The sequence below is a fragment of the Chiloscyllium plagiosum genome, unplaced genomic scaffold (genome assembly GCF_037043375.1).
Source record: "Chiloscyllium plagiosum isolate Xiang-an unplaced genomic scaffold, Cpla_swu_hap1 HiC_scaffold_39, whole genome shotgun sequence".
NCBI lineage: Eukaryota > Metazoa > Chordata > Chondrichthyes > Orectolobiformes > Hemiscylliidae > Chiloscyllium > Chiloscyllium plagiosum.
This window is the reverse complement of record NW_028270177.1, coordinates 33143476-33431833: the sequence shown is the minus strand read 5'-3', so window position 1 is coordinate 33431833 and position 288358 is coordinate 33143476. Positions and strand designations below refer to the sequence as shown.

Sequence of the window (288358 nt, the reverse complement as noted above, 5' to 3'; positions counted from 1 at the left end):
ATATAGATCACATCTACCACTCTGCCCTCATCCATCCTCTTTACTTCTTCAAAAAACTCAATCACGTTTTGTGAGACATGATTTCTCATGCACAAATCCATGTTGACTACCCCTAATCAGTCCTTTCCAAATAAGTGTACATCCTGTCCCTCCGGATTCCCTCCAACAACATGCCCACCACCGACGTCAAGCTCATTGGTCTATAGTTCCCTGGCTTGTCCTTACCACCCTTCTTAAACAGTGGCACCACATTAGTCTTCCGGCACCTCACCTGTGACTATTGATGATACAAATATCTCAGTAAGAGGCCCAGCAATCACTTCCCTAACTTCCCACAGAGTTCTAGGGTACACCTGATCAGGTACTGGGATTTATCCACTTTTACATGTTTTAAGACATCCTGCACTTGCTCCTCTGTAATACGGACATTTTTAAAGATGTCACCATCTATTTGCTTACATTCCATATCTTCCATGTCCTTTTCCACAGTAAATACTGATGCAAAATACTTGTTTAGTACTTTCCCCATCTCCTGCAGCTTCATACAAAGGCCACCTTGCTGATCTTTGGGGGGCCCTATTCTCTCCATAGTTACCCTTTTATCTTTAATGTCTTTGTAAAAACCCTTTGGATTCTCCTTAATTCTATTTGCCAAAGCTATCCCATTTCCCCTTGTTGCCCTCCTGATTTCTCTCTTAAGTATACTCCTTTATATTCTTCTAAGGATTCACTCGATCTATCCTGTCTATACCCGACATATACTTCCTTCTTTTTCTTAAACAAACCCTCAATTTCTTTAGTCATCCAGCATTCCCTATACCTACCAGCCTTTCCTTTCACCTTAACAGGAATATACTTTCTCTGGATTCTTGTTATCTAATTAATGAAGGCTTCCCATTTTCCAGCCATCCCTTTACTTGCGAACATCTACCCCCAAACAGCTTTTGAAAGTTCTTGCCTAATACCATCAAAATTGGCCTTTCTCCAATTTAGAACTTCAACTTTTAGATCTGGTCTATCCTTTTCCATCACTATTTTAAAACTAATATAATTATGGTTGTTGGCCCCAAAGTGCTCCCCTACTGACACCTCAGTCACCTGCCCTGCCTTATTTCCCAAGAGTAGGTCATGTTTTGCACCTTCTCTAGTAGGTACATCCACATACTGAATCAGAAAATGTTCTTGTACACACTTGACAAATTCCTCTCCATCTAAACCCTTAACACTATAGCAGTCCCAGTCTGTGTTTGGAAAGTTATAATCCCCTAACATAACCATCCTATTATTCTTACTGATAACTGAGATCTCCTTACAAATTTGTTTCTTAATTTCCCTCTGACTATTAGGGGGTCTATAATACAATCCCAATAAGGTGATCATCCCTTTCTTATTTCTCAGTTCCACCCAAATAACGTCCTGGATGTATTTCTGGGAAAATCATCCCTCAGTACAGCTGTAATGGTATCTCTTATCAAAAACGCCACTCCCCCTCCTCTCTCGTCTCCCTTTCTATCCTTCCTGTAGCATTTGTGTCCTGGAACATTAAGCTGCCAGTCCTGTCCATCCCTGAGCCATGTTTCTTTAATTGCTATGATCTCCCAGTTCCATATTCCTAACCATGCCCTGAGTTCATCTGCCTTCCCTTTTAGGCCCCTTGCATTGAAATAAATGCAGTTTAGTTTATCAGTACTACCTTGTTCTCTGCTTTGTCCCTGCCTGCCCTGGTTGTTTGACTCGCTTCTGTTCTCAACTGTATCAGTCTCCAATTGATCTCTTTCCTCACTATCTCCCTGAGTCCCACCTACACCCCCCTCCCCCCACCTTACTAGTTTAAATCCTCCCAAGCAGCTCTAGCAAATTTCCCTGCCAGTATATTAGTCCTCTTCCAATTTAGATGTAATCCATCCTTCTTTTACAGGTCACTTTCTACCCCAAAAGAGATTCCAATGATCTAAAAATGTGAATTCTTCTCCCATACACCAGCTCCTCAGCCATGCATTCATCTGCTCTATCCTCTTTTTCTTGCCCTCACTAGCTCGTAGCACTGGGAGTAATCCAGATATTACTATTCTCACGGACCTCCTTTTTTAAATTCCTGCCTAACTCTCTGTAATCTCCCTTCAGAATCTCAACCTTTTCCCTTCCTGTGTCGTTGGTTCCAATGTGTTCAATGACCTCCTGCTGGTCCCTCTCCCCCTTGAGAACATTCTGCACCCTCTCTGAGACATCCTTGATCCTGGCACCAGGGAGGCAACACACCATTCTGATTTTTCACTGCTGGCCACAGAAACGTGTGTCTATGGCTCTGAGTAGACAGTCCTCTAACACAATCGATCTCTTGGAACCCAACGTACCCCTCATTACATTACTGCCAGTCTCAATATCAGAAACTTGGCTGTTCGTGCTACGTTCCCCTGAGAATCCATCACCCCCTACATTTTCCAAAGCAACAATGGGGATAGTCACAGAAAACTCCTGCACTAGCTGCCTACCTCTCTTACCTTTCCTGGAGTTAACCCAACTATGTGACTGTATCTGCGACTTTTCCCCCTTCCTATAACTGCCATCCATCACATCCCCTTGCTCTTTCAAATTCCTTTTTGCTTCTAACTGTCTCTCCAACCAGTCCATTCAATCTGATACAATTCACAAGCAACGGCTGCTATTGCAGATATAATCCTCAGTAAACCGTAAACTCTCCCTAAACTCCAACAATCTGTTGGAATTATCAGTAAGAAACGAGTCACGTAGAGTACAGTATACTGGAAGTGTCTATTCAATAGTGAACCTGGTTTGAAGGACATATGTTGAAAATTCATTGTCCCCATTTTCTGCAATATGGCTACGATTGTCATATTGCTGATCTCCTTGAAATGTTGTCACTTCACCTCTCCCCACCCCCAAACCTCTCAAAACTGTTTCCGATTTCTGGGTGGAACCAGCTTCTGCAGAAACACAACACACACTGTCAATCAAGATGCACCAGCTCAGTGCTATCCTACCAAGGTAATCTGGAAACTCCTTTTGTTTTACAGCACTAGCTGCTGTTTAACTGTCTTGTGTGAATGTTCATGAGTGGACAGATGAGTGAATGAGTAGACTGGGAAGTGGATAGGCTGATACATGGGTGAAATGCCAGGTAGTTTGGATGGTCAGTAGGGCTGGCAGGTTCAGAACTGGTTGGGTTGATGAGGAAGGTATTTGCATGGGAGGGGTAGTCAGGTTTGTTTGGGTTGGTAGTCTGGTGGTGGGGGAAGTGATTGGATGTTTTGTGGGGTGTTTGTGTTAGGTCAGGGGTTAACTGGAGAGCATCAGATGGGGTATTTGTGTGTTCAGCGCTAATGGTTGGGAAGGAGAAGTGAGTGGGGTGGGGGGAGTCACTTTCAGTGAGCAGGACTGTTACGTAGGCATTATATGAGGAATTTTCTAACTAAATCCTTCTAGATAACCACCCAGGTAAACATAATGGACTTGTGCAGTCTCTTACTCTGGCTCAGAGTCGGTGACTTCTTAGGATCCCAAGAAGAAGAGATCTTGTCTGTTAGAAGGTCAAACTCCCTGGGCAATTCCCACAGAAGTCAACTCTAAGACTTCCTTGGAGTTTCAGTGGTCCCTTGGGTCATCAGGTTTGGTCCCAGATAATCCAGAGACCAGATGACCTGGGCCATTATAAATATTTAGATTATCTGTCCCTCCTGTAATTGGCATTGGACTAGGCACCTTCACTGTAAAAGGTCATACACTGTGTGGTGGGGGAGGGGCACTATAACCTCTTTTACCTGGCAAAAAAAAAATATTTTTTATATAGCAGCAAAAACCAGCCCCCTCACTGTTGCATCCTTGGTTCAGGAATCTGTTGAGGTCAGTGCATATCAAAGTAAGATAGCAGCAGATTTTGGAAAGAAACAGCTTTTGTTGACTGAGAATTCCTTAACACTGCATAATTAGCACCAGAGGAAACAGCTCTGTATCAATCCCAGCGTGTAGTTTTTCTCCACAATGAATTTTGGGCAAACATTTCCTCATTCCACAATGCTGTTTCTTTCCTTTCAAAGCCCTTGACCACCTTCAGACCTGTTGTTAGGAACAGTGACAATCTCGTGTATTGCACACAATTTACTAATTTGATAGGATATGTGCTATCAGAATGTTTTGTAGAGATTTTATCACTAGTTATTTGGGTTTGTTGATCAGTGTCTATTATTTTGCAGATGTGCATGTTTTTCAGGGTTTTCAGGACGCACTGGTTACAAAGACCCAACAACGTCTCTTCTTCCTCAGGCAGCTGAGGAAATTTGGCATGATGGCGAATACCCTTGCCAATTTATATAGGTGCACCATCGACAGCATTCTGTCTGAATGTATCACTATCTGGTCTGGCAACTGTACCACTCAAGATTGGAGACGGTTACAGAGAGTGGTGAATGTGGCCTGGACAATCACAAAGGCCAACCTCCCATCTATAGAATCCATCTACCAGGCCCACTGTCAAGGAAAGGCCGCCAGCATTCTCAAAGATCTATCCCACCCTGGCAATGTTTTTCTACAACCTATACCATAGGGGAGAAAGTACAGAAGCCTGAACCAACAGGTTTCAAAACAGTTCTACCCTACCATTGTTAGAACACTGAATGGACTCTCAAATTCTTAGTGTTCGCCTATACCTGTGTTTTTGTTTTTGCTGTTGTTTACGTATTATTTATTTATCTGTGCTACTTGTAATCTGCCAGTATTGCTCACAAGTCAAACCTTTTCTCTGTGCCTCGGTACATGTGACAATAAATTCAATTAAATTCAGGTGATAATGCTTCAAGACATCTTTCACTGTCATGAAATCCGGGGATGCTGGAAATATCCAGTGGGGTGGATAGAAGCAGATGATTTTTAAAAGATTGATCAATTACTGCATAAATCCAGAGAAACAGCTAATGTTTCAGGTCGGTGATCTTCGATCAAAACTGAGGAAAAACAGAAATGGGATTTTTTTACCAAATGAAAATGGGGAGTGGGGAGAAACAATAATGGGAGGGTCTATGATTGGAGGCAATGATGAATAGTCACTGATCAAACAGGAGAATGGATATAGAGAGTGATGAAGACAAACAAAGTGAGAGAGAGAAATGAACACCCTGTCAGAAAGAAGGGCAGGACTTCTCCAAAATTGGCATTCCCAGAAGACAGGTGGCAGCTAATTAAACATGGATACAACAGTAAAAGACGACAAGTAAAAGATGCTTGGATCTGAACTGAAAACTCTCAAATTCACAGTATCTATGGACATTGTTAATCAATATTTGCTTATTATGTGGCTTCATGAAACTGTCAACACTAAACTGTACAAGTCGGGAGCTCCACGTTGGAACAGGAAGTGATTAAATGAAATTATGATTAGAATGAAAAAAAATACATAAACATTGCTGTCTCTCCCAGCCTAATCCAGGCGCCTCTCTGTAAAGAGAGTGGGAGTGGGTTTGAATATAGGCTGTGAAAATCTTATGAAGAAGAGTGAGGTAGCTTCGGATAATGTGGCTGTATGCAAGAAGCAGCAAGTCTGTGTGACGGAGTAAGTTGCGGGATAGAAGGAAGTGTGATAGATTTTAGTAGACCGGTGAGAATGAATCCAAGTGCAAACAAAATAAAATTAGCATGTTGTTTGCCAGTTTTGAGGGTAATAGCAGACACTGAAGGAGTGAGTGTGAACAGAAGGATCTGTAGCAAACTGTTATATAATTGGAGAAGGAGGTTTTGTAATGGCGGAGGAAGCAATGGTACTGCTAGTGGGAGAAGTGTCATTATGCTGGGTCAGCTTTGATGTAAGGTAGTTATGAAGAGGAGTCTTACATTCCCAGGCCTCCTAAGGCATGTCATCCTTTTGTGACACTGCAGCCAGATCCTCAGAGTAATGCCAGATCCTCTGCCTTGTTCAGCCATCTCCCCATTCATGCTGACCTGTTTGTCATGGAACTTCCTTGCTATTTGGGGGAGAATAAGAACCGCTTCCTCATCCTGATGCCCTTGTTCTTCATGTCCTTCCATTACAGAATCAGAAAATTCAGGTCACCTGACATGGATAATGTGCCTGCTGCTTTACAGATACACCTCCCTCTTTGAGAGATGCAAGTTGGTATTAAGAAATGGATTTCCTGTTTTCCTAAAGTGGTGCTCTGACTAAAATCAGAACAATTGGAACTTGCAGCTTGCCTGTCATATTTAATTGAGTCCTGGTCAACAATATTGATCAAGTTTTGTATCTGTCCTGTCTGCACCTTAAAATAAATAGATTGCATTTGAACATAGAAAGGCACAGCACAGAACAAGCCCTTTGGCCCACAATGTTGTGCCAAGGATTATTCTTAATCTAAAATAAAATAACCTAACCTACACACCCCTCAATTCACTGCTGTCCATGTGCATGTCCAGCAGTCACTTAAATGTCCCCAAAGACTCTCCTTCCACCACTACCACTGGCAACGCATTCCATCCATTCACAACTCTCTGTGTAAATAACCTACCTCTGACATCTCCTCTATATCTTCTTCCTAATATCTTAAAACTATGATCCATCATGCCAGTCATCCTGCCCTGGGGAAAAGTCTCTGGCTATTGACTCTATCCATGCCTCTCATTACCTTATATACCTCGATCAGGTCACCTCTCTTCCTCCTTCTCTCCAGCGAGAAACATCCGAGCTTAGTGAACCTCTCTTTGTAAAACAAGCCCTCCAGTCCAGGCAGCATCCTGTTAACCTTCTTTGCACCCTTTCCAAAGCCTCTGTATCTTTTCTATAATAGGGCGATCACAGCTGGACACAATATTCCAAGTGTGCTCTCACCAGGGTCTCATAGAGCTGCAGCAAAACCTCACGGCTCTTAAACTTGATCCCCCTGTTAATGAAAGCCGAAACATATATGCTTTCTTAACAACCCTGTCCACTTGGGTGGCAACTTTGAGAGATCTATGCACTTGAACACCAAGATCCCTCTGTTCCTCCACACAGCCAAGAACACTGTCTTTAATCCTATATTCAGCATTCAAGTTCGACCTTCCAAAATGTATCACTTCGCATTTATCCAGGTTGAACTCCATCTGCCATTTCTCAGCCCACCTCTGCATCCTGTCTATGTTGTGCTGCAGCCTGCAATAGCCCTCAATACTATCAACAGCACCTCCAACCTTTGTGTTATCGGCAAATTTAGTAACCCACCCCTTAACCTCCCCATCCAAGTCATTTATAAAAACTACAAAGAGCAAAGGCCCAAGAACAGAGCCCTGCAGGACACCACGCGTCATTGACCTCCAGGCAGAATACTATCCATCTACAACCACTCTCTGCCTTCTGTCAGCCAACCAATTCTGAATCCAGACAGCCAAATCTCCCTATTTCCCACACCTCCTGACTCTATGAATGAGCCTAACATGGGGAACCTTATCAAATGCCTTGTTGACATCCATATATACCACATCCACTCTCGACCTCATTGACCTGTCACATCACCTCCTCAAAGAACTCAATAAGATTTATAAGGCATGACCTGCCCTTCACAAAGCCATGCTGACTGCCTTTAATCACGCTAGCTTTTCCAAATAGTCATAAGTCCTATCCCTCAGAAATCTTTCCAAAACCTTGCTGACTACAGATGTAAGACTGACTGGTCTGTAATTGCCAGGGATTTCCCTATGCCCCTTCTTGAAAAGAGAAACAACATTCATCTCCCACCAATCCTCCGGTACGACTCCCGTGTAGAGTGAGTAAGCAAAGCGGCTTAGCAACCTCCTTTCTCGCTTCCCGGAGCACCCTAGGATAAATCTGGTTTGGCCCTGGGGACTTATCAATCTTAATGTTTGCCAAAATTTTCAACATAACAACTTCATCAATCTTGATCTGTTCAAGCTTGTTTCCCAGCTCTTCAAAGTTCTCATTCACAGCAAGGTCCCTTTCCTTAGTGAAAACCAAAGCAAAAAACTCATTTAGGGCTTCTCCTATCTGCTCAGACTCCACGCACAAATTCCCTATGCTATCCCTGATCAGCCCTACCTTCTCCCTGATCATTCTCTTATTCCTCACGTATGAGTAAAATGCCTTTGGATTCTCCCTAATCCTTCTTGCTAAGCCTTTTTCATGCCCCCTCCTGGCTCTTCTCAGTCCATTTCTGAGCTCCTTTCTAGGAAACCAGTAATCCTCTAAAGCTGTGCTAGATCCTTGCTTCCTCCGCCTTACGTAAGCTGCCTTCTTTCTTTTGACGAGAAGCTCCTCTGTTCTTGTCATCCAATGCTCCTTAATCTTACCCATTCTTGCCTGTCTCAGAGGAACAACTTTCTGCATCACTTGCAACAATTCCTCCTTAAACAGTCTCCACTTATCTGTTGTGCCCTTTGTGTGGAAAAATTGCTCCTAATCTGTATTTCCCAACTCCTGTCTGATAGTGTCATAATTTCCTTTTCCCCAATTAAATATCTTCCCTTGGTAACTGCTTCTTTCCCTCTCCAAGGCTATGGTAAATGTGAGGCAGTTGTGGTTACTGTCACCAAAGTGTTCTCCCAACATGAGATCTGACACGTGTCCTGGCTCATTGCTGAACACCAAATCCAAAATGGCCTCTTCCCTTGGCAGCCTGTCTACTTACTGAGTAAGGAAACCCTCCTGAACACACCTGACAAAAATGGCTCCATCCAAACCATCTATACTAAGGGGGTTCCAGTCAATATTGGGAAAGTTGAAGTCACCCAAAACAACAACCCTGCTCCATTTGCCTTTTCCCAAAATCAGCCGGCCTATGAGTTCTTCAATCTCCCTACAGCTATTAGGGATTCTGTAAAAAAAAAAAACCCAATGAGGTGGCTGCTCCCTTGCTGATCCTAACTTCCACCCATACTGACTCAGTAGACAAACCTTCCTCAACAACCTTCGTTTCTGTAACTGTGATGCATTCTCTGACGAGCAATGCTACACCCCTTCCTCTTTTTCCAGCCTCCCTGGTCTTTTTAAACGTTATAAACCCTAGAACATCTTGCAACCATTCCTGCACCTGTGAAAGCCATGTCTCCGTTATGGCCACAACATCACAGTCCCAAGGACTGATCCATGCTCTAAGTTAATCACTCTTATTTCTGACACTCCTTGCGGTAAAGCAGACACACTTTAACCGATCCCTTTGTTCCATCACATAAATAACCTTCCTGATAGATTCACTATATCCTGTCACTTTTCCAAATCTAACTACCCCCCTCTCAGATTTGTAGCTCTGATCCCCACCCCTCTGTCAAACTAGTTTAAACCCTTCCGAACCACACGAGCAAATCTCCCACCCAGGACAGTGCAACCCATCCTTGATGTACAGGTCCCACTTTCCCCAGAAGGCTTCCCAATGGTCTAGGTATCTGATGCCCTCCCTCCTGCACCAGCTGCGCAGCCACGTGTTAAGCTGCACTCGCTGCCTGTTCCTTATTTCACTATCTCGTGGCACCGGTAGCAAACCTGAGAACATTACTCTACTTGTCCTGCTCTTCAGCTTCCAATCTAGCTCTCTGTAGTCACTTTTAAGATCTTCCATCCCTTTCCTGGCTATATCATTGGTACAAATATGCACCATGATTTCTGGCTGCTCACCCTCCTCCTTCAGATTCCTGTAAACCCGATCGGAGACATTCCGGACCCTGGCACCCGGGAGGCAACATACCTTCCGGGAGTCCTGTTCCTGACCACAAAATCTCCTGTCAATCCGTCTAACTATTGAGTCCCCTACCACTAGCGGTTTTCTATTCTCCCCCCTTCCCTTCTGAGCCTCAGTGCCAGAAACCTGATAAGTATGGCTTGCCCCTGGTAGGCCGTCCCAACCAGCAGTTTCCAAAACAGTATACTTATTGCTGAGGGGAATGGCCACAGGGGATCCCTACATTGATTTCTGCTTGGGAATATAATGCAGATATGACTTGTTTGTTCAGATGTAATGATCTGGCTAACACTCTACACTCAACCAACATCAATTTCTCTGCTCACTCATTGATTTTTCTGGCTGTGAAGCACTTGAGGGACATCATGAGAACACAATGAACTCTATCCAGAATGATGATTCTCCTTTTTCTTAAATCAAGCACTTTCTCTGCCATTATAGAATCAAAGAACCCGACAGTGTGGAAGCAGGCCATTTGGCCCATCAAGTCCACATTGACCCTCGGAACAGCATCCCACTCAGACCCAGCTCCCCTCCCCCATCCCTGTAACCCCGTATTTCCCATGGTTATTGCATTTAACCCACCCATTCCAGGATACTATGGGCAATTTAACATGACCAATCCACCTAACCTGCACAACTTTGGCCAATTAGTCTTAAAGGCTTTCTGCACATGTTTGAGCATATTCTGAACTTAAACAGCAATCTTTTTATTCACTCCTAAACATTTATTGGCAAGGACTTACAAACTTTTCACGTGAGTACTCACAGAAGAATCAGAATATGGAAAGTTTCTTGTATTTTGCATTTTCAGATGTTCTACAAACATTTCAAACAAAAATCAATATAGGTGCATTTCTGTAGAAGTGCTGCTTAAAGGATCAGTAGATAATTTGTTCAGAGGTTTGACTCCCAGATCCAAGATGGCAGCAGTCTGAGTGGTCTGCTGTGCTGGGCTCTGTGCCATACCCCCTGGCAAGGTGGCCCTTAACCCCCCCCCCCCCCCCCCCCTCCCCCGCCTTACCAACCACCCCCAAGAGAAAAACGTACTAATTTAAACTTGCTGACCATTTGGAGCTGCTGAAATTGTGTGTGTTAGCTTTTAGGCCAGGAAGAAATTGAATAAAGGAAAGGGGCCTAACGTAACACAGCAGACAGGGAATTCCCCTACTCTACCGGGGGTGCATGCAGTCAGCGCTCAAACTTCCCAGGGTGGCCCCTTTGGATCCAATAGGACAGCAGCATTTACTCTCGGAGTTTGCCAAACTCCAAGAGTGGATTCAAGCAACAGTACAGCCACAATCTGCCATGCTGAATAAACATGAGCAGGAAATCCAGCTGCTGGATCGAAGATTGGAGGTAGTGAAGGAGAGGACCGTGGCTTCGGACACCGTGGCGGAGGTCTCAGGAGGAAGGATCTGAACACGGGAAGACCAGGTTCGGGTCCTTCAGGAACAAGTCAACGACCTGGAAAATAAAAATAGAAGGAAAAACTTATGGCTCGTGGGTCTTCCAGAACGCAAGGAAGGCAAGGACCTCGTCAGCTTCTTGCGGGGTGGCTCCCGAAGTTCCTGGGGCTGGAGTTGGAGTCGGGCCTGATAAGTGTGGAGTGGGCCCACCAGATTGCAATGCACAGGTCCGGGCCAGACCCACGCCCCCGCGTGGTCCGAGTGCAGCTCCTGCATTAGAAAGAAAAACAATTAATAGTTGAGTCCCAGATTTCACCTTGTGTATTTCTGATGAAGTCTCTTGATATGTTCATTGTCTTCCTATATGAACCGTTTCCATTTTTGGTCAGTGTCAATACAGTGGTTCCCAAAGAAGGAGGGGACATTTTCAACAGATATGTTTAACTAAGTCCCAAAGCAGTTTCATTGTCTTTCTGGCAATCATCTCCAGGTCTCAAGTTTGTGTGGAGCTCTGGGGGAGTCAGATATCAGGCATACCTGATGTCCAGCTAGTGGAACTAACACTCTCTGCACCTTCTCTGTCGCTGTAATTTTATATTCTGCATTCTGTTCTATTACCCTGATGTAATTACATATAGTATGATTTGCCAGGATAGCAAGCAAAACAATACTTTTCACTGTATCGCATTATATGTGACAATAATCCAATCAAATCAAATTTAACTGGTTTTGAGTGATGACTGGGAAAGTTGACTTGTGAGAGAACACTTTGGTAGGATAATCATTCTTGACACCTGATGTGGCGAATCTTAAAAAGGCAGCATTGGTTGTAGCTTCTCCTACAGGGTCGCCTGATACAGATCCAAGTCTTCAAAATATAGAAGGGTGCAGGGTTCATGGCAGCACAATAAATACCCAGCCTTGTCTCATGTTTGAGATCCCAGTCTTCAAACATGTTCTTCCTTAGTCTAAGCTGGTATATTGGAAGCAAAGAGGAACTCCATCTATCTACAGCAGATCCCAAGATATGGAAAATGGTCCACATGGTATGTGATCCATTCCACATGAAATCGTTGATCCCTGAATCAGCTGGGGATGGAGATTCCATTCAATAAAGGAACCTTCAGAATTTAGTTTTTATACATTTATGGGATCAGGGCACTACCAACTGGGTTGGCATTTATTGCCCGTTCCTAGTTGTCCTTGAGAAAGTAGTGGCGAGCTGCCTTATTGAACCTTCAATGTATTGTAAGTAGCCACACAAAGCCATTAGGGAGGAAATTCCAGGATTTTGAACCAGTGACACTGAAGGAACAGCTAAGCAATTAATTTCCTGGTGTTGCAAAGGTTCAGCTGCTTGAGTGCTTGTTCTTGCTACACATTTAAAGATGCATGACTCTAGAGTATTAGCCAAGTTCTTTTCAAAATAAACCCACCTGGATTTTTTTTTGCACATCAAATTCCGTTTAATTACTGAGCTATAGTTAAGTAAACTTCATCGTATTTGCTTACATTTTGGTCTGTCAATCAACTGCGTGGATGTGAGCTAACCACCTCAGCCTCCAAACTGAGAAATACAAAGAAAGAAAAATATGTGTCTCATCAAATTTAAATGGACAGGCCGCAAATGTCGACGGCTTGGACTATTTAGCTAAAGGGATCACATCTGGAGTAAGATTCAAAAATACAGCTGCACTTGCTTAACCATAATTAAATATTCTCATCATTTTCAAATGTACTTATTCTCTTAAAAATTTTCTCCTTCACTCTTAATCTCTCACAACTCATGATTCCCGTTGCGATATCCAATAGTCATTTGATGACCACTGTGCTCAAGAGTGGCTAATGAATGGCAGAAATCTACATTACTACCACACTTGAGCCTAATCCCACCCAGGACTGGCCGCAGAGGTCAGAGATAAAGATTGAGAGAGTGTAAAGTACATTCAAGATTGGCGAAAAGAACATGTAACAGGTCCACCTGTTCCTTGCAAATTACGATTTGAAGGAGTCGGTGTTGGACATGGATGGACAAAGTTAAAAATCACACAACACCAGATTATAGTCCAATAGGTTTATTTGGAAGCACTACTCCTTCGTCAGACTTGAGCCTCACACCTTTAATTAGATTAGATTACTTACAGTGTGGAAACAGGCCCTTTGGCCCAACAAGTCCACACCGACCCTCCGAAGAGCAACCCACCCAGACCCATTCCTCTACATTTACCCCTTCACCTAACACTATGAGCAATTTAGCATGGCAAATTCACCTAACCTGCACATCTTTGGATTGTGGGAGGAAACCAGAGCACCTGGAGGAAACCCACGCAGACACAGGGAGAATGAGCAAACTCCACACAGACAGTTGCCTGAGGCAGGAATTGAACCGAGGTCTCTGGCACTGTGAGGCAGCAGTGCTAACCACTGTGCCACCGTGCATTGTCTAAGCTGAGATCGCACATTTGTTAGAAAACCTGAAGTTGGCTTCAGAATGTCACTTAAAAGAAATTCTGGGATTTACATAAAGAACTGAAACAAGCAAACCCATTCTAAAAGATGAAAGACTGAATCTAGGTTTATCATTTCAGCTGCATGACACTGTAGTCTCTTGCTATAAATTCTGTGTCTGATGATCTTATGCTCCACAACCACTTGATGAAGAAGCAGCACTCTGAAAGCTAGTGCTTCCAAATAAACCTTTTGGACTATAACCTGGCGTTGTGTGATTTTTAACCTTGCAAGTTCAGTGTATACTTTAGGTGGGGCTGCAGAACATTCAGCATCATTGGTGCCTCCTCAGGTATTGAAGTAGTTTATGTCCATATGTAGTCTGGACAAGTATGTGGTTGATATCTGATAAATGGGAGGTAATATTTATATCACATAAGTGCAATGCAAATCCATCTCCAACAAAAGAGAATTTAATAATAGTCCCTCTACAGTCAATGAATGACATTACCATCGCTGAATACCCCATTGTCAACATCCTGTGGACAAGGAGAAAGTGAGGACTGTAGATGCTGGAGATTAGAGTCAAGAGAGTGGTGCTAGAAAAGCACAGCAGGTCAGGCAGCATCCGAGGAGCAGGAGATGCTGCCTGACATGCTGTGCTTATCCAGTGCCACATTTTTTTGATCCAGTGGACTACCATTGACCAGAAACTGAAGGGCACCAGCTACATAAATACTGTGGTTACAAGAGCAGGTCAGAGGCTAGAAAATCCCCCATGAGTAACTCAACTCCTGTCTCCACAAATCCTGTCCATCATCTACAGCACGTGAGTCTGGAGGGCAATGGAATATTCTCCAGTTCCCTGAATGAGTGCAGCTCCAACAACAGTAAAGAAGCTTAGCACAGTCCAGGTTATTTACCAAATGATTTCCAAGAGCAAAATAACAGCTAATAGTGGATAGACCTTTCTGAGGCGAGTACAGGTTGATTAGCATGATTGGCTCGCCACCCAAATTACAGTGGAAAACCATTTAAGATAATTAGTCAGTCTTGAAGTCTGATGCAATGTCATGTGGTGTAGGCTACATGTATTAATGCACAGGAACCATATTCTATGAAGGCAAAAGGAATTTGTATGCATATGCCTTTCTCAATTAAACAAAAGGAGGTCATGGAGCCTGCCAACCACTGCTGAATTTCTATGATAGCACCCTGACCAACCAGTCTACCTGCATGGTCTGAGAATTAAAATCGATAATGGTGGCCCAAATAATCAGCATCATCTTCTCATACTGTGTTTAGTAGAATTAGCATCCCTTTATTCAAATCTCTTACTTGTGTTCTAGTTCTGATGAGCACAAGAAGAAAAAATTAACGTGTTCAATACGCCTGACATAAATAGATGCTTGATGGAAGAGAATTCCACATTTTCCCTTCCTTCCACCTATGAAAGGAAATCCAGAAGATGATTAACTCGTGTTCTGGGAAAGTTTCTTGTTGAACACCACTTGGAGAAAGCACTGAAGGTTATTGAGCATAGAATATACTCAGAGTGTGGCCTTCAATACCTATCACCAAGAGTGACTTGGCAGCACCACTACTGATCAAGCTGGTTGGCTGCTAGATTGGGTCTGTGGTAAGTATTGAGGGAACCAACAAAAGGAACAAAACATATCTGACCTCATCCTCATCAATCTACATGTCGCTGATGCATCTGTCCATGACAGTAATGGTAACAGCATTGACTGCACAGTCCTTACAGAGATAATATCTTGACTTCACATTGAAGATATCCTCCACTGTGTTGTGTGCTACTTTCACGATGCTAAACTAAATACACTTTGAATAGATCTAGCAACTCAAGACATGGCATCCATGTAGGGCTGTGGCCATCAGCATCAGCAGAACTGTATTCAAACACAATCTGCACCCTCATGGCCTGGCATATACCCCATTCTAGCATTACTATTGAGTCAAGGGACCAACACTAGTTCATTGAATGGTGCAGGAAGACATGTCAGGAGCAGCACCAGGCACACTGACAAATGAAGGATCAACCTGGTGAAGCTACAAAATATGACCATTTGTGTGTTAAGACAATTAAGAAGCAAGAGATAGACAGCATTAAGCGATTTCATATCTAACAGATCAGATCTAAGCTCTGCAGTCCTTTCACATCCAGTCACGAACGGTGGTGGCCAATTAAAGAACTCACTGGAGGAGGTGAATCCATGCATACTCTCATCTTCAATTATGGGGCAGCCCAGCACATCAGCACAAATGATAATGCTGAAGCATTTACAACAATCTTCAGCCTGAAGTGCTGAATGCAAGATTAATCTCAGCCTCCTCTAGAGGACTCCAAAGATGCCAACCTTTAGCCAATCAAGTCATGCCAAGTGATAGCAAGAAATGCTTTGAGATACTACGAAGGCTATAGGTCCAAGCATACTTCTGGTCCAGAACTTGCCATTCCCTAGCCAAGCTGTTCCAGTACAGTTACATCATCGACAGCTACCCAACAATCTGGAAAACTGTCGTGCACACAACTGGCCAGACAAATCCAATCTAGCCAATTAGTATCTATCATTCTATTCTTAATCATCAGTAAAGTGATGGAAGGGATCATCAACAGGTCTATCAAGCAGCTCTTTTATAGCAATAACCAGCTTATTGATGGCAAGTTTGGGCTCCATACCTGACCTTATTACAGCCTTGATTCAAACAGGAACAAAACAGCTGAATTCCAGGGGTGAGGTGAGAGTGATAGTCCTTGATATCAAGACTGCATTTGATTGAGTGCAGCATCAAGGAGCCCGAACAAAACTAAAGTCAATGGGAATCGGGGGCAAACTGTCCACTGGCTGGATTCATACCTGGCACATAGGAAGACAGTTGTTGTTGTTGGAGGTGTTGTGGCTTTAAGAGGTGTATTTTGTCCTGGTTTCTTTTAAGAGAGAGATTGAACAAGAGGTAGAAAGCTGTCTCTGGTAAAATAAACAGCTTGTGAGGCCTTGGGATGTTTTAAAGTTGGAATAATAGAAGCAGCCTGGATGGGTGTGGCCAGGTCTCACAGACCGGGGTTTCTTTTTTTTTTAGCGTTTAAGTTCAGCAGAAGTCTCTGGAGTCTTGAAGAAGTAGAAGCTCTTTTTCCCCTCTCTCCATTGCAGCTAGAAACTTCTCTTCCTACTGTAGGCGTTGAATGTGAGAAAACCTGTTTTGTGAAATTGCCCTTTTGTCCATGTGTTTATGAGTTGTTACTATATTAGAACAGTTAATTAGTCATAGTTACTGTATTCATTATTCAGTTACATTTTCCAATACAGTTAAGTTATTCTAAGTTCTTCTTTCTTTTGTTTTACATTTACTATAGTGTTGAATAAATGATGTTTTTCTTAACATTGAGTGTTTTTTCCCAATTGAATTGCATCTGGAACACAGCACATTACAGTTGCCTTTAGAATAAGAAAAGGAAAATATATGGAGAAAAAGTTAGGATCTAGGCTACCTTCATAAAATCTTTTGAGGGGGGTCTGGTCTGGTCCATAACAGAGGTCAGTCATCTCACTCCAGGACATCTCTGCAGGAGTTTTTCACGGAAATTTCTTACACCCAACCAATGTCAGATGATGCATCAATGGCCTTCTCTACATTATAAGATGAGAAATGACTGTATTCGATAGTGGTTACACAAAGTTCTACACCAATCATAGCTTCTTAGATACTGAAACAGTCCATGTTCAAATGCAGGCTTGGGTTGATAGAGGTAGATATTTTCATGGTCACAAGAGCCAGGCAATAGCCATTTCTAACAAGAGAGAATCTAACCATTGTTCCTTGACATTCAATGACTACTAGCATCAACTGAATCCCACTATTAAAAACCAATCCAAGCCACACTCTCCATCCTTGAAACTATATTGCTATTCATTCAGTGTCATTTGGTCAAAATCTTGGAACACCCTCCTTAACAGCTTTGTGGGTCTACCTAGAGAACGTGGACTGCAGTGCTTCAAGCAGGTAGCTCATCACCACCTCACCTGGGGATGAGCAATAAGTGCTGGTCCAGTCAGCAACGTGCACATCCTCTATAATAAAACAAAAAGGCCTGTATGAATGACAAAAGCCAGACAATACATAAATCAAGGGTGACCACTCCATCAGCAACGAGGTAAGATAAAGAGGTAGTCCCCCATGAACTAACACAAGAGATTAAACCCGTGATGTCAGTCCCATTCTTTATAATTAGATATAAACCCAACTCAGTTCAGCAACACCTTCACCTTCCGATACAGCATCACTGTCAGATTTATCTCGGATGCCTGATAATATTGGTTTCACAGCATAGCTAGGTTCACATCTTATAAAAGGTTCATGAATAAAGATGGGGTGAAGCCATTCAGCCCATCAAGCTCAATGATGTGAAATTGGAGGTGCCAGAGTTTTACTTACATATATTCAAGCCAACAGGCAGAGAAATTCACTAGTGGGATTGTCAATAACCTGAAAATACCTGACCAGTCGGTCATTAATCAATAAAATGTGAATGCTGGCATATGTGAAAACTTCAAATGCTATAATTTTTGACAGGTAAGCTCTGAAACTGAAAGTGTGTTTAGACTGCAATGTTAAGCAATTACACTTTGTACCAACCTTGCAATTAAAGTGTAAATGAAGCCGGAAATCTGTGTCAGAGCCTGAGGTAATACAGCGAGAGCAGAACGAGACTTGGTCTCTGAGAGATTCAGTGCAATGATGGTAATGCTAGTTTTTTTTTATTCTTAGCCAGAGTTTAGGATATTTGAGTGAGGTATTTAATACAGTTATACTGTAGGTACAGGAGCTGACTGGCGACCTCTGGGGGAAGGGGAATGGCTCTGAGACACTCCAGCCGGCAGCGGCCGGGTTCCGCTCAGGGAGCTAGCCCCTTGGGTAGGGGGAGACGGGTGCGCCTGAACTTGCATAACGAGAAGGAGGAGCTGCAGGAGCTCAATGACCGGCTTGCCACTTACATCGGGCAGAACCACTACCGGGAGGATGAGGAGGCGGCGCAGCTGGCCAGGCTCAGAGAGCAGCAGGAGGCAGACAGCTCCTGTCACCGCAGCATCTGCGCCCGCTTGGAGTCTGAGCTGAGCGAAGCCCGGAGCCGGCTGGCCCGCTCGGCCAAAGACAAGGCTCGGCTGGAGATAGAGGTCACCCGGCTCTCCGAGGAGCACCGCGACCTGCGGGAGAGGTGAGACCCGCACCGCACCGCACCGCAGGGAACCCCCTCCCCCCCCCCTCTCTCCCCTCCCCCCCTCTCTCCCCTCCCCCCCTCTCTCCCCTCCCCCCCTCTCTCCCCTCCCCCCCTCTCCCCCCTCCCCCCTCCCCCCTCCTCCCCTCCCCCCCTCCTCCCCTCCTCCCCTCCTCCCCTCTCCCCTCTCCCCTCTCCCCTCCCCCCTCTCCCCTCACCCCCTCCCCCCCCTCAGCCCCTCACCCCCTCACACCCCTCCCCCTCACCCCCTCACACCCCACCCCCTCGCCCTCACTCCCTTTCATCAACAACCCACACAGCCCACTTCACCAACACACCCCAATGACCCCTATCCTGACTCCACCCAACCTGCCCCCACCAAACTGGCTGCACCTCCTTGCCCCACCATGCACCTCCTTGCCCCCCCATGCACCTCCTTGCCCCCCCATGCACCTCCTTGCCCCCCCATGCACCTCCTTGCCCCCCCATGCACCTCCTTGCCCCCCCTGCACCTCCTTGCCCCCCATGCACCTCCGTGCCCCCCATGCACCTCCGTGCCCCCCATGCACCTCCGTGCCCCCCCTTGCCCCATTGCTGTCTTCCCCCTCCCTTCTTCCCCCCCCTTTCTCCCCTCTTCCCCCCCCGTTCTTCCCCCCCGTTCTTCCCCCCCCCCGTTCTTCCCCCCCCCGTTCTTCCCCCCCCCGTTCTTCCCCCCCCCGTTCTTCCCCCCCCCGTTCTTCCCCCCCCCGTTCTTCCCCCCCCCCGTTCTTCCCCCCCCCGTTCTTCCCCCCCCCCGTTCTCCCCCCCCGTTCTCCCCCCCCGTTCTCCCCCCCCCCCGTTCTTCCCCCCCCCGTTCTTCCCCCCCCCGTTCTTCCCCCCCCCGTTCTTCCCCCCCCCCGTTCTTCCCCCCCCCCGTTCTTCCCCCCCCCCGTTCTTCCCCCCCCCGTTCTTCCCCCCCCCCCGTTCTTCTCCCCCCCCGTTCTTCCCCCCCGTTCTTCCCCCCCCCCCCGTTCTTCCCCCCCCCCCGTTCTTCCCCCCCCCGTTCTTCCCCCCCCCCGTTCTTTCCCCCCCCCGTTCTCCCCCCCCCCGTTCTCCCCCCCCCCGTTCTTCCCCCCCCCGTTCTTCCCCCCCCCGTTCTTCCCCCCCCGTTCTTCCCCCCCCGTTCTTCCCCCCCCCCGTTCTTCCCCCCCCCGTTCTTCCCCCCCCGTTCTTCCCCCCCCCCGTTCGATTCTCCCCCCCCGTTCGATTCTCCCCCCCCCCGTTCGATTCTCCCCCCCCGTTCGATTCTCCCCCCCCGTTCGATTCTCCCCCCCCGTTGATTCTCCCCCCCGTTGATTCTCCCCCCCCGTTGATTCTCCCCCCCCGTTGATTCCCCCCCCCGTTGATTCTCCCCCCCGTTGATTTCCCCCCCCCCGTTGATTTCCCCCCCCCGTTGATTTCCCCCCCCCCGTTGATTTCCCCCCCCCCCGTTGATTCCCCCCCCCGTTGATTCCCCCCCCCCCGTTGATTCCCCCCCCCCGTTGATTCCCCCCCCCCGTTGATTCCCCCCCCCCGTTGATTCCCCCCCCCGTTGATTCCCCCCCCCGTTGATTCCCCCCCCCGTTGATTCCCCCCCCCGTTGATTCCCCCCCCGTTGATTCCTCCCCCGTTGATTCCTCCCCCCCCGTTCATTCCCCCCGTTCCTCCTCCCCCCGTTCCTCCTCCCCCCTCGCCCCCCCCTTCCTCCCCCCTCGCCCCCCCCCTTCCTCCCCCCTCGCCCCACCCTTCCTCCCCCCTCGCCCCCACCCTTCCTCCCCCCTCGCCCCCCCCCTTCCTCCCCCCTCGCCCCCCCCCTTCCTCCCCCCTCGCCCCCCCCTTCCTCCCCCCTCGCCCCCCCTTCCTCCCCCCTCGCCCCCCCTTCCTCCCCCCTCGCCCCCCCCCCTTCCTCCCCCCTCGCCCCCCCCCCTTCCTCCCCCCTCGCCGCCCCCCCCCTTCCTCCCCCCTCGCCCCCCCCTTCCTCCCCCCTCGCCCCCCCCTTCCTCCCCCCTCGCCCCCCCCTTCCTCCCCCCTCGCCCCCCCTTCCTCGCCCCCCCCTTCCTCCCCCCTCGCCCCCCCCTTCCTCCCCCCTCGCCCCCCCTTCCTCCCCCCTCGCCCCCCCCTTCCTCCCCCCTCGCCCCCCCCCTTCCTCCCCCCTCGCCCCCCCCTTCCTCCCCCCTCGCCCCCCCCCTTCCTCCCCCCTCGCCCCCCCCTTCCTCCCCCCTCGCCCCCCCCTTCCTCCCCCCTCGCCCCCCCCTTCCTCCCCCCTCGCCCCCCCCTTCCTCCCCCCTCGCCCCCCCCTTCCTCCCCCCTCGCCCCCCCCTTCCTCCCCCCTCGCCCCCCCCTTCCTCCCCCCTCGCCCCCCCCTTCCTCCCCCCTCGCCCCCCCTTCCTCCCCCCTCGCCCCCCCCTTCCTCCCACCTCGCCCCCCCCCTTCCTCCCACCTCGCCCCCCCCCTTCCTCCCACCTCGCCCCCCCCCCTTCCTCCCACCTCGCCCCCCCCCTTCCTCCCACCTCGCCCCCCCCCTTCCTCCCACCTCGCCCCCCCCTTCCTCCCACCTCGCCCCCCCCTTCCTCCCACCTCGCCCCCCCCTTCCTCCCACCTCGCCCCCCCCTTCCTCCCACCTCGCCCCCCCCTTCCTCCCACCTCGCCCCCCCCTTCCTCCCACCACGCCACCCCCCTACCCCCCCTACCCGCCTACCCCCCCCCGCCTACCCCCCCCCCCGTCCCACCAACCTCTGCCCCCCCGCTCCCACCTCTTCCCTGCCCCCCCCGCTCCCACCTCTTCCCTGCCCCCCCCGCTCCCACCTCTTCCCTGCCCCCCCCGCTCCCACCTCTTCCCTGCCCCCCCCGCTCCCACCTCTTCCCTGCCCCCCCTGCTCCCACCTCTTCCCTGCCCCCCCCGCTCCCACCTCTTCCCTGCCCCCCTCGCTCCCACCTCTTCCCTGCCCCCCTCGCTCCCACCTCTTCCCTGCCCCCCTCGCTCCCACCTCTTCCCTGCCCCCCTCGCTCCCACCTCTTCCCTGCCCCCCTCGCTCCCACCTCTTCCCTGCCCCCCTCGCTCCCACCTCTTCCCTGCCCCCCTCGCTCCCACCTCTTCCCTGCCCCCCTCGCTCCCACCTCTTCCCTGCCCCCCTCGCTCCCACCTCTTCCCTGCCCCCCTCGCTCCCACCTCTTCCCTGCCCCCCTCGCTCCCACCTCTTCCCTGCCCCCCTCGCTCCCACCTCTTCCCTGCCCCCCTCGCTCCCACCTCTTCCCTGCCCCCCTCGCTCCCACCTCTTCCCTGCCCCCCTCGCTCCCACCTCTTCCCTGCCCCCCTCGCTCCCACCTCTTCCCTGCCCCCCTCGCTCCCACCTCTTCCCTGCCCCCCTCGCTCCCACCTCTTCCCTGCCCCCCTCGCTCCCACCTCTTCCCTGCCCCCCTCGCTCCCACCTCTTCCCTGCCCCCCTCGCTCCCACCTCTTCCCTGCCCCCCTCGCTCCCACCTCTTCCCTGCCCCCCTCGCTCCCACCTCTTCCCTGCCCCCCTCGCTCCCACCTCTTCCCTGCCCCCCTCGCTCCCACCTCTTCCCTGCCCCCCTCGCTCCCACCTCTTCCCTGCCCCCCTCGCTCCCACCTCTTCCCTGCCCCCCTCGCTCCCACCTCTTCCCTGCCCCCCTCGCTCCCACCTCTTCCCTGCCCCCCTCGCTCCCACCTCTTCCCTGCCCCCCTCGCTCCCACCTCTTCCCTGCCCCCCTCGCTCCCACCTCTTCCCTGCCCCCCTCGCTCCCACCTCTTCCCTGCCCCCCTCGCTCCCACCTCTTCCCTGCCCCCCTCGCTCCCACCTCTTCCCTGCCCCCCTCGCTCCCACCTCTTCCCTGCCCCCCTCGCTCCCACCTCTTCCCTGCCCCCCTCGCTCCCACCTCTTCCCTGCCCCCCTCGCTCCCACCTCTTCCCTGCCCCCCTCGCTCCCACCTCTTCCCTGCCCCCCTCGCTCCCACCTCTTCCCTGCCCCCCTCGCTCCCACCTCTTCCCTGCCCCCCTCGCTCCCACCTCTTCCCTGCCCCCCTCGCTCCCACCTCTTCCCTGCCCCCCTCGCTCCCACCTCTTCCCTGCCCCCCTCGCTCCCACCTCTTCCCTGCCCCCCTCGCTCCCACCTCTTCCCTGCCCCCCTCGCTCCCACCTCTTCCCTGCCCCCCTCGCTCCCACCTCTTCCCTGCCCCCCTCGCTCCCACCTCTTCCCTGCCCCCCTCGCTCCCACCTCTTCCCTGCCCCCCTCGCTCCCACCTCTTCCCTGCCCCCCTCGCTCCCACCTCTTCCCTGCCCCCCTCGCTCCCACCTCTTCCCTGCCCCCCTCGCTCCCACCTCTTCCCTGCCCCCCTCGCTCCCACCTCTTCCCTGCCCCCCTCGCTCCCACCTCTTCCCTGCCCCCCTCGCTCCCACCTCTTCCCTGCCCCCCTCGCTCCCACCTCTTCCCTGCCCCCCTCGCTCCCACCTCTTCCCTGCCCCCCTCGCTCCCACCTCTTCCCTGCCCCCCTCGCTCCCACCTCTTCCCTGCCCCCCTCGCTCCCACCTCTTCCCTGCCCCCCTCGCTCCCACCTCTTCCCTGCCCCCCTCGCTCCCACCTCTTCCCTGCCCCCCTCGCTCCCACCTCTTCCCTGCCCCCCTCGCTCCCACCTCTTCCCTGCCCCCCTCGCTCCCACCTCTTCCCTGCCCCCCTCGCTCCCACCTCTTCCCTGCCCCCCTCGCTCCCACCTCTTCCCTGCCCCCCTCGCTCCCACCTCTTCCCTGCCCCCCTCGCTCCCACCTCTTCCCTGCCCCCCTCGCTCCCACCTCTTCCCTCCCCCCCCCGTCTCCTCTCTTCCCCCCCCCGTCTCCTCTCTTCCCCCCCCCGTCTCCTCTCTTCCCCCCCCCGTCTCCTCTCTTCCCCCCCCCGTCTCCTCTCTTCCCCCCCCCCCGTCTCCTCTCTTCCCCCCCCCCCGTCTCCTCTCTTCCCCCCCCGTCTCCTCTCTTCCCCCCCCGTCTCCTCTCTTCCCCCCCCGTCTCCTCTCTTCCCCCCCCCCCGTCTCCTCTCTTCCCCCCCCCCCCCGTCTCCTCTCTTCCCCCCCCCCCCCGTCTCCTCTCTTCCCCCCCCCCCCGTCTCCTCTCTTCCCCCCCCCCCCGTCTCCTCTCTTCCCCCCCCCCGTCTCCTCTCTTCCCCCCCCCCCCCGTCTCCTCTCTTCCCTCCCCCCCCCCCCCCGTCTCCTCTCTTCCCTCCCCCCCCCCGTCTCCTCTCTTCCCTCCCCCTCCCCCCCCCCCCCCCCCGTCTCCTCTCTCCCCCCCCTTCGTCTTCCCCCTCCCTTTCTCTCTTTCCCCCCCCTTTCATTTATTACACCAATACTCAGGTTTACTATGCGAGAAAGAGATCTATTGAATTGTCCACATGTTCAAATAAAATTGTTAGATATATTGCGGATGCACAAACAATTTGGACACAGGCTGAGGGAAAATGATACTGAAATTTACTGATTCCAAATGATAGGGATGGCAGATCCTGAAGATAATGCACATGGATATAAGCATATTCCAAGAATGGACTGACTTGGTGGCGAGTTCTATTTAATGCAGAGTAACCTGACATAATTACTTACCTTGATGTATAAAAACTTAAGTTTCAGACATAGATAAGTAAAATTCTTGATTCCATACAACGCATGGGATCTAAACAAAAAGCAGTATAGAACTTGTAAAAGATATTAGTTGGGGAAAATTAAAATATTCCCTGGAAGTGAATAGAATTCAGGTATTGTTCTCACCTAACTAAATTGATTGTCTCATAGGGTTAAAGTTGGCATTCTATATGCTTATACAAATAAAAGACTTTGTGTTTAAATAATGCATTTCACTATTTCACAAGGTTGCCCCTTGTGCTCGCATTCCTGGATTGGGGCTTGAATCAACAGTTTTCTAACTTGGGTATGAAGGCTATTGTTGAGTCGCAGCTAGAACTGATTTTTTTTTAAGGGATGGATTCCATTAATGTCACTTGGCTTTCAACTAAAGTGTTTTGTTAGCTCATGAAATTTTCATACCATTGCTTGTGAACACAAGGGAGTGCAGCAAAACTTTTGCCTTGAGTTGTACTTGGATTATTGCTGCATGCAACATCTTAATGGTTGCTGGTCTGACTCCAGAGATGTGAGCAATTTTAGGTGATCAGTTTCTCACCTGGCTGAACTTCGTGGACTTAAACCAAGTAATTGTTTCCGTCTTGAACTTGCATCATTCCCAGTGGAAGCACAGCCGTTCCGAAGAAAGCTTACCAAAGCCCTTCAGCCAATAGAATGTAATCAAATGCCCAGTGGTCTGACAAAACCATACACACCAAGATTCAAATGGAATGATTAATTTGGACGCCCTTTGTATTTCTTCATTATTCTATCTACAATTTCTGTAGACTGAAGTGTCATGCCAGTGTGCTAATGGAGTACAACTGGTTCCATGATTTTTATTCCCACAAATAAAGGTACAACACCAAAAACAGCAAAGTCACTTTAATTATCAATGTTTAAGGTGCAGTTACTGTCATCTGTTCAGTTGGCTGCAGACTTCGGAAGACGAGATAGCCACCTACAAAAAAAAAACCAAAAGTACTTCCCTCTCATGACCAAGTTGTGACACTAGAGCTGATAGGCTATTTTCTGTATTGCTTAAGCTGAAGATCTCACCACTGTACTTTCTGGTCATCCTCTAATTTTCATATTTAATTTTCTGGCTTTATCTCATTTGTTAATCAGTGTTAACCAATTCTGCAAACTGAATTAAGTCTGTGTGGTGCCCTGCTGATGTTTTTAAAAGTAAATATTCCTCCCCATTTCTTGATGCAGGGTATACGTGCCACATTGTATTCACATTATCCTGTCTCAGGTGTTGTTGCAGCACCTTTTTTAGGTAGTGTGTGGAATCTAATGCTCTGAAGAGAGTTTGTGAGGGTATTTGATCAGGCAGGAGGGTGACTTGGACCCTACTTCCTCCCTGATTCTGCCTCAATATTTGAGCAGAAAGGTTCGTGCATGGGCTTTCTGCCTCCCTGGGAATTGAGACTTTTTTGATTTGAAGAATTGATGTCCCATTTAAAGGCTTCATCCTGACACTGCTAATATTGACCCAGGCTTAAGCATTCACCATGCTGGAAACTCCAAGCTACTCCTTGCTTGTGGCCCTTTGTTGCAATGGGGAGTATGGGGGAGTCACTCACTCGAAATCAGACAGTGGCTGATCAAGGGGTCCAACATTGAGGAAGAGAGATTGGCCACCAACTCGCAGCACCACATTGCTGTTCAGGTGAGTGCCTGATTGGCACTTAATACAATACCCCTTCCCAAAGGTCAAACCCTGACACCATTAAATATCTCCCAAAATATAACTCTCTCAGCACAACCTCCATAGGCAGTTTCTAGTATAAATAAGGGTTTGGCAATTGATGATGTTGGGGAGTTGACAGCAATTGCAAGTAGACATCGTACTATTAACCTGTTTATGAACTTCCAAATCTCAGCATGTCCTGGGTTTGCCAACTTCATGTTAGAGTTGCTAATGGGATTTTGTCACCTTTTATAACTGTGACTGCTATAAAACATATTTACATCCACTGCAAATGATGAACAAGGACATTGACAAGTTGGTTGCTTGGATGGTTAGTGGGCAGATAGGGCTTAATGCTGAGAAGTATGAGGTGATCCACTTTGGTCAGAAGAACTTTGAAAGGCAATATAAAATTGGGGTTCCAATTCTAAAGGGGGTGCAGGAACAGGTGGACCTATGTATGTTATGTGCACAGATCTTTGAAGGTGGAAATGGCAGTTAAGAAAACATGCAATGGCCTCTGCTTTAATAGAGTACTCGCACTGGAATTGATGCTGAACTGGTGCAAATCATTTGTTAGACTTTTAGCTGGAGAATTGTGTACAGTTGTGGGCATGATATTATAGGAGAGATACAAATGTGTTGGAGAAGGTATAAAAGTAATTTGCAAGCCTGTTTCCAGGAATGAGAACCTTCAGTTATGAGATCAGATTGAAGAAATTAGGACTGTTCTCCTTGGAGAAAAGAAGGCTGAGGGGAAATTTGATGGAGGTTTTTAAGATCAAGTGGGTTCGGTTTAGTAGCTGGAAAGAAGCTGTTCCTGCTCGTCAAAGATAAATAACTGAGAAGAAGTAGATTTGAAGTGACCTGACTGAAAATGTTTTCACTAAGCAAGTAGTTGAGATGTGGGACACACTACCTGAAAATGTGGTGGAAGCAGGTTCAACTGAGGCATTCAAGAGGAGTGTGAATGATTATTTGAAAAGAAGTGTACAGGTAGATTAGATTAGATTACTTACAGTATGGAAACAGGCCCTTCGGCTCAACAAGTCCACACCGACCCGCCGAAGCGCAACCCACCCATACCCCTACATCTACCCCTTACCTAACACTACTGGCAATTGAGCATGGCCAATTCACCTGACCTGCACATCTTTGGAGTGTGGGAGGAAACCGGAGCACCCAGAGGAAACCCACGCAGACACTGGGAGAATGTGCAAACTCCACACAGTCAGTCGTCTGAGGCGGGAATTGAACCCGGGTCTCTGGCACTGTGAGGCAACAGTGCAAACCACTGTGCCACCGTGCCGCCCACCGGGGGAAAGGCAGGTGATTGACACTTGGTAATAGAACTGGGAGAAGCATGTGGGCTACATGACCTCTTCCTATGCTCTGATAGTTCTGTGACATGCATTGTACAGCTCCCCAAGCAAACCCACTATTTCCTCCTGTCTCTAGTTGGTTAACATGCACCACAATTTCGAGTGGCGTTTCATCAGTATGGATGCTTTCAAGTATCTTTGCTGGAAAGGTAATCAAAATGATCTCTTGATCTAGCTGCTGTGTTTAAATTTGTTTTCAGATGAAATACATTTGTCTGAGCATCAATGTGAATTGCTGAACTTTTCAATAAAAGCAGCTTGCATATCTCTTATGTGACTTTTTAAATCACATTTGTGTTTTTCATGGGCTATAAAGGCATTGATATGTTAAACAGATTAACATTCAGCAGCAGTGAGCAGAAGGTATCAGATAGCACCTAGTAAAAGTTCAAAACTGAAGGGTAAACCTGACTTTTTATGAAGTACTTGTTTGACTATATTCAGAGTACAGTCCTGACTGTCACAATGCAGTAGGAGGGTATAACAGCTGTTGAATGGCTAGAGTATAGCACGGCTTCCCAAACACACAGCTTCATTTTCCCAAAAATTGTAAAACACTGGAATAAATGGTAAAGTTGCCAAAGTCTCACCAGACCATAAGGCTGCTCTCTCATTACAGAGATGACTGGTGGTTTAATCTGAGGGTCACCATACCCTCAGGTGAGGGGAGAAGGAGAGTCCCTCATGGGAGCCTCAACTGGTGCTGGAATTGAACCTTTCTCACGTAATCATAAACCAGCCACCCAGTCAACAAAGAAACCAAAGTAATGGATGGGAGTATGGATCAGGTAATTTTTCTTTTTGGTCATTTTCTGTCTGAAAAAGCAAGGATTGCAAATTGCCCATAGTGACTGTTGATGGGATTCTAAATGAACTGGACCTGGGTAAACTACTCAGTCTTGCCCTGAGTAGTAGAACCCAAGAATATTTGGAGAGGTAAAAATTCAGAACTAATGTACGTAAACGACATTGCAGTATTCAAATACATAATCCCTAGGGAGATGGTCAAAATATCTGTGTTTCTTTGCTTTTTTTAAAAGGTGAGTCTTTTTCTTTATTTGCCTTGTCCCTTTTCCCCACCTGGCGTAAATCCAACTAAAAGCAGGAAGTTGCTTATGCTAAGTTTAGAACCAATCAGGGAAATCCTAATTCAAGTGAAAATCAATTGAACAATAAACAATTTTTTTTAATATTCCTTCAGAAATGGAAAAAAGGAATTTGAGTTGAAAGGTGCTTTGGCCCGAGTGACTGTTTTGGAAACTTGCCTGAATTCCAAAGAAGCTCAACTGGCGACAAAGCTAAGCGAGAAAGCAACCTTGGAGAATGAGCTCAGCGAAGTCAAAGCTGAGCTCGCAAACGTAAGCATGGCACTATCAGCAAGGCCCCCCCCTTCCCATCCCACCCCATCTCAAAAACAAAATAATGGTGTTGTCTGCTTCATTTTCCTTTAGGTTAAGTCAGTTGCCAGCGACGCTAAAGCACAGCTCCAAGATGAAAAGTTACAAAACTGGGACTTGGCGCACAGAGCACGGACGTTGCAGGAAAAGCTGGATTTTCAGAAAAGCTTACATGAGAAGGTATGCATCTTATCTCTGAGTTACAACCGTGTTCCATTCCCTGACAGAATGAACTTGCATCAATCACTGTGTTTAAAGGTCTTGATGTGGAACTGAATTCCCAGAGTAGCTTAGTTAGCTAGAATCTCCTCCCTCATGTTATGGAAATATGATATCCAGATTTCGTTCATGTCCATTTTATATTGGACATACAAAACCAGTACAAAAGTGAACATTTAAGATTTTTTTTCACCAGATCGGTCCTTCCCAGTGACACATGGCTGTTTTGTGCAGGCCAATGCTACTGAATGCCTGACGACAAAACTGTGGCCATCCCAGGGAAAGCACGAGTAAAACTTATAAATAATGCTCTGACTCATCTTGTGTGCCTTAAAATAGACTCCTTTCCAAGTGATATTGTTTTCTTTAAACTACTTTTTCTTTCCTCTCTGGGATATATGAGAAAGTTAACTTTATTTCACTTTTCTATATATTACATTTTTTTTGTCACCATCTGTTTCTCTGTCATCAGCATTCAGCTGTTCAAGACATCGAGTGAAGCCCTTATCTCGAAGAGGTTTCCAGTGCCTGGCAATGCTAGTTGGATTATTTGATTCTTAATATCCCATGTAACCCTCTATAGTGAAAAAGATATCCATGTCAAATCAGAATCAAATTGCAATATCAGTAAAGGGTGAGTTGGATCATATGTAATATCGAAGATAATTCAGCAGAAATAGTAAAACCGCTTAAAGGAGTGGCACGGTGGCTCAGTGGTTAGCACTGCTGCCTCACAGCACCAGGGATCCAGGTTCGATTCCAGCCTCGGGCAACTGTCTGTGGGGAGGTTGCACATTCTCCCCCTGTCTGCGTGGGTTTCCTCCGGGTGCTCCGGTTTCCTCCCACAATCCAAAGATGTGCAGGTCACGTGAATTGGCCATGCTAAATTGCCCGTAGTGTTAGCTGCATTAGAGGGAAATGGGTCTGGGTGGGTTACTCTTCGGAGGGTCGGTGTGGACTTGTTGGGCCAGAGGGCCTATTTCCTCACTGCAGGGAATCTAATCTAATCAAAGGGACACAGTGATGAGGCTTGGTGGAGGGAGGGTGGGAAATGCATGAGCAAGAGCAATGATGGAGCACAGAGTCTTGCCAACTCGAAATGACCTTAGCTATGGTGAGCTGAATGGTACAACCAGGTGAGATTCTTGTCAGGCAGCAACCAGCTCCCAAATGATGATGGTCGTTGCTTGTTAAGTATCTTATTAATAGCCCAACTCTTCCATGAGTTGTGACTTGCCAAACTCTCCACAAGTGAGTGATGGGAAAACTCAATGTGGAAACCAAAGCAGGTTCAACTCGCTGCTTGCCCCAAAAGGCATCCGCTTTGCTGACAGACAAACTGCAGACCAGAGCACAATCCACCAGGACATATCCTTCCACCACAGGCATTGCTACTCCACTTTCAGGAAATCATCACTACCATCATGGTATCCTCCAATGCATTGGATTGCGTCCTGCAAAGGCAGACTGGTTGACACACCAATCATCAGTGTATTGTTGTACTGGGTACAGTTAATGACACACAGACTAGAACCCAGTCTGCAACATGGATCAGGCTGGTTACCAGGGCTGCTCCCTTGCTGTCTTCACACTCGATAACCCTGTGTCTATGGGATTACATGCCTGGTACTGGCGATTGGTGCAATTGCCCAGCACCATTTGATAAGGCCAAATGTGGCCCCCAGGCAGAGGTTAAGGGCAGATCTGGGCTGGCATTGATATATCAGGTGGGTAACAGCCATCCTGTCATTTTTATTTGCAGAAGTTAAGAGGGTTATGGGAGGAAGGGATGACAGTTGTTGGAGCATGTACACAGCTTGGGGATGGCCTGAGGAAGTGTGAAGTCCTGCGGCTGTAACTGAGTGAGCTCTTCAACTGGAGAAGCTGATGTTGGTGGTCCCAGCTGTCTTTTGTTGGAGGCTGAAAAACACCGGTAGCTCCAATCATGAAGCGATTACAGTGTTAAGGTAAATGGCAGCAAAAGGGCTGGCGGTCAGCAGGATAAGTGAGATTGCTCGGAAGGGAGGGAGCTGCATCTGCAACCAGTCACTGGGCATTCACATGGGAGCAATACAGCCCTTAGACTTTATTCTGGCAATACCAGCACACAGGGTCGCTACTCCCTGGCTAACCTGCAGCATTGACCGTCTCAATTGAACCCTCCGTCACTGTCGCTGCTGGGGAATTCCCACTGATGTATATGCCAGCTCTCTCAACCAGCCAAACAGTAGGCAATTGTGAAGTTGGGGGAGGGGATCACTCTGGGTCAATGTCATGCACAGCCATTGCACCTTTCCTTCCTCCATGATGCATTTGTTCACCATACATCCCCAACCATTGCTCCAATTTAATGGTCTGTCGGTAAAACAGATGCACAGACAGGCACGTGACCAGTGAAACTCATCAGTTTATAAAATATCGTAACAATTGACGTAGCATCATTTTTGGTTCAAAACTTTTGACGCAAGCTGCAGCTATTTACATGTCTCTCAGTTGTTGCCCTCATGTATCGTTATTAGACTGTTCTCCTTTTTTCCCTCCTGCATTGTTAGCCCATCGATAGAGCAGAGGCTGGAGAGAGGCTGCTCTGTAATGGATGCCATTGACCCTGAGGTAACGAGGTCTATTTGAGTTCAGACAGTGCCAGTGGCAAATTAACCCTCCTCAGCTGGAACAGTCAACACTCCGATGTGGGCAGGCAGGTTGGAGAGGGAGGTCCTGACACCTCCACAGTCCCATGGATGCAGACTGTTGAGGGGCCTGAGAGTGGCAATTCCTCCAGCTGGATGCCCCTTGGCTCTGCCCTGTCTCCTTGAGGAGCAAATGGGTGTGATTGGGAGTGGACACCCGGAATAGGCTCCAGGCTTCCTGTCCTACTTTTGTACAGTCTTGGGTCCTCAGGACCAATGTATACCACAGTATGTGCAGGTATTAGCGACTCTCCTGTGGCTGGTGAAATTGCTGGGTCTGTCTCAGAGCAGTTGCCAACTCGTCCTTGGAGGCAGACAGATGGTCACAAGCTTGGCTGCAGAGTCTTAGCGATGACAAGCGGAGCATCAAGGGATTGGTTGCATTGACGTAGGTTCTGCTATTGTGCATCTGCACAATGTCCCTCCTGACTGAGACTACTGGGTCATCTCCTGCCAGAATTTGAGCAGGCACCTGGTCTCCAACAGTGCTCAGTGTTAATGGCCTGGGGCATCTCTTACTCACCCATCTGCAGAGCTGTCGTGAAACTCAGTGTGCCCTACTGAGAAGTCTGGGAAGCAGTTTTTAAGATAGTGAAGATGCATTGGAGGGATCATCTGGAGAGGTTGAGAAAGTCCCTTTGTAGGAGATGGGCTGATCCTTGGATGGGCGAGTGAACCTGTAAAACACATGAGACAGAAGGCATTGCAGCTGCTGGTTAGTCATGGTTAGCCTGATGCCTGGTTAATCTGACTGGTGCAGGGAGATGACAAGTCTTCATGCTGACAGCTTCAGCATCATCTGTGACTGCCAGTGGCTTTGCTTCGTCATCATGCATATCCAGTCCGAGATTCCATTGGGGTGCGGGGTGGTCGAGTCCTCTATCCCAGAGCTGTGAAATGGTCTAACTTCTTTTTGTTTTTATTTTCATTTCTCTCTTTTTTTTAAAAAAAAAATAATTTTGATTTATTGTACTATTGTGGAAGGACAGTTATTCTGATGGTGCTGTAAGTGGCAACTTGTAAACATTTCACTGTACTCATGAGTACATGACGAACCTGATTCATTTCAATTAATTTGGGGCATAGATGTCTCTGTAGCCCCCCAGGAGCAGCCCTGTCTTCTCCTGCAAGGGTGAGTATCCTTATCTCTGAGGGAGTGAGGACACAGAAATCTGGCACTCTGCCATCTGTCCAATGTCACTGTGCTATGTCACAGGATGTCTTCTCCTGTATGTGCACTTTCATGTCCAATGTGTAAAGTAGAAATGAGTGGCACAGGTGTTGGGGTGTACGTTGAACAAAGGTATGTAAGGGATCCTGGAGGAGGGAGGAGGCAGCACAGGGGTGTGTGGGTGTTACTTGTATAGGAGAGGAGGGGGTGATTGAGAGCAAGTGAGGGAAGGTGTTTTATCAGAGGGTAAACATTGAGATGGGTAATGTGGCGCAGATATGTATGAGGTACCAGAGTGCAGATCCCTGGCAGAGGGAAGAAGATTACTGGCCATCTTCCTGCACTGTTTCCACTCCTCCTGGCCCCTGGAGATGGCACTGACCTGGGTGGTCATCCCTGACTATGATTTGCATGGCAGCCTCCTCTAGGAAGAGTACTCCTCTCCGCTGCCCCATACACAAGGGCCGTGCAGGACCCTCTTGGAGAAGTGAGATGCCAGCCTCCCCTTCTCCATCTCTCCTCACTCCTTCCACAGCCAATCAGCACAGCTTGCAGATGGCAGCAGGCCTGCAGCTGTGCAGTGGGCTACAGGAGTTGGCACAACTGCAAGGGCTGCTGGTCTGAGCAGCAAGTAAACAGAGGCAGGGAATTCGATGTGAGTCTTGCCACGAGGACTGAAATGCCATTTGATGCAATGAAATGCATAAGATACAATAAAAAGACTCAATCAGCTGTGTGGCTGAAATTATTCCGCAGTACTCCATACAGATCACACCTTGCCAAAAACCTAGAAGATTCAATCCTAAGCTTGCAAAGTACATGTAACATGTATTCCTAGATAGAACTCACAACTGCAAACAACAACAAAATACCTTTATTTAAAAAGAATGAGCCAATGCTGTCAACGTTGTAAAAGAATAAATTGCTGCGTAATGGTGAAACAGCCTCAAAATGTAACAGTGAGGGAAAGCAATGACTAAAATGGAATTCTGCACAGAAAAGGTTGAACAAACTGAGTGGGATCTGATTGAGCCCATTAATATTATGAAATGATATGACAAGGCAGAGGTTGGAGGGATTTAATGTAGGTGATGGGGGTTTGAGGCCAGTACATCATTTTATGAGAAGGTGGCCTTAGTGTTGAGTTCTTAATGGAGCAGTGGTGGCTCAACTCAAGGATCTTGAGTGGCAGCTCCACCTGCTAAGATCTGCTGACACTGAGGTCTTCATTGTTAATGCACCTGCCTCAGGTCTAGGGTTACCCTGCCTCATGGACACAGAAGGAAGGTGAAAGATGCCATGGAGGCCCCCAAAAGAAGCCCTGCTGGGTTTGCTTATGACCTCCACTCGTCGCTATGTGAATACCAATGGTAGCAGATGAGGCTCTTAAGAACCCAGTTCCCACCGCAGACTTCATCAGGGCAGAGTCTCCTAAGCAGCAAGGCTCCTACCCCTCCCCTTCCCCACGAGGAGTAGGGTGTTAAATACTACTTGGTATTTCTACTTAATGTTGAGGTCACTAATCAAATTTACTTGCCAACCAACTCTTGTTTTCCCTATTTGAGGTAGTTGAGTTGAACATAGGAACACAGATGAATAGGAGCAGGAATAGGCTATTCGGCCCTCCGAGCATGCCCTGCCATCATATGAACAATCATCCAACTCTGGCCCCTGTTCCTGCTTTCTTCCCAAACCCTTTGATCACTTTAGCCCTAAGAACTATATCTAACTCATTCTGGAAAACAATGTTTTGGTCCCAACTGCTTTCTGTGGTAGAGGATTTTGCACTGGCTTAACCACTCCATGGGTGAAGAAATTTCACCTCATCTCAGTCCTAAATGTTGAAAGAATGAAATTTAAATGCCATTATCAAGGCTTTTATTTTGTTCACTTCTCTGATAAGTAAGCGTTCCAAGAAGCATTTTTATTTTCTGTCAATAAACTTTGTGTTCACCCCTACTCCCTATATATTAATCCTTCTGCCAGCAAAATAATAGACGTGTGCAGCTAATTTTCCTTTTTGCTTTAAAATGTGGCAATTCAGTACAGTAGACAATGTAATTGGCATCTCCTAGCCCATGGTTCCTGGCATTGGTGATCCAATATCATGTGCCAGCATGCTCCATTTGTAGTAGAAAATTCTGGAAATTGGTTAAAACTAATCAAAACCTTACACAACAGAAGATTTTCCCATTAGCTTGGACAGTTCCTTGCACAGTTCTTAATTGGAAATATTTATGATGAATTATTTGTCTGTTTTTGTTTTGAAAACTGTGTTAACGTCTATTCATGCAGGAAATCATGAGAATCAAGAGGCATAATGAAACTAGACTCCAAGAAATCGAGGCTGGTAGTCAACAGGAATGTGGGAACAAACTAGCTGAGGCACTTCAGCAGCTAAGGCATGATCAATATGAACAGATTAAGCAGTACAAGGAGCAACTGGAAGGGAACTTTGATGCCAAGGTAACAATTACTGTCGGAAACGTTCTGTGAAATATTCTAACTCTCAATATCCCTATGATGCTATTACTTAGAGAAAATGAGATAATTGTATGATGAAGCAAAAGTCGATACAATTTTCATTCTTGCGATATGCTAGCATTTCTTAAACAGTCATTATTGCATTTAAGAATATAATTGTGATAACTGAGTGAGTTGCTGATTTTTAGCTACGATGCTGTGGGTTTGAGTCATGTAACATGCAAGTAATTATGCAAAACATGTCAAAATAAACTGCGATAAGTGTGTGTATTTAGGGGAGTTTCCTTTCAAATGAGTTGATATGTTTATACTTGATTCTGACAAATTAACATTAAAACATTAAGTATGCTCTTTCCCACTTGGCAGATATAGCTGAGCTGAGAACAAAAAGTATGCAAATAGATTTGGACAAAATAGCTACCTTTTATCTGATTGTAAACTAATGGATATGTCGTTCGCATACAGTATTCAGTAGCTTCTGCTAAATATTTACCCACTGTAGATTAGCCTGTTTTCCCCTCTCTGGAGATCCTGAGCTGGCTTGATGACAAAAAAGGGCTCGTAATTTAACAAATTAATTTTAACTAAGTTTTGGACAGATAAGTGGCCTTGTACTGGAGCCACAGAAAATTAACATGCTGGCACAGCAGGTAATTTGGAAGGCAGAAGAAAAGTAGCCTTTGTTGAAAGGAAGATGGAGTATAAAAGTAGGTGCAACTGTATAACGCAATGGTGAGTCCACATCAGGAATACTGTGTACAGTTTGGGACCCCCGTCCTTAAGGTAGGCAATATGTTTGCTTTGAAAGTAGTCCTGAGAGTTCACCGGGATGAAGGGGTTGCCTTGCGAGCAAATGTTAAGCAGGGTGGACTTGTATGCATTGGAATTCAGAAGAATGAGAGGTGATCATATTGAAATATTAGATTCTAAGGGAGCTTGAGAGCAGTGGATGCTGGGAGAATGAGAACCCGGCAGCACTGTTGATATTAAGGGTTTATGATGAGGCATGAGAATGAAAACTCCTGTGGTAGCTGGATTATTGATTTAGCCTGATCGACTGATTGGTAGAGGGCAATGGGGAGCAGGCAGTGGATTAACCTGCATCTGATCAGCTGTGATATCAACGGGAGACTGGCTCGATGGACCAAATGACCACCGCCTGGTCCTATTATGATCTTACAGGAGTCTCTGCGGTGGTGAGAGGTTGCTTTAAAAAAAATATGATCAGTTGTTCAGGTCAGCTGAGAGGGAGATGCACTTTGACTAGCTAGTTTGAGAGGAGAGGTCATGCTGCAGTCTGATTCTGTGATGGAGCTCAGCTAAATGAAAGTTATATCACCAGAGTGAACCTATTTGTGAGTGGTAAGAGAAACAGGAGATCATTGAAATGAGATGAGATTTACTACAAATGTTACTTACACAAACTGTAAATGAAGAATCTTTACAATCCTTTATAATTTAGTAACTGGTCTAACTAAATATCAGAACAACACAACTCCATGAGGGTAGAATGTGGTCAGCAGTCTCATAGTTATATGGAATGGTGGGACATCAGTTAATACAAAGCAAGGCCATTGTTACGGGTGGGTGACCAGCTGAATGGATGCCACAGTCAGGAGGAAATGACCTCGTCTTTTTTCTCACCAACTCCTCATTGTGCTACTTCCCTTCCCCCTTCTCCCGCCCCCTCCCCCACCTCCCCTGTGGTTTCCCATCTCCAGCTAAGGATAGGCAGGCTATAAAGGCACATCCATATCTCTTGTATCTGTAAATAAGTACCTGTTGTCCCAAAAAACAGCATTAAAACAAACTTTACGTTCAGCTCTGTCATATAATGAGTTTTGTAATTTAAATGCATCGGGTCTCTTCTTTGAGGCGAGTGAATCTCTGGAATTCTTTAACACTGCTATTTCATTTGGATGTGGAGTAATTGATGCTTATAGTTGTTGCAATATGAATCCTCCCCATGCCATCGCATATCATTTGAGCTGTCAGATTCACAGTCACAATCCTCTTTCTGGTATGGATCTAGTGTGGGAGACGAAAACCAAAAGGTAGCCAAATGAGGAGAGGCTATTGTCTTAAACCGCATAATGTTGATTATAGGATACTCGCTAGACACGCGTCATGGTCTCCATCAGGATGTCTATGAGGAAGACCCAGTCGGTAGGATTTACTCCTTCGAGATCTGAAGCTAATCCTCTATCAAGTCCGTCTGACATGATCATGCTTCAGGCACTCCTCTGCACTAACCTATTAAGATCCTTACATTCTAATACATTTCCTCCCATGCTTATTTTTCCATTGTCAATGTTTATACATTTGCATATGTAATTATTTTTTTCAACTTCACAGTCCGTCCCAAGTCTTTTCCTATGTTGGGGGCCTCTAAAACTAGAGGCCATAGGGTTAAGGTGAGAGGGGAAAGATATAAATGGGACCTAAGGGGCAACCTTTTTACACAGTGGTGCGTGTAAGGAATGAGCTGCCAGAGGATGTAGAGGCGGTTGGTACAAATATAACATTAAGAGACATCTGGGTGACTATGAATAGGAAGGGTTTAGAGGGATATGGACCAAATGCTGACAAATGGGACTAGATTAATTTAGGATAGCTAGGACTGCAAACACTGGAGATGAGAGTTGAGAGTGTGGTGCTGGAAAAGCACAGCCGGTCAGGCAACATCCGAGGAGCAGGTCTTCCTCCTCCTCGGATGCTGCCTGACCTGCTGTGCTTTTCCAGTACCACACTCAACTCTAATTTAGAATATCTGGTCTGTGTGGTCAAACTGGACCAAAGGGATTGTTTGTGTTGTACATTTCTATCACTCTGTCTCTTGCTTCAAGATTTTGGTGTCATGCAGTTTCATGATCCTCCAAGGATGCTTTTCAGAATGGAGGTCTGTGTCCAGTGGTGTACTACAAAGATGGGTGTTTAGTCCACTGCTTTTTGTCTTTTGGATGTGAACATAGGAGGTACAGATAGTAAATTTGCAGATGACACCAAAATTGGAGGTGTAATGGACAGCGAAGAAGGTTACTTCAGAGTAAAACAGGATTTTCATCAGATGGGCACTCCTGAGAGGTGGCAGATGGAGTGGCAAATCAGGGCAGGACTTCTACACTTAGTGATAAGGTCCTGGGGAGTGTTGCTTTTCAAAGAGACCTTGGAGTGCAGGTTCATAGCTCCTTGAAAGTGGAGTTTTAGCGAGAGGACAGTGAAGAAGGCGTTTAGTAACTTTACTTTTATTGATCAGAGCATTGAGTATAGGAGCTGGTAGGTCATGTTTCAGCTGTCCAGGACATTGGTTAGGACACTTGAGGAATATTGTGTGCAACTCTGAACTCCTAACAATTGGAATTATGACACTTGAAAGGGTTCAGAAAAGATTTACAAGGATGTTGCTAGGGTTGGAGGATTTGAGCTATAGGGAGAGGCTGAATAGGCTGGGGCTGTTTTCCCTGGAGTGTCAGAGGCTGAAAGGTGACCTTTATAGAGGTCTATAATATCATGAGAGGCAGGATAGGATAAATAGACAGTCTTTTCCCTGGGGTGGGGAGTCCAGAACTAGAGGGCATAGTTTTAGGATGAAAGGGGTAAGATTTTAAATAGGACCTAAGGGGCAATGTTTTGATGCAAAGAGTGGTGCATGTATTGAATGAGATGCCAGAGGAAATGGTGGAGGCTGGTACAATTACATTTAAAAAGCATATGGGTGGGTATGTGAATAGGAAGGGTTTAGAGGGATATGGACCAAGTGCATGCAAAAGGGACTAGATTAACTTCGGATATCTGGTCGGCATGGACGAGTTAGACTGTTTCCATGCTGTGTACATGTCTATGGTGGTGATCTCATCAGACCTGGAATCCTGATAGATTTTTAACTTAACTACTATGGTTTTGATTCTGTTCTTGATGGTGAGAGGTCTGGAAGTTCATTTTAAACTCATGTGTTTCCTTCTTGGTGCTCAGGCATCCTGTTGAAGCTGACGTTTCTGTTTGCAAGATCTTGAATCTTTGGACCAGATCACTTTTTGACAGTGTCCTGGATCTCCAAAGTATGCAATTTTTATTCTTGACTGTGGAAGTTGATCGATTCACTTAAAAGATGTATGATGCACCAAATCTTCAATTGTGCGAGTAGCTTTTTATTTTTAGTAAATCTGTGAAATGTGTGGACTCTTGAATGTGATGATGAGTTTGGATTTGCTCTTCCTGTTTGCATTACTGGTGAGTTTAACATGTTTGCCTCTTTAACTTGTTATTTGCAGATGGTTTGTTTGTTTTTTTGGTATGGTCTCTGGCTCTTCCTGGAAGTTAAAGAAATCAAACATTCTGCTTGAACCTTTCCTTGTCAACATCTGATATCACTGATCACTAAGCAGTGTTGCACTTGGAGGTACATAATAATTTTGGATGTGTCAGTTAACTCACTAGGGTATGCAGCTCATTGGCTGCCTGCTTGTGTCTTTCTATAAAACCTGCTGAATATGGCAGCAGCCTGAATGCTTTATGTTGATGGGAGTGACAAACATTTCTGCCAATCTGGTTTAGTCACATGTTTCCATCTTGCTGACGGTATAGATAAATTTACATCTGTCATCGTAGCTAATCGACATTGACTTCTATGACGAGTCCAGGGAGACTGGTAAACCTTCTACTTGTCTTTTTGGCTACTTGTTCTATTGTAAAACCAATACCGAATCATAGAATCTCTACAGTTTGGAAACAGGTCATTCGGCCCAACAGGTCCACCCTCCAAACAGTAACCCACCCAGACCTATTCCCCTACCCTATTACTCTACATTTACCCCGACTAATGCACCTAACCTGCACATCCCTGATTATTATGGGCATTTTAGCATTGCCGATTCACCTAATCTGCACATCTTTTGATTGTGGGAGGAAACCGGAGAAAACCCATGCAGACACAGGGAGAATGTGCAGACTCCACATAAACAGTCGCCTGAGGCTGGAATCGAACCCGGGTCCCTGGCGCTATGAGGTAGCAGTGCTGGCCACTGTGCCGGCCGTGACTATCTTTGACTATTGGGCCATAACTGTCTGTTTCTTGACTTCAAATGGCAGGGGCTGAAACAAATTGAAGACTTAATTTGGGTTAAAACACTCATTCATGCTCAGGAGTGTGAATTCTCCACTGTGAAGACTACTATTTGACGCCCCTTGTGTTGCAGATTGCTTTAGTCCAAATGCTATGTTTCCTGGACTATGTAGCTGAATGCAATGTTCCATGAAATGTTGTTACCTTCTGCACTGATCTCTGAAGTTCATGTGCAGCAGCAACCTTTGGAAATGTTCATGAAATGTCTGAGCAGTACTCAGTTTGGAGGAAATGTTGACTGTAGGCTACAGTGTGTTTTCAACCGTGGCACATCTGTCTGATTAAAATGGACACCCCTGTATCGCACCTAAAATGAGTGAAAAGCTCATTGCCATAAATGTCATCTTGCCATAAAACTAGATTTGCATCACTGATTTTTCCCTTAAGAATATTTTCAGTTTATCGCCTATTTATAGGCTGTTCCTGCTCATGAACTACTTTTAATGTTAAAAGTCTCAACACCAGGTTATAGTGCAACAGGTTTATTTGGAAGCACTAGCTTTTGGAGCACTGCTCCTTCATCAGACGGTTGTGCTCCAAGGAACAATGCTCTGAAAGCTAGTGCTTCCAAATAAACCTGTTGGACTATCGCCTGGTGTTGTCATTTTTAACCTTGTCCACCCTGTCCAACCCCGGCACCTCCAAGTCATACTTTTAATGTGCGTAGTTATTTGACTTCTGCTTTTGTGACTGACCTACTTTGGCAGTTTCTGACAGTGACTGAAACAAAAATGAAGTGTTGGGGAAACTCAGCATCTTTGGAGATAAAGACACAGTTAACTTTTCGAGTCCAGTGACCCTTCTGCAGAACTATTATTCTGTAAAATGATCTGTTGTTTTATGAATGCAATATTTTCTTGTGGCTGGAGCTTGAGGTTCCCTTTCTCCAGCGTTAAAATTGATCATTAGTATCTGTCATAGCAGTTTCTCGCAAATATCTTTAGTGGGGCTTCTACATGAATGCTGCTGATTGCCTGTGATATATTTAATCTTCTCCTCATTCACCTTCTATATGGTACTGGAAAAAAATTATTTTATTAAACCTGACAGAGACATCAATTCCAACAACAATTTTGGTTCTGATGAAATCTAACTTTAAATCTTAACTTTCTTTTTAAACTAAGTGATAATTTAATTAAAGATTTCTATATACAGATTCCAGTAGATGCTGAATTCTTCTATAGTTTTTGCTTTATCATGCATTTTATTTGTTCCAAGGTTAAACTAATCATCAAAGGATTCCAGTTCTTCAAAAGTATCTGTTCCTTCTTTTACACTTTAGTAAGCTGTAACGTTATCAACTATGCATCTAATTTTATGCAAAAGCGCATTTACTTGTTCAGCTTTAGATTTGGTATTGAGTTTGGAAGCAATTCTGTATCTAAAGAATTACTTTTTCAAGGTGTTTGTTCCTGCATTCTATTTGACCCATTCTGTGTGTGAATTTTTCCTGACAATATTATTTCCCTTGTCATGACTTCCTCAGGTGATTTATCTATTTTCCTCATTGAAATTTGTGGTGATGACAGTCCTGCCACCATATATGATCATACTTTATGATTTTCTTGCGTTGCTGCAGTCAAAGTGGAGAGTTTCCCTATATTTCTGAGGAAAATAAACTCTAATATCTGTTCATTTTCAATTGTGATAAATGGCTATCTGGTTCACTAATTTCACTTGAGAAAGGAAATATGCCATCACTGAGTTTTCTGGGCTACAAGTGACTCCAAACCTACAATAGTTGACAGTAGTTGACTCTTAACTGTTCTCTGAAATGGCTGAGCACTGTCCAAGCAATGTAACGCTTGTACATAGCAGTTAGTTGTAATAAATGCCTGGTTTTCTCAGTACCATGATATCTGCCTCCCTCTGTCCCTCTGCCCCATGTGTTATAGCTCAAGAATGCCCAGCTGGCTGCTGCAAAAAGCAACGAATTTGCTAAAGCTGCAAAGGAAGAATTAGCAGAAGCAAAAATCAGGATAGACGATCTAACATCACAGCTTCATCAATGTCGCAATAAGGTAAAACCTCACTTTATTCCATAGATTGGTTACTTGACATCTTTGAAAACAAACCTGCAGGATGGAGAATCTTTGCTCAAAAGTTGCGGCTATAGAATCATATGGAATGGAAAGAAGCCATTTCACCCACTGTGCCTGTGTCTGCTTTTTGGTAACCACTCTCCTGTTAGTTTAACGCCCCTACTCTTCCCCATATTCCTGCAAAGTTTCTCCTTTTTTAAATAAACAGTCTACCTTCAGTTTCTTTCTGACCATTAATATTAAAGTTGCTTCTGTCACCCTTCAATGCATTGCTTTCTGGTTCATTAATTGTTGCTTAAATTGTGTTTCTTTAGTCTGCACTTGGGTTAGTTGTGGCAACTATCTTAAATATGCATCATTAGGTTCCCAACCCTTCTAATTATTAGAAACAACTGCTCTAATTGTCCATGTATATAATGTTGGCTAATGGTTATGATGTTTCTGTTATTTTAGTGAACTGTACCATCAAAGTTGATGTAGTCCAGGAGTTCTCATCTGGGGGGTCACAACTGTCTAGTAGCCCATTAAAGGTTTAAATAGGCTGTCAGGGAAAGAAAACCAATTAACACATTTGCTCTAATCCATTGTATCAATTGGCAACCAATCTGTCAAGTAATTTTTAACCAAACTTGAGCTCTTGACTTCGATCTGGTCAATCTTTGTTGATCTATTAGTGCTTTGGGAGGCTGCTACATAACAGCCCAGCTCCGTGTCAGCATGGTGAGGCAAGGTGACCCTGAGCATGGATTGATTCCAAAGGCTTACATTGAGGTTCCCGTCAAGCATTCTAAAGATAACCAAAGAATCTCCTCCACAGCATGGGGAGGAATGAAAGAACTGACGGTAACAAAAGGTGAATGATCTTTTCAAACCCCTTCCTCTTTCAAGTGCCTGTAAGTCTGGTTTAGATTATGTCAGTGTCATAGATAGTCATTGAAATTTTACAGCATGGAAAGAGGCCCTCTGTTGCATTGTGCTGTTGCCTGTTATCAAGCACCTATCTGTTCTAATTCCCCTTTCCAGCCCTTGGCCCAAAGTCTGGTTTGCTATGGTGTTTCAATCGCTCATCCTTTAAAAATCTTGAGGTTCCTGCCTCGATCAGATTTTTATGCTGTGGGTTCCGGATGGCCACTGCACTTTTTCCTCAAATTTCCCCTCAACCTCCTGTACCTTGCCTTTGGAACTGGTTATTTACTACAGGGAAGACACTCTTCCTGTCTGCGCCTCTCCTAACTTTGTGCGTTTCAGTCAGTAATCCTCTCCGCTTTCTCTGCTCCAAGCAATCCAATCCAGCATGTCTAATCTCTCTTCATAGTTCAGACTACATCCTGGTGAATCTCCTCTTCACCTTCTAGTGCAATCTCACCTTCCTTTAGTGAGGTGAACAGAACTGCATGTTGCACTCCAACCATGACCTAACTAACATTACATACAATCTGTCATGATCTCCTCAGTATTTGTGGCCTTGACTAATAAAGGCAAGTGTCCCATATGCCATCTTAACCACCTTTATCTACCTGCCCTGTTGCCTTCCAGGATCCGTGGGAGTGAGAGTCCGAGTGTGGTGCTGGAGAAGCACAGCTGGCCAGGTAGCATCAGAGGAGCAGGAGAGTCGACGTTTCGGGCATAAGCTCTCCACATCGGCAATACTCATTTTTTCTCCTCTGATCTTTGGGCATGCACAACATGGTCCCTCTGTTTCCCTCATATATTTTGAATAGTAGAACCCAAGTATATTTCCTCACCTTGTTATCCTCCCAAATGCATCAGCACATACTTTTCACGATTAAATTCCGTTTGCCATTGTTCAGCTCACCTGTGTCATCCTATAGGCTTTCCTCCTTGCTATTTGCCACATCACCAAATATTTTTATCTGTGATAATTGATTGAGACATCAACGTTGAGGTATAATCATTAATATATAGTACAAACAGTAAGGAACTAGCACTGAACAGCACTGGTGACTCAATTATTAGCACTGCCGCCTCACAGCGTCACGGACCTGGGTTCGATTCCATCCTGTTTGCGTGGAGTTTATGTATTCTCCCCGTGTCTGTGGGTTTCTGCCAGGTGCTCTGGTTTTCTCCACAATCCAAAGATGTGCAGGTTAGGTGGATTGGCTGTGCTAAATTGACCATCCAGTCCAGGGATATGTAGGCTAGGTGGATTAGCCATGGTTAATGTGGGGTTACAGGGATAGGGTAGGGGTTTGGTTTGGATGGGAAGCTCTTTGGAGGATCCGTGTGGACTCAATGTGCTGAATAAAGCACAGCAGGTCAGGCAGCATCCAAGGAACAGGAGAATCGACGTTTCGGGCATAAGCCCTTCATCAGGAATCAGCTTATGCCCGAAACGTCGATTCTCCTGTTCCTTGGATGCTGCCTGACCTGCTGTGCTTTACCAGCAACACATTTTCAGCTCTGATCTCCAGCATCTGCAGACCTCACTTTCTCCTCAATGTGCTGAATGGCCTGCTTCCAACTGTAGTGATTCTATGAGCCGTGCAGTCTGCCATGGAACAGGCCTACAGTGACTAAAACACCCATCATCCTCTGCTTCCTGCCATTAAACTAGTTTTGGATCTAGTTTGCCAAATTGCCCTGTACCCCTTGGGTTCTTAGCTTCCTAAGCAGTTTGCAATGCAAGACCTTCACATCAGCCTTACCGAAGTTCATACAGGTTATATCAACTGCACTACCCTCATTTACATGCATAGTTACATAGATTATGAAATAGTCAATCAGCTTTGTCAAGGGGAGGTCATGCCAAACAAAGTCAGGCTGACTATCCTTGATTAATCCTCCAAGTGGAAATTAATTCTGTCCCCCAGAATCTTGTTTTTGGTTTTCCTCACCACTACTATTGCACTGATTTGTCGGTTAATTTATCTTTTGCTTGTTGCTGATGGGAAAATGAAGTGGTGTTCTATTTCCAGTTGTGAATTCAAAGGGGATGATGTCAGTGATTTATTTTTAAACTGTTTCTATAATAAATTGATGCAAAGATTGTTCATGTTAGAATAGAACATGATTTCAGAAGATATGTAAAGTTCTTTCACCGCCTCATTCTCACATACAAAATGCATATGTATTGCCGCAAACCAAAGCATTTATGCAGGTAAAGTTGTCATGTCAGGTTATTGGCCAAGTGTTAATTTTTAAACAAGTGTTAGATAGGGTCTAATTAGAATGATTTTTGCTTCGATGCATTCTTCACAAAATTGGTATAACACAAAAGGAAGCCATCCAGCCAATGATGTCAACACTGACTCTCCAAATGAGCAGCTAACTCAGTGCCACTCTTCCAGCTTTTCACCATTACCTTGCAGTTCTTCCTCTTAATAGAGTAGCTTTAATTCCTCTTTGAATGCCGTGATTGGACCTTTCTCCAGCACTAATAGGATTAGATGGATTGGCCATCCTAAATTGCCCATAGTATCGAGGGGTTGTGTAGGTTAGGTTGATTAGCCATGGCTACAAGGGTAGATTAGATCCCCTACAATGTGGAAACAGGCCCTTTGGCCCAACCAGTCCACACCGACCCTCCAAAGACTGGAGAGAAAGGGGGTCTGGAAGGGATGCTCTTTGGAGGGTCAGTGTGGACTCAATGGGCCGAATGGCCAAATTCTCCATTTTGAAAATGCATTCCAGATATTAATGGTTACTGTGCAATAAAATTTTTCTTTGTTTGTTTCTTTTGTCAATTACTCTAACTTATTTTCTGACAACTTATTTGGGGGCTCAGGAACTCTGGTTGAAGAGGAGCTTTGTTCTTGTAGACTAACTTTTTTTAAGAAAGTGTCCCTCCTTCATTCTTCAAGTTTTTTTTCTCTCAGATTTCTACTCTGAGCGCTAAGAATCAGGATTTGGAGGAAGCATTAGATCGTGAGAAGACAGTTAGCCATCAACAGCTGGCGCGCAAGGAGCAAGAAGTTGCTGAAATTCGTGAGAAATTGCAGGTCCAGATGGAGGAATTAGGTGAATGTTTGGGTATGAAATTGCCTTTGGACATGGAAATAAATGCTTATAGGAAGATGCTGGAGGGAGAGGAGCAAAGGTGAGCTCTTTGTATGTGATCCTTAGTTTACTGGCTCTGTTCTGGCCTCAAAAATCATGTTTTTTCATTACTTTGCAAATAAATCAGCCTCTCCCTTTTAATGTGGATTAGTGGAAAGCCTCAACTTTAAGCCTGTCTGTACAATGGTACCTTTCTAACTAGGCACAAGAATCAAATATGTGACATGGGGGTATATTGCAAAGATGCATTGGAGTTAAAGACGTGTATGTTCTTTGCATTAGAAACCAATTTCAAAATGGTGACTACTCACAACTGCAGAGTACTCTTATCTTTAGCATATGTCAACACCCCATGGAGGGACTTTTTGAAGGTCCGAAGCTGATTTCTAGACTGACCGCAACACTAATTGATATCAGTAACATCTTATTGCTTTGAAATCTGTCTAAAACGATGGTTTTGTTGATGATACTTATTTTGTTGTTTCTGTTGAGCATTGCGTGACCATCAGTTGCTTTTTACAGGCTTCATGTGAACCTACATTGCTGTAATTTCCTTACAAAGTACAATATTTTATTATGTCATAGAGTCATAGAGATGTACAGCATGGAAACAAATCCTTCGGTCCAACCTGTCCATCCGACCAAATACCCCAACCCAATCTAGTCCCACCTGCCAGCACCTGGCCCATATCCCTCACACAATCATCCAAATGCTTTTTTAAATGTTGCAATTGTACCAGCCTCCACCACTTCCTCTGGCAACTCATTCCATACACGAACCAACCTCTGTGTGAAAAAGTTACCGCTTAGGTCTCTTTTACAACTTTCCCCTCTCACCCTAAACTTATGCCCTCTCATCCTGACCCCAAGGAAAAGACTTTGTCTATTTATCCTATCCATGCCGTCATTATTTTGTAGACCTCTATAAGGTCACCCCTCAGCCTCCGACGCTCCAGGGAAAACAGCCACAGCCTGTTCAACCGCTCTCTATAGCTCAAATCCTCCAAATCTGGCACCATCCTTGTAAATCTTTTCTGAACCCTTTCAAGTTTCACAAAATCTTTCCGATAGGAAGGAGACCAGAATTGCATGCAATATTCCAACAGTGGCCTAACCAATGTCCTGTACAGCCGCAACATGACCTCCCAACTCCTGTATTCCGTACACTGAACAATAAAGGAAAGCATACCAAACGCCGCCTTCACTATCCTATCTACCTGCAACTCCACTTTCAAGGAGCTATGAACCTGCATTCCAAGGTCTCTTTGTTCAGCAACACTCCCTCGGACCTTACCATTAAGTGTATAAGTCCTGCTAAGATTTGCTTTCCCAAAATGCAGCACCTCGCATTTATCTGAATTAAACTCCATCTGCCACTTCTCAGCCCATTGGCCCATCTGGTCCAGATCCTGTTGTAATCTGAGGTGACTCTCTTCGCTGTCCACAACACCTCCAGTTTTGGTGTCATCTGCAAACTTACTAACTGTACCTCTTATGGTCACATCCAAATCATTTATGTAAATGACAAAAAGTAGAGGACCCAGCACCGATCCTTGTGGCACTCCACTGATCACAGGCCTCCAGTCTGCAAAACAACCCTCCACCACCACCCTCTGTCTTCTACCTTTTGAGCCAGTTCTGTATTCAAGTGGCTAGTTCTCCTTGTATTCCATGAGATCTAACCTTGCTAATCAGTCTCCCATGGGGTCCTTGTCGAACACCTTACTGAAGTCCATATAGATCATATCTACCGCTCTGTCCTCATTAATCCTTTTTGTTACTTCCTCAAAAAATTCAATCAAGTTTGTGAGACATGATTCCCCACGCACAAAGCCATGTTGACTATCCCTAATCAGTCCTTGCCTTTCCAAATACATGTACGTCCTGTCACTCAGGATTCCCTCCAACAACTTTGGGCGGCACAGTGGTTAGCACTGCTGCCTCACATAGCCAGAGACCCGGGTTTAATTCCCACCTCAGGCAACTGTCTGTGTGGCATTTGCACATTCTCCCCGTGTCTGCGTGGGTTTCCTCCGGGTGCTCCGGTTTCCTCCCACAGTCCAAAAAAAATGTGCAGGTTAGGTGAATTGGCCATGCTAAATTGCCCATAGTGTTAGGTGAAGGGGTAAATGTAGGGGAATGGGTGTGGGTGGGTTGCTCTTCGGAGGGTTGGTGTGGACTTGTTGGGCCAGATGGCCTGTTTCCACACTAAGTAATCTAATCTAAACTTGCCCACCACCATCAGGCTCATTGGTCTATAGTTCCCTGGCTTGTCTTTGCCACCCTTCTTAAACAGTGGCACCACATTAGCCAACCTCCAATCTTCCAGCACCTCACCTGTGACTATTGATGATACAAATATCTCAGCAAGAGTCCTAGCAATCGCTTCTCTAGCTTCCCGCAAAATTCTAGGGTACACCTGTTGAGGTCCTGGGGATTTATCCATCTTTATACATTTCAAGACATCCAGCACTTCCTCCTCTGTAATATGGACATTTTGCAAGGTGTTACCATTTATTTCCCTACAGTCTATATCTTCCATATTCTTTTCCACAGTAAATACTGATGCAAAATACTCATTTAGTATCTCCCCCATTTTCTGCAGCTCCACACAAAGGCCGCCTTGCTGATCTTTGAGGGGCCCTATTCTCTCCCGAGTTACCCTTTTGTCCTTTATGTATTTGTAAAAACCCTTTGGATTCTCCTTAATTCTATTTGCCAAAGCTATCTCATTTTCCATTTTTTGCCCTCCTGATTTCCCTCTTAAGTCTATTCCTACTTCCTTTATACTCTTCTAAGGATTCACTCGATCTATCCTGTCTGTACCTGACATATGCTTCCTTCCTTTTCTTAACCAAATCCTCAATTTCTTTAGTCGTCCAGCATTCCCTATACCTAGCAGCCTTTCCTTTCACCCTAACAGGAATATACTGTCTCTGGATTCTCGCTATCTCCTTTCTGAAGGCTTCCTATTTTCCAGCCGTCCCTATTCCCATGAACATCTGCCCCCAATCAGCTTTTGAAAGTTTTAACCTAATACTGTCAAAATTGGTCTTTCTTCAATTTAGAACTTCAACTTTTAGATCTGGTCTATCTTTTTCCATCACTATTTTAAAACGAATAGAATTATGGTTGCTGGCCCAAAAGTGCTCCCTCAGTCACCTGCCCTGCCTTATTTCCCAAGAGTAGGTCAAGTTTTGCACCTTCTCTAGTAGGTACATCCACTTACTGAATCAGAAAATGTTCTTGTACACACTTGACAAATTCCTCTCCATCTAAACCCTTAACACGATAGCAGTCCCAGTCTGTGTTTGGAAAGTTATAATCCCCTACCATAACCATCCTATTATTCTTACAGATAACTGAGGTCTCCTTACAAATTTGTTTCTTAATTTCCCTCTGACTATTAGGGGGTCTATAATACAATCCCAATAAGGTGATCATCCCTTTCTTATTTCTCAGTTCCACCCAAATAACGTCCTGGATGTATTTCTGGGAAAATCATCCCTCAGTACAGCTGTAATGGTATCTCTTATCAAAAACGCCACTCCCCCTCCTCTTTTGTCTCCCTTTCTTTCCTTCCTGTAGCATTTGTGTCCTGGATCATTAAGCTGCCAGTCCTGTCCATCCCTGAGCCATGTTTCTTTAATTGCTATGATCTCCCAGTTCCATATTCCTAACCATGCCCCGAGTTCATCTGCCTTCCCTTTTAGGCCCCTTGCATTGAAATAAATGCAGTTTAGTTTATCAGTACTACCTTGTTCTCTGCTTTGTCCCTGCCTGCCCTGGCTGTTTGACTCGCTCTGTTCTCAACTGCACCAGTCTCCAATTGATCTCTTTCCTCACTATCTCCCTGAGTCTCACCTACACCCCCCTTCCCCCACCTTACTAGTTTAAATCCTCCCAAGCAGCTCTAGCAAATTTTCCTGCCAGTATATTAGTCCCCTTCCAATTTAGATGCAATCCATCCTTCTTTGACAGGTCACTTTCTACCCCAAACCACTCCATTATTCTTACAGATAGCTGATATCTCCTTACAAGTTTGTTTCTCAATTTCCCTCTGACTATTAGGAGGTCTATAATACAACCCCAATTAAGATATGCATTTATTTGCTCATGATGTGTATCAGGTTTTCTTATCTCTGTGCAAATCTATTGTAAGTGGCTTCAGTCCTGACTCCCCAACTCCTATTGGGTACATGTCAGGAATCTGATGAAATTTCTCCACTTGCCTGTTTGAATGCAGTTTCAATATTATTCCGAACAAAACAACAGTCCAATTCCCCAATTATCCCATTTGATGGCTTAATCACCTAATTCCTGTACCGTCACTTTGATTGCTGGCTGCATTGTGTGCTATTTCCAACAGGAAAGTTGCCATCTTTAACAGCACCTCACATGTTTGTGATCCCATTTTGTTTAGGAACAGAAGGGCAACAAGTGTTTGAGAGCCACCAAGTTGTACACCGTCCTGATTTTGGTCAAAATCGTCACCCCCCTGGAATATAGCAGGAGTCCCTTCATCACATGGGCTGCCTCTGCTGAAGATAAAATCTAAATTATTATTGACCAGAAGACGTACGAGCAGAAGAAGTAGGCCCCTCAGCCTACCTAGTCTGCTTCACTGTTCAATGAGATCACTGTTGATTTGATAGATCCCACCCCACTTTCCTGCCTTTTCCCCACAACTTTTGATTCCCTTATGGATTAAAGATCTATCTCAGCCTTGAATATACTTAGCCTCAACAGCCCTGTGCGGTAAAGAATTCCACAAATTCACTAACCTCTGAGAGACGGAATTCCTCCTCACCTCTCTCATGAATGAGTGACCCCTTAGTCTGTAATAATGTCCTTTTTGGCTCCTGACTCTCCCACAAGGGGAAACAAACGTTCTATTATCTACCCCCTCAAGTCATCTAAGAATCTTGTATGTTTCAATAAGGTCACCTCTCATTCTTTGTTCCGCTGAGTACATACCCAACCTACTCGATCTCTCCTCCAATGACAGTCCTGCCATTCCTGGTAACTGCTAACTAAACATTCTGTGGACTGTCTCCACTGTCTGTGTATCTTTCCGTAGACATGTCGCCCAAAACTATTCACGGCATTCCAGCTGTGCTCTGACTAGTACTTTGTATCTTTATAGCAAAATCATCCTACTTTTATACTACATTTCCCTTTGAAATAAAGGCCAATATTCCGTTAGCCTTCCCTGTTGCTCATTGAACTTGGATGCTTGCTATTTGTGATTTGTGGATGAGTGCGCCCATATCCTTCTGTAGTCTTTTTCTCCATGTAAATAATCAGTTTCTCTATTCTTCCTGCCAAACTGCATAACCTCACATTTCCCTACATTATGTTACATCTGCCACTTGCTTAACCTTTCTGCATCCCTGTGTCATCCCTGTGTCATCCCTGTGTCATCCCTGTGTCATCCCTGTGTCATCCCTGTGTCATCCCTGTGTCATCCCTGTGTCATCCCTGTGTCATCCCTGTGTCATCCCTGTGTCATCATCAGAGGCAAAGTACAAGTCAGACAACAGCTAGAGTACAGTGAACAATTTGGGACTCTCATCTAAGGAAACATATACTGGCTTGAGAAGCAGATCAGAGAAGATTCACCATATTGACAGCAGGTATGGAATTGGAAATGCTGAAGAGGCCAGAATTGGCAGTGTAACAGTCTCAGTAGGAGATGGATTAGGCAGCATGTGGTTGCTGCATTAGTTGGAAAGAGATCATGAAAATGAGGATGAGCCTTTTAAAATCAAGCCATTTACTGAATTGGCAGTCAATGTCTACAAATTAATGCTGGAGGGGTGGGATTCAGAAATTAGTGCAACTGAGAATTTATGTAGCAGAGTTTGAATGGCCCCAAGTTTGCACAGGCTTGATCGAGATAGGTTAGCCAGAACTAGGAGAATGCTTGAGTCTGATTGAGGGTTTCCGTAGCGCAGAAGCTGAGGTAAAGTCAAAGCTGGATGGTTTTGCAGTGTTGGAAACAAATGGTTGTGATGCTATGGATGTGGTAGGAACCTCACTGGAGGTTGCATACAATGACAAGGTTGTGTACAAGTTGATTGATCTTGGACATTTATCGGGGGTGTGGTGAGGTCAGTGCAAGGGAACAGACATTGAAGTGTGGCCACAAACTGTGGCATCTGTTTCTTGTATTTAATTGACTGAAATTTCTACCCATCCTATATTGCTCCAAGTCTCAAATTTTAGCTGTAGATCCTCTGGACATATGTGGAATTTATGAATGCATGACCATTTAGATTGACTTAAAGGGATCATATTGGATCTTCAGATATCTCCAACCCAGGCACTTGGATCATGCTGCCTTTCTACTGATGGAGAGTTTTGACAATATTTTTTCTTTTTTTAAATTAACACTGAACTGTCATGAAATCCAAACCCTTTATATCTATTACAAGTGAGGCAGTATGTCCAATTAAGGGGCAACCTTTGTGACATAACAGAGGCATGACATACCTTTCTGTTGGTTAATTGCTGTATCCCTACAATGTGGAAACACTGCTGTCAGCTGAAGAATGCCAAACATTCAAGTATGTAATTGCACCAATCAGTAAATCAGCAATCAGTTTTGAGTTATCAGTGTAATGGTGTGATAGTTTCCATGCAAGGAATGATCAAAATATAACATGATTCGCAAAAGCAGCTGTTTCATGAAGTGGAGTTAATTCCCATTCAATATTGTGCGCAATTCTGGTCTTCCTAGCGGAAGGATGTTGTGAAACTTGAAAGGGTTAAGAAAAGATTTACAAGGATATTGCCAGGGTTGGAGGTAGGCTCGATAGGCTGGGGCTGTTTTCCCTGGAGCTTTGGAGGCTGTGGGGTGACCTTATGGAAGTTTATAAAATCGAGGGGCATGGATAGGGTAAATAGACAAAGTCTATTCCCTAGGGTTGGGGGGCGGGGGAGGGGCCTAGGTTTAGGGTGAGGGGGGAAAAAATGTCAAAGGGATCTAAGGGGTCAACTTTTTCACGCAGAGGGTGGGTACGTGTATGGAATGCGCTGCCAGAGGAAGTGGTGGAGGCTGGTACAATTGCAACATTTAAAAAGGTATATGGATGGGTATATGAATAGTAAGGTTTGAGAGAGATATGGGCCAAATGCTGGCAAATGAGACTAGATTAGGTTAGGATATCTGGTCAGCATGGACGAGCATAACCAAAGGGGTTGTTTCCGTGCTGTACATCTCTATGATTCTAAATGGAAGTAAGGAAAATGTGACAATGATTAAAGAGTTGGAGGAAAATAGGATTGGAGATACAGTTCCAACAGGAGCTAATATAGCTGAATATCCTTGGGCTATACCAAAATGTTCGAAATAGGAATTAGAAAGTGAAACAATTCCTTTGGTATTAAATAATGCCACTGAACTAGGAATCCAGAGGCTTAGATGGTATTCGAAAGACATAAGTTCATTTCCCAAAATTGCAATGATTCTACAGTGACTTTTGCCAAATAATTTCATATTTTGATCATTCCTTGCATTAAAAATATCACACCATTTGCAGATGATGGAATTCAACCTCTATTAATAAGTCTGGAAAAAACCCAGCTCATCTCCATAATGCTGTCTTCAGACTACTTTCCATTATCATAAACCCCATCTGGTTCCCTAATTCTGCTTGCGTTTCCAGGCCCTACATATAACTTCAGATCTTTGGCAATAGGGTTGACTCTTAACTGGCCTGGCAAGTCATTCATGTCAAGAGCGATTAGGGATAAGAATTGGCCTTCCCGATGTGACGCCCATGTCTAAACGAAAGAGTAAAGAGAAGCTGCAAGGAAGGTTGTTCACTGTAACTGTGGCTTCACTGAAAGTGAGCAGTTGTGTGTAAATTGCCAGTGGAGATATGTAGCCTATAGAGTGAAATTGCAAAGCCTTCATGCAACAAATACTTCCTAACCTCTGAAATATCATCCATTGTTACAGATTTGATATGACACCTACTCCAGTTTCACGTCGAGTGGCCCTTACCTCGGGAGGTGACCCAAGGTTCCGAGGAACAAAGCGAAGGTTGATCGAACCAGAGGTTGCCAGCCGCGTTTATGGAATACGTGAACATGTGTTTTCCACCGGGCAACTTATCTTAGAAGAAATTGACAATGATGGAAAATTTATCAAAATAAAGAATATTTCTGATAAGGTAAAGACCCCTTTAGAGTTTGTTGCCTTTATCTTGTAGCAGCAAAATGCAATTGTTGATTTACTAACTAAAAACCTTGGAGCAGAGTAGTCTATTCAGCCCTTCGGGCCTGCTCCAATATTCTATAAGTAGTTTCCCACTCATAGTTCTAAAAGGGTTCCCTTTTATTCAAACACTATACCCTGGTTCTAGATCCCACAGCGAGGATAATAGACTTTTCTGCACCTACCTTGTCCATCCCTTTTAATTTTATAAGTTTCTGTGAGATCCTTCTCATTCTTTGAAACCGTGTAGAATAGGGGCACTTGGACACTTATACTACTACAGGAATGTGTCTGGTGAACCTCCCCTGCACTCTATGGTAAGTCTATTCTTCTCGAGATAAAAGGCATCAGAATTCTATGTAATGTTCCAAATGTGGACTCACTATTGAAGCAAAACTTCTTTGCTCTTTTATTCAAATATTGTGATCAAGGCCAATGTAGCATTTGCTTTCTGCACCTGCATGCTAACTTTCAGTGACTTATGAAAGACAATGACATCTCTTTGGATATTAACACTTTGTAATCTCTCTGCATCTTCCTTCCTCCTACCCAAGTGGGCAACTTCACACTTATTTGTTTATTATGTTACATCTGCCATGCTCTTGCCCATTCATTCAGCCAGTATCCATCCTTTCAAATTGGTTGTTCAAGTATAAGATCCATAAGTGGTGAATACAATCTTGCCCTCCCACTAAATTAGTTTTCTGACATCATCCAAACTTGTTACTCTTTCGACGAATAGCTGTTTTATTGTTTCTTTACTCATTGAAGATGAAAATAGCAAAGCCAAATTGCTTGTAAAACAAAACAATTGAGTTTTTTTCAAAAATGTTTTGGTTCAGTGCTAGGAGTCAATATTTCTGACTCTTAAGAGAATTCTAGATACAAAAACTACTGCTTTGTTGATCCAGGAATGCATTCCATTATTTTTCATTGGGTGAGGGTTGAACAGGAAGTTTTAATTCATTTCGATCTTTTGCATGAGGAACAGGTTGAGATTTGATAGCAAGGAGCTCACCTGTTAGATTTGACCTCTGGGTTGAATCTTAGTCACTGTTGCTTATTACATATTAGAGTACCTTTTTAAAAATAAGTTTTGAGCATCCTTGCAGGTTAATGCAAAGTAACACTTGAACATTTTTGGGTGTGAATTATAGGACGTTTTATGCCTGAAACAATTAGCAATTTTGTTTAGACAGGGGCTCAGTGTTTCCACTAGTGAGTAAATCTCACATTAGGGGACATATTTACAGAATAACTATGTGCACAGTGGCTCAGTGGTTAGCACTGCTGCCTCACAGTGCCAGGGATCCGCTTTCGATTCCAACCTCAGGTGACTGTGTGGATTTGCACATTCTCCCCGTGTCTGCGTAGGTTTTCTCTAGGTGTTTTGGTTTCCTCCCACAGTCCAAAGACGTGCAGGTTAGGAGGTTTGGCCTGGGGGAATTCAGGATTACAGGGACATCTTGGGAGGGGGCTGGGTCTGGGTGTGATGCTTTTCCGAGGCTTGGTGTGGATTTGATGGCCTGCTTCCACAACGTAGGGATTCTATGATTCTAATCTATGGACAGGTGACTATTTTAAATGACATTTTAGAAAACACCCCACAAAAAAAATCAATTTTGAACAAATTGTTACTTGCAAAATTTTGACAGTACAATATTTGCCATTTTTTTTGTAGGATCAGCCATTAGGTGGATGGACAATAAGGAGAGAATTTCCGGATTTGACCCAGCTTACTTACAAATTTCCTGCACGTTTTACACTTAAATCTAAGCAAGTTGTAACAGTAAGTATTTACCTAGAGCTTTAGTACTTTTCCGTGTTAAATATCCAGGTAAAAGGAAGTTAATGCTGCAGGAAAATAAGGTTTATTCTTTTGTACATAATATTTCATTGTAATTTTATTGTTTGTATTTAAGGCTGATTTTCCATCTTTAATTGCAGTGTACTCAATCATGTCCTCAACAATTTTTTTAAAGCATTATATAACGTATTTCATGGCAACAGAGTGCTTTGATTAATGTAGGTATCAGGATCACTGATTAAATTCTTCATGTTTCCAACTGTCATCTGAACTTGGGGGGGGGGGTCACGATGGCTCAGTGGTTAGCATTGCTGCCTCACAGTGCCAGGGACGTGGGTTCGATTCCATCCTTGGGCAACTGTCTGTGTGGAGTTTGCACAATTCCCCCATGTGGGTTTCCAAAGATGTGCAGGTTAGGTAAATTAGCCATGCTAAATTGCCCATAGTGTTTAGGGATGTGTAGGTTTGGTGCATTAGTCAGGAGTAAATGTAGAGTAAGGGGGAATGGGTTTGGGTGAGATGGTTGGTGTGGTCTTGTTGGGCCAAAGGGCCTGTATCCACACTGTAGGAATTCTAATTCCATGTATCTGTTGTCTGTTGTTTTTTTTTAGGGGACATTGAATGTGAACAAAGTGTTTGTAGCATCTGGAAAATAGCTTGTAAAGTGTGGGCATTTAATCAAACCCAGTCATCATTTCCAAAAGATTAATTGTCAAGTCAGAGAAATCAGGCATGTCAACAGACTGATGCTTGTTTTTTGAGACCCAAAATGGCGTCCATGGTGCCCATTCATGTTCACTGCTGTTGCTAAGGATTGTAGTGTGAATATGTGCCAAGCCTATACAAAAGGAAACTCTCCAGTGTCTGAAGCATGCTGATTCCTTTTGATCAAATGGACTACTGTTTTCAAATCAGAGTTTTGGAGTTCCATGCTGTCCTAAACTTCATGCAGCTGAACACACATTTAGCAGCAGGATTGGAACGCCTCCATTGCTATTTAAAGGGATTATTACATGCTACCTACATGCTTGTGGCTGGTTGATTTATTTTGGTCTGATTCTACGAGCACTTGATATTTTTTCTAGCTCCATGATGTTGCAAACATCCACAGGGAGCAGTGTGGCAGGTGCTGAAGGAGTTTTATTTTGACATCAAAGCTTCTGCATAAGCTAGTTACTCCTGGGTATGGGTGCACGAGTAAGCTATGCTATGAAACAGCAGAAGTACTAGAGGATTATCAAATGTGTAAGAGGAAACTTAAAAGGGAGATTAGGATAGCTAAAAGGGGATACGAACAGATAATCTGAAGTCAAATCCTAAAAATGTTTTACAGGTATATTAAGGATAAAATGATAACTGGTGAAAGAGAAGGGCTAGTAAGGACCAGTGTCATAATTTGTGTGTGGAGCTAGAGAATGTATGTAGGATTCTAAGTGGATTCATGATGATTATTAATTCCATATTTTTATTGAATTCAAATTCCACCATCAGCGACTGTGAGATTCGAACCCAGGTCCACAGAACATTTCCTGGGACTCTTGATGAATAGTCCAGTCATAATACCCCTAGGCCATTGCCTCCCACCTGAGGGACATAGAGAGGACAAAGCGATCCCTTTGACAAAGGAATCAATGATTAGCGGGCATGAGATTTAAGGTGAAGACCAGGACGTTTCGAGGGGATGAGGGAAAACTCTTTCCACCTGGAGGGTGTTGGGAATCTGGAACTCGCTATGTGCAAGGGTGGTCGAGGCTGAAACCCTCATCCCATTTAAGATGCATTTAGATGTGCATTTGAGATACCAAGGCATACAAGCCGAGGGCCACGAGTTCGAAAATGGGATTAGAATTGTTTGGTTGTTTTTGATCAGCATTGATGCAATAGGCTGAAGAGCCTTTTTTCCTATGCTGTACAGATCCCTGACTGAGTCGCATGCAGAGTAGGCCTAACTGCTGAACAAGGGAACATTCTCAATATCTTTCTGCCTCCACTGTTTTGGTGCATGAGTGGATATTTTAACTTGCGAACTGATCTGAATATATTAAGCTCTATTAAGTTAATGTACTTTTAAGCCACCTGATACAAGTGGATACTTTTTATGATGTATTATTTTTTTTATATAGGAAGACCATCTAAAGTACAATGTGTTTATCACTTTTACTGTCCTGTGGAGCTCTTGATGATGGATTAGGGAATCCAATGAATTTGCCAGAGTTAATTTTACACTAGTGGAAAAATGCAGTTGTGTAAATTTTTCTTTTAGTGTGAATCCTAAAAGTATTTAATTTTACTTGTGCCTTTGTTTTTGCGTTAGATCTGGGCTGAAGGTTCTGATGTTGTCCTGGTGTGGAGGGGCCAGAAATCATGGGGAACAAGAGATGATAGAGAGGTAGTTCTCCTCAATGCTAATGGAGAGGTATGTATGCTCAACTTTTTTATAATTACAATGCAAGCACAAAGATAAGTGCATTTATCTCTACGTATTTTGGGCACAGTTAACGAATACTAACTCAGGTTAAATAGTTTTTTCACCTAATTTTGGTGATTTTCTTTACTAATCTGTGATGTTAAGGTAACACAGTACTTATTTTCCATCCAGTCTGATTTTGCTACAGCAGCCCATCGAAATAGTGGTGGCATTTTGCAAAAGAAATACTTTTTGACAGTGTGCGCAAAAATCCTTTTAGCGAATGCAGTCTACACCGAGAAATGAAAATGCTTGAAGGTTTTGCTGAATTGACTCCTGTTGTGGTGCTTTTGAGTCAAGAAAATGTAATTTAAAAATATAGTTGTGCGATATTTTTCTAATACTTTCCTAATGAGTGAAATAGTGCAAAATTTGCAAATGCATTTGAAAAATTATCACTTGCAAATTCATAAAAATATATATAAATGAGTAAAGCTTGTATTTTAATACTAACTTTGTTGCTTCTAGTTTCAACGACATTCCTAATCAAATTCTCAATTAGTATAAACCCTGTGTGCCTGGTATATCTGATTTAATGTATTAACCAGTTTCTACTGAAATGGAAATATTTCCATAATGTCATCCATTCAGTCATTGACTTAAGTTTGGACTACTGTGATAATTTCCTCCAATCAGTGCACTACTTTCCTGATTCTCATAAATGCTTTCACAGAACTTGTATTTTTCACTTAGCAATATTCAAAGCACTTGGCATGAACAAATCAAATAAAGCCTTGAACTGAAAACTTGATCAAAAATGTAGGCAGAAATTATTCACTTGAGATAAATATATAATTGAATGGAGAGATTTACAGAGACCTGTATAATTCACTGTGACATTGCATCATTTTAAAATTCCTTGTGAAATTTTCAAATTTCTCGTATAAGAAGGAACTGTTTTAACCTTGTGCCTTTTAATGCTTTTGACATAATTTGATGTCCGGGGTGGGGGTGGGGTGGTTTATTTGCAGAATGAGAGTTAATTGCTCAAGGCTGACATTTAAATTAAAAAGCAAAATAATATCCTATTAAAAATCTAGGGTGGCTGGAGTCAGAGTGATGCTGAAACCCATTTATGGGCTTGGGTAAGCCACCAGTCCTTTTTCAGATATAAAACAGGCAGGAATTCCTTTAGGATAACTTAACAAGATGTCATAATCTTACATAATAACATCTTAAGGAAGCCCTTTTAGCCTGTTTTGTTCTGTGGAATATGAGATCTTTTGGTCAACTAACCATACTGATTTCACAGGAGATGGCTTCATGTGCTGCTGTGCAAATACCTGGAATATTGGGAAGTGAATCTAGAGACCAGGACGATGAAGATGTCGTTGAGGGCAGCAGGCAAACTGAACATTATCCAAAGGTATGAATGTTCAAAAGAATGCTACTTAGTATTGGATGTGCAAAATGCAATCTAAAGCATCCTGGTGATTTTACTTTTGTAGTAGAAAACCAATATGGTAATATGAATCAGTTAGAATATCTGAGAAAATGGAACAGATCTACTTGTCCCCACTAATATCTGTCGTAGTAATGTGCACATCATGTAGAATAAAAAGGATGTGTTTGGAAAAGTGCTTCAATTGGACAATAACATTCCATTGTCAATAAGAATGGTATCTGGAAGACTGTCATAAAACCATAACATTGGCTATCATACAGGGTACCCAAGGAAAAACTCTTACGCGTAGCATTTTTAGGAGGATATTGAGACTTTGTAGAGGATGCAGAGAGAATTTTCTGGAATTAAATGTGGAATGGGAACTTTGGTTATGTGCAGAGATCAGAGAAGATATGATTGCTCTTCTTTGAGACAGTTTGGGCAAACATTTTTTTTAAATTTATAATATTTTTATTAAGTAAAAATAGGTTTTTAAATATTACAACAAATACAAAACAATGAAATTCAAAACAGTACAAAACTAAACCCAAATAATAAAAAAAATTCCCAAACCTACCCTCCTATATAAACGTATAAACATTCATAGAGAAGTATAAAATTTTAAAAAAAACCCTAAACTAGCTATTTAACTAACTAAATAAATACCTAACAACAAACAAATAAATAGTAATAACTCAGCCCAGTCAAACAAAACAGTCTCACGTTCACAGTTCCTCCTCCCTGGATATTGGACTCATGAAACACAATTGTTACGGCTATATAAAAGCCCTTGTTAGTGTGGCAGATAAATCTGTGTCTAGATATTTCAAAAAGGGTTGCCATGTCTTGTAAAAATTCTCAGTTTTGTGGTGTACCATATTTGTGAGAAAATCCAGGGGAATATGCTCCATAACAATCTTCCGCCAACCCGACAGGCCTGGGGGGGTTTGGATATCCAACCTAGCAAGATATTCTTCCTTGCACAGAACGTAAGAATATTGAAAAGTTTTGCCTTATGCGAGTCTGCAGGAAATACAATGGATAGGCCCAAAAGGAGCGAAATAGGGTCCTTCTCCACCCCTACACCTAAAATCCATAAGGATGTAACCTTCAGACCATAAGGCGCACAGCAAATTTTTAGGTGATTTTTTTTTGTTTTTCAAGAACAGATGCATTTCTTATACTCTAACAAAAAAACCATATCTTTCTGTACATAAAGGGTGCATAAAAATATCGCTGTACATTATCAAGCAATTTGATTAAGACAAATTATGTCTTAAGTCACAGAAACTGATCAGCGCATGTTTCTATCAGTGGCATTCTGAGTTTTGTGCTTTTTTGCTTTTTTTTACATTCCCAGCTTTTAACAAAAATCTGATAGTTTCCTGCTCTTGATTCATAATTTGAATCGCCATTAAGCATTTCTTTGCTTAAAAAAGTGTGTAAAAGTACCAGCATATTTATGATGTCAAAATTTATTATTTACACGGAAAAGATGAATTTCAGATATGTATTCAGAGACTTTCATAGATCACAGAGAACGAAAAACGTATCTTTCGGTTCAACTTGTCCATGTCGATCAGATATTCTAGATTAATTTAGTCTTGTATGCAAGCATTTGGCCTGTATACCTCTAAACTCTACCTATTTGTATACCCATCCAGAAACCTCTCATATGCGCGTATAACTTAGGAGTTGCACTGGTGTTTTTTACATTTTTATCAAAGCATTACGAATGGGAAACTGATTCCTGGAAATGTATTTATATTTGGTAATTCTTGCATGGAGCTGTTTTTGAGTTAGTGAATTTACACTCTTATATTTGTTCCTGATCAATGTAATGATGTTCTCTAATCTCCACTGTATGGATCCTGTGTACCTTTCTTCCAATCGGAAATATAAGTTGAATGCTTTCGAGCAAGGTTAACCAAAGCCTGAAACTTAATGTGATTTCTTCCACCTGCTTCCTTCCTTCACTGATCCACCGAATAATTGATCCTATATTTCACCCCTGCTCTGATTGCTAACTCAATGCAGAAATTAAACCTGGCTTTTTATAGCATGCAGGGTATTATACGGACTGTCATAATTATGAATGGAACCATTACCGGTGGTCTTACCTCGTTTAATTTATGGAGTCTCTGTTGTTTTGCAGGGCCGTGCTGAGAATGAAGATCCAAATTGCTGTATAATGTAAGAGTAAAAGCTTCCATTGGTCAAAGCTGAATCCTTCAGTTTATTTCTGAGTAGCCTTCTTTTGTATACTGAATGTAATGCTGCTTTTGGAACACAGTTAATGTCTGTTTCAGAGGAATATTTAACTTTTTTTTTGAAAAGTGACTGTTTAATGGGAGCACTTCATTGAGTAAAGTTAACAGAAACATTTCGTTTGAGATTAAGAACTGCACAGATAATAAAACATTATCATGTACTGAGACATTCAGAAAGTGCAATTGTATTAATTTAATTATTTATTTTTAGCAAAATGTTACCTAAAAATCTGCTTAAACAATTATACTTGCAGTTTGAAAAATCTGCAAAGTACTTGTTTATTCTTGAGGATAACAGCAGTCCTTTTTGAATACTGCAATTGATATTCAAACATTTTGCTTTGCATAGAATGTAATCCAACATTGAATGAATTAGTCGGGCTCGGATTAGAGCCAACTCTCACTTAACTCTAACAGGTTTCTGTTTAATGTTTCCATTTTTAGATCCGAGAGAAATGGATTCTTCTAAATAACTGTTCCTTCTGAGAGATGCTCTCTGTAATTGTATGTTTTTGCCAAATTGCTGATTTGTAATGATCAAAGGTGTTTTTTAATCACCTTAATTTTATGGTTCATTCGGACACTTTAAATGAAAATGATGCACAAATGTCATGAAATGTTTATTGCTGCAAATTGTGACAACTGACACAACTGAAATGACCTTTTAAGTGTGATTCAATTTAGGAATGATTTGGATCTCTTTCATTTGATCAGTGTCTCTCTCACCTTTTCATCCTCAATCAACCCCATATGCACAATTTAAAATTTATCAACATTGTGTTTAAATGTTTTGTCGCTTTGTTCCTTAATTCCTGACAAAATGGTTAAATCTCAAGAGCATTCTCCAGAAATTAGATATTTAATTTCACCCAGCTCTTTGCGTTTATTTGCTTGTCCACTTCGTATCTATTACCCACAAAACTCTCAATTTTATTCTTAAATTCCGTTCCTTCCTATCTTGTCTATTGTCCTCCCTCCCCTCATTATCCAAGGGGAAAGAACAGCATTAATTGCACAAATTCACTTTACAGACTTGTGATTTAGTATATCATATTTGTACATTCTTTATCTATGAACAAATTACATAAATGAGGATTTTCTAGAGTATTCAAATTATTTATGAATCAATATTAACTTGGAAGATTAAAATTGACTAAAATAAATATCTTTTCATAATTCTGTTGTGACGTTTCACTTTAATTATTTTCCAAACATAGTACAAACTTGGTGAAAACTTAAAAGGATCTATTGTTATGTAAGGAATATCTTGCCAATCTCTGTTTATCCAGCAAAGTACACTGGTGTGATAAAGGCCAATCTCCCTGTGGCCAGAGTGTAGGCCAATAGGTTGATGAGTTATCACTGTCCCGATTGGAAGTTGGTTTAGCTCATTGACTGGCTGATTTGCAATGCAGAGTGATGCCAACAATTTGGGTTCAATTCCTGCACTGGCTTAGGCTACCATGAAGAAAACTCCTTCTCAACCTCTTCCCTTGCCTGAGGTTAAACTACCACTGTCTAATCAGAGAGCAGCCTTGTGGCCTGGTGAGACTATGGTGACGCTACTGTCCCTAGTCTACATGTAGTCTGAAGAGGCAAACTTCTTCCTTTTTTAAATGCAAAATCTCGACACAAATTTGATCCTTTAAGATGGCGTGCCAAGCTTCGACTAATCCAGAAATTCAAGCCCCACCATTAGCTTTAAGTACAGGTTACAGTTAAATAATGAGTTTCATAACATCTTGTAGAAAACATTGTCAAGTTTTCATTGTTCTGTTGGAGCTGTAGTCAAATGCTAACCAAACATTAGTCCCAATACCTATGATCTATAGGCTGTAACTTGAGAGAAAGCTCCCACAGGGCCCACATGACTGCAATTCTCACACAAACCGTGTACAAGTGGCCGAATGCTGTGCTATCCCTTGATGCTGTCGTATTTGAAGAAAAATCTACACTTTTTTTCCCAATGTGGAAGCTGTGGGTGCTGGTGGTGCTGTTTATCCTATTGTAGCACCAGTTACAACATTGTGGAAGCAGGTTCCTTTTCACAAGGCTCATTTTCTGTCTGTCTAAATGTGCTAAGATTTTAAGGTTTGATTTACAGTTTTCTCAATTTACCTTAAATATTGGTGCAATTTTTATATTTATCCTTTTCACAGTTTTTAGCATTTGAATATTTATTGTCAAGGTGGTAGCCTCGTTCTCAAGCACCAACTCAAGACTGTTCATATCTAAACAGTTGACAAGTGCAGGTTTGTGGCCTTACTCATGAATACCACAACTCCTTCCAAAGCAACAAAGTGTCTACATCAAATATGTGAAAGGGTTAGCAATGTTCTGCTGACTGTGTACAGAGAAACACTGCCAGAATAAACTCTGGTGAAGTTTTGATAGATAGGATAGTGAAGAAGGTGTCTGGAATGCTTTCCTTTAATGGTCAGTATTGAGTACAGGGATTGGGAGGTCATGTTGCAGCTGTACAGGACATTGGTTAGACCACTGTTGGAATATTGCGTGCAATTCTGGTCTCCTTCCTATCAAAGATCTTGTGAAACTTGACAGGGTTCAGAAAAGATTTACAAGGATGTTGGAAGATTTGAGCTAGAGAGAGAGGCTGAACAGGTTGGGGCTGTTTTGTCTGGAGTGTCTGAGGCTGAGGGGTAACCTTTATAGAGGTTGACAAAATTGAGGGGCATGGACAGGATAAATGGGCAAAGTCTTTTTCCTGGGGTGGGGGAGTCCAGAACTAGAGGGCATAGGTTTAGGGTGAGAGGGGAAAGATATGAGACCTACGAGGCATCTTTTTCACACAGAGGGTGGTATGTATATGGAATGAGCTGCCAGAGGAAGTAGTGGAGGCTAGTACAGTTGCAACATTTAAAAGGCATTTAGATGGGTACGTGAATAGGAAGGGTTTGGAGGGATATGGGCCGGGTGCTGGCAGGTGGGACTTGATTGAGTTGGGATATTTGGTCGGCATGGACGGGTTGGACTGAAGGGTCTCTTTCTGTGCATCTGTGACTCTGACTCTGTTTCCATTTCTTCCCAAGCTTGTTTCATCAGCCATAAAAAAAGGCTATCTGCCTCCATTGTTTAGAAGAATGTTACAAGGGCATGACTGCTATCTCTGGCTTTAGTTGTCATGCTGTTCTCCCTCATGGACATGTATCTTAGACCTTGGAGTGCAAGTTCATATTTCCTTGAAAGTAGAGTCTCAGATGGCCAGAGTAATGAAGAAGGCATTTGGCATGTTTGCCTTTATTGATCAGTGCAGTGATTATAGGAGTTGGGTTGTCATCTATGGCTGTACAGGACATTAGTTAGGCTGCTTTTAGAATACTGCGTTCAATTTTGGTCTCCCTGCTACAGTAATGAGATTATTAAACAGTGAAAGGGTGCAGAAAAGAGTTACAGGGTTGGCAGGTTTGAGCTATATAAAGACAGGCTGAATAGGTTGGAGCTATTTTCCCTGGAGCGTCACAGCCTATGGGGTGACCTTTATAGAGGTTTAAAACCTTGGATGAATAGCCAAGGTCTCTTCCCCAGGGTAGGGGAGTCCAAAGCTAGAGGCTGTTAGTTTAAGGCGAGAAGGAAAAGATTTAAAAAGGACCCAAGGGGCAACTTTTCCATACACAGTCAGTATGGGTATGGAATGAGCTGCCAGAGGAAGTGGTAGAGGTCGGTACAATTGCAACATTTAAAAGGCATTTGGATGGGTATATGAATAGGAAGGGTATAGAGGGATATGGGCCAAATGTAGGAAAATGGGACAAGATTCATTTAGGATATCTGGTCAACATGGATGATTTGGATTGAAGGTCTGTTCCCATGCTGTGCAACTCTGTGCCTCCATGACTGTACTCGAACTATGTTGTCAGTAAAGGCAGCCAATGGTGCCTGCTCGTCTTTGATTCATCTAGCTGGGCCTGATTCATTTACCTCCTACTCACATTAAGTATCATACTCTAAGTTTCTCCTCATTCTTTTCCATGGCTATGTTGACTTATTTTTGAGTTAACATTCACTTGTACAAGAATCCACTTCCATACCACTTTTATTCTTAAACCACTGTCAATATTTATTTTAACAGCAATACAATGCAATTATTTAATGCCTATTGGATATTCCTTTGTCACTTCTGTTACATGTCCACTTTAGCCACCGTGGCTTTGCAATCATTCACAAAAAGGTTCACTGTCCAGAATCTGACTGAAGTGGCAAAATTGAGCAATATGAATCACATTACTATTTTTAAAAACAAATAATTGCTTAGATGAACAGCCAGCAGAACCCAAAATAATCCTTGTTTTTACCACCAAAATAAATTTGAAACCAGGGGTTAAAGCGAAAGATGAATAGGGTCAACAAATCCTTGGATAATTCATAAATGTGTTATTTTGAAATTTCTTCTTTAAATTTGGCTTCCCCTGGGTTTTGTGGTTTATTCAGACAAGCAAAGTTTTCATTTCGAAGGAGAATACTATACTGTATATTGGATCGTGTTGTTTTTTCATTTCTGTACCAGTGTGTGACATAATAAATATCAAAGCTTTTGAGGATAGTTGTGGATGGATAGTAAGGATCCAAATGGAGCATTGTATTTGCTGATAGTGCACGCTCATCACTGAAGCCTAAGCCAGGGAAGGTGTCAGTTGCAACAAAAGCCATTGAGTAAATACCATGCCACAGGGTTTTAGCACCTCCATATCTAAATGAAGAGGAGCTCAGTGGGTCTGCTACTTCCTTGTAATTTTAATTTTCTCAAGGAGGAACTTGCATCTCCCCAAAAACACACACACACAAGCTTTTTTTTCATGTAACACAAGAACTCTCAAAGTTGTAAAGAACTACATGGCCATTTTTGGTAGGTGGAAAACAGGGATTCACACAACAGGGGAAAAAGAACTTTCACCCTCGACTTTCCTGCTATTTAGAAAGCTCATAGTAAACATTCCCCAGTACAAATACCACTGAAGGAATGGTTGGTTGAGGATTAATTTTGTTCATAGAAAAGTCAGTCAACAGCTTACATTTCTCACCTGTCTACGCATTACCAGAACATACATCCTTCTCCGTTTCCACAACAATTCAAAGCATTGGTCCCTCCTGCCAACATTGTACATCTCAGTATTTAAGGCAATTCTTTTAGAAAGTTAGACAATAGTCTCTTTAGAAACAATTATGCTCGTGTTTTGAGCTAGGAGATTGGGTTTTTTGCCAAGTAACACTTGTGATTTTGGAATGAGCAGTTTCACATTCTGGTTGGTCCGTCTCCATTCTTTGAGCAGTCGAATGTGATATCGAAAAGAAGCCTGCAGCCAAAAGTAAGCATGGTACATTAGATTTAAAATCAGTTTCAGGCTCTGAGTGGAGTTAGATTTTAGTAAACATGAGCGGTGTCCTGTTGACTTCTACTTTGCTGAATTTAGTGTCTTCCCCAATCTCGCAAGACTTCTGATAGTGGCATCAAGACATTATGTTCTAGACTCAATGTACTGTCTGCATAAAAGTGCCTCTTTATGAATTGCACATGGTACATGTGCTTACAAAAGATACTCACTGTGGTCCAAAGTAGGTAGATTGTAATTAGAACAGCTGAAAGGATAAGCAGACCAACGGCTTCGACGCTACTACTGAAGTAAAAATGGTCAACGGTTCCTTGAACACACAGCCAGCCAGACAAAATGGCCAATGGCGTAATGAAAAGAAAACAGATAATGTCTCCACACAGCATTCTCCTCTTTTGTTGTAGTGCAGGATCCTTTAGCCACTGGGGAAATGAGAAATGTGCGTGTAGGTTACAATTGCTGACATCAAGCACCATGCTCAAAAATAGTTACAAATATTTACAAAAAAACCTCAAATCATAGCAAAATAGTGAGGCCTCTTCTGGAGTGCTCTGCCCAGTTCTGATCTCCTCATTATAGGAAGGATATTATTAAGCTGGAGTGGGTTCAGAAGAGATTTACCAGGATGTTGCTGGGCATTGAAGGTTTGAGTTATTAGGAGAGGCTGGAATCCTTTTTCACTGGAATGTAGGACATTGACAGGCGATGTTATAGAGGTTTATAAAATAATGAGGGGTTTAGATAAGGTGAACGGCAGGTGCCTTCCCCTTAGGATGGGGGATTTCAAGACCAGAGACATATATTTTTCAAGGTGCGAGGAGAAAGATTTAAAAATGACAGGAGGGAGAATTTTTTTAAAATCTGTGGTGTGTGTGGAATGCACTTTGAGGAAGTGGTGGATATGGGTCTAGTTACAACATTTAAAATACATTTGGATAAATACATTAATAAATGCTTGGAGGGATATGGGCTAAGTGCAGGCAGATGGGACTAGTTTAATTTGGGATTATGGTCAGCATAACTGGTTGGAATGAAGGGTCTGTTTCTGTGTTGTATGACTCTTTGACTCTCGTGTATCAAGTTACAGAAATACTGTTAAAGTACATCTTAATTATGAAAAAGACGTAATATTGTGTGCACAAGCATCATTGGTGTCAACTAACAGATTCATAAAAAGAGCTGTATTTTGCTCAGGCCATTGTGTTTATGACATTGTGAAAGGTTCTATGTGGATTGTTTGGTGCAGTTTTCAGTTCAGTAATAAGTTCGCAACTGTCAGCATGTTGCCCAATAGTTATGCAAAATAAGTGCCCTCCTATGCCACAGCTCACGTTACTGCAAACAGTGGATTATTTCATGCAATTAGGAGAACTCTAATATGCTGCTACAGATTGGTTGTGTACCCTTTAAGATAACAAGGCACAAGTTGTCACTGATGGAAATGTGTTGCTGGAAAAGCGCAGCAGGTCAGGCAGCATCTAGGGAACAGGAGAATCGACGTTTCGGGCATTAGCCCTTCTTCCCGTCGATTCTCCTGTTCCCTAGATGCTGCCTGACCTGCTGCACTTTTCCAGCAACACATTTCCATCTCTGATCTCCAGCATCTGCAGACCTCACTTTCTCCACAAGTTGTCACTGGTTGAGTATGTTGAATAGTTCATTGGCAGAGGCAAGAATATCGAATTCTTGCCTTATTGGTGGAAATAACCTTTAGCTGTTGTAGCTGAGTTACCCCATGCATGGAATGATTATCGATTTGTTCAAAATTAGATGAATGCAGGCAGTTGCAAGATGGGATACAGACTTTACATGTGTAAATATATGAAGTCTGAAATATAGCAGATACACACATGACAGACTGGCAAGGTTAGCAAAGTGATTGTTATTTATAGAAGCTAATATTGACTTCAACAGTTCCAATTGCAATGGAGGCAGCTGCTTTCTGCCAGTCTACAGAAAGCAGATTTATCAGCATGAACCCTGATAGCTGACTCATAATGTGCTAGGCTTTCAGAATATGTTCTATAATAAAGAACTTCAAGCTAAATGTCTTACTTCTATTTTTACAGAGATTCAAAAATTTAATGATTACATCAATTGAAAAGATGTCATTATGAATTCATTCTCCAATTAAAAAGTTACATTTTCAAAATTAGTTAAGGTCAATTGTTTGTAGAGCAAGGTGAGCCAATTATATTGTCTGAAAACTTTTGCCCTTCGTAACTTTTTTTTAGTCAGGAGTCCAAAGCATACATCCTGCGATGTATCATGGAGGACATGTCTTGCTGCTAATCAGTGTAATGAGATTAGTCTCACCCATTATTCAGCCATTCCCGATGGAGAAGGGGGCACCTCTGCTTTGCTGAAACAATTTCAATAGGGAACACAACTGTATCTAAATATTTCACACTGACACTGGGACAATGCCAGACTATTATTATCAGTCAATGAAGGTCATTCATTGAAGCTTATCATCTTAAATTACATATTTGATTTGAGGCCTGTGAGGAGTGAATGGATGCAACACAAGACTATTCATTAGCAAAATGTAAAATCACAGAAACCTACAGTACAGAATGAAGTCATTTGGCCTGTTCTGACTTTGAAATAGCAGCCATGCTTAACCTCACACTCCATCTTTGATCATAAATCTACAAGATGCTCAAGGCCCTGCCCAAATATCTTTTAAAGACATTTATATATGACTGCATTATATTTTTACATATTCCTAGAAGGAATCACAAACTGCTTGGTTAGCCCATGCCTTTCCAAATGTCCGATTATACTGCCATTAATGATTTCCATAACTTTCCCACCACTGATAGGGACTGGCTGGCCAGTATTTTCCTGGCTTAGCCCGCTCCCTTTTCTTTGTACATTAGTCAAATATTAGCACCCCTCCAGGCCTAGGCTGTATCCAATGAGGATTAAATTGCCTCTGCTTTCAGTGGGCTGTGTTCCATCTGGACCCAATGATTTACCAACTTTCAGCAACGCTAATCTCTTTAGTAAGTATTACTCTGTCCATAGCTTCTCTGTTCTTTTGTGAAGATGAAGACAGATGCAAAGTACTTTAGCCATGCCTACTGCCTCGGCATGGGACAATTTTGCCTGGGGCCTTCAATGGGCTTTAGCTAACCATTTATATTTCAGACTTAGACATCATTTCAGGCTTCAATTTAGTTTTACCTGCTGATCTTTCTCTCAACTTCCGTGTATCTGATATTCAAACATTCCATTCCCTCCTATACTTTGCATATCTACAGATGTGTATTGTAACACCCCTGAACAGATTGATTACAAATACCTATTTCTATTGTTCAATGCATTCCTTTCATTTTGTTATTTGGAAGACAACATGTTAAATTTAAACATTAAAAATCCACTGATACATAATGTATTTATATCACAAAGAAATAACAAAAGTCAATTCTTTGAGAAATTGAATTTACTAAAAATGTTTCATTTTAAATATCATATTGTTTCCTTGTTTAGTTTTTCTAGCTTTTATTAAACTTTTTGCTTCTGTTAAGTCTTCTTGAATGCATTGTAAGTCATAAATATCCTGAAGATCACCATTGCTCTGTAACTGGTTAAAAGAGTCAGAGGCAATCATTGTGGGCATCCCTTTAAACATTTTTAAACATTTTAAACTTTCACATCCCTTTAAACATTTTGTTTTCTCATTCATTCATTCACTGGTTAAGCCTAATTGCCCCAGAGGAGAGTTAAGAGTCAACCACATGGGTCTGGAGTCACAAGTTGGCCAGTCCAGATAAGCAAGACAGATTTCCTTCCCTGAAGGGCATTAGAGAACCAGTTGGATTTTTACTGACAATTGACAATGGTTTTAACAATACCAGTTAACAATTGGTAAACCCTCCAGGCAATTTTGATAAACACACTTAAGGTTCAGGTAGCCACTAGCCACCAAGTTATGCAGCTTAAAATGTTACCAAGCTGGCTGAGCTAGTAATCTTACATGTCACAGCCTTCCTTCCATTTTCCATTAAGCAAGAGGGCAACATTTACCTCAGTCAGTGGCCTTGGCATTCTCTCCAAAGCAAATTCAAAGTGACATACTTCACAGTGATTGGAACAGGAAGCTGCAAGCCATTGCTCCAGACAACTGCGATGAACTGTCCCCAGAGTCCCAGCACACTCGCATGGTGAGAGAAGGTTCTCTTTATCACTCGGTTCATGGCAAATTCTACAGATTGGAATATCACTGTGGAAAGTGGAAGGAATAAAACAACAACTGTGACATTTTATTCAAGACTTCAGTTTTACGGTCTATTTGTTAAGAGCATTGAATAAGAACCCAGGGGGCAAAATAAACCCAGTCAATATTGTGAGCCGTACACATTGGTCGCCATCTCTTGTCTACTTCAAAATGGAGGGCCAATGTGAACAGTACATTCAATTCAGAGTATTAATGCTTTCCACTAGTCTTTTCTATTCTGTATGGGAAGACATCTTTTCCACTAACTGCTCAACTATCTTCAAGGGCGAAGTCATTCTAGAGCAAAACAGGAGTTCATGACTGTAAAACTGGCTGCACGCTACTCCCACTTTAACGGCAAAACTCATGGATCATTATGTAAAACTAGCTGTCTATTCAGTAGAACCTTTTCTATGCTACTGTCCAAGAACAATTTCCTTCCCCTTCAAAAAGTATGTTTATAATGTGATGAATTTCTATTCATTTGAAACTGTACTAAAATCATAACTTTGAATCTCTTGATAAAATCATGGGTTCGGCTTCAAGCGGGGAACTGCATTCAATTCTGGACGGCGTACTTTAGGAAGAATGTTAAGGCTATTGAGTCGAGGCACAGGAGATTTACTGGAACAGCACTAGGGATAAGGAACCTCACTTATAAGGAGACAGGCAAACCTGGATCATTCTCTGTTAAGGAGAGAAGGATAGGGGAAGATTTAACAAGGGCTTCAAAGTTAGAGGAGTTTGTTCTTGCAGGAAGGTTGAATCTGTTTCCATTGCAGAAAATGGGGGAAAAAAGAGAGGAAGATATAATCTGGAATGGATTTTCTGTAAGGGAAATGGAAGCAGATTCAATACAATTTTCAAAATGGCACTGGACATATATTTGCAAGGGGAAAAACAATAGCCAGTTTCTGCACAGGTTAGTGAGACCAACTGAGAGTCTTCCTGCTACAGGAAAGTTGTGGTTAAACTTCAGAGGGTTTAGAAAAGATTTACAAGGATTTTGCCAGGGTGGGGGAAGCTGAATAAGGCTGGGGCTGTTTTCTCTGGAGCGTTGTAGGCTGTAAGGTGACCTTATAGAAGTTCATAAAACCACAAGAGACACGGATAGGATAAATAGACAAGGCTTTTCCCCAGGGTAGAGGTGTCCAAAACTAGTCAGCATAAATTTAAAAAGATAAAAACAACGACCCCAGATGCTGGAAACCAGATTCTGGATTAGAGTGGTGCTGGAAAAGCACAGCAGTTCAGGCAGCATCTGAGGAGCTGTGCTTTTCCAGCACCACTCTAATCAAGCATAGATTTAAGGTGAGAGGGAAAAGATTTAAAAGGGATTGAAGGGGCAACTGTTTCACGCAGAAGGTGGTGTGTGTATGGAAAGAGCTGCCAGAGGAGGTGGAGGTGACTGGTACAATTATAACACTTAAAAGGCATCTGGACGGGTACATGAATAGGAAGGATTTAGAGGACTATGGGCCAAATGCTGGCAAATGGGACTAGATTAAATTTAGGATATCTGGTTGGCATGGATAAATTAGACCGAAGGGTCTGTTTCCATGCTGTAAAACTCTAAGATTCTACGATAGATTGTTTTAAATGCTGATACATACACAATGGGCCAAATGGTCTCCACCTCATGTGGGGATTCACTGACGTCAAATGGTTTTGCAAAATACCTAGGGAATAGGGATTATCCAGTTTCATGGGGTCTTTAAACTAAACACATAGCATAGGGGGTTCAATGGGTTTTTGCATTAACTGCTCATGCTGGATCTAACGTCATTTTTTGGGAATGTAGTTGGGTAAGCACAAAAATGGACTTGAGGTCACGGTCAAAGAATGAGCAACAAACTTGTCAGTGATGCCCACATCCCACCAATAGATTTTAAGAAAGTGAGGGAGGGGTTGTAGGTGAATGTTGGTAGATTATCTGAACATAGGTTTTCTTCGCTGAAACCTCTCCTTTTCTCAGCCAACATCAGATGCTTTCACTTGACAGCTATCAGGAACAGATCCACATTTTATTTCTTAAAAAACCATTGCCTCTGAAAGGATCAGTTAATGCAGTACAGAGCAGTGAGGTTACACCGAGGTTATGAATGTTGTTTTGGGTTCAGTGTCACCAACTTGGCTATTCACCATATTCATGCCCCTCATGATTTCATAAACTTGTATAAGGTTACCCCTCAGCCTCCAATGCTCCAGGTTCGATTCCACTCTCAGGTGACTGTCTGTGTGGAGTTTGTACATTCTCCTTATGGGCCTACATGGGTGTTCTCCAGGTACTCTGGTTTATCCCACAGTCCAAAGATGTGCAGGTTAGGTGGACTGGCCATGCTAAATTGCCCATAGTGTCCAAGGATGTGTCAGTTAAATAGGTTAGCAATGGGAATAAAGGGAGAGGGTAGGGAGCTGGTGTCAATGCAATGCTCTTTGGAGGGTTGGTGTAGACTTGATGGGCCAAATGGCCTGTTTCCACACAGTACGGATTCTGTGAAATTGGTAGGCATTTTCCACTTGCTCAGTCTGAGCGTACGTAGTGACAATAGGAACTAACCTAGCAGTACTGTTAGCTGTGACCACTGATGACAGCAGATGTCCATCACTGCCTGAACCCTCCATCACATATTGTGGCTTCTGTACATTCTCTGTCAGCAGGTTGATAGATCAGGCATTCAGTGAATTGTAACACGCATTGTTCAACTGACATTCTGTGGCCTGTAAGTTATGAGCCTTCATGGTAACTGGGTGCCAAAAGCATTTGTCCAATATGTAACACTTCCTTCTATTCCAAATGAAGACACTGAAGTCATCAATGTAGTATCCACCTTAAAGGGGGAGAAAACACAAATCATTTGTTTTGTGTATATAAAGCCAAACATGTATATGCACATTCTATTCAACAAAATAGAACATTAGCAACCATTTACATAGCTCTTCCTTTCAGCTGTAAAACGTCCCAAGCCTTCATAGACATGAAAAATTGCTACTATGCCAAAGATGGATATAATGGCAGATCAACAAAACCTTGGTCAAAGAGATACATTTTAAGGGTCTTCTCAAACAATTTGAGAGACGTGGCAAGATGGAAAAGTTTAGAGGAGAATTTCAGAGTTAGAGCTTAAATCAGCTGAAGAAATGGCTGCAAACAATGGGGTGGGGGGAGTGAAAGATGCACGAGAGGCTAGCATAGGAAGCGCACAGAGATCTCAAAAAGAGCAGAGAAGGTTACAGAGAGATGGTGAGGGATGAAGCCACAGACAGATTGGAGGCTATGATGATGAGGAGCTTTAAATCAAAAAGTGCTGATGGATGGGGAGCCAAATGTAAGTCAGCAAGTGAAGTGGGGATGGGTTAAGGAGAGTTAGTTAGGATATTAGCTGGGGAGAATTGGAATGAGCATATGTTTATGGAGCATAAGTGAGAGGCGGATCAGGATGACAATGGAACGGTACAGTCAAAAGAATAGCAAACATATGGAAGAAAGAAGGCAAAGACTGATTAGAGATAGTCAACATGGCTTTGTGCATGAAAAATCTTGTCTCACTAACTCAATTCAGTTTTTTGAAGAAGTAACGAAGAGGATTGATGAGGGCAGAGTGGTTGATATGATCTATATGGACTTCAGTAAGGCATTCAACAAGGTTCCTCCTGGTAGACTGGTTAGCAAGGTTACGTCACACAGAATACAGGAAGAGCTAGCCATGTGGATACAGAACTAGCTTGAAGGTAGAAGACAGAGGGTGGTGGTAGAGGGTTGCTTTTCAGATTGGAGGCCTGTGACCAGCGGTGTGCCACAAGGATCAGTGCTGGGTCCACTGCTTTTTTGTCATTTATATAAATGATTTGGATGTGAGCATAGGACATATGGTTAGTAAGTTTGCAGACGACAATAAAATTGGAGGTGTAATGGACAGCAAATGAGGTTACTTCAGAGTACAATGGGAACTTGATCAAATGGGCCAATGGACAAAGGAATGGCAGATGAGTTTAATTTATATAAGTGTGAAGTGCTGCATTTTGGGAAAGCAAATCTTAGCAGGATTTATACACTTAATGGTAAGGTCCTAGGGAGTGTTGCTGAACAAAGAGACCTTGGAGTGCAAGTTCATAGTTTCTTGAAAATAGATTCACAGGTAGATAGGATAGTGAAGAAGGCGTTTGTAGAACCTGTCTTGGAAGTGGACAGTGTTGGTGATGGAGATGGCTGAGAGTTAGAAGCTCAGTTCAGGGTCAACTGTGATCATTCTGGTTTAAGTAAGGCAGCATGTCAGTTAAAGAGAATGCTTTTGATTTTGTCAATGATTAATTCAGTCTGGAGTCATATACAGGCCAGACCTGGTAAGGATGGCTGTTTCCTTCCTTTTTCCAACAATCAACATTAGACTTTTGATTCCAGATTTTATTTTTATTGAATTCAAATTCCACCGTTTACCATGGCAGGATTTGAACTTGGGTCCCTGAACATTACTAGGTCTATGGATTAACAGTCTAGCAATATTACCACTCGGCCATTGCTGCCCCTTACTTCAGCTCACTCATGACTTGATATCAGGCAGGCAGTACACTAAGATTGCAAGAGGTGGTTGTGAGGCAGAGCTGTGTCTCTTTAGTATAACTATGTAAATTGCAGTGATTTTTCCAAAATGTGAATAAGGAGCTACATAAGGAAAGGTCAGAGGTACATTATTGGGAGATTCCAGAAACAGTGCTGATAGTCACTCAGGAAGGAAAACAAAAGGAATCTGTACCAAATTAGAAAGCATCATGTGCACAAAGGCAAATTGTGTGGGCAGCAGTTTAGTGGGAATGGGATTGAGATAAAGCAAACATATTTAAGCATGACAATCTTTGACACTTGCAAATTGATTGAAGAAGCCAGCATCACGGTATGTCCTCTTAATTTTGTGGATTGTGGTGTGAATCACACATCTTCAGCTTCACTTACCATTACCTTTGGGTGAAAATATATCGTGGATAATTTGCCAAATGAACAAGTGAAATGGCCAAGGTAAAATAGGAAGGTGGCAAGAGTTGTCTGAGCTCATCCAGAGTAAATATACAATAACTGCCAACTCTGTCTTCTCCTGAACACAATGCGGTGACACCCAAACTAGACTTAGTATGTTTGGATAGATTTGAGCTCAGATGCGTTACCTTCACAAATTTGGTGCATTCACTGTTAAGACTCACTTGAGCAATTGGGTTCCCAAGACTGAATGAGAGATAATATTAAGACAAATGCATGGAGAACTTTGAAAATTGCACCAAAATGAACCAGGTGCTTGATTGGTACCAAATCCACCATAATCCAACTTGGTGTTCTGTAGCAGCAATGTCTACTATCTGAAAGATGCACTACAGAAATTCACTAAGAGTCCTCAGACAGCTCCTTCCAATCCCACGACTACTACTAGCTAGAATGACAAAGGCAGCAGATACATTGGAGCACCACGACCTATAAGCTCCCCTTCAATCCACCAAACATCCTGACTCAGAAATATGTCACTGTTCCTTCATTGTTGCTGGGTAATAAATCCTGGAACTCCCTCCCTAAAGGCATTGCAGTTCAAGAAGGAAGCTCACACCACCTTCTCAAAGGCACCTAGAGCTGGGCAATAAATACTGCCCTAGCAATGACACCCATGGCCCACAAATGAATAAAAAAGTCAATTGTTCAATTTCTAGCCTACATAACAATCCTCCAAACGTTCAAGAAATATTCAATTAACCCGAATGCAATATTTTGGATCAAAACTGAACATTTCTGATAGAAATATATTCAGAAAATCTTTACTATACATGGTGACAGAATAAAGGATGATCTAATAATTATTACTGACATTGTGATCTCATCACCTCTTAGGCATTGTTACTGATTGATCCTTGGATGCTGTGTTTTCACAAGCACAGAAAAAAAGGCAATTTTCTCCTCTCAAGTAATGTTTTGGATAGCAAAGGGACTGTAAAGCTATTTTTCTTTAAGCAATTCTAAAAGTGAAGTATAATCATTGCCAACACAGTAAGGTGCTCCAGAAATGTTAATCTTGACTTAATATTCCACTTGTTGTTCGAGTACTACCTTCCAGCTGGAAACGTGAACACTGTCTCACCTCTCGATACCTAGTACAGCTCCAAGATTAATCACACAGCTCTGTATCTGCCAAAGTGCTCCCTATCAGTTCCAGTTATGCTTCAGGGCTTGAGCTCCTCATTTCCAAGATTACGATAACTGCTCTTTCCCATCAATGAGTCTCCAGACAGTACCAGATCTATTCCAACTTTCCTTGCTACCAATTTCTTGTCAAAATAAATAATACAATAAAAAGAGAAGAAGAATTTGAGGCCTGGATAAGGGGCAGCCCTACTGTTCTGAAAAAAAAAAGTTTTTGAGGCTTTGTCCTAAATCGTACAGTCAAAATTGAAACTTCAGCTGGGAGATGCACATCAGGATACTGTGGAACTCGTGATGCAGAGATGTGCATTGTAATTGTCCAGGAAGTATAAACTTCCAATAGGCTTATATCTGTTGTCTGGCACCCTCTGAAAATCTCCTTGACACTGAACTCAAAGCTGAGATTTGGTGTAACTCAACAGATTAGCTAACTTAAATCAAACTGGGCACCACAGTAGACCATCGCAATCATACCATCAAACCCCCACCCCCAGAAACCAAGCCTGATTCTAATCTTCCATCATCACCAAGTTCTGAGGTTGGGCTTGAATCCAGAGAGTCCCCTGCTTCAGAGACAAAAGGGCTAGCTACTTTGCCAAAATTTGAAGATTATAATAGCTGGCACCAAATGGAGCTAGAAGGGATTATATTTATGAATTATTGAAACATTTTGTAGGGATTAATAATGCATTACTCTCTACCATTTTCAAAATGCTGACATTTCTAATTATAAAACTTTCCAACAAAAGTTTTATCTGTGGCAGTAAAAAGTGCTAACAGTGCTTGCTACGTTTTGGCCTGTATGGTATTTCTTGTATTGGAATTGGTTCCTACATGTCAGGCATTATTTCAAGGAACAGCGGGGGTATTCTAACCTGGCCATTACTTCTCCCTCTCCAACATTCCTTAAACAGTATATTGACAATATCGGAGTTCTGCTGCCAGGAACCCTCCATAAATATCTCTGAGACTTGGGAGAGATGTGCAGGTCACATTGTTTTGTTATATGCAAAATTTCTCTATTTTTTTTTTACAGTGACCACACTTCAAGAAAAGCACCTTGGAGATTTCCAAGATTGTGAAAGCTGCCAAAATACAAACTTTTCTTTCTTTCCTGCAAAACAGATTCATAGTACCAGTCAAGGCAATGGTCAGCACTCTCACTATATGCTTAGTTTCTGCTTCTAAGCAGGTCCCACATATCTTATTGAATCAGGGAATGAAACACCATGGAAAGAGGTAATTTCCTGCTCTGCTTCCATTGCTCACCAAATACTTTCCTTCAAGTATTTATCCAATTCCCTTCAGAAAATTATTATTGAATCTGCTTCTACTATCCAATTAAGGTAACGCAATCCAGTCTTGGAAACATTGGCATGTTATCTCTGGTTCCTTTGCCAATTCTCTTAAATCCTTTTTCTGCCACTGGGAAAGGGGTTTGCTGCATTTATTCTATCAATAACCCTTCATGATTTTTAAACACCATTTTTAATCCCGTCCTTAATCTTCTCTGCTCCAAGTGCAACCAGCTTCATCACTTTAGGTTAGATTAGATTCCCTACAGTGTGGAAACAAGCCCTTTGGCCCACCAAGTCCACACCGACCCTCCGAAGAGTAACCCACCCAGACCCATTCCCCTACATTTACCCCTGCACCTAACACTATGGGCAATTTAGCATGGCCAATTCATCTAACCTGCACATTTTTGGACTGTGGGAGGAAACCAGAGCACCCGGAGGAGACCCATACAAACACGGGGAGAACGTGCAAACTCCACACAGATAGTTGCCTGAGGCGGGAATTGAACCCGGGTCCCTGGTGCTATGAGGCAGCAGTGCTAACCATTGAGCCACCTTGCCGCACTTTGCTACACAACTATTTCCACGCATGATAAACATACTGACAACGGAATTCTGTGCTGACTAAACATCATTCCTTAAAATTTATTGATTAATACAGACCAGAGACATTAACAGCTCAAAAAACCTGATATTGCACCTAAGGCAATGAAAAATTGTCAGTGATCTATATTTGATAATCTCACTATAGAAAATCCAGTTATATACAAATTGTATGGAATGTGGCTGCAAATATATAATCTAGAGTATGCTTTTGTTATCAGTATAACAATACCACTAAACATCAGAATCCTTGATTCACACTGGCAAATTCTGTTTGTTATTGTTAAGGCATCAATTTCAGACACCTACCTTTGGCAAAATCTCTTTTCTCCAATAAATTTTGATAATTCACAGAGAGAAAAAAAATCGCAGTTGCACACTACTTCATATGACACATCATCTGGTAGGACCCAAAATAATTATTACATTATTCTGTGTATAGGTCTCTCCTGTAATACATGTTTTGTCAACACGATTTGGCTGTAATGCGATTGGTGAATTGGGGAATGTTTTTTAAAAACACTAACTCCCATTGGCTATTAAGCAATTCCATCCCTGGTTACCTTTAGTCCACTCTTGGTGTTTACTTTAGGTCAAGTAAAACAGGTTGGATGACGGGGAATGTTCTTTTCTGACCTTATTGTTGATGTTTTAGTGGATGTTTTTAGAAATTATTGCAGGAGAAAAGATTTGGATTTCAAGATTCGTCTCATTCTGAAAGTTTTCTGAAAACATCAAAGTGCTATTTCTACCTCCAATCTCTCTCAGACCAGGGTACAATAGCAGCTTTTAAAGCTTATTATTTAAGGCGCACATTCAGGAAGCTGATTGCAGCTACTGACGGGGATAATGAGGACGGTGTTCTTCAATTTTGGAAGAGCTTTAACATTAAGAATCCTACTGATGTCATTGTAGAGGTCTGGGGTGATGTCAGTAAGGACTGCTTGCATGCAGTTTGGCAGAAGCTGCTCCGAGATTTTCTTCATGATTTTAAAGGCGTTGAACCATCAAAGGAGCTCCCAGCAATCAAAGAACATTGTGTCGCTCTTGCAAAGCAAGTTGGATTTGAAGAAGTAGAGACTGACCTACAACAACTTGTTACTGCGAGGGAAATTGAAGCGCAAGATGAAGATGATGAAGACCTTGATGCAGCACCCATGAGAGCTTTCCACTTGTCTTTTGTCTTCTATCCTGAGGGAAGTTGAGAAGCAGTTGCAGCTCTTAGAAGGCGATGAATAATATGGCAGGGGACTGGGAACCAGAAGAGAAGGCTAGTAGACTGTGAGGTGGAAACAAGAGACTGTAAGGATCATGAATTTAGCATTTCCAAGGTAGGTAGAGAGCAGATGAACGCAAAGGAACTGGTGATCTAAAGTGCATATACTTTAATGCAAGGAGTATAGTGGATAAGGCAGATGGACTTAGGGTTTGGGTTGGTGCCTGGGAGTATATTGCAATCACAGATACTTGGTTGAAGGAAGGGTATGATTGGCAACTAAATGTTCCAAGATATAGATGCTTCATTCAGGACAGGGAGGGAAGTAAAGCAGGGGGAGGAGTTGCTTTGCTGGTCAGGGATGATATCACAGCTATGCTAAAGGAGGACACTTATGGAGGACTTGAGCAGTGAGGCATTATGGGTAGAACTGAGAAATAAGATGAGTGCAGTTACATTGTTGGGACTGTATTACAGGCTTCCCAACAGTGAGCATGAGGTAGAAGGATAAATAAACAGATTATGGAAAGATGTAGAGGCAACAGGGTGGTGGTGATGGAAGATTTTAATTTTCCCAACATTTACTGGGATACACTTTGCGTCAGAGGTCCGGATGCAGCAGAATTTGCATGAAGCAGCCAGGAAAGTTTTCTAGAGCAGTATGTCATTAGTCCAACTCAGGAGAGGGCCATATTGGACCTGGTGTTGGGGAATGAGCCAGGCCAGGTGGTAGAAGTTGCAGTGGGGGATTTCTGTGGGAATAGTGACCATAATTCTATAAGTTTTAGAATACTCAGACAATAATGAGAGTGGTCCTCAGGGAAGAATACTAAACTGGGCCAAGGCCAATTATATCAAAATTTGGCAAGAGCTGGGAAACGTGGATTGGGGCAGCTATTTAAAGGGAAGTCCAAATTTCATATGTGGGAGGCTTTCAAAGATAGATTGAAAATAATGCAGGATAGGTATGTCCCTTTGAAAACAAGGGATAGGAAAGGCAAGATTCATGAACCATGGATGACAGGAGAAATCACGTGATGAGCCAAGAGGAAAAGGGAAGCATACATAAGGTCCAGGCAGCTAAGAACAGAATGGGTCTTGAAGGAATATCGGGAGAATAGGACCAATCTTTAATGAGGAATCAAGCGAGCTAAAAGGGGTCATACAATAACTTTTATTTCATTAAGGAGAATCCAAAGGCCTTTTATTCATTCATAAGAAGCAAGAGGGCAACTAGACAAAGGGTTGGTCCACTAAAGGCTAAGGAAGGAAGGTTATGTGTCGAACCTGAGATAATGGGTGAAATTCTCAGTGATTAATTTGCATCAATGTTCACTGAGGAGACGGACATGATGAATGTTGAGATTAGAGGTAGAAGTTTGATTAATCTGGATCACATTGACATAAGGAGGAAAGATGTGTTGGGTAGGCTAAAGGATATTAAGGTGGACAAATCCCCAGGACCGGATGGGATCTCTCCCAGGTTGCTGAGGAAGGCGAGAGAGGAAATAGCTGGGGCACTGACAGATATCTGTGTGGCATCCTTAAACACAGGTGAAGTGTCAGAGGACTGGAGAGTTACTAATGTTGTCCCCCTGTACAAGAAGGTATTAGGGATATTCCAGGTAACTACAGACCAGTGAGCCTGACGTCAGTGGTGGGAAAGTTGCTAGAGAATGTACTGAGGGATAGAGTCTATTTATATTTGGAAAAGAATGGGCTTATCAATGATAGACAACATGGTTTTGTACGGGGGAGATCGTGCCTTACCAACTTAATAAAGTTCTTTGAGGAAGTGACCAAGTTGATAGATGGAGGAAGGGCTGTAGATGTCATATACATGGACTTAGTAAGGCATTTGATAAGGTTCCCCACAGTAAACTAATGGAAAAAGTGAAGTCATATGCTGTACAGGGTGTTCTGTTTAGGTGGATAAAGACTGGTTGAGCAACAGCAGACAGAGAGTAGTAGTTGTAGGGAATTTCTCGAAGTGGAGAAAGGTGACCAGTGGTGTTCCACAGGGATCAGTGCTGGGGCCACTGTTGTTTGTGATATACATAAATGATCGGGAAGAGGGCATTGGTGGTTTGATCAGTACGTTTGCAGATAACACGAAGATTGACGGAGTAGCGGAAAGCCTGTGGGACTGTCAAAGAACACAGGAGAATATAGATAGAGTGGAGAGGTGGGCAGAGAAGTGGCAGATGGAGTTCAATCCAGGCAAATGTGAGGTGATGCATTTTGGGAGGTCTAATTCTAGAGCAAGCTATACTATAAATGGAAGAGCCTTGGGAAAAGTTGATGAGCAGAGAAATCTGGGAGTTCAGGTCCATTGTACCCTGAAGGTGGCTGCACAGTTGGATAGAGTGGTCAAGAAGGCATATGATATACTTGCCGTCATCAGACGGGTTATTAAGTATAAGAACTGGCAGGTCATATTAAAATTGTACAAGACTTTGGTTTGGCCGCATTTAAGAATACTGTGTACAGTTCTGGTTACCACATTACCAAAAGGGTGTGGATGCTTTGGAGAGTGTGCAGAAGTGGTTTACGAGGATGTTGCCTGGTATGGAAGTTGCTAGCTATGAGAAGAGGTTGAGTAGGTTAGGATTGTTTTCATTAGAAAAAAGGAGATTGGGGGAGGGGGATCTGATTGAGGTCTACTAAAATAATAAAGGGTATAGAAAGGGTGGATAGAGACAAGTTTTTTTTCCCCAGGGGGATGCATTCAATAACAAGAGGTCATGCGTTCAAGGTGAGAGGAGACAAGCTTAAGGGGGATACATGCGGAAAATACTTTACACAGAGGGTGGCAGGTGTCTGGAAGGCGTTGCCAGCAGAAGTAATAGAGGCAGGCATGGTAGATTCATTTAAGGTGTGTCTAGACAGATGCATGAATAGGTGGGAAGCAAAGGGATACAGATGCTTAGGAGTTGGGCAATAGGTTTAGTTAGTGGATTTGGATTGGCACAGGCTTGGAGGGCCAAAGGACCGCTTCCTGGGCTGTTAATGTTTTTTGTTCTTCTTTGTTCTTTGACTACAAAGCAGAACGCAGCAGGATAGCAGCAAAAATGAGATGCCTTTTTTAAGCCAACCCCCAAGAAACAGTCTAAAGACAATGAAGTAGGAGAAAGTGAGGACTGCAGATGCCAGAGACCAGAGTTGAAAAGTGTGGTGCTGGAAAAGCGCAGCAGGCCAGGCAGCATCCGAGAAGCAGGAGAATCGACCTTTCGGGCATATGCCCTTCTTCAGGAATGGTGTGCCAAGCGGGCTGAGATAAAGGGTGGGGGGGGGGAAATACAATAGGTGGAAGGAGGTGAGGGTGAGGGTGATAGGCCGGAGAGGGGGTGGGGGCGGAGAGGGCGGTAAGAAGATTGCAGGTCAAGAGGGTGGGTGCTGAATCCGGGGGATGGGACTGAGATAAGGTGGGGGGAGGGGAAATGAGGAAGCTGGAGAAATCTACATTCATCCCTTGTGGTTGGAGGGTTCCTAGGTGGAAGATGAGGCGCTCTTCCTCCATTCCTAGGTGGAAGATGAACGCCTCATCTTCCGCCAAGGAACCCTCCAACCACACGGGATGAATGTAGATTTCTCCAGCTTCCTCATTTCCCCTCCCCCCACCTTATCTCAGTCCCATCCCCCGGATTCAGCACCCGCCCTCTTGACCTGCAATCTTCTTCCCGACCTCTCCGCTCCCACCCCCTCTCCGGCCTATCACCCTCACTTCCTTCCACCTATCATATTCCCAGCGCCCCTCCCCCAAATCCCCCTCCCCCCCCACCCTTTATCTCAGCCCGCTTGGCACACCAGCCTCATTCCTGAAGAAGGCCTGTTGCCCGAAACGTCGATTCTCCTGCTCCTCGGATGCTGCCTGGCCTGCTGTGCTTTTCCAGCACCAGACTTTTCAACCGAGGCGAATGAACCACAGCCATCCACTTCTGGATTAAATATTTCCTTTCGCTGTAACCCTGCACCCAGAACTACACCTGAAAGTAATGAGGATGCTGATGATGACCCTCAGCCCGTCTCAATACAGCACTGTAACACAGCAAACTCAGAAACCCCCTAAAGTATTATATTTCATTAAAACATATGATTTTAACATTTACTTAGACGGTGTAAATGTAGACAATAATTGCTTTTACTTCATTTGTAATTGTTAGTTTTATTCCTCCATAACTATATAAGTAATCAACATTTTCCTGAAAATTGTCAAAGAAGATAATTATCTCAGAATATGATTCGGAGATGCCGGTGTTGGACTGGGGTGTACAAAGTTAAAAATCACACAACACCAGGTTATAGTCCAACAGGTTTAATTGGAAGCACACTAGCTTTCGGAGCGACGCTCCTTCATCAGGTGATTGTGCCAATCACCTGATGAAGGAGCGTCGCTCCGAGAGCTAGTGCTTCCAATTAAACCTGTTGGACTATAACCTGGTGTTGTGTGGTTTTTAACTTATCTCAGAATATGCTTCTTGAAATTTCAGGCGAAAATGAGGACTGGAAATCGGACTCAAGATTAAAGTGGTGCTGGAAAAGCACAGCAGGTCCGGCAGCATCCGAGGAGCAGGAAAAGCGACGTTTCAGGCAAAAGCCCTTAATCAGGAATGAGGCTGGGAGCCTTCGGGGTGGAGAGATAAGTCTATTTCAGTTTGAGCAACCACCAACACACAAACAACAAAAATATGTGAATATCTAATATCTAATTCAGAAAGTTAATGATTTTGTTTCAAAATATATTGTTAAAATATAACTAATTTTTAAATAGAGTTTATAGTTTAACATGAATATGTGCATATGTATTAGTGTATATCTGTGTATGTGATTGTGTGCAATTCTAAATGTTGCATATAAATACCTAGTCATGGGGATCAGTGCTGGGCTTACAATTACTTAAGAGTATATATTAACGTCTTGGATGAATAAAGTGCATGTACTATAGCTAAGTTTGCGGATGACAAAAATAAATGGAAAGGCAAGTGCTGGGGATGATACAGAAGAGTCTGCAAAGGGATATAGACAGGTTAAGTGAATGAGCTAAAACTTGGCAGATGGAATATAATGTGGGAAAATATTGCAGGAAGTCTGGAGGAGGTGGTGATTTGAATGAGGAAAGACTGCAGAAAATTGCAGCACCGAGCGATTTCGATGTCCCTGTGCATAAATCATAAAAGCAGTGATTGTAATGAGGTCAGCCAGCTAGACCTCATAAAACAGGAGTTCCTTGACTGGGGTTGTTAACCTGATCCAATCAGAGAGTCCCGGCTGATAGGTATAAACAGGAGAGTAATAAACAGCAGTGTCGCGGTTACGTTAGAGCCCGGGTGTCTCTGGAGAAGGAGTACGCGGTAGAAAAACAATAAACAGGAGAGTTACCACTGCTAGGCCGTAGTGTTATGGAAATTATAAAAAAAAGGAAAAAATAAATAAAAAAAGGGAGAGTCAGATGTTCTGCTCTCTTCTGGATTTGAGGGAGCTGGATCAATATTAAATACTGTTCAAGTGTAATTAAAGGGTGACTTGATGATGGGATACCCATTTCAGCTAACCTCCTAGTTCAGCAGGTAATAGGGAAAGCAAATAGAATATTGGCCATTATTTCAAAGGAAATGGGGTATAAAAAATAGAAGTCTTACTAAAACAATACAAGGCCAAATCAGACCAAACCTGGAATACTGGAAAGATTTTTGGCCCCTGATCTAAGGAAAGACGTACTGATATTGGAGACAGTCCAGACAAGGTTCACAAGGTTGATCCTCCAGGTTCAAGGTTGATTTTCTTATGAGAGGTTGAATATGTTGGGCTTGTACTCATGAGAGTTTAGAAAAATGAGGAGAACCATTATTGAAATATAGAAGATTCTTAGAGGATGTGGTAGGGTAGACGCAGAAAGTTTGGTTCTGTCCCCTTGTGGGAGAGTCTAGACCCAGAGGGCAATCTCAAAGTAAAGCGTTGCCCATTTAAGCCAGAGGTGAAGAGGAATTTCTTCTTTTAGAGAGAATAGTGAATCTGTGGAATTCTTTAGCACAGAGGGCTTTAGAGACTATTGTCAAGTATATTCATGGCTGAAGTAGGCAGATTTTTAATGAGTAAGGGAATCAAGGGTTAGGAGAAAAGGCAGGAAGTGGAGTTGTGGATTATTAGATCAGCCATAGTCTCATTGAATGGGAGAGCAGACTTGGTGGGCTCAATAGCCTGCTTATGCTCTGACGTCTTATGGTCTTATAACAGGAGTCAGTCAGACAAACCCTTAACACCATTCAGCCGTCTATTAAATTAGACTACTGCTGATCTTTTACATCAATTCCGTTTTCTTACCCTGTCCCATGTTCCTGAAGTTCCACAGTGGTATGAATTATGATGAATGAACTACTGGGCCTGAACGCTCCTAGGCCTTGATCCTGACCCTGCTCTTGTATAGTTTGGGAGATATAAAATTATGATGCCCCTAGTGTTATACGGCGGAAGTTGACCACTCTGAGAACTAAAACTGAAACACCCAAACAGAGAGCCTCACCCTATAATCTGTAAAAGGAGTGTGAACAGTGTGCAGCCTGCTTTCGCACAACTTCTAGTAATTTAAAAAAAAAATCCTTGGCACTCCCTTTAAAATCACAAGTAACAATTTATTTATCTAACTCTAACCGTGAACAAATTAACTATTAACAAACTGAGTAAAACCCTTCTAACGACAACTCTATGACAAACTATTCCCAAATTTAAAAAAATAGAATTTAGTCCCTCAAAATTACCACCAGGTGACCTGTTTTTCAGAATATTCTGTATCTTCTCCGTCGATTCGTCTGTGAGGAATTCTAACTAGTTGTGCTATTGGTATCATTGTTATTTAGAAGGTAGTTTTTCTAAGACATAGAGGAGGCTGTGAGAGCCAGCAAGTCTCTCTCAAGAGCTGAGGGCCTTTAGCTCTGGTAGATTGCTCTGGAGTCTTTGTCCAACTGCCCCCTTCAATTATACACTTGATGACATACCAATATTTCTTACAAAAGGATTGGTCTTAGGTTGTCAAACCTATCAGATTTAAATTTAATAGATTTTTGGTATCTAGTTACCTAGTTGCCTTAGTTTTTACTTAGACAACTAAGCCTGTTGTCTTAGTAAAAAATGCTGCTTGGCCTGCTAACTGTATGGCCTTTTGATACAAATGTTTCAATTTGGGTGCTCTCTATGTACTAGTAAACTTTCAAGCTGCAACTCACAGACACCCATTTTAAATTGCTATGCACAGAAAAAGCACATGATCTTTTAAAGTGACCACGCAATGCCTTCCCCCAGCATTTTACTAAACACCAAATTCTAACTTCCTGCCTCCCAATCTATAAGTACTCTACCCAACTTTGCAACATTAGTTTGAAGTGGACAATCAATCACACCCCTGATATCATAGAATCCCTACCGTGCAGAAAGAGGCCATTCAGCCCATCGAGCGTGCCCCAATGCTCCAAAGAACATCCCGCCACCATAGCTTATCCACCTAGCCTGTATAGTTTTGGATAGTGGGAGGAAGCCGAAGCAACTGGCAGAAACCCATGCATACAGAGGGAGAATATGTCAACTTCACACAGTCACCCAAGGTAGGAATCCAACCCAGTCTCATGCGCTATGAGGCAACAGTGCAAACCATTGTACCACCATGCTGCCCACATAGCATTTCTTCTTGATTTGCAAACCTTATCCTGAAAAATCATCTGAAGGAAATTATACTGTTTTAGAAAATGACATGGTTCAGTTGTGCATACTGGTACTGAGCGACTAATATGGAAGTTGGATTAATAATCTAGAAACGACAAAGATAAATTCAGCTCTTTGCACATCTACAAAGTGATGGACAGTGTTATCAATTAGCACCTATTCATCAATAACTTGCTCACAATGTTTGGTGTAGCTTCTCTCAGGTCCACTTGGCTCCAGGAATCATTAAAGCCTTGGTCCAAAGATGGGGAAAAAGTGTTAATGTCAAACTGCCATTGATATCAGGGTAGCATTTGACAAGAACAGGAATCTGTAGCATAATAGAGTTTAAAAATGTGTTGCTGGAAAAGCGCAGCAGGTCAGGCAGCACCAAAGGAGCAGGAGAATTGACGTTTCGGGCATAAGCCCTTCTTCAGGAATGAGGAGGGTGTGCCAAGCAGGCTAAGATAAAAGGTAGGGAGGAGGGACTTGGGGGAGGGGTGTTGGGAATGCGATAGGTGGAAGGAGGTTAAGGTGAGGGTGATAGGCCGGAGAGGGGGTAGGGGTGGAGAGGTCGGGAAGAAGATTGCAGGTCAAGAAGGCGGTGCTGAGTCTGAGGGTTGGGACTGAGAAAAGGTGGGGGGAGGGGAAATGAGTAAGCTGGAGAAATCTGTATTCATCCCTTGTGGTTGGAGGGTCTCTTCAGAATACAGATTTCTCCAGCTTCCTCTCCCCCCCCCCCCCACCTGTTCTCAGTCCCAACCCTCAGACTCAGCACCGCCTTCTTGACCTGCAATCTTCTTCCCGACCTCTCCACCCCTACCCCCTCTCCGGCCTATCACCCTCACCTTAACCTCCTTCCACCTATCGCATTCCCAACACCCCTCCCCCAAGTCCCTCCTCCCTACCTTTTATCTTAGCCTGCTTGGCACACCCTCCTCATTCCTGAAGAAGGGCTTATGCCCGAACCGTCGATTCTCCTGCTCCTTTGATGCTGCCTGACCTGCTGCGCTTTTCCAGCAACACATTTTTAAGCTCTGATCGCCAGCATCTGCAGTCCTCACTTTCTCCTAGCATAATAGAGTTCCCCATAACGGGTTAACTGCTATAACAGGTTAAACTGTATTAGTCCACGAGAAGAAAATGGAGGATTTGAGCTATAGGGAGAGGCTGAACAGGCTGGGGCTGTTTTCCCTGTAGTGTCAAAGGTTGAGGGGTGACCTTATAGAGGGTTATAAAATCATGAGGGGCATGGGTAAGGTAAATAGACAAAGTCTTTTCCCTGGGGTCGGGGAGTCCAGAACTAGAGGGCATAGGTTTAGGGTGAGACGGAAAAAAATAAGAGACCCGAGGGGCAACTTTTTCACACAGAGGGTGGCGTGTGTATGTGGAATGGGCTAGTACAATAGCAACATTTAAAAGGCATCTGGATGGGTATATGAACGGGAAGGGTTTGGAGGGATATGGGCCGGGTGCCGGCAGGTGGGACTAAATTGGGTTGGGATATCTGGTCGGCATGGACGAGTTGGACCGAAGGGTCTGTTTCCATGTTATTCATCTCTATGAGTCTATGATTGGATAGGCTACGAGAAAGTTACACACAGGAAAGTTGATATGAAAGTGTTCTTATAAATTTAAGTATTTTAGAATAAAGTAAGAGCATCTAGTGGCTAGCTTTGAGTTATTGAAATTACTCCAACCCAACAATATATAATAGATTAGATAACATTACAGTGTGGAAACAGGCCCTTCAGCCCAACAAGTCCACACCGACCCGCCGAAGCGCAACCCACCCATACCCCTACATTTACCCCTTTACCTAACACTACGGGCAATTTAGCATGGCCAATTCACCTGACCTGCACATCTTTGGACAGTGGGAGAAAACCGGAGCACCCGGAGGAAACCCACGCAGACACGGGGAGAACGTGCAAACTCCACACAGTCAGTCGCCTGAGGCAGGTATTGAACCCGGGTCTCAGGTGCTGTGAGGCAGCAGTGCTAACAACTGTGCCACTGCGCCGAATCAAATGACAGAGCAGGTTCAAGGGTCTATTTAGCCTTCTGCTTCCTGTTGGATACAGGAACATTCAAGGTCATTACAGGTAAGGATTGAATTGCTGGATCTGTGAAATTCTCACCACAGACTTCTGTGCAGTGGTGAGGAGATCCAACTAAATTTGTCAAACTTCCAGGTTACAGGCCATATTTGCACTCTCCTAAATATTTGTGCCACTAAACATAGTTGATTTTTTAAATGAAAAAAAATCACCTTTGGTACTGAGTTGGCACAATCTAACTCACTCTGTTAAATCATTTACAAAGCAGTATAAACTAGAATTAATAGATGATCAAACAGGCCCACATCGCTGGAAAAAGAATGACCCAACCACATTAAATGGTGAAACACCCCATTCACGGGACACTATTACAACAAGTTAAAAACACAAACATGATTAATGCCTCTGGAGCTCTTAATGCTGTTGAACAATTGCAGGGCTAGTTTTTCACAACACGTCTCAAAAATATGAATGAATCCAACGAAAGATACATTCTTCCAAAAAAAAAGCCTGAAATGGCTATATTCTACACACTGTATAAAATAATCAAAATGAAGTGAAAACACTCCTCACTCATTCTCGCAGAAATTTCACTTAGATTTTTAAAATTTCACGTGATTGAATATCGTAATTGCAAGATTCAGTCTTTAAATAAAAAAAAACTTTTTTTTAACATCGAGGAGTTAACTTTAACTGACCTGGAGAAAGAGGTTTATAATCAGTTCACTGCAGCTTCTCACCCAGCGGCTGGTAACACCAGGGGATTGTTAGGCCAGGCTCTGAGTCGGATGATGAGCATTAAAGTGGAAACAAAAATAAAACCTTTCTGTTATTATCTCCCGCTCGCTGCAATTCACGCTCATTCCACGTCCCAAACAAAACTGTTCCCACAACTTTTCCACAGCCCTCTCACACACAGCCCGATTCCCAACTGGTCGCTCAACCAGCGCCGGTTAATAATTCACTGCGGAGATAAAATAGATTGTATAAGGAAACCAATCAATCACAGAATTCAAAAGATCCAAATTCACATTCTTATATATATATATAGCTTCACGGAGAAATGTTTCAGATTAATTGTGGGACAGATATCCAGTAATGAATACCGCACAAGTGCCCAGTTATCATAAAAACTAGGTCAGGATAATCCACCATTCTGGATTAGTGGTGCTGGAAGAGCACAGCAGTTCAGGCAACCCTCAGGCTTTTGCCCGAAACGTCGATTTCACTGCTCATTCTTGCCAGCCCATAGGGGAGTGATGGCCTATTATCAGCAGACTGTTAATCCAGCAACTCTGGTAATGTTCTGTGGACAAAAGCAGAAATTGCTGGAAAAGCTCAGCAGGTCTGGCAGCATCTGTGCAGAGAAATCACAGTTAACGTTTCAGGTCCAGTGACCCTTCCAGTCCTTTTGTTTTCAATGTAATGTTCTGGGGACCTGGGTTCAAATCCTTTATGGCAGATGGTGGAATTTGAATTCGATAAATATCTGGAATTAAGAGTCTAATGACGACCATGAATTGATTGTCAGGAAGAACGCACCTGTCCTTTCTGGAAGGAAATCTGCCATCCTTACCTGGTCTGGCCTACATGGGACTCCAGACCCACAGCAATGTGGTGGACTCTTAACAGCCCTCTGGGCAATTAGGGATGAGCAATAAATTCTGGACTAGCCAGCGATGGCTTCATCCCATTAATGAACTTTAAAAAATTTATTTGCATTAATATTCAGCACCAAGAATGATGTATTCATAATGTGGTTTTCATGGAGTGCTGGTGTCAACATCCTGGACCACTCAACCAAAAAAGCACAGTGAACTTGAAAAACAAAACTGCAGGCATGGAGTGATTCAAATCAGTATTGTACTAGAGGCCATAATTGCTGATTTCAGAGGGTACGGAGACAGGAAAGGACCAAATTGATATATAGATTAGATTGATTTGGAAACAAAGGTGATTCCTGGACTGACAATGCAACAACACTGGTCGGAGCAGGGTAGTGGGTGATTGGGTTCTGATGTGGGCAGCAGGGTATCTGAGCTGATGTATACAGAGGACAGAAGGTGCAAACCTGGCAGAATTACATTACAATAGAGTCTAATACCTAAAGGACATAGATTCATACAGTCATTTGGAAGGGAAACAGCCCCTTCAGTCCAACCAGTCCATGCCAACCATGTTCCAAAACCAAAATATTCCAAATTCCTGCATTTGGCCAATATCCCTCCAAACCTTTCCGATTCATGAACTTATCCAAATATCTTTTAAATGTTGTATTTGTACCTGCATCTAACATGTCCACTTCGCTCTGCAGACTCATCATCCTCACCACTTGTCTTTCCACCTACTTTTGTGTCATCCACAAACTTGGTAAGAGTACTTCCATTTTATTAATGTATATTGTAAATAACTGGGCCCAGCAATAATCCCTGTGGCACTAATCCACTACTTACAAGCATGGTTGAGGGTTTCAGCTGCAGATCAACTGAGGCCAGGTAAACAGGCAATGTTTTGAGATGTAAGAAGGAAACATTGGTTCAGGATTACATAGAAAGCCAAGGTTGTGATTGGAGTTGGGAGGTCATGTTGTGGCTATACAAGACATTGGTTAGACCACTTTTGGAATACTGCGTGCAATTCTGGTCTCCTTCCTGTAGAAAGGATGTTGTGAAACTTGAAAGGGTTCAGAAAAGACATACAAGGCTGAATAGGCTGGGACTGTTTTCCCTGGAGCATCGGAGGCTGAGGGGTGATTTTATAGAGGTTTGTAAAATCATGAGGAGCATGGATAGGGCAAATGGACAAAGTATTTTTCCCAGGGTGGGGGAGTCCAGAACTCGAGGGCATAGGTTTAGGGTGAGAGGGGAAAGATATAAAAGGGACCTAATGGGCAACCTTTTCACGCAGAGGGTGGTACATGTATGGAATGATTTGCCAGAGGAAGGGGTAGAGGCTGGTACAATTACAACATTTAACAGGCACCTGGATGGGTGCATGAACAGGAAGGATTTAGAGGGATACGGGCCAAATGCTGACAAATGGGACTAGATTTATTTAGGATATCTGGTCGGCATGGACAAGTTAGACTAAAGGGTCTGTTTCCATGCTGTATATCTCTGCGACTTTGCATCTCCACTGGGATGGTGTGTTCAACCCTATCAAAGTCAGTTGGCAGCTTGAGATGGAGTGGAGGCGATCATTCACTGTGGTCACCGTGACACAGGTTGTCATTTGTGACTTTGATGTATACTGTTTCATTGCAGTGTTGGGTGGCAATCTGAATGGAGAGATTCACACATGGTATTGAGCAAAACATGGGCATGCATCCGTTACTGCTTCTAAGATAGAACATATTTATATGGCACCTTTCACATTCTGACCATATTCCAAAACTGCTTCACAGCCAATCATCTTTTTAAGTTTTGTTTTAATGGGATATGGTGCCATTGGCAAGGCCAGGCATTTGATGCCCATCTCTAATCAGTCTTGAAAGGAGTGGCTTGCCAGGCCATTCTGGAAGGCAGCCAAGAATCAACCACATTACACTGTGTCTGTAGTCACATGTCAGTCAGACCAGGCAAAGGTCCTCCCCTAAAGGACATGACTCACCAGAGGAGATTTTATAATTATCGATGATAGTGTCATGTCACCATTCTGGAGAAAAGCTTTTAAATTCCAGCAGCTGCTGTAACAGGGTTTGAACATATGTCACTAGAACTTTGGCCTGGGAGTCTCAAATACTCGGCAAAAGTAAGGACTGCAGATGCTGGAGATCAGAGTGGTGCTGGAAAAGCACAGCAGGTCAGGCAGCATCCGAGAAGCAGGAAAATCGATGTTTCGGGCAGGAGACCTTCATCTGGCTCTTGACCGAAACGTTGATTTTCCTGCTCCTCAGATGCTGCCTGACCTGCTGTGCTTTTCCAGCACCACTCTAATCCAGTCTCAAATACCCGTCAAGTGAAATGCTACAATGCCACCATCTTTCCCCAATTGTTTTTGAAGGTATTTAGACAATAGCAGAAACCCAATTTATATCCAACAAACAGGACTGAAAATAACCATTACATAGAACATAGAACATAGAACATAGAACAATACAGCACAAAACAGGCCCTTCGGCCCACGATGTTGTGCCGAACATTTGTCCTAGCTTAAGCACCCATCCATGTACCTATCCAATTGCCGCTTAAAGATCACCAAAGATTCTGACTCTACCACTTCCACAGGCAGCGCATTCCATGCCCCCACCACTCTCTGGGAAAAGAACCCACCCCTGACATCTCCCCTATACCTTCCACCCTTCACCTTAAATTTATGTCCCCTTGTAACACTCTGTTGTACCCGGGAAAGAAGTTTCTGACTGTCTACTCTATCTATTCCTCTGATCATCTTATAAACCTCTATCAAGTCACCCCTCATCCTTCACCGTTCCAACGAGAAAAGGCCTAGCACTCTCAACCTATCCTCGTACGACCTATTCTCCATTCCAGGCAACATCCTGGTAAATCTTCTCTGCACCCTCTCCAAAGCTTCCACATCTTTCCTAAAGTGAGGTGACCAGAACTGCACACAGTACTCCAAATGTGGCCTAACCAAAGTCCTGTACAGTTGCAACATCACTTCACGACTCTTGAATTCAATCCCTCTGCTAATGAACGCTAATACACCATAGGCCTTCTTACAAGCTCTATCCACCTGAGTGGCAACTTTTAAAGATCTATGAACATAGACCCCAAGATCCCTCTGTTCCTCCACCTCACTAAGAACCCTACCATTAACCCTGTATTCCGCATTCTTATTTGTCTTTCCAAAATGGACAACCTCACACTTGGCAGGGTTGAACTCCATCTGCCACTCCTCAGCCCAGCTCTGCATCATATCTAAGTCCCTTTGCAGCCGACAACAGCCCTCCTCACTATCCACAACTCCACCAATCTTCGTATCATCTTCAAATTTACTGACCCACCCTTCGACTCCCTCATCCAAGTCATTACTAAAAATTACAAACAGCAGAGGACCCAGAACTGATCCCTGCGGAACTCCACTTGTAACTGGGCTCCAGGCTGAATATTTACCATCTATCACCACTCTCTGACTTCGACCGGTTAGCCAGTTTTCTATCCAATTGGCCAAATTTCCCTCTATCCCATGCCTCCTGACTTTCTGCATAAGCCTACCATGGGGAACCTTATCAAATGCCTTACTAAAATCCATGTATACTACATCCACTGCTCTACCGTCATCCACATGCTTGGTCACCTCCTCAAAGAATTCAATAAGACTTGTAAGGCAAGACCTACCCCTCACAAATCCGTGCTGGCTGTCCCTAATCAAGCAGTGCCTTTCCAGATACTCATAAATCCTATCCCTCAGTAGCCTTTCCATTACTTTACCTATTGCCATTGTTTTGGCAATATCGATCCTGGGAATAATATGAGTCAGGCACCAGCAGACCTCACCTGCCCTTCTTCACTGATTGTCATGGAATGTTTCCATCCATTTGTTTCAGTATGTGAGAGCTCCATTAACCGTGTTGTCTAAAAGGTGGCGCCTCCAACTGTGCAGCACTCCCTCAGTATGGTACCAATGTTTCAGCTTCGCTTTGGCTTGATGAGGTTTGAACCGACAAGTATCTGAGCATTAGCTGCTGACAGAAGCTGTCACATAACTGAAATCAAATTGCCCTTTGAGTTCCCAAAGTAAAAACAGTTAGTACATCATAATTTGACAAAGTGGTCATTAGAAATTTAACGGATAATTGTAAATTTGTATTCCAGGTTGTGAGATCACCTGAGTACCCTGATGAGATTGTCTCTCTCTGTATTAGCGAGCTTTTCCTCTCCTGCTGGTTGATCAGTCCACGTTGCTATAGCACCGATGAAATGATGTCACAGATATGTGAGTTCTATGTCACTATCATACCTCGTGCACTTGCACCTGTCACACTGCCTTGACTTTGTACAATGTGCTCACAATACAATAACAATAGTTTCTCAAAATTCTCTTAGAAGATAAATACAGAACAACCTCAATTATCCAAACGAGATGGGTGGGGAGTATTTTGTTCAGATTAACTGATTGTTCAGATAACGTGTTAAGGGACATTGAGATCTTGTTCGGATAATCTGAAATTCGGATAATTGACGTTCGGATAAGTGAGGTTGTTCTGGTAAATGTTTGTGTCTGCAATTCAACCCTTGGGTCTTTTTGACAGTGTGAGATGACAACTTGTTCGGCTGTCAGAGCTGTACTATAATGTTCAAAATGAACCATGTACTTTTGCAGCACAGCAGACTATATATTTTCTTAACCTATCTCTGCCAGCACTTTAATCACAAAAAAACAATTCCACTGCCCACACTTTCTCCATAGGTCTGTGCCTTCCTCCCCTTCAAGTATTTATTTAGTCTAGGAAATTAGTCTGTTTTATTTGATTCCCAAGCTGTTGTATGTATCCAGTCACTAACATCTTTTCAGTCTGCTTTATCTTTGCCTTCTTCTACCCATAAATACAACAGCTATCTACCTGCTGGCTCTGCCAATTTCTCTCTGTCTTGCTGAAGTCCTTTTCTGTCAAACCTGTTGATATTCTATGGCATTGCAACAGTCAAGGATAAGCACTGGCACTTCCCTGTAGGATGGGCTAAGGAGCTGGAACATCCCACTACAACACCTTCACTGACAGGGAGGTGTAATTACCTTCACAAATTTACCTCAGTGTAAGTAGGAGTCCTGTGGAGCAGTGATAGAGTCCCTGCCTCTGAGCCAGGAGGCCTGGGCTCAAGTCCCTCCTGCTCTAGATGTGTGTCATAACACATTTGATCAGTTTGATTTAAAGAGGGAAAAAAACTAATATAAATAGGTATTTAAATGGTGAAAATATTGGCGGTCCGGGACATTCAATCGTGGACCTTCGGGTGACCATCCTCCAAGGCGAACTTTGGGACGGGCAACAACAAAAAGTGGCCGAGCAGAGGCAGTTGGAGGAAGACGGTTGGAGGAAGAACGCCTCATCTTCCGCCTAGGAACCCTCCAACCACAAGGGATGAACTCGGATTTCACCAGTTTCCTCATTTCCCCTCCCCCCACCTTGTCTCAGTCAAATCCATCGAACTCAGCACCGCCTTCCTAACCTGCAATCTTCTTCCTGACCTCTCCGCCCCCACCCCAGTCTGACCTATCACCCACACCTTGACCTCTTTCCACCTATCGCATTTCCGACGCCCCTCCCCCAAGTCCCTTCTCCCTACCTTTTATCTTAGCCTGCTGGGCAGACTTTCCTCATTCCTGAAGAAGGGCTTATGCCCGAAACGTCGATTCTCCTGTTCCCTGGATGCTGCCTGACCTGCTGCGCTTTTCCAGCAACACATTTTCAGCTGTTGGGCTATAACCTGGTGTTGTGTGATTTTTAATTTTGTACACCCCAGTCTACATCCGGCACTTCCAAATCATGATTAACAAATCTATTTCATTAAGTACCCACCCCAGCACCATGATGTCTCCCATATCTGATTCTAGCTCTATCTTAGCATGCACCATTCCCACAAGAACATTACTACTGTATTTCCACCAAAAGATCGGTATAACTGGCACCAAAGGTGATTATTTAAAAGGCTGCGATATACCTGGACAAACAATGGCATTTGAAGCTGCCTTGTTCCTTGATGCACTCAGTGCAAAGATGTTCCTGTGATTCTCTTACAGGAAACTGAAAATGCTCGTCCCAGCATGGAATCATTGAAAGCCGACCAGGCAATTTGATCTGAGGTTCCCATCTAGCTCACTACTAACTCCACGCAATGGAAGAACAGTCAGCAGTGCCTCAATGAGCTCAATTACCTGCTCCACTCCACCAGGGTAAGTGGAGTGTTCAGTTTGCTACCTCAGACTCACTGTGCCTCTGCTACTGCATCCACCTCCTACCAAGTCTTATGCTCTGCTGATACAGTATCACCTGTAACATCTTCCCTCACTAGTTCTCATCCACCCCAACCCACCCCTGACACTACTTCACAGTCTCTGTGTTGTTGACTGCACTCTGTCAGAACACCTCACCACCTTTTACACAGCTCTAATAGCTGTGCCGCCCAATTCCATCTCATTTCATCCTTCCCTTTCTCTCATTTCAGGCCACAATAGGGTAGAGGGTGTCCACAGAGGTCGGGGTGTCCAAAATTATACTCTTCAGTCCTACTGGGAACTCTTTTGCAATGATATCAAGATATCCATGATCCACCGACAACAACTAAGTACTCCTCATTCTACTGCATCTCTCACAGTAACCCCACTGTAGAGTCATTCATTGCACGCCATCTCTACTACACTCTCTCTTCTCTTGCACATACCAGAAAGATGTGCACCTGCTCCACCAGAAACCACTTTGTTGACCTCTGAGGACTGACCTATTCCTATTCCAATAGATAGTTTGCTGTATCCCCCACCCTCTTGCAAATACAATTGCTCACCTTTATAAGTGCCATCCCCCTGCCTCCCGGTCCACAGCCCCTAATTCCCAACGAGTAGCTTCTAGACCGAAAACAAAAAGTGCTGGAGATCGCAGTGAGTTCAGTACAGATTCCAGCATCGACAGTAATTCGCTCCTACATTGAGTAGGTTCCACAGTCTCTTTCCCATGATAGTGCCTCCCCCCCCCCCACCTTGCCCAAGCACGCCTCCCCAACCCCTTCATTTGTGGATGAACCCTTTGGACGGATCATGGCCCACTTGCCCCCACCTCTCCACACCCCTTTGACTGACCTAACCAGATGGCAAAGGTGCACCCAGACCCATGATTGGTGACTATAGATCTCCCTACTTCACTAGCCTTACCTCCGGCACTGGTCAATATGAAGCTACAGGACAGACAGTAATCTCTGATCCAGACTGCAGAGGCATGGACCCCCAGATGAAGAGAGCACCCTGACTGGATGCCTCACTGTGACCAATCACCTTGAGCGATAATAGAGGCTGCCCTTGCCTTACTACATTGGGAGCCCCAAACTAACAGGTTACTCCGTGGACTTCAATGAGGACTCCACCCTGGGACGTTTAGGCCTGGCTGCCTGCCTACTGCCCGTGCCTTGTGTTGACTGTGTAAGCTGCTGGCACATGGTGTTGCTGTGAGATTGACATAACACACTGCCTTCCAGCAAGATAATGCACTCCCATTGACTGAGAGCTTCTGGGTAGCAAAGCGAGCTGCCTGGTTCTGTGAATGTGCTGATTGACACAGCATGGCGGAACAAGGCAAGGACACAGAGATTATGCAGGGAGGTTCAAATAAATGTGTGCAAGAGAGTAGCTCTGAGAAGCAGCCTGGGGAAAGTTGCTTTTCAGTACCAGTTGCTGGTGTGCTCTGTGATGCAAGTCTGTGCTTTGTAAGTGTCCTGCCGGTGGATCACAGAGGTGCTATGATGGTTGTAAGGAGTTGGCAAATGTCCATGATTTGGAGATGCCGGTGTTGCACTGGGGTGTACAAAGTTAAAAATCACACAACACCAGGTTATAGTCCAACAGGTTTATTTGGAAGCACTAGCTTTCTAAGCGCTGCTCCTTCATCAGGGTACTCCACAACTTAGCAAATGTCCGTGGATGAGGGGTGGGTATGGTTGGTGCCAAGCTATTGGTTGTTCCTGAGCAACAGGAAGTACCTCAGAGACAGTGGTGAGCTGAAATCACCAGGTACCTGCTCTGATTTCCTCGAGAAATCCTGACCTCTGGCTTATTTGGCAAGACAGGAAGCTGAATATTCATGTGTGGCAGGGTTAATAAAGTGCTTAACAAACTATCAAGTCAAACCACCATTGTCAACCAGACCATTGGGAGAGTGAGGGCTGGTGGCAGTTTGACCTGAGGACCACCATACCTCTGGCAAGGGGAGAGGTTGAGAAGTTGAGTTCTTTGTGATACCGTCAGCCAGTACAGGAATTGAACCCATGCTGTCAGTATCACACTGCTTTGCAAACCAATCATATAGCCAACTGAGCTAAACATTGACCTTTTAACATAATCCTTTATTTTCCTAGTTTAAACTACAAAAACTTTAATGTAAAGTGTTACCCATTACTTTATTTTACTACAATTCTACGAAGTAATGCTTAACATTTTAACTCTCGTTTCACTTATTACTTTATACCTCAGCTTTGTTTGTACCTAGGTACCTTGGTGACTAAGATGGTGCCATGGGTGCCATTTTTCATTGTACTTCTATAATTCTGTACTTGAGTATGTGTGACAATAAAATCTAAAATCTAAATCTAAATCTAAGTTGTAATTTCAGAAAGCAAGAGCAAAATATTGAAAGAGTGATTTGTTTGTTGCTGATTGTGGTCCAGTTCACTCAGGAAGCTTGGGTTGAAAGTTGTAGTCTGAGGTAATAAATAGCAATGGTAGAGTCGCCAATATAATTGACTGGCCAGGTATCATTGGCGTATATGAGAAGGAATTTCTGATCGATATCTAAACAATTTGGCGACATTATAGTGGTCATTAAGAAATTTTAGCTCTGCAGCAGGGACACTAGCATCTGCTTGATACATGTTGACAAAGCAGTGTACACAAAAATTGTGACAAACTGGAAGTATATATCTTTTGCAAGGTCCTTAATTGCAGAAGTAGTTAGAAATGAGATTTTCTTCAGTACTGAAGTGTACTCATAATGACCAGTCCCCACAGAGTTACACATTGATATTGTGCAGATATTGTGCAAGTAAGGATATAGAACCTGTCAGTGCTCATTAATGCTACACCACTGAAATTAGCAGCAATTTCTGGACTCCGTTCATTAGCGCAATAAAGAGAAATTCAAAAAGCTGCTCCCAGTGATTCAATACTTATCCAAAGCGTGTGCTGTTGCGTTTCTGCTCCCAGAGACTGAAATCAATGTGAAATTTATCAACTGCTGAGATTTTCTATTCTAACACTATTAGCCCCAGTGTTGAAACAATTGGGGGAAAAAAAAGCTACACCATGTTAACTGACATATAGCTAGGTTTTTAACAGCAATCTAACATAATAAGTATTGCTCAGCATCCTCATGGTCCTGAAAAGCTAATTCTAATTTCTGAAATGTCAAACTTTTGCATAATAATAGGAAAAACATTAAATATTTCATTCTTTAAGCATGCAAGGGCAGCAGGTAATTAAGAAAGCAAATGGAATTTTGTTGCCAAGGATTTGGAGTTTAAGAATAGGGAAGTCTCGTTAAAACTGTCCAGCCTTTTGGTGTGCCTGTATATGAATTATTGTGAGGTTTTTGTCTCCATATTAAAGAAAAGTTATACTGACATTGGAGGCTGTGCAGTAGGCTGATTCCTGGGCTGAAGGGGTTGATTTATCAAGAGTAGCTAAACAGGATAGGCCTTTATTCATTGGCGTTTAGAAGAATGAGAGGTGATTTTAGTAAAAATTACAAGATTCTGAGGAATAAAAGCAAAATACTATGGACGCCAGAAATCTGAAAGAAACACAGAGAATGCTGGAGAAGTTCAGCAGGTCTGTGGAGAGAGAAAAACAGAGTTTTGAGTCCAATAAAATTCTTCTTACAGGGTGGTACCACTTTCCTAAGAGGTATGGTTTAAGTCAGGAAAGCTGAAGGAAAAATGGTCATTGTCTCATTCCCGAGTTCCACTTTCTCTTCCCCTAGTATTGTTGGAAACATCTCATTCAGTCGCATTAGATTAGATTAGATTAGATACAGTGTGGAAACAGGCCCTTCGGCCCAACAAGTCCACACCAGCCCACCGAAGCACAACCCACCCAGACCCCATTCTCCTACACTTACCCCTTCACCTAACACTACGGGCAATTTAGCATGGCCAATTCACCTAACCTGCACATTTTTGGACTGTGGGAGGAAACCGGAGCACCCGGAGGAAACCCACACAGACACGGGGAGAATGTGCAAACTCCACAAAGTCAGTCGCCTGAGGCGGGAATTGTCTTAGCAACATGGAACCCAATCTATCCAATATTTAATTAATTTCAATTATAAGCCCTCTTTCTCCACAGTGTGTGCAGCACTTATTCCCTTGATAAAGACAGATGCTAATCATTCATTTAACACCACAGCTAACATGAAGATGTAATCATGCCTGGTTCCCTGGCACTGAGGCAGCAGCGTTATCACACTGTGCCAGTGTGCTGCCCCTGTCATAAAGCTAGTACCTTTATTTTCTAAGAGCCTTTTCTTGGATCAAGGAGACTCTGTCCTTGATTTTTTTCTCAGAGGGGCAATAAGCCAGGTCGGGCTCTGATCAGTTTGGTTTGGGACAAAGATGAAAAGGATTTTGAGGGCCCTTTGATTATTTGTAAACAGATGAGACTTCAAGCTAACATGGTCATGTTTCATCAGTGACCTGTATAATGAAAAGTAAGTTGTCAGCTCTTTAGCTGGGCCAAGCAGTTTTAGATTAGATTAGATTACTTACAGTGTGGAAACAAGCCCTTCGGCCCAACAAGTCTACACAGCCCCGCCGAAGCGCGACCCACCCATACCCCTAACCTAATACTACGGGCAATTTAGTATGGCCAATTCACCTGACCTGCACATCTTTGGACTGTGGGAGGAAACCGGAGCACCCAGAGGAAACCCACGCAGACAACGTGCAAACTCCACACAGTTAGTCGCCTGAGGCGGGAATTGAACCCGGGTCTCTGGCACTGTGAGGCAACAGTGCTAACCACTGTGCCACCACCGTTTTAGTTCAGTCTTGAACTGGTTGGAAGTTTAACAGGGAGCTGTGCGGAAACTCTCTCTCTCTCTTTCTGCCCTTCAAATTCAACCTGTAAGCATGTGTTCTATTTATATTGGTTTCTAAAGGGAGTTTGCTTATCGGGACTATCGTGTATATTTGGAACAGCATAATTAAGTCTAGTTGGATAGGTTGAGTTCTGAAAGGGTTCTTTATTCTGTTCTTTGTGTTTCATTGTGTAATTTTCTGAATAAATTTTTGTCTGTTTTAAAATCTAGCGGTCAACCTAGCTATCTTACTCTGGGTCATGTTCACTGTATACTCACTGAAACAAATTGCAAAGTTATAATCTGGGGCTGCCTGCTTAAGAATGTTTTGAGTGGTCTGGCCAAGTCTGCAACACCCCATAAGTCCGACAGCTTCAGGAGCTATCCATCATTTTTAATTGGATCGCACACAGCACTTTGCTCATCACCAGTTGACAAGTCCAGAGGAAGTCACTGCTGGGTGGTTGCTCCTGATGCGGTGCTGAGCTCGGGTCACGTCCCCTGTCTCAGGAAACTCTACCTCTTCATTGTGGGAAAGGTATGGCTGCTTCTGCACGGTGTTGAATTACCTGATAGTTTGAAGGAGACTGATGTTCGGTTAAAAAAGATAAATCATTTGGGAAGGAAGCAAGAACACTTCAAAGAGTGACTATCTTTAATGCAAATAAATGTATTTGTCAACAATTTCTGCTGCTATTAAATTGCACTTTGAAAGACAACTTTAATATTTTGAGAAAGTTGCAAATATACATGATTTTGGTTGCCCTCCTAGAGGTTGAGAGAATTTACAAGAAAAGATTTACAAAGATGTTGCCAAGTCTGGATAGTTTGAGCTAAATTGAGAGGCTGAATAGGCTGGAGCTTCTGTCCCTGGAGCGTCAGAGGCTGAGGGGTGACCTTATACAGGTTTATAAAATCATGAGGGGCATGGATAGGGTGAATAACAAGGTCTTTTCCCCAGAGTAGGATAATCCACACCTTGGCAGCATAGGGTTAAGATGATAAGGGAAAGATTTAAAAAGGACCTGGAGGTAAATTTTTCACATAGAGGGTGGTACATGTATGGAATGAGCCGCCAGAGGAAGTGTTGGAGTCTGGTACAATTACAATATTTAAAGGCATCTGGATGGGCACATAAATAGGAAGAGTTTGGAAGAGTTTTTTTAATCATTCACAGGATGAGGGTGTCACTGGTCAAGCCAGCCTTTATTGCCTATCTCTAATTGCTGAGGGCAATTAAGAGTCAACCACATTGCTGGGGGTCTGGACTCACACGTAGGCAGAATGAGTAAGGATGGCAGCTTCCTTGGTTAGGTTGGATGGGTCAGTGTGGGCCAAATACTGGGAAATGAGACTAGGTCAGATTGGGATGTCTGGTCAGCACAGCTAAGTTGGACGAAGAGTCCATGCTGTATGACTCTATAACTCTACATGGGTCGCTATCATTATAAATGTGGCATCAACACACTAGATCAACTAGAATTATCTGTATAATATGGGGAAGAATGTTGATTACAAGTGTATTGACATATTAGTTGCACCCCAACTCAGTAAAATCGTATATGGTCATCAAAAAAACAATTATTCCTACACAAGTAGCCAATACCACAAAATATTTAAACTCTCCTTGGTATCCACCTCTTTGACCAAGCTTCTACCAGCCTAATATCTTCTTTGTTCATGTCCATTATTGTGTGATTATGCTTCTGTGAAGAATTTTGGGAATCTTCCCTTCTTTGAAGTTGCTGGAAAAATGCAATTACTCTTTAGCTACTGCTCAGTTGAAATGGAAGGTATTTAAGTAAATAAGGAACATTGAAATAAATTGCCTGAGGAAAGAGCAGCTCTTTGAGAATGTGAGCATCATGAGAGCAATGGGGATAAATGTCTTTGTGAATTACAAAAATTATGCCACAGTGTTCGGTAATCAGCACCCAGATGCATTCACTGTTGCTGTTGCCAGCAAGGCAATATAGTGGGGGCTGTAATGATGCAATGGTGCTGTACTCACCTCAGAACCTGGGTTCAAGTCCCACCTGCTCCAAAGGTGTGTTCTAACATTTTAAAAATATCTACAGCATAAAATTGAAAATTACAGAGAGGACAACAATGGCAACTCAATTGACTGAATTACAACAGTTAAGAGTAGCAATTATAGCAAAAAGAATAAGATAAATAGGAGTTGGGAGGTCATGTCGTGGCTGTACAGGAGAATGGCTATATCACTTTTAGAAGACTGCATTCAATTCTGCCATAGGAAGGATGTTGTGAAACTTGAAAGGGTTCAGAAAAGATTTAAGGATGTTGCCAGGATGAGCGGGTTTGAGCTACAGGGAGACGCTGAATAGGCTGGTCCGTCGGAGGCTGAGGTTGAGGGATGACCTTACAGAAGTTTAGAAAATCATGAGGGGCATGGATAGGGTGAATAGCTAAGGTCTTTTCCCCTGTGTGGGGGAGTCCAAAATGAGAAGACACAGGTTTAAGGTGAGATTTAATAGGGACCCAAGGACAACACAGAGGATAGTGCATGTATGGAACGAGCTCCCAGAGGAAGTAGTGGAGGTTGGTACAATTATATTTAAAAGGTATCTAGATGGATACATGAATAGGAAAGGTTTAGAGGCATATTAATTTAGAATAGGACAAAATTAATTTAGAATATCTGGTCGGCATGGACAAGTTGGACTGAAGGGTCTATTTCTGTGCTGTACATACCTATGACTCTATAACTTGCTTCAAAATGGGGATAATTTAATAATCCAAATGTATTGTGTATGCGTTGTTGGAGGATAAGTAAATGACAAGATGATGATAATGAAACAATAATCCAGACAACCTGAAACATGCCTGGTATGCTGTTACAAAACACACAAAAAATAACGGTTGCTTAAAAGCAGAAAAATGAGCTTTGTCCAATTGGCTGCAATGTCAGTGAGCTAGTGTTGATAAAAATGTTCATATTTCACAAAGGAAGAAAGGACGGATACAGTGAACATTTTATTAAGGTTGCACATTCCTCCTAGGGTGCTCAATTACTTAGGAATAAAACTGAGACAATACTTAACATGCAATCCACTTTGCCATGAACAAATTCTCATTTAATCAAAGAGTGGCAAAAGTATCTTCTCTTCAATATTATTCTTCTGAAAACAGACATTACTAGTCCAAACATTATACAGCATTTCCAGTGAATGTACTTTTACTGGCCAACAGATCAAACAAAATTTGGAATTTGGTAATTGGACTCTGAAATGATCTACAGGTTCATTGTTTTGAGTGTTTAGAACTACCCCTTCCTAAAAGAATACAAAACTTGGTTTATTTTATTTGAACCACATCACATTTTTGCAACAGAATACATGCCAAGAAGAAAAGAACATTTTAAAAAAATTACATTCTGTAAAATCATTTATAAAATTACAGATCACGTTTACCTTGCACAGACGTTGCATTGTATAAGCCAAGGAATATTACAAGAAAATGGAAAAATGATGACAAGATGATTATGTGTAACCCAGAACACCTGGTTTTGAAAAATGGCTTCATATGTTCCTGACTTAGCGGAACACATTTAATTTACCCTCAAGCTAAAATTTGAGACACAAAGTTCTTTTTATAAATAACCTCTAAGGTTCATTCATGGAAAATATTGATAAATTGCCTTCCATTTTTATACTTACACTGATAAAAGTGATGCTGAATAAGAATTTTCCTACGCTTCTTTTGGTTAATGCCAAATGGAATCACGGGATGTTGGTTTAGTTCCTGAGTTCCCGACCTCTGAAATTTGAGAACTGTGTGTGGGAGGGCGTAAGATTAAGCTGAGTCCTCTTACCAGCCTGAAGCCACTCTGTTTCTGCCCAGCACCATTTTACCTTTGCCAATTTTCATGTGGAGTGAGTTTCCATCAATAGCCAAGTGCACACTTCTTTTTTTTAACAAAGTCATGGCCTAATGTCATCATTGGTATTATGTTTTCACATTCACTTAAAGTCAAGAGAAACTCTACAGTTTAGCAGCAGAACTAAAGCCAGAGATAACTTGGCCACATTTGGCCAGATCTAAGTGCTATCAGACCTCCTCAGGAGCCAAAACGAACAGGGGGAGTAGGCCTAGTGTGGGAAGGGGCAACTGGTGAAGGTAGTAGTACATTTTTGGCAGTACAATTTTGATGGCTGAAGGGCCTGTTTTGCACTGTATGATTTCTTGGTTCTAAGCATGTTTTCTTCATGCTTTGCAATCAATCCTTAGCTACCCCAGTCCCTGTTCAGAAAGAAAACGGTGGGCGGCCTGGTGGCAGCACTGCTGCCTCACAGTGCCAAAGACTCGGGTTCAATTCCTGCCTGAGGCGACTGACTGTGTGGAGTTTGCACATTCTCCCCGTGTCTACGTGGGTTTCCTCCGGGTTCTCCAGTTTCCTCCCACAGTCCAAAAATGTGCAGGTTAGGTGAATTGACCATGCTAAATTGCCCGTAGTGTTAGGTGAAGGGGGGAATGGGTCTGGGTGGGTTGCACTTCGGTGGGTTGGTGTGGACCTGTTGGGCCGAAGGGCCTGTTTCCACACTGTAAGTAATCTAATCTAAAAACAGTAAATCTTGCAAAGGACATAAACTGGTCCCCACCAGTTCAGAGGAGAAAGTGAGGACTGCAGATGCTGGAGATCAGAGTCAAGAGTTTATTGCTGGGAAAGCACAGCAGGTCAGGCTGCATCCGAGGAGCAGGAGAATCAACATTTGGGCCGGGGGCTGAGAGATAAAAGGGAGGGGTGGGTGGGGTTGGGAAGAAGGTAGCTGAGGAAGCGATAGGTGGATGAAGGTGAGGGAGAAGGTGATAGGTCAAACCAGTTGAGGCCTAGTATGTTCATTTCCGAGTATGACTATTTTTTCCCTTTGGGTGATCCCTTGCAGAACTGTCCTCTCAATGACTATCCCAAAATGACTTGGCCTTCTGCTTTCTACCGCTAGGTTCCTACTCCCAGCCAGGTAGCAGGGTAACATTCAGGGAGATGTCCGAATGCACCTTCAGGTGCATCTGCTTTACAGGAGTTGCTACTATCCTCGTCCCCAAACCATCCATGTGCTGCACCCACACTGGCGTTTGTGTGTGTAGTTCCCAACTCTCTCGCTCACCCTTTAAAATTAGTGCCAGAGATTTCTGCCCAAACTTGCGCCAAATTCAACTCTTTAAAAATGGTGGTCAGCAGCTGGCTGGGATTTGGGATTCCTGCCCCTGTTCCCGGTGCTGGAAATCTTTATGGGATAAGGATGTGGGAAGTGAGCCTGCATTCCACATCTTAACTCTCATAGATAGGATTTGACATTTTCTTTTATCTCCTCCTCTCTGCCATTATCATTGAATTGGGCCTGTTTCTCAATGACTAGTTCACAGTCCCTCAGAGTCATGAAATACTGTCTAGATTTTGGAATGTTTTTGAAAAGTATGTTCAAATGGTCTTTAATTTGTCCCTATAACCCCACTAATTCTACCCAGGTCAACCCAGGACCCCCATCAACCCCTTGAGCATGGCTATTCATACTATCTATGCCAACATAAGCTCCACTAACTATGTCCATGGCCATTTGTCCAGTTTGTAGTAAAAAGTTAAAGTCAACTTAGTCCCACTTGCTCCCTGGAGATAACTGGTGGCATGCGGGTCAGCACATCTCAGGTGAGGGGTGAGGTTGAAAAGACAGGACATTCATGGTGACCTCAATCAATTTTTAACTTTGCCCACCCCAGTCTAACACCAGCACCTCCAAGTCAAGTCAGTCAGTCTGGACATTGAACCTGTGCTTTGGAGCCTTTGTCAACCAGCCGACTGACCTCTCTGATGGAGGTAACCATTGGACTTTATAACAAAGGCAAGTACAGAATTGCCGACACAATAAATAAACACTCACTTACAAATCTATTTAAAAAAGACTTGCACTTTAATAGAGCTGAAGGAACAGCAAACAGACATACTATTAAAGTATCAATAACAGAGCATTCAAATACTCCAAACTTCTAAATCATGGCTAGGTATGCATTTACCTGATTAGGTTTTTCTTAGAATCCCTACAGTGTGGAAATAGGCCCTTCGGTCCAACAGGTCCACACCGACCCTCCGAAGGATATCCGACCCAAACCCATTCCCTATTATCCTACATTTACCCCAGACTAATGCACCTAACTTACACATCCCTGACCACTATGGGCAATTTAGCACGGCCAATTCACCTAACCTGCACATCTTTGGACTGTGGGGGAAAACTGGAGCACGTGGAGGAAATCCATGCAGACACGGGGAGAATGTGTAAAGTCCACGCAGACAGTTGCCCGAGGCTGGAATCAAACCCAGGTCTCTGGTACTGTGAGGCAGCTGTGCTAACCACTGCGCCACCGTGCTGCCATTTTTCTATGAGCTGAGGACAATAAAAGCATTACTCAGCTGAAGGATTAGTTTTGAGAATTGATGTGAATTACTGACCTTGTGTGACATCTTAAAGAGGCTATATTATGTTGGTCTTTCTGTAACTTATTTTGTCAATGACTCAATATTCATTTGGATTAAGAGATGTGAAGTATTTAACATTTCTGTTATTGATTGTTTAATGGTCTGTCTGATTGACCCCTTTAATGTGATTTAGGTAAGATTGTTTTTTGCTTTTCAAAACATGATTTATGATTTATGTTTACTTTTTCTCTGAGCAGCTCCACATTTAGCGTTGGTATCGCTTATCGATTGTGTAAGTCAAAGGGGCATGAGTTGACATGGACAATGAGGGACCTTGGGAAGTGGTTGGAGTGATTGAGTTGCATGGAGGACAGAAGAGACCTGTCGGACAGTTGAGGCAGTGAATAAGCATAGATAAGGCGCCATGAGCAGCCTGGGTGGGTGCGTGGGAAGAGGAGCATGGGTGCACACGTGCTCAGGATCTAAAATCTTCTAAGAGAACTGAGACAAAGTTCAAGAAAACTAAGGCAGGTCTTCTAAACTGTCCACTTCAGCAATTATCCACTTGTAGGTGCCAACACTCTGCTTCTGACATTAGTGGGTCTGAATCCTCCCTAAAGAAAAGATTGTGTTTGGGCATTTTTTTTTCCCCACAGTCCTCCTAATGGGACATTTGAACTGCTAAATAGTTGTCGCTGGAACAGTAAAGGTGCCAATGATTATTGCGGCACTGTCGGAAACCCAAACATAACTCCGCACGTTTGGCTAGTGGAAGTGGGATGCATGGTCATCGCTTGCACAGAATTGAAACATGTCCATGCAACAAGGCCGGACTACAACTCAAAGTCAAAGGAATGCCATTGAGCTTGCTGGGTCGGGGTAGGAACTGCAATTTTCACCAACACGCTAGAGACTTCTCAAAGAATTTTAGTATTGTAAAGAGGAAGGTCTCCAAATTGACACAGATACTAGAAGGGAGAAGAATTGACTTCTCCTTGGGAGAAGATCCAAAAATTAATTCAGGCCTGGATTTCTATTTGTTCTAACCCATAAAGAAGTAATAAAGGAAATATAAAATTTAAAAAAATAACTCATCTTGGATCTCGAGCAGCTACCCTGGTATGTACAATTAGATTTTGCTGCTAACCTTTATCCAGCTCCTGATTTTCCTGGTTAGAAATCAGTTGCGGCATTGATGACATCATTTCAATGTTAATTAGACAAACAGTGGATTCCATAACCATTTCCCCCTACACACACTTGAAGTATCCATCCGATGAATTAAAATGGCGCCTAATGGCAGTGCAATATGAACTCTACTCAAACTGTTAGCCAATCTCAGTCATGCGGAGACAGAAGGCCTAAAAGTTTTGACTCAGGACCTCTGTTCACCCATCAGAAGATGGCATTGTGGCCACTTGTTCGCAATTCACTTAGGGGCATGGTAATGCCACTAGGCTAGAAATCCCCAACTCAAGGCTAATGTTTCAGGGACATGGTTCAAATCCCACAATAGCAGATGGTGAAACATGGGTTTGACAAAACTCTGGGATTAGTGATACCCATCTTGCATGAACAAATATAGAAAAAAAAGCATTTGCACCACTGAAGTTCCAAATAGCAATAAGGGTAACTGCTGCTGTTGTTGTTTCTGGAATTAGTTTTTAAAAGTCCCCCATCCCCAATAAATTCCTCAATAATATTCCTGCCTTCCATGCAAAACCAAACAATACTGAGAAAATCCAGTCAGTGGAATGTATCTTCTATTCTGATCTATACAACTGTAATTTCTTAGAATTCAGAGAAATAAATTTTCTTCAAAATCTCTCAAATGTATGTGAACATTGGTAGCATATCAAAAAATATAGCAGTGGACTGGGTGGACTAATAAAGACTGAGGCATCGGAAGCTCTGGATGCTGCACTAACAATTTAACAGGGAGTAGTTTAGGCCCAAAAGGAATTAATAGCAGTCCATTCAATTTAACTCAAAATTTCACTAAGTTTTCCCCCCCGTGTGTGAACTTTCCAAAGCTATTTTCATCAGACAAGGCAAAAGGGAGTTTCAGCAATGACCTTTCTGCTACAAAACAGTGGCAAGCAGCTACCTCAAGTTCTAAAACAGAACACTAGGAAGCTAAAAGCATTAGTCATACAGCATAGAAACAGGCCCTTTGACCCACCATGTCCATGCCTATCAACGTTAATCCCCTTTACTTGCAATTGCTTTATAGACGTGCTCTTCCAGACACTTCTTGCATGTTTCGAGAGTACCTGCCTCCACTTCCATTTTTTAAAAATTCGATTGAGGGATGTGGGTGTTACTGGCTGAAGTATTTATTGCCCATCCCTAGTTGCCCTTGAGAAGTTGGTGGTGAGCTGCCTTCTTGCATTGCTACAGTCCACCTGCTGTGGGTTGACCCACAATACCCTTAGGAAGGCAATTCCACAATGTAGGTCTAGTGACAATGAAGGAAGAATGGTATATTTCCAAAGTTAAAAATCACACAACACCAGGTTATAGTCCAACAGGTTTAATTGGAAGCACAGTAGCTTTCGGGGCGCCGCTCCTTCATCAGGTGATTGTGTGTTGTGTGATTTTTAACTTTGTACATCCCAGTCCAACACTGGCATCTCCAAATCAGGTATATTCCCAAGTGAGGATGGTGAGTGGCTTGGAGGGGAATTTGATAGTGGTGAAGTTCCCATCTATCTGCTGTCCTTGTCCTTCTAGATGGGAAGTGGTCATGGGTTTGGAAGGTGCTGTCTGAGGACCTTTGGTGAATTTCTGCAATGCATCTTGTAGATAGTACACACCGTCAGTGGAAGAGTGAGTGGATGTAGTGCCAGTCAAATGGGCTGCTTTGTCCTGGGATGGTGTCAAGTTTCGAGTGTTGTTGGAGCAGCCCCCATCCAGGCAAGTGCGGATAATTCCATCACACCCCTGACTTGTGCCTTGTAGATGATGGACAGGCTTTGGGGAGTCAGATGGTGAGTTACTCACCACAGTATTCCTAGCCTCTGACAGGCTCTTGTAGCCACTCTGTTTATGTGATGAGAGTTAGTTGAGTTTCTGGACAATGGCAACCCCCAGGATATTGATAGTGGGGAATTCAGTGATGGTAACACCATTGAATTCAAGGGGGAGTGGTTAGATTGTCTCTTTTTGGACATAGTCATTGCCTGGCATTTGTGCAGCACAAATGTTACTTATGTGGCACTTTCCACATTTCCACAACCCCTGGGTAAAAACATTTTTACTCAGATCCCCTCTAAATCACTTACTACTCTCCAAGAAAACAGAACAATCTCTTTGGAGAACATGCTCCCTGAAATGTCATCATGTATTAGGTCAAGACTGTAATCAAGTGTAATCCTCTTACAAAAAAATCCAAAGAACTGCTGATGCTGGAAATCAGAAATTGCTGGAAAAACTCAGCAGGTCAGGTAGCATCGGCTGAGAGAAAGCAGAGTTTATGTATTGGATCCAGTGACCCTTCTTCAGAACTGATAACAGCTAGGAAAAGGTTGGCTCTCTCTCAGACTGACCTGCTGAGTTTTACCTACAATTTCTGGTTTTGTGAGTGTCAATAACCAGGCTTTCAACTACAGGTTGTGCAAATAATTTTTAAAAAATCTCAGATATCTTCGAAATAATGAAGCCACAAGATTCCAAGGTTTAAGACATGAGCATTTTTACTACGAGTCAAACAATAAATATTAAATAATATCTGTGGTAACCTTCTTTACTTTAAAACCTAGAATAAATTAAACACAAATTAACAGAAAATTTGCAGGCAATTATAAGCTATAAATTATACATTAAGTAGCAGACACAACTAAGACAGATCTTACCAAATATCTCAGCATTACACTCATCAGGATAGGTCATCGATTTCAGTCACAAATTCTGTCAAAACTCTGTCTTCCTCGCGACAAATTTAAGTTCCTCAGCTTCTTGAATTTAGCCTATTTCGTGACAACAGTGCATGAGCAACCAGAATTCCCTGGGGACAGTCCTCACCAAAAATGGCACAGGTCTCCAAAGCTTCCCCAGTCCTGCTTGTGGCTTCCTTTAAATCACTCATGGGACAGGAGCATTACTGGCTGGGACAGCATTTACAACCCATCAATAGTTACCCTTGAGAAGGTGGTACTGGGATACTTTCTTGAACTGCTGGAGACCATTTGGTGTAGCTTCACCCAACCTTGGCCCAATCATCTTCAGCTGCTGCTTCAATGATCTGCCTGCCATCATAAGGTTCGAAGTGGGGTTGATTTCCCAACATTGAGCACAACTGAATCAATCCATGTCTAAATGCAGTAAGATCTGTGAAATATCTGCTCTTGGGCTGACAAGTGGCAAATAACATCAGGCTACACAAAGCCCAGGCAATGATCACTCTAACAACAAAGGATCTAACCATCTTCCCCTGAAATTAAATGGGATATTATCTTCATTGAATTTCCCCATTATCAACATCCTGGGGGTTACCATTGACCAGAAACTGAAAAGGACTAGCCATATAAATGGCTAGTAGGCGGCACGGTGGCACAGTGGTTAGCACTGCTGCCTCACAGCGCCAGAGACCAGAGTTCAATTCCCGCCTCAGGCGACTGACTGTGTGGAGTTTGCACGTTCTCCCCGTGTCGGCGTGGGTTTCCTCCGGGTGCTCTGGTTTACTCCCACAGTCCAGAGATGTGCAGGTCAGGTAAATTGGCCACGCTAAATTGCCCGTAGTGTTAGGTAAGGGTAAATGTAGGGGTATGGGTGGGTTGCGCTTCGGCAGGGCGGTGTGGACTTGTTGGGCCGAAGGGCCTGTTTCCACACTGTTGGTAATCTAATATAAATATGGTGGCTATAACAGGTCAGAAACTAGGAATACTGTGGTACTCAACTCCTGACTCCCCATGACCTGTCCACCATCAACAAGGTACAAGTGCGAATTTGATGGAATACTCCCCACTTGCCTAGATGGGTGCAGTTCCAAGACACCGAAGACGTTTGACACCATCCTGGACAAAGCAGCCAACTGGATTGGTACCACATCCACAAACATTCATTCTCTCCACCACCAATGCTCAGCTGCAGTAGTTTGTACCATCTTCAAGATACACTGAAAAATTTCACCAAGGCTCCTCAGACAACACTTTGAAACAGGTGACCACTATCAACTACAAAGGCAAAGACAGCCGAATCTTGGAAACATCACCCAAGTTTCCCTCCAAGCCACTCAACATCCTGACTTGGAAATATATTGTTCCTTTAGTGTCACTGAGTCAAAGTCCCAGCATTCCCTCCCATTGTGGGTCTACCTACAGCCCATGGAATGCAGCATTCAAGAAGGCATCTCAACCCTCTCAAGGGCAACTAGGGACGGCAATAAATCCCAGCCCAGCTAGTGATGTCACATCCCATGAATGAATAAAAAAGAAAAGAATGCTGTTAGGGGACAAGTTCCAGAAATTTGCACTCAAAGCTGGAGGAGGAGCGAGGGAACAGATGGTACAGGCACCCAGTTGGCCAACTTACTGAAATGGCATGGCAACACCCAATATCTAAATTTGTAAGAGAAAAGACCGTGTATATTTTCCAACTTGTATTTTTTTCGTAGGGACGGTAATTGTACTTGCACCAAATTGCTTCCAGTGTAGTTTTTCACACCGGATTTGACTAGTTTCAAGGAATTAGGTCAGTACCTGCAAAAAACAATGAAGAGAATGTTGGTATAAGTGCATTAAATGCTCAAAAATCTGCAGCAATCAGAAACTACACATCCATAGGTGTGAAGTTAAAGCCTTTGTGATTGCAAGGATGAACTTGGTTTATCTGTCTTTCAGAGTATCATCAAAATGAAAGGAATATGGGCTACCATAATTCTCCAGTCAGTCAATGGAGTATTTATGCAGTGTGATCACTGTTGTAATTCAGGAAGCACAACCAATTTATGCGCAGCAAGCTCCTAAAAGTAGCAATGTGAATATGACCAGAAAATCAGCTTTGTCTTTAAGGTCATGTTGACTGAAGAGTAAATATTGGCCTGAAAATTGGCAGGAACTCCCCAGCTTTTCTTCAGCAAGTGCCTCATCTGGGAGGCAGCATTTCTTGCAGCGCCACACTTCCTCAGGTACTGCTGGGATTTGACGCTTAAGTCTCCTGAGTGGCACTTGAACACATGACTTGCTGTCTCAGAAGTAAGAGGGCAATCCCACTAAACCACTGTGGGCCTTTTGTTTAAAAACATGTTGCGGAAAAGAAGAAAAATTTTAAAAGATGTGTAAGCAAAAATAACAAATTGAGCTAGACAAAAGATCGGGAAACAAGGTCTTACAAACATTTTTAACGGCAAGTTCAATTTCAAGCTGGTTCTCTCCAAGTATTGACTCATGTGATCCATGTCTGCCTTTGGAGGAGGGGGAAGAGAGTGGTCTGCTTTGCTTCCAGGTTTCCATCAAATGTTTGATTGTGACATTCAATTCTCCCCAGCCTCCCAACATCAAAGTCTTCACCTGACATTCCCAGCACAGTGCCGTTCAGATCAGAAACTGGGCAAAGGAGGGAATTGAATCTCTGAGTTCTGAGCCATCATGTACTTCAGTGACAAACATCATAATACTGTTTACATTATAACAATGTTGTACAATTACAATCTCCTGAAACTCTTCCTGTTATCTCGACTGAACCCGAGAGTAAAGACTGAAGGAACTGCTGGAAATCAGAAACAAAACAGAAATTCCTGGAAAAGCTCAGCAGGTCTGGTATCTGTGGAGAGAAATCAGAATTAACGTTTCAGGTCAAGGAACCCTCCCTCAGATCAGTTTGATCAGTTGAGGAAGAGTCACTGGACCTGAAACGTTAACTCTAATTTCTCTCCATAGATGCGGCCAGACCTGTTGAGCTTTTCCAGCAATTTCTGTTTTTGTTTCGGAACCCTGGAGTGTTGTGTGTAATCTTAAATATGGTCAGTGGCCCTCAGATGAAAATGAAATACATTCAGCTCTTAAAACAATCAGGATATATAAAATCCAAATACATACATGATGAAAAGCTGCACAACAAAATGCTAAAGTGACTTAAATTACAGTTTTTTGTTCACATATTTATTATGACATCTTATTGCATAACAATAAGTTACACTGCCGAATCAAATGGCTCAAGAACATTTGTCAGAAACCAAAAAAGGAGTTAACAGTTAATTATAACCACAATAATTAAACTGTATCAAGAATATTCTTCATTACAGCTAGATAGAAAATTTCTCCATTGTAATCAGCAACAGGATGCTCAGAACTAACAAATAAAGTTAAATAGATAAAGCCATATACTTAGAAACTGTAAACTTCATCGCGGAAATAGGTTAGATTTGCATTACTCCTGTAGCAAATGACATAAACATTCTCAATACAAATGGAACATGTAAAAAAATAAATACACAAATAGAAGACATGTACAAAAGTTGATCAAATAGCAAGGCTTTCACAGAATGCCACACCGATGAAATGTCTGTGCTTAGTCGGCTTTCAACACGAGTTGATCTCCGAGAATTTACAAAAACGGACCAAAGGTAGTTTTCACTGTGGCAAAGGTACAATCACTTGAACATAATTAATTGGAAAGAAGCCAGATTCATCATCTAACATGCCTTCAAACCAATTCTCATCGATCTGATTTGTCAGGATGATGACGTCACCTTCCTTGAAACCAAGCTCCCCTTCATTTTCAGGGTCAAAGTCATAAAGAGCTTTACAGAAAGGCTGATCCACTCGTGTACAAGAAGCTGGAGATAACGGTGGGAAAGAAAAAAATGAAATTACACCAAGTTCTGTGACAAATTTGAGTAATTAAGATTCATTCAATCAATAATTAATACTTAAATATTTAAAATACTTCACAGCAAGACATGGAAATTGTTCCTTTTTGACGGGGGAAAGGACTCAAAACAAAATGATCAAGGAGATGTGCCTTGTCCCTGTTCCTAACGTTTTCCCAAGTTACATCTTCAGTGAAAGGTGGCAAATGTCGAAAACATCATCAGTATGTCTCACATTCCTGATGCCACCGCCCCCCCCCCCCAAGTCAACTGAAGTGCATTCGACTTCTGAAAATATCAGAATGAACTTCAGCATATAATAAAGATTAAAGGAAAATAATGTAGGATATTTATTTGGTTGAAAAAAAATACCAAGATAAATTATTTAGCCCGTTCTAAAACAGATCCACAAAAACACATTCTATTTGCTATCACAGAACTGACATTACATTACTAATTAGTTCAAAAAGAGAACAGTTAGGTCAAACATGCTTAAATAGGGATGCATCTCACACACGTCAGCTTAAGAAACTACTCACAAGGTGAAAATGTATGTTTTGACCTGCGTAGGAACCTGAATGGGGATGATTTGGCTAAATGATAACAGAAGGGAAATGATGGATTAAGATTAAAAGATGGATCTAGTATGAAGTAAACCAACTGATATAAACCACAAATATTTAGCAAATTAAATAATTGCAACTTCAGGTACAGAAATAAAATGTAACATCATTAAAATTGATATGATTATGTAGGATATCAAGCATTCTAAACACCAAAAGGGCAGATGCACAGGGTTTAAAGAAGGCAAGTCATTGAGTGCATTTAAGATAGAGAGAGATAGTTTCTTGATTAATAAGGGGATCAAGAGTTACAGGGAGAAGGCAGGAGAATGGGGTGGAGAAAAATATCATCCATGATCAAATGGTGGAGCAGACATGATGAGCTGGATGGCCTAATTCCATTCCTATTTCTTATGAACAATACACAAAGGTAATTGCTGGAATAACTTGCGTGTCAAGCTTGTTATATTCCCTCAGTGCAGTAATATCCACTTTATGCACTTGCAGAATGGCAATATGGTAAAAATACATTAGTATGATCATCAGAACACTTCAATCTTCATATATTCACAAGTAAATATTCCTACCAGATGACTTGAACGAAGAAGCGTATGAAAGACCATTCTGTGGCTGGTTATCACAGAGCTCCAAAGATAGCGTAACTACAGGCTTGGGCTTGAATTCACGCTTTGGACGGCTAGAGGCTGTGGTTATCCTTTGAGAAAAAGACAGAAATAATAAAGACTTAGAGAAAATAAAAGGCATACACTCCTGTATATCTTCAAATGATTACAATACAAATAAACTAATTTTCCATCTTTGACCCTAGGAATGGGAAGGGTTCGAGATTTTTGAGAAGATTTGTAGCTCACGTTGTAAGCTTGCTCACTGAGCTGGTAGATTTATTCTCAGATGTTTCAACACCATGCTAGATATCATCATCAGTGAGCCTCTGTTGAAGCCCTGATGTTGAATCCTGCTTTCTACTTGTGTGTCTTGGTCTGTTGTGATTCTCAGGAAATGAACTGGAAGCGATATCACCCACCACAACAGACCAAGACACATAAATAGAAAAGCAGAACACAACACCAGCGCTTCAACAGAGGCTCACTGATGAGGATGTTTAGCATGGTGATGAAACATCTGAGAATAAATCTACCAGCTCTGCGAGCAAACTTACAACCATGGGAAGGGTTGTCCATTGAAAGGCACACATTTAAAATTCCACCTTATGCTGTAAATGATTTCCACCAATTTGGGAGCATTAAACCATCAGTCCCATGAGTCTACACCACCATTCAATGAGATCCTGGTTGACCTGCACCTTAACACCAATTATTTTCTTTAGCTCCATGAACCTTAAAACCCCACCTAAAAACCTCTCTGTCTAAATCCTGACAGCTCAAATTCTCCCAGCATCCAATGGCTTTACAGGAGGGGTCAGATTTCAAATAGTTTTTTGTGAAAAGTACTTCCTGATTTCCAATATAAAATACAGGTCGATTTAGAGCTTAGTTACACGTTTTCACTTTTGATTTTCCCATTAGATGAAACCAATTCTCTATATGTACCTTACTCAGTCCTGTTAGCATTTTAGCACGTTTTGTTTGGATAACCCCTTAGCATTCTACATTCACGGGAATATAAACCAAGTGTTAAGCAAACTGGCATCATGATTTAACCCTTTAATGCACAGTATCAGCTTGATGAATCTGAATTCTACAAACTTATCATTTTTGAGGTGTAATTCCCCAAGCTAAACATAACAATCCGTATACGGTCTGACTAAGGCCCTGTACAACAAAGTCTAAATTCTCAGAACATCATGAACTGTGTGCTTGAGTTTCAATTCTGCAGGCTGTGTTGAATCTCTTCACTAGAATTGTCGCGTTTAAAAACATCGTTCTTTTATACTTTTCATTGCAATTCAAGTATTTATTGAGTTTTGGATTTCACTGGGTCTCTGCTTTGAATTGTTTCTTTTAGAGACTGTATTGAATTCATCAACATCCAATGGCCGAGCAGCTACTTTCTGACTATGGAGAGAGGTTTAATTTGGATGTAAACTGGTGTTATGATAATTTAAGTACAGTCACATACATACTTTCACCTCTGTGCTGTTGGTAAAACTATGTGGTGCCTACCCAGTAATGGTTTAGAGAGTTTACAATGCCTGAATTTGTATTAATCAATTACTCCCAGACTGAGACCATAAAGTAATTTACTCGTGTATGTAGATGTGAATAAACTTTCAACAGCTACATTAAAGGCATTCGTGGTCAAGTAATTTTTCTTTAATTTTACACTTGGAATATACCTCAAGGATTTACTCAAGATATGGTTTAATGTTCCACTGATAATTTCAGAACCAATTATCCAACTTCACATTGAATAAGAAAATATTTTCACTACAGTGACCTGTAAGCCATCTCATTTTCACATGCTAATATATTCATCCATTTCAACATTATTAAATCCAGAGTACACTTTGATTATGAGTCACATTAATAATAATGTTGCAGATGCTCATTTTATAGGCACATTTATATTTATATACATTTATATATATTTATATACATTTTAAAACTGGGTTATTTAGCTATCAGCTCTTCCACTGTTTCCCTAAGTACAGCTGACCACAAACTGGTTTATTTTTACTTCCAGAATGGGACTGACCCTGCTCAGTTTTACTCTTTGACATTAGGGAACTCCGTGCTTGATACATACATACTACATCTAGAATTTATTAGCATTCGATTTAAAATGACACTATCTAAACGAGTGTTTGAAATTCTTATTGCCTGAAATTTAGTGAGCCTGCCAACTGATATGGAAAAAGGATTATGTTCACCAAATCTGAAAAGAGAAACTATAGACAATCATCATATCTAATGTTGCATTCCCATGTCTTTTGGCTTAATTGCAGGCTGCTTGTCCACTGAGAAGAATTAAACTCCAGGGAGGATTTAGATTAAACTCACTGCTTCTCAAAGAGACTCTAGTCCTTTGTTCAGAACGTTAACTAGGCTGCTATCCCCAAACTAGCTCTGATGTCAGATAAAAAGGTTTACACACAAATAATGTCTGTCGGGTGAAACTGGAGAAACTGATGAAATTTAAGAAAGGCTATGATTAAAATGATTGACCACAAATGCAAGATGGCATAAGTGGAGAGGATAGGCAAATATCTTCTGTCAGGAGGAAAAATCCTTTCCATTTTAGAGTCAGAGTCATATAACATGTTTTGAGAAGATTTGTAACTCAGGATGAGGTTTTGGAACATGGAAACACGCCCTTTGCTCTAACCTGTCCATGCCGACCATAATCCCAAACTAAACCATTCCCACCTGCCTTCTCCTGGCCCATATTCATCCAAACTTTTTTTATTCATGAGCTTATCCAACTGAATTTTAAACATTGTAACTATCCCACATCCACCACTTCTTCTGGAAGTTCATTCCACATATGAACCACACTCTGAGTAAAGTAAATTGCCCCTCACATATTTTTTAAATCTTTCTCCTCTTAAAAATATATGTCTCTTGGTCTTGAAGTCCCCTACCCTAGGGAAAAGACCCTTGCCATTCACCTTGTCTATACATCTCATGATTTTATAAACCTCTGTAATGTCACCCCTTAACCTCGTATTCTCCAGTGAAAAAGGTCCCAGCCTATCCAGCCTCTCATTATAACGTAACCCCTCCATTCCCAGCAACATCCTTATAAATTGCATCTGAACCCACCACAGTTTAATAATATCCTTCCTATAACAGGGCGACAGGACTGGACACACTTCTCCAGCAGGGGCCTCACTAACATTCTGTACAACCTCAACATGACGTCCCAACTCCTGAGTGAAAGATCTGAGCAATGAAATTTCACCACTGAGAAACTGAAGTTGAATTAATTCAGTGGCAAACTGAGTCAGAAGGAAAGTAAAGAATTAAGAGGCAGAATTGATGACCTGTGGCCTTACTGAAAGACCATTGGAAGGAAATGCAAATCAGGTACGTGAAATTATCAATCCAATTCCTCAGCTTACTTTCATGAACAGATTTTCCTGCTGGGAGGACAGCAACAGATTCTCCTGCTGGTTTGACTATTACTAGCTTTTAATTCTTAATTAACAAAAAAGGTGAAAGTCATCAATCAGTGTCAGGTTCGGAACTCCTTTTTATCCTCTGGCTTGCCTTCCTTTTGTTTCCTTCCTGAATAGGAAAGGACAAAGAACCAAACTGTGATGAAGGACTAGTAACATACGTGAGTCACAAGGTCACCTGTGCTGTAGTGTGTTGTGTAGCTCCTCCAGAATTGTTGTTGATTCTTTGTGATAGTTCAATGCTGCGTCCACTAGAGCCAATAGTTGGCTTATTTGCTCTACCTACAGGAAGGAGGAAATTCATTCAGCAAAGACAACTGGTTATCAATATTATTTAAAGCATGCTTGAAATTAAGTTTGGGAGAGTGCAAGATACAAGAAGGTTGACAGAAGTGGAATTCCAAGAAGCTTTAATCTCAGCTAGGTTCATTTTACTCAATAAAGGAAGTGTTCACTTTTCAAATAACACATTTCACTAGTTTAGCTAAAGTTTCTACACACTGCTCACCTGCCGATGAAATTTTCTCATATTAGAATCACTATCCAATTTTTCTTGTTACAGGTAAACTGAAATTTAAAATGGTGAAAACACAAGCCCTTTATAAAGCAATCGAAGAAACTAATGCACTTGAAAAATATCAAATCGAATGCTGCACTGTAAATGTAAACACTTCTAAACGATACCACAATCTTTATGTCAAGAACTTAAGTCAATAGCAAGTCATGCTCTGTGATAACATTTTGTAGTAATTTTGTATGTATAAATCAATATATAATTCAATAGTAGCCTTTACTTAACTATGACTCTAACAGTACTTCCCAAACGTTTACCCACTGTGACCCTATTTGGAAGCTTGATGGTGGTTGCAATCCCTTGGTGTGTGTGTGTGTATCATAAAGTCCCTACAGTGTGGGAATAGACTATTCGGCCCAAGAGGTCTATACTGACCCTCTGAACAGTAACCCAGCCAGACCCATTCCCCTACCCTATTATCCTACATTTATCCCTGACTAATGCACCTAACCTATGTATCCCTGAACACAATGGTCAATTTAGCATGGCCAATTCACCTGACCTGCACATGTTTGGACTGTGGGAGGGAACCAGAGCACCTGGAGGAAACTCACGCAGCCCATGGGGAGAATGTGCAAACTCCACACAGACAGTTACCCGAGGTTGGAATCAAACCTGGGTCCCTGGCGCTGTGTGGCAGCAGTGCTAACCATTAAGCCATTGTTCCATATGGGGTGGGGGTTGGTTATTGTAGCCTCAGAACCCATCGCCCCAAAATTTCATCAGGCGACCCCACCTGGGCTCTTTGGGAAAATTTGGATTATAATATTATTTCTTTACATTCCACACCGGTTTAGCACTTTGTTAAAGAATGCAGTATTTTGAAGTTAAAAATAATTATTTTGAAACAAAACAAACATCAGATTTAATTTTGCAATAGCCAAAAATCCATAGCAGGTCAACAGACCAAGGCCAAATATATTGCAACATTAAAAGGAAAAGCAATGGAAACAAAGAACTTGAATTCATGTAGCAGTCTACAACCTTCAGACTTTGCAAAACACATTATATAACCCAAAAGTCACTTCCTTGTTAAATGTAGTTGCTTTTGAGGAAAGCACTGAGCCCATCGTAAGTTCCACGAGCATAAGCACAGATAAATAGAAAATCTTTCCTGCTGAAAGGTCATTTCCAGCATTTTATTATATATAAATATTAAGTTCATCTTCTTCAAAATGGGATCTTTACGACAACCTGAAGGGACTTCACTTTAACATGCTTTCTCAAAGGTTTACACCTTCAACAGTGCAGCACTCCCTCTGTGCTAGATCATGGAGATCTCAGGACTGGAATACAAACCCACAACCTTGAAACCTAGAAGAGAGAATGCTACCACTGAGCTATGGCGAACAAGCTGCCAGCAAGGAATGAAAATATCTTTGCACAGCCTCATGTAATGCCGGACCAAGTCTCAGGCTGGTTTGAAGTCATGAAGCTCAGAAAGCTATGTTTCAGGTTTAGAATATTGAACCTCAGTGACTGTTTTGACACAGCCTTGGACAGAGAGACCCAGAAGTCCTTGGCCTCTATTTTTGGTCAAAATTAAAAATCACATGAAACCGGATTACAGCCTAACAGGTTTATTCGAAATCGCAAGCTTTTGGAACACCCACTCCTTCCTCAGGCAGCTAGTGAGATAAAATACATCGGACACAGAATTTATAAGTAAAAGATCAAAGGATCATTCAACTTATGCAAATGTATTGAACAAACCTAGATGGCTATTAAGTCTAAGGCTATTAAGAAATTCTGGTATTTACATATTTGAATTAGAATTAGAATCTCTACAGTATGGAAACAGGCCCTTTGGCCCAACAAGTCCACACCGACCCTCCAAAGAGTAACCCACACAGACCCATTCCTCCGCCCTATATTTACCCCTGACCAATGCACCTAGACAAACATCCCTGAACAATATGGACAATTTAGATGGCCAATTCACCTAACCTGCACATCTTTGGATTGTGGGAGGAAACCGGAGCATCCCGAGAAAACCTAAGCAGACACAGGGAGAATGCGCTAACTCCACACAGACAGTCACCCGAGGCTGGAATCGAACACAGGTCCCTGGCACTGTGAGGCAGCCATGTTAATTACTGAGCCACTGTGCCACCCACAATCAAAATTAATGAATCAAAACCTCCAGTCTAACCAATTAAAGACTTAGTGGCCATCTAGGTTTGTTCAATACATTCGCATAAGTTGTATGACCCTTGGATCTTTTACTTATAAATTCTGAGTCCGATGTATTCTCTCTTGCTAGCCGCCTGGGGAAGGAATGGGGGCTCCAAAAGCTTGCGGTTTCGAATAAACCTACTGGGCTATAAACCGGTGTCGTGTGATATTTGATTTTGTCCACCTCAGTCCAACACCGGCAACTCCACATCATGTCTATTTTTGGTAAGAAACCTCATTAATAATTCTCCTAAGACCAATATTTTCTCCAAAAGAATAAGTACAGGTATCCCCCACTGTTCGAAAGCTCGCTTTATGCCACTATGCTTTTACGAAAGACCTACATTAGTACCTGTCTACACCAACCCAACGAGAATTTTCGCTCTTAAGAAATTTGGCAAATTTTTTCCCATATAAATTGATGCTTCTTCAAAAAACCTCGTCCACACCATATTTTCCTTCACTTTAGTTACCAGTGCACTTCAAAACAATTATTCATTCATGGAATGTAGGCATCACTGGTGAAGTCAGCATTTATTGCCCACTGGTTATCACCCTGGAGAAGGTGATGGTGAGTTGCCTTTTTGAAATGACACATTCTACCTGTTGTGCGGAAGCTCACAGTGATGTTAGGGAGAGTCATCCTCAACTATGACCCAACAGCTGTGAAAGAGTGTTGATATATTTCCAAGTCGTAATCTGGGAGGCAAATATTTAATCAATGGTGTTCTCATGTGTCTACTGCCTTTCTACTTCTAAGTAATAAAGGCAGCTTAGTGCTGAATAAACAACATTGCTTGAATTGCTGTGATGTATCACGTAGATTGTACACATTGTTGCTGCTGCGCAGTGATGGTGGAGGGAGTGATAATTTAAGGTGGATAGAGTGCAAATCAAATGGGCTGCTTTTCCCCCGGATGCTACCTATCCTCTTGAATGAGTTGTGCTCACCAGGCAGAATATTCAATCTTATTCCTTATGCCACAGAATTGCCCATCTTTAGCCTGTTTTGCAACCAAAAGTATTTGCCTGATTGGTCCAATTCCTAGTCAATGGTGATCTCCTAGGATACTGAGAGTGGGTATCTCAGTCAGGGCATTTCTGTTGGACGTCAAGGGGATAGGGTTTGAATTTCCCTTTTCAGAAATAGGCATTGTCTGGTACTTGAATGGCATAAATCCCCACATACGTTAGGGACACCACTCATACCCTCCACCTCCTCCAAGACTTCCGTTTCCCTGGACCCAACGCCTCATCTTCACCATGGACATCCAATCCCTCTACACCTCCATCCGCCAGGACCAGGGCCTCCAAGCCCTCCGTTTCTTCCTCTCCCGACATCCCCACTAGTACCCTTCCACTGACACTCTTATTCGTTTGGCTGAACTGGTCCTCACCCTCAACAATGTTTCCTTCAAATCCTCCCACTTCCTCCAGACCAAAGCGGTAGCCATGGGCACCCGCATGGGCCTCAGCTATGCCTGTCTCTACATAGATCAGTCCATCTTCCGGAATTACACCGGCACCACTCCCCACCTCTTCCTTTGCTACATTGATGACTGCATCGGTGCTACCTCGTGCTCCCGCGAGGAGGTTGAGCGGTTCATCAACTTCAGCAACACATTCCACCCAGACCTTAAATTTACCTGGACCATCTCTGACACCTCCCTCGCCTTCCTGGACCTCTCCATGTCCACCAATGATGACTGACTCAACACTGACATTGTTTACAAACCCACCGACTCCCACAACTACCTGGATTACACCTCCTCCCACCCTACCTCCTGCAAAAATGCTATCCCGTATTCCCAACTCCTCCACCTTTGCCACATCTGCTCCCAGGAGGACCTGTTCCACCACAGAACACACCAGATGGCCTTCTTCTTTAAAGACTGCGACTTCCCTTCCCACGTGGTTGAAGATGCCCTCCAACACTTCTCATCCACGTCCCGCACCTCCCCCCATGAACTCCACCCCTCAAACCGCAACAAGGACAAAAACCCCTGGTCCTCACCTTCCACCCTACCAACCTCCGCATGGATCGCATCATCCGCCGACATTTCCACCACCTCCAAATGGACCCCACCACTAGGGAAATATTTCCCTCCCCACCCCTATCTGCTTTCTGCAAAGACTGTTCCCTCTGTGCCTATCTGGTTAAGTCCACGTCCCCCAACAACCCACCCTCCCCTTCTGACACCTTCCCCTGCCACCGCAGGAATTGCAAAACCTGCGTCCACACCACCTCCCTCACCTCCATCCAAGGCCCCAAAGGAGCCTTCCACATCCATCAATGTTTCACCTGCACTTCCACACGTCATTTACTGTATCCGTTGCTCCTGATGCAGTCTCCTCTACATTGGGCAGAGCATTTCAGAGAACATCTCCGGGACACCCGCACCAATCAACCCCACCGCCCCGTAGCCGAACATTTCAACTCCCCCTCCCACTCTGCCGAGTACATGCAGGCCCTGGGCCTCCTGCATCGCCACTCCCTCACCACCCGACGTCTGGAGGAAGAATGCCTCATCTTCCGCCTCAGAACACTTCAACTCCAGGACATCAATATGGACTTCACCAGTTTCCTCATTTCTCTTCCCTCCCACCTTACTCCAATTCCAACCTTCCAGCTCAGCACCGTCCTCATGACCTGTCCCACCTGCCAATCTTCCTTCCCACCTATCCGCTCCACCCTCTTCTCCAACCTATCACCTTTACCCTCACCTCCATCCACCTATTGCACTCTCAGCTACCTTCTTTCCAGCCCCCCCCCCCCCCCCCCCTCCCATTATCTCTCCACCCCCGAGGCTCCCAGCCTCATTCCTGATGAAGGGCTTTTGCCTGAAACGTCGACTTTCCTGCTCCTCGGATGCTGCCGGACCTGGTGCGCTTTTGCAGCATCATTCTAATCTTGATTCTAATCTCCAGCATCTGCAGTACCCACTTCTGCCTAATTGATAAATCTTACATGCCAATTGTCAGCCCAAGACTGAATGATGTCTGGATCTTGTTGCATGTGGGCACAGAGTGTTTCAATAATTGATAAGTTGTAAATGGTGCTGACCATTGTGCAATCATCAGCAAATACTGTCACTTCTGACCTTATGCTGGAGGGGAGATCATAGATGAAACAGCAGAAGAACATTTGGCTTAGAATGCTACTCTGAGAAACTCTTCCAGCGATGCTCTGGCGATGAGGTATTTGGTTTTCGACAGTCATGCCCATCACCTCGTACACTATACATGATTCCAATCAGTGAAGAACCTTACCCCTGACATCCACTGACAAAAACAGTTTGATCTGATCTGTTAGTTCTGGAGTTGCATATTTCCATTAGCAGTATTCTGCAGGTTAGCATGCATGCGGTCCTGCGTTGTAGCTTCACCAGATTGGGATCACTTTTTTTTTATGCCAGGTGCAGCTCCTGGCATGTTCTCTACATCCTTCATTGAGCCACAGTTGGTACAGTGCCTGGATGGTAATGGATTTGCTGTGTCATGAGGCTATAGATTATGATTGACCACAATTCTGCTGCAGCTAATGGCCTGTAATTCCTCAGGGACACCCATTTTTCAGCCCTTGCAACTTTACTGAATCAATACCATGGTGGAAGTATCCTCAGTATGCAGATAGGACTTCGTCTCTACCAGAAACAATATTGCTTTTGGATAGATGCATCTGGGACAGGATGGGATTGTTGAGGATAGGATCGAGAAGGTTTTTTCCACCTTTGTTGGTTCTCTCACATTCTGCTGCCGGCCTCGCCTGGCTGTTACATTCGCCAGAACTCAACCACGACGGTCAGAAATGGTGCTACTGTTGGTTATGGACACTGAAGATATGCACCTCCCCACCCCCAGAGTACACATTGGGCCCTTTCAACTTTTAACGTTTCTTCCATGCGTTGTTCACCACAGAAGAACATTCATTCATCGGCTGAGACAGGATGGTAGCTAGTAATCAGCAGGATTCAAATTCATGTTTGATTTTGATTTGATTTGATTTATTATTGTCACACGTACCTAGGTACAGTGAAAAGTTTTGTTTTGCACGTAGAACAGGCAGATCATACCATACAAAGCGCATAAGGGTAACAGAACAGAGCAGGGAATACAATGTTATGGCTGCAGAAAAGGTGCAAAAAGAGCAAGACCAACATTAAATTTAGAATTTGAGGGGTTTGAAGTTGAATAACAGCGGGAAAGAAGCTGTTCTTGAACCTGTTGGTGCACGAGGATAAGCTTTTGTATCTTCTGCCTGATGGAAGAGGTTGGCAGAGATTGTAACTGGGGTGGGAGGGGTCTTTGATTAAGTTGGCTGCCTTTCCAAGGCGGTGAGAAGTGTAGATGGAGTCAACAGATGGAAGATTGGCTTGAGAAATGGACTGGGCTGTGTTCACAACTCTCTGTAGTTTCTTATGGTCCTGGGCAGAACAGTTGTCATCCCAAGCTATGATGCATCCAGATAAAATGTTTTCTATGTGGTGTCTATAAAAATTGGCAAGCGTTCTCATGGACATTCTGAATTTTCTTCACCTCCCAAGGAAATAGAGGCATTGTTTTACTTTTTTGACCGTCACAACAACATGGGGGGGGGGGGCAAGGAGAGATTGTGGGTGATCATCACTCCTAGAACTTGATGTTATCGACCATTTCCACCTCAGCTTAACTGATGAAGACAGAGGTGTGCCTTCCAGCTTGCTTCCTGATGTCAATGACTAGCTGGTTTGTTTTGATATGTTGAGGGAGACATTTGTTATCTTTACGCCACACCACCATGTTGAAACTTCAAGAGGTCCAGAGTTCATGATGAGGATGCCTAGAGCCACTCCCAATGACTATATGCACTGTGGTGTCATCTTTGATAGGTCTGTCATTCCAGTGAGACAGGACATACCCAGGGATGATGAAGGATCAGTCCTGAGGTATTGACAGTAAGGTATTAGTATGATGATGTCAGGCTGTTTACTTGATCTGTATGTGGGCAGCTCTTCCAATTTTGGCACAAGCCCTCAGATGGCAGTAAGGAAGATTGGCTAGACACGGTGGACTTTTGGTATTTCTGGTGTCAAGGCTGAGGTCAGGTTGTCTTTCCAATTTGATTCTTGTTCAGCTACTGAATTGTGCTTTGGTACAATTGAATGCCCTTTGGAATGGCCTAGCAAATCAATCAAGGGTTAAAAATGTAGACTGGATTGAAATATAACCTTGAAAGCACAACAGTGAACAGGAAAGGAGAATGACAACCCTGTAGCTCCTGATTGTAGTTATTGTGACTGACTTTTTCTCGGTTAGATTTCTTAATGAATTGAATTTAAACTCCTCCAGCAGCCACAGTAGGATTTGAAACTCATATCCTGATAGCATTAGTGCTCACATCTGGATCATTTGTTCAGTGACATTACCACCTTACCACAGATCCCCGAGTTGTGATTAATAAACCGAACATTACTTGTGTACAGTTTACACAGTTTTATGGGCAGCTGGCTTGGGTTAGTCACAAATGGCTCAAATGGAAACACGAGTGGTTTCTGTTAATACACATATTTTGTCAACTTACATCATTTTCCAAAAAGTTGAACATACTGATCTCAGCGAGCTCCTTAGACTCTTCAAATTTATCTACAGCTTGTCTGATCTCTTCATCCGGGATCTTACCATGGCGCTTCTTCTTGTAATCGTAATCTAAACGGCGACCTTCCAACTTCTTTAAATGATGCTGACAAAAATAAAAGTGTGTTATGAGTTCTCCACGTGTCAAGGACTATATACTTTCAAAACATTTTTTCAATTTAAAACTTGTTAACTCTTTCCACTAGGGGGTTGGAAAGGAATTTTCTTATTGATCCTCTTTTTGTCTTTTTCTCTCATTGTTGGTCTCCCAAGGAGGATTAAATGGCTGGGGCTTCATGGCTGATGTTGCAGTGGGAGACAAGCAGGTAAGAAAAGACTAAGCACAATGGTATTATTTCGATGCTGCATCCACTGTGGTGCAAGGCAGAAAGTCTTTTCCTACAAATCAACTTTGCATGTTTCATGCCCCGCGACACTTTCTTCATTAACTGAAATACGATAAGCTGCCATTCACGTCGGAAGCATTACACGGTTGATTTCAGTCTCCATTATATTTCAGAAAAAATACAGATATGGTACAATGGTGTGTGACTTAGCTAAGTCCTGGCTGCATGGTGTTGGATTTGCCATTTTGATTGGGGATCGATGGATGATATCATCTGATAGAAAAGGGAATGGGAGCTTCAACAACATATTGAGATGTCAGGAAAATGGCACTGCGTAACTGCTAATGAGATTTAATGCTGTTTCCATCAGGCATACATCTGTTATGCCCAAGGCAAGGGTGCATTCAAAATATCCACCAACCATGGGATCTTTGTTTGCTTGGCTTCAGTAGAACTTACTCCCACTTTTCATTGTACTGTTTGCTATTCAGAAAGGCAGATGCAGAAGAGTGCCGTTTGCAGCCACAAAACAATCCAATGCCCCCAATGGAGAGGTCAATCTTTATCCTGAACACTTATGCCAAAAGGTGATTTTCCCATCAAAGTTATTGGCAAGCTATGACGCTTGCTCACCACCACAACAGCAGCACATGATGTCATCCAGCTTTCGTTCTATTCCAGACAAATTAAAGAATATCAGTTTTACAGCCCCAAGCCCAGTAAAAGGTAACTATAGAACAAAATAAAATACGCTAAATCCAATATTAAATGCTTTCTTCTGCCATTGTATTTGAGTGTTAATCACAACTAGAAAACAGGCAGATATTAATTCATCTTCCTGCTGTCTGGTCATCTTTCTGTTGGCCCCAATTTCTTTATATTAAGCTTGATACCAGTAAGTGATCAGAAATCTCCAGGAGAGATTGACACTGAAGGGAGCTGGTTTTGCAAGTGAGGAGATGGCAGTCTGATTCCCCCAGAATTTCTGGATTCCAGGGTCAGTGTCATATTTCCTTTCAGGATCCCCAACTGAAAGTCAGCTGGCTTGGCAGGCCTGGCTCTCACTTACACAGGAGTGTAAGTCGCTGCTGCAGGACTAGGTAAGGAACCCTGTGTTAATGGGAGCGTGGCTGGGCAGGGTTGGATCTAAGAGGGTGTCAGATTTGAGTTGTGCAGGGGAGGGGAACTGAGAGTGGATGAGGTAGACCTGACAGCAGGAAAGGAAGTTGGCTCAGAGAGGGTGGATAGCAGAGGACCCCTGTACCCTTTGGCTCAAAAAGAGAGCGGTAAACTCCTCACCTGCATCTTCATTTGCAGCTGCTACTAACCTCCTTGAGTTTCCTGAGGCCAGGGAAACCCAACTGGCCAGGGTTAAACCTGCGTGTCAGCTTAAATGTGAGAGGGCCAACATTATTGGCTGCTGCCACCTGTTCTGCATCTGGTAGGCCGGGTGCACATGGGATTTGAGGAGTCTAACACTTTAACATCTCACCTGATCTCAGTCAACTTATTTTCCAGGTCAAAATTACCCTCCCGACCTTGTCAGAAATATCACAGAATCCCTACAGTGGAAGGAGGCCATTCAGCCCATTGAGACCACACCAACCCTCCGAATAGCATCCCACCCAGTCCCACCCCCATTATCCTATCTCTGTAACTCTACATTTCCCACAGTTCAGCACTCTAGCCTGCATATCCCTGCACACTACGGACAATTTAGCATGGCCACTCCACCTAACCTGCACACCTTTGGACTGTGGGAGGAAACTGGAGCACCCAGAGGAAACTCACACTGACAGAGGATGTGCAAACTCCACACAGACAGTTGCCCAAGAGTGGAATCAAACCTGGGTTCCTGATGTTGTGAGGCAGCAGTGCTAACCACTGTGCCACCATGCCACCCATTTGACTAGTTAAACTGTGGAATAAATAAAGGCATAACAGATAACTGGTGAAAGCTTGCAAATCTTTGTTGATCAAAGCAACACTCAATAAAACAGAAGTAACACAGCAACTTACAGTATTGCCATTACTCATGGTTTTGATCGTGAAGCCAAATTCCATTTAAAAGAAAAAAAGTTTTAAAAAAAAGAAGAATGCAAGCGTACCCCAATCTCTTTCAGGTCCTTTTCTTGTAAAATTTGCAACGGATCGATAAAGTTCTGTTTTACATCAATGTCAAGGGAGTCCTTGACTTCTGCCATTTGCTTTAGTGCTTCACCGACATCAACTAATGCAGGGCCTAAGAAAATCAGACAGAAAGACAGGAAATCTAAACAAAAAGCAAATCCAACAGAAAGGAATGTCTGGCAGAGATTTCAAATTCAATCATTTTGTAAGTTTACCACTTAGCTTTTTAAAATCATTAGTAAAGCCACTGCCACTGAATTACAATTGGATAAATAAATGCAAAAATGTTTTACAAAGAAATTATTTCTACCTAAAAATTGGTAAATTGAATAAAGTAATTGCACCCATTTTGTTCACAACCTCACCAAAACTAAAGTGCAAGATAATCTTGTTAAAATCTTTGCCACGTTGATAAGTTACTGATGTGTCCCTTACTAAACAAACAGAACAGTAATTTTCACTAATAAATAAGTGGACATCTGCATTCTACGTTACTTTGAGCATTACTGATTAACCCACCGAAATTGGAATCATCTCCGAGGTCCTTCCCATTTCGGAGCATGCATTCACCCAACAGACCTTCAGGCTGAGGATAACCTGTTGTTTTCACCTGTCCTCGGATCTTTGACATCGTATTCAGCATACCTAACTTGGCTCTGTAGGCTTCAAAATGGCATAATCATTTAAAAGACATTACTGTAACCTGTAAATTTCAAAGTGAGATGTTAAATATAGTAGAATTACTGCAGAAAAGTCCATAATTTACCTGGGGCTTTCAGATGCTTTTGTTTTGCTTAATAATTAATACATAAATCTCAAATTTGATTGGGAGTTTTGCCTACTGGCTACACACGTATGATTTTCAGAATGTTTTATAATTAAAGGTAGGAAGACTTTTCAGCATATGACTTAAGTTCTGATGAACACTACCAGAGGCAGGGTTCCCCCAGCTGAAGATGGGAAGAGTTACCCAGGGTTACGTATTTACCAGAAGCTAACTGTAACAAAATGATATACTGTTCTCCTAAATGTAAGGAAATCATTTTTTTTAAACCCAAGGACAGCAGAAGCTGTTTTTTTAAAGGCATGGGGGTAATATTAAGCAATTGTATAAATGAGACCATCTTCAATTCTCTGCCTATTATACAGCATGCTTGGTGTCATGTTGACTTGAAGTACTTACAGATATATTGAATTGCTAATTATAATATGTACTACCTTTAAAAGGGACACATTCAAAATGTGACTGCAGATGTAAATTCCATGACTGTTGGAGAGAGGGAGCCTGGAATGACACACCTGACGAAGCTTCAAGAAGATGGGGTTAAAAGGAATAAATGTGCGACAAACTGAATGGAATCTCCTGGGAGTTCTCTCAAACTGTGAACGTGATAGGAGAAAAGGCAGCAGTCTGCATAAAAGACATGCGTTTGGTTTTCTTCTTTCAAGAATATCCAAGAATTGGGGTTAAGTGCCAGTTCTTCCCTTGTCTGAGAGTGAAAATGGAAGAAGTGCGTCCATGAGTAGAGATGAGTGTGCCAAATGGGCTGATGTATACTAACCTGGATTTGAGCACATTATGTTGTGAAGGTCACAGTGGATGATCCATCTCTAGTCACCCCTGCATTACAGGTAAATGTTTCTCTTGCTCAGTGCTAGGAGCCAGCTTGCCAATTAAATTGAAACAGGGCAAAAGAAGGACTACCTCATCGTGAGTGTTGCTAGCCAGCCACAGTCAGAAGGAAACAGGACACATGAATTTCAACTAATCTGTAAAGCCAAGAATTCTGAAATCAACTCATCAACTATCTACAATCCACTATCTAATCTTCAGTGTTCCACAATCTGCATTTTTGCTGGAATCACATCTCATTTCTATTCTGTGTTGAATTATTATCTGTTCTCTTATTTCATAACTAACAGACTTCCTTGATGAAAATCATACCAAACTGGTTCCTTTTAAAACATAAATTCAGTTGGTTTGGGAGAAAGGCGTTGAAAAGAGAGGTATATTTTCTAAATTACCCTTGTGACTAATCAAGAGAACAGACGAATAAAGAAGGGGAGTCAGTTCATCCCTCCTCTCCCAGAAGCAATGGGGTATCCTGTTGGAAGCATAAGTTTGTGTTGCCTGGGATCTGATCATAATATTGGTTTTATTTTTCCACTGAAATCAATGGAAAGTGAAATTGGGCAGGTAATCAATGGGTGGCTGATCTGATATTGTCTGTTGTATAATAAGTTAAAATTCTAACCATAAATTCTTCAAACTCATGCTGTTAGGGAAAACATGTATAAAATGAGTGAATATGACAACAGCTTGTTTAGTGAATCGAAATATTCATTCATATGTACATCTGTAATTGTCCTGTGTATGTTTCGTGCATACTGCACAAAGCATGAATGCATAAAGCACCGCTGGTCTGTGTCCATGGTCTGAGACATATCAAGATCCTTAACCTGCCATATTGCTGTGGGTCAGTGCTGCTTACAGACCAAAGTTTCCCCATATGGAGGGACAGTAAATTGCCTGGAAACATGCTGGAGCTCTTTATGTTAGTGAATGGTTTCAGAATAATACCGGCCAAGTCTGAGAAACGATTAACAGAAACAAATGAAAGATATTGTAACAGCCATGACAGCTTCATCATTTTCAGCCCAATTCCATGTCTTTTCTTTTCAGACTGATGCTGCCCAAGTGAATATTTCTCTTCTTTTTGAACAGCTACCTACCCAAATCCCTCCAAAAAAAAACTTGCTCTTGAGATTTCTCCACGAGAAGACATTCATTTTTACTGCAAGCAACTGCCTCAATTTTTAAAATAAAGTATTATCCTAGTAGATGGTCACTGGATTTTCTTCAAGGATACTATATTCTAAGAATGACTGCTGGCTATTCTGAGTAAGTTCCAACCAACACCATGTTGGAGTGCAGTTCAGCTTTGTTACTTTTCATAGATTACAATTCATATTAAAACTCAATATCTTATTTTGGTATTAAACTTGCAGGCTTACTTGTACTGGCATGTGTTTCTACACCCCCAAATCCTTTTGTTCGTAAATAAGTGCCTGAAGCTTACCCATTTGGATTGTAATCCTATCTGCCATACTTGCATCCAAAATTTAATAAATCAGCTTTTGTTACATTAAATTACATCTGGCAAGATTCCACTCATGTTACCTATTGAAACATTCTGCTCTGCTTGTGAATTCTCAATTCATTCTGCCACCTAGCCCTGCACCAAAGGAAAGTGCTCTTTACACCAAGCAGCACTGAAATAGGAAGTCACAATGGAAAACAACACAAAAGAAAATCTTTCATACCTGGATTTGGCTGCAAGTACTCAGTGGTTTTAGACAGAACCTCTGCCACGGCTTTGCTTGTAGCCTCTATTTTCTTAACATAGGATAGAAAAAAATCAAATTTTGTATGAAAGTGAAATTTGTCAATATACAGTACACGCAATTACTACTTTTGTATCAAGCTCTTCCATATTAGATTAGATTACATTACATTACAGTGTGGAAACAGGCCCTTCGGCCCAACAAGTCCACACCGACCCGCCGAAGCGCAACCCACCCATACCCCTACCCCTAACATTTACATTTACCCCTTACCTAACACTACAGGCAATTTAGTATGGCCAATTCACCTGACCTGCACATCTTTGGACTTTGGGAGGAAACCGGAGCACCCGGAGGAAACCCACGCAGACACGGGGAGAACGTGCAAACTCCACACAGTCTGTGGTTAAGCATTCATAATGTAAGTACAGGTCCAGAATCCTTTATCAGAAATCCTTGGGGCCAGTTGTTTTTCGGAATTTGGAATATTTTGGATTTCAGAATAAATGGCATTTTCATTAAAAAACGACCGAACAACAGACCCACATGTTACTAGTGTGAGTGCTGAGACACAACTGATGCCTGCCAGTGCTGGGCCATGCTGCCACGTCACATGAGTGACATGGGTCAAGTGGGTGTGGAGTTGGGTCACCTTTTCGCATGCCAAATAACCTTGTTATACAGAAAAAAGAAGTCACGAGAAACCTTCGGATTTTGGAGCTTTTTGGATAAAGGATTGTGTACCTGTACTGCTAGTGCTCCAAGAATGCACCACCAGAGTTAGCATTGCTCCACATCATCAATGCAATCTATAGTTAGCATTTATCTAAATGATGTTCATTTGAGAAATTTATCATTTGGGAATCAGAGCTGTTTCCTTGACTGTAAATGTGACTAATTCATCACGAGTTACTGTTCTGTCACCTTGACCAAAGACTGATCTACTCAGCAGAATATTTAGATCCATTATTTTAAGTGCCAAGTTTCTTCTTTGTTACGCAGCAAAAGTAAATGGAGAAAACCGCAAAAGCCGCAACACGAAGGGATTTGGGGTGTGGGTGGGTGATTTGTACAGGATGCACAGAAAGCTAGCATACAGGGGCAGCAAGTAATCAGGAAGGCTAATGGAATGTTGGCCTTATTTCAAGGAGGTTGGAGTACAAGAGTGGAGAAATCTCGCTGCAACTGTACAGGATGCTAATGAGACCACATCTGGAGTGTGCAGGCAGTTTTGGACCCTTGTTTTAAGAAAAAATACTGAAACATAGTATTCTTAAGGAGCTTGACAGGGTAAATGCTGAAAGGATGTTTTCCCTCATAAAAGCATCTAGGGACAGAGAGCATCGTCTCAGAACAAAGGGGAGCGAATTTAAGACTGAGATGAGGATTAATTTCTTCTCTCAGAGAGTTGAGTGTTTTTGGAAATCCTTAGAGAGCTTTGGGGGCAAAGTCCTTGTGTATACTTAAGGCTGAGATTGATTCTTGATCAGTAGGGCGATCAAAGATTATGGGAAAGGGCTGGAAAGTGGACAAGAAGAATTGTCACATCACGCCATGATCCCACTGAATGGTGACTAGGCTCAAGGAGCCCAACACTTACTCCTGTTCCTTCTTCATATTATCTAAATCAGAAAATAGGGTGAAATAATTCCTTAGAGGCCAGTATCTCATCACCAAGTCATCCCTTACTTGCAACCTAACTTTAGTATTGCCCCTTCAGAGTCAACTACCAGAGTTGGTGCATCATGGACACCTCCCTCCCCTTTCTTGACCTCTCCATTTCCATTTCTGGCAACAGTCTCCAGACAGACATTTACTATAAACTCACAGACTCCCACAAGTATCTGGACTACAAATCCTCCCAGTGTATCCTGCAAGAACTCTATCCCATTTTCCCCAATTCCTCCACTTCTGCTGCATTTGCTGGATAAGGAGACATTCCACTCCCAGGCATCCCAGATATCCACCTATTTTGAATGATGTGCATTCCCCCCTCTCTGTCACTCTGACAGCCCTCCACGATACCTCTTCCATCCCCTGCTCCACAGCTCTAAACCCCTCCCCCCAAAACGCAATAAAGAGAGTCCCCCTTATCCTCACCTACCACCCCACCAGTCTCCTGCAGACAAAGTATCATCCTCAAAGACTTCCTCCAACTCCAATTAGACCCCACCACCAAGAATATCTTCCCCGCCCCACCTCTTTCTGCCTTCCACAAGGACTGTTCCCTTTACCAATCCTTGGTTTGCGCCACTCTCCCCATCAACAGCCCGCTCCACCCCCCCAACTCCCCAGTACCTTCCCCTGCAACCGTAAATGATGCAAAACCTGCCAGCACACCACCAACATCCCCCCCCCATCCCCTCCATCCAGGGCCCTAAACAGTACTTCCAGGTGAAACAGGTTCACCTGCCTCTCCTAGTTTACTGTATCCGTTGCACCCAATGTGGCCTTCTCTACATTGGGGAGACAAAACTCAGGGCATGTTTTGCTGAGCATCTCAGCTGGGCCCACAGGGGCTGATCTGACTTCCCAGCCACCGCCCATTTTAATTCCCACTCCCTTTCTGACTTGACCAATCTTGGCCTACTCTGTTACCACAGCGAATCAGTCTTCAAATTGGAGGAACTATATCTCATCTTTTGTTGAGGCAGCCTCCAGCCAAGAGGACCTAACATTGAGCTCTCCAATTTCAAACAACCTCCCTTATCAGGCCCTCCCCCTCCCTACCACTCCTCTGATTGACCCTTCCTTCCAGCTACCAACCAGATTCTGATCAACCAGGTCATACCCTCTATCTGTGTTCACCTATCCCTACCCCACCATCCTGCCCATCTCCCCACACATAACCCTCTCCGCCCCCTTTTATCTGAAGCTCCCCTAACACCCACTCCCAAAGAAGGATTAGACTGGAAATGTTGACTTTTCCACCTCCTAATGCTGCCTCCTGCTTAACTACCAGGGTGGCAGTATTTCTGACACTGCCTTTTTTAAATCTGTCAGCCAGGACTCCCTGATTGGGCCACATTAACAGCCCTAATCAGGGAACTCATATTCTATTAGGTCCAGCTGGCTGATCTAATTACAATCACTACAGAAGGAATACAAATCTATTTTTGTAGAAAACTCATTGAAAACCAATAAATAAATTCAAAGCTTAAGGGTTTAGAACTGTGCTACATAGATTAATGTCAAATTCAGTAACACCCCAATTAAACCATGCACTGAATACAGATTGGGGCACGGTGGCCCCGTGGTTAGCTCTGCTGCCTCATAGTGTCAGGGACCCAGGTTCAATTCCAGCCTCAGGTGACTATCTGTGTGGAGTTTACACATTCGCCAAGTGTCTGCCTGGTTTCCTCTGGGTGCTCCGGTTTCCTTCCATGGTCCAAAGATGCGCAGTTTCAGTGAACTGGCCACGCTAAATTGTCCATAGCGTTCAGGGATGTATAGGTTAGGTGCATTAGTCAGGGGAAATTTAGGGTAATGGGTCTGGGTGCATTGCTTTTTTAGAGGGGCAGTGTGGACTTGTTGGACTGAAGGACCTGTTTCCACACTGTAGGAATTCTAATTCTAAATCAAAAATTAACAGGGCTCAGAAAACACCATCACGGGAAATATGCAGAGATAAAGTTGTGGAGAGTACACGAATCATAAATTGAAGAGGTAGCATCTTGGGATGCCAACCCATGCAGTGAATACAGATTGGGACATGGTGGCTCAGTGGTTAGCACTGCTACCTCACAGCACTAGGGACCTTGATTCGATTCCAGCCTCAGGTTACTGTCTGTGTGGAGTTTGCACATTCTCCCAGTGTCTTCTTGGGTTTCTTCTGAGTGCTCCAGTTTCCTCCCATAATCCAAAGATGTGTAGGTTAGGTGAATTGGCTGTGCTAAATTGGCCATAGTGTTCAGGGATTTGCTTTAGTAGGGGAATGAGTCTAGTTGGGTTACTCTTCGGAGGGTCAGTGTGAACTTACAGTCACAGAGTTGTAGAGATGTACTGCATGCAAACAGACCCTTTGGTCCAACTTGTCCATGTCGACCAAATATCCTAACCTAATCTAGTCCCATTTGTCAGCACTTGGCCCATATCCCTCTAAAACCTTCCGATTCATATACCCATCCAGATGCCTTTTAAATGTTGTAATTGTATCAGTCTCCACCACTTCCTCTAGCAGCTCATTCCATACATGCACCACCCTCTGCATGAAGAAGTTGCCCCTTAGGTACCTTTTATATCTTTCCCCTCTTACCATAAACCTATGCCCTCTAGTTCTGGACTCCCCCACCCCAGGGAAAAGGACCATTTATCCTATCCATGCCCCTCATAATTTTGTAAACATCTATAAGGTCACCCCTCAGCCTCCAACACTCCAGGGAAAACAGCCTCAGCCTGTTCAGCCTCTCCCTGTAGCTCAGATCCTCCAACCCTGGCAACATCCTTGTAAATCTTTTCTGAACCCTTTCAAGTTTCACAACATCTTTCCGATAGGAAGGAGACCAGAATTGCACGCAATATTCCAACAGTGGCCTAACCAATGTCCTGTACAGCTGCAACATGACCTCCCAACTCCTGTACTCAATACTCTGACCAATAAAGGAAAGCATACCAAACACCTTCTTCACTATCCTATCTACCTGCGACTCCACTTTCAAGGAGCTATGAACCTGCACTACAAGGTCTCTTTGTTCAGCAACACTCCCTAGGACCTTACCATTAAGTGTATAAGTCCTGCTAAGATTTGCTTTCCCAAAATGCAGCACCTCGCATTTATCTGAATTAAACTCCATCTGCCACTTCACAGCCCATTAGCCCATCTGGTCCAGATCCTGTTGTAATCTGAGGTGACTCTCTTTGCTGTCCACTACACCTCCAATTTTGGTGTCATCTGCAAACTTACTAACTGTTCCTCCTATGTTCATGGTGGGCTGAATCGCCTGTTTCCACACTGTAGGGATTCTATGATTTATGATGTGGCCAGTCCCTCACCTTTCACCCTCTTCTAAACCTGGCATCATTCTAAAACTTGCCTGCTGTACTCAAACTTGCTCACATTGTATTCACCCACCATGATCTTCTATACCCAACTCCCCCATACCAATACTGATAACTTTTAAGAAGAGAGATTAATTACACAGTGGAATCTATTATGATACAGGTCTTGTCCATTGCAGAGAGAATTCTGACATACATATTCCTGAATTGCCTAATCTCTGAGGTAAGGAAATTCCCTCAGAGGCACAGAGTTTGGATCTTCACCAGGAATCTTACCCATGGCTATTTTTGCCTGACAAATGCAAGAAAAATGATGAGTGCAACATGAGGAACTCTTATTTAATCATCAACCGAATCAAAACATTGGGTTTAAAAGTGAGGCTGTGTGGATTGTCCTCTCAAGATTTGGTGTCCAAGAAACTCCATCACAATCCTGCTTCTTGATGATATGACTGTAATTATTGAATGGGGAGATATGAAGTTAAGTGTAGCAGCCAACTCTATCTTCAAACTATTTGGCAGTTACTATTCTCCTCATCAAGATTAATTGCTCTGTGGAATTAACATAAATTGCAGTCTAGATGGAAAATTCTTTAATCTCAGTCACCTCTGCACCAAAATTAAACTGACCCGCACAGATGTACACGATCTCCAGATTACGGATGAATGCAGCGTGATTGCTCTCTCTGGAAGATTTGCAAGCTACTCAACTTTCTCGATTCTGCATGCAAGTAACTCAACCTGTCCGTGAACATTTCCAAAACAAAAATACATATCAACACAACCCACATGGCCAGCTGAATTTTCCACCTCTCATATTTGAAGGACAGATTCGGGAGTATGTTGAGTGCTTCCAACAACTTAGCAGCCCCTTTCTCAAAAGGACACCAGTGACAAGAAGATCCAACAGTAGATCAGCTGCCCCAAGTCAGCCTTCCACAAGTTATGGCTATGACAAAAAGTACAACTGCAGCTCAGCAAAAGTCCTTCTGTATAGTACAGCTATCATTACCACACTCCTGTACTGCAGGAGTGTGGTAATGTGATCTTGGGTACTAGTGATACTTAGGGTGCTATATATTTCTAATAGCAATATCTCCATCTCATCATCCAATGACAGGACTGTTGAATAAATGCTAGTGTCTTTCTAGAAGCACTCAGAGTCATAGAGTTATACAGCATGAAAACAGACTCCTGAGGACTGGGCATATCAGTCCATGCCCACCTGATATCCTAAGTTAATCTCATCCCATTTGCCAGCTTTGGCCTATATTCTCTAAACCTTTCCTATTCATATACCCATCCAGATACCTTTTAAATGTTATAATTGTACCAGCCTCCACCAGCTTCTGTTGCAGCCCATTCCACACTCGCACCACCCTCTACGTGAAAATGTTGACCCTTAGGTCCCTTTCATATCTTGCCCCACTCACCTTAAACCTATGCTCTCTAGTTTTGGAAACCTATACCCTTTGGAAAAGACCTTGATTATTCACCCTATCCATGCCACTCATGATTTTACAAACGTCTATAATGGCATCCCTCAGCCTACGATGCTCCAGGGAATTCAGCCTTTCATCCAACCCTGGCAATATCCTATTAAATCTTTTCTGAACCCTTTCAAGTTTCATAACAACTTTCTTAAAGCAGGGAGACCAGCACTGAACGCAGAATTCCAAAAATGGCCTAACCAATGTCCTGTACATTCTCAACATGATTTCCCAATTCCAATATTCAATGTACTGACCAATAAAGGCAAGCATGCCAAATGCCTTCTTCACTACCCTGTCAGTCTGTGGCTCCACTTTCAAGGAACTATGAACCTGTACCACAAAATTCTTGCAACAATCACCTTTGATGGACTTGGCGTTGTGTTCCCTGCTTATGCCCCATTTTCCCAATTCTCAAATGATCAATGTCCCAAGGGAGCAGTCACAGAGAGATATCAGACCTCCTAGTCTGAAAGTGAACAGTTTCTTGGGAAATTCAGCAACAATTGGACATGGCAAAAATAGAAGGTGTTATGATCCCAACTGATGTTATTACTGGACAAGTCAAATCTCAGACTGAAATCTGGCCTGACAGATCATATTTTATTATTTAACGAGCTGGTTTTTAACTGGAACGCTATACTACAGATCTGGTTTAATAATAATATAGAAATGTATTACACATGTTTGTGGATGACACAAAAAAAAGGTAGGAAAGCAAGTAGTGAGGATGGCATGAAGTGTCTACAGAGGAACAAAGACAGATTTAGTGAGTAGGTGAAAACTTAACAGATGGTATATAATATGGGAAATGTAACACAGTGCACTTTAGTGGGGAGAATAAGAGAGCTGCATTTGGAAATACTGCAAAAAGCTGCACCACAGAGGGACTGAAAGTCCTGTGGATAAATCTCAAAAAGTTAGCATCCGATTTCAGTGGTTAATGGGGAAGGCAAATGGACTGTTGGCTTTCATTTGAAAAGGAATGGATTAGAAAAATATGGAGGTCTTACTAAAATTATACAAGGTACTCATCAGACCACAGCTGGAAAACTGTGAACAGCTTGGTCTACTATTCTGAGGAAAGGTTACTGGTATTGGAGGCAGTCCAGAAAAGTTTCACTAAGTTGATCTCACAGGTGAAGGGATTGTTTTATGAAGAGAGGTTGAGTAGATTGGGCCTGTACTCATTGGAATTAGAAAAATGAGAAGTGATCTCATTGAAGCATAAGATTCTGAGGGGGCTGGAGAGGATAGAGGAGGAGGCATTGTTTCCCTTGTGGGAGAGTGTAGACCAGAGGACATTATCTCAGAGTAAGGGATCATACATTTAAGATAGGGATGAGGAGGATTTTTTTTCTCTTACAGTAGTCTACCTATGGAATTCTTTATCATTTAGGACTGTTGAGGTTGGGTCATTAAGTATATTCAAGGCTGAGATGGACAAACTTTGATCAATGAGTGAATCAAGCACATTGAGGAAAACGCAAGAAAGTGGAGATAGGATTATCTAATCAGCCATTATCTCATTGAATGATGGAGCAGACTCAAAGGGTCAAATGATCCACTTCTGCTTCAAAATCTTAAGAAAGGACAAATAAAAAACATCAAAGACATTCTTGGGCACAGTAGCATTGGCATTAATAGGTGGGAGGAACTCACCACCACTTCAGTGGTGAGAATTTGCCCATTGAGCTACATTGCGCTTTGTAAATGTTGTAATTGTACCAGCCTCCACCACTTCCATTGGCAGCTCATCCCATATATGCACCACCCTCTGTGTGAAAACGTTGTCCCTTAGGCCCCTTTTAATTTTTTTCCCCTCTCACCCTAAACCTATGCCCTCTGGTTCTTGACTCCCAGCCCGTGGCAGATAATTTTTCTGCATTCCTGATAATACTTTTGCTGAGGATTTTTAGATGAAAAATGTTGAAAGCTGACAGAATCTTGATCAGATAGGCCAATGGGCTGAGGAGTGGCAGATGGAGTTTAATTTAGATAAGTGTGAAGTGCTGCATTTTGGAAAGGCAAATTAAAGCAGGACATGTACACTTAAGATACTGGGGAGTGTTGCTGAACAAAGAGACCATGGAGTGCAGGTTCATAGTTCCTTGAATGTGGAGTCGCAGGTAGATAGGATAGTGAAGAAGGCATTCGGTATGCTTTCCTTTATTGGGCAGAGTATCGAGTATAAGAGCTGGGAGGTCATGTTGTGGCTGTACAGAACATTTGTTAGGCCACTTTTGGAATATTGTGTGCAATTCTGGTCTCCCTCCTATTGGAGTGATGTTGCAAAACTTGCAAGGGTTCAGAAAAGATTTACAAGGATGTTGACAGGGTTGGACAAAGTTAAAAATCACACAACACCAGGTTATAGTCCAACAGGTTTAATTGGAAGCACATTAGCTTTCGGAGCGACGCTCCTTCATCAGGTGATTGTGGAGGGCTCAATCCTAACACAGAATTTATAGCAAAAATTTGCAGTGTGATGTAACTGAAATTATACATTGAATAATTGATTGTCTGTTAAGCCTTTCATCTGTTAGAATACAATGATAGTTTCACTTCTTTCATGTGTAAATCACAAAACCCTTTTTTTAAAAGTTGCATTCTCGGGTTAGCTGTTAACAATGGTGATAGCTAGACAATATGTAGAAGGTGTTAGCCCCCTGTGTTCTCTGTCTATGACCTGATGTTTAGATTGATTCTAATCTAAAAAGTGAGATAACAGAGTTTTACATAAATTCATGCAGTTTTTGAGCTCAGAGTTCGACATGAATGTATGCAGTTTTTGAGCAAAGTGCAATGTAACTCCAAGTACAAATTCACCACACAAAATATATGTGTGCAAGTGGGTCTTTGTCTGTCTGTGTGTGTGTGTCTGCCTGGGGTGGGGGTTGAGTGTGAGAAAGAGAGTGTGTGTGTGTGTAGTGAGTGCAGAGTGTCTTATGTCTGTGAGGGGGTGCATGTGTGGGAGTGTGTGTGTCTATAAGGGTATGCGTGGGTGTCTGTGTGTACCTGTGTCCATGTGTATGTGAGTGTGTGTGTATGTAGGAATATGTGTGTGTGTGTATGCAGTGCAATGGTGATCACCTGTAATGTGACATGAACCCAAGGTCCTGGTTGAGGCCCTCCCTATGGGTACCGAACTTAGCTCTCAGCCTCTGCTCGGCCACTCTGAATCATGACAGGGTTGGAGGATTTGAGCTGTAGGGAGAAGCTGAATTAGCTGAGGCTGTTTTCCCTCGAGCTTCGGAGGCTGAGGGGTGACCTTATATAGATTTATAAAATCATGACAGCCATGGATAGAGTATATTGACAAGGTATTTTTCCTGGGGTGGGGGTGTTCAGAACAAGAGGCATAGGTTTAGGGTGAGAGGGAAAAAATTTAAAAGAGACCCAAGGGACACCTTTTTCATGCAGACGGTGGTGCGTGTGAGGAATAAGTTACCAGAGGAATCGGTGGAGGCTGGTACAATTACAACATTTAAAAGACATCTGGATGGGTACATGAATAGGAAGGGTTTCGAGGATTATGGGCCAAATGCTGGCAAATGGGACTAGATTAGTTTAGGATATCTGGTCTGCATGGATGAGTTGGAAGGAAGGGTCTGTTTCTGTATTGGATATCTCTATGACTCTATGAAGTGATAAACAATTACATTTCGTTAATGCATGTTCTCGCAATAGAAATTAGAAGTTAGGCAACTATCAGCAATAGAAATTAAATGACGCAGTTAGATGCCCAACTATTCTGCAGAGCATTTGCAAATTTAATTAACAACATAAGTGACTTAGATGGCAATGCATAGAAGTAGAATTTAGGTTTTTGTGGATATCAGATAAAGAATTCCAGTCTAATGTGGGCTGCTGTGCTAAACAAGTGAACATTTATCAGAGAGTTAAGAGGAAATAAGGATAAAATTGGCTCAATTAATCTGGACCATTCTCATATAGGACCTCCTAGCAGGTAGAGATCTGGAAACATCCAGCACTCCTAGAATTCTGGAGTGTTCTCAATTTCCATCCCTCGAACATTGCGGCCATGCCTTCAGCTACTTAAAACCTCAGTTCAGGAATTGTCTCTCTATTTTTCCTTCTGTCTTAAACCATGTCTTAAAATCTCTGACATGACTTACTGTCAAATTTCATTTGATTATGTTTCTGTGAGTACTTTGAGATATTTTACTATTTAAATTCATATCGGTATTTTCCCTTTATCAGTTGGGGAATAAATGATGATCTACAAATTTTGTAAAAAGAATCTTTCAAAATGGTATAAAAAATTCTCACCAAAAATAATGTTTCTGAGATTACCTGCTCTTTAAAATGTATTTACGTTATAGGGGCATGCTTTATAAATCAGACAGCAGGTGGCACTCCATGTTTTGGAATAAGCTTATTTGAGTCAATATTATAACAGTCTTGCTATATCTGCTCTAATACAGTGAATACAGCTAACCACAAAATGTAGCAGGAACAAAAGAGCCCAGCAACCTGTTACTGGTGCCTTTCTCCACATAAGCTGCCTCATTGAATTCCAAACTACTAATTAATTTCATGTCCTTTACTATTCTTGATTTTCAAATTACTGTTTAATTCCCTCTTAAAGAACTTATCGAAACTGTTCAGCCACATTGTGTGCTAGGTGGTTCCACACTCTAACCACTGACAGATCTGAGCTTTTGTTTTTAACATGGCCTTCTCCCTGTGAGATTATCTTAAATTTTTCTCCACTTATTACCATCTCATCAGACAGTGGGACAAATCCATCACTTTTCGCCTTGTGATAAACATTCATAATCTTTATGACATCTATCAAATTACCTTCTCAGCTTTAGTTAAAAACTCCAATTTTTCAAATCTCATTTCAAAAATGAGTCAAAATACTTCAAATATATTCACTATATTCAATCATTGACTGGTTAATTTTTGTTCCTATTGCCGTTTGCTACAAATCTTACCCAGAAACACCTTTACTTACCCGTTCCATTTCTACAAAGTCCTCATCTAGTTTTGTTCCTTCAGCTCCACCCATTTTCTCACTAACAAACTGCAAAATAAAAATATTAAAATAAAGTCAAAATAGAGTACCCAAATGTTTTGAAAGTGAAATGCAAATAAAATTAAGAGCCAAACATACTTCTATCACACTATTAATAAAAAGACCACTACTAATTTATGTTATTCAGGTTCCATGTATGGCTATTAGATGATTGAAGTGTTCAGGCTTTGGGGTGAAGAAGCAGAGAAATCTCCCTTCATCATCAACACCCTCTGAAGTCATTTTCTTTTGTCATCACAAACCTCCCTCACAATTTGGTTCTTGATCTCATACATGGCTAAGATGCACATTGTTATGTTTACAAATTCTCAACTATGAAGAAGGATTATTTGAATAAATCTTATTCAACATGACCATTGGGATTCCACAGTCAACTAATAGCCTAAGTAACACCAAACAGCTTATAGTCTGCATCCCTTCTCAATAAAGTCCAAAATTTTGTCCAAGTTGGCATCTTGTAAAATCCCTAAGAATTAACATCCTTCAACAAATCGGGGACAAATGTCCCTCTTTTATTTCAATTTGGAATTCTCTCCTGACTCATACAAGGAGAAAGTGAGGACTGCAGATGCTGGAGATCAGAGCTGAAAATGTGTTGCTGGAAAAGCGCAGCAGGTCAGGCAGCATCCAAGGAGCAGGAGAATCGACGTTTCGGGCATGAGCCCTTCTTCCTGAAGAAGGGCTCATGCCTGAAACGTCGATTCTCCTGCTCCTTGGATGCAGCCTGACCTGCTGCGCTTTTCCAGCAACACATTTTCAGCTCTGACTCATACAAGGCAAAGACAGCACATTTTCAATCTCTTGTCCATTGTTGAGTCATCAAGTGAAGCAAACTGAACCTTACAGTTAAAGCAATGATGCAATTTTATGAGTAGAAAGTAGTGTAATTGTTCTTTCAGAAATGACTGTAACAAATACATTGATGCCATCCAAAACAGGGCAAAGATGAAGACATTGATTAGGACAGGGGACAACGGGACAAATGTAATATATTCCTATCAGGACAAGAACACAGCATCAAAATTAGTCCAAAGCAGCACTTGATTTAAAGCAAACTGACAATACAAACTCATCATATTATTTCAACACTGCAGCTTTTCTCTAACATACAGTTGTATGTAGGTCAGCACAGATGCTGAAGCTTGTCCAGTACTCATCTGTTGAGATCACAGCCATACAAAACATTAACATCCTCCATAAATAAAAAAAATTGAATGTTGGAGTATTTTCATTTCATCTCTATTAAAGAAGGGCAGTTCCATAATGTTTAGAATTATTCATGTTAGGCTGAGATGCAAAAGCACAAGTTAATGATAATGAATAATCATGTAAGATGAAGATTTCAGCTATGACAAAAATGGTGCTTTGATGGATCACATTAGAAAGTCTTCAGTAGGTCAACTGAATTCCTATATCATGCAAGAAAATTCTGCTTTCCCATGTTAATGAAGTGTAGAATTGCAGCTATTTAAACCTGCATCCTGAAGGAAATTATATACATCAATGCAATACGCCTCACCATTATTTTCAATTATTTTAGTCTCCCCCTACTTAACAGGAAAATTAAGGAGCCCTCATATTGCTCGTGATAGCTCGCCCACCAACCAATTTCTGAAATAGACATACAGATTACATGCGCTACAGTTTTGTACACATTTACAACTCTTGCTCCTTTTCAGTGAGATTCTCTGCTGGAAGATAAATAACTGAGTTTACATTGATCGTGGGTCATTCTGTTAATGCCTACTTGGTGGCAAAATATTTCTGTTCCGAAGAAAAATGCACCCAAGAAGCCCCAGAAATGGAGTCGATACATGGAAAACTATATATTCCATTGAATTTGCAGATGGAAGTTAGGGCATTCAGCCTAAGTGGTCTATGCTGGTGTTTACACACAAGTTAGCATTGCTGTCCCATAGTGCCGGGGACCTGGGTTCGATTCCACCCTCAAGAGACTGTCAGGTGTTTGCACATTCTCCCCGTGTCTGCGTGGGTTTCCTCCGGGTGCTCCGGTTTCCTCTCACAGTCCATAGATATGCAGGATAGGTGGATTGACCGTGCTAAATTGCCCAGTATCCAGGGATGTGTAGGTTATGTGGGATAGCCATAGAAAATGCAGAGTTACAGGGATAAGGTAGGGGAGCTGGATCTGGGTGGGATGCTCTTCTGGCCTCAGTATTTACAGTGGAAGTGGAAAATAGCTGGCCAGAAGTCCTGAGGAAATTAATAGTGGATCATGTACAAGGACTGAATAAAATTAACGAGTAAAACATTGAGGAAATTAATGGAATTAGAGAGTGACAGGTCAGTGTGGACTTGATGGACTGAATGGCCTGTTTCTGCACATTAGGGATTTTCTGATTCTTCACTTTTAAACACAATCACAGGATGTGGGTATCTCTAGTTAGGCCCGCAGGGGGTAGTTAGGAGTCAATCACATTTCTATGGATCTGGAGTCACATGTAGGCCAGACCAGGTAAGGATGGCAGATATCCTTCCCTAAAGGACATCTGTAAACCAGATGGGTTTTTCTGGATAATCAACAAGGAATTCATGGTCATCATTATGCTCTTAATTTCAGATTCTTCACCGAATTCAAATTCCACCATCTGCCGTGGCAGGATTTGAACTTTGGTCCCAAGAACATTAGCTGAGTTTTTGGCTTAATGGTCTAGCAATAATACAATAATACATCGCCTCTCTGTAGTTTAATTCAATTCCATCTATCTGCATAATGTTTCAGTTTATAAGAGCCACTCAAATGGATTATCAAAAGGAATCTTGCAACGGACATCAAAATCAATAAAAATAATTTTTATAGTTAGATAAAGGGAAAGTGGGTCGTTGGGAGCAATCCCCAATCCAAGTTTGGAGATATTGTTAATAACTATGGGGAAATGGTAGACATGTTGACTCTGCCTCAGTATTCACAGTGGAAGTTGAAGATAGCTGGCCAGAAATTAATAGTGGATCGGGTACATGGACTGAATAAAATTAACAGGACTAAAACATTGATAATGAGGAAATTAATGGAATTAGAGAGTGACAAATACCCAGGACCTAATGGTTTCAATTCGATGTGGATTAAAGTAAGTAAAGGAGCACATTATAGATGCTTGAACCCGAATCTTTCAGAATTCCTTAGATACAGGAGTTGTCCCTTTGGATTGGAAAACTGCATGTGCAATTTTAAGAAGGACGAAAGACGAAAACCAGGGAGTTGTAAACCTGTTAGCCTGACATCTATGGTGGGAAAACTGTTGGAGCCTATAATCAAAGATGGATTAGCTGAATACCTTGAAAATTTCCCGTGCAATAGGGAGAGTCAGCATGAATGCATGACAGGTAGACCATGCCTAACAAACCTCATGAAGGTTTTGAAGAGGTGACAAAGGAGGACAGAGGAATGTCATTTGCTGATGACCCAAGTTGGGCAGCACTGCCAACAGTGCAGATGATAGCATGAATTTACAAAGAGATATTGATGGACTATTAATAGATGGGTAAAACTATGGCAGATGGAACTCAATGTAAGCAAGTGTGAGGTTATTCATTTTGGACTGAGAAAGAATAAATCAGGGTACATTGCAGATGGTATGAAGATAAATACATTGAATTTCCAAAGAGACTCGGGAGTTCCAGTGCATAGATATTTAAAATATCATGAACTGGTGCAGACAAAAATCGAGAAAGCTAAAGGAATGCTTTCCTTTATATTTAGAGGACTGGAGCACGAATTTGTAGAAGTTATACTGCAGCCATACAACGCCCTCATTCGACCCCACTTGGCAGAATTTGAGCAGATCCGCACACCACACTTTAGGAATGACCTCGGAGGGCGAAAGTGAGTACTGCAGATGCTGGAGATCAGAGTCTAGATTAGAGTGGTGCTGGAAAAGCACAGCAGGTCAGGCAGCATCTGAGGAGCAGGAAAATCAACATTTCGGGCAAAAGCCCTTCATGAGGAATGAGGGCCCTCAATCCTGATGAAGGGTTCCTGCCTGAAACATCGATTTTCCTGCTCCTCGGATGCTGCCTGACCTGCTGTGCTTTTCCAGCACCACTCTAATCTTGATGGAGTACAACGTAGGTTTAAAAAGAATGATATCTGGACTTTAGGGGTTAAGTTATGAGGACAGATTATACAAATTAGGCCTGTTTCCTCCATAATTTAGAAGGTTAAGAGGTGATTTGATCAAAGTCTTCAAGATATTGACAGAAGAAGTCAGGGTAAAGATAAACTATTTCCACTGGTTGGAGATTCTAGAACTAGCCCCAGTGTTGAAACAGCCAGTTGGCCCAACAACTTTACAACGACCCTCCAAAGAACATCCCACAAGCCCCATCCCCCATGCTATCCCTGTAACCCTGCATTTCCTATGGCTAATGCACATAACCTATACATACCTGGACACTACGGGAAATTTAGCATGGCCAATTCACCTAATTTGCACTTCTTTGGATTGTGGGAGGAAACCGGAGCATCTAACGGAAGCCCACACAGACACGGGAAGAACGTGCAAACACCAAAGAGATAGTTGCCCGAGGTTGGAATTGAATCTGGATCCCTGGCATTGCGAGGCAGCAGTGTTAACCAGACCATTCAGGAGAGATTTAGGAAGCACTTCGACATACAAAAGGTGGTAGATATTTCAAACTCTCTTTCACAAATAGCAGTAGACACTGGATCAGTTGTTAAAATCTGAGATATATATGTTTTTGATAAATAAATGCATTAAGAGATATGGGCCAAAGGCATGACTTCACTGAATGACAGAACAGGCTTTCGGGGTGGAATGGCCTACTTCTGTTCCTATTCCTTTCTCCCTCATGCATTTACTTAGCTTTCCCCAAGTCTTATTCACCTCAAGCACAATTATTTCTGCTGTTGGTTAGTTTCCAGCCTTCATTCTGTGATCTGAGCTCCCTAGTGCAGTGATCTTCGATGAGTACTTTTCCCTTCAAAGATGCACAAACTCCTTTTTTTAAAAAAGGACTGACAGTGAAAGTGGGAGATGGAAAAGCAGGATTCCCAAATTCAACATTCCAGTGAACACTGACAGGTCATGAGGAACTTACGTTTTTCTGGAAGCAAATGTTATAAGTTATCAATGCACTTCTTCAGTATTGCTCAGTGCTTTAGTTAAGTCGCTAAAATGATATATATTATCTTATTGCAAAATAAAACTGTGAAACAAGAAAATTTGTATTGAAGAGAGAATTAAACATACTTTGGAGAGTCTTTGAGCATTTCACTTGGTGAAGCGAAACTGATAAATATATTTGAGTAGTTACATTTTAATGCTTTAGTCTTATTGATGCAGAGCTACATACATTGGAATGCAGACTGGGAGCTGTGGGATCTGAGCTGTACCCAGAGTGTCATTTAAAGATGGCAAAACCACCTTGAAAAATGAAAATACATTATGTGAGTGTCGATGTAGCATTGAATGAAATGGAACAAAGGCAGCATTTGAAAAAAAAGTTTGAAATATTGGCCTTCATGCATTGGAGTTCAGAGAAATGAAACTTATAGGGTTGTTAGTCTGTGGAATTCTCATTCCCAGAAAGTAGTGGAGGCTGGATGATGAATTTGTTCATTGCATAGTTAAATAGACAGACAAGGTAGTCAAGGGCTACAGGAGACTGAGTAGGAAGTGGAGCTGAGACAACAATCAGATCAACCACAATCTTACTGACTAGCAGAGGAGAACTGAAGGATGCTTGCAAGTTTTTATGAAGAGGTCAGAACAGAAATTAGTATTAGCATAATCTTATGTCAAGGAAGGAGATCAGCTGTTTTGAATCAAAATGATCGTATACTCAAATTCAAAGTAAACAAAATTTATTTTTGAGTTTGTAGATCTAAAACGTGGAAACTGAAACATTGAATCACTCTTTGGTGTGTATTGAACTAATGTAGAGATGGAAATGTGTTGCTGGAAAAGCGCAGCAGGTCAGGCAGCATCTAGGGAACAGGAGAATCGACATTTCGGGCATTAGCCCTTCTTCAGGAGCCCTGAAGAAGGGCTAATGCCCGAAACGTCGATTCTCCTGTTCCCTAGATGCTGCCTGACCTGCTGCGCTTTTCCAGCAACACATTTCCATCTCTGATCTCCAGCATCTGCAGACCTCACTTTCTCCTCAAAGAATTGAACTAATGTAGCCATGAGTCAAATTAACAGTATGCAATATTTAATGAAAGATGATTGATAATGGAGCCAAGAACACATTTTGGGACAACTGTGGGATTGTCAATCACGCAACCATGATACTGATTATTTACATTAACCATTTTTAAATTCATTTGCTATAAAAGCCATCTTCAATAAGAATGGTCTTCTGACAATTTGACTGAGAATATGAACAATTGAGACTTGAACCTGTACTAAGAGCGACCTGAAATATTTGAAAATTTACTGTGAAACCCCCTTGAAATTTATGCTCTGTATACTTGAGTTCAGGACATTACCACATTTGAAAATCATTATTGTCTGAAAAATAATTGCTGACCACTACTCTGCTTCGTAATCTTTAGTCAATTTTATTCCCAAACTTTTCACTGCATCATTAGTCCTATTGGCTTCAATATTGCAAACAAGTCTGTTTTTGATGCGGCACTTCATCAAAACACCTTCTGAAAGTGTACAATATTGACCACATTACCTTCATCAATACTCACTTATCTCAGAGAACTCCATCAAGTCAGTGTTACAGTTATTTGGGATCATTGCATCTCTGCGCTGGATAAGCACAGAACATCAAAAAATAATTTGTACTTCACTGAATCACAGAATCCCTAGTGTTGGAAGCAGGCCATTCAGCCCAAAAACTGCACACTGATCTTCTGAAGAGTAACTCACCCAGACCCATTGCCCTACTCTATTACTCTACATTTACCTCTGACGAATGCACCTAACCTACACACCCCTGAACACTATGGGGCAATTTAGCATGGCCAGTTCACCTAACCTGCACATCTTTGGATTGTGGGAGGAAACCAGAGCACCTGGGAGGAACCCCACACAGACACGGGGAGAATGTGCAAATTCCACACAGACAGTCACCCAAGGGTGGAATCGAACCCGGGCCCCTGGTTCTGTGAGGCAGCAGCACTAACCACTGAGCTACCGTGCCACCCACAAAGGTGAATACTAGTGAATTCTGAGACTGTAATTAAAAGCTTTCATTCTGGAGCTAGTAATTCTGAGTTAAAACAAAGAACTGCAGATGCTGGAGATCTACAATAAAAACAGAAATTGCTGGTAAAGCTCAGCAGGTCTGACAGCGTCTGTGGGAAAAAAGCAGAGTTAATGTTGGAGATGAAACTCACTTTGGCAGATGGTGAAACTTTAATTAAATTAGCCTCGTACTGAATGCTAGTCTATCATGCCAAACCTTTCCAACATTGCTAAAAAAAAATTAGGTTCATTGATGACTTTTGAGGGAGGAGAATCCTTCAACATGAGAGTCCATGAATCCATCCAAACAGTATCAGGAGGAGTGGCACTTACACAGTCCTTGTGCAGACAATGTTCTAGCTTCACATTGAGGATACCTTCCATTATATTCTGCTGTACTATCACTGTGCTAAATGGGATATATTTCAACAAGTCTAGCAACTCAAGATAAAGCATCCAAGAAATGCTGAGAGCCATCAGCAGCAACAGAATTGTATGCAACATAATCAGTAATCTAATGATCTAGATCATCCCCTCCCCACCACTCAACTGTTAATATTAAGTCAGGGGAGCTTGGTAGTATGGAATTTTAGTATTGCTGAAACAAATATATTGCTGAAGCTTTCTGTCTTGCGCTCATCAAGACAAAATTGTAAGAATATGAAATCTCAAAGGGAAAAAGCATCTTACATTGCATGGGCAGAGGGAGCCAATTCTTTAGCAAGTGGACTCTTAAGTATTATCATGAGAATGGACATGGTTAACCACCAAGTTTTATTTAATGTGCATGGCTATCCTGATTGGTGAATGAATCACCATGGGGACTGCAGCAGGAAATGGGTATCCCCACAGCTTTTGTTACAAAGAAAAGTCACAATGCCTGGTCAAGTCCTTTCTGTTTCCAAACCATGGGAGTCTGTATGTAACTTGCAGCATTATGCATCTCACTGACTATCTTGATAGTGTAATTCTGAACACAATCAGGTTTGTTTAGGTGTTGCCCAATGATTGGAGCGACATCTAATCTTGCAATTCTGTCCTGATGAGTGAAAAAAGAAACACTAACAGCAGTTCACTTTTTTCAGCAATATTTGGAATGTGTCAAATCTAATGGACAACAGTCATCTGCTTTTGTCCCATGAAGTAGAATTTCTTTGATTAACCACGAAGGCCTTTCAAGTGGATGGGATCGTGGAGTTTACACAAGCTCAGGCCTTAGTATCAAGAAACCTTTGTTTATCAATCCTGCATCTCAAATGAAATTTCCTTCAAAGAATGTTTTGAGAGGAAAGCTCAGAAAAGTTTGATAATCAACATATCTTAAAAGTATTTTTACTTCGTTAATGAAATGCTTCATTAATAAATATAATTTTTTTCAAACCATGATTATCGCCAAATCCACAAGACTCTGTTAATTGGTTTGAAAAGAATGTAAGGTAAGGTGTTAACTATTTAGAAATACCTTGTCCTTATGCTTATTACTGAAGTTAACTCAATGTTAACAACCTTCACCTAATTAATGAATAAGTAATTTTAACACTGGTTGAAGTGCTTCTTTAGAAGTACACATTTCAGATCCAAAGTGTCAGCTGTCTCCCAGGCACAAATGACGTGCATTTATGTTTAGTAGTGTTTCAACATAGAAACATCAATGTTCCCTGTGAACTAAGAGTCACAGAATCATGGAGATGTGCAGCATGCAAACAGACCCTTTGGACCAACTTGCCCATGCTGACCAGATACCATAACCTAATCTAGTCCCGTTTGCCAGCACTTGGCCCATATCCCTTCCTATTCGTATACCCAACCAGATGCCTTTTAAATGTTGCAATTGTACCAGCCTCCACCAGTTCCTCTGGCAGCTCATTCCATACATGTATCACCCTCTGCGTGAAAAGGTTGCTCCTTAGGTCCCTTTAAAATTTTTCTCCTGTCACCCTAAACCTATGCCCTCGAGTTCTGGACTCCCCCACACCAGGGAAAAGACCTTATCTATTTATCCTATTTATGCCCCTCATTATTTTATATACCTCTACAAGGTCCCCCCTCTCAGCCTCCAATGCTCCAGGTAGAACAGCCCCAGCCTATTCAGCCTCTCTCTATAGCTCAAATCCTCCAACCCTGGCAACATCCTTATAAATCTTTTCTGAACCCTTTCAAGTTTCACAACATCCTTCCTATAGCAGGGAGACCAGGATTGCAAACAATATTCCAAAAGTGGCCTAACCAATGTTGCAACGTAACCTACTAACTCCTATACTCAATGCTCTGACCAATAAAGGAAAGCATGCCAAATGCCTTCGTCACTATCCTATCTATCTGCGACTGTACTTTCAAGGAGCTATGAACCGGCATTCCAAGGTCTCTTTGTTCAGCATCAGTCCCCAGGATCTTACCATTAAGTGTATAAGGCCTGCTCTTATTTGCCTTTCCAAAATGCAGCACCTCATATTTATTTGAATTAAAGAAATATTAGAAGCTAGTTATATTTATTCCTAGATTTAGGCAGCCTTTAGTAACAAAACTGCCAAAGTCAGATCAAAGAGGTAAGCATGCTATGTGAATAACCTTCACTCCCAGTGACTGCAACCTAAAGCAATTGCTAATGCTGAAATAATGTCCCAGGCTTTCCACTGACCGGACAATCATTACTCCAGTGTAGATGCAAGTTGTGCATGGGGACCCTGTGAAATCCCCACCATAAGTTGACCCCATAATTTCAGATTTAACATGTCTTCAAAATTTGATCTATGCACAAGTATATACGGTAATAACTACAGGTTAGCAAGGGCTCTGGACCTGGTCTCCTTCCTATCGGAAAGATGTTGTGAAACTTGAAAGGGTTCAGAAAAGATTTACAAGGATGTTGCCAGGGTTGGAGGGTTTGAGCTACAGGTAGAGGCTGAATAGGCTGGGGCTATTTTCCTTGGAGTGTTGGAGGCTGAGGGGTGACCTTACAGAGGTTTATCAAATCATGAGGGGTATGGATAGGTTAAATGGGCAAAGTCTTTTCCCTGGTTGGGGGAGTCCAGAACGAGAGGGCATAGGTTTAAGATAAGAGGAGAAAGATTTAAAAGGGATCTAAGGGTCAACTTTTCACGCAAAGGGGTAGTGAGTGTATGGAATGAGCTGCCAGAGGAAGTGGTGGAGGCTGGTACAGTTGCAACATTTAAAAGGCATCTGGATGGGTATATGAATAGGAAGGGTTTGGAGGGATATGGGCGGAGTGCTGGCAGGTGGGACCAGATTAATTTAGGATATCTGGTTGGCATGGATGAGTTGGACCAAAGGGTCTGTTTCTATGTTGCACATCTCTATGACTCTAATTAAAACAGCTGTTCAAAAAAATCAACTATTAAATACAATTGTCTAACCCTATTCATTGGGTCCCAAATACACCCCCACACTCTCTCTCGAGATGTCTTACGTCCCCAGACTCAGACCCACCCTCATCCCAGACCCACTGGGACCTGACACAATACAAATGAATATTATCTCATCAGTCAGTAAAGCCACTAATCAAACACGATGTGATGCTATTTTCAGGTGATCTTAAGCAAAAGCATTAACATTAACAGTCGCCAGTTTTGAGCTTTTACCAATCTCTATTGAAAGAAAAATATTCAAGACAATCTTGTAATCTGAAGTTGGAAGAACCCACTCACTCACAGCAGCGAGAAAACATAGTTCCAAAAAAGAAAAGCAACAAAACAAATTCACACAACGTAGGAGCCAATTACCGCAAATGCTGGAATCGGTACTGAAAACAACAAATGCTGGCGATCACAGCGGGTCACAGCATCCTTGTAGAGACAGCAAGCTAATGTTTCAGGTCCAGATGTACTCTGATGAAGAGTCATCTGGACTCAAAATGTTAGCTTGCTCTGTCTCCATGGATGCTGTCTGACCCACTGTGATCTCTCGCATTTGCTGTTTTTAAAACAAGTACCTCATTTAGCCTCATGAAGTTTCCTCGAGGTCCAGTTGTAATAATTAAATCTAAAATCAGACGAGGTCATTTACCTCAGCTAGTGCAATATTAACAGCTGATGCCCATCTACTTGAACGGTTGCATGATAGTGCTATTCAAATTTCTGGGATCACTCTTTTGTATTCGTACCTGTTAATCTATGTACAAAGAAGATTGCGTTGGGCAAGGCTACATTTATTAACTGTGCCCTGCTGTCTAGGCAATGTGCCAGCAAGCTGTCATCTTGAGCTGCAGCATTTCTTCTGTTTGAAGGTTTGGCTCAAGCAGTTCCTGGATTTGTAAGGCTGGATGCATAGAGAAACATGTCTTCTTCGAAGAGGCATCAACCATTTGTCAAACGAGGAGTTTCCTCAATTTAAAGGGATCATACCCATCTGTGGAGGTTCATGTACCAGGTTAAAGGATCACTATATTGCTGACTTTGATCCTCTGCCTTGCAATCACTCAGCATCGTCCTTGAGACCCAAGGGTTGCAAAGTGTGATTAGCCTGTGCCCTGTTCCTTCCTGTGCAGGAACGGCCTGGGCATGACCACGACTATGAGATGCAACCAGCACAGAGTACTGCAGAGCAGTTGCTTGATTCCATGGTGAGTCAAAGCTTGCGCACGGCTGGCACCACATCAATGTACCCACAAAACCTGAAGTCAGCCTGCATCACTAAAGCAGAAACTGCAGTCAGGCTGCAGCAGTTGCTGGGAGTAACCCAGGAAGCATTCTACAAATGACACAATTGGACACAGGACATGTTCCAATGTTCTCTGATAGAGAGGGGACGGGGATGCCTACCAGAGAGACACTGAGAAGCCAGTGGGAGCACATGGCTGCTATACAATGTAACTCTATAATAGAACAAAGAACTGCTGATGCTAGAATATTTAAAACAAAAGCAAACATTGGTGGAGAGACTGTCCTGAAACAGTGTCACTGGACTTGAAACATCAACCCTGCTTTCTCTGCACAGATGCTGTCAGACCTACTGAGTTTCTCCAGCATTCTGTGTTTGTTGTAGTATAGCCCTAATGAACTGGATACAGAAGCTCAATGAGCTCGGGGACTGGTCAAAACCAGGTGATTCACCTTTTAATATCAGATCTTATAAGTGAACAAGTAACTTCACGCACCACTCATTTCACCTGTTTGCCACTTCAACCACCAACCAACAACCTTCAACAATTACTATTAAATGCCTTAAATGCCTCAAAGGTTTAACTCACTCTCAAACTCAAAGGCTGTAAGGATCACACTCACACCTTACAACTTAAACACACACTATTCAATCTTATCAGCCACTTTACCGAAACAGATTGTACCACTCTCAGGAACATAATTCTCCGTCTCGTTCTTGCAGAACAAGCTGATGTATAATCAATGCAGGAGCTGAATAGCTGAAATGTTCTTACAAAATCACAGAATCGCTACAATGTGCAAAGAGGCCATTTGGCCCATTGTGTCTGCACCAATCCTTTGAACAGCACCCCACCCAAATCCACCCCTCCATCATCTTCCCCTCAGACCCACCTTATCCTAGTTACCCTGCATTTCCCATGGCTAATCTACCTAACCTGCCCATCCCTGGACATGGCAGTCAATTTAGCATGGCCAATCCACCTAACCTGCACATCTAACCTGCACATCTTTGGACTGCAGGAGGAAACTCATGCAGACACAGGAAGAACATGCAAACTCCATACAGACAGTTGCTTGAAGCTGGAATCAAACCTGAGTCAATGATGCTGTGAAGCAGCAATGCTAACCACTGAACCTCAGGGCATCAGTGACCTCCTTCCCACAGCAGTGGATGATATACTGGAAGCATTAGAAACATTACCTCCTCCAGCCTGGATGGAGCTAGTCTCAAATAGAACAACTGACTGCAACAGTCATCTTCAATGATCTTGGCAAGTCTTCCTCAGCTTGGTAAGAGTTTTCAGCAAGACTTCAGCAGGTATCTTCTCAGTGACCTGGGGAAGTCCCATACCACTGTTTCTCACTGAGACTGCCTATAGACAGGTGAGAGATACAGGCTCCTGCTGAGAAACTTCTTCTGACTCCCATCCCTCTTTGATCAGCTTGGGTCCCCTCTGTGTCAGCTTTGCTTATTTTCTGTGGCATGCTGCAAACAAAGGAATATAAAAACTATTGAACACATACCAGGGAGCAGAGGCCTTAAAGTCAGAACCAACAAATCAACCCACTTTACACTATGCGCTATGGATTTCTGCAGCTACTGATAACAGTAGAATCCATGAATCACTTCTACAGATTCAGGAGGAGGCAGACAAAATTAGTCAATACTGAGCTTGGCAGTAATTGATGATCCTTTGAAAGTGGCACTAATGAGTGTGTCCTTCCTGATGAGGAAAACACTGCAGGTTGGGAGAGGAGGTTAAGCTGGAGCATTGAAGGGCTCTTGTGGTGGTAGCATCCCTGCCTTTGAGCCAGGAGGTCCAGGTTCAAGTCTCACTCATCCCAGAGAGGTATACTGACATCGCTGAACAGGTTGATTGCAAAATCCTTTTTTTTAAATAAAAGCAGGAGCACTGAGGCCATAAATGGCCCAGCAGGTTTCAATTTGGGTTTGTGCACTGACTGAGTACAGATGGATGGTGAAGTCAGTCAGTCAGTCAGTCCAGATTACAGGTGCTACACAACTTTGAGGCTAGTACAACTGCAAACATTTAAAAGGAGCCTGGATGGCTCTATGAGTGGGGGGGTTTGGGGGATATGGGCTGGGTGCTTGCATGTGGGTCTAGATTGGGTTGGGCTATCTGGTTGGCATGGACGAGTTGGACCGAAGGATCTGTTTCCATGCTGTACATCTCTATGACTCTATATTTTGTGAAGTGAGAATGAGAACATACATGAAGCAGTCCAGGACTGGTTGTTGGGTATTGGGTGTAATCTGTAAGTATGAACCCCAGGTGATAGGATAATTGTGCTGCACTCTGATGAGATTCACTGTCCAAGCACAGAAGTGAGGAGCTGTCATAAAGTCGTTCAGTTGTACAGCATGGAAACAAACCCTTTGGTCCAACTTGTCCATGCTGACCAGATATCCCAAACTGATTAGTCCCATTTGCCAGCATTTGGCCCATATCCCTCGAAACCCTTCCTCTTCATGTACCAACCAGGTGCCTTTTAAATGTTGTAACTGTACCAGCCTCCGCCACTTCCTCTGTAGCTTGATCCATATATGCATCACCCTCTGCGTGAAAAGGTTATCTCTCAGCACTTGAGATTCTGCTGTAGTGGGCTTAACTCAATAAAATACAGAACTTCCAGGGGGAAGAGGGGAGATAATGAAAGGAGAATATAGAATTTGTGAATATAGGATATGTGAGTAATGATGAGATACAATCACTTTGTTTTAACCGAGAGGCTGGACAGATTCTTGAAGGGGGTGGCAAGTTGTTTGGCGCAGGCAGGTATGTGGGATAATCAGATGAACCGTGATCTTACCGAATTGCATCACAGCTCAAGAACCTGAATGATCTAATTCAGCCCCTAATTCACAAGTTCACAAAGAGAATATGTGGTAAAATAAAAGGTAAAGGTAAAGTTTCCATTGTCTTACTATACCATAGGGCTACTCTAACATTAGGAGAAAGTGAGGACTGCAGATGCTGGAGATCAGAGCTGAAAATGTGTTGCTGGAAAAGCGCAGCAGGCCAGGCAGCATCCAAGGAGCAGGAGAATCGACGTTTTGGGCATAAGCCCTTCTTCAGGAATGAGGAAAGTGTGTCCAGCAGGATAAAAGGTAGGGAGGAGGGACTTGGGGGAGGGGCGTTGGAAATGCGATAGGTGGAAGGAGGTCAAGGTGAGGGTGATAGGCTGGAGTGACAGAGATGACTGGTGGTGGTTTAACCTGTTGGAAACCAAAGTGGGGACTGAGATAGGAAGCAGAGAGTTTGAACATAGAACATAGAACATAGAAGAATACAGTGCAGTACAGGCCCTTTGGCCCTCGATGTTGCGCCGATCCAAGCCCACCTAACCTACACTAGCCCACTATCCTCCATATGCCTATCCAATGCCCGCTTAAATGCCCATAAAGAGGGAGAGTCCACCACTGCTACTGGCAGGGCATTCCATGAACTCACGACTCGCTGAGTAACCTACCCCTAACATCTGTCCTATACCTACCACCCCTTAATTTAAAGCTATGCCCCCTCGTAATAGCTGACTCCATACGTGGAAAAAGGTTCTCATGGTCAACCCTATCTAAACCCCTAATCATCTTGTACACTTCTATCAAGTCACCCCTAAACCTTCTTTTCTCCAATGAAAACAACCCCAAGTGCCTCAGCCTTTCCTCATACGATCTTCCTACCATACCAGGCAACATCCTGGTAAACCTCCTCTGCACCCGTTCCAGTGCCTCCACATCTTTCCTATAGTATGGCGACCAAAACTGCACACAATACTCCAGGTGCGGCCGCACCAGAATCTTATACAACTGCAATATGACCTCAGGACTCCGGAACTCAATTCCTCTACCAATAAAAGCCAGTACGCCATATGCCTTCTTCACCGCACTAGTTACCTGGGTGGCAACTTTCGAAGATCTGTGTACATGTTCACCAAGATCCCTCTGCTCATCCACACTACCAAGTATCCGACCATTAGCCCAGTACCCCATCTTTTTGTTACTCTTACCAAAGTGAATCACCTCACACTTAGCTACATTGAACTCCATTTGCCACCTTTCTGCCCAGTTCTGCAGCTTATCTATATCCTGCTGTAACCTGCCATATCCTTCCTCACTGTCAACAACTCCTCCGACTTTCGTATCATCCGCAAACTTGCTCACCCAACCTTCTAGCCCCTCCTCCAGGTCATTTATAAAAATAACAAACAGCAATGGTCCCAAAACAGATCCTTGCGGAACACCGCTAGTAACGGCACTCCAAGATGAACCTTTACCATCAACTACTACCCTCTGTCTTCTTCCAGCTAGCCAATTCTTAATCCAAAGCTCCAACTCACCCTCAATGCCATATCTCCATATTTTTTGAAGTAGCCTACCATGGGGAATCTTATCAAACGCCTTACTAAAATCCATATACACCACATCTACCGCTTTCCCCTCGTCCACCTCCTTAGTCACCTTCTCAAAGAATTCAATAAGGTTTGTGAGGCACGACTTGCCCTTCACAAAACCATGCTGACTATCCTTGGTCACATTATTCCTATCTAGATGTTCATAAATCCTATCCCTTACAATTCTCTCTAAGACTTTGCCCACAACAGAAGTGAGACTCACCGGCCTATAGTTACTAGGGTTATCCCTACTCCCCTTCTTGAACAAGGGAACCACATTTGCTAGCCTCCAGTCTTCTGGCACTACTCCTGTAGACAACGAGGACATAAAAATCAAGGCCAATGGCTCTGCAATCTCCTCCCTTGCTTCCCAGAGAATCCTAGGATAAATGCCATCAGGCCCAGGGGACTTATCTATTTTCACTCTTTCCAGAATTTCCAACACCTCTTCCCTACATACCTCAAAGCCATTCATTCTAATTAATTGTGACTCAGTATTCACATCGGCAACAATGTCCTGTTCCTGAGTGAATATGATGAAAAGTATTCATTCAGTGTCTCCTCAATCTCTTCAGCCTCCACACACAGCTTCCCACTACTATCCTTGACTTGACCTATTCCTACCCTAGTCATTCTTTTATTCCTGACATACCTATAGAAAGCCTTAGGGTTTTCCCTAATCCTACCAACTAAGGACCTTTCATGTCCCCTCCTTGCTGCTCTTAGCTCTCTCTTCAGGTCCTTCCTGGCTACCTTATAACTCTCAATCGCCCCAATTGAACCTTCATGCCTCATCGTTACATAGGCCGCCCTCTTCCATTTAACAAGGGATTCCAATTCCTTATTAAACCACGGCTCCCTCACACGACCCTTTCCTCCCTGCCTGACAGGTATATACTTATCAAGGACACTCAATAGTTGCTCCTTGAACAAGCTCCACATATCAATTACGCTTTTGCCTTGAAGCTTACTTTTCCAAACCACACATCCTAAGTCATGCCTCACCGCATCATAATTTCCCTGCCCCCAGCTATAATTCTTGCCCTGTAGTGCACACTTATCCCTCTCCATCACTAGAGTAAAAGTCACCGAATTGTGGTCACTGTCCCCAAAGTGCTCACCTACCTCTAATTCTAACACCTGGCCTGGTTCGTTACCCAGAACCAAATCCAGTATGGCCTCACCTCTTGTTGGCCTATCTACATATTGTGTCAGGAAACCCTCCTGCACACATTGGACAAACACCGACCCATCTAACGAACTAGAGCTATAGCTTTCCCAATCAATATCAGGAAAGTTAAAGTCCTCCATAACAACCACCCTATTACTTCCACTCTTCTCCTGAATCATCATTGGAATGATATGGTGGGGGATGATATGGTGGGGGATGATATGTTGGGGAGAAAGTGAGGTCTGCAGATGCTGGAGATCAGAGCTGAAAATGTGTTGCTGGAAAAGCGCAGCAGGTCAGGCAGCATCCAGGGAACAGGAGAATTGACGTTTCGGGCATAAGCCCTTCTTCAGGAATGATATGGTAGGGGATTATATGGTGGGGGATGATATGGTGGGGGATGATATGGTGGGGGATGATATGGTGGGGGATGATATGGTGGGGGATGATATGGTGGGGGATGATATTGAATGTACAACATTTAAGACATAAAATGATGACAGTTAAGGCTTCTTTTTAAAGTGCCAATAGTTTTGTTACTGATTTTCTTTCCTCATAAGCATGAATTCTTTCATACACCAAAATACACAACACACTTTGAATTGCTAAGTACCTTCTTCTGCTCAGAGCAGTAGCCACGTTCAAGGTTCCAATTATTTAAGTGCTTTCTGCCTTGTGTAAGCTATGGAGCACATCAAAAATTAAAGACATCTACCCTCGAGGTATTTTGCTTTCAAGAGAGTTTGAGCTCTCAGACACCTGCCATTGGCCAAGTGGGAGGCCTGTTACTCTAACTGACCCTCTGCTGATAGCAATAACACTTTGGTTATTGCTCAGCATTTTTCAAAATTAAACATCAATCCAATGTTTCAAACTAAAAAGTGCTGCTTGACTTCTGTGACATATTTCAATCTGCCCTCTGGCTAGATCCGGAAAAGAATCAATCTCAGCTCTTTTAGCAATAGAATAAGATGCTCAAGTTCAGGATCAAATTGGTTGAGAGGATAATCTTCCTTTTCCCCTCCATTTGCTTCATACAGCTTCAGAATTTTTGCAATATTCCTTGAAGCAAAATTAGGTCTCTGTTCAGATCATAACTGGAAGTTCTGACAATCAGAAAAACTGTGGGATGGGGCTATCGAGATTATACTTGACCTCCCAGTCTTTCTTGGTTGTCAGGTTGGGAATGGACAAAACAATTGGAAATGTTTATTTGGATTGTTGTTTTGGCACAACCTGCTTCTTCACTTCCCTTAAGACCATAACCAGGCTACGAGACCATTTCCAAGGCTAACACTTTTTCAATAGCAAATCTAACAGTGCCAGGATGGAAGCCAGGGTTACTTATGAACTTTCCATCATAATTCACCAATCCAAGCAAAGACCTAAGCTCCAGTACTGATGTGGGAGCCGGGGCACTTTGAATCACCCTCACTTTATCTTCCAACAAGTGCAATCTTGCTAAATTGTCTCTGTAATCTGAGTAGGTCACTTGGAGTGCCTGCAACACACACCCTTCCCTCCTACAGAAACTAAGTTTAAACACTTCCTGGTTATTAGCACGTCATCCGGATAAATGGTGACCTGGGGCAGGTCTTGCAAAATGTTCTCCATCATCTGCTGGAAAAGGGTGCAGGCTGATGATACTCCAAATGGCAGTCTTGTACATTGGTACAAACTCTTATGGGTATTACTTGCAGTATACCTCTGGGAATCCTCATCTAATCGCAACCTCAGATACACATAGCTCAGGTCAGGTTCATGAAAGACAGCTCCCCTGCCAGCTTCGCACAAAAGTCCTCTATGTGAGGGATTCAGTATTTCTCCTGCTGTCAATTCCGCAAACTGCACTGGTTTGAGGATTTCTTTACTTTCCAGCCTCTACTTTTGCCCACAAGGCATATAGCACTGGGCGGGCCTTGCAGACTCATGGACTTGAATCTAGTTTAACATTTAAGGTGGTCTTGGCTCCTTTAATAGTCCTCGTCATAGAGATATACAGCATAGAAACACACCCTTCAGTCCAACTCATCCGTGCTGACCAGATATCCTAAATTAATCTAGGCCCATTTGCCAGCACTTGCCCTTATCCCTCTAAACCCTTCCGATTCATATACTCATCCAGATGCCTTGAAATGTTTCAATTGTACCAGCCTCCACCACTTCCTTTGGCAGCTCATTCTATACACGCACTACCCTCTGCGTGAAAAGATTGCCCCTTAGGTCCCTTTTAAATCATTCCTCTCTCACCCCAAACCTATGCCCTCTAGTTCTGGATTCCCCCAACCCAAGGAAAAGACCTTGTCTATTTACCCTATCTATGCCACTCATGATTTGATAAACCTCTCTAACGTCACCTCTCAGCCTCCAAAGCTCGAGAGAACAGTTCCAGCCTATTCAGTCTCTCATTGTAGCTCAGACTCTCCAATCCTGGCAACATCCTTGTAAATCATTTCTGAACCCTTTCAGGTTTCACTAGAGACTTTCTTGGAAAAGGTCTGGATATTTCGTGAGGAGTTCATTCCAGCAGCCATTTTCTAATCAAAATATGTCGAGCCAATCTTGGTGAATCTTTCTCAAGCAATTTCGCCCCACCAAGCTTGGGCCCGAGCCTTTTAGTACAATCGGTGGAAACCGAACCAGCTGCTTCTCATAAGACACTGGAACCGATGCTATACCCTTACTCTGCAGGGGTTCCCCAGCATAGGTTCTCAACCTAGAGTCTAGAGTGAATTTTAGTCCAGACTGGTTCTCCAATCACTGATTCAGCCGCGCCAGTATTAAGTTCCATTAGAACCAAGTGACCATTTAACGAGATGTTTACTGTAATTGGTTCTTATTTTGATGTTGCTAAGCAATTTATCTGTCCCAAACCAGCTGTGGATGGACTTTCCAGTGTGTGCACTGTCCTGGTTACCAGCCCATATGTTCTTTTACTCAATTCACACCTAGTGGAACTCTTTTGCTGTCTCAAGTCCACATATCACCAGCAACTACAATGGCTTGTTCACCCGTAGACTTGAGAGAATTCTAACCTTTTGTTGTGGGCTGACCTAGGTGACCTAGTTCAGTATATGTCCTGAATGAGGCGATGCAATTGCCTTCACTGAAATAGTGTTCCCAAGCTCTATCAGTCTGGTGAGGGTGTCCACTTCCAAAATTGCCACATTTTCCAATGACAAAGCCAGTTGTTTGAAGTCAAATTAAGCCTCAACTAATAGGCATTTTTGAATGATCACATAATTAACGCCACTCTCATTGCTACTGAAATAACTCCACTAAGGCTGGTATCCCGTTAACCAAACCAGTCTTTATTTACCCAGGATTTACATGGTACTAATCCAGCTTCTAGAGTGAACAGAACCTCTGACACTCCTGTTTATTTATTTTTAATTTTTAATATTCTAGATTAGATTAGATTAGATTAGATTCCCTACAGTGTGTGGAAACAGGTCCTTCGGCCCAATAAGTCCACACCGACCCTCCGAAAAACAACCTACCCATTCCCCTACATTTACCCATGACTAATCCACTTAACACTATGGACAATTTAGTATGGCCAATGCACGTGGCCTGCACATTTTTGGACTGTGGGAGGAAACCAGAGCACCCGGAGGAAACCCACGCAGACACGGGGAGAACGTGCAAACTCCACACAGACAGTTGCCCGAGCCGGGAATCGAACCCGGGTCCCTGGCGCTGTCAGGCAGCAGTGTTAACCACTGAGCCACCGTGCCGCCCCGACACTCCTGTTTATATCTATTGGCCACGGCTTCCTGATTGGACCAGGTTAACAGCACGAGTGAGGGAATTCATATTCTATGAGATCCACCTGACTGACTTTGTTCCAATGACTATACAGCTGAGATTGAATTCAGTAATATTTGGGTAAATAGAGGAGCTAACTCAAAGGACCAAAGATCTACTTCTGCTTCTATTAATCATGTTCCTCCTCCAATACTAGTCTTTTACACATCATCCAGTTTCTTTGAGACAGGACTTCACCTGTCTGTACCCAAAGCTCCGGCATTCTCTCTCTAAATCTCTGTACATCACTGTCTTCCTCTAAGGGCCTTCCTAAAATGTACATTTTTGGCTAAAACTTTAATCATTGACCCTAACAGCCTCTTCTTTAGCTCAGTGTCAATTTGCTTCAAAATGCTCCTATGAAGTGCCTATCTTAAAGATGCAGTATAAATGCAATTGTTTTCAGGAGGTTAAATGTTGGCAGTTAGGTTTTGGTTTCGGGGTAAATCCAATAAAGGTGTGGCTCAGTTTAGCTGTTCAATGTTCATTTCCATATGGGTGGGGGAAGGTGGTGCAATCTGACTGGTGGAAAATCAAAAGTGTTTGGGAATGCTAAATATAAGATGGCACTTTGTGTTTCTATCTGGCTCCTGGCTTGCTCCAATATCAAGCCAAACTGGCCATTGGCTAGAATAGGTAGTGAATGTTGCATGATTTTAGGCCCACTAACGGCAACATGGCTCAGTAGTTAGCACTGCTGCCTCACAGTGCAAGGGACCTGGATTCGATTCCAGCCTTGGGTGACTGTCTGTGTGGAGTTTGCACATTCTCCCAGTGTCTGTGTGGGTTTTCTCCAGGTGCTCCAGCTTCCTCCCACAATCCAAAGATTTGCAGGTTAAATGAACTGGCCATGCTAAAGTGCTCAGTGTTTAGGGATGTGTAGGATAGGTACATTAGTCAGGGGTAAATGTAGAATGCCTTCCTAAAGAAGAACAGGAGGCCCATGCAGCCATTTGGGCTCTGCTGACGCCTCAGCTAAAAATGTAATTGTACAGATCTGTAAATAGGAATGATTACTCTGTTTCGGTATGCAAACAAATGGAATGTTTACATATGTATGGCATGTCCAGTTGTATAGATCAAAGTATTTTATGAATAAAGTATACTTTTGAAATTTAAAAAAAATCTAGAATAATAGGGTAGGGGAATGGGCCTGGGTGGGTTACTCTTTGGAGGGTCGATGTCCACTTGTTGGGCCAAACTGTAGGGATTCTATGATTCTAACGTTTCATTCCTGCATTAAATGTAGGGGAATGGGTCTGAGTGGGTTGCTCTTCGGAGGGTCGGTGTGGACTTGTTGGGCCAAAGGGCTTGTTTCCACACTAAGTAATCTAACCTAATCTAATCTAAAACAGGGGGTGAAATATTTCTCCCAAATACTGAAAAATAATTCAGGAAGGTTGACTTTTAAAACAGACAAAATTGTACAGGTAATATTCATATAAATGTCAAATTTTAGGCAACAATTAGATTTTCTCATTAGTGACGTTTTGGAGGGGTTGGAACTCATCAATACCTATTGTCTCATTTTTACTGAAATTAAATGGCACAGTGCATTGCATACTACATTCAAATTGCATTACATATTGGTGAAACATTCAGGATGCACTTAAATATAACATTGATCTGATGGTTCCTATATTACTCCTGGCACATTTTTACTAAAGCGGATGTTGAGGAAACAAAAGATCATAGTGGGTAATGCTGAATTTGCACAGAATAGCCATTAGTTACAATTTTCCAATGTAGCAGCTCTAGATTCCCAAAGAACCTTTCTGGGAATACAGTTGCTTATTAAGCACCAACAGTTTTTTGCAACATAAAGTCTTGAAGCAGGCTGTGTGGAGATTATAAAATTGACACTCTGACCAAAGTTTACCACTGTCAACTGTGAGAAACAAACAAGATTGAATATTAAAATAAAATGACCTACTCAACCTAAATAAATTATATCACAGAAATAACTAATAGTGAAAATTAAAGCTTAATGAATATAATTCATGCTCATTAGACAGGTTGTTGGAAATGAGGGATTTCAGGCTGTAGGCTGCTCATGATTGGATGTGGGCGTAATTGATCGGAGCACTCTGCTGAAACTGTTACACAGCTTCCCACATCCACAGTGAAGACGAAGAGAAAATTACTCTAACTCCCATTGGATTTGATCATGCAATAAATCCATTTAACTCCTACTGGAATGATGTGACAATTTAAAGGGGCAACACACTTCATACTTGGATAACAAGCTGATTTTCAAGAGGCAAACAAGCATATTTGCATGACAATGTTTGCAGTACTACTGTATCAAGTTTGATTAAGCATCTGAGAGCAAGAAGCTGCTAATTCATCGAGAGCACTGAGCTGTGTAGAATGAGAGAGACATTAATCTTGTTATGGATCAACTTTCTATAAAATACCTAAATACTTACTAGCTTCACTCTAACAAACATCAAGCTGACAAATATCAACCCAGTGATATAAAAGCATTTAGATAGATTTAATAATTCAAGACAATATATTATTCTTAACTGAATATAACATAAGGGTGTAATATCAAGAGCAGCACATTCAGTTGCAAGCATCATCATCTGCACTCACTGACCAGGGATAAGCCCTGACTCCATATCATTGGCCTTAGCAGCCAGCAAGTCTCACAAGCTGGCCACTGACTCCCACTCTCTTCCCAACTGATTGTCACCTAACAAAGAGGCAGCATAAGAAAGAGAGGAGTTTGAAAAAGAGAAACGCAATACAGGAGAGAACAGCATATCACGCTAAGAGAAAACGAGGGGCAGAGAAGAACAGGGGGGATACAGAAAAAAGGGGAAATAGAAACAAAAAAAAGAAAGAGACATTCTTGAATACTTGTTACAGCGTCAGCATTCTAAGTATAGGATACTGTGAGGGAAAATTCCATTGCAGTGAATGGAATGGATTATCAGGTGCTGTCTATAACTGGTGGTCAAGCTGATGTGTTTGGCATTACCATCCAAGACTAACTTCTGCCAGAGCATGGTTGAGAGGAGCAAGCAATGGAAACTCTGTCAATTCCAGAATTGGATAGTTTTTGTTGATTTTTGTTGTCAAGGATGGTATGAATGAGCCACAAGGTTAAACACAACCCAAAGATAGCATTTTGCTCCAGGATTTCAGGAATCTCTATAACAAAATTAGTTGCATTTGCCCTGATTATCTCCAACATTCATCCTTTATTCCTTTGTCAGAACACAGACTCTATTCAAAGAATAAGTAGGTCAGTTTCAAGGCTAGGTCACCAAGTTCAGATTGCTGAGAAATGCACATTGACGGGTAATAGAAGTGATGATGCTCCATTAAACCACTGGAGATAGGTATGAATGAATGATATGCAAATCTGCAATTTTTTTCATATTTTCATCTATTTTTAGCTTTGTGCAGTTTAGCTTTGGGAATGGGAAGCAATATCTTCAACAATATTCAGAATATAATCCAACATTCATTACGTGCAGGTAAAAACGAGAAGAGGCCATTCTGCCCAATAATCCTGCTGTGCTATTCAATAAGATTATGGCTGATTTGATTGGATTTCCTACCTGCCTCTCAATGCAGAATAACCTTCGACCCTCACGTAGACAAGAAAACTGTTGAACTCAGTCTTGAATATATTCCATGATCCAGCCCCTACTGCTCTCTGTGGCGGGGATTTCCAAAGATGAATGACCTTCTGGAGAGAAGGAATTCTTCCTCATCTCCATCTTAAATGAGAGACCACCTATTTCTAAGCTATTCCTCCTAATTAATAATACCCCTCAAAAAGGGGAATATTCTCTCAGCATCTACTCTTTCAAACCTACTCAACCTTGTCTTTCAATAAGATCACCTCTCGTTCTTCTAAACAATCAACACAGGACTAACTTGGGCAATCTTTTAGTAATGGAGTAACCTCTTCATCCCAGGAATCAGCCAAGTGAATATGTCCAGAGCAAAGAGACCAAACTTGTCCAACGGTACTCCAGATGCAACATAACCACCTATACAGTTGTATAAAGACTTCCCTACTTTATACTTCTCCCCCTTGCATACAAGGCTACATTCCTATTCCTAATTTCTTGTTGCACCTTCACACTAACTTTTTATGATTTATGTACAATGACACCTAGATCCCTCTGTCCTGCTACATTCCTGCAGATTCTATATTTAGATAATATTTTGCTTTTCTATTCCCCCTACCAAAGTGGACAACTCACATTTTTTCCACATTGTACTCCACCTGCAAATTATTTCTACTCATTTAACCTGTCAATATTCCTTCACAGAGTTTTTGTTTCCTCTTCATAGTTTGCTTTCCTACTCAGTTTTGTATCTTTAGCAAATTTAGCTACAATGGGTCATTCCCTTCAGCCAAGTCACTAAACTCAAACTGTAACTAGTTTAGATCCCACTGTTGATCCCTGTGGCACATATCTATTATACTTGGCTAACCTGAAAATGATCCATCTACACCAACTGTTTTTTTGCCATTATTTAGCAAGTCCTCTATCCAAGGTAATGTATTGTTGATAATCAGAGTTTTACAGCATGGAAGCAGCCCTTTGGTCCAACTCATCCATGCAGACCGCATATCCTAAATTAATGTAGTCCCATTTGCCCTCGAAACTCTTCCCATTCAATGTACCCATCCAGATGCCTTTTAAATGTAATTGTATCAGACTCCGCCACTTCCTCTGGCAGCTCATTCCATACACGCACCACCCTCTGTGTAAAAAAGTTACTCCTCAAGTCCCTTTTAAACCTTTCCCCTCTCACCTTAAACTCCCAACACCATGAAGTCTTACCTTGCGCAATAACCTTCTTCCCTTTGACTGCGTAACAAACAGTTGGGCAAAGAACTTTATGTGACAAACACAACTTCTCTTTTACCAAACAACTGATCCTCCCTAATTCTCTTAGAATTTTGTAAATGTCCTGCTACTACATCCTTAATAATGGATCGTAGTGCTTCCTCAATGACAGATGCTAGACTAAATGGCCTACAGCTCCCTGATTCTACTTACTTCCTTTCTTGAATTAGAGGTGCTATATTTGCGGTTTTCCAGTCCACTGGAGCCCTTCTAGAATCTAGAGAGTTTTGCCAGATAACAACCATCGAACCCACCATCTCAGCAGCAACTTCTGAGAATGCAGGCCACTGAGTCCAGGGTTTCATAGTTTGCCATGTATCTTTTTCCTCATAATTAAAATTGTTTCATTGTCCCCCGCTTTCATATTATTCTTCAAATGCTTTTTGCACCTTCTCCAATGATGGTGCAAACAAATTCTCAGCATTCAAATTCTGACATTTCATTTTCTTGTTTCTCATTAATTCCCAGTCTCATTCTCATAGGGATTAACACTCAGTTTCCTCATTCATTTCTTCTTTGATACACTTGCAGAAAATTTTACTGTTAGTTTTGTTTATATTTCCTGTTTGTTTTCTCTCATATTCCAACATCTCTCTTAAATAATAGGAACAAAACCACGTGCCATACTTCAGTTGGTCTCACCAGTGACAGAGTTCCCAGAGTGTGGAAACAGGCCATTCGGCCCATCGAGTCACCACTTATTTTCTGAACAGCATCCCATCCAGATCCACACTCTTATCCTATACCTGTAACCCCGCATTTCCCATGGCTAATCCACCTAGACTGCACATCCCCTGGACACAAATGGGTAATTTAGCACAGGCAATCCCCTAACCTGCACATCTTTGGGCTATGGGAGGAAACCAGACCATTTGGACAGATCTGGGGAGAACATACAAACTCCATTCAGACAGTTGTCTGAGGACCAAATTGGACTCGGGTCCCTGATGCTGTTGGGCAGCAGTGCTGAACAACTGAGCCACCGTGCCACCACTGCAGAATCAACAGGCTGCTCTTTTCAGGTAATTCCTAAGATCAGCCTACATTTGGAAACAGATTTCAGATCACACACAGATGCTATTCACATGTTCTGAGAGTGCAAAGTGATCCACTAACTCATCACATCTCATGACACACCATTGGACTTGAACTTCAAGGGATACCTTTTGGAGGTTGAAACTGTGCGAAGACATAGGGGAGGATGGCCAGTACCCTCTCTTCAACTTTTTAAAACTTTAAATTAAAAGACAGACTTAGCATCAGACCACCATTTTAGACAATCAGAGTTTTACAGCATGGAAGCAGACCCTTTGGTCCAATTCATCCATGCGGACCAGATATCCTAAATTAATGTAGTCCCATTTGCCCTTGAAACTCTTCCCATTCAATGCAGCCATTCAGATGCCTTTTAAATGTCGTAATTGTACCAGACTCCGCCACTTCCTCTGGCAGCTCATTCCATACATACACCACCCCCTATGTGAAAACGTTACTCCTCAACTATAGAGGGTCAGCCCCTCTTTAGGGTGCTCTTATGCTTCAACTTCATCGGGAGAAAAGGTCTCTTGGTTGGACTGGAATACTTGTCGCCTGTCCTGCCACCAGGAGGTTCCTTTTTTATTCGTTCACAAAATATGAGCATCAATGGCTGGGCCAACACTTACTCCCATCATCAGCTGCCCTTGGAAAGGTGCTGGGGAGACACCTCCTTGAACTGGAGTAGGGTGAGGTGGGGGCTTTAAGATTCCAGAAGGGTCACCCTGCCTCTTCCTCCATCCTGTCTCCATGAAGATGGTAAAAACCGAAAGCACTGCGGATGCTGTAAGTCAGAAATAAAAATTGAAGTTGCTGGAAAAGCTCAGTAGGTCTGGCAGCATCTGTGCAGAGAAATCAGAGTTAACACAGCAGACTGGGTGACCCAGTTCTGAGGAAGAGGACGGGGCGATTTGTAAATGCAGTTGGGAATCTGACAAGCTCGTGACACACAATCCTGTTCCTGCCTCCACTGCAGTCTAAACATGCAGCCTACGCTTCAGCTACAGAAATAAAAACAAATCACAATGATGGAGGGCTGTGGAATTCCAGGCCTGGTTCCTCCCTTTATTTCCCACTGCACTCCTCTGTTGTCCTGCTTCTTTCTTCTATAAAGCGTAGGATGATCTGAACAACAGTGACTCATCAACTGACTGACAAGAGAACTTTCTAAGAACTTGCAAGTGCTTATTTGTTTTAAGGGATGGAAGGCTTAAAGATGGAATATAAAGGGGATTTACAGATGTTATTTTAGTCCAGTTAAGTATCCAAGTTTAGTACAAACCTTCAATTGCTGAGACTGATCAAAGCTCAGTGACACTAAAATGTAATTACTGATCCTGCTTCTCGAGAAAAGGGCAACATTTGCAACTCTTGGTCTTTAGGGGTCTTGAGGTGCAGTGGAAGTGCACTGTTCGACCTTTCAATCAGAAGGTCTGGGTTCAAGTCCCACTTACTCCATGAAACACCACATCTCAATAGGTTGATTTAAAAACATTTACACCATCTTGGAAGTGAGCCTGGTTTCATCAGGGCTTTTTAATAAACTTTCGCAGGTCCAAGGGATATTTTTATTGCTAATTATCTGACAATTAATAGAACAATTTTTGAATATATGATAATCCCATTAGTCGTGAGAGAGACCAGACCTTCTCCAATTTCCTTTATGCATCCATTATCAATTACATAGCAAAAAGTGAAGTTTACTGAAACAAAAGTGACACATTACACATGCTGGAAAACAGAAACAAAAAAAAAAACGCTGGAACCACTCAATGGAGTCTGATACCATCTACAGAAAGAGGCATAGAGTCTTAGAGCATGGAAACAGACTCTGCAATCCAACCAGTCCGTGCCAACCAGACACTCCAATCTGACAAAGTCTCATTTGTCAACATTTGGCCCATATCCCTCTAAACCCTTCTTATTCATATACCCATCCAGATGTCTTTTCAATGTTGTAATTGTACCAGCCTCCATCACTGCATCTGGCAGCTCATTCCACACACGCACCAACCTGTGCATCAAAACATTGCCCATTAGGTCCCTTTTAAACCATTCCCCTCTAATCTTAAACCTATGTCCTCTAGCTTTGGACTCACTTACACTGGGGAAAAAAGATCTTGGTTATTCACCCTATCCATGCCTTTCATGATTTTATAAACCCTGAGCCTCCAACAATCCAGGGAAGAGTAAAGAACTTAAGTGGAATCTTGCTAAATGGTGGGAATGTGGCGAGAAATCTGCACTGCCTCTTCCATAAGACTATAAGTCTAAAAGAAATAGGAACAGGACCCTCAACCCTCGCTCAACCACTCGAGCCTGCTCTGCCATTCAATAGGATCATGGCTGGTCCAACATTCCTCATGTCCACTTTCTTGCCCTTTCACCATAACCCTTAACTCCCAGAAGACTGAGAGATTAAGTGCAAGCCTTCGGGAGAAGGCCTGCAGAACCACATGCACTGGTGACCAGGCCATCTTATCCTCCAGAGGAAATCCCATTGACTGAGAGCTCCCACCTCATCGAGACCAGCAGCTCTCACACTCAGCGATACAACAGAGTAGGCCATGGCTGCTGAGGGTACATCACTCCAGGAGTGCCAGGATTGCACGGTGAACCAAAATTAAGGAAAGTGATTGGGAGGTGGGTGGTTATTTAGTTGAGGGGATTACAAGGAGGTCAGTACCAAAGACTGGATGTGATTCCCAACTCCACCCTGGACCCTGGTTGACAAGCCATCCACAACGTTTGACACGTCGGGTATTACAGATCCAGCTGTGACTGGGTGAGGTATTTACAAACAAATCTGTTCAAGCTGACTCTACACAGCCCTGGGGCAAGTGGGACCTGTACCTGAGCCTCCTAGCTCAGAGGTAGGGACACTTCCACAGTGTCACAGGAGCCCAGCCAATGTCAGTGGACTAACATATTAAGAGAGGCCCTTAACTGGCTACTTCTGAAGAACAATCACTGGACCCAAACGTTAACTCTCTGCTTTCCCTCTCTTTCCAAATGTGACCAGAACCATTGATATTTTCTAACAATTTCTGTTTTTGTACTTTAAGAGTCTCAATTATCAACATAGCGGGAAGGTCTTCCCCAACCTGGAGTTAACTCTGGTGGAGGCAATGAAGGTTGGGTATGGTCACCAGCCCTGCTATCAAGTGCTCCTCCTGCCTCCAAGGCATGGAGAGGGTGAATGCACTCAGTCTTTTTCCCAGGGTTAGGGAATGAAGGACGAGAGGGCATCAGTTTAAGGTTAGAGGAGAAAGAATAAAAGGGAACCTGAGGGGCAACTTTTATACACAGTCAAGTGGTATGCATATGGAATGAGCTGTCAGGTACATATGGAATGGTTGAGGCAGGTACATTAACAACATTTAAAAGGCATTTGGACAATTACATGGATAGGAAAGGTTTAGAAGGGTATGGGTCAAGTGCAGGGAAATGCAGTCAGTGTGGATGGACATTCTGGTCAGAATGGACCAGCTTGGGCCAAAGGACCTGTCTCTGTGCTGTAGATCTCTATGACTCTATAACACCTAGAAAACAAGATTCCACCCACAGTTTCAGAGTGATGGGCTCGCATGTGTTTCTCTGTCTGCACTGGGCTGACTCAGCATTTTCTGTGAAATCCTCATTTCAGTTTAACACAGTAGGTATTCCACCGATAAGCTATCAGAGTCTGCAACAACCCTCCTTATCCAGGGAACACACAATAAGTTACGGAAAACAGCATATACTAAATTCAAATCAACATCCAAGAACATTCAACAATTTATTCCTTAAACTGTCCAATTGTTTCTTTAAAGTTTATTTTCACAGCTTTTCTTCAAAACCTGCTCCACATACATATTACATAATATATATTTTGTTTAAGTTTTCAACTTATCATTGTGCAAAAATCTTGAGGAGGAATGAAACAAGTAGAAATGTCTTTTTTTCGGACCTCAGTGATCTTTCTTGTGTGTGTTGTTTATCCTGCCTTCAACTGAAACTCACATAACGCTATCTTTCAGAATCATAGAGTTGTAAGACAAAGCAGAGGGAGTCATTTCTGCCTACATAACAAATGAGCATATCACTTAGTACCATTTTCCTGCCTTCTGCCTGAAACTCTGCAGGGGTTGTTTAGTTTTGAACAAGAGCTTAATTCCCTTTTGAATGCCTCAATTGAACCCAGCCTAACCAATCTCTCAGGCAATGCATTCAGACCTGAAACACTTGCTGTGTGAAAATATTCTCTCCTCTTATGTCGTTTCGACTTCTCTTACCAATCATTTTAAATTGGTGTCCTTTTGTTCGTGATCCAAGCAAGAATGATTTGGAGATGCCAGTGTTGGACTGGGGTGTACAAAGTTAAAAATCACACAACACCAGGTTATAGTCCAACAGGTTTAATTGGAAGCACTAGCTTTCGGAGCAACGCTCCTTCATCAGGTGGTTGTCAACTATAACCTGGTGCTGTGTGATTTTTAACTTCATGCAAGAGTGGGAACCGTTCCTCCCTACCTGCTATGCCCAGAGCCTCATGAATTTGAATATCACAATCAGGTCTCCTCTCAATACTCTCCAAGGAAAACAATCTTAATTTCTCCAATCTATTTCTCTATTTAATTTCTGTTAACTTCAACCATACCTTAACAAACTGTTGGAGTGCACATTCAGGAAACAGAATATATTCAGTGATCAAGTCTCTTTTCTAAAAGAAATGTACGTACTTTCTGTCCATGAGTCACATAGCGAGTCATTGTGAAGCCAAATTTATAAATTTAATTATGGCGACATTTCTTGACAAGGTACTGATTGTTTAGTTTGGCACCTCCAGCTCCATTGAGGCTCAGCGACTCAAATTTGAGATGGAATGGAAGCAGCAGGGAAAGCGAAAGAAGCCAAATTCCCCACACTGCCTCCGACTGCTGACAAATTTATGGATCCAAAATTGGGCTCCTCAGTCATCTGGAGATTTATCACACCTGACAGACATCATGCTCGATGCCCAAGTGACCACTGATGATATTAGTGTCTCAATTGATCTGGCCAAATTTGCCAAAGTAATAATGTTGTCATTACTGACTTGCCTGGGAATGCTTACAATGTTGTTGCAGGTTCTGGCTGCAATATGGCTGTATGGAGTGAATTTTCCATCACCCTTCTGCACATTTTAACATCTCATATCCATCAAATGTCTGTGGCCAACATTGGGAACACACTGGCTGTAAATACACAACGATATTAACTCTTCTTTGCAGGGGAAGCCAAAAACAGGTGACAGCAAATTGACTTCAGTGAGAAAGAAATTGAACAAAAACTAAAAATGCATTGTCTTATTTACATCCAGGGCAAACAAATGTCCCAATATGTTTGTTTCAAAATCAAGTTCAACTCTTTCTAAACGGAAGCAACTAAATGTTTTATTTTATGTTGATCAGCCATTGAAAGGTGTCACTGTTCACACACTATTCAAAAATCCTGCAACTCCCTTCCTACAACATGGACTGCAGCAATTCAAAATGGCGGCTCAACACCTTCTCAAGAGGAATTATGAATGGGTAATAAATGTCAGCTTGCCATCCTATCTCATTAATTTTTAAAAGATAACAATGATTATGACCGCATGACACTTTTAAGGATGGAACAAAGGCAAGTGTGCAGGAAAAGATTTGGACTTTGGTCCTTTATGTCAAATGGGTGATAGTGAGTCATCTGTTACACATCACCCACCATTTTCAATCCTTGTTCTCGTCAATGGGATGAGGTTTTAAATGAAGCAATGACTATCACCTGTCTCTCACTATCACAAAGGCAAAACTATCTTGAAGATTGGTATTGAGCTGCATAAGGTTTCCAAATCCATTACTTTTGAGAGCTCAGAGTTAACAGCAATTTATGAAATAAAACTGCAAGAATTAGACTTCTGGGAAAACCATGGTCATAGAGTCAGCACAGCAACACGTTCTTCAGCCCAGCCTCTCCATGCCAACCAGGTTTCCTAAACTGAATTAGTCTCATTTGCCTTTGGCCAATATCTCTGTCCAAATATCCTTATAGGGCCCATTTTCCTATCCCATGTACCTATCCAAATGTCCTTTAAATGTTGTAATTGTACTCACCTCTACCACTTTCTCTGGCAGCTCTTTCTATATACAAACTTCTATATGAAAATGTTGCCCCTCAAATCCCTTTTAAATCTTTCCTCTCTCAGCTTAAGCCTCCAGTTTTGGACTCCCCTATCCTCGGAAAAGACCCTGGCTATTCACCATATCTATGCTCTTCATGATTTTATAAACCTCAACAGGTCACCCCTCAGCCTCCTACGCTAGAGGGAAAAAGTTCCAGCCCATCCAGTCCCTCCTTATAATTCAAGCCTTCCAGTCTCGGTAATATCCTTGTAATTCTTTTTTGCACCCTTTCCAGTTTAATAACATCCTTCCTATAATAGGGCAACCAGAATTGTATGCAGTGCTCCAAAAGTGGCCTGACCAATGTATTATACAGTCAGCTATTCCAACCTGAATTTACATTATATTGGGCGGCACGGTGGCTCAGTGGTTAGCACTGCTGTCTCAAAGTGTCAGGGATCCTGGTTCAATTCCAGTCTTGGAGGACTGTCTGTGTGTGGAATTAGCATGTTCTCCCTGTGTCTGCGTGGGTTTCCTCTGTGCTCTCTGCTTTCCTCCCATAGTCCAAAGATTTGCTGGTTACGTGGTTTGGCTCAATTTCCATTAGTGTCCAGCAACGTGCAGGCTGAGTGGATTATCCATGGGAAATGCAGGGTCTTAGGGATAGGGTGGGGGCTGTGTCTAGGAGGCATGCTATTCATAAGGTGCGTGTGGGCTCGAAGGGACATAGTGGCCTCTTTCCACACTGCAGGATTTCTACAGTGATTCTGTGGTCCATGGAGCTCAGAGTTTTCGAACTCAGAATTAAATGCAGCTAGCTCCACAAAGTTGCATTTTCACTTTCAGCCCAAGTGGATTAGGTGAAATCCAATGCTTATTATGAGCCATCATGTGGCTGAGCTCAAACAATTCTTGTTCTGATGTGGCAACCCTGCAGTAATCACATACAGCTCCTTTTCTTTATAAGTGAATAGAAAACAGGCCTTGACAGTGAAAAGAACAAATGAAACGCAGTGTGAACCATCTCAGTAATGTCAAACACATTCAGGCCAGAAAGCAGGAGGACTGGATTATTGCCATATTATATCTTGCTGCCACTGCCTTTATACAAGGAAAGCATTGGCAAGTAAAACTGCTGTCACTCAGTTCATGCCACAGATAATGGCAAATGTTGCGAGTGCCTTAGAAACGTAACGCTGTCGTTACTGCCACTGGGGACAAACAATCTCAGTGGTGGAGGGCAGGCTCAGCAGCAACATCACAAACTCTGAAAGAGTTGTCAGTGGGAACAGAGCTGTCTTCTGATTAACCCATGGAGGTTGACCTAAATATGAATGCCCAGTTCTTGGGCAAGGGTTGGGTACTAAATCTCAGGTGAAGCTGAACCCGCAGTTGTACGAAAATTCTCTCTTTTCATCTAAGTCTAGGAGTGCCAATGAGTTTGCCCAAAGGAATCCCCGCAATAAGCAATTTGCGATCCAAGTATCATTTTGCTGCCAAGACACTTGTGACGAAAGAAAGGATTTTGTAAATCCTGCAATCGGGTCTAAATAGAACCAGAAAGTAATGCAACAATGATGAAGCAGATAAAGTTATTCCAAAAAAAAAAGACAAGAAAATACAACTATAGCTTCACCAGTAAACAGTCAAAAATGTCTTCAAGGCGCAATCCCCAAAAGGCCAGGGTAGAAATTCCCTCCTGTGCCTCTTCTTCATGCATGGGTGATGCTATTGGAATAAACAACTGAAGACAAAAAAAAAACACTGACTTGGCAGAGAGCTGATTTGATTAAAATTAACCATTTGATTAAAATTAAAATAAATTAGATTAAAATGAATTGAGATATTTTTGTGGGGGGGGATGGGAGTGGGGATGGGGGACTGAGAGGGAGGGGGAAGGGTGAGGGGCAGAGAGATTGGGGGTGGGGATGGTTAGGGAGGGGATTCCAAAGCTTTGGGCCTAGTTGGAACAATAGAAAATTGGAGATGTGCTGAATGGCGGATTTGGGAATGTCGAGATCTGGGAGGATTGTAGGGCTCGAGAGATTAGCGGAGCAGGCAGAGAATTTTAAATTTGAGACATTGTGGATCTAAAGGATAATGTAGGTCAAAACACAGGAGTGATCAGTGAATATGATTTGATGCTAAGTAAGATACGGGTAGCAGAGGTTTAAATGTTCTCAAATTTATGCAAGGCTTATGGTCAACCAGAACAGTGTTAAAATAGTCAGGACATGGATGAAACCCAATTCTACCTCTTGCTCCAATCTAGTTTAAAGGACACTCAACAATGAACGTGAAATTTCTCACAAGCATTAAGGTAATATCTTCTTTTGATGTTTGTCTATCAGATCTCCATTCTCAAAAATTATATAGTACTTGATTTTTGTCACATTTATTTACATCCTTAAATTAATTTGTAAACTCTTCTCCTTTACCCAACACAAATAGAACAGGTCGATAGTTGACATGGTAGCAATAGGGCTGCATGGTGGCTCAGCAGTTAGCACTGCTACCTCACAGTGCCGGGTTCGATTCCAGCCTCGGGTGACTCTCTGTTGTGGAGTTTGCGCATTATCGCTGTGTCTGCGTGGGTTTCCTCCAGGTGCTCCAGTTCCCTCTCACAGTCCAAGGATGTACAGGCTGGGCAGGACAGCCATGGGGCTTGCTAGATTACAGGGAGAATGGGTCCAGTGGGATGGTCTTCGGAGGGTTTGTGGAGACTCAAGGGGCCTGCTTCCACACTGTGGGGATTCTATGACATTTGTTCATTGAATGAAGATGATAATTGCACACGTATCTTTTAGATTTCCTGTGCTTCTAGTCAATTTGAAGTTACCCTTGACACTTCTCTTTCTACCATTTTTAGTTACCCTTCCAACTCTTATGCACTGTTATTACTCCAGGTAAACTTTGGGATTTTGGCTTTCCACTATGTACTGCAGTATGGAACTGAAGACCAATTCAATCTCTCCACATTATTGCTTTTGAATTAAGTACTCCACATTCAGATTGGGATTTGTATGACTTCTGAAATCACGTTAATTGAAAAATGCTCACCAAATGTTCAATTAAATCATTAGACTTATTTTGGTAAGCATCGTTGCAATGTCTGTAGTTTGTTATCAGGAAGTTTAGTGGAGCTGACAAACTGGACCATTGAGCCATTATTTTAGATCTTTTTGAGGTTTCACCAATAAATTAAAATTTATCTCATATTGGAGCACTACAACCCCCCAACATCCCATGATATCCCATACTCATAGTATCCAGTGATGTGCAGGCTAGGTGCATTAATCATGGAAAATGGAGGGTTGCAGGGTTAGGGTTGGGGAGGAAGGGTGGGTCTGGATGGGATGCTCCTTGGAGGGTCAGTGTGGGCAAAATGGCCTGCTTCCACACGGTAGGGATCCTGTGATTCTCTGACCTAGAAGGCAACCAATCAACATTACAAAAAACTTGTCAAACCAACTGTAGTTTTGATACTTTTGAATCAATCTGTGCAAGTTTATTATGGCACATATCTACAGCAGTTGGGACTTGAACCCAGGATTTCTGATCCAGAGGAAAGGACACTACCACTTTATACCATAACCCTTACCAACAGTAGCATAATGAGTATGGATAGGAGAATATGATGATGAGGTGGACATGATACAGTTAAGAACATCAGCATGTAAGTGTCTAACAGAAATGGATGTGTAAGTCTGACTTGTGTGTTATGTATTACAGAGTACTGTATTATGTATAATAGTGTAAATACAAATGTTCAAAGAACCTCTGAGTCAGACTGCAGTCACTGTTAAGTGGGTACAAGGATATATTATATATTACATTACAAGGATAACAATTTCTCCAAACTGCAAAATCAAATCCTGAGCCACAAACCTCATGACAACCCAAGTATAATTAGAACCTTCAGAAACATCCTCTTAAGACTCCATGCAACGATTTTTTTTAAAATTGCCAATCCAAAAATAAAATATTCTAATGAGGATGGACTTGCAGTGTCAAACTTAAGAAAATTAGTTGTTTTTGTGGACTTGGAGCAATCAAGCTAGTCTGGAATCCCTTTGTTCAATTCAGAGAGAAAACAAACAAAAAATCAGAGCTGGTTTCTCGGTGGTTAATAAGACCATAAGACATAGGAACAGGAATAGGCCATTCGGCCCCTCGATTCTGCTCTGTCATTCAATAGGATTATGGCTGATCTGGCATTCCTCATTCACTTTCCTGCATTGTCCCTGGAATCTTCGATTCTCTACTGATCAAGAATCACCAATCTCAGCCTTAAATATACACAAGGAATCTATTCAAACAGCTCTCAGTGGCAAGGAGTTCCAAAGACTCTCAACTTTCCGAGACAAGAAATTCCTCATCTCAGTTTGAAAATGGCACTCCTTCATTCTGACACTATACCCTCTGGTTCTAGACTTTCCCATAAGGGGAAACATTCTTTCAGCATTTACCCTGTCAAGGCCAATATTTGAAGAGTTGCTTTTTAAACAAAAATAGATTTTTAAATGTAATATTTATGTTTGTTTTAATTCAAACCCTAGAAAATGGAATAAAAATGTAAAAGGTTTATTTTCCTGTCTCTCCTGCTGATAGATTCCTCAATTGAGCCAGAAAACATAACAAATTGTTTTAGATTTATCTAATTACCAGCTTACTTCTTTTTAAAGATGTTTGAAGACTTTGCTTGGGATCTTGAAAAAATAATAGTCATAACGGTCTTTCAAGAAAGTCACCAATAAGCTGGCTCAAGCAACATTTTAAACCCGGAAAGGTCGGATTCAGTCAAATGTTTTCTTCTAAACTTATAATTTTATAAAAACCAATTGCCCCAGTCTGTCCCATCACTATCAACTAGAACAACAAGTACAATAAAGAGTGTGTTATTGTGTCTGGCACAGTACCATGCACTGACTAAGAAAGGATTCAGACTGCAGGTGGTTAGGAATGTGTAGACTTTTCAACATGTGAAATGCCAGGGTAACTGCGATGCAACTCAATTTGAAACTAATTTATGGATGTGAAAATTATTAACAATAGATGCAGAAAATTAGCTACCAGAAATAAATCCATATTACAACCGTTCCAATTACTCGGTTATTTAAAATCAAGCACTGGGAATCTTTATGATATAAAATAGCAAATTTATAATTTGTTCGGAATTGTGTCATGTTACAGACAGAATTCATGTAATCAGTATGTGTGAAAGAGGGGTTTGATTTTTTACCCTTAAAGTGAGTGTCCCAATTAAAGGATTCCAGCAGCAAACGTTTGCGAAGTTTAAAATTAAAAGGTGATTATTTACTTTCACCCACTTACTTTGAAAATAGCATGTGTCCCTCACTCATTACACATACCCACACAAATGTTAGATATCTATAAAGGCAAAATTCAGCTACAATTTACAATTGGCTCTTTCCTGGCAGCCTGCAGTTTCCAAGATGACATTGATACATTAAGGTTGAAATAAAGATCTGGTAAACTGAAGGATTTTCAGAAAGCCATGAGGTTTCCTGTGGATGAATTTCCACGAGATTGATTCTCAGGAAATTGGAACAGGTTGAGGGGTGTTCTACTTTCTGTTAGGATGTCCTGTTTTTCCAATTACTTCTGTTCATCACCTTGGCTGCTTGGGTAACCTGCACCTAAAATTTCTGGCTTTCATTGGAACACTTTGCTTTCAAATTAACAGAGAGGAGACAACAGAATAGCAGTCAACAAAATTGTTCCCTCATCATGCGATTCCCAAGTCCTATCAAAATGTTTTATACATGTTGATTCTATACATCCTATTTAACTATTTGACACAAAGATTAACCCAGCCTAGTTTTAATAAGAAAACCTATCACAATACAATTCCAACAAACATAATCAGAAATTACTGGAGAAACTCAAGTAGAGCTGTTAGCAGACTGAGCTGGCAGGGTTCAGACATACAACTTGCCTTTGGACAGCTGGGTTCTGCTCTGTAACTTCATTTTAGAGTTATTAGGGCTGACTTGAAGCCATTCTTTAACATCAAAGAGAATGGGTTCTAAAGGCTGCGGCCAGTCTAACTTGACATTATACTCTCGCCAATCATAAATTTAGCCTTCAGCTTTTGGAAGCTGTGGGAGGACTTCTTTCCTAATGCAAAACTCACTAAAAAGTAAAAAAAAAAGTAGCTTTCTGACTCAATTCAAATGTCTATGCCTTTGTAACAGACTTGGAGCAGCAAAGACAAAGTCAAAAATAGACTAATTTTCCTTTTATATCAGCTCCTCTAGATCCCACAGAAACATTGAGGAAAATGTCAAAAAATGTTTATTTCAATTGCCTCAGGGCAATCATTCTCCACCCCGCCCCCGCCCCCCCTAACACCGATCAATTACTTCTGACAATCAAAATTTTGGGTAGATTTTAAGGATCTCAGTGGATCTTGCATCAGCCTTTTCCTGGTATAATGGATGAAATTAATGGAGTTATCAAAGAACTTGTCTGTACTTATCTTCTTGGTGATTCAGCTTGGAGAGAGGGTTCACCTATGAAGTCTACCACTAGATAAAGCTACAAGAAAAAGGCAGAGCAAAATTTTGCCCTATTTCTAATCCTCAGTATGACAAACTATCACAACTCCCAACAGGCCACAATCAGAACTTCTGGTCCATAGCCCCCAGTACACTTTTCAAAAAGTTTATTTAGTTTTACTAGAAACGTTCGCAGCATATAGGGAGACCAAACTAGATTCATGTAAATCAATTGGCTGGATAAATACTTGTGAGATGTGCTTTTAGATAAAAGGCACAAGAATCTGACAGGCTTCATATTAAAGAATGTATTAAGCACCGCCAAATGTGATGATGATACAGGGACTCAGCTGGGTCAGCGACTTTGATCTCAAAAGAGTAAGGCCTCATGTCAAACTCTTCCTCATAGTCTCAGTAACAACGCTCAATAAATCCTACAATAAATTACAGCTTGTTTTAAGACAACAGCATTTTCTTTTTTGACTATCAAATGGTTTTCCTCTACCACACTAGGCCAAGCAGGCTTTGTCAATCCCCACTAGGAATGAAGATGGTGGCAGCAAGTCTCCATGATGAGCGTTGGTGAGGATTCATCACACAGTTCTGCTGTTTGCATTTAAACAAACCCCAGGTGATCAGCACAGGCCATTTTCTGAATAACATGGTTTTGAGAAGAAGCCAATTTCTTAGCAAACAATTTAGAATTAGAATGCTGGAATATTATTGGCCTATAAAATGCAGCAGACAGAAAATTCCTCCTGTCTTCAGGAGAAGATTGAGAAATGAACCTCTCCAAGTATCAGGGATTAAACACGTGCGAGTAACTTACTGAAATGCACATAGTGGAAGGGAAGCCAATTTGAGAAGCAGCTTTATTTAGACATCAGCTAAATAGTTACCCAGCAAGGCACCTTGCCAGATTGTTACGACCTGAATGACCTCCCCAAGGGCACTGGGAGGATCCAAAAAAAGCAATCTTTCTCTTCCAAGTAAGAAAACAGCATCTTGCTACTTATAGAACTCATGCTAGGAATTACACAACAGGATTAATGATTCTACTCGCATTTACACATGACATCATTCTATCACCCTGCTGTGTGACAGAGACAAACAGACTTGCTTCACTCCACTCAAAAATAATCATTGTCAATTGAATTAGACATTTCCCATTGCAGTCCAAGAGAATTTAACTTCCCCCCGCCCCACCCCTTAATCTTTCAGAGTGTATCTAAACACAAAGTCTGAATAACTTTAAGTGAAGAACTCACTCTTTCAACCGCAGTAGTAGGAGGCTCCTTCTTAAATTAACATACCAACCTTCTCAATTGAGGTAATTTTTACACCTAAATAATGATCAATTAGATCACATTTCCGGATTATGGAGAAATTTAAAAAAGGAAACAGATATATGTGAATCTCCTCCAGAAGATCGAAAGCCCCAAACAAGGGGGGGGAATTCCAGTGTCACCTGCCAAACGATGCTGGATGCTCTTGCACAAGCAGAACAAAGTACACTGCATAAAACACACCTATTATCATTCACTCGGTGCTTTATCTGTACTCTACTTCAACCAATGGTAGAACAGTGTAAGAAACTGGACTTGGGGTCCTGAATCTGCTCCACCATTCCAAACTTTGAATATCTACATCAATTCAACTTTCTACTATAGCCTCATCTTGCTCGATTCGCTATAGAGGAAAATTGTTGCCCCCCCATTACTGAGACTGACTCGCCTCTAGCTGCCTGGTGCATCTCTCTCCCCATTTTGTAAACACAGACACCAGTAGACTCTATCAAAAGAAGCATCTGACTGCAATAACAAGAGAACAAAAAAAAATTAAGGGCATGTGGTGTGGTGGTAGTGTCCCCACCTCTAAGCCAGGAGACCTGAGTTCCAATCCCACCTGCTCCAGATGTGTGCAATAACATCTCTAAACAGGTTGATTACAAAACAAAGAAAATAATTCAGTGCTCTAGTGGCACAGTGGTAGTGTGCACCAGAAAGCCTAGGCACAAATCCCACCTGCTCCAGAGGTGTGTAATAACGTCGCTAAGCAGGTTGATTAGAATTTTTTTAAACATTCATCCTGAGTAGGATTTGTGCAGATTCCAGTATTACAAAGCTCCAAAGTGTTGATCTATGAATAACTAGGTCACAAGGGTGAGCTTCAACCATTAAAGTAATGAATCAGTACCCAGAAACCAGCCTATTCCAAGCTCAAGGACAAAATTAAAATGTGCACTAATATTATAGTCAGAGTTAATAGGTGAAACAAGCTGAAGAGAATTACTAACAGACCCAGTGACAGGAAACAATAGCGTTACAACAGCACCAGGACACTGATTAGGTATAAAAGATTCAGGTGGCTGACAGGTGTGTAATAATGGGTTAAAAAATAAATATAACAAATAAGCAAAAACAAAACTTACAAGCCAGCTTCTCAGTAAAGAAACATGACTAGTTTTCAGTGGTATGGAGTGCCTTCGATTGATTGAAATCATTGGCAGTTAATGGGAAACTGTTGAAAAAGACTCCTACATTTTCAACAGATTTTTAACATCACTTTTCACTGAAGTCACTTTTCCACAGATTGGAGAAAAGGGCGATGAATACAAACAGGCAAGAGCTATGTATCAGATCGGTGGCATTACATTCTCCCAATGCCATGTCATGTGATGCCTGTATGGTCATCCCTGCTATAGCCCAGATCATTGGTTGTCTGTCCATTATTGATATTGTACTCATTAGTAGCACAGTGATCGTCAGGTTGCAATGTAGGTTTATGATTCAGTTCAATACTTTTCCAGCTTAACTGATATTAAAGCTGTGGTAGCCACACTGTATGGGCCTGACTGACATAAAGATTTGGATGGGTCAAAACCTCCTATACGAATTCTGGCACAACTGACTCAGCACAGAGCTCCCATAAACTACAAGATCACTAGATCCCATCTTAGGCTAAGGGGAGACGTGCAGAACCTACTTGATCCTGCAATTGTATTTCTTTCCACAGATGGTCAACTACACAGCTTTCTTTCATTGTCTGTCAGTACTCATTCCCAGGTCACTTCCCCCATCTAGTCTAATAGCTGCTGCATCCTTCTTACTAGTTGGCCTCTCATCATCTTGCCCTCCCTTTAAACGTCTCTCAAGATCCAACTATTTGATGGCACTTTGTATCATTCCTTTACCCTGCTTTGATGGATTTCCCTGAGGAATCCCGGTGTTCAGCACTTCTGGGAGAGCCGGATTCCGCAGGCCCAAAAAGAAAGGTGAAACAATTTTAGTATTACAGCTGTGGAAAGGACGATGGATAGTATTACAGCTGTGGAAAGGACGATGGATAGTAAAACAGCTGTGGAAAGGACGATGGATGAAGACTCGCCATCTGAGGTAGTTTGGGCTGAGGTTAGGAATAGGAAAGGTGAGCTCACCCTGTTAGGAGTTTTTTACAGGCCTCCTAATAGTCCTAGAAACGTAGAAGAAAGGATTGCGAGGATGATTCAAGAGAAGAGTGAAAATAATAGGGTGGTTGTTATGGGGGACTTTAACTTTCCTGATATTGATTGGGAAAGCTATAGCTCAAGTTCGTTAGATGGGTCAGTGTTTGTCCAATGTGTGCAGGAGGGTTTCCTGACACAATATGTAGATAGGCCAACAAGAGGTGAGGCCATACTGGATTTGGTTCTGGGTAATGAACCAGGCCAGGTGTTAGAATTAGAGGTAGGTGAGCACTTTGGGGACAGTGACCACAATTCGGTGACTTTTACTCTAGTGATGGAGAGGGATAAGTGTGCACTACAGGGCAAGAGTTATAGCTGGGGGCAGGGAAATTATGATGCAGTGAGGCATGACTTAGGATGTGTGGCTTGGAAAAGTAAGCTTCAAGGCAAGGGTGTAATTGATATGTGGAGCTTGTTCAAGGAGCAATTATTGAGTGTCCTTGATAAGTATGTAACCATCAGGCAGGGAGGAAAGGGTCGTGTGAGGGAGCCGTGGTTTAATAAGGAATTGGAATCCCTTGTTAAATGGAAGAGAGCGGCCTATGTAAAGATGAGGCGTGAAGGTTCAATTGGGGCGATTGAGAGTTATAAGGTAGCCAGGAAGGACCTGAAGAGAGAGCTAAGAGCAGCAAGGAGGGGACATGAAAGGTCCTTAGTTGGTAGGATTAGGGAAAACCCTAAGGCTTTCTATAGGTATGTCAGGAATAAAAGAATGACTAGGGTAGGAATAGGTCAAGTCAAGGATAGTAGTGGGAAGTTGCGTGTGGAGGCTGAAGAGATTGGGGAGACACTGAATGAATACTTTTCGTCAGTATTCAATCAGGAACAGGACATTGTTAATGTGAGTACTGAGTCACAATTAAGTAGAATGGATGGCTTTGAGGTATGTAGAGAAGAGGTGTTGGAAATTCTGGAAAGGGTGAAAATAGATAAGTCCCCTGGGCCTGATGGCATTTATCCTAGGATTCTCTGGGAAGCAAGGGAGGAGATTGCAGAGCCATTGGTCTTGATTTTTATGTCCTCGTTGTCTACAGGAGTAGTGCCAGAAGATTGGTGGCTAGCAAATGTGGTTCCCTTGTTCAAGAAGGGGAGTAGGGATAACCCTAGTAACTATAGGCTGGTGAGTCTCACTTCTGTTGTGGGCAAAATCTTAGAGAGAATTGTAAGGGATAGGATTTATGAACATCTGGATAGGAATAATGTGATCAAGGATAGTCAGCATGGTTTTGTGAAGGGCAGGTCGTGCCTCACAAACCTTATTGAATTCTTTGAGAAGGTGACTAAGGAGGTGGACGAGGGGAAAGCGGTAGATGTGGTGTATATGGATTTTAGTAAGGCGTTTGACAAGGTTCCCCATGGTAGACTACTGCAAAAAATACGGAGGTATGGCATTGAGGGTGAGTTGGAGGTTTGGATTAGGAGTTGGCTGGCTGGAAGAAGACAGAGGGTAGTAGTTGATGGCAAAGGTTCATCTTGGAGTGCCGTCACTAGCGGTGTTCCGCAAGAATCTGTTTTGGGACCATTGCTGTTTGTCATTTTTATAAATGACCTGGAGGAGGGGTTAGAAGGTTGGGTAGCAAGTTTGCGGATGATACGAAAGTCGGAGGAGTTGTAGACAGTGAGGAAGGATGTGGCAGGTTACAGCAGGATATAGATAAGCTGCAGAACTGGGCAGAAAGGTGGCAAATGGAGTTCAATGTAGCTAAGTGTGAGGTGATTCACTTTGGTAAGAGTAATAAAAAGATGGGGTACTGGGCTAATGGTCGGATACTTGGTAGTGTGGATGAGCAGAGGGATCTTGGTGTCCATGTACACACATTTTTGAAAGTTGCCACCCAGGTAAATAGTGCGGTGAAGAAGGCATATGGCGTACTGGCTTTTATTGGTAGAGGAATTGAGTTCCGGAGTACTGAGGTCATGTTGCAGTTGTATAAGACTCTGGTGCGGTCGCATCTGGAGTATTGTGTGCAGTTTTGGTCGCCATACTATAGGAAGGATGTGGAGGCACTGGAACGGGTGCAGAGGAGGTTTACCAGGATGTTGCCTGGTATGGTAGAAAGATCGTATGAGGGAAGGCTGAGGCACTTGGGGTTGTTTTCATTAGAGAAAAGAAGGTTTAGGGGTGACTTGATAGAGGTGTACAAGATGATTAGGGGTTTAGATAGGGTCGACAGTGAGAATCTTTTTCCACATATGGAGTCAGCTATTACAAGAGGGCATAGCTTTAAATTAAGGGGGGGGGGTGGGTATAGGACAGATGTTAGGGGTAGGTTCTTTACTCAGCGAGTCGTGAGTTCATGGAATGCCCTGCCAGTAGCAATGGTGGACTCTCCCTCATTATGGGCATTTAAGCGGGCATTGGAGAGGCATATGGAGGATAGTGGGCTAGTGTAGGTTAGGTGGGCTTGGATCGGCGCAACATCGAGGGCCGAAGGGCCTGTACTGCGCTGTATTCTTCTATGCTCTATGTTCTATGAAAGGTTCAAGGGGAGTGGCAGCATCATAATGATGACTGTAACTTCTCAAAATGTCCAGGTCAAGATACAGCTTATGATTTGCATGCGCCAAGGTGAACTGGCTGCCTGCAAATACTGTGATGATATTACAGCTTTAAGAGGTGTATTTTATCCTTGTTTTTTTTTAAATGAAGGTTGGGATATATGTGCCGAAAAGTCTACTCAGAACCAAGAAAATAAACAGTTTGTGAGGCACTGGGATTTTTTTTAAAAAGTTAGAACAAAAGCAGCAGCTTGAATGGGTGGGGTCGAGCTCCCACAGAATAAAGATTTTCCAGTTTTAGTTTTTTAGTAGCAGTTTGCTGCTGGGGTCTTGAAGCTGGATGTGGAAGCTGTTTTTCCTGTCTCTGTTACAGCCAAAAGCTGGGGGTTCTCTTCCTGCTGCTAGAACTGAATGTGAGATAATCTGTTTTACTGTGTCGAGTGTGTGGTGCTGGTAAAGCACAGCAGGTCAGGCAGCATTTGAGGGGCAGGAGAATTGATGTTTTGGGCATAAGCCCTTCATCAGGAATGAGGCTTGTGGGCTGGGGTTCTGAGAGATAAGTTGGAGGGGGTGGGATGGAAGGGGGAAGGTAGCTGAGAAAGCAATAGGTAGATGAAGGCGAGGGAGAAGGAAATACGTTGGAGAGGAGGGTGGAGCGGATCGATGGGAAAGGTGATGGACAGGTCAGGAGAGCGATGCCGGGTTGGTGTCTTGGGACTGGGATAATGTGAGGGGGGAGGGGAAATAAGGAAACTGTTGAAATCCACATTGATCCTGTGTGGTTGCAGGGTCCAAGTTGGAATATGAGGTGTTCTTCCTCTCGGCGTTGGGTGCTAAGGGTTTGGCGATGGAGGAGGCCCAGGACCTGGATGTCCTTGATGGAGTGGGATGGGGAGTTGAACTGTTCAACCATGGGGTGATGGGTTACTGACCTTACCTTTGCCAACAATGTATTTATGCAATGTTATTATATTGGAACAGTTACTATTTAGTAGTTAGGTAGTTTACAATTCTGTTACGTTTTCCAATAGAGTCTTTCGTTGTAATTTAAACACCGTGTATGAATAATGTGTGCTTTGTTTCAAGACTGACTAACTTAATTGCATTGGAATGTAACGCCTGGCACTTGCCTTTCAAATAGAAAATGTTAGGTCTTAGCTGTCATCTTAATATATTTTGAGTTGGTTTGCTCTGGTCTATAACACTACCAACTTATCTCCCACGTTAAATAGGCAGAAATCAATGGAAATTTGGTATTCAATTGCCTCAGGATAAAGAGCATAGAATCGTCTTTGTCCTACGGAGGTGGGGTTTAAGGCAGGCCAAATTTGGGGGTAGATTCAGATACTGGGCATCAGGTCAGCATTCCAACCTGGAAGCAAAGGCACATAAAAACACTCACTCACAATGACCCAGACAGACCAAGAAAAATAATGCTGCATTTGAAACATATATTAAACTGCATGAAGCTCCCAAAGTTGACACTGTACTGCTCTTCCAGTATTTAAACAAAAGCTGTAATTTATAAACAAAACCTGCATCAGTTCCAGACCAACGATCTGATCAATCTATTCACAGCAGTAGAACATTGCACAGATTACCTTCCCCTAAAGAATAATAATTCAACATGCCACGAGCATAATTAAAAGACCAATTATTTCAGCACTGAGCAATCTAGAAAAGCAATTAAACACCTAACCAACACAGTATATGCCCTAGAGCATGGACTAAGTATGACCCTAAGAGTTCCCATAGAAAGGCCAAACAGATACACGATTAGATCCAAATCAATCCTCTGTCACTTATGATAAAAATGCCTCAGGAATGGATCTGAATTGCTTTATCTGGACAGCAACATCATCTTAGATTAAAATCACACCTTTACCATCTAAAACATTCAGAAATGCTCCAGTGAATATTGTCAGACAGAAATTTGCAGCAAGCCTCTCAAAGAGACAGACTATCAAAAGATTATAGCATTACAGAATTGTCACCATGCATTTGGCTCAATGCGACTGCACAGGCAGTCCGAGCATTTTGACTTAAAGAGTCAAGCACCTGCCTCTGCAACCTTGCACATTAATTAAACAGAATCAATGTCCTCTTGAACGCGTCAGTTGAACGTAACTCCATCAGACTTTGGGCAGTGCATTCGAGACCCAAATTACTCCGTGTGCTAAGGTCTTTTTCCTCGTCTAGTATTTGCTTCCTTTGTAAAACACTTTCAAACCGTGCCCTCTGGCTCTCAATCCTCTTACAACTGGGAACAATTTGTATCTCCTCTGTCCAGAACCTTCATGATTTAGAAAACTTTTATCAAATTTCCTCTCAATCTTCTTCGTGCCAAGGAAGTTAGTCCCAACTACTCCATTCTGTTCTCATAACAGAAGCGTCTCATCTCTGAAACTATTCTTCTAAACCATTCTTCTAAACCTCTTCTGCAGTCTCCCCAATGCACTCACATCCTTCCTATACTGTGGCACCCAGAACTGTTCACAAAACTTCACCAAAATGCCCTAATATATGTTATCAGAACCTTTGCATTCCTGAACTCTATAGTGAAGTCTGGAAGACTCTGTGCTCTTTTTAACAGCTCTCTCGATCAGTCCTGCTTGTTTAATGACTTATACTCCTGTGCACCCTTTAGAAGGCAGCCCTTTATTTATCTTGTCTCTCCATGTTCTTTGCACCAAAGTGCATCATCTCTCACTTCTTGGGAGGAACTGTCAGAGTTTAGAGCCAAGGCAACTGAAACAACAACCACTAATGGTTCAAACTGGAGGAACACTCTGGTCTAAATGTATTGGAGGGCTACAGGAGCTTATAGAAGTTGGGAGGGAGGATTTTAACATCAGGAGCAAATGAAAGTGAGCAAGCCCAAAGCCTGATGGATGAGCAAACTTAAAACATTAATCTTACTAAGTTGGAACTGCTCACGCATGTACTACTGGAGAATTTTATGCTTGGGTCCTTCTACTAACAGAAATCTCACAGTACTCCATGCTTGACATATCAGAGAGGAGGCAAAACCAAACAATTCCATATGTGGTTTTATATATTTACACTTGACTGAGCCTGAGTACAAACAATTGATCAGTTCACTGCCTCTCTACAGTGACGTAGCAGCTCATCGAGATTTCCAAAGTATTTGATGACGAATTTCCTTTTCAATTTCATTAAAGAACTGACACTTAAATCATAAGTTAGTCTTTGGGAAGAAATCATGGGATAAAATGGGTAACCCCTAAAAACCAGTGTGGTGATTATGTGCGATTACCCTACACTCCTTCAGTGCAAGGCAGGCAGCACATAGTCTGCATGTGGCCAGTGATACACCACTCATTGGTCACACATGTTAACAAGTGCCTCAAATCTAACTTGCTGGCACTATTTAAAGCTAGCTTGTACCTCTCGAAAAGGAAGGTGCATTGTAGTGGTTGGACATCATTTGGGATAGTGCGGCAGATAACTACAGCCAACCAAGGAAGGACCGTGCAGCACGGTTTTGTGACATTGTGCTATAGGTCTTGGTTGAGGAGGTGGAGAGGAGGATACATCCACAGGCAGTGGGAACAAAAAGTTGCAGATAAGTGCTGGGAAGGTGGTGCCAAAGACTTGGTGTCATATTGCATGATGTTTGATAAACTCATTCTTGTCATGGTCATTGACTGGATCTTCAAATTCCGACCAACTACACCACTACTCTCAATCTTTTCTCATTTGACAACATTTCCATCAGACTCCCAACAATAATCTTCATCAAGGTCTCAAATTGAACGTTCATATGCCCATCACATCAAACTGGTGCCTGCCTTACACCCACATCTTACTGCTCGAACACACAGTCAACTATCCAACAGTGACACCAATGACCTAAAATGTTTGCACAGCACTGACACACATTTCTGGAAAGAGACAGCAAAGATGGTGAATAACCGAAGCAGCAGGAGGTATCTGGGGGAGGAGAGGTATGCCTACCCACTCTGAGGGACATGGTGCTGGTCATATCAGAACAGACAGCAGCACAAATAAGGGTATCCCTGTGAGTGATCCACCTCTCTACACATTTCTCTCCCATTTCCCATAACCCTAAAGAGCTGTTATGGTACAGTGGTAGTGTCCCTCTGTCTGAATCAGAAGGTCCTGGTTCATGTCCCACCTGTGCCAGATATGTGTAATAACATCTCTGAACAGGTTGATTAGTAAATATCTGGCCAACAACTGTTCTTGACTAATAAGCTACAATTAACTGGAGCATGCACTCCTTACTTTACCCACCTTCCCCTCTCCTTTCAGATCAAGGGCAGCAACATGGACAGGCAGGAGAGGAAACTCAGTAAGATAACGATGAAGTTACACCCTGTCTACCTTCTACCCACTTCTCCAGGACCAATACCGTGGGCAAGACAGAGGTATCAGCTCACCAGAGAACAAGTTCTGTAAGAAGTCTGCCATCAGGGGGCTCTGACAGAGGACTTTGACAGGCCAGGCTACAAAAAGCAACCAATGCAACTACAAAAGAAATACTTTATGCCTGGGAAAGGTTGCTAGAAAGCCTGCATTCAAAGTACATGAGAATGGTTAATGTCTCTGCTTTCAGTGGCACAAAAGAAACATCCACTGAAATGTCTGGGTGCTGCAATGTAAGTTCAGACAGTTGCAATGCTGACTGTGGACACCAGTGTTATAGCAATCCAGCAACCTGTCAACAATAGATCACTCTGCTTTCTGAGGCACTTTGTCCAGGAAAGGAACCGGGGCTCCTTAGACTACAAAACTGCATTTTTCCCTCAGGAAGACAGCTTTCATGACCCCATCACTACTACTTTCTTAGTGACCAAGCTGTGTTGTCAGAGCTGAAAATGTGTTGCTGGAAAAGCGCAGCAAGTCAGGCAGCATCCAAGGAGCAGGAGAATCGACGTTTCGGGCATGAGCCCTTCTTTCCTGAAGAAGGGCTCATGCCCGAAACGTCGATTCTCCTGTTCCTTGGATGCTGCCTGACCTGCTGCGCTTTTCCAGCAACATATTTTCAGCTCTGATCTCCAGCATCTGCAGTCCTCACTATCTCCTCGAAGCTCGGTTGTCACCCAACAGCTCAAACTGCTGCTGCCCATATCAAAATGATGCATTCTGAAGCCAGTTCTTCTGAGGCCAGAGATGCTTGAGGTTAGCCTCTGACAGCCTCATGCAGTGAGGGTCGGCAATCTTTCACCAGCCACGCTGCAGTCACTCGGGCAGCACTGGGTCAGAACATTCACCAGCAGGAAATTAACTTGCACACGTCCTGTCCATGTGAAGTGTACACTTGTGATCCCTTTCATCAAAATGGCGTCTAGGGTGTTATAACAGCACATGCCCACATCTTAGAAAATGGGATGAGCCTGATTTCTCTCAGTCATATAACAAAATGAACTCTATTGGATCTGTGTGAATATTTCAGCAGGTTTGAACTCTTGTTCTTTTGGTGTTGATGACCAACATTCCACAAACTTACCCTTTGTGGAATCAGTTGGGCGGTGATCCCCTGGACTCTAGTAATTTGAAGAGTAGAGTGGTGCTGGAAAAGCACAGCAAGTCAAGCAGCATCCAAAGAGGAGGACAATTGACATTTCGGGCAAAAGCCCTTCATCAGCTCATCCCTGATGAAGAGCTTTTGCCCGAAACGTCGATTTTCCTGCTGCTCGGATGCTGCCTGACCTGCTGTGTTTTTCCAGCATCACTCTGATCTTGACTCTGATCTCCAGCATCTGCAGTCCTCACTTTCGTCTAGTAATTTGAAGCTGAGTTTGCACTAAAGGGAAAAAGAAAACAAATGAAAATCAAACTAATGAAACTATCTGATTCCTCTGTTTGAGCTCATTACGTCTTGAGTTATGTTATGTGAGTAGTGATCCAAAGGCCTAGTAAATACCCCAAAGACATGAGCTCAAATCCCACCATGTTCCCTTAGAAACATAAAGTCAATTGCAGTACTTAATAAATCTGGAATGAAATGCTCATATCTCCAATAACGTTCATGAAATGACTGGACTATTATGAAGTTACTGGATTCAGTAAAGTCATTCACTGCAGATCCACAGCAACACGTTTAAATCTGAAATGGCCTATGAGGCTTCAGCTGTATTGAATTATTACAGAAAAAAAGTACAGGTGTGTCTACATAACATGAACTGAAGCAATTCCAGAAGGCAAATTATGATCAAGTTATCAAGGGCAATTAGGGATGGACAATAAATGCTGGTATTGCAAATCATGCTTATGAATGAATAAAGGATATTATTACGGTGAAGATGGTTCAGAAAAGATCAAGTTAAAAATCACACAACATCAGGTTATAGTCCAACAAGTTTAATTGGAAGCACTAGCTTTCAGAGTGCTGTTCCTGTGGGACAACCACCTGATGAAGGAGCTGCGCTCCAAAAGCTAGTGCTTCCAATTAAACCTGTTGGACTATAACCTGGTGCTGTGTGATTTTTAAACTTTGTACACTCCAGTCCAACACCGGCATCTCCGAATCATTGTTGCCAAGAATGGAAGGTTTGAATTATAAAGAGAGGCTGGATAGGCTGGGACTTTTTTCACTGGAGTGCAGAAGGTTGAGGGGTGACCTTGCAGAGGTTTATAAAACCATGAGGGCTATAGGTAAAGTGTACGGCATGTGTTCTTGCCCTAGTGGGGATTTCAAGGGGCACGTTTTTCAGGTGAGGGGAGAAATATTTAACACAGGCATGAGGGTCATTTTCTTTCTTTACAGAGAGAGTGGTTTGCGTATGGAATGAACTTCCAGAGGAAGTGATGGATGTGAGTACAGTTACAACCTTTAAAAGACATTTGGATAAGGGCAACAGGAAAAGTGTGAAGGGATGTGGGCCAAGTGCAGGCAGGTAGAACTAGTTTACTCTGGAATTATGATTGGCACGGACTGGTTGGGTCTGTGTCCGTACTGTAGGACTCTATAACTATGACTGTAAAGGAAACTTCTAAAGTAGTATTAGAGTGAAGTAAACTAATTTACAGAAAAGGCAGAGGATGGAAGGGAGAGTGAACAAAAGAATAGGACAAAATACAAGGAATCAAAATTGATGGAGCTTTTGGCAATATCTGTCTGCAGTACAGCTGCCAGATACTTTTATCTAACCCTCCCAATACTTACCCTTTTAAATCATTGCCTCGATTCCCACTTCTGGCAGTGATGTGATATTTAACTTCATAGCTCACCTCAGCAGCAGGAAAAGTAACTTATCAAGCTTCTAAATAATTCATTGCAATGCCTGTGTGCTTCATTATGATGAATTGAGAGAAATTGCCCTGAGCCATGGGTCCACCTCTTCAGCAGCCGCTGGTAGGAAACACAGCTCCTGACATCCCACATGCACTAAATGTCAAGTCACACACAGATCATCAGAGTGGTCTCAGAGGTGCAGCAGGAAATGTTTGAAGGATTGCTCCCAGGAAATAAAGAGGCGTACGTAATGTAGACACTGAATGATTGCCGCTTAAAAATGTGTTGCTGGAAAAGCGCAGCAGGTCAGGCAGCATCAAAGGAGAAGGAGAATCGACGTTTCGGGCATAAGTCCTTCTTCAGGATTGAATGATTGCCGTACTCTGAAAAGCGAATAGCATCTGAAAAACTTCTTCAAGAAAATACATAAAATAATATTTGGATGTTTATTCTATTGATGGGACTGATGTTCATCTGAGCATTGATCATGCATTACACAATGCTTTTAACATTAAAATTTCCTGAGATCCTTCACAAGAGTGTAATCGGGAAAAATTTTGACACCAATCCATGAGATAATCGGATAAATGGCCAAAGGCTTGGTCGAAGAGGTAGATTTTAAGGAGTCTCTTAAAGGAGAGAGGAGGTGAAAGCAGTGAGGTTTACAGAGGGATGACATGACAGCAGGTGCTAGCACAAGAGACCAGAATTGGAAGATGCAAATCTGAAGGTTGTATGGCCAGATGAACTTAGAGCTAACCTGTCCTTCTCTAGAAACCTACCGTGTCCCCATTACAACATGATCTGAGGTCAAAAATCAAACAACACCAAGTTATAGTCCAACAGGTTTATTTTAAATTGCAAGCATTCTGGGATGTAACCTGGTATTTTTCACTGTGTCCACCCAGTCCAACTCTGGCATCTCCACATGATCGGACACATTTATATTAGCCTTACGGCTACCTCTGACTCCCATCCTGGCACTACAAGTGAGCTTTTGCTTTCCAGGTGGATTTCTTCAGTACTCTTTGTCAGTTTACCTCTTGTCGACATTAATCAGCAACGGTTAATCAGGAACTATAATTTGTGTCTTTACCGGCACAAAGTCCTACAGCCCTATCTAACAGCCATCATTGATTTTCTAATATTCCTGAAAACTAGCAGCAACCTGCATCGACAAAGCACCTTTAATATAGAAAACATCAGAAGCGTTTTCAAGGTGTATGCATGAAGGGGGAAAACAGGTCAACAAACACATGCTGCTTCAAGGTTGGAGGGTTAGGAAGGTAGCTGAGCCTTATTTCAAAAGAGAGATGAAAAACAGAGATTAATAATTTTTTTTAATGTTTAAAAATAAAATTAGGCAGTAACAGTGTACACTCAGGTAGTGCATTCTTAGGAAAAGGGCCAAAGTAGCTGAGGACTCAGTCAGCTTTGGTGAATTTATGCAAATGGAGGGAATGTGAGGGGAGAAATGGTTCTAGTGATCGATTTGTCACATTAGTGGAGAAATTTAATGATGAGGACAGCAATTTAAATTCAAAATGCTGGTAAAAGGGGAGCAAGGACTGGGAATGCTGGATGACAAAAGAAATTGAGGGTTTGGTTAAGAAAAAGAAGGAAACATATATAAGGTACAGACAGGATAGATCGAGTGAATCCTTCGAAGAGTATAAAGGAAGTAGGAATATACCTAAGAGGGAAATCAGGATGGCAAAGAGGGGACATGAGATAGCTTTGGCAAATAGAATTAAGGAGAATTCAAAGGGTTTTTACAAATACGTTAAAGATGAAAGGGTAACTAGGGAGAGAATAGGGCCCCTCAAACATCAGCAAGGCAGCCTTTATGTGGAGCTGTGGAAAATGGGGGAGATACTAAATGAGTATTTTGCATCAGTATTTACTGTGGAAAAGGATATCGAAGATATAGACTGTAGGGAAATAGACGGTGACATTTTGTGAAATGTCCATATGACAGAGGAGGAAGTGCTGGATGTCTTGAAACGCATAAAATTGAATAAATCCTCAGGACCTGATCAGGTGGACTCTAAAACTCTGTGGGAAGCTAGAGAAGTGATTGCTGTGCCTCTGGCTGAGATATTTGTATCATTGATAGTCACAGGTGAGATGCCGGAAGGCTGGAGGTTGGCTAGCGTGGTGCCACTGTTTAAGAAAGGTGGTAAGGACAAGCCAGGGTACTACAGACTAGTGAACCTGACGTTGGTGGTGGGCAAGTTGTTAGAGGGAATCCTGAGGGACAGGATGTACATGTATTTGGAAAGGCAAGGACCGATTAGGGATAATGAGCATGGCTTTGTGCGCAGGAAATCATGTCTCACAAACTTGATTAAGTTTTTTGAGGAATTAACAAAGAGGATTGATGAGGGCAGAGCAGTAGATGTGATCTATATGGACTTCAGTAAGGCGTTCGACAAGGTTCCACATGGGAGACTGATTAGTAAGGTTAGATCTCACGGAATACAGGGAGAACTAGCCATCTGGAAACAGAACTGGCTCAAAGGTAGAAGACAGAGGGTGGTGGTGGAGGGTTGTTTTTCAGACTGGAGGCCTGTGACCAATGGAGTGCCACAAGGATCGGTGCTGGGTCCTCTACGTTTTGTCATTTACATAAATGATTTGGATGTGACCATAAGAGGTTTGGTTAGTAAGTTTGCAGATGACACCAAAATTGGAGGAGTACTGGACAGCGAAGAGGGTTACCTCAGATTACAACAGGATCTTGACCCCAGATGGGCCAATGGGCTGAGAAGTAGCAGATGGAGTTTAATTCAGATTAATGCGAGGTGCTGCATTTTGGGAAAGCAAATCTTAGCAGGACTTTTACACATAATGGTAAGGTCCTAGGGAGTGTTGCTGAACAAAGAGACCTTGGCATGCAGGTTCATAGCTCATTGAAAGTGGAATCACAGGTAGATAGGATAGTGAAGGTGGTGTTTGGTATGCTTTCCTTTATTGGTCAGAGTATTGAGTACAGGAGTTAGGAGGTCATGTTGCAGCTGTACAGGATATTGGTTAGGCCACTGTTGGAATATTGCGTGCAATTCTGGCCTCCTTCCTATCGGAAAGATGTTGTGCAACTTGAAAGGATTCAGAAAAGATTTACAAGAATGTTGCTAGGGTTGGAGAATGTGAGTTATAGGGAGAGGCTGAATAGGCTGGGGTTGTTTTCCCTGGAGTGTCAGAGGCTGAGGGGTGACTGTATAGAGGTTTACAAAATTATGAGGGGCATGGATAGGGTAAATAGGCAAAGTCTTTTCCCTGGGGTCGGGGTGTCCAGAATTAGAGGGCATAGGTTTAGGGTGAGAGGGGCAAGATGTAAATGAGACCTACGGGGCAACATTTTCACACGGAGGGTGGTATATATATGGAATGAGCTACCAGAGGAAGTGGTGGAGGCTGGTACAATTACAACATTTAGGAGGCATTTGGATGGGTATATGAATAGGAAGGGTTTGGAGGGATATGGGCCGGGTGCTGGCAGGTGGGACTAGGTTGGGTTGGGATATCTGTTCGGTATGGATGGGTTGGACTGAAGTGTCTATTTCCATGCTGTACATCTCTACGACTCTATGACTCTAAATTGGATGAATAAAAGGATGAAAAGCAAGCAAAGGTGCTGGAGAAATCTATTCAAGAGTTGATATAAAGCTTGAAGAAAGGTTTTGGTGATGAGAGTGAATAAAATATGCATGGAGTTTTGAGGAGATTTGTAGCTAAGATTGAAGTGTGCTTGCTGAACTGGAAGGTTCGTTTCCAGACGTTTCATCACCCTTTGAGGTAACATCTTCACTGGGCCTCCAGGCGAAGCACTGCTGGTGATTTCTGCTTGCTATTTATATGTTTGGATTGCTTTGGTTGGTGATGTCATTTCCTGTTCTTTTTCTCAGGGGGTGGTAGTTGGGGTCTAACTCTATCAACAAACACATGGAGTTAGACCCCACCTACCACCCCCTGAGAAAAAGAATAGGAAATGACATCACCACAGGAAATGACATCACCAACCCACGAAATGTCTGGAAATGAACCTTCCAGCTCAGTGATCAAACCTACATCCGTAATGTGCAGGATTAACAAAAGCCCAAATAGGTGCACATCCCCTGTGACCAAATGACCTATATGTTGAAGACAGTGAAAGAAACATAATAGAAGCAGAACTATGAACAGATCTTATTTATATCTTACCTATAATTAATAGTTTGCACATTATTGTGACAGCTGTGCTCATAGTTTCAAATTTCATCATCATTGTTTTGTAAAAAGTGTAGTTAGTAATGTTTGGTGACAAAGTCACCATTCTTATTTGCGAGCTTGCTTTCTCCTTTAAAACTGCTCGCTAAATTGACAAAGGAAAAATTCAAAATACATATTGTCAGAGATTTTGAAAGGATTATTAAAATGTTCTTAAATGGTGTTCAAAAAAATCCACTGTATCAGAAAGCCACTTAACCAAAAGCTGTGCAATAATAAAAACAATACGTGCATAATGCAAAGATACCAAGACAGAAACATCTGTGTCTTTGAAAGAGAATGACTCATCTTTGCACTTGACAACATCATGTTACAGAAATGCAGCACAGTAGAACCATGTATTTAATTAACACCAATTACATTCATCTGCTAAAATCATTACTTTCCCAGGAACACTGGACTGCGAATGGCAGAGCAGTAAATATTATTGCAATAATTCCTGTGAAACATTAAAAATAACAAATCTGAAATTGTATGGAAAGCTTGCAAATTAGACCTTGCACTTGTGGGAGATAGCTTGAGATAATCTGTGATATTGAACAAAAAAAAATTTCAAGAAAAGCTTCTGTTGGACCTCACTAGTTGAATTCCACCAATTTGGAAACAATAACCCTCTAGCCTCTAATCGTCACCAAATTGAGACATGCATTGTAAAATATTTCCACTGCTTAGTTTGGGATTACGTTCAGCATGGACTGGTTGGACCGAAGGGTCTGTTTCCATGCTGTATGACTCTATCAATGTCTTCTTTATTTTCAGTATCAACCTTCCCAGCAAACTGCATCACAGGCTTTACTGAAATTAAAGTGCACCTGAATTATTATCTTTTCCTCACATCAGTTTTTCAATGACTTTTCAAAAGCAAAATTCCATTCCAACCCATGGATCTATCTTTAAATAGGAATTCTTTACAACCTCACTGTCTTGCAGTTTCTCGAATCATCTTTGCCTCCTTTTCTCAGAAATAGGAGTAACAGCTGGCTCTCACCAGTTCACATTTTCGGTGTTGAACAGGCTGATTGGCAACAATTAATACTCATCATTTTCATGTTATTGAAAAGGGTTAATCGATTTGAAATCAGAAGCCTTAACTTTCGGAGGCAAGCGTAGCTCAGCCTGGATTCTGCCTTCACAAGGAAGATAAAACTTTGTGTTTACTGTCATTACACCATGAAGACAGATTGTAACTTCTGGGGTCTGTATATTCACCAAGTAACATGGAAATCTGAAAATGCATCAGTGATTCCACATTTCTGCTGAGAGAGTATGTGTAAAAGCACCTCCAGACTGCAATCAACGAAAATCAATTTAATTGATGAAGACTTGCACTCAATTTGTTTTATTTCACATATTTTTCCAATCAACCTATTCAGAGATGTTAATTCACAGCTCTGGAACACAGACTTGAACCCAGGTCTCTCGGTTCAGGGTTACAGATACTACCAGTGCACCACAAAAGGGCCCAGAACTTACCCTAAAAAACATTTTGCACCTGGTTGAATGAAGTTAAGGGTGCACAAACTTCATAATTACTGCTAAATGACCTTGCCGACCCTGAAAGGCTTTATTTGTGTTTGTGGAATGTCAGAACAATACAGCACAGGAACAGGCCCTTCGGCCCTCTAAGCTTGCGCCGTCACATTTTACCCTTTCATGCTGAAACTGTCTGCACTTACAGGACCCATATCCCTCTATTCCCTTCCTATTCATGTATTCATCCAGGTGTTTCTTGAATACTGCTACTGCATCTGCTTCCACCACCTCCTCTGGCAGCGTGTTCCAAGCATTCACAATCCTTTGTGTGAAAAATGTGCCTCACGCATCTCTTTTAAACATTCCCCCCCCAATACCTCCCCTCCCCCACACCTTGAACCTGTGTTCCCTCGTAATTGAGCCCTCCACCCTGGGAAAACAGCCTCATACTTTTCACTCTATCCACATCATTCACAAACTGATAAACTTCTATTAAGTCACCCTTCAGCTCCTGCCTCCCAGTCTCTCCAACCATACCAGGTGGATTTCCATGATGATGAAACAAAATCACCTTTATTTTTGCATTTGTGGTATTCCGACCAATATATATTTCACAATTTATAAATTTAAAACAAAAAAGGTGAAGAAATAAAAGTCAATGCTTTTAAGTTTGTGGTGTGGTCTGTGAATAGTTCATGGTGATTGTCTGTTTGCCAACATGACTGCTGCGATCTCTCAGACAGCCCCTTTACTTGGCAGCAGATTTAAACTGTTGCTGGGAAAGGAGGAAACCGGGACAGGGCAATTGTCAGATTCTTTGAAGCAATTTTCAAGATAAGCAGAGAGTTCCCATGCTTAAAGCCATTAGCAAAACAAGACCCTTGTGCCTGCCACAGAAATATAGCAACTTTTGCCATTCAATATGTTCAGACAGTGAGCCCAAAGGAGTAAGATGCCATTCATGAGAGAATGCTAGTGCCACGAGGAAAGAAAGGAATTGCCACGTACCAGTGTGAAACTGGCAATTCTTCAGGAATATTCTACATACTGCTACTCATCGTTTATTGTCTTGTTTGTACGTGCACGGAGAACATATCTCTCCCAGGTCAATTAGGTATAATTGACCTTTTCCAATCACTGCTGAAAATGTGTTGCTGGAAAAGCGCAGCAGGTCAAGCAGCATCCAAGGAACAGGAGAATCGACGTTTCGGGCATAAGCCCTTCTTCAGGAATATGAATTCCTGAAAAAGGGCTTATGCCCGAAACGTCGATTCTCCTGTTCCTTGGATACTGCCTGACCTGTTGTGCTTTTCCAGCAACACATTTTCAGCTCTGATCTCCAGCATCTGCAGTCCTCACTTTCTCCTCTTTTCCAATCACACTCATGATTTCTTTACAAGGCCAGACACTGCAGGCTGAAATATCCATTATGGTCTCGAGCATTTAGTTACAGCTAAAAATTCTAACACTTAAAAAGTGAAAATTGATTTGCATCTTGCCATCACTGCAGCAAACATCACTGCAGCACTTGGTGTTACTAAGTGAACAAATTTAAATTTAGGTCATTTAATTAGTACTTGCTTCTAAACTTCATTAATGCACAGTCCTTCCAGAATTTTCCTTTCTTGTATTAATTTTCAATGGGTAATATTTGGCTGTTTTTCAGATACATATGAAGATATGAAGTCTGCATGCTGTAAAGACAAATTAACACATAAGAGTGCAATGCTTCACCTATCACACTTGTGTTTACACTGAACGTGGTAGGATTCTGTCCAATAACATGTCATTAAATTCCTCTTTTATTTATTCTATTTCAGGTCATGTGTTGCAGCTCTGCATTACCTTTCAGTATGTTGAAAATCATTCCCTTTAGATGTGGTTACTCAGTCGTTTCTAAGGAATGTCCATAATTAAGTCATTAATTTTAACCCTTGAAGCTGACTTAGCTGTGCCTTCTAGCCCTGGAGACGGGGTGTGTAGTCTCAGCATTTAAAACATACCAATATTCTGCAGCAATAACAATGTTTCATCTTAGTTTCAAGTTTTATATTCATTTCTTTAGTTTTATTTTCTAATCATCTTTTGCGCACTCTAACACAGTGCAAACTGAGAGTTTGGTGAGTGAGAGAGCTTGGTGATTAACTATAAAATTAATTGACAAAACATATAAATTAGGACATAATAGCAGAAAGGGGGGGGGGGGGGGGGGGGGGGGGTGAAGTCCTGGGTACTAGTGTGATCCAGTACGCCAAAGTCTGTGCTAAATGTTACTCAAGGACCCTGCACAGAGGTAATTAGTGGGATGCTGAGCAGCACACACTAACTCCTCGGGGTGAGGGAATGGTACCAGGGCATTTTCTTTTCCCCAGAATGTAGGCATACCCCTCACGATTCGGTCAGCAGTCGTTCGGTGGGATGTGATTCTGACAGAGTCAAATATGAGGATCCAGGAGACGGAGCAACACCAATCTTTGCAAATAGGCAGCAGGTCTGAGAACCTTTGTTTGGTTGAGAGCAAGGGGTGTAGAGTGGAGGGTAGGTCAATGGACTGACCATGGAACTGTGCTCTAGGAAGCTATTCAATTGGGTGGAAGCAAAAAGGAATGTAGGGGACAGTGAGGAGGATTGGCACGGTTCTTTGCAGCAAAGAATGCGAATTGAGTTGCCTGTGTAGGCGACTGCTGTCAGAGTTTGGGACTTCTGCTCAGGACTGGAGAAGACTTTGTAGTGAGGTTGGTGGGGGAGGGTGGAAGAGATCCAGTCACCATGATCCATGTATCGAAATAAGCAGGAAGAGGGAGGAAGCATTAACTCAAAAAGCAGAACCTCACAGTTAATTATCTCTGGGATATTAGAATTTGAGAATCTTTACAGTGTGGAAGCAGGCCATTCAGCCCATCTAGTCCACCGACATTCCAAACAGCATTCCACCCCAGCCCATCCCCTTACCGTATCCCTGTAACCCTGCATTTGCCATTGCTAATTCACCTAACCTGTACATCCCTGGACACTATGGGGCAATTTTCCATGGCCAATCCATCTAACCTGCACATCTTTAATTGTGGGAGGAAACTGAAGCACCCGGAGGAAACCCACGCAGACACGGGGAGAATGTTCAAACTCCACACAGACAGTCGCCCGAGGCTGGAATCGAACCCAGGTCCCCGGCACAGTGAGGCAGCAGTGCTAACCAAGAAGCCAACACGACACCCAGGGAGGCATGAGACATGAACAAATTAGCACAGAGCAAATGAAATTAGAGAAATGATGTGTGCTTCAAAGGCTGGTGTGGGAAGCTGTTCCAGTTTGTGGGCTACTGGCCCCGGTATTGGGGAGAGTGGGATCTGCACCAATGGGGCATTGTCCACCTGAACTATGCTGGAGCCAGCGTTCTAGTGAGTTGCATACTGAGGGAACTAGAGAGAGCTTTAAACTAAATAGTAGGGACAAGGAATAAAATGTTGGAAGATGCTACAAAGGAAGGGGGAAATGACTACTGTGCCACTCCAAATTGCATTGTGGTGTAGATTGAGAACTGAACATTGAAGTATACAAAGCATTTAGGAAGAACAGAGAGCTAGAAAAAGGTGGATGGGTGGCTCTTAATTAATTATGGTATTAATACAACAGAGGGGGATGATTTAATTGCTGGAAATCAGGGTGCTGAAACGGTTTTGTGCAGAAAACTGATAAAAGCTAGAAGTAACTTGTGGGAGTGGTGTGCAAGCCCACTAACAGTAACCACATAGTACAAAAACAAGAGGGAGCTTGTCAGAAAGGCAAGCAATAGACATGGAGAATTCTAAGCTACATATAGATTGGTAAACTCAGATGGACAAAGGTAGCCTCAGTGAGGAGTTCATTGGATGTTGCTGACATCGTTTCTTAGAACAGCACATTGTTGAGGCGACCAGTTCACAAACTCCCCAAAACAAAAGTCCGATCTCCAACTAAACGGGCACCAGAAGATCCCGCCTATTGTTTCTGTTTGTGAGAGAATCAAGACTAGAAGCCACAAAAAGAGGGGTCACAAATGAATCCAATAAGGTTGAGGAGAATCTTTTTATTCAGACAATAGTTAGGATGTAGAACTGACTATCGCAATTACTTGTGGGAAAATATAAATGCGTGTAAGGCGATATTGGATAAGTGGTTGGTGAAGAATGGAATAAGAAGTATGTACTCGGTATTAGATAAAGGTGGAACGAGGATTACATGGCTAAATAACATTTATAGCACATAATGTAACCATCATTACCACCTCAGGACAACAAATAATACCTTACCAGCGACGTCTGTACTCAGACACCAAATAAGATAATATTATAATCTTTGTGCATCAACTCAAAACCATCTCGCACATAGTTATCAAACTGCTGCAGCTCAATCATAACTCAAAGTTATGAAAGCAACAAGTATTTGTATATAAAATCTAAAATGGAGACAGTCAATCCTGGTACAACATGGTAGTTCTGTTCTCGTGCAATCTCCGTGTTATAAGAAAATTGTGTAATAGCAGCAACATTTAAAATAACGGAGCTGGAATTTCATTATAACCAATCCAAGCTTTAAATGTTTGCGCTTCAGAAAGTTTCTCCAATTTGTCAATCAGGTTGTAGCGAATTTGTGTTAACAAAACACGCGTTATAGCAGAACAGCCTATACTTTAAGCATTTTTGGAAAATGCTTTGACCCTGAAGAATTACCCAGAAGGAAAGAGCACTTTTCCTATGCAAATAATTTTGCATAAAGACAAAATACTGTGGATGGTGGATATCTTAAAAATAACAATAGTGGAGGAACTGAGAGCATCTGTGGAAAAACAGTTAACAGTGAGTCCAGTTTGATTCTTCTTCACAACTAGTTTTGGAACCCAGTTTTGAAGTGGAGGACTTTAAACAGTGCTGAAGAAGGGCCACTGGACCCAAAAAGTTAACTCTGATTTCTCTTCACAGATGCTGCCAGACCTGCTGAGCTTTTCCAGCAATTTCTGTTTTTATCCTGATTTACAGCATCTGCAGTTCTTCCAGGTTTTACTTAAAACATTAACTCTGTTTTTCTCCAAAGATGCTGCCAGACCTGCTGAGTTTCTGTAACATCTTCTGTGCTTGTATCAATGACATTACATTTCTGCTAAACCTCCTAATCGGAAGATTTTATGCAAAATAAGCTTTTGCAATTCTCTCATCATAATTCCATGTAATTTCACAGGACAATCTGACAGCAAATCTATATTAATATTTCCATGAAGTCTTAAAATATCACAACGAGTGATTACCATGGCAATGAATGTTACAGTGCACTTCACTGCAACTAGCTGTAGTACATACCGAGTGAATTGGCCTAGTTAAGAAAATGTGTTTTGTGGTATTAAAAAAAGACCATCTTTTATCACACCATCACCACTCTAACTACCTTTTCTAACTCCAGAAGCACAAGATTCCATTCTGCATTATCAATTTCATAAAGTAACCAAAAAGACCAGCAAGCTTACTTCTCTCCATGATCTAGAATCCCTTCTGCCCCCAAAAATGCCCCTACGTGTCTCAAACTTGTTTACATGACTTATATTAATTAAGGTGCTGTGGTTATTTGACCTTTGTATACTTAAATAAGCATACCTGACTTCTCATGTGCATTCTTGTCCAACAAGTAGCCAGCTGGTTCAAACACCATTCCAGGATTCATAGACATAATTGTAGATGGTTCCCTGAGTGCAGTGTTGAGTGAACGCTTCATTGTTCAGATGAGCCATTAAATAACATCTGACTTGCTTTGCAGGTGAATGCAGTATTTATCCAGCCAATTGCTCAACTTTTCAGTCAGCTGGTCTTTCATCTTACGTGCTGTTGATGATCCCATGAATTGGCTCCCTGTTTGCCTGTGACAATGGCTACATTTCAAATAGCAGCAATTTTCTTTGTGAAAATTGATATAGACAAGGAGTAATCTACTTGCTGTGATGGACAATTTGATTGGATTAACTTTGTCAAATGTTCATCAGAATCCTGAGACAGCATTTTATTGCTCCCAAAATAAGCAATCCCAACTTTACCTCCTTCCATTTTAGGCAGAGGCAGAGAAAAATCAGGTTTGCTGGCCTCAGTATCCTTTGTTAGTCTTTTTTTTAAACAGTAGAATGATTGGAGTTGTTCACTATTCGTAACTGGGCTAAAGGGTACATTAATTCATCAACACATTCTTAGGTCACTTTCATTGGCAAGATAATGTGTGACTGTGATGTAACATGCATTTTCAACAAATACTGTGGCATTTTTTTCCTTTCTTCATTGCTTTTGTTTAATGACTGCATCACAGTCTTCAGCACTATTTAATATTCCCAAATATTCCTCACATTCAATGTCCCTCCAAGAGATTATTTTGCAACTAAAGTATGTAGCTCACTGGTTTTCAGATGATATAATTGTACGTTTGGTAACATATTTTTTATGAATAATGTACAAAGCACCTTTGGTCAAATTGGTTACATTATCCCATTTCCCTATTAGTTAGGGCTAGAAATTGAAAATATTATACAACTTCATAAATCAATATTTGATAAAATAATTACTGAAAAAAACTCTCTCTCTCTCCCAAACAGATATAAATTCTAGAGGACGACAAAAGCAGAGGATAATTTTTAGATGTTAGCAGACTTGCACGGATTTTCCTTCAATAGGTGGGCAGGCCAGATTATTGGAAACACGATGAGCAAATTCAATCCTTGGTCACCTTAGACTTCTACAGACATTATATCAGAAGATGCAAAGCTATATGGCATCGAGCTCACTGCTCGACTGTCTGATCTTCCCTCCCATCAAAATAAATTTCTCAATAGGAGTGCTTAAAGCACGAACTACTCAAAAAGTCTGCTCACCTCAAAAATCTGGCAATTCATAAAATTCCAACTAGTAAGAGAAATTTAACTTGGATATTAAACAAATAAAGACAAACAAACTACAAAGATTACATTAAGGGTATTATAGTTGTCGTTTTATGACAGAAAAAGTTGAAGTGTATCTGTGAAATATCTTGTGAAGCTTTCCAAAAAGAAATTCCAATTTTCACCAGTTACTTCTTAAGAAGTCCCTTCACAGTTTGTTATTAGCATTTTTGCTACTGTATGTCATTTGTATGGCTATGTTGACTACACTCCGAGTTTTGAGTCAGATGATTCTGGGTTTAAAGTCAAATGTAGGACTTTGAGCACTGCACTACATAGGACTACTGCTTCATGGGACATCTCAAATTGCTTCACAGTCAAAGAACACATCAATGCTGGTTTGTATTTCTATATACATATAATTGATCTGATAATTTTGAAACCTGCTAAGGCTATCTTGCTGTCCTTCATTCCTAATACAAGAATCACAAAATGTTAGTCAGCAAGTGCTACTTCTGCTGATTTGATTGTCCCAAACTACATGGAGATTAAAGTCACCCATGATTATTGCACTGCCTCTTTCATCTACCCCGTTAGGTGTTGGTTTATTGTTTGCCTTACAGAGGTCTATAATGCATTGCTTGGGAGGGTAGTTGAGGCTGAAAACCTCAACCTGCAAAAAGTACTTAGATGTTCACTTGAAGTGTCATAACATTCAAGGCTATTGGACTAGCGTGGGAAAGTCACACTAGTATAGTACCTATACTAGTCTATAATTAGACTCAAAGGACTGAAGGGCCTCTTCTGTATTATATGATTTTAAGTATGGATCATGTTAAGTATGGATCATGCATCATTACTAAGTGCTAATCTCCTGCTTTTCCCCTGACACGTTTGAGTTTTTTTTTTGGATTAAAAATAATGTGCATCTTAGGTCCTCTTGGAGCACCATTCAGTTTGGAAACCCCAGTCCAGATACAGCCAGCCATTGCTTCTGGAGGAGCATCCTGACAGTGATTTGCAGGAGGGTGAAGGGGAAGCTGGGATCGTTTGGAACTAAACTGGAGAGATCCCTGGAAGAGCCGTCACATGACACAACAAACAAACAATGGCCTCCTTTGTGGTCATTCCAAGCAGCACACAACTTGCCTGGCCTCGAGAGCAGGGACATGTGAATGATACCCACATTCCAGAAAGAGGGAAATCTAGTGTTACAGAGGTCTCTGCCCTGTCTCAGTTTGCTATATCAAAGTTGGAGGCAACAGCATTAACTTCAAATATTCCGTGAAAAGATCAACCAATATCCTGAAGCCCAAGATGGGGAGGCATTGACCTTTACTCAAAATGGAACTTGAAGACCACTTTGGTCAATCACGTTTGAAAATAACGACTACTTGGTCTAAAGAAGCAAAGCTAGAATTTAAAGCTTAGCACAGAATTTTGAAAAATAATTTCAAGTTACCTGCAATTTTGGGGGATGATCTGCTTTGTGCACTGTATATAATTAAATCAGAATAAATCACTGATTTGCATTTGCAATTTGCATTTTTTTCCACCAATTTCTGTTTTTCTTTCAGGTTTCCAACATCTGCAGCCCTTTAGTTTTTGTTGAGGTCAAATTTCTTTCCACATGCTGGAGACAATGTTATAGAAAATTTTAAAATCCATTTACAAGATCTGGCATTGCTCATATTTATTGTACAATGCTAAATGCTCATATTTACAGTCCAATGCTAATTGCTCAGACAACAGATAAGAGGGATTTTTTTTAAAATGACAATCATTTGTGGTTAACTTTTTATTGCATTTATTGAATGATAGAATTTCTACAGTCCATTCAGCCCAAGTGCTGAAGAGTATCCCACCCAGACCCACTCCCCAAAACTAGCCCTCGAAGCCCTCATTCCCCATGGCTAACCCACCTAACCCACACATCCTTGGACACTGTGGGCACTTTAGCATGGCCAATCCATCTAACCTGCACATTTTTGGACTGAGAGGGGGAATCAGAGCACCCAGAGGAAACCCACGCAGACAGACGTATCAAAACCGGGTCCCTGGTGCTGTGAGGCAGCAGTGCTAACAGTCACCAGACTCAAACATTAACTCTTTCCTTTCTATAGATGTTGCCAGACCTGTTGAGTTTCTCCAGCACATTATTTTTGGGACACTTTTTAAAAATGTTGTTACATACATTTTTAAAGGTGACTATAGTTGTAGAAGCAATCAGGCCTTAGAGGACAGACTATTAAACCAAAAGAAAACCATGGACATTTAAAGGGGCATCAAAACTTAGTTCTACAGCAACCATTACTCCCTCAAAGCTCGTCACAATTCTGCATTATGACTGCAGTGGGGTCATGATTCACAGATTGGGAACCTCTGAAATAGACTCTGGGAGTTGGGAACAACTTTTACTTTTACATAGAATCATAGAAATCGACAGCATGGAAAAGGCTATTATAGAACATAGAACATAGAACATAGAACATAGAACAATACAGCCCACGATGTTGTGCCGAACATTTGTCCTAGCTTAAGCACCCATCCATGTACCTATCCAATTGCCGCTTAAAGGTCACCAAAGATTCTGACTCTACCCTGAGAGTGGTGGGGGCATGGAATGCGCTGCCTGTGGGAGTGGTAAAGAACTCACCCCTGACATCTCCCCTATACCTTCCACCCTTCACCTTAAATTTATGTCCCCTTGTAACACTCTGTTGTACCCGGGGAAAAAGTTTCTGACTGTCTACTCTATCTATTCCTCTGATCATCTTATAAACCTCTATCAAGTCACCCCATATCCTTCACCGTTCCAACGAGAAAAGGCCTAGCACTCTCAACCTATCCTCGTACGACCTATTCTCCATTCCAGGCAACATCCTGGTAAATCTTCTCTGCACCCTCTCCAAAGCTTCCACATCTTTCCTAAAGTGAGGCGACCAGAACTGCACACAGTACTCCAAATGTGGCCTAACCAAAGTCCTGTACAGTTGCAACATCACTTCACGACTCTTGAATTCAATCCCTCTGCTAATGAACGCTAATACACCATAGGCCTTCTTACAAGCTCTATCCACCTGAGTGGCAACTTTTAAAGATCTATGAACATAGACCCCAAGATCCCTCTGTTCCTCCACCTCACCAAGAACCCTACCGTTAACCCTGTATTCCGCATTCTTATTTGTCTTTCCAAAATGGACAACCTCACACTTGGCAGGGTTGAACTCCATCTGCCACTCCTCAGCCCAGCTCTGCATCATATCTAAGTCCCTTTGCAGCCGACAACAGCCCTCCTCACTATCCACAACTCCACCAATCTTCGTATCATCTGCAAATTTACTGACCCACTCTTCGACTCCCTCATCCAAGTCATTACTAAAAATTACAAACAACAGAGGACCCAGAACTGATCCCTGCGGAACTCCACTTGTAACTGGGCTCCAGGCTGAATATTTACCATCTATCACCACTCTCTGACTTCGACCAGTTAGCCGTTTTCTATCCAATTGGCCACATTTCCCTCTATCCCATGCCTCCTGACTTTCTGCATAAGCCTACCATGGGGAACCTTATCAAATGCCTTACTAAAATCCATGTATACTACATCCACTGCTCTACCGTCATCCACATGCTTGGTCACCTCCTCAAAGAATTCAATAAGACTTTTTTTTTAGATTAGATTACTTACAGTGTGGAAACAGGCCCTTCGGCCCAACAAGTCCACACCGACCCGCCGAAGCGCAACCCACACATACCCCTACATTTACCCCTTTAACCTAACACTATGGGCAATTTAGCATGGCCAATTCACCTGACCCGCACATCTTTGGACTGTGGGAGGAAACCGGAGCACCCGGAGGAAACCTACGCAGACACGGGGAGAATGTGCAAACTCCACACAGTCAGTCGCCTGAGTCGGGAATTGAACCCAGGTCTCTGGCGCTGTGAGGCAGTAGTGCTAACCACTGTGCCACCGTGCCGCCCAAAAGGCATCCAGGATTTGTGAGGGGTAGGTCTTGTAAGGCAAGACCTACCCCTCACAAATCCGTGCTGGCTGTCCCTAATCAAGCAGTGTCTTTCTAGATACTCATAAATCCTATCCCTCAGTACCCTTTCCATTACTTTGCCTACCACCGAAGTAAGACTAACTGGCCTATAATTCCCGGGGTTATCCCTATTCCCTTTTTTGAACAAGGGTACAACATTCGCCACTCTCCAGTCCCCTGGTACCATCCCCGTTGACAGGCAAGACGAAAAGACCATTGCCAACGGTACTGCAATTTCCTCTCTTGCTTCCCACATAATCCTAGGATATATCCCGTCAGGCCTGGGGGACTTGTCTATCCTCAAGTTGTTCAAAATGTCCAACACATCTTCCTTCCTAACAAGTATCTCCTCTAGCTTACCAGTCCGTTTCACACTCTCCTCTTCAACAATACGGTCCCTCTCGTTAGTAAATACTGAAGAAAAGTACTCATTCAAGACCTCTCCTATCTCTTCCGACTCAATACACAGTCTCCCACTACTATCCTTGATCGGACCTACCCTCATTCTCATGTTTCTCACATACGCATAAAATGCCTTTGGGTTATCCTTGATCCTATCCGCCAAAGACTTTTCATGCCCTCTCTTAGCTCTCCTAATCCCTTTCTTCTGGTCCCTTCTGGCTATCCTGTATTCCTCCAATACTCTGTCTGAACCCTGTTTCCTCAACCTTATGTAAGCCTCCTTCTTCCTCTTTACAAGACATTCAACCTCCCTCGTCAACCAAGGTTCCCTCACACGACCATTTCTTTCTTGCCTGATAGGTACATACATATCAAGGACACGTTGTATCTGTTCCTTGAAAAAGTTCCACATTTCCACGACATCCTTCCCTGACAGCCTATGCTCCTCAGATCCTGTCTTACAGCATCGTAATTACCCTTCCCCCAATTGTAAAACCTACCCTGTTGCACGCACCTATCTCTCTCATAACCAAGGTGAAAGTCACAGAATTGTGGTCACGATCACCAAAATGTTCACCCACTAATAAGCCCATCACTTGTCCCGGTTCAGTACCGAGTACCAAATCCAATATGGCCTCCCCTCTGGTCGGACAATCTACATACTGAGTTAGAAAAGCTTCCTGGACACACTGCGCAAACACTGCCCCATCCAATCTACTTGATCTAAAGAGCTTCCAATCAATATTGGAAATCGCCCATGACTACTACCCTGTGGCTTCTGCACCTTTCCAAAATCTGTTTCCCAATCTGTTTCTCCACATCTCTGATGCTATTGGGGGGCATATAGTAAACACCCAACAAGGTGACTGCACCTTTCCTATTTCTGACTTCAGCCCATACTACCTCCAAAGGCAGATCCCCCTCGAACTGCCTTTCTGCAGCCGTTATACCATTTCTAATTAGCAACGCCACCCCCCCTCCTTTTTTACCACCCTCCCTAATCTTACTGAAACATCTGTAACCAGGAACCTTCAACAACCATTCCTGTCCCTCTTCTATCCACGTTTCCATGATGGCCACGACATTGTAGTCCCAGGTACCGATCCACGCCTTAAGTTCACCCACCTTATTTCTGATACTCCTTGCGTTGAAGTATACGCACTTGAACCCATCTCTGTGTCCGCAAGTATTCCCTGTCAGTGCTACCTTCTTCACAGCCTCCCTACATTCTTGGACATCCTGACAAACAGCTAGCCTACTTGCTGGACTACAAGTCCGGATCCCATCCCCCTGCCAAATTAGTTTAAACCCCCCCAAAACGTGCTAGCAAACCTACCCCCCAGGATATTGGTGCCCTTCTGGTTCAGGTGCAACCCGTCCTGCTTGTACAGGTCCCACCTTCCCCAGAATGCAGTCCAATTGTCCAAATACCTGAAGCCCTCCCTCCTACACGATCCTTGCAGCCACGTGTTCAACTGCACTCTCTCCCTATTCCTTGCCTCACTGTCACGTGGCACCGGCAACAACCCAGAGATGACGACTCTGTCTGTCCTAGCTTTTAGCTTCCAGCCTAACTCCCTGAGCTCTTGAATGACCTCCCCACCCCTCTTCCTACCTATGTCGTTGGTCCAACGTGCACCACGACTTCTGGCTGCACACCCTCCCCCTTAAGGATTCTGAAGACACGGTCCGAGACATCTCGGACCCTGGCACCCAGGAAGCAACAAACCATCCGAGAGTCTCGCCCATGTCCACAGAACCGCCTGTCCGTCCCTCTAACTGGAGAGTCTCCTATATCTAGCGTTCTCCTCCTCTCCCCCTTTCCATTCTGAGTCTCAGAGCCAGACCTCGCACCACAGACCCGGTCACTGCAGTTTACCCCTGCCATGCCGTCCCCCCCAACAGTATCCAAAGTGGTATACTTATTGTTTAGGGGAACGACCACAGGGGATCCCTGCACTGCCTGCTTCCTCCCCTTCCCACCTCTAACTGTTACCCAGCTACCTCTGTTCTCTGGCGTAGCTATGTCCCTGTAGCTTCTATCTATCACCCTCTCAGCCTCTCGAATAATCCTCAGTTCATCCAACTCCAGTTCCAGTTCCCTAACTCGTTCTGTGAGGAGCAGGATCTGACTGCATTTCCCATTCCTCCCATTGAGTCTGTACCAGCCAAAAAAATAACACTTAACTATTCTAATCCCATTTTCTAGCACTTGGCCTTGCATGCCTAGGCACTGAATATGCACAATTGAATATGTATTCATTGTTATGAGGATTTCTGCCTTTACCACCTTTACAGAGAGTAGGTTCCAGATACCCAATGTCCTCTGTGCTAAAAACATTTACCTCACATCCCTTGTAAACCTTCTACCCCTTGTCGTAAATCTATGGGGTGGCTTGGTGACACAGTGGTTAGCACCGCTGCCTCACAGTGCCAGGGACCTGGGTTCGAATCCAGCCTTGGCTGACTGTGTGGAGTTTGCACATTTTCCCCCTATCTGCGTGGGTTTCCTCCGGGTGCTCCAGTTTCCTCCCACAGTCCAAAGATGTGCAGGTCAGATGGACTGGCCATGCTAAATTGCCCATAGTGTTCAGGGATGTGTAGGTTAGGTGGGTTAGCCATGGGAAATACAGGATTACAGGAACAGGGTAGAGGGAGTAGGTCTGGGTGGGATGCTCTTCAGAGGGGCGGTGTGCTGAATGTGTGACTCAATGGGCCAACTGGCCTGCTTCCACACTGTTGGGATTCTATGAACTACGTTCCCAGGTACTGATCCCTTTACCAAGGGGAAAAGTTTCTTCCTGCTCATGCTGACTAAAAATGAATAGGCCTTGTGTAGGTCCTTTGTACAAAGTATGTTCAATGGTTGGGAAACAGAAATCTATTGACAGCAGGACAAATGAAGGGTTCCCCTTAACAAATTAGTACTGCGAAGAGTTTGCGGATACCTAAAATGAACAACTATTTCATTTTGTGGGAATATTTTGTGCTTGGTCCACTGTATAATAGATTCATCACTGGTTTACAGGCAGCCCAGCCCTATAACATAACTTCCATTAACTGTACTGCCTTAATTCACTTGCTTGTTTATCTATTAGAATTCATACAGAACCAAACTACATATAATATCTTAAAACTACCCCAATAACCCATAATTTGCCATACTGGTGATATCTCAGTTGGACTGATTTGGCTGTTTCTCCCTTCAACAATACAATCTGGGCATCAGTTGTTAAACATAAATGGCTGTTACACAACTCAAAATCGTCAGGTGCTTGTTTGACATTCAATGTTGGATGAACAGAAATACTCTTAATTTGTATATTGGGAAGATGAAGACATTGCCTTAGATCAGATACAGAAACTCCAATTCAGAAGTGAAAATAGACTGCTTGATGTCCAAACGGAAACAGACCCTTTGGTCCAACTCATCCATGCCAACCAGATATCTGAAATCCCAGTCCCATTTGCCAGCAGTTGGCCCATATCCCTCTGAACTCTTCCTATTCATTGTTGACTGACAACCTGGTGTTATATTTGACCCCAAAGTGATCTTCCAATGTCAAATCCTTGCCATCACTGTGAATGCTTGTTTCCATCTCCACAACATCAAACAGTTCCACTTCTATCTCAGTTGACTTGTTGTAAAAACCTTCAACACTGCACTTGTTGTCTCTACACTCGGCTCTTCCAACATATTCCTGGTCTGCCTCTCCCATTCTGAGATTGGTAAATCTGAAGTCATCCAAAACTCTATCATGCATTCATGCAGCATAACTTTGTTAACTGACCTAAAACTGGCTCCCGGTTAAGCAATACCTCTATTTCTAAAATGCTCATCCTTGTTTTGTACTGTCTGCATGGTGTCACCTCTCCCTCATTGATCTCTCCCTGGCCTTCAGGATATATGAACTTCCCTAATTCCAGCATGGTAAACACCGCTGATTTTAATGGCTCTACTACTGATGATCATACTTTCTGTGCTAAGCCTTTAGGCTTTGGAAAGTCCTCTTTCTCCAGTTAAGATGCTCCATAAAACTTACCTAGAGCAAATGTTTGGCCATTTGCCCTCATTCCCTGAAGTGGCTTGGTATCAAACCTTCTGTGGTTTTGCTCCCCTGAAACAGTTTGGAACATTTTAGATTGCTAGAGACGCTATATAATTATAACTTGTTGCTGTTGTTCCTCAGTCCTGCAGAATTGAATTCATGCTAGAACTCATCAAGAAATTAGTTAATATATATTGAATGCCACAGTAAACACAACAAAGGGACAAGGAGCAGTAGGATTATGGCCAATGATGGAACTGAGTCTGTAACAGTTTCAAATAAAATGGATAAAGATTTAACGAATGGGTAGGAACCAGCACATGTCCAAATTAGACACTGCTGATTTATCTTCAAGCTTGCTTTTATATCTGTCTACATCAATTCCCTAATTATACCCTTCCCCCAAAAGTCAGGAATCCAAAGGTTTTTAGCCTTCAGTTACTCGAGGAGTCTGTATTCAATTTCTATTTCTGAAGTTTTACTTAGACTGGAATGCAATCATCAGTAATAAAAGTGCATGGAATTATTTATCTGAATTATATGTTGGAAAAGCAATATTTGGATGGTAACTTGAAATTGGGAACCAGCAATCAGAGCAGCCCCCAATCCACCCCCATATATGTACATACAAGGAATATAAAGAGAGTGACACAGATGTATCTCATACTCACAAAGCATATGCACGTAATTTACTGCAAAGTATATTGCATATTTCAGTCGATTTGTATTTGCAACAATGTCTGTAGACACATTATACAAATACACTGCGCTGTGTTGCATTATTTTCAAAACATCTAATGAAACTACAATTATTTCTCAATCTACACAACAAATTAGGAGTCCTCTGATTGCTTTAAACATAATGAACCCACCATTACATTTGATTGCCGTTCTGAAAATTCCAAAACAAAGTCACCAAAGGACAATAAGGCTGCTATCGCATCAGGGTAATGTTTTAACCAGAGGGTCACCATGCCTCAGGTGAAGGGCAAGATTGAGAAGGAGGGATCTTCAGAATAACCTCAGCCAGTGCGGGAATTGAACCTGTGCTGTTTAGGCATCACTCTGCATCGCAAAACAGCTGTTCAGACAACTGAGCTAACATGCTCTCAAAAGCCATGGTGATCATATGTTAATTCAGCAAGAATCGATGGCATCATTGACGTGAATGGTGGGTGGCACTAATGGAGACAGCTCTTCATCTTTACAATTGAGGGGCTCTCAACAGTGCAGAAGTCCCCGGAACTTAGGGATAGATTGAAGATATTACTTTGACTGGCAATTCCATTTTCACTTTCACATCTCAGCACAGCGCAGCTAGAATGCATATCTTCCATTACCCACTGACAGGTCTCCTCTCATATTATAAATATTGAAGATCTCACTGTATCTGTTGCATTGATGATGTGAAAGATTGTTATTTCCAAATCAAAACTTAAATACTGTGAGACAAAGTGATTCCTCTTTGGACTGAACAAACACTGAATATGAAAGAAACAACTTCTGTCCATAAAATATTAAAACAAACATCTCAAACTTTTATAAAGGCTACAAAATAATGGCCAAACAGTATTGTATAAGACAAGGCATCTTTTAAATTATAAAAAGCTGCAACCATACATCAAACACCATTTAGGAAACAGAAATTGTGTAGTAATTAAGTAAATGAAGAAACTGAATTTCTAAAAATCCCAACTTCCCAAAGTGGTACTATTTAAGAGAGAGGGAGCTTTAATAGAGAAAATTAGTACTAGTTATTATTTTAAATTGTATATTTGCTGGAATTGCTTAAATATGGAAACTAAAATTAGCCCTTCATATGAACACAAAATACCAAATAAAAAAACATGGCTTATTTTAAGATGACTGGGTTAATGTCAAGCTTTAAACAATCATAAAATCTCAATTTAGACAGGCCATCAGGATGGAAGGTAACATACTTCAATCCTAAATTGATGAATTCTGAAATGGCTGAGGAATGCAATGACGATCTGCAGTCTCCACTGCAAGAAGGGCAGGTGACATGGATGATTTGGAGATTTTCAAAGTTTCGACTTTGCTCCCAAAGTCATTTGATATGCTCGGTGCCTTCCTGAGTTAACAAACTCCATTTTCGTCAGGCAGAAGCCACGGTCTCCCCATGACTCTGTGAGTCATTATGGGAATCAACCTGTTATGACACCCCTTTGGGGTAGGTGGAGTTTGAACTTGGATTTTGTGACTCAGAGGTAGGGATACCGCCCCTGCACTATAACAGATGAAGGGCTTATGCCTGAAACATCGATTCTCCTGCTCCACCAGATGCTGCCTGACCTGTTGTGCTTTTCTAGCACCACACTTTTCAACTCATACTCCAGCATCTGCAGGCCTCACCTTCTCTCAGTTGATACAACAGCCTTTAAGTCTAATGTGATAACCACTGTGCTACAGAAACACGGCTGAGTTGGTAGGCATCTTTGACCTCTTAAGAGATGCTTTGAGGACCTCCCTAATGCATTTCCTGCCTTCCTGGATATTTCATGTGGCAACAGAGCCCAGCATTGCTTCGAGAGTCAAACATCCTGCATATAAACTATCTGGTCACAACAAAAGTGATCTATCAGGACCATCCTCTCTCAAACCAATACTGAAGGTCTAATTGTGCAAATCCCGCTCTGCTGGGCAGGACATCTTGTCCATATGCCTGACACTAGACTCCTGAAGTAACTGCTATACTCTGAACTTGAGGGTATTCTAATTCATGGTCTCTCACATCCTTGAAACATGACTTTTGAACCACAGGCAGCTCAAAAAGGTCTAATGCAAATCGACATGTCAGATGTTTCTCCAGAGTACTTTCGTCGTAACTGAGATTAAATACTTCCTCATTGGGGAATAAATCCTAAATCAGAATGACAGGTCTTGCTAACATCAGTAACTTTTATATATATAGTGTGTGTATATATTAGTTTAATATGGATTTCAACTTAATATATGTGCTCGTGTGGTCCCGATGCTTCCACATACCATGTATTAATTTCACATTTTGTCAAAACATATTAATTTATATTAACATTATGTAAAGCATCATGCCGGCATCTTAAATTACCCCGCGTGGTGCTGTAGTTAAAACTGAATAGGTTAAAACAAATTATGACCTTTTGAATTCCTTGTCAGTTGTGATACGGTATGGTTACCTAAAAAAGTAATAACTGCATGTCAAGCAAGGCTTAAGAACAATTTTACCAAACATTTCAAACTAAAGGAGGTGTAAGTGTGCCAATGTAACATTACCAACATATTAGACAATAGATAATAGGTGCAGGAGTAGGCCATTCTGCCCTTCGAGCCTGCACCGCCATTCAATATGATCATGGCTGATCATTCCTAATCAGTATCCTGTTCCTGCCTTATCTCCATAACCCTTGATTCCACTACCTTTGAGAGCTCTATCCAACTCTTTCTTAAATGAATCCAGAGACTGGGCCTCCACTGCCCTCTGGGGCAGAGCATTCAACACAGCTACCACTCTCTGGGTGAAGAAGTTTCTCCTCATCTCTGTCCTATGGTCTACCCTGTATTTTTAAGCTGTGTCCTCTGGTTCGGCACTCACCCATCAGCGGAAACATGTTTCCTGCTGCAAGAGTGTCCAATCCTTTCATAATCTTATATGTCTCAATCAGATCCCCTCTCAGTCTTCTAAACTCAAAGGTATACAAGCCCAGTCGCTTCAGTCTTTCCGTGTAAGGTAATCCCGCCATTCCAGGAATTGACCTCGTGAACCTACGCTGAACTCCCTCAATAGCCAGAATGTCTTTCCTCAAATTTGGAGACCAGAACTGCACACAAGTACTCCAGATGTGGTCTCACCAGCGCCCTGTACTGCTGCAGAAGAACCTCTTTGCTTCTATACTCAATTCCTCTTGTTATGAAGGCCAGCATGCTATTAGCATGCTGTACCTGCATGCTTGCCTTCATTGACTGGTGTACAAGAACACCCAGATCTCTCTGTACTACCCCTTTATCTAAATTGATTCCATTGAGGTAGTAATCTGCCTTCCTGTTCTTGCCACCAAAGTGGATAACCATACATTTATCCACATTAAACTGCATCTGCCGTGCATCTGCCCACTCACCTAACTTGTCCAGGTCACCCTGTAATCTCCCAACATCCTCATCACATTTCACCCTGCCATTCAGCTCTGTATCATCAGCAAATTTGCTAACGTTATTGCTGATACCATCTTCTATATCATTAACATATATTGTAAAAAGCTGCGGTCCCAGCACGGATCCCTGCGGTACCCCACTGGTCACTGCCTGCCATTCCGAAATGGAGCCGTTTATCACTACCCTTTGTTTCCTATCAGCCAACCAATTTTCAATCCAATCTAGTACTTTGCCCCCAATACCATGCGCCCAATTTTGCTCACTAACCTCCTATGTGGGACTTTATCAAAAGCTTTCTGAAAGTCCAGGTACACTACATCTATTGGATCTCCCTCGTCCATCTTCAGAGTTATATCCTCAAAAAATTCAAGAAGATTAGTCAAGCATGATTTCTCCTTCATAAGTCCATGCTGACTCTGTCCTATCCTGTTATTATCACTGAAGTCAAAAAGAACACTGTAATTAATACTTAGTATCAGCAACCAAAATGATGGCACCAAGTTCCTTGTTGAACTGATTCTGTCTGTGGCTTTGCAGTAACATGGAAAGGTTCTGGAACTAGCTGAGTAATATGGTGCACCATAGGGTTAACATGGGAGAAGTAGAGTGGGCAATTATTATTTACTTATTAAAAATAAAAGCAAAAATTGGTTAACAGAAAAAAGAATGGGTAACAAAACCTTTTGTTTGATCCCAGCAATTGTGTGTAAGAGCAACGAAGGCGATGGCATGGTGCTATTATCACTAGATTATTAATCCAGAGACCCAGGCAGTGTTCCGGGGACCTAAATTTGAATCCCGCCATGGCAGATGGTGGAATTTGAGTTCAATTAAAAATCTGGGATTAAAAAGAAAGATCATGAATCCCTGTCAATTATCGGAAAAACCTTTCTGGTTCACTAATGTCCTTCAGGGAAGGAAACTGCTATCCTTACCTGGTCTGGCCTACATGTGACTACATGCAATGAGGGATGGGCAATATCACCTTGCTATTTTAAAATGATCATTCATTCAAATCCATTCAGGGCCACACACTCCCAACTCTGTAGACTCCTTCAGTCCCACAACATCCAAGATACCTGAAGTCCTCTAATTTAGCCTCCTGTAGCTAGACCATGTTATACCAAGACTATAGTGAAAAGTTTATACATTGCCAATTACAGTTGCCAAAGTGGCGAGCTCTCATACTTATTTACTAAACATCTTTATCTTTAGTTCTTTACCTCACTTACCCTCTTAAAAATGCTCCTTAAAACCTAATCTCTTTGACTAAAATTCCTAATACCTCCGTATGAAGCTTAGTGTCAACTTTATAATGCTCCTGTGAAGCACTATGAGATTTCTGCATTGTTCTTTCAACCATTGTATTTAGAAACACTAGCACTTATATAAAAGCTTTTAAAACTAAAGCACTTGGCAGCAAATAAAGCAGACTTATTATCAAGTCACTGTTAAATTGTGGGCTTTTATGAACACTGCCTATAAAAGTGGATTGTACAACTAATGCAAAATGGAGATCTTAAAACCTAAAAACCAAAAGTGAAAGGCTTACAGGAGGGCACATCTTTAACATTCAATGACTGCTCACCAACGCTGACCAAAACAATGGTATCTGGCTCCGAGTTGAACTGAGACAGAGACAAAGATTTGCAGTAGCACAGGAAGGTCTGGAACTAGATTAGTATTTTGGTGCGATGACCAGTTTAACATTGGAGAAATAATGTTGTCAACTGTCTTTTACTTAAAAATAAAACAAAAAATGGTTATGGGATAAAAGAATGTTCAGATACCAAAGAGCCATTTAAAATAGTACTCAGGGCAAGCATTAAAGGAGACAAGTCTGGAGCTTTGCTTCATCCAGACAAGGAGTTGAGAGAGTGATACGGTGCAACTCAATCCTTATTCTACCATCACTGCCTTTTTGACATCTTAATAACTTTCAACACGGCATGAGGTTGAGCTGAAGGCAGATTAATTGAAGAGGGAGTTGGATTACTGTCTGAAAAGGAAGGATGTGCTGAGTTAGAGGGGGAAGCCGGACACATTAATGAATCCAAGAGTTCCTGTAGACATGATGGGTCAAATGGCCTTCATTTATATAGCAATGATTCTGTGATGTGTGCTCAATCATCAACTTCTGTGGAAAATGACCATCTTGCTACTCAGTTTGGATCTGCAACAGCTATGAGTCTGAAAAGTTATGATTTGCTAAATAATGTGCAAGAAACCTGTATTTGCTCAGTATTAATGGTGCATTAACAAAATGAGTGATGTTTCTGAAACGTTTGATCGTTGCCATTTATTGCCATAATGATTGATATTTATTTCCAATAACAATTCATCTACAATGGCAATCCTTTAACAGCATTAATCCATCTGTGAAGTGGATGATTGTAGTGAAAAATAAGGGAAACAAACCATGAAAGTAGCCAGATTCCTGAAGGGGTAGCTCATGTGATCAGACCCCTGCAGATTTACCATATGTGGAAGGTTTGAAATTAAACACCAATAACTTTTTCTTAAAAAAAAAGCAACTTATTCAAACTATCGATGCACTTTTTTATTTTCCAATTTAATATTTTAAGTTAAGAAGTATTATTTAATGGGATGACAATAAAGTTCAAGAGTTGTTTCTACTGCTTATAGTTTCTGCAAATAAGGGATTACCTTGGGAAGGAGAAAAAGGTTCCAGCTTTTTTTTTGGCATTTTAAAATGTAAATAACACAGATTTACATGGATTAAGGTCCTGCAAATTGTATTTAATTTGTACAGATGCCATAACACAATACATTAAGAAATAAATTTGAAATGTGACTAGGAAACATTCAACAATCCAGATACAACCCATGTATGAATTATGCAGAATTATAGAAGTGAATGGACAGAATAAAATTGTGAAAAAAATTGAGAGCTCAAAGCTTATCCAAAAATGCTTTTTAAGAGTAATTGATGTGAGAATGCTCTCTTGGATTTTAAATGTCCTTAGAAACACAGAAAATAGGAGCAGCAGTCGACCACTCATCTCTTCAAGCCTCCTACACTATTCAGTATGTTCTTGCATGATCATGCAACTCAGTACTGTACTCCTGCTTTCTCCCTATCCTCTTTAGACCTCAGAATGATGTCTAGGAGATCCCCAGTTCAGGATATCAAGGACACCGTTTCTGCATCTACCCTGTCTGAACTTATTAGGATTTTTTTTATTGGTTTCTTTTCCCCTCATTCTTCTAAACGCTACTGAATTTAGTCCTCACTGATATAGAGCTGAAAATGTGTTGCTGGAAAAGCGCAGCAGGTCAGGCAGCATCCACGGAACAGGAGAATCGACGTTTCGGGCATAAGCCCTTCTTCAGGAATGAGGAAAGTTTGTCCAGGAGGCTAAGATAAAAGGTAGGGAGGAGGGACTTGGGGGAGGGGGGCGTCGGAAATGTGATAGGTGGAAAGAGGTCAGGGTGAGGGTGATAGGTCAGACTGGGGTGGGGGCGGAGAGGTCAGGAAGAAGATTGCAGGTTAGGAAGGCGGTGCTGAATTCGATGGATTAGACTGAGACAAGGTGGGGGGAGGGGAAATGAGGAAACTGGTGAAATCCGAGTTCATCCCTTGAGGTTGGAGGGTTCCTAGGCGGAAGATGAGGCGCTCTTCCTCCAACCGTTGTGTTGTGGTGGTCTGGCGATGGAGGAGTCCAAAGACCTGCATATCCTTGGTGGAGTGGGAGGGGGAGTTGAAGTGTTGAGCCACAGGATAGTTGGGTTGGTTGGTCCGGGAGTCCCAGAGGTGTTCTCTGAAACGCTCCGCAAGTAGGCGGCCTGTCTCCCCAATATAGAGGAGGCCACATCGGGTGCAGAGGATGCAATAGATGATGTGTGTGGAGGTGCAGGTGAATCTGTGGCGGATATGGAAGTTTCCTTTGGGGCCTTGGAGGGAGGTGTGGGCGCAAGTCTTGCACCTCCTGCAGTTGCAGGGGAAGGTGCCGGGAGTGGAGGATGGGTTGGTGGGGGGTGTGGATCTGACGAGGGAGTCACGGAGGGAGTGGTCTTTACGGAATGCTGATAGGGGAGGGGAGGGAAATATATCCTTGGTGGTGGGGTCCGTTTGGAGGTGGCGGAAATGACGGTGGATGATGCGCTGTACATGGAGATTGGTGGGGTGGTAGGTGAGGACCAGTGGGGTTTTGTCATGGTGGCGGTTGCAGGGTCTGGGCTCAAGGGCGGAGGAGCGGGAAGTGGAAGAGATGCGGTGGAGGGCATCGCGACTACGTCGGGGGGGAAATTGCGGTCCTTGAAGAAGGACCCCAATATAGAGGAGGCCACATCGGGTGCAGAGGATGCAATAGGTGATGTGTGTGGATGTGTAGATGATGTATGCAGGTCTTTAGACTCCTCCATCGCCAGACCACAACAACACAACGGTTGGAGGAAGAGCGCCTCATCTTCCGCCTAGGAACCCTCCAACCACAAGGGATGAACTTGGATTTCACCAGTTTCCTCATTTCCCCTCCCCCCACCTTGTCTCAGTCAAATCCATCGAATTCAGCACCTCCTTCCTAACCTGCAATCTTCTTCCTGACCTCTCCGCCCCCACCCCAGTCTGACCTATCACCCTCACCTTGACCTCTTTCCATCTATCACATTTCCAATGCCCCCCTCCCCACCTTTTATTTTAGCCTGCTGGACAAACTTTCCTCATTCCTGAAGAAGGGCTTCTGCCCGAAATGTCGATTCTCCTGTTCCCTGGATGCTGCCTGACCTGCTGCGCTTTTCCAGCAACACATTTTCAGCTCTGATCTCCAGCATCTGCAGACCTCACTTTCTCCTCACTGATATAGTCTGTCCCTTGACATCAATCTCATCTAGCCAGGAATCAGCCTTTCACACGTGATTAGACTTGGTGTTCCTGCAAAATCCGCCGATTTCCTAAACTTGCTTTAATTGTAGCCAGTAGGATCAACTCCAACATCCACTCATTATGTCAGTACATTACTGACTTAATGATCTATAGTGTGAAAATCTTGTAGAAGGTGAGAATTACAGATGCTGGAGATCAGAGTTGAGAGTGTGGTGCTGGAAGCATCCGAGGAGCAGGAGAATCAACGTTTTGGGCATAGGTCCTTCATCAGGAATGAAAATCTTTTTGAAACTACAAAATAAATAATTTTAAAAACTCAAAATCTTTTAGGAACATCTATTCTGGGAAGGTGCTAGAAAACATAAGCATTCATTTTCACACACTGCTGCTGGTCAGTGTATGTGAAGCTGCATAAATATTTTCAATATTTTTTTCCTGCTTTCTTTCTTATTTGTGTCTATGATGGGGATCGGGTACTTTACTGACCAGCACACTGGATGTTCGAGTTTCTCCTATTGGCTATAATCACAGTAGTCGCAAGAAATCGGAGCACCAGGTCTGAGCATATTTGTATACTGATTTCTACAAGTTGCACTAATCTAGTATATGTTTCCCCGTGTTAATAAAACTCCACGAGGCAAAGGAAAACTCTTTGCTTGCGAGTTGCTACCATTAACTAACCATCTTTCAAATACCTGAAAGGGTCACAGTCTTAAAAGATGTGACCAAGCAGACAGTGGATCAATTCATTACAATATCCAAAAATACCCTGGATTGTGGATGTAGGTTTGCTCGTTGAGCTGAGAGGTTCATTTTCAGGCATTTCCTCACCATACAAGGTATCATTTTCAGAGAGCCTCAGGATGAAGCATTGGTGGGGGTGTAGCCCGGTTTTTATTTATGTGTTTGGGTTTCCCTGGGTGGGTAATGTCATTTCTTGTAGTGATGTCATTTTCTGTTCTTTTTCTCAGGGGGTGGTAAATGGGATACAAGACAATGTGTTTGTTGATACAGTTCCTGTTGGAATGCCATGCTTCTAGGAATTCTCGTGCGTATCTCTGTTTGGCTTGTCCTAGGATGGATATGTCGTCCCAGTCGAAATGGTGTCCTGCCTCATCCAAATGTAAGAATACTAGTGAGAAAGGGTCATGTCTTTTTGTGGCTAGTTGATGTTCATGTACCCTGGATTCTGAAAAGGTACTAAGTAGATTGGAAAAGTGCTAGCTTAACACACTTATTCAAAAAGGGAGGGAGGCAGAAACTAGGAAACTTTAGATCAGTTAGTTTAACATCTTTTGGGAAGTTGTTAGAATTGGTTATTCAGGATGATGTAATAGGTCACGTGGAAAGTTAAAACTATAATTCATCAGAGTCAGCATGGTTTTCTGAAGGCTAAAATCACGTTTGACTAATTTGCTACAGTTCTTTGATGACGGAACAAGAAAAGTAGATAAAGGGGTCCTTTAGATGTTACGTATCTGGTAAAGTGTTGCACAAAAGGTGAATGCACAAGGTAAAATCACATGGGGTTAGAGGAAATATATTAGCTTTGGAGGATTGGCTAACCGACAGAAAGCAGAGTCATGCTGAATAGGCTTTTTTCTGGTTGTTAAGTTCTAACTAGTGCCCTATTCCTGATCATATTTTCTATGTTTTCACATTTCTGTGCCACCACATTATTGAACAATGTTTTTTAAACATATACTTTGTGTTTGAAAATACTACTTATGAAATTTCAAATATGATGAAATACTTCAAATATTTTAAGTTGTGAAACACTGCAACACTCGTAAATATCAAATATGAAACCATAATATTTTGTGACAATACCATGGAGTTACAGTTCACTTGGTCATGATTGTCTCATTTAGAATACAATTGAATATTTCTAAATATGGCACTCACAATTAAGTGAGATGATTTGCACACCACCATGACTGGCAAACCATTATAATACCAGCACAGTATGGGAAAATACTTTGCATGGATAGAATGCATTTTTGCATCAGTTGTAACATTTGTGCATTGTGTGGCTAGCAACATTTTTCAGGGTAAGGGGAATAAAATATAGCCCTCTGAGCATTGTAGAAATTATTTTGTAAAATAGTTAACTATAATGGCTGGACATCTGAAAGCTAACTGTTACACTCTTGTCACAATGATACAAGATTACGCCCTTGCTAAATACCTTTCATAGCATCTGAGCAACAAGAATTGATGTCACGAGCACAAATATATTTGAAATTAAAATCTGTGACAGAACATATTTTTTGCTCCTCGTTACACAGCTGGAATTAACCGACTCTATTGAGCATATTATTTACAGATAAAATAAAAATATTTGATACAGGAATATTATCCATGAAATAGCTCCATAATAACAATTCATGCTTTTTAAAATGGAACATTAAGGAAAATCACAATCAATAAGAAATCAATGCCCGTAAATATTGGAAAGGGAATTTCAAAAGGGAATTAAAACAATACATGAAATGACACTTTTTGCTCATTTATCACACCAAGAAAAAAAATCCTAAAGATAAATAGCTTTGCCTATATAAACTGTCAGTTGGTTCAATACTGGAATACATCGTTGGATAAGAAATGCTGGATTTCATCTCTCTAAGGTCTTTATTGGATCATCTAGTCTAACAGGTTGGTGTTGAATTGTTGGAGCGACTGCCATTCAATGAGATGGCAAACCTAGGTTTCGTATGATTGTTCAAGAGGCTCCTTGGCACTATTCAAAGAAGAGGAGGCAATTCATGGCATTTTAGACAACATTTATTTCTCAACCAACGCAAGCCAAAATGCAATAAGTGATCATTTATCTCATCACTACCTGACAGTGCATAAACAGCCCAGCCATCTGCCTGCAGAAAAGCCTCTCAGATAATTTATTGGCTTGAAAGAATATGGGCCATATCATGAGCACATGAAAGGCATCATATGCATTCCAAGCTGCACGATCTCAATTACAAATAAAATGTGTAGTATAAGGAAGTCAATGTCTTTATTATTCAGAATTCTATTACCACTTAAGCTAGCTAATTCCTGACATAACTGAATGTCATATCAGGCATAATTCTAATAGGTTAATGTTGGTGGATTAAAACATTTACAATGCTTTTATATCTTTATTAAAATGGCCATTTTGACAGGGGTAGGTCTGCTCACATTATGAGGCTCCAGCTGGGAATTGGCTGAACTGCATTAATTTAGCAACTGAACATCAATCCCCAGGGTTTCTATTCATAAAAGTGGTGAAAGAAAGAATTAGCTATCTTCCAATCATCAAACCACTCAATGGGAACAGAACTACACTTGGCTTTGATGCGCTGCATTGTGAAACTCACTGCACAAATTGATGGTTGGGAACAGGCTATTCGGGTCACTTACTGAACAGCCATCAGCATAGTGGAGCCAACAATCAGCTTCCTCAGGAAGGAGGAACATAAAGGAAACCATTTTGGTCAAAGTGAACATCTATGTATTCCTGAGAAAGCAATAACACACTTGAATTTTATTCTCATATTATACAGCCTATGAAACCCACATACAACAATACTACTCCAAAATAGCTAGAATTGATTTGATTTACTCTTGTTACATGTACCAAGATTCAGTGAAAAGTATTGTTTTGCATACTATCCAGGCAATTCATATGAATACGTACATCAGGGTAATAGAACAGAGTGCAAAATGTATGTTAAGGGCTACAGAGAAGGTGCAGAGAAAGATCAACTCTCATAGGAGAGGTCCATTCAAAAGTCTGATAACAGTGGGGAAGAAGCTGTTTTGAATCTTTTGGTACATGTTTTTAAAAGGTTGTATTTTCTGCCTGATGGAAGAGGATGGAAGACAGTATAATCAGGGTGGGCGGGGTCTTGATTATGTTGACTGCTTTCCCGAAGCAGCAGGAAGTATAGACAGAGTCAATGGAAGGAAGGCAGTTTCTCGTAATGGAACAGACTGTGTTCACAACTTGTGTTCTTGAGCACAGCAGTTGTCATACCAAGATGTAATGCATCCGAAGAGGATGCTTTCTATGGTGTGCCTGTAAAAATTGGTAAGAGTCATTGTGGCTATGCCAAATTTCTTTTGCCTTCTGAAGTAGTAAAGGCATTGATGTGCTTTCTTGACTGTAGCATTAACGTGAATGGACCAGGATAGATCATTGGGAATATTTACTCCTAGGAACTTGAAGCTCTCGATCGTCTCCACCTCAGCACCACTAATTCAGGCGGGCTGCCCTCCACTCTGCTTCCTGAAGTTGATGACCAGTTCCTTCATTTTGCTAACATATACACTTTTTAAGGAAGTGGACAGTTTCACTTCGTTATCCAATGAAGACTTTTATCCTAATCAGTGGCAGTTTTCAATCTCTAAAAGCAATGGCTAGCAGCTTGGTGGTCAGCTGTGTATTAAGCAATACCTGGTGTGACTTGGGACCAACACTCAGGCATGGCAGTCTCTGCTGCATTTGCTGTAGAGTCACAGACAGTAGCTGAGATGATGCATGATTCACTAGCCTCTACTTTCTCTTAGCTCTTGTCAGCTTGTTGTGCTTTCAGTTTCTGACTGAGTCATCCTCCAGACTCTTTGAAAGGTCATTGTCATCAGTGACTTCCTCGACATTCAGAATGTCTACTATCTTTATTGCTTTCTTGAAAATGTCTTAATAACAGAGGTGTGGAAGCTCAAGAGACACTAACCTAGTGGCTATCTCACTGCACAGAAACGTTTTGGGTATATGGCTGCCAGTTGGTACACCAGCCAAGCCACATTCAGATGTCATTAGCTTAGCAATGGCTACATTCTGATGGAAGCAGCATGCTCTAGGGTCTCCACGTTGTGATCGTCTTGCCAAAAATATATTTGAGACAGTATTTAGTCTTTTCACCTGAATAGCCTCTGTTGTCCAGGTCTCCCCAATGTACATGGAGGATTAAACCTGGTAAATTTGGCGTGTGTTGTTCTCAATTGAAATTCTTACTCGCCTTGGGCATAGCTGCAGATTTTGCAAAGAGTGTACGTTGATTTCGGCATACATTGACAGATTGCTGATGATCATGGAACCTAGCTATGTGAAACCATCAACAATTCTCAAAGCTCTGGTGTCACATTGTCAATGGTGACTTACAGCAATATGGCAACATCCTCAAGAATAGCATTTGTCTTCCCTGGTACTAATGGTCAAATTAAACTCTTCAATGAAGGTATAGCTCAACATGGAATGTTCATCCAAGATCATCAGCATAGACCAACATTCTGAGGAGGACTTGGTGTGTCTCGGGTAAGCAAGGCTGAAAATTCTTCTGCCATTCTGTTAGGCAAGTAAGCACCAGCTGGTTGTAGATGCACTCTGGATGACTAGATGCCAAAAGGCAGCAGCACAGAGAAGGATATACCAGACTGTGGAGGCCTGTGTGGAACCCTATTTGATCCTACAGCAGATCGCAGAAAATTCTGATGAAGCGCTTAACTGTTGTGTACCAGACACAATCACATTGCCTTACTGTTGAAGTTGCTCAATCTCCTCCAGGAGCTCTAATAGACCACTGAAATACATGGAGGATCAGACAGCACTGAGGAGGCAGAAAGGCTGCAGAAGGACTTGGACAGGCTAGGCAAGATGGCAAAGAAGCGGGAGATGGAATGCAATGTGCAAAAATGTGAGGTTATGCACTTTAGTAAGCATAAAGGAATAAGCTATATTCTAAATTGGGAAAAGCTTTGGAAATTTGAAGCACAAAGGGACTTGGGAGTCCTTGTTCAATATTCTCTTAAGATTAACATGCAGGCTAGGTTTGGCAAACAGGAAGGCAAATGTAATGATAGCATTTATTTTCATAGAATCATAGATCATAGAATCCCTACTGTGGAAGCAAGCCATTCGGCCCAACTGGTCCACAATGACCCTCCAAAGAGATACCACCTGGACCCATCCCCATGCTAATTTTACCATGGCTAACCTACCTGGCCTGCATATCCCGGGACACTACAGGGCAACTAAGCACGGCCAACCCACCCAACCTGCACATCTTTGGACAGCAGGAGGAAACCAGAGCACCTGGAGGAATCCCACACGATCACAGGGGGAACGTGCAAACTAACAGTCATCCAAGGTTGGAATTGAACCTGGGGCTGTGAGGCAGCAGTGCTAACCACTCAGCCACCGTGTTGCCATAGAATGTTTGACTACAAGATCAGAGATATACTGCTGAATCTGTGTAAGACTACTGTTAGAGCGAATTTGGAATATTGAGAGCAGTTTTGGGCCCTGTATCTAAGGCAGGGTGTGGTGGTCTTGGAGACAGTTTAGAGGAGGTTTACAAGAATGATTCCAGGTATGAAGGACATGCACAGATGAGGAGTGGTTGAGGACTCTGGATTGTATTCAGAGTTTCAAATGATGGGTGGGATCTCTTACAGAATACGGAGGGGCTTGGATAGAGGGGGCATGGAGTAGATGTTTCCACAAGTAGTACAGACCAAGACCCGAGGCACAGAGTGAAGGAATGACCCTTCAGAATGGAGATGAGAAGGAATTACTTCAGTCAGAGTTGTGAATCTGTGGAACTTGCTGGCTGTGGAGGCCAAGTCATTGACCACATTTAAGAACAGAGATAGATAGGTTCTTGATTATTACGAGAATTAAAAGGTTATGGGGAGAAGGCAGGAGAATGGGGTTGAGAAACATACCAGTCATGATTGAATGGCTGAGCAGACTCGATGGGCTAAGTGCCCTAATTTTGCTCCTATATCATGAGTACAGGTAGTCCACATCAGACTGAATGCCTTGATGACATCAATGAATGTAATATATACAGTAATCAAAATCCATTAGATTTAACTGTTGCAATAAAATGAAGATGTTTCATCTTAACATTCTGAATTTAATAGGAATGGTATACCCACTTAGCATCAGCTCATTCATTATAGTGTCGGTCTCAAGGCAAAACATCAGAGAGTGAGACACATGATTTTGGAGTGGCCTCTCCCAGGCCCAGAGATACCACCTCTCACCAGTATCCTCCTACACTCTCCTGCTCGTTGCTCCCCAGCTGAAGTGTACATGACCTGACCTGTACCATTTTGGCAGTGTCTTCTCTACTCCCTAAGGTAAGATGTCTAGTTATTGATGCACTAATTCACCATTTTCCAGGCCAGCCCTTCCTCACAACTCCTCTTGCTTTTTTTCATGCTTCTTCAGTCTTCCTGTCCATTCCCAGAATCCTATCAATTATGGCTGCCTTTGTGTGCTATCCACTAGCTGCGAATAGTCAAATGAGTACACATGGTCATGATGTTGCCAAAGAGTTGGCATCCTCTTTTTCTTAAAAAAAAAATCCTTTCATGCTTTTAATATTGGACCCCATCCACTTGTTGAGTACAGACGAAGTTACATTCAAGTACTGAAGATGATGTAGCAAGCCAGCATCTTATTAGCCAGGGGCTGCCCAAGTTGAAGGTGGTGTTGGCTGACTAGTAAGACATGAAAAGATCCTTCTCACAGTTAGAGAAAGCCACAGAACCCATTTCTATGCCATTCACAATGAGTTCACAACTTGTGGCTGCTGTCGCTCATGCTAATGCTCTACATTGCAGAACATTCAGGAAAAACTGAAACGCATTGTCCAGGCCATAAGACTGGACAAGGAAACCTTTCACTACCCAAAAGTCAGGGTCCTCTTTCTCAATCTATCTGCCCAAGTCCAAAGAAAAGCAAAGCACAACATTTGGCAGTGACTTGAGTGCAAAACTGATCAGATTTCAACATTGGTCTCCCTTTGGCGTCAGGGTTTTCTCCCTGAGCCTTTAGGTCTCATAATGTACCAATGAGGTAGTGAAGCTATTCACCCACAACAGGCAGGTTGGCTCAACACATGACTACATGCTGGTCAGCCTGCATAATGCCTGTCTGTTGCAAGTTGCAAGTTTTAGCTTGGCATCAATTTCTGCATTGCCACAAGGAGACATTGCTGAGGATTTGGTGATAGAGAGGCCATACTGACAGGAAAAGATGAACACATTTGGCTTGCTTTCCCAAATTGTTGCTAGACCACAATTGGGGCTGGAAACAGGAAGCAAGCCATCACAAAAAAGCTGAAAGCTTCAAACTCACTTCGCCCACACACTAGACGCATCACATTGACCTGCTTGACACATTTGCTGGACTTGCATACAATTTACAACAGCCAACACATTTCACACTGTTTGGTGTACATAACAGAAAATAGCTATAATTTATTCAGTATCTGTAAAAGAGAGAAGTTACATCTAAGCAGTGCCTTTCATGACCTCTAAAATAATCCAATGCACTTCACAGCCAATTAAATACTTTTTGAAGTGTAGTCACATTTGGATATGTGGCAGCCAATTTATGCACAGCAAGCTTCTACGGGCAACAATGAGATAACAGCCAGATAAACTGTTCTGATGTCTGCTTCAATCTTGATGAGGCTCAATGTTGGGGTGAGACTCGTCATTCAGGAAGTGGCTTGCTGCTTTTGGGGAGTGGCATATCTGTAACAAGAGGAGGAGGATACATGTTAACTACATGTGGACGGCAACTCAACTTCTCTTACTCAGGCAATACAGGGGACACCACACATACTGCACTCCACCTGCTGAAGCACATTTCCACAAATTAGGTACAGAATCATACAAACCCGAAACATCTTTCCACCAGCTGGAGTATCATTCATCCTGCCAACGGTTTCCCACCAATAACCATCATGAACGGTTGCCTTAAAGGACGCAAGATGTTTGAATTCCTGAGTTCTGATGACCATTTGAGCTTGCTAAAACAGGCTTCGCTTTTTGCAATAGGAAGAAAATATGCATTCAATGGTTTCCTGGACAGGCTGCTTCATGCAGCAGCATTCTAAATCATAACATAGGTTGAGTACAGGATATTGGAGTGCTGTTAAAAGTGCATGGAGGATGATAAAAGTTGGTTAGCAGTGCTTCTCATCTGCACGTTTCCAGATTGTCAGTTCTGGTCTCCTCTAATAGCTCCATGACTCCCTGTGATGTTGCAATTCCAAAAGGTTTCTGGATGGTTTTGGCAAACCAGTAAAGGCAACACAGCAGACTCATTGTAGGGCTGGATTTCTTCGAGGAAGCAACAAGTACCGATGGTGTCTATAATGGAGAATGATCTGGAGACATTTTGCTGTGGCCAATATTTATCTCTCAACAAGCATCATTTAAATATAAAAGCAGGGAGTTTGCTGTGTGCAAATACATTCCAAGATTGACTATGCCTCAAAATAAAAGATTTAACTGGTTATAAAACAGTTTGAGACAGTGGTCATGAAAGGCACTCGATAAAACTTAATTCTTTCTTTCTGATCCAGATGATTACTGATCCTCGATTCTTTTGGAAATCACAAAGTCTGTCTCCTCTGGTTCCCAGGCCCTGTTACCAATGAAAATTCACTCTACCCTGTCTACGCCCTTTATGATTTCATGTATCTCTGCCAAATCTCCTCTCAACATTTTCTTCTAAAGGAGAAGAACAGCATCCTCTCCAATTTACCCATTTATCTGTAAATACCTCACAGTAAAAGCCAAGTTGTGGACAAGGAACTGCCTAAGCAAGGTGACCACAGTATCTTGTGGTCTCCTATCCCACATGATATTGAAGATCACACTGTTTTGCTACATAAATGAATTAAGCATTATGTCATACTACACAAAAACTCCAGACATCACAAACAACAATACAGCTAATGTCAACTTTAAGTACAGTCATTATCATAATGGGGGAAACAATGACATCTAGTAAAGTTGGTGACGAGGGAAAACAAAGCTTTCTGTGATATTATGAGCAGCATTTAAGTATCTGAAGAAACCAGATTTTCTTTGCAGGACAAACTGACTACATTTAACAAAGTCAAAAATCACACCACACTGGGTTAGAGTCCAACAGGTTTATTTGAAAACACAAGCTTTTGGAGCCCCCGCTCCATCTTCAGGAAACTAGTGAAATGAATACATTGGACACAGAATTTATCGTAAAAGATCAAAGGGTCATACAACTTATGCAAATGTACTGAACACACCCAAGTCGGCTATTAAGTCTTTAATCAGTTAGAATGGAGGTGCAGGTTTCAATTGATTAAGATTTAAATCTTAGAATTTCTTTCAAGTCACTGCCCCGAGATACCTTTATTCTAAAAAAAAAACTGAAGTTAACACCTCAGGTCAGATAGTGCATTTTAGGTGTGAAGCCATGTTTTACGTCTGTTTGTATCTCAACCTAGAGTCAGACTGGCTTTATTTCCACAGTAGAAATTTATAAAATGCCACATTGACTGACTGGCTACAGATCATGGGCTTTTTGAACAAAATGGAATGTATTTGCAAATGCAAATCTGCAAATGTGTTTTGTATTTGCAGGTACATTCCATTTTATAATCTGTTGCCGTATGGTTTTTGACCTTGTCCACCAACACCAGCACCTCCATATTATATTTAACAAACCATAACCTGTCAGTTAAGATTTAAAGAACAATATACATTTTTTATACAAAATAACATAGAACATGAATTCAAGGTTGTAAATTATCTCAGACTTGAAATGCTGTTTTGAACAGTTTGTCCTTTTCTTGTGAAAGCTTTTGGTGTCATCCAAAGTGCCCGATTAAATTACAAATCTTGTAACACACTTGCGGATGCTGCATTCTAAATATGAATGTGCATACTGCATTCCTGGATACAGACACTTGTTCCAAAAACAACAGACCCATTAACTCTGCTTTCTGCTGCCAGAGCTGCTGTGTTTCTCCAGCAATTTCTGTTTTTGTTCCAAATTTCCATGATCTGCAGTTCTTTGTTTTATTTTGACTTTGCTGCAATATGTGACATCAACATGAAAAGCACCTGTCCTCTGTGTAGGATGTACAGGGTATATTTCTTGCATAACAACAGCAGACAATAACAGCAACTTCAATTGTGTGGTTCAGCACACAGTAAGACGGTGACAGAGGGCTGAAAGTGGATGATTTATCCTCTCAATTCTCCACACTGAGAGCTTAGCTCTGCAGAATACGACAAAAATGCATCAAGTATATCTGGGAGGGACAGCAGACAATTTCTGTCAACAAGTTAATTCTAACTACAGGTTGCTCTAGCATAACACTCGTTTTGTTAACATAAATTGGTATAACGTGATTGATGAAGTGTGGAAGCTGTTTGGATAATGTGAACTTTCTACTGAACACATATCAATTTTCTATAGTGATCTTGTACAGCACGAGGTTGCAGAGGAATGCAACTGTCACGTTATAGCAGAATGACTTGTACATTTACATGCATCTTTACTGGTCAGTTACAAGAAGTAGTGGCACAAATATGGGATACACTGATGGCAAAACCCTCACTTCAGTTTAGCGCAGTCAGTCTTTCATTGATAAGCTATCGAATCCTGCAAAAACCTCCCTATAAAAGACACATAAAAAGAGCACGCATTAAATATACAACACACCCAAAAACATTGAACAACTTGATACTTTAACTGTTGCATTGCTTCTCTAGAGTTCATGTTCATAACTTTCTCATAGCTTGCCTGGCATACAATATATGAAATAAGTATCATGTAATAAGTTTTCAACTTTTCATCGTATTTCATTTTGGGACGGAATGTGCCAAGTAGTATTTTTGAACCACATATCCAACACTGTGCTCCTTTCTTATGCATGCTCTCTATCTTGGCTTCAAGATTGCTTGCGTAATGCAATTTTTCAGAATCACGGTTGTTACAGCGCAAGAGATGGCCATTTGGCCCATTGTATCTGCATTGATTTTCTGAATATGCATTGCACTTAATGCCATTTTTCTGCCTTTCTGCCTGTAACCCTGTATACTCTTGGTCTTGAATCTGGCACAAATGGTAGTTTATTCCTATATAATCTTCCCAGACCACTCATGATTTTGAATAGCATCAGAGTTTCTCTACAGAAAACAGTCCCAACTGCTCCAATTTATGTCTGTCTTTATTTTGCATTGTTGAGTCATGAACTATTTGCAACATTAAATTAAGACTGCACAAGTCAGAACATAAATGGTCTCCTTGAAAGATTGAGATTTGTTTTGCAGCTTAACATCTAATGTAATAGCAAAACGTGGAGAATATGGAGCTAATGGATAGTTGCAATTGAATCCAGGCAAGAACTGCAGGGTACTTAAACTCACTGAAGTTATTTATCCTCTTATTACATTTTTGGCCTCTTCCGCAACCATTATAAACTGCTGATAATTGCTAAATGCTTCCCAACTGAAACATGCTTCACAGAATCATAGTGTCATCCAGTACAGAAGTGGCCCTTCGGCCCATTGAGACTGTAGCTCTAGTTGCCTCACTTTTTACCAAACTTGAACCAACACTGCTACCATCCTTCTTGAGCTGGAAGCACACTTATAAGGAGAAAGTGTTCTCCTATAATATTGAAAGAATTCATCTCCCTCTTTCTTTCACAATGTTATCCAAATTGTGGCAATTTAAGATCTTTACTTACCAATTATAAACCTTGCAGGTTTCCATGATTTGATCTGCAATATTCTTTTCACTATTTGATAGTCTTTCCTATATTCATTTTTTGGATCAATACTGCCAACTTCAATTCCCCCCACCCCCCTTTGCTATCCTTTCCTAACCAGCTCCTGTTCATTACAAATTTCTCTTGCTTCAACAAAACTACCAGTTTCTCCTTCCATCAATGGTCCAACCAATCTCCACACAATCCACTCTCCACCAGCTGGATGAACTTATTCTCACATTGGTCAGGCCTACGTCAAGTAAGTTTGGTACTTATGAGGATGGCCTCAACTTGGATCTTGGGTTCATGTCACACTACAGGTGACCCCACGACACTATACACTCTCACACACACACATTCAAATACAAGCGCGCGTGCGCGCGCTCACACACACACATTCAAATACACACACACACACACACACACACCTCCTCTCTCACTCACTCTCTCACACACACACTCATGTGCACGCCCTCTCACAGGCATATACTCTGTTGCACTCATGCACACACACACACTCTCTCTCTCACTCACATGCACACACACACACTCTCTCTCTCTCACTCACACACACACACTCTCTCTCACTCACACACACAATTTCCCTTTCCCTCACATACACGCATGCACACATACATATAAGTCTATGGGGTGAATTTGTATTTGCAGATACATTCTATTTTGTTCAACAAGCACACAATCTATAGGCAGTCAATGTGACATTTCAAAAATTCCTACTTTAGAAATAGAACCGGACCGACTCAAGGTTGGGATACAGACAGACTCTAATCTCGCACCTTTAATGCATTGTCTGAGCTGAGATGTCACTTTTTGTTACACTGATAAAACCTTAAGTTATCTCAGAGCTGTGACTTGAAAGAACTTCCGAGAGTTACATATTAAACGATCAAAACCTGAACCCCCATTCTAGGTGAGTACAGACTTAACAGCCATCTAGGTTTGTTCAATACATTGCTTCAGTTGTATGACACTTTCATCTTTTACTATAAATTCTGTGTCCTATGATCCTGCCCCACTAGCTATCTGATGAAGGAGATAAACCTGTTGGCCCATAACCTGGTGTTGTGTAATTTTTAACTTCTTCCAACCCATAATAGTCTTGAGTTTTATTCATTTGTTGTTTGTGATAAGATGTCAATAGACAATAGGTGCAGGAGTAGGCCATTCAGCCCTTCGAGCCTGCACCGCCATTCAATATGATCATGGCTGATCATTCCTAATCAGTATCCTCTTCCTGCCTTATCTCCATAACCCTTGATTCCACTACCTTTGAGAGCTCTATCCAACTCTTTCTTAAATGAATCCAGAGACTGGGCCTCCACTGCCCTCTGGGGCAGAGCATTCAACACAGCTACCACTCTCTGGGTGAAGAAGTTTCTCCACATCTCTGTCCTAAATGGTCTACCCCGTATTTTTAAGCTGTGTCCTCTGGTTCGGCACTCACCCATCAGCGGAAACATGTTTCCTGCTGCCAGAGTGTCCAATCCTTTCATAATCTTATATGTCTCAATCAGATCCCCTCTCAGTCTTCTAAACTCAAGGGTATACAAGCCCAGTCACTTCAGTCTTTCCGTGTAAGGTAATCTCGCCATTCCAGGAATTGACCTCGTGAACCTACGTTACACTCCCTCAATAGCCAGAATGTCTTTCCTCAAATTTGGAGACCAGAACTGCACACAGTACTCCAGGTGTGGTCTCACCAGGGTCCTGTACAGCTGCAGAAGAATCTCTTTGCTTCTATACTCAATTCCTCTTGTTATGAAGGCCAGCATGCTATTAGCCTTCTTCACTACCTGCTGTACCTGCATACTTGCCTTCATTGACTGGTGTACAAGAACACCCAGATCTCTCTGTACTGCCCCTTTACCTAAATTGATTCCATTGAGGTAGTAATCTGCCTTCCTGTTCTTGCCACCAAAGTGGATAACCATACATCCACATTAAACTGCATCTGCCATGCATCTGCCCACTCACCTAACTTGTCCAGGTCACCCTGTAATCTCCTAATATCCTCATCACATTTTACCCTGCCACCCAGTTTTGTATCATCAGCAAATTTGCAATTGTTATTGCTGATACCATCTTCTATATCATTAACATATATTGTAAAAAGCTGCGGTCCCAGCACGGATCCCTGCAGTACCCCACTGGTCACTGCCTGCCATTCCGAAATGGAGCCGTTTATCACTACCCTTTGTTTCCTATCAGCCAACCAATTTTCAATCCAATCTAGTACTTTGCCCCCAATACCACGCGCCCTAATTTTACTCACTAACCTCCTGTGTGGGACTTTATCAAAAGCTTTCTGAAAGTCCAGGTACACTACATCTACTGGATCTCCCTCGTCCATCTTCAGAGTTACATCCTCAAATTATGTCAATTATCATCAGTGGTGTTCAGGAGCACAAAGTAAAGCCTGAATATCAGAGGCCATGCAGGAACTGAACTACCTATATCAAGCGTCAACCATGCAAATGGCATGCAAGACGACAACATGAACAAAACATAATTTGAAACAGGTCCTAAACTCTAAAGGTCGGTGGCATTAATAAAGATGTGGAGAAAGATTTTCCTACAAACACAAAATGTAATTAAGAAATTGTGGAAAATGGAGCACTTATGATGTAGACGCCATTGCACATCATCATCTATTTGGTAGCTCAACGTGGTTCAAATTTTTAGCAATTACAAAATTCTGAAAAAATTCTTTGCCCAAACCTCAATTCATTTTATACAGAAGGCTAGAAAGTTAGTCACACATATGATGTTCAGATTGTCAATGATGAGTGTGCCAAATCATAATCGGCAGCAAGTATATCAATAATGTTTACTAACAAAATCTCATGAATTTGAATTTCTCCATCAGCCTCATACAAACAACAATAAGCAGCAGGGCACACTCCTAACTGATCTTACCACACTCAAGTTTGCTTAAGATTTATTGCCAACCTATTTACAGCTCTTTGAAAATGTCAGCCTGACTGTAACCACCAATGGTTGTATCAAGGAAACACAACTCATCACTCGCACAATGAAACAACAGATCCGTGTCTACATTGCGAGTCAACCATTCATCCACCTAAATACAACAGTTTCAACAGATATGATGCATGTGTTCTCTCTCATTAATAATCTTCGAAACCACCAAAAAACCAAACACTGCCAATACAATTTTATTAAACACCACAGGCATGTACATAAACGCTTCACTTTGAACAGAATTGCAGTTTCACAAAGCACAATGCCACAGTACAGTATGAGATATCAAGTCAGAGCTCTAATAATGCAGCACAGATCACGGAATTCCGAAGGAAGCACTACATTTTCAGGGAGTGTGAGGAGAGCTCAGAAAGCCAGCCCACCACTCCCTCGGGTGAGAGAGGAAAGCAGCCAAAAAGGCCCATGCACCCCGGTCTGCTCGCCACCAGTCTCAGACCTTTAAATATTGATATTAACCAGTGAGGGCGATGTTTATTCAAACAATTAAATCCGAATTTGTGGAGAGATAGTCCATATAAATAACATGGGGAAGGCACTGTCAGTCCCAATGTACCAAAAAAATCAAAAAGTCATTTGCATTTTGGAAGGTAAAATAAATTATATTAATATAGTTGAATCCCGAATCTGCAATTAAGCATTATCCAGAGGAGGGTGCTGCTATCCAGCAGCCTACATACATATTTGCATAACCTGTGGCTACCGTTATAGAGTCTAAATCCATTTAAGGAGAGACTGCATATCCTGCAAGCTATACACACACATAGGGCAGGCAGCAAAGTGATCTTGGCGGCATGGGGCGTCTCCTACCTGACTGGCTTTATGGAATTGCTTCTTCAAGCCGGCAACCGACATCTTGACCCTCTTGAAAGGAGGGGGAGTTTGGGGTGAGGGGAGGGGGGAAAGAGGGATGGGAGACAGAAGTGTCTTATTGTTGTTGCTGTTGCTACATGTATACCAATTGCAAAGCCAGCTGAGCACTCGGATACTTGTGCAGCGCTTGCTACAGTAACACTGTCTGTCACAGCAACACTGTAGCCTTTTACCACGTTCTGCATCGCCCCATTCAACACCCCCACCGCCGCCTCCTCGTTGGCCGGAGCCGCTGTCACTCAGCGTATGCAAATCCACGGCGCTGGCGTCATGCCGCCGCTGCACCCCGCCCCCTCGTTTGCATTTTAGTTCCCCCGCCCCCAAGGGATATGTTTCTTCAATGGGGCAACATTGTGGTGAGGTTCAGTGCCAACAAAGTAAGGCCTCAGTTACTGTTTTTTTCTAAAAGTTACACTTTTAATTAAATCTAAAGCAAAGTTGCTGAAATTCTGAAATCCAATCACTGTGGATTTGCCAACCAATTTTCTCCTGTATTTCTGAAGAACGTTTTTTTATGATTAGGTCCCTTTCAGTCATGGCTGACCATGGGTTGCATCCTTGTTGTTCTGGCTTTCTGCTTCCCTGAAGCAATGTCGCTTGTGACTGAAGAGACCGATGCTGGATTGACAGTCCCGGTCGCAGAGGTCACATCTGTATGTGGTTGTTGATCTGCTAGAACTGCTGCACTCCTTCCTGCGTGCCCGCTTGTCTGCTGCAGCACTCATCAGCTTCTCTTCCCCTGTTTTGAGGTGTTCGTTCAGGCTTCTCCATCTCGTGCGGTCAGCTGCAATAATGATATCAAGTGCCTTCATGTCCCTCATGCAGATGTCCTTGTAGCGCAGCTGGGGACGCCCAGCGAGTCTCTTCCCAGATGTGAACTCTCCCATAGAGGATATCCTTTGAGATGTGGCCATCCTCCATATGGTGGATCTGTCCCAGCCAGCTGCCTGACCAGAGTGTACATGCTGGGAAGGTCAGCATGAGATAGGACTGTCATGTTGAACACTGTCTCACCAGGATATGCCCAAGATACAGTGAATACTCCTCAAGTGGAAGGTTTCACTCTTCTCTCCTGTCTGGCATATGTAGTCCACATTTCAGTGCCATACAGCAGTATGCTTATGACACAGGCATTGTAGACTGTCGTTTTTGTCTTCACTGTCAGCTCGGGATTTGTCCGTAATCGAGTCATGAGACGAGCAAGAGTTGAGGCCGCCTTCCCAATCCTCTTGTCAATCTCTGTGTCCAAGAAGGGGTTGTCAGTAATGGTAGAGCCAAAGTACATAAACTGATGGACGACACTGAGTTCATAGTCGTCAATGGTGATGACCGCCAGTGTCTCTGTGTCCTGTCCCAGGACGTTCATCTTCAGACTGATAGCCCGAAATCCTTGCAAGCATGAGAGTGGCGGTGTATCAGTAACTGGAGTTCCTGCTGGGTGTGTATTGCAACTGCAGCATCATTGGCAAACAGCATGAGCCTGATGAGTGCCACATGTACTTTTGTCTCGGCTCTGAAGCGGGCCAGGTTGAAGAGCCTGCTGTCTGGGTAGCTCCCCTCCGCTGCGGTGCCAAAGTCATGTTTCAGGAGCATGGCAAAAAAAACCCCAAAGACTGTGGGAGCGAGGGTGCAACCTTGTTTGATGCTGCTGCGGATGTCAAAGGGCTCAGAAGAGCTGCCATTGAACTGCACCGTCCGCTTCATGTTCCTGTGGAAGCATTTGATCATGCTCAACGGTTTCAGTGGGCAGCCGATCTTCAGGAGAACCTTGAAACTGCCAGGTCAAACACCCATGAAGGCAACACACAGAGGCATTTTCTGTTCTCTGCACTTCCCCTGCAGATGGTGAAGGGTGGAGATTGTGTCTACTGTTGACTTTTTAGTTTGGAAGCCGCACTGTAACTCTGGGTATACACGTTCTGTCAGTTTCTACAGGCGAGTCAAAATGACGCAAGCAAAGGTTTTGGTGACAGTGTTGAGGAGAGAGATGCCTCTGTAGTTGTTGCAGTCACTTCTCTCGCCCTTGTTCTTGTAGAGAGCAATGATCGTGGCATCCCCCTTGGCTGCAGTACAGCTCCTTCATGCCCAGCACTGGCAGAGGACTTCATGCATTGGAAGCATTAAGCTAGTCTTGCAGCAATTGATCAGATCAGGAGGAATCCCGTCACTACCCAAGGCCTTACCTGAAGCCAGGCTGTCAATGATTTTGCTGAGCTCTTCTACTGATGGCTCTGTGTCTAGCTCGTCCAGGGTCGGCAAGCACGTGATGGCATCAACTGCTGAAGCGGACACAGTATACTGTCTGGCATAGAGATCAGAGTAGTGTTCAACCCACCTCTCCATCTGCTGGCCTTTGTCTGGGATTACTCCCCCAGCAGAAGATTTGAGGAGGGCTGTCTTGCTCTGAGCTGGTCCTAGTGCCTTCTTGATACCTTCATACATTCCCCTAATGTTCCCTGTTATAGCAACTGTCTGAATTTCCTCGCCATGCTGTGTCCAGTACTCATTAGTGCAACGCCTGGCAGTCTGCTGAACCTTGTTCCTGGCAGCCCTGAGAATCTGCAGGTTCTACCGCTAGCTGACCGCTTGTACTCAGCTAGAGCGACATGCTTGGCTTCAACGACACATTTTGGTGGCCTTAGCCTCAAACCAGTCATGTGTCTTGCAGGTCCAAGGTAACCAGAGATGTGCAGTGAATGATATCCCGCAAGGTTTCCCGTTTCTCTGTGGCAGAGTCTTGTGTCATGAGACACTGAGTTCTCTCTTAAAAGCCTTTGTGAACTGTTGCATAAGGTTTGGCTGGAACATCTTGCTGACATTGATGCGAGGGTTCCCCGGTTGCTTAGTGCGATGTTGCTCTTAGGTCGCAGCCTAATCTTGCAACACAATAAGGAGTGGTCTCTGTCACAGTCCGCACTGCGGTAAAACTGTGCCTGAAGAATGTGTTTGATGGAGTGAGGTCTATCCTAACCCTCCTTATCCACATCTCTCCTAACTCACTCTCTGCCCACCTCCTCTTCTCACCTGGTCACCTCTCTCTTGTCTAACACAACTCAGAATGATGTAAGTTATGTGCAAGAATGGGTGAGGAGGGGAGTTGGGGATATAAGAAAGTTCTGACGAGGGGTCATATCAATCTTGAAACATTAGCTCTGTTTGTCTCTCCAAAGATGCTGTCAGACCTGCTGAATTCTCCTGTAGTATACTTTGTTGTAACCATTGCAATTGTCATGTCCCTACCTCTGGGTCAAGAGGTTCAGGTTCATATCTCATCTGCCTTGGAAGTGTTTGATTTGATTTATTGTCGTCACATGTACCTAAGTACAGTGAAAATCTTTGTTTTGCAAGCAGTACAGCAAACAGGGGCTTACAGATCATATGGTTCTTAGACAGAGTGAAACTTTATTGCTGGAACAGCACAGCAGGTCAGGCAGCATCCAGGGAACAGGAGATTCGACGTTTCGGGCACAGGCCCTTCTTCAGGAATGAAGAAGGGCCTGTGCCCGAAACGTCGAATCTCCTGTTCCCTGGATGCTGCCTGACCTGCTGTGCTGTTCCAGCAATAAAGTTTCAACTTTGATCTCCAGCATCTGCAGACCTCACTTTCTCCTCTTAGACAGAGTGAGGCATACAAGGTTACAACTGTACAGGAGGTGCACAAAGCACGATCAGCATTAGTAAGATCAACTTTTTTTAAAGTTAGAGAGGCCCATTCAGCAGTCTGATAACAGCAGGGAAGAAGCTCTTCTTGAAACTATTGGTGCGTATGTTCAAGCTTCTGTAACATCATAACTTGGCTGAATGGACCGATTTAAAATACTTTGATTTTTGTTTAGACATTCTTGCATTTGGATTGATGAGTGCAAGATGCTAGGTTTCAGTAACATTTTGCTTTTTGACGTGAGGATCATTGTATATGTTGGTGATGCATGTATGACAGCAACTGTGCAGAGAGAAACAGCAAGGACATTTTGTTTTAAGCAAGGTGCTGTCAGCCATTTTATCATTTATTCACTCCTGTCCTGCACATGCTTATAGACTTTCTCTTCCCTTGTCCTTTCCTGTCCCGTCTCCAAAGAGTCTGTAGGGATACAATCAATTTTTAAAACATTGTACATAGCTAATATGATGGAAACAGATTCAGTAAGAACATTCAAAGAGAATCAGATAAACATTCAAAATATAACATAAAAGAATACAAGAGGAAAGAGCTGGGGAGCAAGGTTTCTTGGATGGATTTACCAAAGAGCTAGCACAAGAATGATGGACCAAATGGCTTCCTGCCATAGCGTATCAGTCGCTGTGTGAAAAAAGGCTGGGCCACCCTCTCAATCACTCCCCCTGCCTGGAGCAAGGTTGAATTCGGCACGAACCATCCATCTTTAGTAAGACAGCACCCCAAGGTCCTGTGGGATTATGAGAACTTTCCCTTTTACTTCCTTTGGTGCTCCTACCATTCACCTTAAATCAGTGACCTCTGGTTTTGCCTGCTCAGAGTTGAGGCCTAACAGATGTTTTATAAAGGTTTATGGTAGCCTCCTTGCTTTTCTACTCTAAGTCTCCACTTTGAAGTCTCAATGTCTTGCTATTCGATTTTCTCAACTTGGCCAAGCCACTTTTAAAGATTTGCATCCATAAACTCTCAGGTCCCTCTGGTCCTGCACCTCCTTTAGAACTTTAGCCTGATTTTGTATTGTTTATCCTTGAGCTTCAACACAGCACTTCACACTTATCTACATTAAACTTGGCCTGCCTTCTGTTGGCCCATTATACTGTCATATCTGTTCAAGTCTATCACCATCGCCCTTGCAGTTCACAGCACTGAGTTTGTGTCAAATAAAAATTTTGAAAGTGTGCTCTACACCTAGATCATTAAGATAGATCGAGAAAAACTGATCTAATACCAATCCTTAGGAATCGCCATTACAAATACCCTTCTCCATTATGAAAAATAAATGTTCGCTGATGCTTTGTTTCCTGTCACTAAACTAACTTCATATTTATTCTGGCATCTTGTTTTATTCTTTACTGTCAAGCATGTTGTATGGCACTTTATCAAACGTCTTTCAGAAGTTCATACACATTACATTATTATGATCCCAGATGAGCCCCTAATAATGAAATGAAATTGGATGAGTTATAATCCATTTAAGTACCGATAATTTTTTATTTTAAAGTAACCATGATGTGGAGGTGCCGATGTTGGGCTGGGGTGGGCAAAGTCAATAATCAGATTCTGGATGAGTGGTGCTGGAAGAGCACAGCAGTTCAGGCAGCATCCTGGGCCTCCTCCACCGCCGCTCCCTCACCACCAGACGCCTGGAGGAAGAACGCCTCATCTTCCGCCTCGGAGCACTTCAACCCCAGGGCATCAATGTGGACTTCAACAGTTTCCTCATTTCCCCTTCCCCCACCTCACCCTAGTTCCAAACTTCCAGCTCAGCACTGTCCCCATGACTTGTCCGGACTTGTCCTACCTGCCTACCTCCTTTTCCACCTATCCACTCCACCCTGTCCTCCCTGACCTATCACCTTCATCCCCTCCCCCACTCACCTATTGTACTCTATGTTACTTTCTCCCCACCCCCACCCTCCTCTAGCTTATCTCTCCACGCTTCAGGCTCTCTGCCTTTATTCCTGATGAAGGGCTTTTGCCCGAAATGTCGATTTCGCTGCTCCTCGGATGCTGCCTGAACTGCTGTGCTCTTCCAGCACCACTAATCCAGAATCTGGTTTTCAGCATCTGCAGTCATTGTTTTTACCAAAGTCAATAATCACATGACACCGGATTATAGGCCAACAGGTTTATTTGAAACTGCAAGCTTTTGGAGCTCCCACTCCTTCCTTTTGTAGCTCACAGAAAGCTGCTATTTCAAACAAACCTGTTGGACTATACCCTGGCGTTGTGATTTTTGATTTTTAAAGTAGACAGCAAGGGAGGTTCAGGAAACTTAATTAAAAAACCAAAGCCACAAATGACAATAACTTGTTTGCTGTACAAGTTAGAACAGGGATAGAATCGACAATACATATTTCCAACATCCAGAATCAATATGTGGTGAACATGGGCAAAATATTGTTTCAGAAAACCTGAAATACATGCTAAAAGCCAATACCATCAAGACAGATCCCATAGATTTCTCTGTAATGTCCACTCCCTACTCCTGTTAACAGTGGCATGGTAGGCCATCAGAACCCTTTAAACTTCACAAAGAATTATAATTCTTTGCTTTTGACCATCCTTGAAACTACACCATAGATTGCTTCACTGACTGCTCTTGCTCTAGTCAACCATCCTTCTGTCCAGAGTCTAATCTCCCTTGACCCCTGAAAACTGCTCTCCACATCTCCCAACTTGTCCCGTTCCACCAAGTTGGCACTGCCTGTAGCTTTTAAAGCTCCACTCTCAGTTATGTTGACCTATTTAGGCATCTCACTCTTTGTGAATCACTGCAGCTTCCAGGACTTACATTAAACACGAACAGCAACACCTATTTGCCTAATAATTCCAAACGCTCTGGTATCTTCAGGTAAAATGGCAATGAAGTAGGGATTCTGAGCCTAAGGCTAATTTTTTCCATCCACTTTTTTCTCTTGCTTTTGTTTGTTTTCTCATTTATTTTACTTAACTCTTGTTGAAGAGCTTAGAAGCTCACGGCATTTACAATTTGGCAGTTTCATGGCGTTGGTGTCAGAGGGGGTTTGGGTGCATTGGCGAAGTGGTTCGAGTGTTGACTCATGGCTGCTGCAGCAGAGGTGAGTTTACGCTCTTGGTGGCGTCTGTGTCCAGCAGAGGCAAGTTTGGCCCAGTGTGAGACCCTGCGACAGCAGCTGAATCACCCAAAGTGGACTCATAGTGGCAGAGCTGCGGTTGGGCCAGTGTGGTACCCAGTGTTGTTGGGGTCTGCATTGGCGAGGTCCAAGCGAGGACTCATAGTGGCGAGGGCATCACTGGAGGTGCGAAAGATTGGCCATTTTCATTCCACTGGCAGCAGCATGGCAAAGGGGACTTGTGCCTGACCACCAGCGGCAGCACGGGGGCTCAGTGGTTAGCATTGCTGCCTCACAGAACCAGGGACCCAGGTTCAATTCCAGCCTCAGGAGACTGTCTGCGTGGAGTTTGCACACTCTCCCCGTGTCTGCGTGGGTTTCCTTCGGGTGCTCTGGTTTTCTCCCACAGTTCAAAGATGTGCAGGTCAGGTGAATTGGCCATGCTAAATTCCCCATAATGTTGGTGCATTAGTCAGAGGGAAATGGATCTGGGTGGGTTACTCTTTGGAGGGTCGGTGTGGACTTGTTGGGCTGAAGGGCCTGTTTCTGCACTGTAGGGAATCTAATCTAATCTAAAGCGCTTAATAAGAGTTAAGTTGAATACTTTTTCTTTATTCTTCTGCCTTTTTATTTTTATGGTTTGATTTATTTTTCTGTGTTTTAAGTTGGTGCCAGAGAGTGGTACCACTATACAACACTTTTCACTCTATTTTGTAACAAAATACATGTGAAAATAAATAAATCAAATCAAATCAAATCAACTTGGCCTGAGTTCTAACAGCACTGAGATATCCAACTGCTCTTGGAATTTGACTCACAGTGTTCTGTATATAGAATTTGTGCAGTTCAGCTGCCTTCCTTCGGATGGTGAGGGGTGGCCTTATAGAGATTTACAAAATCGTGAGGGTGAATAGCCAAGGTCTTTTTCCTAGTGTGGGGGATTCTAAAACTAGAGGGGATAGGTTTAAGGTGAGAGGGGAAAGAATTAAAAAGGACATGAAGGATAACGTTTTCACACAGAGTGTGGTGCATGTGTGGAATGAGCTGCCAGAGGAAGTGGTGGAGGCTGGTACAATTACAACATTTAAAAGACATCTGGATGGGTATATGAATAGGAAGGGTTTAGAGGATTATGGGCCAAATGCTGGCAAATGGGACTGAGTCAGATTGGAATGCCCAGTCGGTGCAGAAGAGTTGGACTGAAGAGTCTGTTTTTGTGTTGTACGTCTCTATGGCTTTATAACAGCAGGGAAAAAGCTAATCGTGAATCTTGGTTCCCCATTAGATAAATTGCAGAAAAACAACATAGGTCCAGGTTGTGTGTGCTGCTCCATCACTCATGTTTAACTCTGAACTACTCTTGAACAATGCCATGAGAGATTTATTAGTTTTTATTCTGAAATTATTGTAGAGACAGTGAGCTCAGTATAACAATGCCAAGTTGAAGCATCTGCGGTGAAAGTGTTACCATTTTGCTTATGTGTGTTTAAATGTAGGCTTTAACAGCTGTGACACAAAATAGTGAAGTTCCACTGTGCATTTGTTTGAAATTAGATGCATCCATTGAACACGACTCTGTGCAATTGTTATCAAAGTTATTTTTGCAATTAGATTGTTCAATTTCTTTATCAATGCCAATAAATAATCCAGTTTATTCTCTGAAAACTCCAATTATTTAATTTCATTTACAAACATTGATTTAAATAAACTGAACACTAATGGCAAAAAAATCCTATATGGATCTGAATCACTTGGGCTATGGTGAGATTTGTGATGGTACTGGAAGATCTCCACATTAGGAGCAACTCACTTCATCCCTTATATTTTTGACAAACAGTACAGTGTTTCTCACTTGGTGAATTGCTATTAAAGGGTTTTGGGGGGAGCTGGCTATTGTCTTAAATGTCTTGTTATTGGACCAACTTGCCTAATTAATATTCAGTTTCCTATGTTACCAAACAAGTTAGACATTGAGAAAACTTGATATGGCAATAGCACAGGCAATTCAGCTTGCTGCTTGCTCTAAATTACCTCTGTGTTGGATACTGGGCAACAACATTTCTAAGCACGCTCCATGGGCACTGGCCATGCATACACGATGTCCACAGATTGAAATCTACCAAGTACTAGCATCGGCGAACCCTCAAGACTAATCTTTGATCCACTTACAGCAGCTATCTTTGTAGGGACCGTTGCAAGGACCCAGTGTGCTCAGGGATACGTAGCCAGCTCATGGAGGGACCCAACTGTGCCTGCATGCTCTTCATGCCCCTCATGCCCCTTGCTGTCCTGCCATTCGTTCACCTGATGCTGGCAGCATTCCTGCCTCGCATTACCTTGCCTTGCACTTTGGCTCCTCAGGCAGAGATCTCAGGCCCATGTTTCTTCTGTTTTGTTTTACTGATTAGCACAGACACAGACACCGTGGGTGGCACGATGGCACAGTGGTTAGCACAGTTGCCTCACAGCGCCAGAGATCCGGGTTCAATTCCTGACTCAGGCGACTGACTGTGTGGAGTTTGCACCTTCTCCCCGTGTCTGCGTGGGTTTCCTCCGGGTGCTCCGGTTTCCTCCCACAGTCCAAAGATGTGCAGGCCAGGTGAATTGGCCATGCTAAATTGCCCATAGTGTTAGGTAAGGGGTAAATGTAGGGGTATGGGTGGGTTGCGCATCGGCGGGTCGGTGTGGACTTGTTAGGCCGAAGGGCCTGTTTCCACACTGTAATGTAATCTAAAAAAGGCAAGAAGCCTGTCAAGGTTGTAAGCTGGCCTCAGTCGAGTCAAGGGGTATAGCCTTCAGTCAGGTGTCCTGGCACAGTAAATCAAGAGCAATCTCTGATACCAGGATATGGTCAGTCCACCATATGGTGGTCAGACTCAGGATGTTCTCCAAATAACGGGTGAGGAGCTGAATGGTGAGCAGTATGTCTTGAGTCTTTCTGCCCTATGATTGTCTGTTGTTCTCCTGGAATGAGAGAGGGCCATATATCAAGAGGGAAGAGAGTGTGTGGCACAGCTGCAAGTGAGCAGGCAATGCAGACATTATATAGGGTTAGTGGTGTCATGGGTAGGGGTGGATGACAACAAATGAAGGAAGATGTTACAGGATTATAGTGAGAGTGGTAGAGAAAGAACCTTGGTGAATGGTGCGTCCAGTACCAGAGATAGAGTGAGTGTGAGCTATCAGACAGAAGATTGTTGCATTTATGCGAGAAGGGTGGGTAACATCATTGACCTTCCTGCAGTTCTGGGCATTCCTCCAGCCAGCTGGGACTGCTTTAACCTGGCTGGTAACCTGGGACCAGGCTGGGCTAGGTCTGGTGTCATGGCCTCCACAGCTGGTCCTGGGGGAAGGAGCAAATCCAGACTCTCCACCACCCCCATCCAGCAGGGCCTCCAGATCAGTCTCTGTGAAGTGAGATAACAATTTCCCTCTCTTTGCCAAGTATGGACAAACGTGGGGAACCATGCAGGGCAGCTTTGGGCTGAAAGTGCTCATCTGGGTGCACAATGGAGCCAGTGAAGGGATTCCAGAATATTCACTGAGTTATGTGTTGTTCTAGAAATAGCATACTATAAGATGTGGCTAAAATTATACATGAGGGGCGCCTTGGAGCCAAATTAAGTCATTAATGAGATGAGGTTAACAAAAGACAGTGAGAAAACTCACTGGGCCTTGTGGCAGGAAATCCTTCAAACAACTTGTTGGTACTTACACTTAGCTTTAGAAAAAGTAAGATTCAGCCCCATGATTCTGCTTGAGCACCTGTTTATAACATATCCCTTCTTTTTGGCATAATGCAGCAATCAGATCATATAAATTTCATAAAGAAAATTTCCGGTGCGTGGTTTTAAAAAAAATAAGAAAATATTGTAGCATTTCAACATGTTGCCTGAAGGTTTATTATTCCTCTTTAAATTTTAGTGGTTGTCGACTAAACTAAAAGCCACATTCCTTGAATTTCATGTTCTGGCAAATTAAAGATAAATATGTATAGAAGCTTGAGTCTTATCTTTGACATTACAATAAATTGCCACATTTTGGCCCTCCCTAAGTCTGTAGATGTCTCCCCAGCAAGATTCGTTGTGTATATTGACCTGGTAATTAAGCCAAAACGTACAAGATTTGCAAACTGACAGAATTAAAACAGAAATTGCTGGAAAAGCTCAGCACGCCTGACAGCATCTGTGGAGAGAAAATAGAGTTAACATTTCAGGTCCAGTGACCCTTGTTCAGAACTGACAGAATTGTTGACTGCTGTTTCTTGTACTGTATCCATGCCATTGAAAATCCAAATACTAGCTAAGGATATTTGATTATAAGTTGAAACAAGTTTCTTGACCTTGTAAATAATATTGGTGAGACCCTGTTTTTTGTGCTATTAACCCATGTCATTGCAACCCACAGTGCACTGCTTTTGGAGATCCTGGTCATGACGATATTACACTCCCTATGCTCAACTATTAACTCAATGTGGTTTAATAAATTCACCCTGATAATAACCTGTCATAAATAGTTTAAAATGTCATAAACACATTTATAATTACATTTGAGTTTGAATAATTAGATGAGTTGTATTGCTAATTGTTTGTTGACACAAAGATTTTGAATCAGTGCAACATTTAGAGCATAAACTGGGAATTTGGATATGTCTTTTAGCAAGTTCCCAGGTGGTCTAAACCAGTCCTACACAAACAGTTGTAGCATAGCTGCTGACTTTCAGTGTGACTTTCATCTTCTACAGGGTGAGCTGGAAACTATTCAACCCATTGTTGCCTCCAGTTGAAAAACTAGATCATGCTACCTCTGCCACAGAGCTGCAGATGATGCTTGAGTTTGTGTACACACTCAGAAGCTGACCTGTGAACCATTGTCATGCACTCAAAGTGACATATGCAAGAATGAACCTTGAGATCAATATCCTGAAGATGAAGGTTCTTTGCTAACCAACTCCTGCCGGGCAACTATCGAGATCACTGCAAGCCATTGGATAACGTGGATCAATTCTCATCGATTGGGAGTTTTCTCTAAGCAAAGGCAGACATCAGCGAGGAAACTGAATGTTATCTTCTGAGCACCAAGGCAGACTCTGGCCATCTGAGGAAAAATGTACTTGATGACAAAGACCTCAAACCTCGCACTCAGGTTTGGTCTACAGGACAGCAGTGTTATCTGTCATGGATAATGCACATCAGACATCCCAAATCCGTCAAGAAATATCACCAGGGATGCTTTTGTAAAGTCTCACAAATCCAATGGCAGGAGAGGCTCCAATGCTGGTGTCCTGTCTCAGGTCAATGTTCCCAGAATTGAAGCACTGTTTACAGTTAGTCGACTGCATTGAGTTAGTCACATCATCCACGTGCCTGACAGATGGATCCAAAACTAGGTCTCTACTCCAAACTTCATAACAGCAAGCAGTTACCAAAAGAGTAGAGGAAACACTTCAAGGATGTCTCAAAGTCTTCCTGAAAATACTACCACAATCCCATTGAATCATGAGAATTCATTGTCCAAGATTGCCGAGACAAAGCGTCTGTGAAGGTGATAATTATTTCAAGCACCTCTGATCGGCCCAGGTACATTGAGGCCAAGTGCAGCCAATGTAACAGATGTGCAAACACACTTGTGTGCACTCCTCCGGCAGCCTCATCAAACAACCACCTGCTGCACCTATGTTAAGGACACAGATCCAGCATTGGATTGTTTAATCACCTCAGGACCATCAACTCTAAGAAGAGAGCACATTCTTATTGAAAGAATTGTATTATTGTAGTGATTGGAATGAGGTAAGCCAGGTAGATCTCATAGAATACAAACTCCCTGATTGGGAGTTGTTAACCCAGTCCAATCAGGGAGCCCTGGCTGACAGATATAGAACATAGAACCTTACAGCACAGTACAGGCCCTTCGGCCTTCAATGTTGCGCCAACCTGTGGAACCAACAGCCATGTCAGGGAATCGGTTTGCTCTAGGAGCCGGCTCTGTGCTAGCTAGACCAGTGTCATGTACTGTGCATGTGTAAATAAAGAGTGACTTGGTGACTTTTGTGGAGTTATTTCAATTATTATTTCAAAAGGGATTTTATTTTATTCGTCCTGGTTCTACCGAAAGCAGTGCTTTAGTTTACTGGGTGACAGCTCTTTAGTGGCAGCACTCTTGCTAATGAGTTAGAACAGGAAACACAACATTGTGTGACAGTGCGCTACTGAGAGAGGCTACTCCACATTTAACTGAGGCACGATCAGCCCTCTCCGATTGATGGCCCTATCTCTACTTGAAGAAGTTTAGGAAGCATTCTCCATTGCCTTCTGGTCAGTTTGCTCCTGAACCAACACTAGTTGCCCCACTCACTAATCACTTATGTTTTGGAGATCTGGTTCAGTGTAAAATGGCTGTCACATTTTACTGAATTACAACTGTTCACCTGCAAAGACTGCTTCCTTGGCTGAGATACTCCCAAAGGTGCTCAATAATAAATAACATAATTTAGAAAATATATATTGGCCAATTTGATGATGTTGACTCATAACTACTCAACATTTTGCAATATAAAAACAGAATTCAAAACCATAGAAAAAAATCTACTGTTTGTATAACTGTGTGTGTTACCTGAAAAATTAAATTCTTTAAGTGGTTGACAACAGTATGTGGCCCAGATGGGACATCATCTAAAACCCAACATCTGCAGAATATTTTTCAGCCAATGGTTTGTGATAAATTAGCTAAAATATTTTGGATTACTATTTAAAAAATAAACTACCAAATAGATGATATTTTGACATGACCAGGGAAACAACCATATCTATTTTAGGAAAGTGATTATGTAGAAGGAGCTGGGGTGCAAATATGTTGAAATTATTAATAAAATCCTTTCTACATTGACTTAGCACAGTGGGCCAGCCCTGAGTTGGAAGGTTATGACATCAAACTCCACTCAAGTATTTGAGGACTTAATTCAAGGTCAAAGAATTTCTAAGCTGAATTTCACAGGGGCACGGATTATCTGCTACCCTGTCCCACCACTGAGCTAAACATGGGTTGGCACATTGCTGATGGGCAATCCAGCTTCATCCTCATGATATCTTTACTGGGGCGAACTTGGCAGAGTCAGAGTGGGACTTCTGCCTCCACCTTGGAGGTTGTCCTACTCGAAATAGCAGCTGACCAATCACATTGGCCAGTAGCTCTGTACTCCCAGTGACACCAGGCAGAGAGTAGTGACGACCACTGGAACCACAACAAAGAAGATATTCCTGGCATCTAAGCCATGTCAGGGGATTTTGGGTGGGAATGGTTGGGAGGGGAGCTTAGAACTGGGAAGGCAGCCTGCAGAGGCTGGGTGGGAAGGATAGGGGAAGGATATGGTCTTGGATGGGCCACCCCAATGGGCACAGGGATCCTCCCATCAATGACAATGTCACAAAACTGCTGGGTTACTTGCCATGCCCCTGCTTTTTTAAAATTCAGTCAGGGGATGGGGAGATCATGACTAGGACACCATTTACCGATCTGGACAAAGAAACTGAGGGCATTATTGCTAAGTTTGCAGATGGTATAAAGAGAGGCAGGTAGATTTGAGGAAGCAGGCAGGCTGTGAGACTTGGACAGGCTATGAAAGTGGGCAAAGAAGTGACAGATGGAATGCAATGTGGCAAAGTGTGAGCTCATGCATTCGGTAGGAAGAGTTGACGTATAGACTATTTTCAAAATGGGTAAAAACTTTGGACATCTGAAGGACAAGAGGATTTAGAAGTACTGGTTCAGGATTCTCTTATGTTTAACATGCAGGTTCAGTTGATAGATGGGAAGGCAAATGCAATGTTAGTATTCATTTCAAGAGGGCTAAAATACAAGAGCAGAGATGTACTGCTGAGGTTGAATAAGGCTCTGGTCAGACCAAATTTGGAATATTGTGAGCAGATTGAGCCCCATATCTAAGAAAGGACTTGCTGGCACTGGAGAGAGCACAGAGGATGTTCACAAAAGTGATCCTTGGGGATGAAGGGCTTGTCATCTGAGGAGTGATTGAGGACTCTGAGTCTGTACTCAATAGTTAGATGAAAATAGATAGGCTTTTGATTAGTAAGGACTGAGTCAAAGGAGTTAAATGGAAATAGATAGGTTCTTGATTAGTAAGGTGATCAAGGGTTAGCGGGAGAAGACAGGAGAATGAGGTTGAGAAACATATCAGCCATGATTGAATGGTGGAGCAGACTCAATGGGCCAAATGGTCTAATTTTGTCTTTTATCTTATGGTCTTATGATGAGCTGAGCAGATGTCCTGCCGCAATGCATTTGGTGTAGGTACACCCAGAGTGCTGTTTGAAAGGGAATTTCAGAATTTTGACCCAAGGAACAGTGATATATTTCTAAGTCAGAATTGTGGAGGAGAAAGTGATGCTGGAGACCAGAGTCGAGAGTGTGGCGCTGGAAAAGCACAGTAGGTCAGGCAGCATTCGCAGAGCAGGAGAGTCTTCGTTTCAGGCATAAGCCCTTCATCAGGAATGAAGCTTGTGGGCCGAGGGACTGAGAGATAAATGGGAGGGGGGTGGGGCTGGGGAGAAGGTAGCTGAGAAAGCGATAAGTAGATGAAAGTGAGGGAGAAGGTGATAGGCCGGAGAGGACAGTGGAGCGGATAGATGGGAAAGGAGATGGATAGGTCAGGAGGGCAGTGCCGAGTTGGAGGCTTGTGACTGGGATAATGTTGGGGGAGGGGAACTGAGAAAACTGGTGAAATCCACATTGATCCCACATGGTTGTAGGATCCCAAGGTGGAATATAAGGCGTCCTTCCTTCAGGCATTGGGTGGTGAGGGTTTGGCGATGGAGGAGGCCCAGGACCTGCATATCCTTGTCAGAGTGGGAAGGGGAGTTGAATTGTTCAGCTACGGGGCGGTGAGGTTGTTTGGTGCAGATGTCCCAGAGATGTTCCCTGAAACAATCCTCAAGTAGACGTCCTGTCTCCCCAATGTAGAGGAGACTACATCGCATGCAATAGATACAGTACACGACATTGGTGGAAGTACAGGTTGTTGGATGTGGAAGGTTCCTTGGGGGCCTTGGACGGAGGTGAGGTGGGAGGTGTGGGCGCAGGTTTTGCACTTTCGGCGGTGGCAGGGGAAGGTGTTGGGAGTGAGATATGGGCTGTTGTGGAGGGTGGGAAGGTGGATCTGACAAGGGAGTCATGGAGGAAATGGTGTTTCTGGAATGCTGATAGGGGTGGGGCGGGTAAAAGATATCTGGCGGTGGGGTCCGTTTGTAGGTGGCGGAGGTGGCAGAGAAAGATGCGATGTATGCGGTTGTTGGTGGGGTGGAGGGTGAGGACCATGGGGGTTCTGTCCTTGTTGCGTTGGGAGGGGTAGGGTTCAAGGGCAGAGGTGTGGGAAGTGGAAGAGATTCACTGGAGGGCATCATTGACCATGTGGGAGGGAAAATTGCAATCTTGGTAAAGGAGGCCATCTGGGATTTTCTAAGGTGGAATTGGTCATCCTGGGAACAGATGTGGCGGAGGCGGAGGAATTGAGAATACAGGATGGCATTTTTATGTCCTTAATCAGAATTGTGAGTGGCTCGGAGGGGAACTTACGAATAGTGGCATTCTCATGTATCTGCTGCCCTTCTTCTTTTAGGTGGTTGTGGTCATGGGATTGGGAGGTGTTGTCTAAGGACTCATGGTGAATTTTTGCAGTGTATCTTATAGGTGGTACACACCACTATCACTATATTTGGTGATGGAGCGAGTGATGTTTTATGGATGTGGTACTAATAAAATAGATTGATTTATCCTAAATGCTGTCAAACTTCCTTCATGTTGTTGGAGCTTCTTTCATTCAGTCAAGTGCAAATATTCCAGATCCTGACATGTGCCTTGTAGATGGTAAACTGCTGAATGCAGGATTCATACATTCTAATGTGCTCTGATAACCTCAATCATTGTTTTTGTTGAGTCCAATGCAATTTATGCTCAATGGTAAACCTCAGGAGGTTGATAGTGGGGATTCAGCAATGATAATGCCTATGGCCAAGAGGCAATGATTAGATCCTTATTTTTGAAAATGTTCATTACCTGCTATGTACGTTATACAAACGTTAACTGTCACTTGTCAGCCCAAGCCTGGTTATTGTCCAAGTCTGGCTGCATTTGGACATGGACTACTTCAGTATCTGGGGTGTCATGCATGATTCTGACATTGTGCAATAATCAATGAACGTCCTCCCTGTGGATGTTACGATGGAAGGAGACCATTGTTGGAGCAGCTTTGGACCCTACACTGAAAATGCCATATCTCATCTGATCTCAGAATCTAAACAGACTCAGCCTCGTTGGTACTTGGATGGGAGGTGGCTTGGGAATATCAGGTGCTGTAGGTTTCCTGGGGTCTATGGTGCAATGGTAGTGCCCCTATCTCTGGGCTAGAAGGGCTGGGTTCAAGTCCAACCTGTTGCAGCAATGTGTCATAGTGTATCTACTTTGAGGTACACATGCTTAGATGTCCTGGAGCTGAGGAGACTAACCAGCACAACTACCTTCTTTTGTGCTCAGTATGACTCCACTCAGTAGAGATTTTCCCCATGAATTCCATTGACTTTGGTTTGGTCTTATTGCAATCACCATAAAAAGTATGACTATTTGGTCATCCACCATATTTTTGTTTGTAAGGTATTTGTGTGTAGAAATTGCTGCTGCATTATATATTTAACAACTATGTCTCACCTCAATATGACTGGGCATGTTTCTAACATATGAAAAGCCATAATATGAATACAAATTCTTTCAATATATAAAGTTGTAGAGAGAATGTGATTTCTGTCACTTTTTGCTTATCAATTTTCTCTCTTTCCCTCCTGAAGGAGCTGACATTTACTGAGGTTCAATTTAATGAGCATCTACCTTTCTTTAATATTTCTTCCAAAAATGAATCTAGAATATTGCAAACTGTTTTGGTCCCCTTATCTAAGGAAATATATATTACATTGGAGGCAGTCCAATGAAACTGCACTAGGTATGCAGGGATTTTCTTAAGAGGAAAGGTTGTGTCGATTGGGTCTGTACTGATTGGAGTTCAGACGAATGAAAGGCGACCTTATTGCAACATCCCAACCGACCCACGGGAAATGCTTGCCATAGAATGCATGACTGAAGAAGAAGCACCCGCAAAGCACAAACCATTTCGAACATCACCGAGTGGAGCACGTGGAGCCCAAGCACAAGCATCGGAAAGGGCATGCAGAATCCAGAATGTCCCATCCACTCACTGCATCAAACACCTCCTGTGCCACCTATGGCAGTTTGTAGCTGCGGGATCGAACTGTTCAGCCACCACAAAACCTACCATTCCTGGAGTGAAAGCAAATCACCCTCAACCCTGAGGAACTGACCAAGGAGATTACAGGACCAGACTGATGGTGGAATTGGATTGACTAATTAAACTCAGATCTAAATATATTGAAATTAGCTGTAATATTAAGTCATGTTATTAACATAAATAGATACAATATTATTTAGCTCTGATTAGTACTGCACTCATTTATTATTACTGGAAAATTAGATTTATTCCTCGTCTAGGAACTGACTAGTACTTCAAATAGATTTATCCTTGCAATTCTGATCTGATTAATGCCATATGCATTGGATTCCTGGCCATGACAAGACCATCAGGAAATCCTGGAGTGAAAAGAATTGCTTTCCCCCAAGGCAGGAGTGAAGCTGAGGAAAATGAATCACCCAGTTTGCTGTAATGAAGCTTTCAGTACCTGATCACAGCAACAACTTGGAAACAGTCTCTGACTGCTGCATAGATCAAGTGTTTATTTTATATTGGTTGTCAGGATTTGGGTGATGCTGATAAAGTCTGTAATTATTCATATTTGAAAGTAAGCAAAGAAGGTGCAGATATGCTTGTTTCAACATCTGTATTATTTGCATGAATTCATATCCTCAGTGACCCCAAGACAGTAATTGTCAAAGTCAAGGTGATGTGTGAGATTTGACGGTGTTCTGAACATTATTTACAATGAAATACGACTGAATTACACTCGGTGAGTTCAGCAGTTCTTTTTATAGATTGTGTAATTTTCAATATGATAGCTGCAGGAGTCTGCAATTTCCTTCTCTCCTTCTGGAAATACAAAGAAATAAAATATTGATTCCAACTCAAACAGACAAACAGTGAAGACAAGGAGAGGCCAAAAGAAATGGTAGCAAAATGCTTTGTCTGGGTCTAATGAAACTGAAATGGAAACATTTAGAGTTGATCTGAGCTCTTCAGCTGACATCGAGTGGAAGTTCTGAACAATCCCCCTGCCCCCCCTTGTCTCCCAAAGATGCTCCGTTGAGAGGGCAGATATATTTGATGGACTTAAAGGGTTTGATATAGTAGAAAGAGAGCAGCAATTTCCTTTGGGAATTCCTTAACAATATTATAACTGGAATTAGCTTTGTTGTCACATGTACTCACGTGCATACAGTGAAAAGTTTACAAGTTGTCACTTCAGGCAGCATTTTAGGACCCAGATACAGATTCTTAAGTCCAAATTCTTAGGGGAAAATGCATAGTAAAATAGAGAAATAACAGTTCAGAATAACAATCCTTCCAACCCAGATCACAGTGGTGTGGGTCTACCTAATCCAAATGGACTGCAGCAATTGAAGACGGCAATTCACCACCACCTTCACAAAGGAGACTAGGTTTGGACAAAAAATATTGGCCAATTCAGAAATGCCCCCTCCCCCCACCCCCCCACCCCCAATCTTATGAATGATTTAAATAACTCTTAAAATTAGCATTTGACCATCCAGCAGTGAGATCAGGAAATAGATTTTCACACCAAGAGCAGTTAAGATCTCAAAAGGTAGTGAATTTTTAGGTCAACTAACTTTCTCATGACTACTGAGAGACTTTACCAACAACAGTCTATCAAGATATACAGATCAAAGGAAGGTAAAAGCTGTTGTCACTTTCACACCTGCAGCGACAAACTTGTTTTACTACGGAAGTGTCATAGAGTATTTGGAGGAAGAGTAGTTATTTAGATGGGAGGCAGAGAAGCTGAAGAATATCTCATTCTTTCCCTGCCTCCACCCTAACACTAGGGTGGGAAAATCCATGCTTGACCTACCCACCCTTCCGCCAATTAAAATCCTCAAGTGGACTAGTAAGGACCTCATTGTGCTAGTCCTTGTGTTAACCCAGCTGTGGGTGGGCCTGTGGAACGTAACAAGTAAACATCTGTGAGCTGTTTGTCATCTCCTGGTGAGATTGGCAGGGGATGGGGAGTGAGGTAGTTGGTGGGAGCTACTTCAAAGGTACTCAATGCTTGATCAAGAGACTTGGCATCCAGGAGGGGGAGACCACTGGGAATGAAACACCACCTGACCCATCTGCCAACTCTGCACAATCTCTACCCGTGATATCCACTTGCAAAACCTCTCACAAATGCGGTTGTTTTGGTAGCTGCCATGATCTCTCTGTTGAGCAAAGGAACTGGAGATCTACAATTGGCGGGCAGCTCATGGTAGGCAGGAGCTGGGTCCTGATTATGGGGAGAAAGCCACTGTCAGCCTCTGAATTGCCCGGTGGGGAGAAAGTGAGGACTGCAGATGCTGGAGATCAGAGCTGAAAATGTGTTGCTGGAAAAGCGCAGCAGGTCAGGCAGCATCCAAGGAGCAGGAGAATCGACGTTTCGGGCATAAGCCCTTCTTCACGAATTCCTGAAGAAGGGCTTATGCCCGAATCGTCAATTCTCCTGTTCCTTGGATGCTGCCTGACCTGCTGCGCTTTTCCAGCAACATATTTTCAGCTCTGAATTGCCCGGTGCCTACGGTTCAGTGGCCCTTCCCCAAAGAAGACTTGATCTCCATCCGGCAGGTGAGATCCTCATCACTTCCACGTGATTCCTCAATATGACCCTAATGGCCTCTTTCTCTACTGTAATTACTCCATGATTCTTAGAAATCTGATCGTCACAATGAACAGTGAAGTACAAAACCATTATTTCTCCCCAGCACACTGATCATGTGAATGGCATTTCTTGTGGGATGTTGAACTAGGGGGATATCCAATCAGGAAAGTTTAATTCTTGCCTTTTTTCTTGCATTATCCAACATTTTGAAGGAACTATGTATCAGCATTTGTAGCCAAAAATAATGTCTGCTGGAAAGATCTGACCAATCAGATGGATTCTGAAATACTTGACAATCCTGATATCTGTAGGGGATATTTCCAAGCCAGTTTTCAGAGGCAACAGACTCAAACTTGTTCAAGTTTCTGGATGCGCTAGAAATCATGTGTTCAGTTCTGGTTGCCTCATTATAGGAAAGATATGGAAGCTTTAGAGAGGGTGCAGGGGAGACTTATCAGGATGCTGCCTGGACTGGAGGGGCATGTCTTATGAAGAAAGGTTGAGGGAGCTAGGGCTTTTCTCATTGGAGCGAAGAAGGATGAGAGGTGACTTGATAGAGGTATACAAGATGATGAGAGGCACAGATGGAGTAGATAGCCAGAGACTTTTTTCCCAGGGCAGAAATGACTATCACAAGGGGCTATAATTTTAAAGAGATTGGAGGAAGATTTAGGGGAGATGTCAGAGGTAGATTCTTTACCCAGAGAGTGGTGGTTGCGTGGAATACACTGCCAGCAGTGGTAGTAGAGTCAGATACATTAGGGACATTTAAACAGCTCTTGGATAGGCGCATGAATAATAGTATAATGTAGGGTATGTAGATTAGTTTGGTTTTAGAGTAGGATTAAAGGTTGGCACAACGTCGAGGGCTGAAGGGTGTGTACTATGCTGTGTTGTTTTATGTTCTTGAATACTGAGGTTAGTCAGTCTCAATATTGAACAGTCCCTATATATATATATATATACATCAATAAAACAAAACTTCCAACATCTGGTGTTCAAAGATGCCTGAGGAGGTACAACTGAGACACTAACAAAACTGGGAGAATTGCCCAATGTACACGGAAAGGTCAAGAGGTTGTTGATGTGGTGAACTTGCTTTATGTTATTTTGTCTTTAAGTAGTGTAGGTTAATTATAGAATTATGCAAAACAAAAGCAACAAAGTATTTGCCAAATTTTGAAATCTATGCAAGATGAAATATCTGAAGTACAACCAGATCTGCCAGTGAGATTTTACTGTTAAGGAAGTTAGCATGAAGTTAGTAAAAACATTTCTACATTAGTTCATGAGAGGTAGGCATTCTCTATACAAACCCAATGATGACCTACTGAGGAATGTCTCCATTTTAAAATACGAAAGAAACATTTGAAGATTGAAATGCCTGATATTTAAAAATTCATTTATTTGATGCAGGAATCACTGGCTGGACAAGCATTTATTCCTTTGAAAGGCTGATGGGGAGCTGGCTTTATGAACTGCTGCAGTCCATGGCAGTGTAAGGATATCTATGAGGCCAGTTGGTTGTTGAGTGTCAGGATGGTGAGCCAGTGATGGTGAAAGAATGGTCATTTATTTTCAAGACAGGGTTTTGAGTGGCTTGGAGCAGAACTTGCAGAGGGTGTTGTTCCCTTTATCTGCTGCCCTTGTCCTTTCAGGTGGTGCAGGACTCAGGTTCGTAAGGTGCTGTCAGAGGAGTCTTAGTGAATAGCCGCAGCACATCTTGTAAATAATACACACCGTCGCCACTAAGTGTCAGCGAGATGTGAGGAAATGTTTAAGGGGATGGATTAGGTGCAGATCACGAGGGCTCTCTTGTTCTGGAGAATTGTACACAATTAAGGATCAACCGAGATGAAGTGTGATGACCTCATGCTTATTGTAACAGATCAGCAACACAGAGGTAATGAGTCCACAGTTCCATTATGGCAAGTTGTGAAATGAAGTTAAATAAATCTGGCAAGGAGGGGATTGACATGTAAAAAAAGTAGGTGTGAAAGTTACTGAAAACCTCAACCAGTTCATTAATGCCCTTCAGATAAGAAACCTCTAGATGTAACCACCAGGTCCACACTATGGTGGAATTTAATGTAGCCAGCAAGGTGGGGTGAGAATTAGTCATCTCAAGAGCTGGCAAGAGGTTGTAGCACCTCTTCTGAGGAATGCCCACCACATGACTGAACAATGTGGGACCATCAAACAGGCTCTAGAGGTGGAAGTCTCACCCCTGGGATCTGCTGGCCAATCAGATACTGGCTGTTCTTTATTGCTCGGCAGCACCACTGGTGCGACTGTGGCTGCTGCCACCCTTGGCCAAGGATCAGTGAGGGACCCAGGTCCCAGGTCAGTGATGGCAGGAGGGGGATCGTGGGGAGCTGGTAGATCTCAGTGGGCATCCCCCATCAGTCTGTCTACCAGGTACAGAATGCCTCTGAATGGAGCAGTCCTCCAGCAGCCTGCAAACAACCCTGGCAGTGCAGCTTTGTGTGCTGTCTTGTTTTTCTTACTCTAACAGGTCTAGACAGAATGAACGTAGGAGGGATGTTCTGAATGACCGGGAAGCCGAGAACCAGAGATCGCAGTTTAAGGATTCAGGGTTGGCTATTTCGGACTGTGATGAGGAGACATTCCTTCACCCAGATAGCAGTGAGCCTGTGGAATTCTTTCCTGCAGAAAGTGGTTATGTCCAAAAACATTGAAGGAGTCAGATATATCTCACAGGGCTAAAGGGGTGAAAGGGTATGGGGAGAAAGTGGGAACAGGGCACTCAGCTGATGATTAGCCATGATCATATTGAATAGTGGAGCAGGTTCGAATGGTGGAATGGCCCACTCCAGCCCCTGGAGTGTTCCTATGGCTTACATTTTGAGATACCCATATAGTGAGCCCCTCTCAATCACTCAGTACATGGCAGTAGAACCAAGACAAAACTATATATGGTCATTAATTGCCCATTACAGACCACAGAGACTTACCAGGCAGCAAGGTGGGAAGGCCATCTGCAATCCTTCCTCCATCAGACTTACTCAGACATAGGAGTCAAGGTAACAGAGACCCAACCAACACACTTCCACCTGATTAAATGCCCCCATCACTCAAATTTATCATCTGGGAGGGCATTAAATTCCACCCTATATGTTTGTCATGTAAAATCCTGAGGGCAACAAAGGAAAGCAATAGACTACAGTATTATCCATGTTCCCAAGTTAAATATGAAATAATGGTTGTTCACTATTCTTAAGTAATGAGTCAATGAAATGTTCCAATTTCTTAACAGGCAGTACTTAAAACAAAATGATATTTTTCAGAATTCCCACTGCATTGATTGAGATGAGTAAATATCAAATTGTATCTCCATGACTGGTCAAGAGAGTGAAAATTATCGCCCTTTGGTCAGCCTGCTAACTGGATTTCAGAGTTGTTCCTTGTTACTCATGTATCAGAGGCTTGACTGCAGGGACTTACAATTCACTGAAGGCATAAGTGGTATCATCACTCACAGCAGAACAAATTCCCTGCAATCTTCAGACAATGAAGGGAATTAAGAATTCAGCACATGCTGTGAGTGTTATTTTAAGCTTCCATTGGAGGTTGTTTGCAATTAACAGCATTTGAGATGGGTGAGGCTGGTTATTACGAAGCTGTCCAATGCAAGAATCCAAACGCAGCTCTTCTGCATCAATGCTCTTTGAGGTTTCATTTGCTCCTTTGTGACAGCTCACTCATTTTACCATCGATTTGAGGCTAGGGCAGCATTCAGCAGATGAACGTAGTGTTTGTAATAGGCCTCAAAAAAAAGGTCATTCTGCAATTTGTATTGCTTCATGAGCAGCGGTTACCGTTGGATGGGAAGTAACAGTATGAATTGTACTGATCCTCCCATTGCTGAAAAGGAAGTGGTTGAGGCAAAACAAAATAACACAAAAACACAACTCTAGTTCTTTTCCTGCTACCAGAGGTCTAGATGGCACATTGTCCTTCTTTAAACAAAGATAAATTTTATAACAAGAATGCAGTTTTTGGCAATTTAAAATTGAACAGGTGCGTGTAGAATGTACAGTATGCAGTATATTGCATTTGCCAGCAACTAGTGGCAAATTGCATTAGACATCAGAAATTACATGTTAACATACACAGCTCAGTAGATTTCAATGGGATTACTGGAGAATTTGTTCATCATTATAGGTTTAGAATCATTGGATGATGCAGCACAGACTACTTATTTCATCATATTGCGGAGGCTCTGTGGTAGAGCTGTTCAATTAATCCCACTTCTCCACTTGAACTCTGGGCTGAGAAACAGGTCTCAAGCACACGCACACTGACAATGGGATTGGGTCAGCCATTCCACTGTGAGTGGCCTCTGATGCTGTCAGACTGATTGGGGCCATCAGAGGAGGTGGGCACTGCTGAGCAGGCAAGAGACCTCAGGAAAGTGCCTCAGACAGGAATGTAAAACTTGAAATTTATCAGGCCTATGGCATAAAACCACATGGGACAGAGGGAAAAGCTGTCTGATAGAATCATTGGCACCACGGGAGATGGGTGAGCAGTCTATTCTAACCATGAGCCCCTCTTTAGGTTCAGGAACCTTCAGCATCAGTGCTCAATGCCGATCCCCCCACCCGCTGCCTTGGGAGCTGTTTCCCATGTGCACCACCATTATGGAAAACCAGCATTTTGTTAAAGTGGGCCATAATTCTGCCCTGAAACTATTGTGATATGGGTATCCACTGAGCAGCCAGTGGCGGGGAAAATTCCCCAACGATGGGCAGTGGAGTTGGGGTGGAGCTGCACTAGTTATTTTACCAGACCCCATCTCCCCTCCATTCCCACCTCCCAGGAGCTCATGACATTCAGTTCCATGTCCTAGCCGAGGCCTAACTTGTGTTGTATGAAGTTTTAGGAACATAGTTTTAGCAGAATGTCCGTGTTTTTTGCTTCTATTAATAAAGCTCAGGATTTCATATGCTTTTTTTTAGCAACTATCCAAACAGAATAATGTAAGAACTAGTAGCAGGCATAGGGACTTCAGCCTCTTAAGCCTACTCCACTGTTCAATAAGATCATGGCTGATCTCATCTCAGGGAGAAAGTGAGGGCTGCAGATGCTGGAGATCAGAGCTGAAAATGTGTTGCTGGAAAAGCGCAGCAGGTCAGGCAGCATCCAAGGAACAGGAGAATCGACGTTTCGGGCATAAGCCCTTCTTCCTGAAGAAGGGCTTATGCCTGAAACGTCGATTCTCCTGTTCCTTGGATGCTGCCTGACCTGATCTCATCTCAGGCTCAACTCCACTTTCCTGCTCACTCCCCATAACCCTTTTCCCTGTTACTAATTAAAACTATTTCCTCAAATTCATTCAATTTTCGGGCATTCAATATAATCTGGGATACTGAATTCCACAGATTCACAACAAGTAATTTCTCATCTCCGGTTTGAATCTGCCAGTCCTGAGCCTAAAACTATGGCTGGTTGTTTTAGATTGCCCCAGAATGGAAACATTTGCTCTACATCTACTTTATCAGATCCCCTTCATATTGCTTATACCTCAGATTTGCAACATGTTCTGCAGCCTTCATGGATTTGTGTACACTCATCATTAGGAACCTAGGACTTAGGAGCAGGAGTAAACCTCTGGATCACTCATTAGGGATAGTCAACATGGCTTTGTGTGTGGGAAATCATGTCTCACTAACCCGATTGAGTTTTTTCCAGAAGTAACGAAGAGGATTGATCCGGGCAGAGGGGTGGACGTGATCTATATGGGCTTCCGTAAGACATTCAACAAGGTTCCTCATAGCAGACTGGTTAGCAAGGTTAGATCACACGGAATACAGGGAGAATTAGCCATTTGGATACAGAACTGGCTGAAAGGTGGAAGACAGAGGGTGGTGGTGGAGGGTTGCTTTTCAGACTGGAGAACTGAAATCAGTGGTGTGCCACAAGGATTGATTCTGGGTCCATTACTTTTCATCATTTATATTAACAATTTGGATGTGAACATGGGAAGTACGGTTAGTAAGTTTGCAGATGACACCAAAATTGGAGGTGTAGTGGACAGTGAAGAAGGTTACCTCAGAGTACATAGGGATCTTGATCAGATGGACTAATGTACCGAGGAATGACGCATGGAGTTTAATTTAGATAAATGTAAGGTGCTGTATTTTGGAAACGAAAATCAGGGCAGGACTTATTCACTTCATGGTAAGGTCCTGGAGAATGTTGCTGAACAAGAGACCTTGGAGTGCAAGTTCCTAGCTCCTTGAAAGTGGAGTCACAGGTAGACAGGATAGTGAGGAACGTGTTTAGTATGCTTTCCTTTATTGATCAAAGCATCGAGTATAGGAGTTGGGAGGTCATATTGCAGCCGTACAGGACATTGGTTAGTCCACTTTTGGAATATTGTGTGCAATTCTGGTCTCCCTGCTGTAGGAAAGATGGGAAACTTGAAAGGGTTCAGAATAGATTTACATGGATGTTGCCAGGGTTGGAGGGTTTGAGCTATAGGGAGAAGCTGAATAGGCTGGGGCTGTTCTCCCTGGAGCATCAGAGGCTGAGTTTGATTAAATCTCAAGAGGCGTGGATTGGATAAATAGACAAGGTTTTTCCCTGGAATGGGGGAGTTTGAGAGGGGAAAAATTTTAAAGGGACCTAAGCGACAACTTTTTCACGCAGAGGGTGATATGGGTATGGAATGAGCTGCCAGAGGAAGTGATAGTGTGTAATTACTACATTTAAAAGGCATCTGGATGGGTATGTGAATGGAAAGGGCTTAGATACTGGCAAATGGATCTGATCTCTATGATCTTTATGTTCCTCAATCCCCTCAAAGTTAACACCATTTTGTTCATTTTGCCCTTGCTTATTGTCCATATCAAAATATATCACATTAACTATGTTGAATTTCTCTAGTCAGGTGTCCGCACATATATTACTAGTACATTTATATCCTCTCCCTGAGTTCTGTTAACATCCTCCTATTTTTAAAAACAGTTGGGGACTGACAGTGCCACAATATGATTACTGATCCAGAACCCCAGGCCAATGTTTGGATCCCTCAGTGACACATAGTGAAATTTGAATAAATTTTAAGAAATTTAAAGCTAGCCTAACAAAGACTATGCAGCTGTTGTTGATTGTCAGACAAAAAACTATTCTGGTTCAATGTCCTTGAGGGAAGGAAATCTGCTGACCTTACCTGGTTTGGCCTACACATGACTGCATTCATACACCAGTACATCGATTCTCCAGCTCCTCGGATGTTGCCTGACCTGCTGTGCCTTTCCAATACCACACTCTCGACTCCATTCATGGACCAATTTGGTTAACGCTTAAACTGCCCTTTGGGTAACTAGGGATAGGCAATAAGTGCTGGCTGAGCCAGCGATGCACATGTCCCATGAAAAGAAAGATCTGCGTTCCCAGTGAGATTTACAAGTTTTGGCCGGTGCACACCATTAATGTATATAAAAATGAGCATTGCTCCTAATTTTCAACAGTGGAGAACAGAGTGTACAGCCATCCACAAGTATTCTGACCCTTACTAATTTTGTATTCATGCTGCACAAATCCTTTAACCCCATGGGCTTTAAATTTGTTAACAAGTTAATGCCCATTGAGTGGTTAATGTCTTTTGAAAGTTCATGCGTGCAACATTAACTGGGCCCTCCTTAATCATGGCCATTATATTCATCAAAGAACTCAATCAAGCTAATCCAACACCATTTATCTTGAACAAATCTGCGCAGATTGTTTTTATTTATATTAGCTGATACTTTTCCAAATGAGGACCTGCAGCCCTCTGGGCACAATATTGAGTTCAATAGGTTTCGGGCTTGAGCTCTCCCACATCATTACCCCAACCTCCACACACCAGGCCTTGTTATCACGTGGTCTACTATTACACACAACCCATTGTTAGCCACTAACGGTCTCCTTTAATAGCTATTTATCCTCGTAGCCAGTTTGTTATCCATTCCTTTGTCTGTTCAACTGCTCCCTCTTCGGGCTCTATCCCCACCTATAATTTACTCCTTACTCCCTACACCCCCCATCCTATCTTCTGCATATAAATCGATATTTTCCAAGTTACCATCAGTTCTGAGGAAGAGTCACTGGACCCAAAATGCTTACTCTGATTACTCTCCACAGATACTGCCAGACCTACTGAACTTTTCTAGCAATTTCTGTTTTTGTTTCTGATTTACAGCATCCGCAGTTCATTCGAGCTTTTTTTAAGATTAAATTCCCTATAGTATGGAAACAGGCCCTTCATTCCAACCTGACCCTCCGAAGAGCAACCACCCATACCCATTCCCCAACCCTATATTTTCCCCTGACTAATGCATCTAACACTGTGGGCAATTTAGCATGGTCAATTCACCTGACCTGCACATCTTTGGATTGTGGGAGGAAACCCACACAGACATGGGGAGAATGTGCAAACTCCACACAGACACTCGCCCGAGGCAGGAATTGAACCTGGGTCCCTGGCGCTGTGAGGCAGCAGTGCTAACCACTAAGCCACTGTACCGTCTGCATTTTCCAAATGACAATTCATTTTGTTCCAAGTTACTATTTCCAAAAATTTGGATGGCATGGTGGCACAGTGGCTAGCACTGCTGCCTCACAGTGCCAGAGACACGGGTTCAATTCCTGCCTCAGGCAACTGTGTGGAGTTTGCACATTCTCTCTGTGTCTGCGTGGGTTTCCTTCGGGTGCTCTGGTTTCCTCCCACAGTCCAAAAATGTGCAGGTTAGGTGAATTGGCCATGCTAAATTGCCCGTAGTGTTAGGTGAAGGGGTAAATGTAGCAGAATGGGTCTGGGTGGGTTGCTCTTTGGAGGGTCGGTGTGGGCTTGTTGGGCTGAAGGGGCTGTTGTTGTGGTTCTGTTCGCCGAGCTGGAAGTTTTTGTTGCAAACGTTTTGTCCCCTGGCTAGGCGATATCATCAGTGCTTGGGAGCCTCCTGCGATGCGCTTCTTTGATGTTTCCTCCGGTGTTTATAGTGGTCTGTCCCTGCCGCTTCCGGTTGTCAGTTTCAGCTGTCCACTGTAGTGGTTGGTATATTGGGTCCAGGTTGATGTGTTTGTTGATGGAGTTTGTGGATGAATGCCATGCCTCTAGGAATTCCCTGGCTGTTCTCTGTCTGGCTTGCCCTATGATAGTAGTGTTGTCCCAGTCGAATTCATGTTGCTTGTTGTCTGCGTGTGTGGCTACTAAGGTTAGCTGGTCGTGTCGTTTCGTGGCTAGTTGATGTTCATGTATGCGGATTGTTAGCTGTCTTCCTGTTTGTCCTATATAGTGTTTTGTGCAGTCCTTGCATGGTATTTTGTACACTACATTAGTTTTGCTCATGTTGGGTATCGGGTCCTTCGTTCTGGTGAGTTGTTGTCTGAGCGTGGCTGTTGGTTTGTGTGCCGTTATGAGTCCTAGGGGTCGCAGTAGTCTGGCTGTCAGTTCTGAGATGCTCCTGATGTATGGTAGTGTGGCTAGTCCTTTTGGTTGTGGTATGTCCTCGTTCCGTGGTCTTTCTCTTAGGCATCTGTTGATGAAGTCGCGCGGGTATCTGTTTTTGGCGAATACCTTGTATAGGTGTTCCTCTTCTTCTTTTTGCAGTTCTGGTGTACTGCAGTGTGTTGTGGCCCTTTTGAATAGTGTCCTGATGCAGCTTCGTTTGTGTGTGTTGGGGTGGTTACTTTCATAGTTTAGGACTTGGTCTGTGTGTGTGGCTTTCCTGTATACCCTTGTAGTGAATTCTCCGTTTGGTGTTCTCTGTACCATCACATCTAGGAATGGGAGTTGGCTATCCTTTTCTTCTTCTCTCGTGAAGGGGCTGTTTCCACACTGAAAGTAAGTAATCTAATTTCCCCACCATTGACATTAGGATGAATGGTCTGTAGATGCTCAATGATAAAAAGCTTGATCAAAAAGTTTAAGGAGTGTTTCAGAGGAGGAGAGAGAGGTAAGGAGATAAGGACATTTTGTGAGAAGATCCAGAGTCATAGAGATGTACAGCATGGAAACAAACACTTCGGTGCAACCCGTCCATGCCGACCAGATATCCCAGCCCAATCTAGTCCCACCTGCAGGCACCCAGTCCATATCCCCCCAAACCCTTCCTATTCATTTCCCATCCAAATGCCTCTTAAATGTTGCAACTGTACCAGCCTCCACCACTTCCTCTGGCAGCTCATTCCATACACGTACCACCCTCTGTATGAAAAAGTTGCCCCTTAGGTCTCTTTTATATCTTTCCCCTCTCACCCTAAACCTATGCCCTCTAGTTCTGGACTCCCCACCCACAGGGAAAAGACTTTGTCTATTTACCCTATCCATGCCTCTCATAAGGGGGTGGAACGGTGGCTCAGTGGTTAGCACTGCTGCCTCACAGTGCCAGAGACCCGGGTTCAATTCCCACCTCAGGCGATTGTCTGTGTGGAGTTTGCGAATTCTCCCTGAGTCTGCGTGGGTTTCCTCCGGGTGCTTCCCACAGTCCAAAGATGTGCAGGTTAGGTGAATTGGCAACACTAAATGGCCCGTAGTGTTAGGTGAAGGGGTAAATGTAGGGGAATGGGTCTGGGTGGGTTGCTCTTCGGAGGGTCGGTGTGGACTTGTTGGGCCGAAGGGCCTGTTTCCACACTGTAAGTATGTAATCTAAATAATTTAGTAAACCTCTATAAGATCACCCCTCAGACTCCGACACTCCAGGGAAAACAGCCCCAGCCCATTCAGCATCTCCCTACAGCTCAAATCCTCCAACCCTGGCAACATCCTTGTAAATCTTTTCTGAACCCTTTCAAGTTTCACAACATCTTTCCGATAGGAAGGAGAGCAGAATTGCACGCAATATTCCAACAGTGGCCTAACCAATGTCCTGTATAGCTGCAACATGACCTCCCAACTCCTGTACTCAATACTCTGACCAATAAAGGAAAGCATACCAAACACCGCTTTCACTATCCTATCTACCTGCGAGTTCACTTTCAAGGAGCTATGAACCTGCACTCCAAGGTCTCTTTGTTCAGCAACACTCCCTTACAATTAAGTGTATAAGTCCTGCTAAGATTTGCTTTCCCAAAATGCAGCACCTCGCATTTATCTGAATTAAACTCCATGGGTTAAAGCCTACACATTTAAAAGCATGGCACCAATCAGGGAGTAATTAAAATCACTAATGTACAATAGATCGGAATTTAAGAAGTTCAGAGATCTTAAAGATGTATAGTGCTGGAAGTGGTCACAGAAAAAGGCAGGACGAAAGCAATGTAAGATTTGAGAACAGATAAAAATTCCAAAACTGAGTCCATGCTACGTACATGGGGAGCCACGTAGGTTGTAAGCGTAGAAACCTACAATTGAGGTGCAGAGGTTTAGACATATAGAAACATAGTTTTAGAAGAATGTCCTTCTTGTGTCCTCCTAGTAAGCTCAGCATTCTAGTTACCTATGCAATTCTGGCCAGTGTTTTCTTTTCACTTGATTCCAACGCACATCTTAATTGGGGACATTGCATGCTTTACTTAAATCATTACCCTTTTGTACTGACCCCTGGAGTAGTGACGCTTGAGAATCAATGTACTTTCCCAGATGGGTTGTAACATGATCTAATTCTGCCCTAAAAGTATTCAATTACCCCACTCCTACCGCCTTCTGAAGCAGCGACTTCCAAAGCTGCATAACCTTCTGAGAGAAGGAAATGCATCTTATCTCAGTCCTAAAAGGCTGGCCCTAAATTTTAAACAGTGCACCCTAGTTCTGTTCTCACCCACAAGTCAAAATGTCTATTTATGTCCTCTTTCTCAAGCCTGTTTGGGGTCTTACATAATTCAGTCAAATCAACACTGTTTTCTAAATTTCAATGGAAACAATGTCGGACAATAATCTATCCAAATGTTCCTCATTAGACAATTTGCTTAATCAAATTTCTAGCAAACCTCTTCTGAACTGCCTCCATGCATTCTTGATGAAGGGCTATTGCCCAAAACGTCAATTTTCCTGCTCTTTGGATGCTGCCTGACCTGCTGTGGTTTTCCAGCACCACTCTAATCTTGACTCTAATCTCCAGCGTCTTCAGTACTCACTTCTGCCTCCATCACATTAAATAAGGAGACCAAAACTGTATGCAATCATTAAGATTTCTTCTTACCAATGCCCCTGTATAACTGAGGCATAACATAATTGCTTTCATATTTAATTCCTCTAATAATAAATATTAGTTACTGCTGGCCTGCACACTCCATTTTTGCAACTCATGGACCAGAACACCTCAATATCTCTGCACCTTGGAATTCTTCAGTTGTTCTCCATTTAAATTATGCACTGCTTTTTTATTCTTCCTATGAAAGAGAACAACTTCACATTTTCACACATTATTGTCCACCTGCCAGATTTTACCACATTTGCTCAACCTATTTAGATTAATCCATAAACTCTTGGTGTCATCTTCAGAACATACTTTCCTAACTATCTTTATTATATCTGCAATTTTAGCTATTATGTCTTTACTCCCCACATCTAAGGCCCAGCATAGACCCTTGCAGGACTGTAGCCATCACAGTTTGCCAATCAGAAAAATACTCATTCATAAATATTATTTTCTGCCAGCCAACTGATCTTCTCTTCATGCTAATGTGTTATCCTCCTCACTGAGCTTTAATTTTAGAACATAGAACATAGAAGAATACAGTGCAGTACAGGCCCTTCGGCCCTCGATGTTGCACCGATCCAAGCCCACCTAACCTACACAAGCCCACTATCCTCCATATGCCTATCCAATGCCCGCTTAAATGCCCATAATGAGGGAGAGTCCACCACTGCTACTGGCAGGGCATTCCATGAACTCACGACTCGCTGAGTAAAGAACCTACCCCTAACATCTATCCTATACCTACCCCCCTTAATTTAAAGCTATGCCCCCTTGTAATAGCTGACTCCATACGTGGAAAAAGGTTCTCACTGTCAACTCTATCTAAACCCCTAATCATCTTGTACGCCTCTATCAAGTCACCCCTAAATCTTCTTTTCTCCAATGAAAACAACCCCAAGTGCCTCAGCCTTTCCTCATATGATCTTCCTACCATACCAGGCAACATCCTGGTAAACCTCCTCTGCACCCGTTCCAGTGCCTCCACATCCTTCCTAGAGTATGGCGACCAAAACTGCACACAATACTCCAAATGTGGCCGCACCAGAGTCTTATACAACTGCAACATGACCTCAGGACTCCGGAACTCAATTCCTCTACCAATAAAAGCCAGTACGCCATATGCCTTCTTCACCGCACTATTTACCTGGGTGGCAACTTTCAAAGATCTGTGTACATGGACACCAAGATCCCTCTGCTCATCCACACTACCAAGTATCCGACCATTAGCCCAGTACCCCATCTTTTTGTTACTCCTACCAAAGTGAATCACCTCACACTTAGCTACATTGAACTACATTTTCCACAATAATCTACTATGTGGCCCTTTGTCAAATGCCTTCTGGAAATCCGAATACATAAACTTGTTTGAGTTTTTTGAGCAAGTAATGATGGTGATCGATAAGGGTGAGTCAGTAGATCCTGTCTGCATGGACACTACTGAAGCATTTAATAAGGTCTCTCATGATAGGCTGATCTAGAAGGTGGAAGTCTCATGGAATCCACGGTGAGTTGGCAAGTTGGACACAAAATTGGCCCTGATCATGGAAGACAGAGGGTAATTTTGGAGGGTGTTTTTCTGACAGGAGATTAGTGACCAGTGGTGTTCTGCAAGGATCAGTGGTGGGAACTCTGTTGTTTGTAATCTATATATATATATAAATGATTTGGATCAAAATTTAGGTGGTCTGATGAATAAGTTTGCAGATGACACAAAAGTTGTTGGAGTTGTGGATAGTGAAGAAAGTTATCAAAGAATATAGCAGGCTATAGATCAGAAAATGGCAGATGCAGTTTAATCCAGACAAGTATGAGGTGATGCATTTTGGGAGATCGTATAAAAGATGGAAATATACATTAAATGGCATAACCCTTAGGAGCACTGATATACAGAGGGATCATGAGGTGCAGACCATAGCGCCCTGAAAGTGCAACAGAAGCAGATAAGGTGAGAAAGAAGGTATATGGTATGTTTGTCTTCATCTTTTGGGGCACTGAATATAAAGGAAATAGCAAGGATTAAGATGCTGGAGAAGTCAGAGTCGATAAAGTGTGGAAAAATCACAATCGTAAAGTAAGTTGCACGAAGCAAAATGATAGAGCTGTGGATTGACAGGTCCCTGTATTCTGACTAACTTCATCCTCAGCTCTTGATGAGGTAGAAAATGAGATGGTGTTAATTTTCCAAAATTCTAAGGGGCAACGTTTTCACACAGAGGGTGGTGCATGTATGGAATCAGCTGCTAGAGGAAATGGTGGAGGCTGTACAGTTGCAGCATTTCAATGGCATCTGGATATGTACTTGAATAGGAAGGGTTTAGAGAGTTATGGGCCGAGTGCAGGCAAATGGGACTAGATTAGGTTAGGATGTCTGGTCAGCATGGACGAGTTGTTTCCGTGCTGTACATCTTTATGACTCACACGAATGAGCACTCAGAAGATAACGACAGGATCGGACAGAGTCAATGTGCTTGAGAAATCTGCTGGAAGTTCTTGAGGATGTAACTAGTAGAGTGGATAAAGCGAAGCCAGTGATGCTATTTCATTGGATTTTCTGAAGGCTTTTGAGAAAGCCCTGTGTAAGAGATTAACAGCAACATTGAAGTGCTTGGATTGGGGGCCATGTACTGAAACGGCCTGATAACTGATTGGTAGACAGGAAACAAAAAGCAGAAAGAAACAGGTCATTTTCCAACAGCAGGCAGTGATTAATAGGGTTCTATAGAGATCACTGCTTGAATCTCAGCTGTTCATTAACATTTATTAATGATTTAGATGAGGAAACTACATGTCATGTCTTTAGGTTTGCAGGTGACACAAAGTTAGGTGGGAGGATGAGATGTGTGGAAGATGCAGAGAAGCTTCACTGTGATTTGAGCAAGTTGAGTGAGTGGGCAAATACATGGCAGTTGTGTAAAATGTGGATAAATGTGAGGTTATTTACTTTGGTAGCAAAAAAAGTAAGCAGATTGAGCCTGCAAGTGCAGCAGGCAGGGATGAATGCAAATAGTATGTTGGCCTTCATAGCAAAAGGATTCACGTACAGGAGCAGGGACATCTTGCCCCAGTTGTATAGGACATTGGTTAAACCTGGAGTATTGTGGGCAGTTCTGGTCTCCTTATCAGATGAAGGAAGTCCTGGTTACACAGGGAGTGCAAAGAAGGTATACCAGCCTGATGTGTGGGGAGAGACTGGATTGATTAGAATGATATTAACTGAAGCTGAGAAAGACGAGAAACAATCTCAGAGAAAGCGATAAAATTCTAACAGGATTAGCCAGGATAGATGCAGGAAGGATGTTCTCATTGAGCAAGGAGTCCAGGCAGAGGGTAAAGGTAAAATGAGGAGAAATTTCTTCACTGAGAGAGTGGTGAGCATATGGAATTTTCTGCCACAGGAAACTGTTGAGGCCAAACCATTGAATGTTTTCAAAAAGGACTTATATTTAGTTCTTGGACCTAATGGAATCAAACGTTATGAGAAAAAAGTGGGAACAGGGTACTGAGTTGGGTGATCAGCCTTGATCATATTGAATGGTAGAGCAAGTCCGAAGGGCTGAATGGCCTAATCTTGCTGTCATATTCTGTGTTTCCATCACTTTGTCAATAGGGGCCTAACTGTCCGATTGAACTAGAGTTGCTTTTTGCGGACAGAACGTACCTGTCAGCATTATAAGTTACCACAAAGTAAAGTTCTTAGATCATTCTTTCAGCCAACCCCCAGTACTACAACTGCTTTTTAATTCTGAATGCCTTGGGGTATTAAAGATAAATTACATCCTGAAGTATTTTATGGGAGTTATGAAGCATTTCAGTAGTTTCACTGAGATGTTTTGTGACAGATAACAGATGATAGGCTGAAAAACAAAGTTACACCTACTTACTATTTTGGAACCATTTCCTGTTTGATTTGTGTTTTTTTAAGTCAAAAAAAACGACAAAATTGTTTTACTCCATTCATTTTCAATGCCCAGTTTTTAAGTAAGAAATTGTCTTGGTCTGGTGACTGGGTCAATTGAGTACTTCATGTTCTGTAGTGAAGCAGCCTCCGAGTGCCTGTGGAGATGAGTGTTCTCCATGCCTAGCTGCCTGACTGTAATTTGTGAGTGAGTGCTTAAAAGTGAACAAGAACCTGCTCATATGTTACGTGATAGAAAAAAGTGTTGGTACAAGTTCTAGTCAAACCACTTCCTGTGCTATTGTATGAAAAGTAACAACTGCAACACACAAGGGGCTGATTCTCAGACCAACTCCAGTAGCTGTAATGGTCACTTACCTTTAGGTGTCATTTACGACTTGCATGGGGTAGGGGATGGAATAGCTTGATTCAGCCTCTGATCTTTCTTTCACACAGAGAAAACATTTTGTGTCAATTCACTTGCTTTTTCTTAAGTCCCTTTCTTTCATTCACCATTCTGTCATCCGTCAATGTTTAAGACTCGGAATTCAATCTTCCAAACATTCGCAAATTACCACATTACAAAAGGCAGCCACGCAAACCACAATTTGAAACGTATGTTTAAGTGTCGAAACGTGAAGTTACAAGATGGATAGACATATGGATGAAAATGGAATTGGATAGACAAATGGACAAAAATGGAATAGTGTCAGTTAGATGGGCTTCAGATTGGTTTCTCAGGTCAGCGCAACATCGAGAGCCGAAGGGCCTGTACTGTGCTGTAATATTCTATGTTCTGTGGAAGCAGGCTATTCAACTTAAATAGTCTTGGTTGGCATTTATCCTCCATGGAAACAAACAGCTTTTGTTATGGACCAGACTAAACCCCCTGAAAATATGTTAAGAAGGTAGCCTAGACCTTAACTTTTTTTCTTATTTAAAGGTAAATGTAATATGCTGTGTTGCAGATACAATTTGATTGGTCAAGCTTTTTGACATTAAGCAAAATACAATATATACAGTACCAATGACTAATTTCTGTTCCAAAATAGTAACATCCTAGATACACATCCCTTGGCAAAATGACAAATTCAGAAAAATAAATTTGTCTCACATACAAGCCAGCATGCTTGGAAGAGAAACCCCAGCTTTTGACTGTAATTGAGAATGGGAAAATGGCTTCTACTTTGTCAGGACTCCAGCAGCATCTGTCTTAAGCTAAATGTAAGAAACTAGAAATCCAGGAGTTCGATGTTGTGGCCATTTTGGAGGCGTGGATAGAGCAGGGTCAGGAAAGGATACTGCAGGTTCCAGGGTGTAGATCTTTCATTAAGAACAGGGAAGGCGGTAAAAGAGGGGGAGGTGTGGCCTTGTTAGTTAAGGACGGTATAACAGTGAGTGAAAGCACTTCTGATAAGGGCTTGTCTACTGAGGTAGTATGGGCTGAGAAACAGGAGAGGAGAGTTTTTTTTATAGACCTCCACAGAGGAGAGGATCGGCAAAACGATTCTGGGTGGAGTGAAAGGAACAGGATGGTCATTATAGGGGACTTTAAGTACCCCAATATTGACTGGAAATGCTATAACTAGTACATCAGATGGATCAGTTTTTGTCCAATGTGTGCAGGAGTGTTTCCTGACACAGTATGTCGAAGGGCCGACAAGAGGGGAGGCCACACTGGATTTGGTGCTTGGTAATGAACCAGCCCAGGTGTTTGATTTAGTGGTAGGTGAGCACTTTGGAGAGTGTGACCATAATTCAGTTATGTTTAGTTTAGCGATGGAAGGGGATAGGTACATGTCACATGGCAAGAGTTATCGATGGGGCAAGGGCAATTATTAATGTGATTAGACAAGACTTAGGATGCATATAATGGGGTAGCAAAATGCAGGGGATGGGGACAATTGAAATGTGGAGCTGATTTAAGGAACAGATATTGTGTATCCTTGATAGGTATGTCCCTGTCAGGGAGGGAGAACGTGATAAGGTAAGGGAATCGCGGTTTACTACAAAATTGCATCTCTTGTTAAGCAAAGAAGGAGGCTTATGTGACGATGAGACGAGATGTTCAGAGGGGCGATGGAGAGTTACAGATTAGTGTAGAAGGTATTAAGGAGTGAGTTAAGAAGAGCAAAGAGAGCACATGAGCAGTCTTTAGCAGGTAGAATAAAGGAGAACCCTAAAGCTTTCTATAGGTATGTGAGGAATAAAAAGATGACTAGGGTAGGAATAGGGCTTTTACCTAGTCAAAGACAGAAGTGGGAAGTTGTGTGTGGACCCTGTGGAGATCGGAGTGGTGCTAAATGAATATTTCTCATTGGTTTTCACTCAGGATAAAGATAATATTGTAGAGGAGAAGAATGAGACACGAGATATTAGACTAGAAAGAATTGAGGTAGTAAGGAAGAGGTGTTATCAATTCTAGAAGGAGTGAAAGGAGACAACTTCCCAGGGCCAGATGGGATTTATCTGAGGATTCTCTGGGCAGCTAGGGAAGACGTGTTGGAGATTTGGCTTTGATCTTTGAGTCATCATTGTCTACAGGTTTAGTACCAGAGAACTGAAGGATTGCAAATGTTTTGCCCTTGTTCAAGAAGGGCAGTAGAAATGACCCAGGTAATTATAGACCAGTGAGCTTTATGTCTGATGTAGAAATTTTGGAAAGTATTATAAGAGATAGGATTTATAATCATCAAGCAAGCAACAATTTGATTTCAGATAGTCCACGTAGTTTCGTCAAGGGCAGGTCATGTCTCACAAACCTCACTGGGTTTTTTGAGAAGGTGAACAAGCATGTGCATGAGGGTAAGGCAGTAGATATGATGTACATGGACTTCAGTAAAGCCTTTGATAAGGTTCCACATGGTAGGCTGTTGGAGAAAATGTAGAGGCATGGGATTGAGGGTGATTTAGCAGTTTGAATTAGAAACTAGTTTTCTGTAAGAAGGCAGCGAGTGGTGGTTGATGAAGTCCGGTTACTAGTGGTGTGCCAAAAGGATCCACTTTGGGACCACTGCTGTTTGTCATTTTAATAAATGACTTGGACGCAGGCATAGGTGGTGGGTTAGTAAGTTTGCAGATGACACTAAAGTTGGTGGAGTAGTGAACAGTGTGGAAGAATGTTGCAAGTTGCAGGGGGAAGTGAATAAACTGCAGAATTGGGCTAAGAGGTGGAAAATGGAGTTCAATGCAGCTAAATGTGAGGTGACTCAGTTTGGTAAGAATAACAGAAAGACAGAATACTGGATCAACAGGAAGATTTTTGGTAGTGTAGATGTGCAGAGAGAGATCTTGGAATCCATGTACATAGACCCCTGAAAGTTGCCAC

At 42.8% G+C, this 288358-nt stretch overlaps 3 protein-coding genes across 7 annotated transcripts; 1 reads left to right on the top strand and 2 right to left on the bottom strand.

Annotated features, from left to right (window-relative positions):
• Window positions 1–10736: 10736 nt before the first annotated feature.
• On the bottom strand, window positions 10737–92514 carry marchf3 (membrane associated ring-CH-type finger 3). Its single transcript, XM_043677596.2, has 5 exons — window positions 92092–92514; window positions 74907–75177; window positions 72157–72352; window positions 68337–68546; window positions 10737–11350 (listed from the first exon to the last, which is right to left on the bottom strand). Exons 2-5 carry the CDS (start codon window positions 74969–74971, stop codon window positions 11120–11122), a joined length of 702 nt encoding a protein of 233 aa, XP_043533531.2. The 5' UTR covers window positions 74972–75177; window positions 92092–92514; the 3' UTR covers window positions 10737–11119.
• LOC122541073 (lamin-A-like) lies at window positions 18226–63952 on the top strand. Of its 2 annotated transcripts, XM_043677584.2 has the most exons (12): window positions 18227–18764; window positions 28684–28840; window positions 28934–29059; window positions 35255–35425; window positions 42461–42586; window positions 46444–46664; window positions 54591–54804; window positions 56530–56637; window positions 58970–59071; window positions 60375–60488; window positions 62662–62699; window positions 63221–63952. In XM_043677584.2, exons 1-12 carry the CDS (start codon window positions 18403–18405, stop codon window positions 63243–63245), a joined length of 1764 nt encoding a protein of 587 aa, XP_043533519.2. In that variant the 5' UTR covers window positions 18227–18402; the 3' UTR covers window positions 63246–63952. The 2 variants fall into 2 exon arrangements, with proteins under 2 accessions (XP_087837372.1, XP_043533519.2); XM_087981246.1 differs by lacking the exon at window positions 63221–63952 and having other exon boundaries at window positions 18226–18764; window positions 62662–62796.
• Window positions 92515–117451: 24937 nt separating the features above from the next.
• Window positions 117452–248473, bottom strand: sh3gl3a (SH3-domain GRB2-like 3a). 4 transcript variants are annotated; one of them, XM_043677587.2, is made up of 10 exons: window positions 248252–248470; window positions 148697–148765; window positions 137204–137276; window positions 134399–134542; window positions 133858–133991; window positions 131350–131508; window positions 123219–123322; window positions 119529–119656; window positions 118918–118971; window positions 117453–118345 (listed from the first exon to the last, which is right to left on the bottom strand). In XM_043677587.2, the coding sequence occupies exons 1-10, from the start codon at window positions 248294–248296 to the stop codon at window positions 118140–118142; spliced, it is 1116 nt and encodes a 371-aa protein (XP_043533522.1). In that variant the 5' UTR covers window positions 248297–248470; the 3' UTR covers window positions 117453–118139. The 4 variants fall into 4 exon arrangements, with proteins under 4 accessions (XP_043533527.1, XP_043533522.1, XP_043533525.1 ...); XM_043677590.2 differs by lacking the exon at window positions 248252–248470 and adding an exon at window positions 200025–200141; XM_043677592.2 differs by lacking the exon at window positions 131350–131508 and having other exon boundaries at window positions 117452–118345; window positions 248252–248473.
• Window positions 248474–288358: the final 39885 nt, after the last annotated feature.

Bases quoted from the DNA above. Each gene is read 5' to 3' on its own strand.
- LOC122541073 (XM_043677584.2), top strand. From the start codon at position 18,403: ATGGCTCTGAGACACTCCAGCCGGCAGCGGCCGGGTTCCGCTCAGGGA. The intron at 35,426-42,460 runs GTAACAATTACT...CATGTGTTATAG, and splicing joins AAGGGAACTTTGATGCCAAG to CTCAAGAATGCCCAGCTGGC. The intron at 54,805-56,529 runs GTAAAGACCCCT...TTTTTTTTGTAG, and splicing joins TAAAGAATATTTCTGATAAG to GATCAGCCATTAGGTGGATG.
- marchf3 (XM_043677596.2), bottom strand. From the start codon at position 74,971: ATGGAGGGTTCAGGCAGTGATGGACATCTGCTGTCATCAGTGGTCACA. The intron at 68,547-72,156 runs GTAAATGTTGCC...TCATTTCCCCAG, and splicing joins TGCCAAGGCCACTGACTGAG to TGGCTAAAGGATCCTGCACT. The intron at 11,351-68,336 runs GTGAGTATCTTT...TTTCTAATGCAG, and splicing joins TCTACCTACTTTGGACCACA to GAGCTGCACTCGGACCACGC.
- sh3gl3a (XM_043677587.2), bottom strand. From the start codon at position 248,296: ATGTCGGTTGCCGGCTTGAAGAAGCAATTCCATAAAGCCAGTCAG. The intron at 134,543-137,203 runs GTATGAAAGATT...GCCATTTTGAAG, and splicing joins GTACTTGCAGCCAAATCCAG to CCTACAGAGCCAAGTTAGGT. The intron at 118,972-119,528 runs GTAGGAATATTT...GTTATCATTTAG, and splicing joins TTCTTCGTTCAAGTCATCTG to CCAAATCATCCCCATTCAGG.